The sequence below is a fragment of the Balaenoptera musculus genome, chromosome 2 (genome assembly GCF_009873245.2).
Source record: "Balaenoptera musculus isolate JJ_BM4_2016_0621 chromosome 2, mBalMus1.pri.v3, whole genome shotgun sequence".
Classification (NCBI taxonomy): domain Eukaryota; kingdom Metazoa; phylum Chordata; class Mammalia; order Artiodactyla; family Balaenopteridae; genus Balaenoptera; species Balaenoptera musculus.
In genome coordinates, this window is record NC_045786.1 from 99061041 (window position 1) to 99349398 (window position 288358).

Here is a 288358-nt window from a genome sequence, read left to right on the forward strand (position 1 = left end):
CAATGGACTAACATTCAGGTAGTATGAAGGATGAGATAGTTAGCTCCATGTGTGACTTAATCACATACTCTTATTCTATTTGAATTTTAAACATAAGTACTTATCTAATTTCTGCTGCACATTTCAATGTCAAATCTACTGTGCCATTCTCACTACTATCTTTTTCATTATGTATTCCCAAAGCTACTATTTTCATGAAATTCATGAACTGTTCACAGTAATCCTTTCATCCAACAATCTGACTCTAGCTTTCCTTTCACAGGGGTTAGAATTTTTCAACTGCCTGGAAGCAAATTACAGATTAGTAAAGATACTTTATTGTAGCCTGATACATACCATTGGGTTCATCAGAAAGTCTGTCCAGCCCCAAGATTCCCTTTTAATAAAGTAAGAAGGTGGGCCTGAAGATTTCATTTGGAGAGGGTAGGGCAGTCTGACCACTTCTGATGTTTTGATGTAATTCACATATCTCGCTCTGATAAAGCAACATGAAAAAAGCATCAGTAATCCTATTAAAAGCATTACTAGTTAAAAGAAATGTTTATAATATATTAGCAATGCCTTATAATTACCTTTAGCTTTTTCCAAAATGCTTTGACATCTAAACTTTTGATCTTGAAAATCTGATCAAAGTAGCTTTATCTGTATGTCTAAAATACTTAGCAAAATGTAGAGGGAGAACACTAGATTTGGAATCAAGAGACCTAGTTTCTAGCTATAGCTCTGCTATTACCTAGGCCTGTGGTCTTAAGCTCTTAACTTTTCTGGTTATATCAGAAGTTCTCCTGGAATTCTTCTAGCTCTAAAGCTCTTTGATTCTATTTAATAATAAATTTATTTTGTTATAAATATACAAAAATGCTGGAATTTTTTTGACTGTCTGAAACATGCATTGCTGAGTACACCTAATTTTAAAGGGCATTTTGCAAGAAAAACTTAATGATTTAAGAAAGTCCTGCAACAGTGCCATAGGTAACATTACATTTTTACCAGACATGCCAGTAATTTTAATCACCCATGTTCAGACATATTCCAGTTTACTTTTTGAAAATTGCCTCCCCTATTTTTTCTATCATTTCCTTCTGGAACTTCTATTAGACACGTGTTAGACCTTTTCATTCTTTACTCCACATCTTGTTAAATTCTCACTTTCACAGTGTCCTTTCCTTTATCTGTATTGCTTTCTGGGTAATTTTTCTGATCTGTCTTCCAGCTCATCAAACCTCTGTTCAGTTGCTTAGCACATCCACTGAGTTTTGTATCCCAAAGCATATACAGATTGTAAAAGTTCAATTTTATTCTTTTTCAAATATCTATGGTTTATTTGGTATTATGGTAAAAGCATTTCTTTTATTTGTTTAAAGCATTTTAAATATACTTTAAACAATTTTACAGTCTATATCCAATAAGCCTGCTATCTAGAGTTCTCAGAGGTCTGATTCACCTGCTGACTCCATGTACATTGTTTTCTTGGGTATTTTATAAGTTAAGTAGACTTTATTTATGCATGTGCCTGGACAGAGAGTTATGCATTTGTCTCTGCCAGGAGCCCGGGATTATGACCAGGGACCATCTTATTAACTGTTCAGATTGGCAGTTTCTGGATCATGCAAGAAGTAATATTTTATAAGTATTACTTGGGTATTTTATAAGTTAAGTATTTTATAAGTTAAGTAGACTTTATTTATGCATGGGCCTGGTCAGAGAGTTATGCATTTGTCTCTGCCAGGAGTGGGGGATTATGACCAGGGACCATCTTATTAATTGTTCAGATTGGAAGTTTCTGGATCATGCAAGAAGTAATAAATTCACACCCAAATTTCAATGAGGGTGTGACTATCAATTTTCAGGATAGATTTTTCCCTCCAAAAGCCAGGGCCAGGTTGGGAATCTGATCTTTTGGATTTCAGGCCAAGGGTCAAAGGGGGAACCAAGTCTTAGACCTAATTCTGACTCCAAGCATGCCCAAGGCTTGCCTCCCACCTACACGCTGCTAATAAAATCTAAGGCTTTTGGTGAGAGAATAACAAAACCCCCAGGTAGGAAAGTAGTTTACAGTTTATCCTCTGAGGATTTCCCTTACTTTTTTTGGGAGCTATACATTTAAAAGGAAATGTTTATCATGCTTTACCCAGCATTTCTAAAATTTTTCATTCTGACAGAATGTCAGAAATTTAAGTCTCACATATATTTGAAACTAACTTATGCATGCTTATAAAATATTGGTCAAGAATATTAGTATCTTATATGGATCCCTCTTTGTTCTCTACTCTGTCCTCCCCAATTATTAAAATGGTAAGGGCCTTGTTTTTTTACCTATGCTTCAGGCATGCAATCATCAGGAATGGATCTGAGAATATGAATCCAACTGCTGCAACCAGTCCTTAAATACTAAAGCAGGAAGTACTCTTTACCCAAAGTGAAAAAGCAAATAAAACTTTATATTTAGAAAAATATTTCTAATTGCTTAGACTACTTTATTCAAAATTCAAAGTATAAAGAATAAATAAAAATAAATTATAGTTTTTAATCGACAAGTATCCCCCTTTAACAACTTTCATTCCCTCCAGTATTCAGTTTTGGGTTTTTTTTGGGCCGGGCCACACGGCTTGTGGGATCTTAGTTCCCCAACCAGGGATTGAAGCCGGGCCCACAGCAATGAAAGTGCAGAGTCCTAACCACTGTACCCCAGAGAACTCCCAGTATTTTCAGTATTTTTAAAAAACGTTTAAACCTATATAAAGTTCGTATGGTAAATCTACAAACCACCCCCATCTCCAAGCTTGCAATTCTAAAATACATAAAAAGTCATAAGTCCTTTACCGTTTAGATTTTAACATACTAGAGTTTTATACATATATTTTAAAAAACTTTTATGCCTCTAAAAAGACATGAGAAAGTCAATAGCTAATGTGGTTCAGTTACTTTGAAACAATCCATTTATTACATCAAAAATATCTATAAACATATTTGCAAGGTATTACCTTTAATTCATGCTCCACCTTGCTCTCAATAGCCAATAGCAAGAAATATTAGCATTTGGACAAAGTAGAATATTCTAAGACAATTTAATTTCCAAAATAGAGGGGAAAGTAGTTTGTTTCTAAAGAACGTGTTTTTAGTAGCATCACAGTATTGGTTTCGTAATAATACCAAGAATTTAAATTACCACAGAATAACCATCTCTGTTCACTACACATCCTAAAAGAGGAAAAAGAAAACTCTATCAACAGGAGCTGACTTCACTGGACTAATATGCAGCTGATATTAAAGGATGACGCAGCTCAATATATGACTCACTATTTTAATTATAGCATATTTACACATTACACTTTAAAAACTTTCAATGACCAAAAAAAAAAACAAAGGAAGAGGGAAAGCATTTTAGGAGTAAAAACTAACTCAAATATAAATATTACAGTACTAACCGAACATCTCTCTTATGTCAGCTCAATTTGGGGTATCTACAAATCAACCTAAATATGCTAGGCACATAACGAAAAGGTCAGTAGTGAAATACAGCTCCTCTAACCCCCAAATTATTTTTGCCTTTGCATAACCTCTTCTTTATTACTGCAACACGAAGTAATTCTGTGATCGCTCAAACAAAGAAGAGACATTACCATTTAAAATTGTTTGGTATTTGTCAATTATACCTCAATAAAGCAAGCAAGCAAGCAAGAAAACTGCTTCCTATCCTGGTCAGATTAGACTAAAGAGAGCACTGTTGGCATGAGACTAATAACAAATAAATAAATTGGGGTTATAAGAGCGTAAGGCTGAATCTGAACACTGTGGACATCTACACAACTGATTCTAACCTCAAATGGGTTTGTGGTATTCCAGGATCAGAGCCTGAATTAGTCCAAAATTCTTTTCATCTCGACTTCAAAGCATGTGTTCATCTACTTAGAACTTCTGAAACTTTTTCCTAGTCTTCCAGCCTCTAATACTGTACTTTTCTTTTTTTTGATTATGATCCTCACTTTGAAGTAAACTCCATGATGTAATTTACTGTCTTCCAAAGAAATACTAAATTTCCATTGCACACTAAATGTTCCAGACAGGAAGAACGATAGAAATTTCTAGATCAACATACTATCAAACAGATACTAAGAGGTATCATCAAAATATCCCAATGACGAGTATCTTCAACTTAGAAAAGTTAAATTATTTCCAACTTTAATAATCACATTTCAATTAAAACTTTCACAGTGCTTTTGCTCCTACAGTAAGTAACCTTACCTCTTCTCTATATAACCATATTAGGAGCTTTAAAATAAATATTAAGCCAGAGCAGGAGAAAGTTCAACTGTACAATATTATCAATGCTCAGATCAGAACAATATAAGGATGTTTTAATACTTGTAGTTTAAATAGGAAACTTTCCAACCTTAACTATAAATTCTAAAAGGAATATATATAATGAGGTATTCAGTAGCCTAGCCTTTGGTAAAAATTAAATCAGTTGTCCTCACCTCATTTTGCCTTTTGAAGTGATATCTACTCGGACAGGATCAAACCTGTAAGCTGGAGAAATAACTTCCACTACATAAGATCCAGAAGGTATATCATGAACCACAAAACTCCCATCTGTCCTGGAACAATGAAATTATCATATTTAGTCACTTCTGATCAATAGCTTATTCTTTTCTTATGTTTTAAACCATCTGTTAACTCCCAAACCAACACCTCCCAAAATGACAGTCAGAGTAACAAAAAAAAAAACCCCAAACTGGCAAGAGTTGTCCCACATTTCAGCTTCCATAATTAACACTGCATGAGTTCTGAAAACGCCCCAGACCATTCCACAGAGACATAGAAAGTACTTCTATTCCTTCTGTGGAATAGAGATAACAGGTGACAGAAGCACAGGTCCAATTCTAAAGCCATGTCTTCATTCAAGGGAATGAATAATATATGTCATTCCTACAAGATTAGGGGTCCAATTTTGCAGATCCCCTCCAACAATTTCTTAATTAAAAATGGCCTTTTTTCCTAGTTTTAATTTGCATTTTGTTTTCTTTCCTTTTTTTCTTTTTTACAGAAAAGGTAATTAAGTACTGTTTGTTCCACTTGTTACAAATAGTTCCCATCTACCTTGGTTACTTCTTTTTGGGTATGTAGAAGTTTAAAATGTTTATGTAGTTAAAACCATCCACCTTTTCCTTACTGCTTTCTTCTAAACTTCTAGACTTAGAAAACCATCCCATCAAGAACTGATAATTTCATGTTCACAGACCAAAATTAATTTGTTTTGCTAATGAGAAACTGCCATTCTGAGGAAAGAGAAGTTTCTTTCAGGAGAACAAATGGTTCTAAAGGGATTGACTTTATCAGAGAATTGCCAGTCTCACGATAATTTTAAAATAATGCTCCTTAAATCATTAGGCTCTTTCACAGTTAAAGGAATAGTTGATTCTGTCACATCCACAATGTTTACTAAAAAGTAAGAGGAAAAAGTTCCTTACTACTTCAAAGTACACACTAAACTGAAACAGAATCGAAGTGCAAACATCAAGTTAACTTATTCCTGAGCTGGATGTCTTCTATTTGTCCTTCAGATCATTCTCCACCCTTCTCTCCCCACAGCAGGAAGGGAAGAAAATGAGCTTAGTATACTTTTCCCCCAGCTCTCTCCGTGAGAGGCCCCTAACTGGCTTTGTCAAGGGACACAGCTCCTTTCAAGGCAGTTCCTTCCTCTTTTCTAGGTTCCAGTAACCTTTACTTCCCCTCCTCCCTTCACGCTTAGAGGTGACAATAGCCTTGAGGTTGTAAACTCTGGAATACTGCATAATCTGGTTGTTTCCCTACACCATGACTACCCTGGTTAATCCTTTCATTAAACTTGCCTTGAATTATTCTAATTATTCAGTTTCTTGATGGGACCCTAACTTAATGAATTTCAAAACATTTTCCTAGGTCCAGAAAAAAGAGAATTAAGTTAATTCCGGCACAACACAAATAATAGCAGAACTAATGGCGCAAAGAAAAGCAAACATATTTTTCCTCCTAAGGTAAATATTTTGCTTTAAAAGATAACATAGACATTGTATAACAAAATTTTAAAACTTGGCTTTTAAAATGTACTCTACAATACAATGACCTTGTTGGACTCTGATTTGAAAGAACAATCACATAAAACTATTTCTGAGATAAGTGGGAAAACATAAAAATGGACTGGGTATTGGATGATATTATGGAATTATCATTTATTTTGTCAAATCGATAATGGCACTGTGGGGTTTTTTTTTTTAAGTCCTTATCTTTCAGAGATACATAGTAGTGTTTTTACAAGTGAAATTATATTATGTTTAAGATCATCATATTTAAATATTCCAGAAAAAAATTAATGAGGTGCAGAGGAGATATAAAATCAAACAGTAAATTGTGATGGCTTCCTAAGCTGTTCTGTTTATTTTAGTGTATGTCTGTAATTTTCCATAAGGAAAAGTTCCAAAAATTACAGTACCTAATCTTACGTAGAGTAGTACATAATGCATAGCACATAATTTAAAAAAAAACTGAAAACTACCTAAATGCCCCCAAAGAGAGGACTAGATAAATAAATTATGGTTTACATACACAGTGATGAGAGCAAGAAGTGGCATGGGAGTCCTCAGTTGAAACTCCCCTGATCTCCATTTAGCCAAGTCCCAAGCCACCTCCAATAAGCATAAACATAGTCAAATTGCATGTTATTTATGCATAACAGGTACAAGACAAATTACCTATCCCTCTTACAAAAAGGTTGCCACCATAAGCTCTTCATATTAATTCTCAATTAACCTTTCTACATACAAATGAAAGAACATGAAATGGTATCAGAAGCTGCTCACAAAATATTAAATGAAAAAAAGCAGGTTACAAAGCACTGTATATTGTATATTACTATTAAAAACATAGGTCATATGATTCCAAAGAGATACAATAAAATGTTAAGGCTTGCTATCTCCACTTTGTTTATATTTTCTTCAATAAACATATCACATATATATTATTTTCAAATAAAAATAATAAATGTTTATTTTAAAAAACTGTATACTGCAGGAAAAAAAAGAGAGGTCAAATGGTTAATTATGGCTAATTTTCTAAAGCTTAATGAGAGTTTTATTATTAAAAGTTCATTTATCAGGGTAAAACTTAAAGAATGCCCTAATGTCAGATTTGTAATAATACACAGCACTTTAAAAATGATTGTAAGCTTGTCACTATTTATTAATCTGAGGTTGAAATTCTCATTCAAAGGCACCTGGATACTCTGAATATTTGCAAAACAGACTTAGAATTAAATGTCCACACTTAAATTGTCTGGTTTTCAGATACCACTTGCTGGTATACAAACCTACCAGAGAAACGCTTCCTTTACCAAATGAATTTTCAGTTCAAAGTTTCACTTTCCAAGCAGCAACTGAAAGACTTAAAACATTATACTTGTGCCTAGACATCTGAAAAGCAGCCTGCTGCAGAACTAGAGTGCTAATAAATCTACCACGTCTTTTAATATAGGCTCAAATCCTATTTCTACTCACAGCTAGAAAGGACAGAAGGGAGTAAGCAAGCACTGTAGAGTCTCACATAAATGACAATAGTGATGTCGCAAATCCCTCGATGAATTCAAGTGTAAAAAAGAACAACAATCCCACCTCCAGGCAAAAAAGGTGCTTCGATTAGGGACTTCAGGGCCCATTAATTTTAGAAGCAGCAACATTAGCCTCCCAGTCTGTGTCATCACTACAAGCCCTGTGGGCTTTGAGAATTCCCACCTGCTTAGCATCTTTCTACACAACATGAAGCCACCAAAAGACTGAAATGAATGCAAAAAGGGGCCAGATTCCAGGGAAACCAGATGAGATGCAACGGAAAGAATTCAGCAAAAGACAAATAAGGAGTCCATCTGTGCCCAGGGCCCAGGAGTGGTCGTCCCCATCCAGGGCCAAAATGGAGTTGAAGATAACCGACTCCACTGCTCCAGCCCTGGGACAAGCGCCAGCCATCCTCATTTCTGAGGTTCGGGACCGGGAAGGGGAAAGCGTCGACTGCTTCTCAAGGTTCACCCTCGGACAGCGACGTCGTCAGGTCTTGACACTCAGCTCCCCTATGGGGAACTCCCTTCCGGCTACCAACCCAACCGCTTTCGCGCTGCCCTCAGGATGCTCACTTGAGAAAGCCGACGTGCTCTTCTCCGTCTACCAGCACTCGGGCCGCCGAGATCCAGTCCTGGGGCTTCACACCAGGAACAACCGCACGCCCCTCAATCTTGAAGCGATCTCCGATACTGACCCCACTCCCTCCTGAGCCCTCGGAGGTAGCCCCAGACACCTCCGAGCTCTGGGCATCCCTTGAGAGCATCAGCAGAAGGAAGGAAACGAACCCCCACACAGCGGCCGCCATGACTGCAGGTCTCGGCGGTTAGGCCGGGAGCCCCGGAAGCCCTCCCCATCTCTCACCGTCGTCGCCTCCGCAGGCTGATGTCGTCATCCCTGCGCGCCGGGTTCGGGCGGCAGCTGTGGGCTCAAACCCGAGCGCAGGAGTCTTAGCTAATCCACTTGCGAGGCGGAAGTGTTGCGGCGACCTCCGCGCGCTGCGGGTTGGAGTGCGGTGTGAAGAGCGCCTCTTAAGGGGGCCGCCCACGAAGTGAAAGTGAGGTGTGTGTTGCTGTGGCCGCCGGGGGGGCTGAGGACCTCACGCGAGTGAAAGATGATTAAAACCGAGAGGAACGAGGATCTTAAGTAGCGTTTGCAAATGAGGCTCCGACTTAAGTAGAAACAAGTCTAGAAGAGAGCGTTTAAAAAGCTTCTAGATTCCCCAAGACGTGTAAGATGAAAAGGCTCCCAATTTGTGTTTGAAGGAGATACCATCTCTGCATAGAAAAATAGCTGGAAAAATACGTAAACTGTTTACTAAGGGTTGCGGCTGGTGAAAAGGGAAAGAGTTGGAGGACATTTATCTGCATTTATTTATCTATAATCCACCGTTCGTCCAGTTTTGAATGCTTTACCGTGATAACAGATGAGTGGGGGGAACCTGCCAATGTTGATCATGAGGGCTAAGCCAAGATTTCAGAGATCATCTGCTCCAATCCTTTCATTTCTTGATGATAGAAAGGAAAGTGGCTTGCCCAGGATTTCTGTTGGCCTTAGACATTGCCACTCCTAGAGTTAGCCTCCCAGAGAGGAGTAACAAAAAATTGGAAAAAGATACAAGAGCCGAGGACTCTGAACCCCTGGCGTGGGGTAGTGACGCAGCCCTCGGGGACCACCCCATACTCTCTTCTGAGTGTCGCTTAGGGGTACTTTACCCGAGTCTTCTGAAGATGGCTATTTATTCACATTTAATCTTTGGAAGGAGCAGGGATGCTCTAAAAAGATCATGTGCTACAACCCTCCCCATCAACACCAACCGTCAAAACTATGCTAAATTATAAAGTTAAATTTCACTTTTCTAAAATGATACAAATATACAGATATAGAAATAGCTTCATCCCAAATTTTTCTCATTTTCTTTCACATATTTTTGGTGGCACTGCTTTGCTGGTGTCTAAGGCACATGTTCAGTTTGACTAACAGGTCATCAGTGTTGGTCTTAATACTCCAGGTAGAAGCTGGGAAGTTTACTTTTTCTGTGGGGCAAATGGTGGGAGAGGACCATCAGCACACAGCCACTGAACCCTCTGTATCCCCATTTCTGCCTTTCTCTTTCTGCCCCTACCTTATAGTCATTCTAATACAAAAATATCCAATGATTTGACCCCTCAATTGCCAGGCTTATACCTCCCCAGAGGCATTAGATGGAGGAGAGAAACCTAAGTAATGTTTTCAGGTGGTGTGAAATTCTGTTCTCTCTCGTGTTTTCCAGGTAGACCACAGGAATTGCATAGATATTCAACTCCAAATTATACAAGAGTTATTCCATAAAGTAGCCCTTGGACTCGTGCCTTATGAAAGAAACTATAATTATAATGAAATATTTTAGAAAGATTTTGTACTGGACTTGCTCTGTTTGCTCAGTCAAATCCACTTTCTACCCTTCAGTCTGCTTTGTGCCCTGGAAGGCTGGACCTTGAAGGATTGCAAAAGCTTGGTTCCTTTGCCCTCTGAGTGCTTCCAGTTGGGTTCAGCCAATAGGAAGTATGAGTAGGACATCCCTTTTAGTTTCCCTTACCAATGCCAATACTTCCAAGAAAGTTTAATGAAGGGATAATTTACAATCACCATTTAAGTCTTCCATCTATTTCCTCAAAGGTCCTGACCCATGTGGATTTCAGGCAAACCTAGTTATCTTAACTATGGAGAATATTGTTAAAGTGAGAGGTGATCAGTTTATCATTCAGGATTTTTGCTTTCTCTCTCTTCCTTTTTTGCTGCCTGGTTCTTGGCTTCTTCATATCATGGCCACAAGGGGGTGAGCAAGGATAGGGACAGAGACAACACTCAAAAAACCACACAAGGAATTTTTATAAATGTTGGATTATACCAACAGAGGTTGACTCTGGGTTTTACAGGTAATCTTTCTTTTCTTTTTCAAAGAGTTATGTGTCTGGTTTTTTGAAATATTTTTATAATTATAAATATGTTATAAATATATAAATTATTAAAATATAAAGCTATTTTTAAAAATAAAAGAAGCTAAAATTGCTAAATGTATATATATATAATAGAATTTACTTTGAACTCTTAAAATTTGAATCAGCCAAAAAACAGTTGCCATTCTTATCTAGAGTTCTGAGGATCACTTAAAGTGGCATCTTTGGTGATGATTTTGATCTTTTTTCCCCATCTCAGTATTCTGCTTGTCAGCATCTCTCAGTGTCACGGTGCTTTTCAAACTATTCTTCACACTTTGGCTGTCATAGTAGGTTATAAGGTGTGACTACAAAGTAATGAGGATCATACCCTTAGCTGCTTTGCTTATATTTAAGTCAGTGGGTTTATTTTTTAAAATAGAGTAATACTACCTGAATGCTTGGGAAACTTTAGCTATGCTAATCCCCAAATACCCTGCTACTTACTTTAAGTGATTTTTGCCCTTTGAGTTTTCAAACCTCATTTACTTCAAGTAGATTAGCTAATCTTTTTCACTCAAGTAAACTGGAGCCAATTCTCTTGATATTTAAAAATGCCTATCATCCACTAGGACCCGAGGTTTGGCTTTCTCAAGTTCCCTATGTAAGCCTTCTGAAATGGACTTAGATGGAGTTCAAGAGGCATCTAACTTGCCTTAATGTCCTACAAAAATAAATTACAACGGAAAGATTTCACTTTTCTTGTTTTACCCTAAATTCTCATCCCTTCCACCAAATTCTGTGAAAAAATAAGTAAAATAAAGTAGGGAAGTGTGAAGATATGCTAAACAACGTATAAACATGAGGAGAAAACAATCATCTTTGATATTAAGCAAAGAGGCAAAAATTTAAACATCCCGTGATGTTCTAGCAAAAGTGTTTTGTCAATGCTAAAATATACATACTGCTAGTTAGTGTATTTGAACAATAGTGAAAAAGAAGCCAAAGTGTTAGAATAAAGGTGTTATGTAACACTCACTGCCCTCTGTGCTTTTGGGTTCTTCAGGCCTGGTAGACCCACTTCCCACTGGCTTGTGGCTGCAGTGTAGGAATGTTCAATGCACCACAGGAACTGAGGCTAAGGAATTGGCTCCAAGACCAGTCACAGTACCTGAGAAGTAACGGTAGTTGAACTCTAGGGTCAAACAAGTCATCCCAAAGTCCTCCTTGTGCCTTCTCTGTGTTGTCTGCCTCACATGCCAGCCCTTACAAAGCAGTAGCCCTCTATTTACATCTGTGCATAATAAGCCTGAAAGTTGGATAGTCTTCATGCCTTGATTTGAGTCTAATTGCCTTTTTAAAAAATAATTGTGGTAAAATACAAATAATATAAAAGTTACCATCTTAACCATTTTTTAAAAATAAATTTATTTATTTATTTATTTTTGGCTGCGTTGGGTCTTCGTTGCGCTGCGCAGGCTTCTCATTGCAGTGGCTTCTTTTGCTGCGGAGCACAGGCTCTAGGCGCGCGGGCTTCAGTAGTTGTGGCACGTGGGCTCAGTAGTTGTGGTTCGCGGGCTCTAAAGCACAGGCTCAGTACTTGTGGTGCACGGACTTAGTTGCTCCGCGGCATGTGGGATCTTCCTGGACCAGGATCAAACCCATGTCCCCTGCATTGGCAGGCAGATTCTTAACCACTGCACCACCGGGGAAGTCCATCTTAACCATTTTTAAGTGTACAGTTCAGTAGTGTTAAGTGTATTATTTACATTGTTGTGCAACCAATCTCCAGAAGTTTTTGAACATGCAAAACTGAAACTCTATACCCATCAAATAATTCCCCATTTCCTCCAGGCCCAAGCCTCTGGGAACCACCATTCTACCTTCAGTTTCTATGAATTTGACTACTCTAGATAGCTCACGTAAGTGACATCATTCAGTATGTGTCTTTTGTGACTGGCTTATTTTACGTAGTATAATGTCCTCAAGGTTCATCCTTATTGTAGTATGTCATAATTTTCTTCCTTTTTAAGACTGAATAATATTCCATTGTATTTATATACTACATTTCTTTTTAATCCAACTGTTGATGGACTTTGGATTGCTTCCACCTTTTGGCTATTGTGAATAGTGGTGCCATGAACATGGGTGTACAAATATGTATTCAAGTCCCTGCTTTCACTTCTTCTGAGTACATACCCAGAAGTAGGATTGCTGGATTATATGGTAATTATACGTTTAATTTTTTGAATAAGCACAATACTGTTTTCCCTAGCAGCTGCATCATTTTACATTCCCATCAACAATGCACAAAAGTTCCAGTTTCTCTGCATCCTCCACAACACTTATTTTCTGTTTTGTTGTTGTTGTTTTAAATAGCCATCCTAGTGGATGAAAAGCAGTATATCTCACCGTGGTTTTGATTTGACGAGTGCTATGGTCTGAATGTTAATGTCACCTCAAAATTCATATGTTGAAATCCTAACTCCCAAAGGTGATGGTATTAGGAGGTGGGGCCTTTGGGAGGTGATTTGGCCATGAAGATAGAGCCATCATGAATGGGATTAGTGTACTTATAACAGACACCCCACAGAGATCTCTAACCCTCCCCCCCATGTGAAGACTCAGTGAGAAGATGGCCAATCTATGAACCAGGAAGCAGGACTGCCTCAGAGCAAGACCATGCTGTTGCCTTGATCTTGGACTAACCAGTCTCCAGAACTGTGAGAAATAAATTTCTGTTGTTTATAAGCTACCCAGTCTGTACAACTTTGTTATAGTGGGACTAAGTCAAGTAGTGATGTTGAGTATCTTTTCAAGTGCTTATTAGCCATCTGCATATCTTCTTTGGAGAAAAGTTTTTTCAAATCCCTGGCCCATTTTTCAAGAGACTTGTTCTTTTGTTGTTGAGTTGTAGGAGTTCTTCATATAACTGGATGTTAACTCCTTATCAGATATATGATTTACAAATATTTTCTCCCATTCCATGAGTTGCCTTTTCATTCTGTTGATAGTGTCCTTTGATGTATTACAAAAGATTTTAATTTAGATGTGGTCCAATTTGTTTATTTTTACTTTCGTTTGGTGTTATCTCTAAGAAACTGTTGCCTAATCCAATGTCATGAAGCTTCTCCCTTGTGTTTTCTTCTAAGAGTTGTATAGTTTTATTACTGTCTTTTTTGACCATCTTCCACATTCTTTGGACGATTTCTCTGCTTCTTGTAAAATCTAAACTACTCATTTTTGATGGGTAGAGCTGTTGATTAAGGATTTTTTTTTTTTAAACTCAATTGTATTACTTTTGGAGAAGTCCTCCCTATTAGAACGCAGAATATTTCCTAGGTACAGTCTTCTAAAACTGACAGTGCTTCTCAATTTTCCCATGCATACATATCACCTGAGGATTTGTAAAATGCACATTCTGATTAGCAAGTCCTGGGTAGGGCCTAAGTTGCTGTCCTATGGACTACACTTTGAGTAGGAAGGTGTGGGGGAGAGCTGTGATCATCAAGTATGGCCCTCTGTTCATGGGTTGTCTATGACAATCTTCCAATTCAGATGCTGAAGTACAAGTTCTTTCTTTAATTCTTATCATGTGACAAGCAGTTCCGTAGAATTTCATATAGCATTAATTGCTATATTTTGTGAGTTATTAAGAGCCATTAAAATGTGGATCCGTGAGCAACATTAGCAGAGTATTAGACTTTACAACAGAACCTTTCATGATTTTAGGGGACCCTAGGCACTCTTGCCTTTGTAGACCCCTTCCTCCATAAAAAAATTTTAAATTCTATTTTATGACTGCATTGGTGTAAAGACAGATATAATCCAGGAAGATTCATTATTGTGGATTCATTATTGTTTTATTTATTTTCTTCTATTTTAAAAGATATTAAGACCTTTGTGGGCTCTTAAGAGTATCCTGGGCCCTAGGCACTGTGTCTACTGTGTCTAATACATGAGTTGGCCTTGGTTTACCATAGATTCTAAATGAGAATTCCATGAGGAAGACTGGCAGCCATACAATACTTGGCAGATTGTTGAGCTCCCACAATTAATGAGCAGAGGCAGATAGTTGGAATTCCTACAATTTTCAGACGGGATGCTGTCTGAAACACATTAGCAGTGCTGTGTGTTCGGCATAATTTTCAATTGTTGCTCATCCTACTTTTGCTTATAATAAATTACTGTTAGTATACCTTATCTGTTAGTTTGTGTGGGAATTAACCCTAGAAATTTTAATGATACAAATCGATATACTTTTGCCTATAATTTTCCAAAAATCAGACTTTAAGATAAGATACATGTTATTATAGTTCAAATGTCATTCAGTCCCTTTTTGCTAAACAGGTGTATAGTTTCCCATGGTATAATTTTCGGTTGTCAGAGCTTGTCCAAAAGTTCATATTCTTCTCTTATAAAATAAATACAAGTGACAAAATGGTTTTTCTTGTACTTTGTTCTACATCTGAAGAATCAACTTGAATGTTGAAAATGTCATCAATGATGGTAGGAGTCTAGAGAGAACCAGATGCTAAAAAGGTGGTGGCAAAATATCTTCAATAGGTTGGTTAAAAGTGACAAAAAGAGATCACAATAATTTCAGGAAAGAAGATCCATGATAGAAGGACAAAAGTCTGGACGCATCAGGGGAGATAGAGGAGAATGCTGGCCTCTCACTCTGGCCCCAGGAAAAGGATATTGGAGAAGGGACTGTCTCTTGGACACAGCTAACCTTTACCATAAATTGTAATTGAACTGCAGATTTTCTATGCTAGTATATGCTAATATAGAGTGTTGTTTCCATCTGTGATTAGTGTATTAAAGTTTCTTTCACCCTGGCCAGCCCATCTGAATGGTCATATTAGTAACTAACATTTGTCTTGCTTATCTCCTAAAATTTGGACCTTATATCCAAGAGTACCTACAGCAAGGAAGTCCTAGGAAAATGTCTCTTCCCAACACTGACCTAACTTACTATCTTAGCTTCTACCTGTATTTGACTTTCATTGAATCCAGACCATTAAAAGTTAACATTGGTGGCAACTGTACCACTGGTTAGTGACGCATTCGCTGTTTTTCTCTTGGGCTCCAGATCAAGTTCTGGTCTGTGGGAAAGGATGGTGAAAAGGAAAGGTATATCTCAAAGAAGGAATGTTAGAACCAGAGTTCTTGGGCAGTGAGGACACAAATGTTCTTTTTCTTTTGAGCTTCAAAGGAACAAATGAATCATAGGAACTTGATGTACAGTATATTTCTCATTTAGAAGAGACGTATTAACAACTACCAGGTTTTTAGAAGGTTCTGAACAACTCACAGAGAAAGTAAACAACATGTTAAACTTTAAATCTGGCTACTACATCTAATATATCATGCTAATGACATTAACATAAAATGGAGCACTTAGAATGCTTTAACAAATGTAAGATCACATTCCTTTTCCTGTCATATGGGCCTCTATATTTAAATACCCCCAATACAAACTACTATATATAAAATAGATAACCAACAAGGACCTACTGTATAGCACAGGTAACTATACTCATTATTTTGTAATAACCTATATGGGAAAAGAATCTGAAAAATTATATGTATATATATGTGTGTATATATATGTATATGTATATATTTAACTGAATCACTTTGCTGTACACCTAAAACTAACACAACATTGTAAATCAACTATACTTCAATAAATAAATACCCATATATAGAATTACTAAAGTTTATTTTTTAAAAAACCAATATGAATCAATGAATGTAATGAGTCCTATAATTCTAAGTGCAACGCTATAGAAAATAGTCTGACAGATGATGACCTGACCATGGAACAAACACAGTCTCAGAGAGGCATCCTGTGAACTTTCAGAAAATAGCAATCAGGGAGTGACTTTCTTGACCAAAGGTTTTGTTTTGGCTGATTTGATTTGACTAAGAAGTTCTGATAAGGGGGTCAGAACTAGGACCAATGTAGGAAGCTCTAGAGAAATCGATTTCACTTCATTATAGGGAAAAATTTTCTAAGTCAGACAGAACAGGCTGTTCCCAGGAAGAACCAGCTATCTAGCAGAAATAAGCCACTTAGCCACTTGGTGGAGATGCCGTAAAGGAGAATTCAAGTAACATGGCTGTACACGATGGCTTTAATCTTGGGATTTTGTGATTCTTTATTTGGAGTCTGAACAGTTGTTGTTTTAAACTGCTTGAGATTTTATTAATAGTGGTTACAGGAAATATCTTTCACATACCAAGTGAAAAAGACTCAACACATACAAAACAGAGTGCTAGTTATTATCACTAATAAACAATCAGGAAAAAAGAAAACAGGAAAAAAGAAGAATGAGATGACAATCAGTTCCATTATGATATGTCATAACATAGACATTGCCAATTAACAATTATTATCTGAATTTAGACAGGATGATGGTTTGGAATTCATGAGTTTAGCCATTCCCAAGCTACTGTGAGGCGCATTTAGCCATTCCCAAACTACTGTGAGGCCCTAAGTAAATTTACAAACTTGAGAATTATCATTCCTAAAAAAATCTTCCCACTGTTTACAGACATCAGTGATTTTCAAACTTCTATGTGTGTCAGAATCACTTGGGAAGCTTATTAAACAACAGATGCCTAGTCCCTACCCACGGAGATTCTGACTCAGTGGGTCTGGGATGGGACCCTGGGTATTTTCATGTTTACAATCTCCCCAGGTGATTCTGATGCACCTCAAGTTTGAGAGCTGCTGACCTATCTCAGGAGAACGCATTTGCGTTAAATAAGTAGTCTAGTACAGCTCTTAGACAACAAAGTATAATATAAATGCTGAGCTTTATTCTTTTAAGCAGAATACTTCCTATGCAGCTATTAATTATTAGCAAATTTCCAGAAGCAGAAATTATTATGTCCATATATCAGGATACTAATTTCTCTCCAGCTCCAACTCAACACTTACAACACCATAGAGGTGCCTCCCTGGTGGCGCAGTGGTTAAGAATCCGCCTGCCAATGTAGGGGACATGGGTTCGAGCCCTAGTCCGGGAAGATCCCACATGCCGTGGAGCAACTAAGCCCATGCACCACAACTACTGTGCCTGTGCTCTAGAGCCCGTGAACCACAACTACTGAGCCCATGCGCCACAACTACTGAAGCCCACGTGCCTAGAGCCCGTGCTCTGCAACAAGAGAAGCCAACGCAATGAGGAGCCCGCGCACCACAACGAAGAGTAGCCCCCACTCGCCACAACTAGAGAAAGCCTGCACGCAGCAAAGAAGACCCAATGCAGCCAAAAATAAAAATAAGTTAAAAACAAACAAAAAAACACTGTAGGGGTTAAAAATGCACACACAGGCTTTAGAGTCAAAGTAGGGATTGAGTATTGGCTGTCAATTATGAACAGTGAGACCTTGGTAGAGTGGCTTCACTTTGCTGAGTCTCAATTTCTTCATGTGGAAAAAACAGGGATTAGACTACTTGTCTCACAGGGTTGTTACGAGGATTAAATGAGATAATGGAAGTGAGATGTTTATCACAGCTACTCAATAAATGGAAGTACTGTTATTATTATGGTGACTAATCCTAGATGATTTCAGTGTGACCTTGCTGTGATTAATGCAGGATAAGAAATAGAATCAATTTAATGAGCTTTCTGTGACCATATATTTGTTCCAGGGAAGGGTGAAACATACATGTGTTTCCATTATACACAGTACAATCAAATGTTTTATCTATATTAAAGTAATTTTATCAGATCCCTTCCGTTCTTCATTTGTTTATATCACTTAGAAATAAACTCCCCTATAGTCACATAAGGAGATCATTTTACAGAAAGAAATTAATATCCTAAAATGGCCACCTGTGTGATATTGTAGGCCACACAGCAGACACAAGCTATGGAAATCCAAGATTTGGAAGACTAATTTTATATCCCAGACCAAAGTTCTCCCTCAAAACCAGAATGTTTTTTTTTTTAATTAAGCATTTAATTTCTTTTTTAAATTGAAGTATAGTTGACTTACAATATTATATTAGTTTCAAGTGTACAACATAGTGATTCAATATTTTTATAGATTCAGAATGCTTTTCTAAAACAAAAAATAAATGAATCTTACAGTGGTGAGAGGCTTATGCCCTAATTCTAGACAGAAAACTGATAACAGTGATCAGCAAACAGCATTACTCATTGTTCTTTCAGCTGGAGTATTCTGACCCATTACATTAAAATGAATATGAACAATTTTCAGACAAACAGTCTTCAGCAACTAGATTTCCAATAGAGCAGTTCAATTCCCCTATCCCAGACTTAACCAACCCTGGTTCTCAAGGGTCCCCAATCTTTTTCTAAAAGAACACCTTTTCATTTCCAGACACTATGATTTTGCATGGGTAGGAGTGGGCATGAGGTGAGGCCAGAAAAGGCCCAGGAGCTAACAGTGAAGTCCCTGAACATAGGTAGATAGTGCTGACAATAGAATTACTGAGCTCCCTGCTCCCATCCCTGTGTGGGAACTGGTCAGAGGAGAAACAGATAGGGTGTGACCAACAACATTTGTGCCTGATCTACTAGTAGAAATACAGATGAGCTGCTGGAGGTCCCCTGGGTTTTATCGTAATTATCAGCACACATCTATCAAACAATGAAACTGTAAAGGGTACTGTGCTGGGTACCTTATTGAGCAAGCACTTTACATTAATTCTGCAACAAAATATACAGTCTTACAATTAATGATCCATGTGTTAGGCAGCAAATCCCAATGGCAGTAACAGAGGAGGGTTTGCAGATGTGTTCATGACAACATGGCAGGGTCCTGTTACAGGAATTCTATTACTGAATGAATTGTCCCCGATAGAAAAACAGGTGCGAGTTGGCGGCTACAGCCAAGAAGAATGGATGACTGATAAGTACAGACACCTGGATCTTATCTGAATATTCTGGTTCAGTAAAAACACCCAGTAGCCCTTTGTTCCGTTGTTTACTCATTTAGTCAACAGATTTGTATTGAACACTTCTTATTTAGGATGCATGGAGCTGGTTGCTGAGGATGCAATGGTGAGTTAAACAGACTGATACTACCTAAGAGCTACTGACAAGAAAATAAATAAAATGCAGTATTGCCAATCATATCAATATTTATGTACCATGGTAGGAGCAGTGCAGAATACCCTCAGAGCAGACAGAGGATCACCTGACATAAACAAAAACTGAGGGAATTCCCTAGTGGTCCAGTGGTTAGGGCTCCATGCTTTCACTGCTGAGGGCCTGGGTTCAATCCCTGGTCGGGGAACTAAGATCCCCCAAGTCACAAAGCGCAGCCAAAAAAAAAAAAAAAAAAATGGGAAGAGGAAGCTAAGAAGCAAAGATTCAAGGAAGGGTTATTTTCAGAGGAGGTGGAGAGGGTGGTTGGAGGGAAAAAACAGAGGGGGAGGGAGGAGTGTTCTTGGCTGAAGGAACAGCGAGTTTGAAAGCTTGGAATTGAAATTGCAGGGTGTGTCAGATGAACTAGCTGAAGAAAACCCTGGCCCCCAGTGGGGGTATGATGTCAAGATGAGATGAGGCTGGAGATGAAAGCAAAGCCAAGAACATGAGGGACCTAGTAAGCCAAAGTATTTTATCCTGAGGCAATGGACAACTATGAAGTATTTCAAATCTTGATCTTCTTGCATGTTAGAAAGATCCCTCTAGCTATTTGCTACAAAAGATAAGGGAGAAGATTTAGTAATTTCCTTCATCTCCTCCCTCAAAGACAACCTGCCAAATCGGTTCATAGAGTTTTACCTTAGTATTTTCAAATCTACTAAAACCATGTGAAGGTGCCAGGAAGGTCCAGTGAGGTCAGTTGCAGCATTGAGTTGAAGTGATTAAATCTGAGCAGATTCTGAGCCAGACTGAAGGGGGTTAGGCATTTTTGTTTCCACTGTAGCTGTTGATGCTTTCACCCCTTACCTTTCTCAAGCCGATCTATCCCAATCAACTGTAAAATATGAAGAACACAGAAGTTTGGTTGACATCACTAATAAAACTATTCCAATTAGGACATAAAGAATATTTATCCACAGTAAGTTGATAAAGGTTTCATCTGAACAAATTTGGTATTTGATATGTACTGCTTGAAATTGCCAATTTGAGTACAGAGACCATGTTTCCCAGATTCCCTCAAACTAAAGTAATCAGACCCTATGGGGCCTTCCTGGGAAAGATGCTTACATGTCCTCTGCCTGCCTCTTGTTAGTAGAAAAACTTTAGCCTCCTAGGTCTTCCCTGAGTTCCAAAGAGCAAATTTAATCAGAGAAGTGAGAAAATGCAGAAACAAAGGAAAACAGTCAAATAAGGCAAAATAATATTTAAGCCATTAAACAAAGTCAAGGACCTTTAGTTCCTCCTCAAGGGCTATGGATAATATCCTGAGCATATCCTTAAGCTAATAGTTTGCGAATACTGAAACCCCCACGAGGTGGAAAAAGTTAACTGCATGCTGACCACAAGCACGTAGACCCCAGACCGGTTGGAACTAGAAGGTTGATAATGTTGACTCCCGTCTACCTCACCACCAACCAATCAGAAGAATGTCCACAAGCTGGTCGCACATCCTGCAACCCTCTCCCTCACCCTGTCTCTAAAAATCTTTCCCTGAAAGCCATCAGGGAGTTCGGGCCTTTTGAGCACAAGCTGCCAGTACTCCTTGCTTGGCCTCGTGATAAAATGCTGCACTTTCCTTCACCATGATCTGGTGTCAGTAAATTGGCTGTACTGCACATGGGTGAGCAGACCCAAGTTTGACTCGATAACAAAATGATAATTGCTGTCCTTGAAGAGTAAATGATAGATTCCTGGGCTTTTCATGGTGCTCTGTGGTACTCCCGACTTAGGCTACTATCCTTTACTTTTCTGAAAGAGCAGGTCACATGGAAAACCTAAGACAGAGGTTGGCAGAAGGTTGCCTACTGCAACATGAGAGTGATCTAGGCTTAATTTTCATTCTGCCATCTTAAGGATAGATACACATTAACAACTCATTTCTTATGTTAAAATCTTAGGTAGAAACAAACAAACAAAAACAACAAAGCACAAAATGATTGCAAGCTTCTTTTAAAGAGGCTTCTGATATCATTCCATTTCATTTTTTCTTTGTACTTAGCTCTAATACTCAAATTAAGAAATCCTAATTTGTAGTATTTTCTAATTTTTGTGGTATAAATACTCTCACCATGACCAATGACAATTATTATGTCATGCCACTGAAGGGAAGGTGGAGTTGGGATGTGCACAACTGGCTATTCCAGAAGTGGGTGCAAGCTGGTTGCAGCATACCATTGCATGTGATCACAGTTGAGCCATACCAACCAACTCAAGACAGTCGATTCACCCCCACTTACGATCCAGTCATGGTTAGAGTAGATATGATCTGTTCCTGCTGTGCCCTGCCCAGATTCCTGACTCCCGAAATTGTGAGCGTAATAAAATAGTTTTGTTTTAAGCCACTAAGTGTTTTTTTTTTAACAGCTTTATTTGAGATCTAATTCACATACCATATAAATTCACCCATTTAAAGTGTACAATTCAGTGGCTTTTAGCATATTCATAGAGTTGTGTGTCCATCAGCATAATCAATTTTAGAACATTTTCATTACCACTCCCCCCAATCCTTCCCCAAACCCCTTCCCTAGGCAACCAATAATCTACTTTCTGTCTCTATTGATTTGCCTGTTCTGGACATTTCATACAAATGGGATCATACAATGTGGCCTTTCGTGACTGGCTTAATTTACTTAGCATAATATTTTCAAGGTTCATCGATGTTGTAGCAAATATCAGTGTGTCATTTCTTTTTTATTATCAAATAATATTCCATTGTATGGATATACCACATTTTATTTATTCATTTATTAGTTGATGAGCATTTGGATTGTTTACACTTTATCTTAGTCCATCCAGGCTGTTATAACTCGTAAATTAGGAGACTTATTTTCGTTTTGTGACCCTTACTATACAGTGTCCTAGTTAGAAACAGAATGAATGATAAAAGGACTTTCCATATTACTCTTTACAGATTTTCTGCTTTATGGCTATATTTGAATAATGAATATGTTTCACATACACAAGGAATGTACAATGAGACAAATTATCTAAATTAAACTGTGGTAAAAACAAAGTACTTTAGATATAATAGCAACATAATTGTTCCTTTTCTCTGCCTTAACTTAAGGCAACAGGCTTATTAGAGTTATTTTAGCATCAATTTTCTTAAATAGTTTTGCTTATATTTATTAGGGTATTGGTAGATTATAATTTAGCCACAGATTAGACCTGATCTTGCCAATTTTGATGCAAAGGAGGTTTTGATATCTACTACAACCTCCATAGTTAAGGAAAAATATAAGCAGGAACACCTTTGATTTCTTGCTATATTTAGCACAATAAATTTTAAATGGAAATTTTCTTGCTCCACCTATAACTGAAAAGGCATAGCACCATGGGAATGATGTTGTGTAGTGCTGCAGTAGCAGAGAGACATGGTTAAAAGTATACATAACTGGTATGAACACACAGATATATTTTAGATCTTATAGAGAAATGACTGCTATTAAGAACAACTGAAACAGCAGAAACTGATCAAAACATCTGTAATTAATATGTATCATAAAAATATTAGACACATATTTTGGGAGAATAAACCATTCTTTGAAGAATCACAAAATTCACATATGTCAGGGATGATAGTAATACCTAATTAAATGCCATATTCAAATGTCAAATTTTGCTTAGACTGCCCCACCTCCACCCCTTTTCCCCACCTCTTTTCTCTTACTATTTTAGGAGAGGAAAATAGCTCTATGGTTAAGAGCACAGACTCTAGAGTCTAGTTGCCTGCTTTGCTACTTATGAGCTGCGTAGTCTTGGGCAAGTCAGTTAAATTCTCTGTACCTCCATTTCCTGATAAGGACAATTATAGAACCTACCATATGGTGGCTGTGAGGACAAAATGAGTTAATATCAATACATGTAAAGTGCTCAGATCACTGCTTGGCACACAGTTAGTATTCAGTAAGCGTTAGATATCATCAGCTCCAGAAACTTTTTCTGCTGAGGGCCTTCAATTAAAACAAGGGCTTCTAAAAAGGGTGAAATATTTGTGTTCTTAGAATTATCACTTCTGATCTTCAATAAGATATACATATGCACAATTCAACAAGAAGTCAAATGATTAGAAAAATGTTTATTAAGGTGAAGCTGCAAGGGACTTCCCTAGTGGCACAGTGGTTAAGAATCTACCTGCTAACGCAGGGCACACAGGTTTGAGCCCTGGTCCGGGAAGATCCCACATGCCGTGGAGCAACTAAGCACGTGCACCACAACTACTGAGGCTGCGCTCTAGAGCCCATGAACCACAACTACTGAGCCCTTGTGCCACAACTACTGAAGCCCGTGCACCTAGAGCCTGTGCTCTGCAACAAGAGAAGCCACCGCAGTGAGAAGCCCACGCACCTAGAGCCTGTGCTCTGCAACAAGAGAAGCCACCGCAGTGAGAAGCCCGCGCACCACAACAAAGAGTAGCCCCCACTCACCGCAACTAGAGAAAGCCCACGCACAGCAACGGAGACCAAATGCAGTCCGTAAAAGGGCTGAAGGGATCACAAACCGAATCAAGTGACTCAGCAAATCCTGTTAGAAGGCAATGCATTTATTGAGTACTCTTCCAAATAAAGTGTTGTAATATTTCTATAAATACAGAAACTTAAAACTTAAAACTAATCAACTATCTGTTGTGTATTTATTGAGATCTTTAATATCTTAATATACAAAAAATGGGAAGATCAGGCTACAGTGAAGGAGCTAAGCTTATTAAGGATTAAGGATTTAGCTCATTTTCTGACACAGCATTCAGAAATATTAAAAAAAAAAAGTCTCAGTTGATATAAAAGTGTTTAAATCTGCCTTTCCAAACCAAATTTGACATAGCTTTATCAAGATACTCTTTCTCTGTGGAGCCAAAGCAGAAGTTGTATAGCATGCTGAGGACTAATTGTCATGGACCAGAGTTAATTATTATTTTGGGTATTGAGCTAAAGTCAGACCCATTTCTCCTAATCCACATAAATGAAAACTACTTCACCTGATAATCTCTCTGAGCCTGTTTTTAAGTGTTTAAAACTCAGGGTCCCCTGATCCTAATCCAGTACTCTTTCCCCTCTGTCACACTACTTGTGACTCTGCATGTGCTAAGGAACAGCTTCCTTCTGAATCCTTAAAAGGAAAAACTCAAATTCCCCAGAACATAAGCAACTTTGGAATGAAAAGTTCAGCAATTTCATTTGAGACAGTTCAGGGAATGTATTTATTTCAGGCTAACCACACCCCTACAGAGGGAGTGCTTTTGGCATATGGCTTCATCTTGTGCATTAGGAATGCAATCTGCAGTCATTGCATAACCACTGTACAATGCCAGTTTCACGAGGCAATGGTATTTTAGCTAAAATAGTTATCTCAGGGAGGAGGTGAGTTGTTGATGTACTTAAAGGCTATGATTTTTACCTAACTTATACATAATTTTCTATAAAAGATAATGGCATGACAAACCCAAAGGAGAGCTACAGTTTTGCTCTTACAAACCATTTATAATTAAAATGGGACTATTCTCTGAAGAGCCAAAAGTAGCCATTTAGAAAGAATGTTCATACAACAATTCAGGAAAGAAAAAGTGAAAAACAGATACTTAGAATTTACCAAGCAGCCATTTACTCAGATGATAAAGGACACAAGGACTGAGGGCACGTGGAGCCTAGCAGATTTACAATCTAAATGAATATGAACAAGGATGTTCATGACATGTGGGGAAAAAAAAATTAAAAAGTAAAATATCAAAAAGGAAGGTGAAAAGAATCTTTATTTTTAGCAAAAATTTGAATTATATTAGTTTCTTTAAGGGCGCATTCTCCTCAGCTTCCAAAGGTATTAATGGTTAAATGAGACAATTATTGTTAACTATAGGCACTATGTTGTACAGCAGACCTCTAGAACTTATTAATCTTGAATAACTGTAACTTTACACTCATTGAACAACTATTCTCCATTTCCCCCCTCCCCCCATCCCCTGGTAACCATCATTATTTTCTTCTTAAGTTTGGTTAAATACCTCATAGAAGTGGCATCATGTAGTATTTGTCTTTCTGAGAATGAGTTATTTCACCTAGCATGTCTTCAGGTCCAACGATGTTGTTGCAAATGGTAGGATTTTCTTCTTTTTTAAGGCTGAGTAATATTCCATTGTATGTATACAGCAAATTCATTTGTCTGTCAGTGCACATTTGGGTTGTTTCCTTATCTTGGCTATTGTGAATAATGCTGTACTGTGCACTTCAAATTTTTTAAAATTAATTATTTATTTTTGGTTGTGTTGGGTCTTCGTTGCTGCACACAGGCTTTCTCTAGTTGTGGCGAGCGGGGGCTACACTTTGTTGCGGTGCGCTGGCTTCTCATTGTGGTGGCTTCTCTGGTTGCAGAGCACAGGCTCTAGGCACGCGGACTTCAGTAGTTGCGGCTCGTGGGCTCTAGAGCTCAGGTTCAGCAGTTGTGGCACACGGGCTTAGTTGCTCTGCAGCATGTGGGATCTTCCCAGACCAGGGCTCGAACCTGTGTCCCCTGTATTAGCAGGCAGATTCTTAACCACTGCGCCACCAGGGAAGCCCCGTGCACTTAAAATTTTGATAAAAGGATAGTCCTCATGGTAAGTTTTCTTGCCACACACACACACACACACACGAAGGACACAAGGAAATTTTTGGAGGCGATGGATGCTTTTTTTTTAAGATTTTTTTTTTGATGTGGATGATTTTTAAAGTCTTTATTGAGTTTGTTACAGTATTGCTTCTGTTTTATGTTTTTTGGTTTTTTGGCCCCGAGGCATGTGGGATCTTAGCTCCCTGACCAGTGATCAAACCTGCATCCCCTGCATTGGAAGGTGAAGTCTTAACCACTGGACTGCCAGGGAAATCCCATGGATGCTTATTTTTTGATTGTGGTATGATAAACATCAAATTGCATGCATTAAATATGCGCAGTTTTGGTATATCAATTATACCTCAATAAAGATGTAAAAAATTAAAATAAGTTTAAAAATGATCTGGAAATGTAATCAAGAGTTCTTCTGGGTCAAATTCTTATAAGGAAAACTTCCCAGCATCTACTCATTAAACAAGTCATAATATGCAGGGAAGGGTGGAAAGAACCCAAGACAAAATGTCCTTTAAAGTTGTACCTTAGTCCACTGGATGCCAGTACTTCACCTGTACTCAAAGCCAGTACTCAAAGACACCAATATGGACAATGAACTAATACATAAGCATATTTTATTTTAATTGAAGTATACTTGCTGAATAATATTGTATGTCACAGATGTACAATACAGCAATTCACAATTTTTAAAGGTTATACTCCTTTAGTTATTATAAAATATTAGCTATATTCTCCATGTTATACAATATATGCTTGTAGCTAATTTATTTTATGCACAATAGTTTGTACCTCTTACTCCCCTACTCCTACATTACCCTTCCCTCCTTCCCTCTACCCACTGGTAATGAATAATTTGTTCTCTATATCTGAGTCTGCTTCTTTTTTGTTATATTCATTAGTTGGTTTTATTTTTTAGATTCCACATAAGTGATATCATACAGTATTTGTCTTTCTCTGTATGACTTATGTCACTTAGCATAATACCCTGCAAGTTCATCCATGTTGCTGCAAATGGCAAAATTTAGTTCTTTTTTGTAGCTGAGTAGTATTCTATTGTGTGTGTATGTATGTGTGTATATATATATGCCACATCTTCTTTATCCTTTTATCTGTTGCTAGACACTTAGGTTACTTCCATATCTTGGCAATTGTAAATAATGCTGCTAGAAACACTGGGTTGCATGAATTGTTTCAAATTAGTGTTTTTGTTTTTTTCAGATATACAATATATCCAGGAGTGGAAGTGCTGGGTCATATGGTAGTTCCATTTTTAGTGTTTTGAGAAACCTCCATAGTTTTCCACAGTGGCTGCACTAATTTACATTCCCACCAGAAGTGTGTGAGGGTTTCCTTTTCTCACATCCTCTCCAACATTTGTCATTTGTGTTCTTTTTGATGACAGCCATTCTAACAGGTGTGCGGTGATATCTAATTATGGTTTTGATTTGCATTTCTGTGATGATTAGCAATGTTGAGCATTGTTTCATGTGCCTGTTGGCCATCTGCATTTCCTCTTTGGAAAGATGTCCATTCAGTTCTTCTGATCATTTTTTAATTGGGTTTTTTTTTTATGTTAAGTTGTATGAGTTGCTTATATATGTTGGATATTAATCCCTTTATAGGTCACGTTATTTGCAAATATTTTCTCCCATTCAGTAGACTATCTTTTCATTTTGTCGATGGTTTCCTTTGCTGTGCAAAAGATTTTAAGTTTAATTAGGTCCGTTTGTTTATTTTGCTTTTATTTTCTTTGCTTTAGGAGATGGATCCAAAAAGATATCACTGTGATTTATGTCAAAGAGTGATCTACCCATGCTTTCCTATAGGAATTTTATACTATCTGGTTTTACATTGCTGTGATTTATGTGAGATTGTTCTGCCTATGTTTTCTCAAGTTTTATAGTATCCATTTTGACTTTATTTTTGTATATGGTGTTAGAGAATGTTTTAATTTCATTCTTTTACATGTAGCTATCCAGTTTTCCCAGCACTTATTGAAGAGACTGTCTTTTCTCCATTGTATGTTCTTGCTTCCTTTGCTGTAGATTAATTGACCATATAAGGGTGGGTTCATCTCTGGACTCTCTATTCTGTTCCATTGATCTATGTGTCTGCTTCTGTGCCAATACCATACTGTTTTGATTACTGTAGCTTTGTAGGATAGTCTAAAGTCAAGGAGTGTGATTCCTCCAGCTCTATTCTTCGTTGTCAAGATTGTTTTGGCTGTTTGGGGTCTTTTGTGTTTCCATACACATCTTTAAATTATTTGTTCTAGTTCTATAAAAAAATGCCATTGGTATTATGATAGGGATTACATTGAATCTGTAGGTTGTCTTGAGTAGTATGGTCATTTTTTTTAATATATAAATTTATTTTATTTATTTATTTATGGCTGCGTTGGGTCTTCGTTGCTGCACACGGGCTTTCTCTAGTTGCAGTGAGTGGGGACAACTCTTCATTGTGGTGTGTGGGCTTCTCATTGCAGTGGCTTCTCTTGTTGCAGAGCACGGGCTCTAGGCACACGGGCTTCAGTAGTTGTGGCACACAGGCTTAGTTGCTCTGCGGCATGTGAGATCTTCCCGGACCAGGGCTTGAACCCGTGTGCCCTGCACTGGCAGGCAGATTCCTAACTGCTTGTGTCACCAGGGAAGTCCCAGTACGGTCATTTTAACAATTCAAGAACATGTTACATCTTTCCATTTGTTTGTGTTGCCCTCAGTTTCTTTCATCAGTGTCTGACAGTTTTCTGAGTGCAGGTTTTTTCCTCCTTAGGTAGATTTGTTCCTAGGTATTTTATCCTTTTTGATGTGATGGTAAATAGGATTATTTCCTTAATTTCTCTTTCTGATATCTCATGGTTAGTATATAGAAATGCAACAGATTTCTCTATATTATTTTTGTACCCTGTAACTTTACTGAATTCATTGATGAGATCTAGTGGTTTTCTGGGTGGTGTCTTTAGGATTTTCTATGTATGGTATTGTGTCATCTGCAAACAGTGACAGTTTTACTTCTTCCCTTCCAATTTGGATTCTTTTTATATCTTTTTCTTCTCTGATTGCTGTGGCTAGGACTTCCAAAACTATGTTGAATAAAAGTGAGAGTGGGCATCCTTCTCTTGTTCCTATCTTAAAGAAAATGTTTTCAGTTTTTCATCGAGTATGATGTTAGCTGTGGGTTTGTCATATATGGCCTTTATTAAGTTGACTGTATGCCTACTTTCTGAAGAGATTTTTTAATCAAAAACGGATGTTGGGGTTTCCCTGGTGGCGCAGTGGTTGAGAATCTGCCTGCCAACGCAGGGGACACGGATTCGAGCCCTGGTCTGGGAAGATCCCACATGCCGCGGAGCAACTGGGCCCGTAAGCCACAACTACTGACCCTGCGTGTCTGGAGCTTGTGCTCTGCAACACGAGAAGGCCGCGACAGTGAGAGGCCCATGCACTGTGATGAAGAGTAGCCCCCACTCGCCGCAACTAGAGAAAGCCCTCGCACAGAAACAAAGACCCAACACAGCCAAAAATAAAAAAATAAAGACTATTAAAAAACAAAATGGATGTTGAATTTTAGCAAAAGCTTTTTCTGCATCTGTTGAGATGATCATATGGTTTTTATTCTTTTTGTTAATGTGGTGTATCACACTGGTTAATTTGCGGATATTGAAAAATCCTTGCATCTCTGGAATAAATCCCACTCGATCATGGTGTATGATCCTTTTAATATACTGTTGGTGTCAGTTTGCTAGTATTTTGTTGAGGATTTTTGCTTCTATGTTCATCAGTGACATTGGCCTGTAATTTTCTTTTCTGTGATATCTTTGTCAGGTTTTGGTATCAGGGTGATGCTCATAGAATGAGTTCAGAAGTGTTCCTTCCTCTGCAACTTTTTGGGATAGTTTCAAAAGGATAGGTGTTAACTCTTCTCTAAATGTTTGGTAGAATTCACCTGTGAAGCCATCTGATCCTGGACTTTTGTTTGATGGAAGTTTTAAAATTACTGATTCAATTTCAGTACTTGTGATTGGTCTGTTCATATTTTCTATTTCTTCTTGGTTCAGTATTAGGAGATTGTGCCTTTCTAAGAATTTGTCCATTTCGTCTAGGTTGCCCATTTTATTGGCATATGGTTGCTCATAGTAGTCTCTTATGATACTTTGTATTTCTGTTGTGTCAGTTGTAACTTCTTTTTCATTTCCGATTTTATTCATTTGGGCCCTCTCCCTTTTTTTCTTGATGAATCTGGCTAAAGGTTTATCAATTTTGTTTATCTTTTCAAAGAACCAGGTTTTAGTTTCATTGATCTTTTCTATTGTTTAGTCCCTTTCATTTATTTATGATTTTTATGATTTCTTTCCTTCTACTAACTTTGGGTTTTGTTTGTTCTTCTTTCTCTAGATGCTTTAGGTGTAAGGTTAGGTGGTTTGAAATTTTTGTTTCCTGAGGTAAGCTTGTACTGCTATAAAATTCCCTCTTAGAACTGTTTCTGCTGCATCCCATAGGTTTTGGATTGTTGTGTTTTCATTTTCATTTGTCTCTAGGTTTTTTGATATCCTCTTTGATTTCTTCAGTGATCCACTGGTTTTTTAGTAGCATATTGTTTAACCAACACATATTTGGTTTTTTTTTTGTTTTTTTGTTTTTTGCAGTTTTTCCCTGTAGCTGATTTCTAGTTTCACATCACTGTGGTCAGAAAAGATGCTTGATATGATTTCATTTTCTTAAACTTACTGAGGCTTGTTTTGTGGCCTACCATGTGATCTATCCTGGGGGACGTTCCATGTATATTCTGCTGCTTTTGGATAGGATGCTCTCTATATATCAATTATAACACTAAACATAGTCATCAAATCACAAAAGAAGAAAAAAGAAGGGGGAAAAAAAGACCTACAAAAACAAATCCAAAAGAATTAACGAACGGCGATAAGAACATACATACTGATAATTGCCTTAAATGTAAATGGACTAAATGCTCCAGCTAAAAGATATAGAGTGGCTGAATGAATACAAAAACAAGACCCATATATATGCTGCCTACAAGAGACTCACCTCAAATCAAAAGAAACACACAGACTGAAAGTAAGGGGATGGAAAAAGGTATTCCATGCAAATGGAAATTAAAAGAAAGCCAGAGTAGCAATACTTGTATCAGACAAAATTGGCTTTAGAATAAAGATTGTTACAAGAGACAAAGAAGGACACTACACAATGAGCAAGGGATCAATCCAAGAAGATATAACAATTGTAAATATATAGCACCCAACATAGAAACACTTAAATATATAAGGCAAATATTAACTGACATAAAAGGAGAAATCAATAGTAACACAATAACAGTAGAGGACTTTAACACCACACTTACATCAATGGACAGATCATCCAGACAGAAAATCAATAAGGAAACACTGGCCTTAAATTATACATTAGACCAAATGGATTTAATTGATATATACAGAGCATTCATCTCAAAGCAGCAGAATAATACGTAAGTATAAATATCATACATCTAACTTAGAAATAAACAGGAATGGCCATGGTATACAAAACTCTCTTTTAAACTTAATCATTACTTGAGTTTTGATGATAAAGGTCTGAGTCATCTATTGACACCAGGACAAATAGCTTCCCTCTTCTGCAGCTAGTCATCTAGTAAAAAGTAACATGCACTACATAAAGAAAAAAACATTAAAATGTTCAATATACTACCTTATGCATTTGAGTATGAAATTGCTTACATGTTGGTCACCCTAAAACGTATAGGTAAGAACTAAATCTTTCAAAGTCTTTCCCAATAGTATGGTTTTAAAATCATGGTACATTTATATAGTATTTTAAAACAACTCTTTGAGGACAGGGACTGTACCTAACGTTTCTGCTTAACATCAACAAGCATATAGCAAGTAACCTGTTGATTATGGATGGCCTCACTACCTCAATCAGCTGACATCTTATTACCCACTGGGTATCTGACAGCTTAAAGCCTCTGTTTAGCATCTGGAAACAATGACATATAGTAAACAGAGAACTTTAGACATAGCCTCAATCATACCTGTTAGCATCCATTGGGACATAAAACCAACTTTTTAATTTTCCAATAAAAGTTTTAGGAAACTTGCTTGAAATATGACTTTTAGGGAGCTGTATAATCAGAATGAATAACAGGAGAAAAAAATTTTCTATTAGTCTTTCTTGAGAACAAAAATATTCCCTAGATTCTACTTTATAAAAATTTAAACACTTGTTAACAACTTAATTGTTGAATGTTGAACCAAATGTTTCTTTGGTATTTATAAACATTTTGTTTATAGTAGTTGTATACTATATTTCTAAACTATCAGTGTTACAATTTACTTAGATCACTACTAATAAATATTACTAGTATGTATTTGAGGAAGCTATTCCTTCCATACAGTCAGCTGTTGCTTTTTACTTAAAAGAAGAGGTGGAAAAGAATGATCAAGAGGTAAAAGTAGCAGACATGAAACTCACACATGTGATTTGACAAATGGGGGTGGGCCAGCTGCTACATGCAGCTCATGGAAGCTGTGTATATTTTATAAATATCTTTTAATTAAAGTATTTGATTTCAAAGATATAATGCAGTTCCTCAAATATACTAGTCAACAGCTGAATTAACATTTTAAAAAAAAGCACTAAGCTGTGTCATTTAAACACAAATCTTATAAATGAGTCCTCCCATATCAACTTATATTTGCAAGGAATTAATAGGTCCTACTATCTCATAAAAGCAGAAAAAGAAAGTCATTATTTTCATTTAGTTCATATTACAAAAGTGTATCATTTGTCCAAGAAAATCTTAAGAAGATATATGGTTTCATACTTTTCTAAAACATTAGCTACTCTCTTGAAGACTACACAAACACATGTTGATCATTATAACTGTAGTTTTCCCTATTTAAATCCAAACTTATGTCAATATTTAAGTAATAAAATTTACAGAAAATTACTTTAAATAATTTGACCAATCTATAATTTCTAGTTATCATGAGAAACTTTTAAAGCAAACTTTTGCTATCTCATATTTTGAAGATTTGTAGAATGAAGTCATTATACACATTAATCTAACTACCTTCTGACTAAGCAGAAATTACTGATTAAATTATTAGACTAAGGCAACAATAACATGGCCCTGAATCAATATCATTAGACATTCTTGAAAGCCTAACATGTTAGGTTTGTTTCAATTGCTATCCAGTCACCTTTAAAAATTGTCTTTATTTTAAAAAGCTCATAAATGACAAAATAAAAGTTATATTCAAATGTTTAAAAATTATTAATTAGGGGCTTCCCTGGTGGCGCAGTGGTTGAGAGTCTGCCTGCCAGTGCAGGGGACACGGGTTCGAGCCCTGGTCTGGGAGGATCCCACATGCCGCGGAGCGACTGGGCCCGTGAGCCACAATTGCTGAGCCTGCGCGTCTGGAGCCTGTGCTCCGCAACGGGAGAGGCCGCGATGGTGGGAGGCCCGCGCACCGCGATGAGGAGTGGTCCCCACTTGCCGCAACTGGGGAAGGCCCTCACACAGAAACGAAGACTCAACACAGTTATAAATAAATAAAAATAAAAGAACGTGAATTTCTAAAAAAAAAAAAAAATTATTAATTAGAAGGGTACTAAATAATTTTCTATTGATGTTTTGCTGTTAATTGGCTTTAAAAGTGCCAAGTCAAAGAAAACAAAACTATACTAGGTTAAATCACCAGTAACTTTTCAAATAATGTGGAGAATAAAATTTTATTGCTGTTCCTTAAGACAAACATTTAAATGGCTCTTTGTGAAAGCAAGCCAATATAAAGTGTGATCTTAGAGTTGATGAAGACTAAGGAATTTCACCTAGTTAGCAGTGTAAACACACTAAACCATTACAGGAGAATGTTCATTCAATAAAAGTCATTTACGTGTCCATCTGTAAGAAAACCCCCCTCCCTTTACTCTGCATAAAGATATAATAATCTTTATGGTTGATCACAGCATAGGATAATAGGTTGATCCTAGGCATAGGATAATATTCACATTATATATATGAGTATGTGTGTATGTGTATGTATAATTAACTAGCTTTACCTACCTCTGTTCCTATTCACCATTAACTAATTTTTTCTCCATTTCCAGCATTAAGTGATTTTCTTCCTGGACAGAATGCAATGATTACTTTTTATTTAAGAATACAGAATCTAACAAACAATTATTTAGGCAGAAGAGAAAATTATTCACTTAGAAGCACCTCATTAGATGGACTCTTTGTCGAAAATGTTTTAAGAGTCAGGTTATTTGGAATTGATTTATTTGGATAGGGCTGAATCTTAAAAATCAAATCTTAGTTCTATACTGACTCAACATTTATAGTACTGCTTAATGTTATGTCAGTTTCATAAATAAGGACTGAACTACTATTTATTCAGAAAATTAAGTTTGATGGCTAGGAGAAATACACTACAGTAGAAGTTGAAATTTTGAAATTTTGTTCCAAAATACTTAGAATCATTTAAACAAACCTATGTTTCTTTTCAAAATACAGAAAATTATATTTTTTCCTTATAAGCTCTCTTCCTAAAATAAAATTTTTTAAAAAGTACATAATGATTAGCAATGGTAAAACAAAACAGAATCCTATACTAAAAATTCTTCAAAAGTAATTCTCAAGTATTTTTTCACCTCTTCCAATTTCCCCAAAGAAATTAATAGCTTTTAACGCATAGCTTTAATAGGCAAAAAAGTTTTTCAGTTACCTTCAAGCTTTTCCAGGATATGTAAAGTAGGAAACAATATACCAAACATCAGTATGTAGAGTATGACTCCATTTGCATTAAAAGTATGCATACATATGGAATAAAATCTGGAAGGATAGACACAGTGGTTCCTCTCTAGGTGGATTAGATTATGGGTATTTAATTTTCTTCTTTTTCTTATTCTATTTTCAAAAATAAGTATGAACTACTACTGTAATTTTAAAAAGGAACTAATAGAAAAAAAAACCTCACAATTCTCAGTTGTTTTAAGATAAAAGCAGAAGAGAAACATAAAACATCAATTCCAAGAAAATTTATGTATTTTACACATTACATGAAAATACCTTAATTTTGAACTTTATAGATGGTCCTTACTTGCATGGGTCTTGTGTGGAGTGTAAAACCATACCATAGAGAAATAAATGTAACATCTTTTAAGAATCAAACACATTTTAGCTAAGGCTGTATTTTGTTGCAGCATGAACATTTATAAACCAATTTCATAAAACAAAAAAGCGAGAGAAGAAAATTGGATATTTTGATTCTATAACTACTCATTTTTAGCTGCTATGCTACCACACAATAGCTTTGGACTACTAAATTACTTCCTCACACAGTGTATGCCCAAAGATGCCACACCCTTGCATTTTTATTCCTAAGAATTAAATGCCTACTACTGGTAGGCTAGGTAAATGCTAGGTACTGGGGATGTGACAGAGAACACAGACCCTGGCCTCATAAAGCTATCAGTCTACCTGGGAAGACAGATAAACAATTACAATACACTACACAGAGTTAAAAACAGGGTTGAGGTGAAAGACTTGTGGCAGAGACCTCTAGTAGCTGAAGAGGCTTCAGAGAAGTCTCTGAGAAATACTGTGTTTAAGCTGAGACCTGAAGGCCAAGAACATGATAAATGGGTGAAGTTTGGGAGAAGAGTGTTCAGGCAAACAACCCTTGCAGAGGAAGTGTAATGTTTTTCAGAAACTGAAACAAGTTCATTCTAGCTGGAGCATTGGGAAGAGAAGGGAGAAAGGTGGCACTGTCGAGATTGTAAACCATACTGTTTAGACTCTCTCCTAAGTGGCCTTAAGGAGTGACACGGTAAAATTTGTGCTCTATATAGACTATTCTGGGGGAGCATGTGTGGAGAATAGGTTGTAGGGATGCAGGACGAATGCCAGAGAGGGCAGTCCCGAGGCTGCTGGAATAATGTAGACTAAGTAATGGCAGAAGTGGAGGGATGCGGCAAGATGAGAGAAATTTAGGGGGTTGTACCAACAGGATGTGATGAGCGATTTGGAGATGATTCAAAGATGACTCATGGGGTTGTGGCTTGATAATTGTTGATATTACGAATACTCAATGAGAATGGAAATCCAAGACCCAGACACAACACTTTTATCCCCCTGGGTGGTGGTAGGAGAGGGGGTTGGGGGGCAGGTTCGGGGCAAGGGAGTGGAGGTGGAGAATGAGGTCAATTCTGGGTACACTTTATTTAGGATGTCTACAAGATAATCCCAGTGGATGCTTCCAGTAGGCAACTGGATATATAGTGTATGCGCTAAGTTGGGTTTAGAGCAAGATATACATTTGAGAATGATAAAACATACAATTCAGTGTTTTCTCAACCTTAAAAAAAAAAAAAAAGATCCATGCCTATTTGATCAGTCAAAAAATGACTTCCCTTCTGTCCCCCAAATGAGAACAATTAATGTGGATGATAAAGGATGCCATGGGAATAAACAATGTTTTTTTCAGGGAAATGGTAGAGGGAGAAGAGAAAAGAACCTAAGACAGAACCTTGAAGAATACCTATGTCTAAGGGAGAGGCAGGGGGGGCCTTCAAGAGATTGAAAAGTGAACTGGTTTCTCTGCTTCACTGATTTCTTGTCATCTATATTCTAAGTAAGGGGAAAGGAATCTGGATGGCAAAGGAGGGGAAGATAAGCATCTTCTAAACCTTTTGTAAGCTTTGGAACCTACCTAAAAGGAAGGTGTTAACTTGCATTTCTTTTGCTGTCGTTGGGCCTAAGCTACAGGTGTACACAGAGGAACCAGCGGGTTACTGCAGGGCAAATGAGAGGTGACGCAGGTCCTCATTCACCCGTTCAACTAATTCATGCAGAGGTCTACTGAAGTTTTTACATTTCTCTCTCTCTCTCTTTCTCCTCCTCCCCCTCACTTTCTTTTTCAAATGAAAGTAGAGAAGTAAATGGATGCAAATTCTGCTCCTGACTTCTGGAAAGTGAAGTCCAATTCCAATCCAGGCCCCCATGTTGCAAGTTTGGTTAATAAATGCAATACGGTAATTCTAGAAGCTAGTAATTGTAGCAATTCAGCGTATCCCAGGACTCTCACTCTAGTTGGATCAACTCTTCTGAGCTTTTGTATAAATCCATAGTGTCACAACAGTCTTGGCCAGGTCCGGGACCTTTAAAAAAAAAAAATCCTGGTTTAAATCTGAATGAAAATACAGAATACTGTAAAGCATAGAACTTGAACACAAAGTACATTTGGGGGCTGACTCCTTATCTAGACTCATGGCATCTACCAACAGAAAACTTCTTCGTAGTTCAGAGAATAGTAATTCTGTATATCAAAGAATATATAATAAGCATTGCTATAAAAAATACTGGCAGCTGTGGGGCTGCCCTTTCATAGAACTACTGGTACAGTAACTATGTCTTTTCATGTTTTATGATTAATTATAGTCTATAAGAGAAAATACTGTGGTATATATTTGTATTTGTACTTAAGTTTTACTGAAGTTTGATTTTAGCATTTACTGTTAAGTCAATGATCTGACCCAGAGAAAATTATGATGACTACAATATTCTATATATTAAGTACAGCACTGGAAAATGTACTCAGTATACTGGGTTTGCGATATGCAGTATTTATTTTTATTGTTATACTTGGTGCTGTTACTGAATCAATCAAGCTATATTACAAATTAGAACCATACAGTGTTTAAGGATGAACTTTTTATTCTATGTGCCTGTTACAGAATGAAAAAGGAGGGGGGAATAGTGTGTCACAAAGTTCTATGACAATTTCCATAGCTAGAAGAATTAAAAATTAAGGGAGAAAGAATAACATAGGAGTAAATACCTACCAACAAATGTCCAGCAATACTATTTTCATCTGAAAATAATCTAGAAAATAAAAGTCTGTGTTGAAAGATAAGTAGTGCATCCAAATAGATCACTCCAGTTGAGTCAGCTGCTTGTGATTCTATTTTTTTTTTCTTTAAATCAACAAAGGCAACTGACATTACCATTTTGTTCTTAAATAGGAAGAAAAATAACTGGGAATGACCTACCAAAATATTAATTTAAATTTTGTTTTTTCAAGCTCCTTGACTAACTTAAGTAACTAAATAAACATTTAGATATAATTTCTATTATCAGCATTTAATAGCTAATAATCATTACTCAAATTAGTTTTCCATTGATAGTAATTATATCAACAACTTGCCAAATATAGAAATGTTCTAAGTTTGAGAAAACTATTTCAAAGTCCAGATATATAGCTTTGAACCCACACAAGCATTTTTAAGGTTAGGACATGACATGTACCAAGTATGTTTAGGGGCATTAGGATTTACTTCCTCAGTAGCCCTTAGAGTTCAGTGCTGATATTAATGATCCCTCAAAGTAGATATAGATATTTATATCCAAATTCTCACAGCTCAGGATTCATGTAAATAATGTATGTCAATTACTTTTGAAATTACTGCCAAAAGATTAGTTTTAAAAACCATCTGATAAGGCTTGCCTCCTAACTTTTAACTTTTATTCTGAACACTCATTATAAAACCATTTACTTTATCCCTAGAAGAAGCAAATTACTTGATTATAACCCTCTACCATCTCAAAAAACTACCTGTCCCTGGACTTGCAAAGTTAGAAAGTCACGAACAGAAAACTGAAGAAGGTAGAAGAGGTAGAAAGGCATAGAGACCTTGGGTAGTCCTTCAGTTATACTGCTTAGCAACACAGCAACAAAAGAGCGATGACAGACAGCAATTTGTCCTAATCTAGGTCAATACAACAGCCAAAATACTTTGTAAACACTTTCTTTGGCTCTTTCTGGAGATCAACACTGTTCTAATTAAACAGCATGAGAAGGGCTTGGTAACAACATAAGAGTTCAACAATATTTACTTATCCAACATCTTTTATCCAAGAATCTTAAAATCACCTAATACTAATCATAACTCAGTAACTGAGAGAGGTAGGTACTAAGGTAAACTGCAAAGGCCAAGAACAGAAATTGGGAGTGTGTGCCACTGAATAATATTTGTGAGCTAAAGACTGCTGCCTTATATGGCTCTGAGTATGTAAAAATGAAGTATTATCTACTCTTCTTTAACAAACCCAAACTCAGCATTAACAGGATAATACCTTTTTTTTTTTTAATACATTTCATTTGTATTTGTACCTAATTTTTACTGAAGTTTGATTAAGTTTGATTTTCAGAGGACAATGTTTAGTCATTGATCTTACCCAGAGAAAACTATATTGACACAGAATTTTAGATATTACATTATTTTTAATATTATTTTAAATATTAAAGTCTATAGTATCCCATGTGCCAATTATTTGAGTTATCTTTCCATTTGAGGTGAAGGGTTTGTGTTATGCTATACACACCATCTTCCTTGTGACCAAGAGTGAATCTGTGAGATGGACACCTAAGAGAAGGTGCAATCTGTAGCCATGAATAGTTCTGTGTATGTGTGTACAGTTAACAAACACCTAAAAGGATTGAACTCTTGTCCTTAACCTCATTAGCACCATGCACCAACTGCGTTGACTGGTTGAAACTGTTAGATAAGAGAGTGCAAACTAAAAGGAATAGGAACAAAGAAGGGTTGTATTTCACGATCTTAAGGTTTCACAGAGATGACGCAGGTTTACAATTCAAATTCCCATCTCCTGAAAAATGACTTCTTAAATAACTCAACTCTCAAAACTCAGAAGTGCAGTAATCTGAAATTATTCTAATCTAAAAACTTTAGAGAATAACCAGTTACTACAATTGATGTTCACTGTAAGGAATAAATAGCTATATAAAATATAGCTACACAAAAATAGAACTCAGTGAAAAAATAACATTTTTTAAAGCAAGAAAGATGCTTGTTTTGGATTCATATCAGTAGTGGCTAATTGGATAAATGCTAAAGATTTACATTCAAGTGCTTGAAGGATTACTGCACAGAAATTCAATTACTCAAAATTTTTGCTCAGACGCCTCTCAGGCTTATTAAAGATGAGATGATGTATGAACCACCAAGAGTGGCATTTAACCCCAGCCACTTTCAAGATAATGCATACAGCTGTTAAGACATTCCAGAATGTTAAGACATTCACTGATACTAAGAATGGTATTAAAAAAAAAAAGACCTCATACAGTCTGCTGGCATTTCATACCAACCTTTGGAGGAGGTAGTAAAGTGTTGGAATTTAAAATACAACGTCAGCACTAAGTGTAAACAATTCTAAAGCATTGTATGCAATTCTTTAAACATATGTAGTGAAAAAAATCAGAATTCATATAAAATCAGAATTTAAAAAAGCAAAAAATAGAAATATTTAGTGAATTTACTCAGATGAAGAAAACTTAAATGATACAGAACTGAAAATATTAGAAATCTATATACAATAAAAAGTGAATATAAATTAGCCAACTCCATGGACATTTCCAGTTAAGCATTCATACAAATACATATTCACCTTTTTCTTATGTATGGGAATAACACGTACACACATGACATGATTCTGGCAAAAAAAAAAAATCAGAGATACTAAAAATATTCTCAAGTTTTAAGAATGGTGTGGAATAAGTTTTAACAACAACATTCTACATGAATGGAAACCCCTGATTTAATTCCATGATTTTATCATGCCAGAAGCATGGTTGGTTTTAATTTTCTTAAACAGATATTGGTATCATACACATTGGCTTATTAATAATTAAGGCATTCTGCATACACAGTATCTCAGTGTGAACAAAAAACTTTTAGTATTGATTATTTGCTATGATGGTTTAAACTTTCAAAGTCTTTCCAACATAAGAAAATAGTAGCTGCACACATTTAAGTGTTTTCTTATAAAACACAATCTTAAAAAAAGTAATGATGATTGGTCTTTATAGTTCCTAGTAATAAGTCCTGTCTTATTTTTCACATAGTATAAATTATATTCTTATGCAGGATTACATTAAGACCCAGTAGTTCTTAAACAATGTTACCAAATAACCATATAAATCCCAAACTGCAGCAAAGGTGAACAATCTTCATAGTGCACTTTCACCTCATTGAAGTTGAAGCTGCTCCTTTTGGATATTTTTCCACTTCAATGTGAAGTAGATCCTTAGCGTTTCATTAGTGGTTTCATTATGTGGCTTTTTAAAGGAAAAAATGGTTTTGATTTCTTCCACAGTTCACAGTTCTCAGTTGAGACATTTTTTTGGGAAATCATATAGTCCAGGGATGTTTTGAATAACCAAATGCTATTTAGTAGATGAAGTCTCTCAATGCAACTGTAATAAATAAGCATCTACATCCTTAGAGAATAAAACAAAAACATTTCATTAGCCAGCACTGTAAATACAACACATACACACACCCCATTTTCTTCTCCCTTTTGGTCACTAGCTTTGCCTGTTTCCCTTTGTGACCTTTTGAGGGCAAAAGATTTGTCTTACTCACCATTTTATCTGCACTTTTGTAGCACACAGCATGTGCTCAATAAGTGTTTGCAAAGTGCTTAGTGAATGTTTTAGTCTCTGTGATCAAACAACTCTGCTTTTATAGCTAAGCAAGATCATTACATCATTCACAGCAACTCCTTCAGTGCTATATAAACTCTAGACCAGCTTGAGGATAGCCGTTCTGATTTCTACCCTCAAAAAATTGCATTGAGGGTTTAATATTGTAAAAGAGGTTTTATCATAGGTTAAGGAACTTCATAGATCTTTTAATCACTCAATATTGTTTGTAATAATAAATACAGTATCTTAAGGTTATGTTCACAATAAAGCTTCTCCCTTTATAAAAAATTACAATTGAAAGCAAATTTCTAAGGAAACAATTTTTCAGTTCTACTACTAAGAAGACAAGGCACTTCCAGAACAAGGTGATGTATCACGTATTCTATTTTCTATCAACTTTTACTTCATTTTCCCTATTATCAAAAGAACAACAATTAAAATTACAACAATAAAAAAACTTCAGGAAATTGATTTCTGTTCATAACATTTTCATCATTAAGAATTCTACACAGTAAAATTATACACAGTGGTAACACACTTGCTTGATACATCATTATGCTTCCTCTCATGAAGGTATTTCAAGAAGAATTTTGTAAGTCCAAGACATAAATCCTCTTATTGACATCATTATGCTTCCTTTCATGAAGGTATTCCAAGAAGAATTTTATAAGTAAGTCCAAGACATAAATATAAATATTGTATTTTTTTAAACCAAAGAAAGTTTTTATATTTCTGGCTAATACCCATTTATATGATAGCAGTATGCCCAATACAAGGGTGGAAATATTTCTTAACAGTGATTTTTTTCCTGCAGTTATATTTTAACTAACAAAACTATTTCGGAGTTTAAATATTAAAATCCAAAATAACAATGTACCTTTTCCTTTGGGACAAGCAAATCAATAAAGAACGATGTCAAATTCATACTGTGATTTGAGCAATTTAACTTTCCCAAAAAAGCATGACATTAGCAAAAGCCAAGTAAAAATACCCCCAAACTGATTATGTTCCTCACCCCTTGCTTCCTGAGTAGCACTGTCTTTTCAGTTGCCTTCTTAACCTTTTTTCAAATATTTTTCTCTAATTGGAGCTAGGTCATTAAATACCTACTACCACATTATTTCTGTGGCTGTATATGAAACACATTCAATGACTAATTCCTGTATTCCTTGCCAAAGTCATATTCATATCCAGAGGACCTTAAGTGTTTATAAATATGAAATTGACTTTAGACGTTGTTAGAGTAGTACTGAATTGGACATTTGAAAGAGTTCGTTTATGACTGTATAATACTATTACATTATGTCTAATTTTTAATTAAGCTTAAATATAGATTACCTTGGCTATATTACCAGTATATCCTGGAACCAAAGTAAGATGGTTTTCCTGTTCCCACAATCCACTTAATTGTTGTTTTAAAATCTGAATATTTCTAGGAGAAAAAAAGAAGAAAAAATGCAAATATAGTAAGATATGGACTTTGGTAGTAAATACACTTCATGAAAACAGCTTTAAAATTTTCAAGTATTTTTCAGGATACAATTATACCATTTGAAGTCAAGCAACTCTTTAAACTAGTACATGTCAATCATGGAGATTAAAGGTTACTTAGTTGTTAAAGAAAGTAAGAAAACAACAGGCATTTGGAACATTCAGACAATCGAGTATGAAGTGGGAAAGTGGGAAAATTCTGAGAGGCTAGAAAGCAAATTATGGATTTAAAGGAAACTGTTGGGAGATTTTTTTTTTGGAGCTTCATGATAATCTGGCTCATTTGGTAGAATACCCACATATTTTCACATCAAGGCAATACTCAAATTATGATTATAATACAGTTTTTAGAAGTGTAATCATCCACACTGGATTCTCATGTTAATGTCTGGGAGCCAAAGGACCCCGCAGGATGACTCCATTCCTGTGCCTCAATCTTATTCCACTAAAAGCCATCTCTTTTTCTCTCTTTCACTCCTTTCTAATGGATATAAGGGTTAAACCACTGCTGTGCTTTTGCCTCCCAAAATGAAGGGTAGGATTCTGCCAGAACAATATATCCAGGGGGTTACTGGGCTCTGGAATTCAACTTTTCACATATGAACAGTATCCCAATTTAATATTTCTCTGAAAATGAAGAGAATAAGTATTATATACTGATAATCATGAAATAAAATTCTCACCTAGCTTAATCAAGCTGCTTTTCCTGAAAAAAAACTTTATTAGTATGAGTTTAAAGGTATACTCACCCATCATTTATAATTTCTGTTTTGGATGATAGTTCTGACCACCACCTTTTTATGACTGCTTGAAGCCAGTTTAAACCAACTATTATATATCTGAAATGACATTTCGTTACAAAATTCAAGTGTTTTCATCCAAGAAGCCTTTAGAAAAGATGACACTCTACCCCCCTCAAAAAACACAAACACACTTATCTTTCCCTTTTAAAAAATTTATTTCACTACTTTCACAAAACTATACTTTCTGTAACATGTTTATAGACAGTTTTATAATTGTTCTCTAGTCATTCCATATTCTTTTCCTAATTGGACTATAAGCTCCTGGAAAACAGAAACCATGTATGTCTCATGGAGCTCAGTCTACCACTATGCACTTATAAGGCACACAAGCAAGGATGCTGAAAGAGAAAAATGAATTGAGATTCAGATTAGCACTTACTCTTCAAATTTGCTTTTAAGTAGTGACTTTACTAGAGGCAACAAGTCTACACAGCAGCCAAGTGAGATGTATTGTTTTTCCTCCTGTAAACTAAATAAATACTAAGTTATAAAATTATGAACAGGTCATAATTTGTCCTTCTTTAAATGTACTTTTTTCTGAAAAATATTCTTTATACCTATTGGTGAGCACAGGAAGGCAATCCACCACAACTCCAAGGTCTTCTATCCTGTGGGAACAAAATTGCTTAGATAGCTGATTTCCTTATTTATTTTCATATTATAACCTTCACACTGCTTTTGAGAAATTTACTCATTCAACAAATGATCTGAGTGTCTATGATGAGTCAGGTGTTAGGGATACAGCAGTGAACAAAGAAATAGGACTTGTATTTCAATATGTGTGTGAGTGTGGGAGGAGGTGGAGAGGGCAGGGACAGACAATAAACAAGTGAAATATATAAAGCATGTTGATGGTGGTAAGGGCTATGGAGAAAAATAAAATGGGAAAGAAGGATAGGGAATGAAGAAATACGTATTTTTAAATAAGGTAGTCAAGGAAGGCCTCACCAAGGTAACGTGAGGAGACTTAAATACAGTGAGGAAGGTAATAGTTAAAATTTTCACTCAAAGGGGATTTTTAAAAGGTTGGTTTTCCCATAATGGTATCTCTTAGTTTTATAGATAAGAATCTTAATCAGAGAAGGTAACAGCTTTGTTCAATCTGATAAAACAGATGGTTTTCTGTATTTTGGACTCTTAGACTGAAGATAAATATAATTTAAACCATACTGCTACTATTGAGGCTAAACATAGGAAGTTCAAAATTTTAGCCAGTATAACATAAAAAAGAAGGGGCACTTCTAGATAATACATTGGAAATTACTTTTACTGAACAAAACCATAAAGAGTCACACTTACCTCACCAAATAAGCTACAAGTTCACTTATACTTCTCTTTCTCCAGAAAGTTAAAGCTACATTCAATCTCAAATTCCTGCTGAACAAAACCTGTGTCATTGTTTCATGGTCCTGAGAAACCTGAAAGGCAGGAATCTAATTTGTTAAAAAGCACATTGAGATATGACGTGAAACCATTTTTTTCAATTAAATTATTCTGGTAGACATATTTTAAATTAGACAAAGATGACTCCTTTTACTGGCCCACAAAAAGGAATATTGCAGTGAACACAGTAAACAAATGATTTGAATAAATTTAGGACCTGTTTATTTTTTATCAATACTTTTTCTTATTTGCTACCATTTTCCTTTTAAATCTCAATAGTTTATAGAATAAATTATTTTTACTCACCTACAAACCTAGGATTTAATTTATAATGTGTATTAAATAAAAAGGTAAAACATATAGGCTAGTCATTACCAACTGAATACCATGAGTAGGGAACCACAGAAATTGAGTTTTGTGACAAGTATTTAAATTCATTCATTCATTTTTTTCTGTATAATTAAGGTAATATATTCCTGTTGTAAAAAGTTCAAGTAGCACAAAACTTTATAAAATAGAAAGTGAATATTCTCTACTTGCCCACAAAAACAACTAACATTCCTCAGGAGTAACCACAGTTAACAGACTGGTAAGTATCTTTCAAGCCACTTTCTAGACAGAGACAAATTAGGTAGACATAAAATTAAAATATTGTAATATCTGTATTTTTGAAAACCTTGTTTTTTCACACACATTATGAAGATTTTTCAATGTCAAAACATAGATCAGTCTCATTTTTAAAAAACAATTACATATTCTCCAGTCTTTATGTACCATAATTTTAGATTGATTCTGGTTTTTCCCTATTAAAACTGTGCATCAATGAACATCCTTATGTATATAAACATGTGCACTTGTACAAAACCTTCTGTAGGATTAATTTTAGAACTGGAACAGCTAGATCCAATTTTTTTCAATAACAGATTGATATAATTCACATATCCATTTTGAATGTACAATTCAGTAATTTTTAGTATATACATTCACAGAGTTGTGCGAGCACCACCATAATGAATTTTACAACCTTTTCGTCACTCCCAAAAGAAACCCTGGACTCCATTCTCCCCTCTCTCCAGCTCCTCACAACCATTAATCTACTTTCTGTCCCTGTGACTTTACCTAATTTGGACGGTTCACATAAATTGAATCATAAAATATGTGGCCTTTTTCTGTGTGTGGCTTCTTTCACATAGCATGATGTGTGAAAGATCAAGATTTATATACCGTGTAGCATATATTGGTGTTTTACTCCTTTTTAATGATCAAATAATATTCTATTGTATGGAATATGACACTTTATTTACCCATAGTCCGTTGATGGACATTTGGATTGTTTCCACTTTTGGCTATTATAAAATGTTATAAGCATCTGTTCATAAATATCTGTGTGGACTTATGTTTTCAATTCTCTGGGTATATACCTAGGAGTGCAACTGTCGGGTGAAAAGGTTATGTACATTTGAACTTTGACAGAATAATATAGCATCACTTTTAAATTTAGGTTTTTAGAGCAGGCACTAGTCAATCAGGAAAAAACATCTGAAACAACAAAAGAACAATCAATAAACCCATTAGTTAAGTGTGAGGTTAATGTAGGTTTGTGAAAAGTAGTGAAGTGGGAGCAAGGTTAAAGGAAGCCCTGGAAAAAAATGCCACACTGCGGCACTAATACAAATGTGAAACTGCAGCTTTAAGGCATTTTCACTGAGCATGTTTATTCCCTCAGTTCAACAGAAGAACCAACCTAGGTCCCAATCTAGGTCAGATTTCTAGACTATATAGTCACATGTTCTTTTCCTTCAGGGTATGTAGTTTCTTTGATTTTCTGATCTGTGTCAGCCTCATCACTTCCATAACTACATGAAAGTAGGGGTAGTGTCTGTTTTTCACCCACCAATCCATTTCTCAGAGCCTGCAGAATGCACGGCACAGCAAGGAGCCATCAATAAATATTTGTGAATGACTTAGTATGATAGTGATCCTCTGTAACACTAAGGTTTAGGTACCTGTAGGTATCCTATTCTCCAGGGCTCATAAAATTCACTATTAAATTCTCCTTGCTCCCTCTTTTCTCATAGATACCATACACACTTCCTTCACCTCTCCTAGCATTACTAACTTTCTATTACTCCAGGGTATTTTCTTTTGGCCTCTCTGAGCAGCTTTCGGGATCTTAGCTCCCTGACCAGGGATCGAACCTAGTCCCACGGCAGTGAAAGCGCCAAGTCCTAACCACTGGACCACCAGGGAACTCCCCCAGGATCTTATTTACACAGGAACACTTCCACTGGCAAATGGAATCTTTGCATCATTTCATTATGGTTTTAGTTAATAACACTTTGTTTTCTACCTTTCTTTTGTATTATTTACTTGTAATTATTATCCTGCATATGATGCTCATTTTCATTCATCTACATACTTATGACCATTTTAATATAAAAAGATTTTTTTTTTGCTTGTATGCCACAGAAAATGCTTTTCAAACTGTCATGCCAGATAGAAACAATACTAAGTTTACCAAGTCATAGTTAAAGAAATTAAGGTAAATTTAAGCAATGTAATGTTATGTATCCATTAATTATATAATATCTTTGTATGGTGACAGATGGTAACTAGACTTATCGTGGTGCTCATTTTGAAATGTACAGAAATATCAAATCACTACACTGTGCACCAGGAACTAACATAGTGTTGTAGGTCTATTATACATCAAAACAAACAAATAAACAAACTCACAAAAAAAGAGATCAGATTTGTGGTTACCAGAGGTGGGGCGTGGCTGAGGGGAAATTGGAGGAAGACAGTCAAAAGGTACAAACTTCTAGCTATAAGATAAATAAGCACTAGGGATGTAATGTACAACTTGGTAAATACAATTAACACTGCTGTATTTCATATATAAAAGCTGTTAAGAGAGTAAATCCTAAGAGGTCTCATCACAAGGAAAAAAATTTTTTTCCATTTTTAAAATTTCGTATGTATAGATGATGCTCACTAAACATAATGTGGTAATCATTTCATGATGTAGTTAAGTCAAATCATTATGTGTATACTTTAAACTTTTAAAATGCTGTATGTCAATTATATCTCAATAAAACTGGAAGGAAAAAAATTGTAGAAGTGTTATTTAATTACATGGAAAAATATTCAAATTTATTAAACACAAAAATCAAATTATCAAACAATATAATATGAAGAAAAAAAGACACAACAAAAATTTAATACTGTTATTTACAAATGTTGAAATTATGGATAATTTTTTCCTTTGGATTTATTTTCTATAACATATACAATAAACATGTAATAATTATTATTGTAAACTCGTCGTGTTTATAAATTTTAACAAACCATTCTTTCAAATAACCATTAAAAAAAATGGTTTTCCTGAGGTATAATTTACATACCATAAAACTCACACACATTTAAAGTATGTAATTCAATGATTTTTAATAAATTTATGAAGTTGTGCAACCATCATCACAGTCCAGTTTTAGAACATTTCTATCACCCAAAACAATTCCCGTGAACCTGTTCAAACAACTAACTTTGCCTGAGCCAGAAGAACAGCAAAACTAAGCAGGTTTGCCTTAAAAAACTTTCCAATGGCAATTTTGAGAGCCCAGCAAAATGTGCCTGGATAACTGGCTTTTGTGGTCCACTTGTTAGGCAAGATTTCTTCTTTTCCCTTTCTTTAAGTCTCTACTGGCCAACTTTCCATTCTGGATATTTACAGCAGCTTGTTAATCATTTCATTACATCTCAGATATCACTAACTTGGAAAAGGAATAAACAACTGATCCAAATTTAGTTAATCTAGAAAATTGTCTCAGGGAGCTACAGTCTCTCAAATAGTCTGAATTCAATCAGCAGTGAACTGTTTTGCTAGTAGACTATGGCAAAGGAAAAAGCCAGTATTAAAACAGGAATAAAGTTAAGCTTATGTAAATGACTTACCTCAGAAAAAAACCCACTATATTTTGAGGATGGGCTTTCTGTCTGTGAAGAACCAGAATCACTGGGGCTAACCAGATACGGTCGACTACCCTGCCGCACTTGCTCAGGGAGGCGGCCTGCACAAGCCAGCTCGTTCTCTTTATTTGCCATGTCACAGCCCCCGCTGCTGGGGGACTGCTTTTTTCTGTGGCAAGGATTTTGAAAAGGATGATGAACTTTCTTTCTGTGATAGATCACCTTACGTAGTTTATCTGGGCTTTTCACAGCTTGTCCAACTGTTCTGTAAAAAGAATTGATTTTCTTAAATGAAAAAGAACCATATGAAAACCTTTAAAAGTTTTTAAAGAGAAAGATTTAGTAGGCCACATTTTGTGATCACAATCCACTAAAATTAGAAGCAGAATAATTTTTTTAAATCTTAACTCTTAGATTGAAGAGTAAAATAAAAGGGAAATTACAAACCATCTGGAAAACAATGAAAAGGATGGTACTTTATACCAAAAGGAAAAAAAAAAAAAATGAAGAAGCATAATAACTAGATACTTTTAAAATGAAATGTTACAGGGCATTCAGGGAGTATGAAAATTTTAACAATTTCTAGTCACCTAAACTTTTTCTAACAAAGTGACACAATAAGTGAGCAAGTTTGAATATTTTAATTTGAATCAGGCAAGTCTGAATATATATTTTAATATAAAATAAAAGAGAACACTTATTTCAATTAAGCTGAAGTACATTTAATTTGTTTGAATAAGATAAAATACTATTGAGCACATCTCATGGTTTAGTATAGTGGTTCTCAAATGTTTTGACCTCAGGACGCTTTGTACTCTTAAAAATTATTGAGGTCTCAAAAGAATTTTTTTTATGTGGGCAATATCTACTGATGTTTGATGAATCAGAAACTAAAACAGAAAATTTGTTAATTCATTTTAAAGATGATAAACTCGGGGGAATTCCCTGGCGGTCCAGTGGTTAGGACTCCACACTGCCACTGCTGAGGGCGTGGGTTCAATCCCTAGTCGGGGAGCTAAGATCCACATGCCTCGCAGCACAGCCAAAAAAAAAAAAAAAAAAGAAAAAAGAAAAAGAAAAAGATAAACTCATTACATACTACATAGAATATTTTTTTAAAGATCCTTTATTTTCCAAAACAAATGAACAAAAAATATAGTGAGAAGAATGGCACTGTTTTGCATTTGTGCAAAATCTCTAATATCTGGTTTAACAGAAGACAGCTGGATCCTCATATCTGCTTCTGCATTCCATATATTGTGATATCAAATATCATGTAGCCGCTGGAAAACTCTACTGTACATTTGTAAGAGAGTGGAAATGAAGAAGGTAAATAATGTCTTAGTATTGTTATGAAGATAGTTTTGACCTCACAAACTCCTTGAAAGGCCTTTGGGACCTCCAGGGTCCATAGATCACACACTTTGAGAACCAGTGGTTTAGTAGAAAGCGCCTTTGGAGTTCGGCAGATCTGAGAGTAAATGCCGTTTTTACCACCTTCTGGATGTACAATCCTAAAGAAATCACAAATCTTTAGTTTTACTCATCAACTGTTTGGGGTAATGATACCTATCTAATATTGATATGCTTAGCACAGTGCCTGGCCCAAAGGAGTTGTTCGACAATAAATTAATATTATTATACTCAAAGACAATACTTTTTTCCCCCACTATTTTCACTCTTACCCAGCTTTCAATATTTGCTGTTTCCCACAAACTTTAAAGAAGCTCTTACCTAGTTATGTAAGCAGCCAACTGTTTTGGAGATTTCTTAACCTGAAAAATTAAAGTAGATAGTTGCAGCATATTTAAGTTCCTTAACAAAGCTATGTAAACTTTGTGATTAATGTCAACAAGTCTGAAATTGAACTATTAAATTTTTCAGATTAAAGCTTTTACTGTACTGATGCTGTACTCTCAATCATTAGTTACAACAACATTGTATGTAGGTATTTTTAACAACGCAACATACCCATCTGCCTAGTTTCCACGCTACTAGTCACATATTATATATACAGAGTGCTAAATAAATGAGTTGAATTTTAACATGCTTTTAAGAAATTATATCAGTGCTAATGAGCCTTGCAATGGTGAACAAAAAGCATCTCTGTGATTCCTCTAAAATTAAACTAAAATATTCAAATTATACCGTATCAAAACAATATACTGCCAAAAAGTTTTCAGAGCTTTTGGAATACAAACAGATTTCAATTATTTTATTAATTCTACTTAATTTTGGCAGATTGAGCAGAACTGTCACCCTCCCATTGTTTAAACACTTTAACCAGAAGTATCCATAGACTTAGCAGTTTAAATTGTGTCAAACTGAATGACTGTGTCTCCCCAAAATTCCTCTGTTGAAATCCTAACCCCCAGAGTGATGGTATTAGGAAGTAAGGCTTTCAGGAGGTGATTAGGTCATAAAAGTAAAACCCCATGAATAAGATTAGTGTCCTTATAACAGAGAGCCCAGAGAATTCTCTCTCTCCCCTTCTATCATATGAGGAAGTAGAGAAAAGCTATCTATAAACCAGGAAGTGGGCCCTCACTGGATACCAACTCTGCTAGGGCCTTGATCTTGGACTTCTCAGCCTCCAAAACTGTGAGAAATAAATTTCTGTTGTTTATGAGCCACCCAGTCTATGGTATTCTGTTTGGGTAGCAGCCCAAACAGACTGAGATACTGTCTTACCCATTCCTAGAAACCATGGACTTACTTACCTCCTTCATGTTCTTATTAGTGAAATTAGAGATCCTTTTTCTAGGAACATCAATGAAATGATCTTCAATATTATTACAAAAGCTGCGTTTTTTAACATTGTGGGTTTCAGATGCCATAATCTCTTAAATACCTAGACAAAAAATAAAAATAATAAATGGAAAATACAAAAAGCAAAAGAGCCTGATCCTTTCCTTAACACACATAAAAATACAACAGCTCTACGCTATGTAAAAGAGGCTTACAAGTAAAGCAAAGGACATGTGGGCATACCTCATTTCATTGCACTTCACAGATATTGTGTTTTTTTGGTTTTTTTTTTTTTAACAAATTGAAAGTCTGTGGCAACTCTGCATCAAGCAAGTCTATTGGCACCATTTTTCCAACAGTATTTGTTCACTTCATGTCTGTGTCACATTTTGGTAATTCTCACAATATTTCAAACTTCTCCATTATTATATTTGTTATAACGATTTGTGATCAGGGATCTTCGATGTTACTACTGTAGTTGTTTTTGAGCCTTGTCCACATAAGATGGTGAACTTAATTGATAAATGTATGTGTTCTGACTGCTCCACTGACTGGCTATTCCCCGCGCTCTCCCTCTCCTCGGATCTCCCCATTCCCTAAGACACAACAATATTGAAATTAGGTCAATGAATAACCCTACCATGGCCTCTAAGTGTTCAAGTGAAAGGAACAGTGGCAAGTCTCTCCTTTTAAGTCAAAAGCTAGAAATGATTAAGCGTAGTGAGGAAGGCATGCCAAAAGCAAGAAGGCTGAAAGCTAGGCCTCTTGCACCAGTTAGGCAAGTTGTGAATGCAAAGGAAAAGTTCTTGAAGGAAATTAAAAGTGCCATTCCAGTGAACACACGAATGGTAAAGCGAAAAAGCCTCATTGCCGACATGGTGAAAAGTTTTAGTGATCTGGATAGAAGATCAAACTAGCCACAACATTCCCTTAAGCCAAAACCTATTCCAGAGCAAGGCCCTAACTCTCTTTAATAAAGGTTGAGAGAGGTAAGGAAGCTGCAGAAGAAAAGTTTGAAGCTAACAGAGGCTAACTCATGAGGTTTAAGGAAAGAAACCATCTGTATAACATAAAAGTACAAAGTGAAGCAGCGAGTGCTGATGTAGAAGCTGTAGCAAGTTATCCAGAATATCTAGCTAAGATAATTAATGAAGGTGGCTACACTGAACAACAGATTTTCAATGGAGATGAAACGGCCTTCTGTTGGAAGAAGATGCCTTCTGGGACTTTCATAGCTAAGAGAGAAGTCAAAGCTTGGCTTCAAAGCTTCAAAGGACAGTTTGACTCTCTTCTTAGGGGCTAATGTGGCTGATGACTTTAAGTTGAAGCCAGTGATCACTTACCATTCCCCAAATCCTAGGGCCCTTAAGAACTATGCTAAATCAACTCTACTTGAACTCTATAAATGAAACAACAAAGCCTGGATGAAAGCATATGTGTTTACAATATGGTTTACTGAAGATTTTAAGCCCACTGTTGAGACCTACTGCTCAGAAAAAAACATTCCTTGCAAAATATTACTGCTCATTCACAATGCACCTGCTCACCCAAGAGCTCTGATGAAGATGTACAATGAGATTCATGTTGTTTTTATGCCTGCTAACAGAGCATCCATTCTTCAGCCCATGGATCAAGGAGTAATTTTGACTTTCAAGTCTTATTACTTACGAAATATATTTTGTAAGGCTATAGCAGAGTAAACTGAAAAACTTCTGGAACAGATTCAACATTCTAGATGTCATTACAAACATTTGTGACTCATGGGAAAAGGTCAAAATATCAACATTAACAGGATTTTGGAAGAGTTGATTCCAACCCTAATGGATGACTTTGAGGAGTTCAAGACTTCAGTGGAGGAAGTAACTGCAGATGTGGTAGAAATAGCAAGAGGACTGGAATTAGAAGTGGAGCTGGAAGATGTGACTGAATTGCTGCAATTTCATGATGAAACTTTAACAGATGAGGAGCTGCTTTTTCTGGATGAGCAAAGAAGATGCGTTCTTGAGATGGAATCTACTCCTGGTGAAGATGCTGTGCAAACTGTTGAAATGACGGGAAAGAATTTATATAGAATATTGCCAAACTCAGTTGATAAAGCAGCGGCAGGGTTTGAGAGGATTGACTCCAATTTTGAAAGAAGTTCTGCAGTGGGTAAAGTGGTATCAAACAGCACTGCAGGCTACAGAGAAATCATCTGTGAAAGGAAGAGTCAATTGATGCAGCAAACTTCACTGCTTATTTTAAGAAACTGCCATAGCCACCCCAACTTCAGCAACCACCACCCTGATCAGTCAGCAGCCGTCGACACTGAGGCAAGAACTTCCACCAGCAAAAAGATTACGACTTGTTGAAGGCTCAGATGATGGCTAGCAATTTTTAGCAATAAAGTATTTTTAAATTAAGGTATGTACATTTTTTAAACATAATGCTACTGCACACCTAATAAACTACATATAGTATAGTGTAAACATAACTTTTATATGCAATGGGAAACCAAAAAATTTGTGTGACTTGCTTTATTACGGTGGTCTGAAACCAAACCTCCAATATCTCTGAGGTATGGATGTAGTTCTAAGTTATACATTTTTTAAAAGCCTTAAACATAGAGGAAGCAGAAGGCAGGGGATTCCAGTAAAGTTCTTTCTGTTCTCATTCTTAAGTTGCAACCAGTTACAATAATATGGCATGTACTTTTTGCCAACACAACATGTCAATCTCCCCATTTTCCATACCACTAGCCATATATTATTAAAGTTTATGAAATCAGATCTAATAGTAGTGGTATCTTGAGATTTGAATGCACGGAAGCCTAAAGTTTTGGAATCAAATCACTGGGTCATATACAACCATAAGCAGCCAGGGGAACCAAAATCAGACTATATATATCTGACTTGTTTGATGCCCAACCTTTAAATTTTTCTTTCATTCGTGCAGCTAGCTCTCCAAAACTTTCTTCCATCTTTGAAAAATATAACCCACATTCTTTTGTTCCTCCAATTATATCCAAAGGGCAGAAAATAGATGCTGTGACTTCATTAATGTAACAGAGGATATCAGTGACTTTCCCACTTGCACTCAGGTTTCACATAGCAAATTTATTTCAGGTCATGCCCTGAAACCCAAGTTTCTCCCTCATTCTTGTTTTAAACATTTATTGAGCATTCTTTATATGCCAGGCCCTGGAGTTAATGTAGATGGCGGACAGAGATCCTGTTCTAAAGAATCATTTAGGAAGCTTTTTGAAAATACATCTTTCTGGGCCCTAATTTCAGACTATAACTCAGCAGGTATCAGGAAAAAAGCCCAAATCAATTATATTTTTAGAAAGCCCCACAGGTATTTCTATCATTTAAAAAAATTTTTTATTGAAGTACAGTTGATTTACCATGTTGTGGCAATCTCTGCTGTGCAGCAAACTGACTCAGTTACACACATAGAGACATTCTTTTTTAATATTCTTTTCCATTATGGTTTATCATAGGATATTGAGTATAGTTCCCTGTGCTACACATTAGGACCTTGTGGTTTATCCATTCTAAATGTAATAGTTTGTATCTACCAACCCCAAACTCCCAGTCCATCCCTCTCCCTCCCTGCCCCTCCCCACAGGTTTTTCTGATACACATTCTTAGTAAAAAAAAAAAAAAAAAATCTGTCTTAGAGAATTTTCCAAAAATATACACAAACACAGGAAATTCTGCAATCAATTTCAGGGTATTTTACGATTTCTTGCGGCTAATTCACGGACAGCCCATCCACTTGTGCCCCCAGGTTACGAAACCTCTAGGATGAGACTTTTAAAAAAGTAAATAAATAATTGCAGTAATACAATAAGCACTCTGACAGAGGGGCACCCATGCAAGTCAGCAAATCTCCACTGAGGAAAGTCTTCTAGGGCAAATAGCACACTGAGAAAATAGCATGTGTAGAACTGAAAGGCATGAAGCAACATGATTTGTTTGGCAATCTGTTAAGTAGATGCATGTGACTAGAGCTTAGGCTGGGGGTGTGCGGCAGCAGAGTGAGAAATGAGGCTGGAGAGATAGGCAGAAGCTAGATCATAAAGGGTCTTGTCCACAAGGTAAGCTTTTTTTTTTTTTTTTTTTTAAGGTAAGCTTTTTTGTTTGTTTGTTTTGTTTTTGAAAGAAAGGGGGACTTTTAGTTAAAGATAATGGACTAAACACATGCAATTATTTTTACTTTTCCCTGAAACCCTATTACAATGACAGTAAAGAAGATTTTAAAGGCATAAACCCCATAAGGGCAAAGAATAGAAGATGAGGCAATGGCAACAACATTTTGGAAACTGCAAAGCATAAGTGATAAATGACTTAGCAGATCTGAGAAAGCGAAATCCAAAAGCATCAGTGAGGAAAGGTGAAAAGCAGAATCCCCCAAAGGTTCAGAAATTGGCAATACTGAGGACCTCAAAAAGTGGGATAAAGGTGGGCTTAAGAACAAGTACAATGAATGAATATCCATTTAAGACACAGTTAAGAGTCCTAGATCCCCTTCCCCATTTCAGTAAAAAACTGGAGTTTTATTGTATGGAAAATCTAAAACAGAGTCCTTGGGATGGGAAACACCAGGCACAAATGAGGGTGAGAGGAACATATTCTAAACAGGGCGATCAAGTGAAAGTTTACATACTAAATGTTAAGACCTCTAACCTTCTTTCTAACACATGCCTCACAGAGGCTTGCAGCCAGGCTTAAATACTCCAGGGGAAGAGTACAGAAGATGCTTCTTTGGGAACTCTGATCAGTCCCAGAGGAAAAACACACACACACACACACACACACACACACACACACACACACACAAACACACACACACAAACACACTCCTAAAAATACTGATATCAGTGATGGTCAAAGTCCCCAAAGAACTTTTTATATCTTGATTATGGTAGTAGTTACCTGTCAAAACTCTAATAGTATGAATTTTTATTTTTTTTGCATGTAAACATCTCAATAAACCCAACTTTCAAAAAATCCTCAAGAGATAAGAACAAATTGCATCCACGAAACACAAATGAGAAAAAACAAACTGACAAAGACTCTTGGAAATTAAAAATAGGACGTAATAAGATAGCAGAAAAACTCAATAGAAGTTGGAAAAGAAAGTTGAGGGTATCTCCTAGAATGTAGGGTAAAAAGATTTTTTAAAAGAACCTGGATTGGTTTACAGAGACCAACATTCAAATAAACAGAATTTCAGAAAGAGTACAGAAAAAAGCAAAGAGGAAATCAAAGAAATAATTGAAAACTGTTCACGGTTGAAGGACATGAATTCCCAAGTTGAAAGGGCACATTGAGGGTCAGCATTGCAGATGAGAATAGACCGACTAGGCACATCGTCACATTTCAGAGCACCAGAGAAACCAGAGAAGGTGAAAACACACAATAAACAAATAAACAAACCCCCCCTAAAATCCAAACCAAGTCACATACAAATGATAAAGGCACAGAACAATGCCTTCAAAATTCTTAGGAAACCTGAAATTTTATATCCAGACTACTCACCACCTGAGTGCAAGTGTAGGAAAAAAATCTTTAGAAATTCAAAATTCCAAAAAAAATTCTTCCTGCAGCAATCTGAGAAATAATAAAAATGAGAAATACAAGAAATGGAGAGCCAACAGGAGAAATGAGAAGGGAATTCTCATGATGGTTATGAACAAAGATCCCAGGATAAAGGCTGTGCACCAGGAGTACACGACAACAATTGGAGCGGGTTAACAGACTGAAGGGAGAAGTCGTTACATAAATGAAATTGATTTATAATACCTGGGGCTCATTAGAGAGGAGATGGAGAGAACTGAGGGAGAGTCACAAGGCAGTGGCACATGTTTCAAGTGGCAAAAGAAAAGAATTGTCAGCCCAGAATCTCCTATGTGGAGGAAATATCCTTCAGAATGAAGGAGAAACCAAGACATTCTCAAATAAAAGGAAATTAAAGAAGGAATCTTAGAACATCAAGGAGACAAAAAGAAAACTATAAGGTAAATTATGTTTGATGTTTGAAGCAAAAATTATAACACTATCTGATGTGGTTCAAAATATATGTAGAAGAATGTTAAAGACAACTATGTTGTAAGTGGGGAAGGGCAAAGGGACATAAAGGGAGGTAAAGTTTCCACACTTTACTCAAACTTGTAAAATGATGCCATCAGTAGACTGTGATAAATTATAGATGTGTAACATAATACCTAGAACCATTGCTAGAAGCTACTGCTACTGTTTTATTAAGAAACATACTAAAAACTTACTATAGATAAATTGAGATGTAATGTTTAAAATGTGTTCAAATAACTCATAGGAAGGCAAGAAAAAAGAAAACAGAGAAACAAAAAAATGGAGAGAACAGAAACAAAAAATAAAATGGCAGAAACATATCAATAATTCCATTATATATGAACAGTCTAAACATATCAGTTAAAAACCAGAGATTGGGGCTTCCCTGGTGGTGCAGTGGTTCAGAGTCTGCCTGCCGGTGCAGGGGACACGGGTTCGAGTCCTGGTCTGGGAGGATCCCACATGCCGCGGAGCGGCTAGGCCCGTGAGCCACAGCTACTGAGCCTGCGCGTCTGGAGCCTGTGCTCCGCAACCAGAGAGGCCGCGATGGTGAGAGGCCCGCGCACCGCGATGAAGAGTGGCCCCCGCTTGCCACAACTGGAGAGAGCCCTGGCACAGAAACGAAGACTCAACATAGCAATCAATCAATCAATCAATAAATCTTAAAAAAAAAAAAAGAAATGTCTGAGGTCTTTAAAAAAAAAACAAAAACAACCAGAGATTAGCAGAGTAGATTAAGAAACATGACCTAACAATATGCTGTCTATAAGAAATTCATTTCAAATATAATGATAAAGGAAAGTAGAACACAGAAGAAAGATCTTAATAGATCTTTAAAAGTTCTCATCACAGGGGAAAAGAGAAAGTAGTAAAAGGAAGAAAAAGATGTATCATGCAAATATTAATTTAAAAGAGCCAGGACTTCCCTGGTGGCGCAGTGGTTAAGAATCCGCCTGCCAATGCAGGGGACACGGGTTTGAGCCCTGGTCTGGGAAGATCCCACATGCCACGGAGCAACTAAGCCCCTGCACCACAACTACTGAGCCTGCACTCTAGAGCCCACGAGCCACAACTACTAAGACCTTGTGCCACAACTACTGAAGCCTGCACACCTACAGCCCGTGCTCCACAACGAGAAGCTACTGCAATGAGAAGCCTGCGTGCCGCAACAAAGAGTAGCCCCCGCTCACTGCAACTAGAGAAAGCCCACGTGCAGTGACGAAGACCCAACGCAGCCAAAAATAAATAAATAAAATAAATTTATAAAAAAATAAAAAATAAAAATAAAAGGGCCAAACCATCAAGAAAACATAGCAATCTTAAATATGTACACACCAAACAACACAGGTGAAAAAATACATGAAGCAAAAACTGACAAGGCTGGAAGTTATAATTTGAAATTGGCAAGAAATAGCAAAATTCCTCTGTTAAAATGTACTATGCTTGCAAGTTTATAAGTTTGAAAAATAAAGAAAAAAGAAGAAAAGTAAATGAAAACACCAAGAATAATTAATTTTATGATTTCATATCAAAAGGCACATAGTTGTAATTTGTTATTAAATTAGCATAACTAATTTTTTTATTGTCACTTTGTTTTGCTACTATGTAAATTAATCAGCTGACATAATCATAGAATCAGAGATATTTGAAATGGAAAACATAATTAGTAAAATAATTCATTAGTACCTTACATTCCAAGATCTCAAAACTGTTTACCAGTCCTCCTTAACCAGTGTAGAATATTCTGGTCACCAACACAGGGGCTCCTAAAGTTAGGCAAATCTGCCTTCCTTTTGGACTCTGAAATAAGTTTATTTTGGCTAAATTACAGGTAAAAACATGGAGCCAGAGGATGGGATCAGCTTTAAAGTCAGCCTAGAAACATAGAAGTCATAAGCTGGAGCAGCAGTTCTCAAACTTTAGCATCGGAATCATTTGTGGAGCTTCTTATGATGCAGATTGTTGGGCCCCATCCCCTGAAAGACTGAAGTGGGGCCTGAGATTCTGCATTTCTAACAGGCTCTTGGGTGATGCTCATACTGCTGGTTTGAAGACCTCACCTGGGAACTACTGAATTAGAGTTCTCTCTGAAAGCTTCTCATTAAATACTGTAGTGCTCATTGTTTTAAAGTTGTCCAGATTTCCATTCATTAAAGCCAGTTCCATCCACCGTATTCTTTTGTTTATTTTACAGATATAACGTATTTACAAAGAAAGGACAGGACCTGACCTACAGTCAACTCTCAACTGTGTGTAGTTGATCAGTCTTACAGATCTTCTGGGGTAAAAATTTCATTGAGATCTAATTTTATTTCTCCCTCACCTTTCTCCTAGCCTTATTCCTAGACTAGAATGTAAATTAATTTTGTTTCAGGATAAAATCAACAAAGTTGGTCAGATAATCTGTTTGAAGGAATACATATGAACGAAATACTGTTTTGGTTCATCTGTAATGTTGCTTCTTTCCCTTGGTGATCCAGTGGGGAACGTTCTTAATCAGTTCTGTCTTTGGGTCCACTATTACTTCTCTGGAGTGGCACCCTCTTTAAATTCCCCTTTTGAAAATAAAGACATTTGGTACATGGAACTAAAGTCTATACATATGGCTGAAGAGTATTGTAAATCCAAATTCATACAATTTCATCATAACTTCTAAAATAATGGGGTAAAAATTATTGTAATGTAGCACTATGGTAGTAACTTAGAGTGGTTCCAAAGATAAGAAAAGCTTCCAAATTCTTCTAAGAAGCCAGTATACCAGTGTTATTAAAATGTAATAAAGATTGCACAATAAAACTGTGGACCAATTTTACTGATGAATATCAATGCAAAAGCCCAGATAACATCATACTGTTGGTGAGAATGTGAAAGGATCCAGTCACCTTGGAAAACAGTTTGGCAGTTCCTCAAAAGTTTAAAAATAGAGTTACCATATGACCATATACATCCAAAAGAAATAAAACTTGTCAAAAAACTTGTACACAAATGTTCATAGCAGCATTATTCATAAGAGCTAAAAAATGGAAACTATCCAAACATCCATCAACTGATGAATGGATAAATAAAATGTGGTAAATAAATAAAATCCATACAATGGAATATCATCCAGCCATAAAAATGAATTTTTGTCCTGATATATGCTCAATCATAGATGAACCTCAAAACACTATGTTAAGTGAAAGAAAAGAAGCCAGAAATGAAAGATCACATACTGTATGATTCCATTTATATGAAGTGTTCAGAATAAGCAAATCCTTAGAGACAGAAAGTAGATTAGTGGTTGTCCAGCACTGCTATAATGGGTATGGGGTTTCTTTTGGGAGGTGATGAAAATGCTCTAAAATTGATTATGATGGCTGCACAACTCTGTGAATATACTAAAGGTCATTGAATTATATACTTTAAGTGGGTGAATTGTATGGTATGTGAATTAGAGCTCAATAAAGTTTAATTATTAAAAAAAAAACCTGACATGGCTGAAAGGAGAATTAGACAAATCCACAGTAATCTTGGAGAATTCAATATCCCCTCTCAACAACTGACAGAACAAATAGAGAGAAATTTAGCAAAGTTATAACACCATCAACCAATAGGATCAAATCAATATTTATAGAATGCTCCACCAACAACAGCAGAATAATTATTTTCAAATGCCACAGAACATATACCAAGATAGGCTATATATCTTAGACTATAAAACAAGCCACAACAATTTGAGATAATTGAAATGATGCTCAGTATTGGTAATTATTAGAGAAATGCAAATCAAAACTACAATAAGGTATCACCTCACACCAGTCAGAATGGCCATCATCAAAAAGTCTACAAATAATAAATGCTGGAGAGGGTGTGGAGAAAAGGGAACCCTCTGATACTGTTGGTGGGGATGTAAATTGGTGCAGACACTATCTAGAACAGTATGGAGGTTCCTTAAAACACTAAAAATAGAGTTATCATATGATCCTGCAATCCCACTCCTGGGCATATATCTAGAGAAAACAATAATTTGAAAAGGTACATGCAGCCCAATGTTCATTACAGCACTATTTACAATAGCCAAGACATGGAAGCAACCTAAATGTTCATCGAGAGAGGAATGGATAAAGAAGATGTGGGATATTTATTCAATGGAATATTACTCAGCCATAAAAAAGAATGAAACAATGCCATTTGCAGCAACATAGATGGACCTAGAGATTATCATACTAAGTGAAGTAAGCCAGACAAAGACAAATATCATGATATCGCTTGTAAGTGGAATCTAAAAAAAAAAAAGATACAAATGAACTTATATACAAAACAGAAATAGACCCATAGAAATAAAAGACTTATGTTACCAAAGGGGGAAGTGGGGCGAGGGATAAATTAGGAGTTTGAGATTAATATATACACATTACTATATATAAAATAGATAACCAACAAGGACCTACTGTATAGCACAGGGAACTATACTCAATATTTTGTAATAACCTATAAGTGAAAACAATCTGAAAAAAAAAGATATGTATGTATAATGGAAACACTTTGCTGTACACCTGAAACTAACACAATATTGTAAATCAACTATACTTCAATAAAAAATATATATAAACACATCAAACTCCAGGATGCCAAAAAAATTAAAATAAAATAAAAAAATAATCAAAATCATATAGAGCATGTTCTCCAACTACAATGAAATGAAACTAAAAATCAATAAAAGAAAAATAACAGGAAAATCTCCAAACGCCTAGAAACCAAACAGTGCACTTCTAAAAAGTTCATGGGTTAAAGAGGAAGTCTTAAGGGAAATCAATAAAATACACTGTGCAAAATGAAAATGGAAATTTAACATATTAAAATTTGTGGGACACAGCTAAAACAGTGCTGAGGGAAATTTTTAGCACTAAAATGCATAAAGAGGAAAAGTCTCAAATCAATAACCTAAGCTTCCACCTCAAGAACCTAGAAAAAGAAGAGCAAAATAAACCTAAAGCAAGAGGAGGAAGGAAATAATAAATAATAGAAATCAACAAAACCGAAAACAGAAAGACAACAGAAAAAATTAACAAGGCAAAGAATTAGTTCATTGAAAGGTCAAACAAATTTTCAAACCTCCAGGGAAACTGACAAAGAAAAAAGAGAAAACACAAATTACCAATATTAGGAATGAAAAGGAGGTATCACTATAGATGCTACAGACATTGAAAGGATAAGAAAATACCACAACCAACTCTACAAACATAAATTTGACAAGTTAAAAGAAGTGGGCCAATTCCTCAAGAAACACCACAACTCACTCAATATGAAATAAGCAACTTGAATAGCCCTGTAATTATTAAGGAAACAATTCATAATTTTAAAACTCCCCAACTAGAAATCTCCAAGCCTGGATGATTTTAATGGAAAATTCAACCAAATGTTTAAGACTGAACACCAATTCTACACAACCTTTTCAAGAAAACAGAAGAGCAAGGAAGACTTCCCGATTCATTTTATGAAGCTAATATATATTATCCTGATGCAAAAATATGACAAAAAAGCACAAAAAAGGGAAAACTACAAACCAATATCTCTCAAGGCTATAAATAAAAACTCTTAACAAAATATCAGCAAATGGAGTTCACAATACAAAAAAGAATTATACACCACCATCAAGTGGCATCTGTCCCAGGGACACGCTTGTTCGATATTTGAAAATCCATGTAACCCATGATATTAACAAGCTAAAGAAGAAAAGTCATATGATCATATCAATTGACGCCATAAAAGTATATGACAAAACTCAACACCCATTCATGATAAATACTCTCATTAAAATAAGAATAGAGGGAAACTTCCTCAACTTGATAAACAGCATCTACAAAAAACCTACAGCTAACATCACCCTTAATGGTGAGAAACTCAAAGCTTTCCTGCTAAGATTAGGCACAAGGCAAGTGTGTCCCCTCTCATCACTGCTTTTCAACATCATATTGGAAGTTCTAGCTAATGCAATAAGAAAAGGAAATAAAAGATATATAGATTGGAAAGGGGGAAAAAAAACTTTGTTCACAGATGCTATGATCATCTATGTAGAAACTCTGAAAGAACAGACCAAAACAAACAAACAAAAAACGCCCAAACCTTTTGGAACTAGTAAGTGATCACACCAAGGATGCAGAATACAAGGTTAAAATACAAGTCAATCACATTCCTATATATCATTGATGAGCAAGTGCAATTTGAAATTAAAAATACATTACCATTTACTTTAGCACTCCCTCCCCCACCAAAAAGTTCTGAATTCAAACTAGGTATCTAGGGAAATTGCAATGGTAGTCAAAACTTTTCCCTCTCAACAGAGTAAAAATGAGCAAGATACACAGTCAAAAAGATGAAGATAAATGTCGAACTGTTTTAAGTCTCTATGAAACTAGAGAGACTAGAAGAAAATACATGAGACGAACTAGCTAATTCATTTTCTCTATTCTAAGAGATATGAATTAGGCATACATTTAAAAAAATACAGTGGGCAAAGAACTGAGCACTGCTTTGAAGGGATTTCTAAAACCCACTTACTAAAAAAGAATTAATTTGTAATCTGATACAAATATATTAAGAAAGGTGTCTGGATTTATGGGAAATAAAGTTCTTCTTACAAGTTTCGAACAGTCAATACAGTATTTAAAACAAATAATTGAGTCAATGAAGCAAAATGATGAAAGGAAAACAAAGATGATGCTCTTGCGCTTAAGAAACTTACTCTATTAGAGACACATGACATAATCACATGACAGTTATCTAATTCTACCAGGCTGTATACCTCACATAATATACAGACTAAACTTATAGAACATTAAGTTCTATATGAGTTCAAAGAGGGATTTAGCGTATTTCTGAAAACCACCATGATTAGGAAAGGCTTGGGAACAAGCAAGGCTTAAATTGGACTTTTGATAACAGATTGGATTCAGGTAGGAGGAACTGAGAGCTTAAGGAAAAATACCAAATATCTCAATATTGTACAAGATTACAAGGTGGGAATAACTTGGTTATTTACCAGTATAGGCATCCAAAGAATAAATTTAAATCCACTATATATAACAGGCATTTACTACAAGGTGCCTCCCTCCATCTTTTTCTTATACGAAGATGCTAAATTAAAGAAAGTATTTTTAGCATCCTGAGTTGGATTCAAGTTACATTTTCCCATAGAAATCCAATTAATAGTACTACTGGATCAGCTCTAAACAGGCTATTAAGACCTAAGCTTGGAAACTAATCACCTATTAGAGTAGGCCTTTGTTTCTGTCAAAGATGTAATCTGATTACTAAACAACCAATAAAAAGTCAACTTTTTGGAATCCAACTATCAATAAACCTGGAGTTGTCTCTATCACAAACAAACCTTAAGAAATAAAAGTAATTGGAGGAGAGAGGTCTCAATGTCATTCATATTTTTAAAATAAATAAATACAGTAGAATGATAATTGAAAGCGTAATAGTTGTAAGCTGGAAGTAACGGTCCTGTTCCATTAAGACTATGACATTTCTAAAACAGTAGTATCTGGTTTAAGATCCTAAAAATTTTTAAACAAAAAAATGTACTACAGAATAGTAGTTGGAAAACTAATTTTGAAAGCTTAAAATGGGTAGTGTGACAATAACAACAATTTCCAAGAAAATAACAGTTACCATCATTTTATCATAGAACTACGGCTGCTTTATATTGAGTTACCTCATTTAATCATCAGCACAATATCTGATGCAGAAATTACAATCCTCATTTTATTTAAACAAAATAAAGCTTTGGGAAGGTAAGTAACTTGGTCTAATGTACCAAAGCTGTTTTATGTTTACTGAGGCCTAAATTTGCCTGATCAGCGGATGAAGGATTACAAAATTTCTCATCTCAAGGAAGGCTCTGTGTGTTTGCTGTACTCTGTATCTGAGGAATGCTTTCCCCTCATATATTCTTATGGCTTTCTTCCTTACAACATTTTTAGGTTCTTGCTCCAATATGCCCTCCTCAGAGTGCTTTCTCTGACCTCTCCTCTCAAATAGCACCTACTTTCACTTCTATCTTCTCACCCTATCCTATTTTTCTTCATAATATTTACACTACTAGACATATATTATTTGTCTGTTTATCATATGTCTTCTCCACTAAAATGTAAGCTCCATGAGGAGTGGGATCTTGTCTGCTGGTTCACTGCTATATTCCCTGGGCCTAAAACACTGCCTGACACATAGAAAGTGCTCTATGTGTATATATTGAATGAATTAGTAAAATTTCCATTCTATACTATGTAAAAATGATAATTAATCGAAACAACTTTCACCTTTAGTCTTTAGCCTAACTTTTTCATAGCAGACTACCAGAATCTTTTATCCACAGATTTAACCCTGTTTATTACACACAAACGTGTGTGTATGTATATATGTATTAAGTCTGCAGATTTGAATATTTTTTCCTCTAGAAGATAGCATTTATTTATTGATAGTCTATCCCCTTTCATATGGGAAAAATATTCATCTCTTCATAGGCTAAAACAGTTTTTTTTTTTTTTGGTTGTGCCACACAGCTTGTGGGATCTCACCTTCCCCAACCAGGGACTGAACCTGGACCATGGCAGTGAAAGCCTAGAATCCTAACCACTAGACCACCAGAGAACTCCCTAAAACAGTTTTTTAAAGAACAAGGTTGCATTTTTTTAAGAGTGAAGGATTTAACATCATTAGAAAGATGCCAAGTCAAAACGACAATGAGATATTACTTCACAACCACCAGTATGGCTACAACAGAAATGACAGACAGTGACAAGTGTGGAGAAGGATGTGGAGAAACTGGCACCCCCACATGTTACCGTGGGGATGTAAAACGGTACAGCTGGGCAGTTTCTTAAAATGTTAAATATAGACTTACCATATGACCCGGCAATTCCACTCCTACATATTCACTCATGAGAAATGACAGTTTACGTCTACACAAAGACGTGTATGCAAATGTTCATGACAACATTATTCAGAATAGCCAAAAAGCGGAAAGGACTCAAATGTTTATCAACTGGTGGATGAATAAACAAAATGTAGTATATCTGTCTGGAACATTGCTCAGTAACAAAAAGGTATGAAGTACTAATACATGTTACAATATGCATGAACATTGGGCTAAGTGAAAGAAGCCAAATACAAAAGACCGCATATTGTGTGATTCCATTTATATGAAATGTCCATAAAAGTAAAATCTATAGAGACAGAAAGTACATTAGTGGTTGCCTAGGGCTGGGTTGGGAGTGGGAATAACTACAAATGGGCACAAGGCTCTATGGTGGGCGATGGAGGTGTTCTAAAATTAGATTTCAGTTGATAACGGCACAATTCTGTATATACTTATAAACAGTGAATTGTACATTTAAAAAAGGTGAATTTTATGGTATGTAAATTATACTTGAGTAAAGCCTTAAAAAAGGGAAGGAAATTATCACAGTTCTAATAGTTAAAGTCTCATTACAAAGGAATTTTTTACACTACAAATTCCATTTTGCTTTATGTCTTATGCATTTGGTAGTACCTTTCTTGGGCAATAACACAGGATTATCCTTTTCCCCAAGATCATAAGATAGTGCTATTCAAATAGTTTAAAGCAATTATTGAGGTTTCTAGGTGTTTTCTAAGTGCCATTTGATAATACACACAAAGAGAATAATCTGCAGTGGGATTAAGAGTGGTTGAGGCAGTGATTACAGAAACTGGAAAGGACAAATCTTTTAATGAAAACAGAATAAAAGAAAACAAGGCCTTAAGAGAATAAAAGCAAGGGCTAGGAGATAATTGAGAAGAGAAAAAAGTACTAACTGATAACTATTCTGAATTTGGATATAGTGCATATTTTCTTAAATCAAGACATTAAAGTGATTGCTTATGGGTATTTTCTTGAGAAGGTAGAATAGTGGCATGTAGAAGGAGTTGGAGGGATGAATTCCCTTTATATAATACTTATCTCCTACTAGAAAGATGAAAAGGGATCTATTCACATAATCTATTACAATGGCTACCAAATCAAAAGATTAAATAGTTCTAAGTGTTACTTAGATAGATACTCACTATCTACTCATGACAATGAGAAAAGCTCATCATACAGAAATGAAACATGTCTGGACTTTTGTCTCTAATAAGTTACAGCTCAAGATCAAATTAACTTAAGCTTTTTTTTTACATCAATATACTACAGTACATCAATTATTTGCACTGTATTTAACTCTGCAGTTTCACTAGGCAATTTCATTCCTTGCCTTGGAAAGCAAAGCATGGTATACAAAGAATTATAATATTGAATAATTAGTATTCCTGGTATCAGTGATTCTCTTCCAATCACCACCATAGAGTCAATCCTCACTATCACAAAGGGCGTGAACTGTATTCCCTAAGAGTCTTGAGGCTGAAAACTGACCACTATTGCATAGTAATAAAATATATAAGTAAAAAAAGAGGTTTTAGAATTTAAAGCTTCAGCCTAATTTTTTGAGAGATCAAGTAACTTGCCCAAAGACTCTAACTAGGTTAGTGACAGAGTGTAGGGCACAGAATCTATGCCATTCTACCACATCTCTGTTTTCATTAATTGAATCCAATTCATTCCCAACTACAATAAAGTGAACATTTTCAATCCTGAATAGCCAAAAAAGCCAAATAAGATGAGAGTGCTAACTTTTCTGAGGAGATGACAAGAGAGGGACAAATGAACGTAAACTATAAGGGAGCCCTACTTTCCATCCTTCCCTTGTCCTATAAGGGTAACTTTTTCTTTTCTAGCGCCCATCAGGGAATTTATAGGGCTTAAGGACAAATCATTAGTTTCCCCATGACACAGCTGCCCCACAAAAAATGAAAGGGAAGGATGAACGTGGACTTTTTCTCTCAAGAATTTCAGTGTAGGGGAGAAAAATAGAAGGTAAAGATGAGATTTTCTGGGGCAATCTTTAGGGCCTGGGGATACTGATTCTTTCCTCCAAAATTCAGCTACCAGCCCTCAATAAATGCTTTGCTATCTGTAGCACTTAACATGAATAATGGAATTTGGATCAAGTTAAAAAACAGGGTGATAAAAAAAGGAATTGAGAATGCCAAAGCTGACTCAAATGGGATCAGTGCTTACAATGGAATATTAAAAACACTATTTTCAAAGAATGTCTTGTGAAGTAGAAGAAAGTTCAAAAAATAACACTATTATAAAAAGCAGGATAGAAAATTGAATGTACAGTATAATTCTGGTGTTTCAAAAGCTGTATGTATATATATAATCAATCCATTCAAAAAAGTGCTATCAAAACATTAACAGAAGTTATTTATTGCTGGTGGAATTATAGGTAGGTTTTTTCCTTCATTTACACATTTCTCTATTTTCTACAATGAACATGAACTATTTTCATAATCTGAATACTATTCTAACTTAATGAAGTCACCATCTTACAAAAAGCAGCTAAATTATATAACTACCTTATAGTAAAAAAGTGAGAAAGGTGTAAATGCCAACACATAGAGGTAACATTTCTAGGGAAGAATTTATTTTAACTTTTCCAAAATTAGGGCAACTCCATCTAACTTTCTCAATTCTCGCCTTCTCACCTCACTTGGGACTTAGCTCCCACACACACTTTTATATCTTCAATGTCTCCCTTTGAACTGATTCCTCTCCTGCTTTCAAACTTGCTCAGGTTTCCCCTCTCAACTCCTATACTCTTTCTCTACTTCTCTTTCCTGCCAAATTTCTACAATGAGTGCTTTTTAGTTTCCATTTTCTCTTTAACCCTTTATAACCTTGTTTTTACTCTGCCCTCTCATCTGAAAAAATTGCATCTTCAAGGTTACTTGAAGCTATAAGGGAGCCTTTTGGAGCATTGATGATGCCCACTTAGGTCAGCCAAGATAACTACAGACTTTGCTCATTCCTCATCACCATTTAGCTTTTTCATCCCTTCATCTTTCCCACCCTCAATCTTTCTGATCACAGGACACAGCACTATCTTGACTCTCCTTGTTCCCTTTCTCCTTTTTGGTTCCTTTTCCTTCAACAACTCTCTTCTCTCTACACTAAAATTGGAAAAATATGCTTTCATAGCTTCAGTTATTTCCGTAGACCCAGACTCTCCTCTAACTTCTATGCATCTGACTTCCTGATCTGCCACTGCTAGGTCCAAGTCAACACATCTAGAACAAACCCCTTCAATCTCTTCCAACATCAGGACAACTAGCTGCTCCTCCTAGCTACCAAATTTTAAATTACTGGCATCAAATTTCTCTCAGACTAGAAACCTAGGAGTTATTTTGACTCTCCTCTCCTTCCTTCCAATCAATCACTAAGTCTTCTTGAATCTTTCTTCAAAATATTTCACGGATCCATTTGGATCTTTCCTTTCCCAGTGTCAAAATGCTAGCCCTATCACTTCAAGCCTAATTACTATATGAATTATTTGATTTTCCTGCCTCCAGTCTCTTCCTGGTTCCTATAAATCAACCTTTGCAAGCTATGGTATTGATGGCAAAATCCCCAAATCTCTAAAAGGTCCCTCCTGTTTACTACAGAATTTCCTAAATTATGTTTAGAGTATCCACATAGATTTTAATTGATGTTTTACTCTGTTCACATAAGTTTAGATATACTAGATGTTAAACTGCTTCTTGGAAATTAAATACATTAAAAAGGCTCTGAGGAGCCTGCATAAGTTCATTTAACTCTGATTGCCAAACTTAGCCATCATCCTACTTTAAAAAATTTTTTAAAATTTTGACCAATACATATAAAATTTGAAAGACGCAGAGGTACCAAGGAACAGTTTGTGGAATTGATTTACTACATCAAGACTAAACTATCAATAGTTATCTAAATATCGAAGACCTCCATAATCAGGTACCATGCTATCAGAGATTAATAATTTTTTTTAATTATGAAGGAAGTTGAGCAAAACATTCCGTATTATTTTTTTATATGGGGGAAAGGGAGGTTTTTTGTTGAGGGAGGGAGGTTCTATTGCAATGGTGTTAATGAAAGAATGGTAATATCATTAAAAATAATAGCAGCCTTTATCAAAAGCTTACCACATGCTAGCCATAGGCATTGTAGTTATATCATATTATGCCCTTTCTATAGACGAAGAAACTAAGGCACAGAAGGATTACATAATTTGCCTAAGGTCAAACAGCAAAAAAGCGGTAAGAGTCAGGACTGGAACCCAGGCACTCTGTCACCATTGCCTCCACTCTTAACCAATACACTATACTGTCTCTCAAGTAATATGAGATATTAAGGGTAAATGTGTAGATAGACAATGCAGGTTTTATCACTTTTAATCTCATGATTTTTGGCAAATCATTTATTCTATTCTGAATCAGTTTTCTCAAATGCAAAATGAGACTGTTGTGAAGATCAAAATAAGACTACCTGCAAGTTATTACTGCTGTTATCATTCAAAATATTTATATAAAATATAAATATATACAACTCTGGTATTCTGAAAGGCAAAATTGACAACACTACAGAGCAATGAACTATGACCATATCTTGTCACTCAGTTTACAACAGCCATATAATTTATCATCCAAACTAGGACATATTTGAGAGTAAAAGGAAATACTATTAAAAATTACTCTGGGTCAATAGACATAAACCAGGTTTATCCCAAGCAAATTGGGATGCACTGTCACCCCCAACCTGTCCCAGTTAAAATGTTTACTTTCCTAGACTGATTTTCTGTATCAACTACTCAGCAATAAAAAGGAACAAATTATTGAAAAACATGACAACACGAATAAGTTTCAAACACATTATGCTAAATGAGAGAAGACAGATTCAAAAGGTTACATACTATACCTCATTTTTATGACATTCTAGAAAAGGCAAAATTATAGGGAAACAAAAATATCAATTTCTTGCCAGAGTCTGGGAGAAGGAGATGTTGACTCTAAAGGAAAAAGAGGGTACTTTTTGTGATGAAGCACATGTTCTATATCCTGTGGTAGTTATATACAACTGTGCATATGTCGAAGCCCACGTAAATAATACCTCAGTAACCTGACTTTAAAAAACTGGAATGCAGAGCACATGTCATTAATAGCTTTTCACTAGGCTCCTTGGACACTCAGAACTCACTTGATGGAACTGAGAAATATGGCTTGGGGCCCACATCCATTCTTTTTTCTCCAAGAAATTGAGGTCCACACTTCAGGCCTAGAGGTTCCAGAAACCTTCCTCAAAGCATTTGGAATATATATCTGTTTTGACAGATGATTACTAAAGCCTCCCCTTCTGGCTTTCTCTTTATTCTACTAATCCATGTGGGCTGTGTCCGGCCCTGAGGACACAAGATGCCCTCGGTGCCCTCCCTGAGTGATGATGTGAGGTGAGTACTCTCACTTGGAGGCTAGTGGGAGTTAAAAGTTTACTCTGCAAAGGCCTCAAGGCTCCTCCTGTCTCACTCAGCTCTCTAGAAAACTTTCTGCTCACTATGCATTAGGAATCACAACTCATTATTTGGGTGAAAAATTAGAGACTCATCAATCTTTTTTTTTTTTTTTTTTTTTTTATTTTTACAAGACATAAATAGACTGACACCAAGCATTGTACATGGATGACCACAACAAAAGCAACAATGATTGCAATTACCAAACATGAAACACACTCATACTATGTCATAACATTGACATTCAGTCCAGTAATCCTCCACTGTAACAGCTCCTTTACTTTGCAGTGAAAATTGATTTGTATATTCTTTGCCTCTGGAGACTCATCAATCTTAAAAGGCTAGTGTAGCTAAAAGGTTAAGTCAAACAGACCCATGTTCAAATTCTCAGCTTTCTCACTTAACCAACTACATGAACATCAGAGCCTCATTTTACTGATCTGTAAAAGTGAAGATGTTTTACTCCTGCTTTACTCCAAAAGAATAAGAAAACTTGCAGACACAGGAGCATGTAAATATATAAAGCAAGTATTAATAGACATAAAGGGAGAAATTGACAATAATATAATAATAGTAGGGGACTTTAACACCCTACTTACATCAATGGACAAATCATCCAGACAAAATCAATAAGGCAACAGTGAGCATATGAATATAATCACAATCAAAGTATACTAGTATTTTAAGGTTCATTTTTTTAGATGATTAAAGGAAAGAAAGCATATGTATTTAATTCAGAATGCATTTACTGAGCACCTACTAAGTGTCAAGAGATTAATAACTGTATGCCTTATTTCTCAAGAAGCTCATAGCCTGGTGGGAAAGAAAGCCAATAAATATAAAACAATAAGTGCTATACAAGAGAAACAGTACAGGTTGCTAAAAAAGCATTAGCAGTACATCTAATTTGAGGGGTAGTGAAATACCCAGAAATGTATCTCAGGTTACACTAGATTTGAGTCCTGAAGATAAACAGGAAATTGTGAAAATGAAATGAAGGAAAGCTCCTATTAAGCAACCATAGTAAAAAAATAAAAACTCTTATGTACTCAAAAATCAGAATCTAAAGCTTTCCTTGCTTCCATATTTTCAGTTCTTCTCCAGAAATGGTTGTTCAATTTGAGCATGAATAGAAAGCAAAAAAAGATACAGAAGCTGATGGGGAACTTTATAATGGATAGATCAGGTTGACAACATCCAAATCACTAACCAACTTTAACATTACAAAAAAGGAGACAACCAGACATTATATGCCTCGTGATGATGTGATACATACAAGAGGAAATACTATACAACACTACTATTAAGTATGCTTGTCAAAAAATCTAACCTGAACATAATCAAGCCTCAACTACCTGTTACCAACTACCAGTTTAAAGCAAATACACTAGACAGAGAGGAGCCTGCTAAGCACTACCATGAGGATGTAATTATAAAAAATCCAGAATACAGAAATTCTTTGGGACACAAAACTCAGTTTCCTCAACAAATACTTTGCAAGGAAAAAAAAAAGGAAGAGGAGGAACCTACATATCAAAAAAGACTGTATCAACTGAATATAGTATGTGTCCTAGTGAAAAAAAAAACCTGTTAAGATGTGTTAGAATCAGGGAAATTTGAATACCAACTGGATATGTGATATTAAGGATAATTATTTGTTTATAACTCTAAAGTATAACTAACATATAATAAACTGCACACATTTAAAGTGTATGTATACACATACACCCATTAAACCATTAACACAATCAATAGTGACCCTACCCATCATCAAAAATTTCCTGTGCCCATTTTTAATTTCTCCTCAACCACTTGATCTGCTTTCTGTCACTATAGACTACTTTGCATTTTCTAGAATTTATATAAATGGAATCATACATTATATACTCTCTTTTTTGGAGGGAGATGGTTTCTTTCACTCAACATAATTATTTTGAGAATCATCCACGCTGTTACATGTATCAATAGTCCATGCCTTTTTATTGCAGAGCAGTACAGTATTCTATCGTATGGATGTACCACAATTTGTTTATCTATTCACCTGCTGATGGATCCTTGGGTTGTTTCCAGTTTTGGTTATTACTAATAAAACTGCTATGAATAGTCATGTACAAGTTTTAGTATGAACAGATACTTTCATTTGTCTTGGGTAAATACCTAAAGAACGGAATGGCTAGGTCATAGGGAAGGTGTTATGTTTAACTTAAGAAAATTGTCAATCTTTTAAAAGTTGTACCATTTTACATTGCCAACAGCAGTGTATGAGAGTAAGAAATTATTATTAATTATTTCTAGTTGAATGGTATTGTGGTTATGTCTTTTTTTTTAAGAGAGTCTTTCAGAGATACATACATCATACAGATGATGTACAAGAGATGATGTACAAGATTTGCACAGATAAAGGGAAAATCAATAAAACAAGAAATGCTGGTAACTGTTGAAGCTGGGTAATTGGGATGTTCATGATACCATCCTCTCTATTTTTCTATATGATTAAAATTTTACATGTTATAAGAACTAGATAAGAGGAACTTCCCTGGTGGTCCAGTGGTTAAGACCCCGTGCTTCCACTGCAGGGAGTGTAAGTACGATCCCTGGCCGGGGAATTAAAGATTCCACATGCCGCGAGGCATGGCCAAAATATAATTTTAAAAAAATAAGAAGAAAAAAAAGAACTAGATAAGATACTAGACTACTTCAATGAGCAAAGCTTATATGTGGGCTATATGTATATGCAATGTTATCAAAGATATAGTTAAAATGCCATGTCCTTGCTCTTTGGGCTAGAGGTGGTATTCCCTCTAATGACTGTAGATGCAGTCAGCTTTGTCTCAACAACAGTACTGTGAAAGAGGCAGGGGAGGGGGAAAGGGATAGAAACAACAACTGTGCACAGGAAGACTATGTCTTGTCCCTCCCTCCCTCACTCCACATCCTTGGATTTGGGAGTAGAAGGAAGTGTGTTGCATAGAAGAAAAAAAATCAGAAATAAACATTGACAAAAATTATCTCTCTCACTTTAGAATATTCCAGCAAACACTGAATGTCTCCACAGAGGTGAACTGCAAAGCTGGGGACCAGCTGAGAAACTTTTTACTTTAAACCCCCTTTATACCAAATTTTGCATTTCATTACAAATGTTACTTAGTTTAAAATAAATTAAAATAAAAAATCACCAGTAATTCAACCACCAATAATATCCTGGTGCTTCTCCTCTCATGCTGTTAGTTTTATACGTTGCATTTTGTCATTAACATATACTTTCCTACATATGAAAAAGTTTTTTGGAAAATGATTTAAATTAATATATAAATATTTTATCACATGGATGCTGTTTGTTTTTATTTCTATTACAGAAAATACTTGATGAATATCTGTATACACAAATATTTGTACCCATTTGATTATTTCCTTTGGATAAGCATATTACTGGGTTGAAAAATATGGTTTTAGAGCTCTTAAAATATATAGTAAGAGCCCTTTCATATAATGTGACTGGGAGTGGTGGTTGGTCATTCAAAATGATTAAAAAGGGACTTGCCTGGTGGTGCAGTGGTTAGGAATCCGCCTGCCAAGGGGGATCGACACGGGTTCGAGCCCTGGTCCAGGAAGATCCCACATGCCGCGGAGCAACTAAGCCCGTGAGCCACAACTACTGAGCCTGTGCTCTAGAGCCCGCGAGCCACGACTACTGAGCCCACGTGCCACAACTACTGAAGCCCGCACACCTAGAGCCCCTGCTCCATGACAAGAGAAGGCACAGCAATGAGAAGTCCGCGCACCACAGCGAACAATAGCCCCCACTCACCGCAACTAGAGAAAGCCTGCGTGCAGCAGCAAAGACCCAACGCAGCCAAAAATAAATAAATTTATTTAAAAAATGATTTAAAAAATCACTTCAAATGAGGGTTCATGAAAAAAAGTGACAGATGTACACATACACCTTAAACATTTTAATTTAAAATCTAAAAATAATGCATAAGCATCATCTATGATTTCTACTTTGGATTTCTTTAAAGTGGCTCAAGAACTTAATGATACAAAGCATTATCAGTGCAAAATCCTAAACTGTTCGTTTTTCTTCACTTACCTTTAGCTTTCTAACCTACACTGCATTTGATAGGAAGTTTTTGAGTCACCTGCCTTCATCCAGTCTATCCAAAGTATTCCAATTAGTTTTCATAGAAGCAATGTTTTTAAACTCCTATTTTAAATTTTTATATTTTCTACACTGGGTAACTACGTAAGCTTGGCAAATATGGCAGAAATGGACAGCTACCCTCTAGATCCTCTAGATCCAGACTCCTGCCAACAGGTGTAGAGAATGAACACTATTAGCACTCCTGATAACAGAAGATTCTGTATTATCAATTTTTCCCTTTGAAAATTTGACAGACAATAAACAATATCATGTTTTAGTTTGCTTTTTTTTAAACAGCAACATTTAATTATAAAGATGATGTATCACATTTTTACATGTATTTAAGAGTATCACATTGTATGTTCATAGGACTTTACAATTTACAGTATTTTGACATTTCCTTCTGCTTATTGGGGAGTTAGAGCAGACAAGTGCTATTTACATATCCCTGGGCAGCATGACACCTGCCCTCTTCCTTGTTCTCAGTAAGACTGAGGTTGAATTCCCTACTCTGTCACCATCTAGCTATGGGATCTTAGGTAATAATAATGGCTAACATTTCTTGAGTGTTTAATAAATGTCTGGAACTCTTAAGCCCTTCACACGCGTTTACTCATTTAATTCCAAATCAGTGAAGTAGGTATTATTATTTCATACCACTTTATCACTTTACCACAGAGAGATTGTAAACTTTTCCAAATGCACTTGGTCTTTATTTGCTGAGCTGATTTTGAATTTTGGCATTTTGGTTGTAAAACTGCCAATCATGAATTCTGTACTCTGCTTACCTTCCTTGTAAGTCACTACCTTTCTTTTTTTTTTTAATGGCTCTGTCAGATTTTTGGCATTACTTTCTGCTGATTTTATAAAATTAATTGGGAAGTGTTAACCTCTTTCTCTTTTTTTTGAATTTTATTTTATTTATTTTTTTATACAGCAGGTTCTTATTAGTCATCAATTTTATACATATCAGTGTATACATGTCAATCCCAATCGCCCAATTCATGACACCACCCCCCCCAACCCCCTGCCGCTTTCCTCCCTTGGTGTCCATCGTTTGTTCTCTACATCTGTGTCTCAGTTTCTGCCCTGCAAACCAGTTCATCTGTACCATTTTTCTAGGTTCCACAAACATGCGTTAATATACGACATTTGTTTTTCTCTTTCTGACTTACTGCACTCTGTATGACAGTCTCTAGATCCATCCACGTCTCAACAAATGACCCAATTTCGTTCCTTTTTATGGCTGAGTAATACTCCATCATATATATGTACCACATCTTCTTTATCCATTCATCTGTCATTGGGCATTTAGGTTGCTTCCACGACCTGGCTATTGTAAATAGTGCTGCAATGAACATTGGGGTGCATGTGTCTTTTTGAATTATGGTTTTCTCTGGGTATATGCCCAGTAGTGGGATTGCTGGGTCATATGGTAATTCTATTTTTAGTTTTTTAAGGAACCTCCATACTGTTCTCCATAGTGGCTGTATCAATTTACATTCCCACCAACAGTGCAAGAGGGTTCCCTTTTCTCCACACCCTCTCCAGCATTTGTTGTTTGTAGATTTTCTGATGATGCCCATTGTAACTGGTGTGAGGTGGTACCTCACTGTACTTTTGATTTGCATTTCTCTAATAATTAGTGTTGGTGAGCAGCTTTTCATGTGCTTCTTGGCCATCTGTATGTCTTCTTTGGAGAAATGTCTATTTAGGTCTTCTGCCAATTTTTGGATTGGGTTGTTTGTTTTTTTAATATTGAGCTGCATGAGCTGTTTATATATTTTGGAGATTAATCCTTTGTCCATTGATTTGTTTGCAAATATTTCCTCCCATTCTGAGGGTTGTCTTTTCGTCTTGTTTATGGTTTCCTTTGCTGTGCTAAAGCTTTGAAGTTTCATTAGGTCCCATTTGTTTATTTTTGTTTTTATTTCCATTACTCTAGGAGGTGGATCAAAAAAGATCCTGCTGTGATTTATGTCAAAGAGTGTTCTTCCTATGTTTTCCTCTAAGAGTTTTATACTGTCTGGTTTTACATTTAAGTCTCTAATCCATCTTGAGTTTATTTTTGTGTATGGTGTTAGGGAGTGTTCTAATTTCATTCTTTTACATGTAGCTGTCCAGTTTTCCCAGCACCACTTATTGAAGAGACTGTCTTTTCTCCATTGTATATCCTTGCCTCCTTTGTCATAGATTAGTTGACCATAGGTGCGTGGGTTTATCTTGGGCTTTCTATCTTGTTCCATTGATCGATGTTTCTGTTTTTGTGCCAGTACCATATTGTCTTGATTACTGTAGCTTTGTAGTATAGTCTGAAGTCAGGGAGCCTGAATCCTCCAGCTCCGTTTTTTTCCCCTCAAGACTGCTTTGGCTATTTGGGGTCTTTTGTGTCTCCATGTAAATTTTAAGATTTTTTGCTCTAGTTTTGTAAAAAATGCCATTGGTAATTTGATAGGGATTGCACTGAATCTGTAGATTGCTTTGGGTAGTATAGTCATTTTCACAATATTGATTCTTCCAATCCAAGAACATGGTATATCTCTCCATCTGTTGGTATCATCTTTAATTTCTTTCATCAGTGTCTTACAGTTTTCTGCATACAGGTCTTTTGTCTCCCTAGGAAGGTTTATTCCTAGGTATTTTATTCTTTTTGTTGCAGTGGTAAATGGGAGCGTTTCCTTAATTTCTCTTTCAGATTTTTCATCATTAGTGTAGAGGAATGCAAGAGATTTCTGTGCATTAATTTTGTATCCTGCAACTTTACCAAATTCATTGATTAGCTCTAGTAGTTTTCTGATGGCATCTTTAGGATTGTGTATGTATTTTTAGTTTGCTTTTGAAATATTTAATATAAGTTGTATTTTTCTTCTGTGATTAAACTGAAAGGACTAGGCAGTATGTGGTAAGGGGCAAACAAGTCTTGGAGTCAGACTTCCTGGGTTTCAGTCCTGCTTTAACCATTTACTAGTTATGTGATATTAGGCAAGTTACTTAACCTCCTATTTTCAGAGTAGAGTTGTGAGGATTAAATAAAATAATCCACTTACCACAATGTCTAGCACATGGTTAATCACTGTAAATGTTAACTCTTATTAAGTTACACACAAACATCACTAGTGAAGAAAATTGCCTTTGGTGTGAGAAACATGTTTCGTGGTGTCAGCAAATTTTTTTTTTTTTTTTTTTAAAGAAATTCACGTTCTTTTATTTATTTATTTATTTATTTATGACTGTGTTGGGTCTTCGTTTCTCTGCGAGGGCTTTCTCTAATTGTGGCAAGTGGGGACCACTCTTCATCGCGGTGCGCGGGCCTCTCATTATCGCGGCCTCTCTTGTTGCGGAGCACAGGCTCCAGACGCGCAGGCTCAGTAGTTGTGGCTCACGGGCCTAGTTGCTCCGCGGCATGTGGGATCTTCCCAGACCAGGGCTCGAACCCGTGTCCCCTGCATTGGCAGGCAGATTCTCAACCACTGCGCCACCAGGGAAGCCCGTGTCAGCAAATTTTAATACCCGTTCCTAAATTTGTTATATGTTTCTGTATATGTGCACACATAGCACAGGAAAACAAAAAAGACTGAAAGGATAAAAGTTCTTTCTAAAGAGTGCTATTGTAGTTGAATCCTTTTTTTTTCCTATTTATTTTTCTACAGTATTAAGGTTGAACCATTTTCTTTGGCTTATTTTTCTGTATCAATTTTGTACAGTAAAAAAATTCACATTTTAAATAAAAGAATTAAGTTTCTTTTTTAAACATAAGAGGACAATATAGTAATAGGAAATAAAGTTTCTTAAGCCTTGAAACACATAAATTCCTAAGTTATATAAAGCAACACAAAATTGTAAAATTCATGACTTGAATCACTTTAGGTAGAAGAATTCTTGGTATTACATACAGCTACATCATAGTAACTAGGAGTTTTCTGCTTCATTCCTGCTTATAACCTCAAACTTACCAAACTTTCCTATTGTAAAATTCTCACCATCACCACAAGATTTACAGTGGGAGAAACACAAACAATTATAATACATTATGTTAAGCATAGTGATATGATTTATCTAAGAGCTTACGGGGAAAAATTGCTCTGAGTTAAAATACGAAATAGAATGGTTTTAAGCAAAGCTATTTAGAGAGTCATTTTACAGAGTAACAATAGCTTTGGGGCCAGTAGGACTCACCCAGTGACTCTCAATGAGTGTTTAACTAAATTTTAATCAACATGTAAAATGTATTCCCCTAACTATTCCAACAAGGGTGTTCAACACAAATGGTGCACTGAACAGACTATGTGACCCAGTGTAGAGCAGATACAACTTATCATATGTAAGAACTAAAAAAAATACTTTAATGTTAAGCCAGTTTCAAAAAAAGATTACATGATTCCCTAACTGTGACATTGATTTATCTAGCATATTTGGGCAGATGGGTGGGGTGGTGGTTTACAAAGGCAGCAGACACTTGTACTACTCAAAGTGACAAAGTGAATGGCATGTTAACTGTGCTTTTCATAAACTGTATGAGAAACTATTACACTGGCAGAGTAATGATACATTGTGTTGACTTGTTTCATTTTGTTTGGAGCCTTTTAATCCCTTCTAGATTCTAATCTGATTAAAGGTTAACATTTTGAAATAATGTTGTCAATTAGATGAGGTATGGATTGGGGGCAGGGGGAGAGGAGGTGAACAATTATGGAGAAGAAAAAGAGAAGCACAGAAACAAATACAGCCGGTGCTTATTCGTGCACTGTCCAGGGAAAGAGTGCCCCATCAAGTTACCCAGATTTTCTAGTACATTTCTAGGTTTATTCCTATTGAGGAAATCAATTTACCAAGTTATCAGAGCCCGATATCATTAAACAGTCAAATCATAAAACTTAAGTACCATCATTCTGATTCCATGTTCTTAACAACTCAAAACCCCTAGTACCTGGAGTAAACTCCAAGGGCTTTTTTATTTGCTGAAAGATTCAACACACCACCTTCTCTTAATTCAGTTTCCCATGGAAGGCTGGTTTGAGAGATAATGTCAAATTCAGGAAGGTGGGTCAAGCGTGAAAATACAGATTTCTGGCAATTCAGTGGGTACAACATGATGATACATCATTTCAATCAATTAGAGCAAACTGAATTCCAACTCTCTTATGACTAAGTCACCCTGAAATAAAAATTACAAAATTGATACTAAGTGGGAATTACCATTCCCACCACCTACTCCTCAGTTTGTTTTTTTAAAATAAATTTATTTATTTATATTTATTTTTGGCTGCATTGGGTCTTCGCTGCTGTGCACAGGCTATCTCTAGTTGCGGCGAGTGAGGGCTACTGTTCGTTGTGCACGGGCTTCTCATTGTGGTGGCTTCTCTTGTTGCAGACCACGGGCTCTAGGAGCGCAGGCTTCAGTAGTTGTGGCTCGTGGGCTCTAGAGCACAGGCTCAGTAGTTGTGGCGCACGGGCTTAGTTGCTCTGCGGCATGTGAGATCTTCCTGGACCGGGGCTTGAACCCGTGTCTCCTGCACTGGCAGGCGGATTCTTAACCACGGAACCACCAGGCAAGTCCCTACTCCTCAGATGTAATAATTAAGTCCACTGAGTATTCTACATTAAGGAACTGAGATTAATAATGGGAAAACAAAGTAAGCTAAATTCTGATAACTAGGTGTTTGTTTATCATCACCCTTTATCAATAGTTTTGGACATACAGACTTAATTTTTTCAGTGACTTTATGCCTTTTACTGGAAAGTTGGCGGGCGGGGGGGAGATAAGGTACAGAACAGTATGCTATTACTTAAGTGAAAAATAAAGTGTACGTGAGTGATTACTTATATATTCACTGAGTATCTTTGGAAGGATACACAAGAAACTGGGGAGAAAAGTCATTTCTAGAGAGAGGATATGTGTGGGTGGGGGATGGGGTGAAAGGGAGACTTCCCTTTGAATTTGTATCAAATTTGAATTTTGTATCAAATGCATATATTGTTTCATTTTTAACCATTTTTTAAAAATTGAAGTATAGTCATTTTACAATGTTGTGTTAGTTTCAGGTGTACAGCAAAGTGATTCAGTTATATTATATATATATTCTTTTTCAGATTCTCTTCCATTATAGGTCACTACAAGATATTGAATATAGTTCCCTGTGCTATACAGTAGGTCCTTGCTGTTTATCTATTTTATACATAGTACTGTGTATATATATTAGAAGTTAATCCCAAACTCCTAATTATGTTTTAACTAAATTAAAATGTATTATATATTTCTTTTCTTATGGCTATATAAACACCCAAATCTTTGGGAAGACTTAGGGTTTCTTAAGCCACGTAGATAATTATCTTAGCATGTTCTGATGAATATCCCTTACTCTCACTGTTACAACATTCCATTATTTTTCTGGAAATATTCACAGGGAGGAAAATCCACTCTAATCCTTTCCAATTGTCTTCCTAAACTCAGAAATGTAAATATATATACATATATATAAAACAACATCACCTTAAGGATCCTTTTTGACCCCTTGTTTAGCTACTAAAGGTATTCCTGATGCTTTCAAGACAGACAGACTCTATATATGTGAAAGGATATGCCAATATAGATACATAACACTCAAAAAAGACACGCTGATGTAAACTAATTTTAACAACCTGTCTTCATGATTTGGACTTGGATTATCAGTCTGTTGTAATACATGTTCCTAATTTTGAAATCAGTAGAGTGAAGTATACCCTGAAGACCCTAAATATTAGGGTAGATTTTCCTTTGAGAATCAAATGAAGAAATCAACAGATGATGATGCTAGCATCCTTTTATAGCAATGGTTCTTAATGCTTCTTACACTAGAATGCTTGTGAGGATTATCGCACATCCCATCAGTTACAAGGTTTGTTACCACCATTATCCTGGGCTGAAATCAGAGCATACTGAAGTTTGAAAACGCCCCCTTCTCTTAGGGAACACTCCCTTCTCCAGAGGAATTGTACACTGCTTTAAGGAGATATAATGACTTCCAGGTCTAAGACTTAACTGTAACCAAATTTAACATATTAGCCTCATTAAAAAAAAAAGTCAGGGCTTCCCTGGTGGCTTAGTGGTTGAGAATCTGCCTGCCAATGCAGGGGACACAGGTTCGAGCCCTGGTCTGGGAAGATCCCACATGCCGCGGAGCAACTAAGCCCGTGAGCCACAACTACTGAGCCTGCGCGTCTGGAGCCTGTGTTCCGCAACGGGAGAGGCCACGACAGTGAGAGGCCCGCGCACCGCGATGAAGAGTGGCCCCCGCTCGCCGCAACTGGAGAAAGCCCTCGCACAGAAACGAAGACCCAACACAGCCAAAAATAAATAAATAAATTTATTAAAAAAAAATCATTTGTCTCAATGTTTCCTCTAAACTCTGGAGTTGTATCTCCAACTATCCTACAAGTCAGTTCCACTCGGATGTCTAAGAGTCATCATTCTTGAACTTAATATATTGAAAATAGAACCCTTAATATCCACCCTCTTAAATCTGCTCCTCCTAACTGTTCCTAACTCAGTAAATGGAACCATCATCTTCCCAGTTGCTCAAGTCCAAAACAGAGGATTCATCCTTGATTTCTCTTTTCTTAAACTCCCTATATCCAATACATTGATTATGCCTTTATAATATATTCCCAAACTAGAATATAGTTTGGGAATATATTATCACCATCCTAGAGCAAACTACCATCATCTCTCCCTTGCACTATAGTATCAGTTTCTCCTAAATGCTCCAGCCATACTGGTCTCCTGTCTTTAAACATGTTGAGCTCATTTCCATTTTGTGGCATTCCTTCTGCTTAAGATATTTCTCCCACATACCCTCAGGGCTGCTGCTTCCCAGCTCAAATGTCACCCACCCCAGAAGATTTCCCTGGCCACCCAATCAAGGATAACCCTACCCTCACCACCAACCATTCTCTACAGCAGTACCTTATTTCTCCCCTCCATAGCACTTATCACTATCTGAAATTAACTTGCTTATTTGCTTTTTGTCCATGTCCTCCCACTAGACTGTGAACTCCATGAGACCAGGAACCACATTCATTGTATCTAGGATAGTACCTGACATATAGTGGGTACTTAATGAATAGCTGATAAATGAAGGAACATATCTAAAGAAAGATTATGTCAACCATGAAAGATTAACGGTCAGCCAGGAGAGAAGAGTAACAATATATTAAAAAATGTCAAAGGGGGAGTTGGTTTTTGGACATGAGTCCACCTTCTCTCCAGGCTGCCGGTCTCCTGAATAAAGCAACATTTCCTCTCTAACTTAAAAAAAAAAAAAAAAGTCAATGGTTGCCCCAACTGTGGTAAACATTAAAACTGTGCCATGATATTCCAGTTCTCCTTTCAGATACATGATAGGTTTATACTTGCTCATCATCTTGAAGTTAGGCATGGTCATATGACTTGCTCAGTATTCCTGAGCAAGGACAACACACAGTACAGCCCCCAGACAACTCACATGTAATATGAATTGAGAAGAAATAATCCTTTGTTATATTAAGCCACTGAGATATGGTGGTTATTTGTTACTGCAAAATAACCGAGCCCATCCAGACTGATAAACCATCCAAACAATGCTGTGGGCACAGAATTATATAGTCAGTCTCACTAAGTAGTCAACTAATACCACTAAATATATATACTATACATATACTTAATTTCCAGATACGTCTGCCAACAAGGAGAGAAAAAATTGTTTATGTAGAGTTTTAAGGATTCTTGTTCCTTGATGTTATTTTTCAGTAAATTAATAATTTAGTCAAATAATCAATGCCACCCAATACAAGGCTTCTTGAGAAATAGTCTGTCAGCCTCTCCTTATCTGAAAACATATCTTCTAGGTAAGAATAACTGTGTTTGTTTCATTATTATCTACAAATAGTTAGAGTCCAGGGAATTCCCTGGTGGTCCAGTGGTTAGGACTCTGGGCTTTCACTGCCAAGGGCCCAGATTCCATCCCTGAGGAACTAAGATCCTGCAAGCCGCGTGGCACGGCAAAAAAAAAAAAAAGTTACAGTCCAGGTCACTGCAGGGGAAAGACTAGGATAGACTAAAAAGGTAGACTGGATAAAATGCAGAATCACTGAATGCTGGGTCCGGAATCTTGGACTTTAGTTTGTAGACAAAACAGGCTTACTTAGAAGCTTTGTATATCATATGATTAAAAATATTCCTGAAGATTATTTTATATGGCAGTTGTAGAATTAGGATGACTGGAATAGGAAGGCTAAGAGTACTAGTTTCTAACTGCTGTGCCATGAATCCTCCATAGATGAAAGACCAAATTTTAATCGATATATATGATTTATTTTTGCGATAACACTAAACATACTGTTAATGATAATATTAAGTGGTATAGGGAATAGGCAGAGCATAGATTTTTGCAAATAAGAGTAAAAGGCACATTGAAAAATCAGGCTGGCACTAAAGTAAGATCTGGTGATGGACAAAACTGCACTTTGTGAGCATGAAGGGCAGTCAGGGCAGTCATGACTTAATAGTTCTGAAAGGCAGCCAAGTGAACAATGGATGCTTTACAACAACTAGGAGGTATTTTTATATTGTAGAAATGATTGGGTTGTAATCAGGTTGATTTGTATTCTGAGTTCTTTCAAGGTACTCAGAGGATCTGTACAGTACTCCAACAAGCTTGTCTTTCCTCAAAAACAACCCATTCCTTCACTCATTCAACAAATATTAACACATGTTATATACTAATTACCACTCTAGGCACTGGGAAAACAGAAGTGAACAAAACAAAGTTCCCTGCCTTCCTGGAGCTTGTATTCTAGTGCCATTTAAATTCCATTCTAAAATTCCTCCCCCAGTCTTATGATATGGGAGTAGCTTTTACAAATGCCTTTGGAAGAAATCATTTATGATCTATGATTAATTCACGCTGAAATGTAAAAGACTAATAGTCTCCCCATGGTAATTACAAAAGCAAATACATCACAGATTCACAGACTCTTAAGATTTGGAAAGGACCTTGGAGATAATTTCAATTTACAGATAAGATTAAGGGATTTGCCCAAGAACACTCAGCCACTAATAGGAGAACCAGGCTTAGAACTGTAACTTCCAGTGTTACAGCCTTTCCCATATAACCAGGCTGCCTGTTTTAAGATTACACTAGTTAGAAGAGATGCTAGAATGGGTATTCATGATTCATACATAGGTGGTAGGTTCCTGAATGACTTGTTCAGGAATTTTAGGCAGTGTGTAAAACTGAAGGAGAGACAGGTGGTTATAGGGGAGGCAAACTGGGGGGAGCTTTCAGAAGACCTTTTCCTCCCATCTCTACCCTCATCATGTCCCAAGAACAAAGAAATTACAAAACTTCTCCAAAGTTAATGGATATTAGCTATTAGTGAGAAGATACCGGGGGTGGGGGATGAACATGAAGTACTAAAACAGTCAGTAGTAAAAAAAAAGTCAAATTACATCCTATCCAATTTGAAAAGCATATAGTCCCAGTAAAAGTACCATTTGTAATAGCTTTAAGGTTTTTTTTAAATTTACTTTCCTAAATACATTTTCCACAAAGCACCAAATTAACTGATAGAGATCAACAAGTATAATGATTGATAAAATAGCAATGTAATATAGACTGATGTGATGTAATGACGCATCCCAGTGGGCAAGCATTTTTAAAGATAATTTCTCCTCCTCTGGAAGAGTTATACTCACCTCCTGCTTATAAACTTTAGCAATCCATATATTTTAAAAACTCAAACTAGTCATTTAATCTTTCAAGGTAAAGATTCATGACCAACAAACTTGAGCCGTACTTAGTATTCTAATAGAAAACATATTTCAAAAAACCTTTCCAAGAAGGGGAAGACTTGCAAAGAAAGAACTGAAAAATAAGCTTAGTACAAAAAACAAAAAATTTTAAAAAAAAAGAAAGAAAAGAAAAGGAAGATTATTAATTATAGGAGTTTTAGGAAAAATGTAAACTGATAGGCATCAAGGATCCTCATTAAAATCTCATTAAGTGTCTCTGTAAACGGCAGTTTCCATACCTAAGATGAGAAGTATTATGAGAATCCCAATTTATTTCAATAGCTGCACCATTATTTTAGCTTCCTAGATTTAAAACCTTGGACATACCATACACTTTTACCCTTATTGTTTCCTATAGTTAATCAGTCATCATGTTCTAATATTTCTTCTTTCAAAATGTCTCTTTTGAATACAAAGCAAAATTCCCAACTTGAAAAGAACACACACACAAAAAAAGAAGACCGACTGAAGAACATTTTTCAAAGAATGGGAAATACTCATGATATGCTAAGTCAAAATAACAAAAACAAAAACAAAAAACAAACCCACAAGGAGAAAAATGTATAATCCTAGTTTTATGAAGGAAAATAGCTATCAGCATAAAAAAAGATTTGAAAGGAAACATCACATGAAAATGTTAACAGTTGTTCTTTCTGCTTGGGGGATTTTATAAGCGGTTTTTGCTCTTTTTACACTTTCTCTACATTTCCTAAATTTCCTACAATGAAGATGCATTATTTTCAAACTTGGAAAAAATATTATTTAAATAGTTGTCTCATTTTTACCACTACTTGTTCACTCTCAGTGCTCCTATCCTAACTCCTTATAGCTTCTTTCCCCCAGGACTCCAACAATAGCTGCTTTCTTGAGGTCTCTGAGGCAGCTTCTCCCTAACTTTAATATTGCTTGTACTCATGGTCTGAAAATTCATCATTCATATTTATCTATAGCACATGGAAACAGAGGCTGGCCATATAAGCAAACAACTTAAAAGAGGATTTCTCAACCTCATCACCACTGACATTTGGGGTAATTATTTCTCATGGAGGGGCTGACCCATTTCAGGATGTTTAGCAGCATTCCTGGCCTCTATCCACTAGATGCCAATAGCACCCCACCCCCCAAGGCGTGACACTGCCAAATGTCCCCTGAGGGGCAAAACTGCCAGCAGCTGAGAATAACCGATTTAAAAGTTTTTAAACTTCTAAAATCATATCTCTTTTTATATATATGTCAAACCTAAACTTTGACATATGTCTTATATAACATTCCTCACAGTCTGCCATAATCTTATTTTTCTCAATAGGAACTTTCCAAATAGACCAGACTTACTGTTCCCTAGAAAAATCATTTTCATTCCCAATTTCAAGTCTTTGAACACACTGTTTCCTCACTAAAATTCCCCATTCACACTTCTATTCAATGCCCTACATCCATGCTTCAGTTTGGGTTCTTTTCAGAAGTATTACTGATCTACTCAGTTCAGTTCATCATACACCCACTGCACTAATAAAGAATATCTCATATATCTTTCTTCTTTTTTTTTTTGGTGGTGGTGGTGGTGATTGTTGATCCCAAACTAGACTAACTTCCCTCAGGTTTGTTGCCCTGGCACATTTCTTTTGTATAACCAATTGGGCCTAACATTGCTTGATAACTGATGAATGAAATTAATTTAAATGCTTGGCTGTAAATAAGTGTAAACTGATTTCTTAATTGTTTTTGAATCCTATTTCTTGTCATGGAGTTATTAGTTAAGTTAATCATTCCAAGTACAGAGTAACCACTCAGTAAGTTTTCAGAAAGAATCATTAATATATAATGGTATATTTTAAGGAATTACATAGGTTTCAAACTGTTCTCTACACTTTTAGGGAATGACACAAAGGAATTAAAACTATAACCTACAATACAAACATGAACTTTATAAATTCTATTTATCTTAAAATAGCCAATGGATTTTGCTGCTTGATGCACAAAAGTTACGTCCACAAGAGCAGAGAACTCGATTTAGTACTGTGTGCATGCACACGAACGCACCTCACACGTATATTATCTCCCCAGTTGAGAGAAGTAAATAAAATGAAACTGCTTTGTAAACTAAAAAGAGCCACATATAAAGGAGGCAGTAGAGCAGCATAGCTAAAAGCATGGAGCCAGCCTGCTTGGGTCCCAATTATATTAGCTGTGTAACCTTGTACAAGTTACTTAACGTCTCTGTGCCTCAGTTTCCTCTTTGTCAAAATGGGGATAATAATAATATCTGTCTCAAAGCAAAGCTCTCAAAACAGTGCTTGGCATATAGAAAGCACAAAATAAATATTAACCAATGTTATGATTACCACGCTAGTTATTAGCCAAGTAAAAGCCTCAACGTATAAAATTCTGATTCAAGCCTGAAGCTGGTTTAAAAAACAACACAACAGGGCAAACTACACAAATTTAAGCTATTAGGTGGACTAGTTTCTCATAATCTTTGCCAGTGCTAAACTGGTGATTATTACAGACCTAATTTCTGTTAGTCTTTTTTTTTTTTTTTAATCTCAAAGAAACCGACACAGACACCTCTGTTTTCAAGGAATTTTACAAGCCACAAGAAAACAAATCAACTCTTTGTTTTCTCCATATTTAAGCCAATTTAAGACCTTCGTAAAAGCCTAGGTACTGTTACAGAACAACTTTTCAGAGAATACAATGAGGTTTTTAAAGTTGCAATCAGCAATTCTTATGCAGTTATGTCAAGTTTTTGTCCTGCTGAACAAAAGGTTATGTGTCAGGGAAGCAAGGACCCGACAGAAAATAAGGAAATACCACGGCCAGGCCTAGGCGGCTCTCGGAAAAACCTGTCCTCAAACAGAGCGCCTCAGACGCCGGCGTCCTTCCCCCCTCCCTGGGATGCACAAGTCGGCTCCACCCGCAGATAAATAAGTGACAGCAGGTTCCGTCCCCGTCTCTCCCGGCCCGGACCCCTCGCGCCCACCCGGGCGGGCTCCTGCGCCCGCCGCCCCGACCCTCCTCGCCGCGGCCGGGTAGGGGGCTCCACGGGAGACCGCGGCCTCGCCGCCCCGACCCCCGACCCCTGCAGCCCCGCGCGGGCCGGGCCGGGCCGAGCAGAGGCCGCCGCGGGGCCTGCAGGTGGGCCCAGGGCGCGGTCAGGCCCGAGGAGAAGCCTGGCCCCTGCAGGGCAACCGCCGGCGCGGGGATGGCGCAGGCTCGGTCGTCACTTACCGGCGCCTCATGGTACCGCGGCGCCTCCGCCTAGCCCAGGCGCTGACCGACTGCGCCCCGGCCGCCCAGACTATCCCTTGGATCCCCTGCCGAGCCCACTCAGGGCCATTCAAACGCGGCCGCACGCGCGGCCCGCCGGGATACCTCCCTCTAGGGCGTCTCGGAGGCTCCGCCCAACGCTGGCTCCGCCCCTCTCAGGTTGCGCAGGGGTGCAGGGAGCGGGAGGAGGAGGTGCGGCCACAGTGCCCCCTGGCGGACACAGGTACGTATGGTAGTCCTGCTACGATGGGGCAAGTAATACTGCTCGGGGAACTGAGGGTGCTAACAGTCAAAGAATGACCCTGCGCTAGTCACAGTCTAGTGGGTGAAACCGTGCTTTAAGTGTTGCACCAGGAGGTGCAAGCAATCTGCTATAAAAATATGGTGCAGGGATGGGACTTCCCTGGTGGCACAGTGGTTAGGAATCCGCCTGCCAAGGCAGGGGACACAGGTTTGACCCCTGGTCTGGGAAGATCGCACATGCCGCGGAGCAACTAAGCCCATTCACCATAACTACTGAGCCTGCGCTTTAGAGCCCGCGAGCCACAACTACTGAAGCTCACTCGCCTAGAGCCCATGCTCCGCAACAAGAGAAGCCACTGCAATGAGAAGCCCGGGCACTGCACCTAGAGAGAGCCCGTGCGCAGCAACGAAGAGCCAACGCAGCCAAATAAATAAATAAATTTATTTTAAAAAAATATGGTGCAGGGAGAGACTTATTCATTCACTCCTATTTAAGTGCACTAAGGCAAAATATTTAAAAGGGTAGACTGGAGCTCTGCGACCTCGGGGAAGTCATATAAACTCCCGTGAGCTTTGGTTTCCCCATGTGTAAAATGGGGATGTTAATGGTATCTGCCTCACCATTATGAGGATTACATGAGTTAACACATATAAAATTCTTAGAGGAATGTATCTGGCACATGGTAAGCACTATATAATTGTTAGCTCTTATTTGTTAGTTCCTGATATTTGCCAGACTCTGTTCTGGACTCTTAAGAACACAAGAAATATGCATGATGTGGACCCTGTCCCCAGGAAGCAGGCTCAGTTTCTTTGGGATGGCGAACACTAGAGGATGAGGTTAGGGTTGGATCTGTCCCTGACGTGATTTTAATTACTGAGGGTAATTCTCTTCCTCTTAGTGGAGACAGAGTCCACCCATCTTCACAGGTAAGCTACTGGTCAACATTAACCAAATTGTGACAGGAGCAAGTTCGTCTCTGGTGGGCCTCTCATCCCTTGCAGAAGCCTATCAAGTAGTGCATTTGGTGTACCAGTTGCTCACTGCAAGACTCCATATCCCTGGACTCACTGCTTTAGGCACTCTCTTCAGAACTCCCCAGGGCTACCTAAGTTGGGTTTAACGATATTTTTGCGGGCCCATCATGTGCCAGGCTGACATTGTACCAGGAGATAGCGTGGGGAAGCTCACAGTGGCTTGGACAAACAGGGAAAGAGATCATTCCAATACATTGTGGTGAATGCAATGATAAAAGGTATATCCTAGAGGCTGTGGGAGTTCAGAGCAATACGAGGCCTGGCAGATAAACTAATCAGAGCTAAAATATCATTAGGTGATAATAACAATGTATTTTTCCCCTCTAGTAACAAGGTCCTTACTTACTTAATACAAAAAAATTAAGTAATGGTGAAAATTTCAGGCACTACTTTAGGTTGATGGGAGAAATATTTTTAGGATATGTCTTGCATAAGCAATGCCTTTGCGAGCTTCTCAGATTGTACCAAGCACAAGCAGGCACATGCCGCTGTGCGGGGCCATACCTGTCAACAGAGGGGACTTTTGAGAGGGTCCAGCAGGGTGAGTGAGTGAAGGGAGCAGAAGCCCTGGGTTCTAGTGGTGTGCAGCGTAGAACATTCCTGGAGTATGACTTCCACTAAGTGGGTGTGCTTTTTTTTGTTTGTTTTTTGTTTTTTAGCAAGACTATTCCTAAGTCAAATTAAGTTAGCAGCTTACTCTTTTTTTTTAAATAAATTTATTTATTTATTTATTTTTGGCTGTGTTGGGTCTTCGTTTCTGTGCGAGGGCCCTCTCCAGTTGCGGCAAGCGGGGGCCACTCTCCATCGCGGCGCGCGGGCCTCTCACTATCGTGGCCTCTCTTGTTGCGGAGCACAAGCTCCAGACGCGCAGGCTTAGTAATTGTGGCTCACGGGCCCAGCCGCTCCGCGGCATGTGGGATCCTCCCAGACCAGGGCTCGAACCCGTGTCCCCTGCATTAGCAGGCAGACTCTCAACCACTGCGCCACCAGGGAAGCCCGGGTGTGCTGTTTTAAAGAAAATAAAATTCAACACGCATGGGTGAAGTCACTTTCTCTCCAACTATTTCTTCATCACCATTGTCACAAACAGGAATTTCTCGATGATCCACTACGCAAAAGGCACTGTGCTGGGCCCTCACCAGAAGAGGGTGAAGAGTGTAAGGCACAGTTCTTACCCCCAAGGAAGGCTGGGTGATGAGGTAAGACAAGTAACAGAGTCCTAGGACTCAGGGAATCTGCTGTGTGAACATAGAAGGATCTCAGCTCCAACAAGGTCCCAGGTTGTCTGCAGGCCAGAGGAGAGCCTTGATGTTCTCATTTCTAGAGCTTCTTAGGGCAAGAGTCTCAGGCAGGTTCATCTTCAGACTCTAGTTCTGGGGTTTACAGATCTCTGGCCCATCGTTCTCATGAGGCTGCCAAATGTCAACGTAACTTAAGGTGAAAATACAGAAATTTGCCTTCATCTTGCTATTTTTGAAATATATACCATTTTAGTGATGAAATGCAGGTCAGTTTTCTTCATTGATATTTTTCAGTCAATAAAGTTGACTTTTTTTTCCCCTTGGAGCGCAATCAAGTTTTTTTTGTTGTTGTTAAGGGATTAAAAAAGAGTGGACAGTCTCCAAGGGAGTGCACCTCTCTAGCCATTCCCTCAGTGCTTCCTTCTGACTGCCTTAAATATTCCTTCCATCTGAGTGAACAGGCAGCTGAATTAGCCTTTCTGCCCTACATTCCCCCTCTCACAGGGGTATGGACATCATTCAGGGACGGTGTGTAGAATAACCCTGACTATAAACACCCATGTGAGAAAAGAACTCTCATGCAAAGTTGTATGTACGCTTCTGAGTGGAGAGTCAGGGAAGGGATCATGCAGGAAGGCTGCAGTCGGGCCTGACAAGCTGGACAGGATTTTGACAGGCAGGGTGTTCCAGACAGACAGGGGAAGTACAAAATAAATTCCAGGACCGCCGTCTATCCCGATTTGAGTGGGGTGGAGAGAGCTCTGGAGAGTAGCAGGAGCAAAGACTGTCATCTGACAGGTTGTGAAGATCTGGAATAATCAAGCAAAGGTGTTTGGGAAGGAAAAAACTATTAGAAACCATCTATTACTCACGGACAAGCACTGTTTCCATTTGAACAGAACAAAAAACATATGTTTTTTTTCAGATATTTTACTACGCAAATGTAACTACATTTAAGAAGTGAGATCATATCCTTACAACTTTGTAAACTGCCTTTTTAAGATAAATATCATATTACATAGATCAATCCATATAATATTAATTGAAATGCCAATCACTATAAATGCACATAATAATAAAAATGGCAGCTGAAACTTTAAAAAACAAAACAACAAGGCATAGGCATTGAGCAGGGAAATGACAGAGTTAAATCAGTACTTTAGGAGGACTAATCTATCACCAGGTTGCAAGATGACTAGTGGGAGGGAGGGAGGATTGAGCCTTAGGTATGAAAATGTTGTCCTTCAGGCCGGAGGTTCAGGGAGCCAGAGCATCTACTGTGGTGATGCCATTCTCATCCCCTCAGACTGATGCCAGGCCTGATAGAGGACCAAGCGTGAAGAGACGTAAAGTACAATAGCTCATCCATTCCATAGCTAACTACATCCACTGCTCAGCCTCAGAGCCCTTGGAAAATTCCAGCTGACTTTGGCAGTCAAAGTGAGAAGTCAAGCCCTTTTATTCTGCTCCTCCCTTCCCCACCTTCCTGTGCAGACTGTGGAAGGAAAGAATGGCAGTAGGGAAAGTTTCAGATAAGGCAGTAGCAGTGGAAAGGAGCAAAGCTCACTCCCCGTTTGCAAGATCCACGGTCGTTTCAAATACCACCACGGTACAGATGCCTTGGTGGCAGAAGCAGCAGCTTCCTGGATTTTGTTTGGCAGGTGGAGGGTGGGGGGCTGTTGAATGGTAGGGGATCCTCCTGTTAAAAACAGTTTGTTTTGGATGCAGCTCTGTTGCACTTCGACAGCTGGAAAGCGGGTGATGGTATTTGTTCTAGATTTTCAAATCTGAAGCCAAAGAGACCGTTTCCCTCCTTCCCCAAGTAGATTTCCTGCAATTACATATACTGTCACCTGGAAGAATGGTAGGGGGCAGCATGTTAGAGTGGAAAGAACACTAGCTTTGGAGCAAGGCTCGTCTCTATCAGAAGCCTAGATCACTGCCTTTGGGCCCTTCTACACCATCTTTACCTTAACTGCAGAGCGAGGATAACTCTTCTCTCAGGGGATGTCAGGAAACAGGGTAACCTACGTAAAACACTCTAATAGTATATAGCACACTGATTGTGGCTCTCTCTCTGCAAAATATTTCCCACCCCCAACTTTACCTGTCCAGTGATTTTTCTAAGATTGAGAAGAACACAATTTGGTTGACTGCTGCCTTGGAAAAGCAGTCTTGGAACTAGACCAGTTCCAGGAGAGGGGCCAGTGCTGGGGAGACAGACTCGCTGTGGTGCCGACAGCCTGGTAATCAGTACAGGGTATCTGAAAGTTATGACCTTTCACAAAACAAGTCCAGTCATGCAGTTGCTTGGGGGTTTGATACTCCAGGGCCCTCATAACAAACAGGCATAGCGGAGAGGAATTCAAGGGCAGGGTGCAGGCAGGAAGGAAATGAAATGGGCAGGACAACAAGCATGAGAAGCAGGATAATGTCCTTGGGGAGGGGGCTTGAAAGAGCAACGGAGGTCTACAGCCTCAAGAGACTGGAGCTGCAGGAAGATCACTAAGACTGAAGTCCATTTCTTGGAGCTGGACACATGGTCAAACCACTCTGGCAGTAACAAAATTGAGTCTGAACCTAAACTGGCTATCCAAAATTAGCTGTGTTCTTCAGAACACCCGTTCTGCAAGATGTTGATAGATTGAAAAGAGAGGGGAAAAGGAAGAAGAAAAAAAGGCTTCCTTGGCCAAAGAAGTTCGGTAACTGATGGATAAAACAAGTATTTCTTTACTGTAGCATTTCTCAGTCTTTAAAATACTAACATTAGTTGTGAATCTCTAAAAGAAAGGGAATTCCCTGGCGGTCCAGTGGTTAGGACTCCACGCTTTCACTGCCGAGGGCCCGGGTTCAATCCCTGATGGGGGGAACTAAGATCCCGCAAGCTGCGTGGCGAGGTAGGTAGGTAGGTAGGTAAGTAAATAAATAAATTAAAAAAAAATAGAAAGATAGAGGCAGTGCAACCCAAACTTACCTAAACTCTGAATCCTTTAAAGGCGAGAGCACAAATATTCTACAGAAATCATCTGATCTACAAAGGGTAGCAGGACTAGCTCCAGTACTGGGAAATGGGGTGTGGCTCCAGTTGTAGGCTGGGTGGGGAGGACTGTGGAAATTGGTGAGGGGCAACATGGTGGTGCCTCATGATTGTGGCCAGGGCTGGATGAAAGCAACAGAAACTGAACATCTGGCAGAGGTATCAGAGTTATTTTAAAAACTGAAAGATTTAGCCGGACTTTTTCTTTGCCTTTTACAAAAATAAAAACATGGCCCTTCATGGAAGAGCGTATTATAAAACATATGTTAAATAAGTCAAAATATAAATCAAAAAATCTGGGAGAGTCTAAATCAAAATGCCATGAAAATTATTATTATTATCACTTTTTTGCATGGTAGGATGTTAATTATCTTTTTTACTTATTTGTATTTTCCATTTTATCTAATAAATGTCTTTCTTTTTAAATTAAAATAATTTTTAAAAATCACTTTACTGGGCTTCCCTGGTGGCGCAGTGGTTAAGAATCCACCTGCCAATGCAGGGGACACGGGTTCCAGCCCTGGTCTGGGAAGATCCCACATGCCACAGAGCAACTAAGCCCGTGCGCCACAACTACTAAGCCTGTGCTCTAGAGCCCTTGAGCCACAACTACTGAGCCCATGTGCCACAACTACCAAAGCCCGTGCACCTAAAGCCCATGCTCTGCAACAAGAGAAGCCACAGCAATAAGCCCGTGCACCACAAGGAAGAGTAGCCACTGCTAGCTGCATCTAGAGAAAAGCCCGCATGCAGCAACGAAGACCCAATGCAGCCAAAAATAAATAAAATAAATAAATAAATTTTAAAAATCACTTTACTAATTTACAGCAATTAGGAAATTAAAATTGTGCAAATGTTTTAAAGTTTAGGATTTGATTTGGCAGCTTTGGCAATATTATTTTAGTATTTGTTATTATTTCCCACTTAAGCTAACCCTGGTTAGCCTAATTCATTTGAATGGATTTTCTCTTTCAGAAGGACACTTGTATTAGTTTCCTAGGACCATAGTAACAAAGTACCAGAAACTGGGTGGCTTAAAACAACAGAAATACAATCTCTCACAGTTCTAGAGGCTGGAAAACCAAAACCAAGGTGTTGACAGGGCCATGATCTTTCTGCAGGCTCTAGGCAAGAATCTTTCTTTCCTTGCCTCTTCCTAGCTTCTGGTGGCTCTGGCAATCCTCGTCTTGTAGCTGCAGTACTCCAATCTGCCTCCATTGTCACATGGACTTCTACCCCATATATCTATCTGTGTGCCCTCCCCTCTGATAAGGTATCAGTTATTGGATTTAGAACCCACCCTAATCCAATATGACCTCATCTAAACTAATTACATCTGCAAAGTTCCTATTTCCAATTAAGGTCACATCCTGAGGTTCCAGGTGGATGTGAATTTCAGGGGGACACTATATAACTCACTATAAGACTAAAAATAATTTAGTCCACAAACTCTTGAAAAGTGTAAATTAGCACATTTTGGAGGGCCTATTTGAATTTATTAATATTGTAACTGTATAACCTCTGTGGTAAGCGACCTTAATTGTATGACTCTCCTACAGAACTGTGCTTACAAACTACCCAGGGATGTTCACAGTAACATTTTTTTGTAACAGTGACAAATGGGAACAACCTAAATGCCCATCAGTTAGGGACTGGTTAACTAAATTATCCTACATCCATGCCATGTATACTCTGTAGCCTTTAAAAAGAATGAGGTAGATCTGAGTGACAGACATGGAAGACATCCAAGATGGATTAAGTGAAAATACAAGTCAGTGCAGTATTTAATATGTTTCCATTTATGTAATAAACTTCTACAAATTAAACAATCCTACATTTATTTTATGTTTTAACGGATGACTATCTTTCAAAAGCACTTCAATAAACACAAAAGGTACTTATCATTCTCCTTCAATTCTCCTGAATTCCACTTCATCCTTTCATTAGTCTGCTTGGGCTACCATAACAAAATACCAGAGACCGGGTGGCTTTAACAACAGAAATTTATTTTCTCACAGTTCTGGAGACTGGGAGGTCCAAGATCAAGGTGCTGATTCAGCTCCTGGCGAGAGCTCTCTTTCTGGCTGTAGACAGCCACCTTCTCATTGTGTCCTCACATGGCAGAGTGACACAGCAAGTTCTCTTGTGTCTCTTCTTATAAGGACACTAATCCCAGTATGAGAGCCCTACCTTCATGGCCTCATCTAACCCTAATTACCCCCCAGAGGCCCCATCTCCAAATACATTGGGGGTTAGGGCTTCAACATATGAATTTTGGGAGGACAATCCTCCTTACAAAAAACTCAGGCTATAAAACAATGCTTTATAACAGAACCAATCGAGGCTTTTTAAAATTAGCACATAAGAAGAAATGCCACAAAGGACCTGGATTAGTCATTCAGATCCTTGGTGTAGAGACAGTTTAGCCCACCTCCAAGATAGCTGAAATTAATCACCAGCATGAATCCAGAGTAACCAAGCTTTAAGAAACATGTTAGGCTATCAGTGATATATCATTATGACTCATGCTATGGTTGTCATTCTTAGCTTTTAATGGGATCTGTGGGAATGGCAATCCTCCCAGCTTCCTAAGCAAGTGCTGGAGGTAAGTGCTATAATGGGAACCTGTGAATTGCCGGTAAAATGTGAATTGCACAACAGTCTTCCTGAAATTAAAAAAAGGTAATTGCTAATGAAGAATGGTATTACTAACCAACATCTTTTCCCAGAACCATATTAGTTCATGTCACTGCTGACAGGAGCATTTCATGACACTGCAGAGCCATGAACTAGAAATTGAAAAATTTGTAATCTGCATAGAAATGATGCAGAAACCCAACAAGAACTAGCAAGGTAGGATCTTACTAAAAAAAAAAAAAAATTTTTTTGTTTTTTTCACTAAAGAGGTTTGAAAATGCAAACAGACAAAACAGAGGAAAAAGTTTCCTCTTGTTAAAACCCCATTACTGACACGGAATAAACTGCACCATGAATGGTGCAATAGTAAGGTGTTCCTTTTCAGAAGGCAATAATGATAGTAGAGTTAAATAACACAAATAAATGGAGATTGCAATAGAAGTCCATTTTATTTAAGCTGCCAAAAGGATTAGGAGCTTTTAGAGCACACTGGGGGAACTGGTTGGACCACTGAGGATAGCCGAATAGATTTATATTAGGGACACTGTAAAACGGCAGAAACCAAAAACTTAAGACATAGCTGTAAAGCTTTTTTTCCTTTAAAGGGATCCATTCTCGCAAATCTGGCTACTTGAATAGAAATTTCTTTGTTCAAGTTTCAATCCAAATGCAACTGCTCTGAAGAGAATGGCATGAAGTATTAGAAATAGTCAGCTTCTCAGACTCCTAAAGAGGTTGGTGGGTGGGGTGGCAGGGGCGGGGAAGATATTTACAAAAACAAATACCAAAACTGCGTAGGTGGCACAGATTGTAAAAGTCAAACAAGGCAACTCATATGACCTGTGGAATCATGGTTTGCCTTCTCACAGTTTCTTTAATTAAAATCATATTTGCTCAAAGCCACAGAGTAAAGGAAGTTTAACATTTATTTTTACAATTTCAGTATTTCTATTATTTTCTAATTCAAGTTTATCCCAGTGGGAGGCATAAAAGGAGGCTCTCAAAAACTAATGATTGCTTAAATTACTTTGTGTAAATTCAAACCTTGTCATTTTAGAGCAACAAAACACTCTAGGTCAGTGGTTCTCAGTCCTTGCTGCAAAGGAGAATCACCTGGAGAGCCATACAGAAATACTGATGACCTTGCTCCACCCTAAGCAAATGAATTAGAATCTCTGCGGGTGTGGCCAAGGCATCAGTATTTTTTAAGGGCTCCCAAGATGAGTCTCCTTTGAATCTAGGACAGAACCATTCCACTTCTAGGTGTAGAATCATGTCATATTATAATTAATAACATTTATATTTCTCTAAATCCAAAAGCGGTACCCGCATAATGCAGAGAATTACTAAAAGTATGGGAAAGCACAATTTTTAAAAATGATATGAAACCCCATTATTCCTTTATGTGTTTATGATTTGTCTTCTTTCTATGAATATACCATATATGAAAGAATAATATGCAAAATATGTATTCCAAAAAAATACATTTTAGAACTAGAAGGTACCCTTAGAAGTTATCTGGTACCAGTCCCTTATTTTATAGATGAAGAAATGTAGGCCAAGAGAGTTCCTACCTCTCTTAGGAGTTCATCTGGAGTCAGGATTAAAATATATGTTTCCCTTAACTTTTCTTACAAAACACATTTTTGTGCAAAAACTTGGATCCTCAAAAGTTTAATTCCAATCTGAAACTCCATTTCCATAAAGGATCTATTATTTCTAATGATATTCTAACAATCTTTAAAAAATATCAGTCAGATTTTTAAAGACTGCCTTCTTCTTTCTCTTTAATTCTAGCACGTATATAGCAAGTTGCCCTCTGTGTTCTATGGAACATTGATTGCACTGGACATTAACAGATGTGATAGGAAAAAAAAAAAAAAAAGAGGCTTGTTATTCAGGCAGATTGGGAAACAAAATGAAAGGAGATTATTTACTGAATCATTTCTTGTGGTTTTAATGTTATACTAGTAGCACCGAGAATCTCTGGGCTGTATGTGCAGAATACAGTATCTCGAACTTATCTGACCTTGGAACCTTTCCTCAGTTCAGTCTCAACATCTTCACGTTCTCTGGAACACGTTTTTAGCAAATAACACTATGAGGATTCCTAGAACAAATGAATAAAAGACCTGGAGTACCCTTGAGACCAAAGAAACTTTGTTATAGCTTAAAATTTTTTAAAGCAAGTAGGAGAGTACTTTAAAAGGGAAGGAATATATGATTTGAATGACAGTGACAGCAACATTGGTTATAAAAGGGAAAAAAACAGTAAACAACGTAAAAACCCAATAATAAATTTAATTATGATATAGGTATACAGTTGAATACAAAACCCAATCACTACGAATAATGTTGGAGATTAATGACATTAAAAAACACGTCATGCACTTGTGGCGAGCACTCCATTTAACCTCAGAACAAGCCTCGAAAGCAGGTACATATGGAAAGGCTTCAAACACAAAGAATCTAACTTGCCCAAAGTCACGCAATTAAGTAACGGAGCCAGAATTCAAACGGAGACCGTCTGAATCTTGAGCCCAAGAGCCTTAACCCGCCCACACTGCCTCCTAGGTTTGCTGCGGAGCAGGGACAGATCTACGTCGCAGGGTTACTGTGAGAATTAAATGAAATAATAGACACAAAGTTCCTGGAACACGGTGGACACTCAACACCCAGAAGCTACTAAGTAACTCGCTCAAGGTCACACAATCCGTGGTGAAGCCAGGATTTAAATAGAGATTTGAATCTTGTGTTCCCGGGAACTGGTAAGAGCTCCAGACGCTTTTCAGGGCTTCAACCCCTAATGGAGAGTCAGTATGGACTTCCCTCTGTCCCATAAAACGCACCTCAGAGGTGAGGGAACACCCAGCAGGTCTTCTTCAGAAGGGAGGGAAGGCGAGGGAGACGCTTTAGGCAGCTTTACATTCTGCCTCCCGTTTTTCCCTCCCACCTTATGTAGTTCCGACCACACCCTTCGGTCAGCCGCCTGACAATTTCCGGAACGGAAGTGACGTCTACATTTACGCGCCGGATGTGGACTTGCAGAGTGAGCCCCAGAAGTCGTGGACGCCGTTGGGCTTGAGGCCCGACTGCACTTTGGTCGGGAGCTCTGCAGCTTTGGGAGGCGGCCGTTGCCATGACGGCCCAGGGGAGCCTGGTGGCCAACCGAGGCCGGCGCTTCAAGTGGGCGATTGAGCTGAGCGGACCTGGAGGAGGCAGCAGGTGAGGTGCATGGGCAAAGTTAGACATCAGAGAGAGCTCCCACCCCAGCACTACCCCAGAGGAATAGGACCTGAACCCTCAGGCCCAACTCCCTGAAAAGGATAGGTGGCCCAGAAACGACTCCTGGGGAGCTAGAGGCTTCTCTGCCATAGAGGTTTCTATGACCAAAGGATGCTTATTTCATTCCTCCCTACAGGCAAGGGTCTGACGAACCCACGAGAGGGCTTGGTCTAATCTGGGTAGATGCATCTGAGGATCTTTATTCCTGTGATTCGAACGGGAAATGTGGAATATGAAGTGTGGAAGGCTGCAACCTTAGTTTCTTGGTTTTGGTCTCTAGGAGCCGAAGTGACCGGGGCGGTGGACAGGGAGACTCGCTGTACCCAGTTGGTTACTTGGACAAGCAAGTGCCTGATACCAGCGTGCAAGAGACAGACCGGATCCTAGTGGAGAAGGTACAGAGGTATAGATGTCACTATAGTCCTTGGGCCAGTCCTGACCTACACACCCACCCTCTTCTCCCACGCAGCATATGAATGTCTTACTGTAGATGGCCCTTATCCTGAATATTTGGTAGCTAAACTGCTTGAGATTAGTGTTACATTAGTTGACATATCGGAGCCAAAAGTGCTCAATAATTGGAAAAATAAAAGACGTTTGAACATAAGATATAAGGAAGTAGGTTGAAAATTAGCTAGTGGTAGCAATGCGTTCCAGTTCAAGTCATCTTTTTCTACTGGAGTTCCCTTATACCACACAACCAACCTGTCAGAACAGTCCGTTGGTTTTACCTTCAAAATAGATTCAAAATCTTAATTCTTATTGCTGTAATCTATCATCCTGGTCTAAGCCACTTCATCTCCTACCACTTTCCCCTTTGTTCACTCCTATAGTCAGAACGGCCTCCTTGCTGCTCCTTAAATATGCCAGGGAAGCTTCTATTTCAGGCTTTTTGTACTTGTTCTTTCCTTTTCCCCCATATACCTTTATGATTTGCTGTCTCATCTCCTTTCAGTCTCTCAAATGTTACCTTCTTAGTGAAGTCTACTCTCATGGCACTCCCTATCTTTTCTTACTTTATATTTCTCCATATCATTCATATATATTTCTCCATGTCATTCATATATAGTTTACTTATTTTATTATCTCTCTTTTCACTCTTTTAAGCTCCATGAGAGCAAGATTTTGTCTCCCAAGTCCCTCGAACAGTGCCTGGCACTTTCCTCTCAGTCTTAATATTGTTCAATATTAAATGAACTTTGATTCATGAAATGCAGTGATTTTCACAACATGAAAATGACAGAGCTGTTGTCAGTGATTTTCCTGATAAGTGTCCTGTCATTTTTCATCTTGGTACATCAAAGCATAATATGAATAATACATGATAGGTATTACTAAAATGGCGTGATTTTAAAGGCAGATTATTATAAAATACGTATTTTAGAACAATTCTGTTGTATGGATGATTTGATATTTAAACTCTCAGATAGGGACTTCCCTTGGTGGTCCAGTGGTTAAGACTCCATGCTTCCAACGCAGGGGGCACAGGTTTGATCCCTGGTCAGGGAACTAAGATCCCACATGCTGCTCGGCAGGGCCAAAAAATTAAAAAAAAACAAGAATTCTATAAATAAACTCTCATATAAGTGATCTGTGTAAATGACAGATAAGGGAACTGTTTACACATATGGCCATTTATTCTTTTATGGGAATAAACCCAAATGGACAGGGGTATATTATTCTGTTTATATAGATAGATTTACTTTAAATATTTTGTTTAGGATTTTTGTATTTAGGTTCATGAGTGATACTGGTCTGTAAAATTTTCTCATAATGTCATTGGCAGGTTTTGGTATTTATGAGGCCCCATATTACAGTAATGAGTTCATTTTTTCTTCTCTGAGTTTGTATAAGATTGGCTTTATTTTTTCCTTAAATGTTTAGAATTTGCCAAGGGATACCATTTGGGCTTAATTACAGAGTTTCTTAAAGTTATAAGACTATTTAAATTTCCAACTTCTTATGCCATTTAGGTAAGTTGTTATTTTTTCTAGGAATTTAGCCATTTCCCCAAAATTCATAATATTGATCACTTTAATATATGGAAGACCTATAGAGATGTCTCTATTTTCATTCTTGCTGTTGAATATTTTGCTTTTTATTCATCAGGCTCACCAGTATTTTCCTAATCTTTTCGAAAAACCTTTGGCTTTGTTGATTTTAAGAAAATTTCATTAATTTCTGCTCATTTTGATTTCCTTCCTTTCCATTTCCTTGGGTTTAATTTATTCTTTTTCTTACCTCTTGAAATAGATGCTTAGATACTTTTATTTAGTCTTCTAATATGTATTTAAGGGTGTAAATTTCTCAAAGCTCTGTGTCCCACAGTTTTAATATATGGTATTTGTTATCAGTTAACAATATTTCTGTTTTCCACTGAAATTTCTTCCTTGATTAGTAGATCATTTAGAGCACATTTTTCCACTCTAACACATAGGGGATTTTCTAGTTATCTTTTTGTTATTGATTCCTAGCTTAATTGCATTATAATCAAAGAATATGCTTTGTATGATTTGAGTTCTTTGAGAGTTATTGACACTTTCTCCACGGCTCAGTAAGTTGTCAGTTTTTGTAAATGTCCCATGTGTGTTTGAAAAGAATGTGATTTCTGCAGCTGTTGGGTGCAGTGTTCTATATGTCAATTGGGTTAATAATATCATTCAGATCTTCTATATCTGGATTTGTCTGTTTGTTCTATTAGTTATTGAGGTATGCTAATCTACCACTATGTGGATTTATCTAGTTCTTCAGTTGTAGATGGGCCAGTGATAGATGCAGAAGGATAAGAACAAAAGTAGGGAAGTCTTTTCTTTACCGCAAGTCATGGGGGAAAAATGGTTTTGGGAAACCCATGGGGAAACACAGAAATGGTGAAGATGCCTTATCTTTAGGAGAAGAGCAAGCTTCCTGTGGCAAAGTGGGAGAAGGGCAGAGGTGGTGGAATTGAGGAGTCAGCTCACTCAGAAGCACAGAGTCGGGAAATGTGTTCATTTGACTTTAACACCAGTGATATAACGTAGGACTGAGGATAGTGATCAGAGGTTAAAACTGTGTTTGTTTTAGCGCTGCTGGGACATTGCCTTGGGTCCCCTGAAACAGATTCCCATGAACCTCTTCATCATGTACATGGCAGGCAATACTATCTCCATCTTCCCTACTATGATGGTGTGTATGATGGCTTGGCGACCCATTCAGGCACTTATGGCCATTTCAGCCAGTAAGTATTCTTGAAATAATAATCCTCCCTAAGCTTTAAGAATCAAAGGCAAATTCTTCGGCAGAACCCATTACGGGAAGTCTTTGGCACAGCTAGCTCTTGGCTAGTTGCAGTAGGAGTATGTGTAGGGTGGTGATGGCAGTGGTGGTGGCATGGAGGAGGAAATGGTGCTTGTGGGCTTTTGTTCACCTTTAATGGTTCTATTTGTACTCTTACTATGGGACTGGACTGTCTGTTTTATATATATTAATATATGGCCTGATTCGTATTGAAAAAAAAAGTTGTTTTGGTTTTTGACACTTTCTGTTACCCCAACAGCTTTCAAGATGCTAGAAAGTTCAAGCCAGAAGTTTCTTCAGGGTTTGGTGTATCTCATTGGGAACCTTATGGGTTTGGCATTGGCTGTTTATAAGTGCCAGTCAATGGGACTCTTGCCTACACATGCATCAGATTGGTTAGCCTTCATTGAGCCCCCTGAGGTAAGGCAAAAGGAAAGTTAAATTTGGGGCAGATGTGATGTACAGTAAATAGTTGATCCATTTGATGGTGGGGGATCACAGTTGCTATTAGAGCTCATTTCTTAAGAAATAAGATCCATTAGGAGTTTGGAAGTTGTTATATTTTAAAGATAAAGCAAAATAGAGCTTATGATTAAAGTATTAAGTACTTGATTCAGGAAGTTATTTCAGTACTCATTCACCATTAACCTATTCATTTTTTCTTTTTTTCAGAGGATGGAGTTCAGTGGAGGAGGACTGCTTTTGTGAACCTGAGAAAGAAGCACGTGGTGCCTATGTATTTGGATCTCATTTACAGCCGCCTTCATGCCCAGTGGCTCCTCCTCAGCATACTAACCCTTAACATTATCACTCACTGGAAAGGACCAAAAGGTCTCTTTTCTCCATGGTGAAGAGACAAATCCTAGAAAGACAATGTACATATCACTACAAACACAAACTACCACAACTCTTGACTGAAAATAAGGTAGAAAACTTTATTTATGTTTCCAGTAGAGAGCAAAACAACAAATAAAACCATAACTCTGTAAACAAAAGAGTGGTTGCTGATAAATCAAGAGCTACAGCAGCATCTCCTTTTAATAAATTAAATGGTTGAGAACAGTGCTTTAAAAAAAAGTTGCACAAGTTTCCCTTAAATCTATCCTCCTTAATATTTCACTTCTATTTAACACAAGCTGGGACATAAAAATTCTGTTGGAGATACTAGAGAAATGTGAGAAAATAATGCTGAATTCAGATTATACATGATGAAAAGAAAAATAAACCAGACAAAAAAAAGCACATAAAATGCTTACAGTGTAATTGCTACTTTAATATCCACAAAAATGGATTTTTAACATGTTTAGGGAGAAAGAGGATTGGTGGGATCTCTGGGGACACAGGAATCTGAGGCAACGGAAGATACAAAGTAGTGATCTTTCCCCTGCCAAAAGGAACTTGGCACCTGTCAGACAGATGCTGCAATTCAAACTTAAGCTTTTAAGATAGCTATAAAAGGCAGAGGGCCAGCAGTTGGAAAATGAATATTGTCATAACCTGCCCTGGTAAAGTCATAGCTAAGACTTAAAAGCTGGATCTCTTCAAAAGGCAGGAGGAGGTCTTTCCTTTCTCTTCCTGCTTGAAACACAAAGCCCCTTCCTCTAAGGTGCATTTTCTCATCAAGTTTTCGGTATTGCTTTATTTGCAGTGATTAAAAGAGACAAGACACCTTGCAGACAACATAAGCAACACATAGACATGAAATGCTCTAGACAGAGATGAGTTTAAATCTGGCCTAATAACCACTTCCCCATGTAACAGTGATTGTGTTTTAGGGCCTAAAGTAGGGGCTGTATTAGCAGCCACTAATTCCATTATCCCTTTAAAGGATTCTTACAGAGCTCCAGCCACAAAAAGCTCTTGTAAAACTAACCTTATTTTCTGCCCGTATTTTTTCTATATGGGAAAAAATATTTATCACTTTGGCCAGAGGTTTTGTGTAAATGTAAAGGAATTCCTGGGTAAGCTGACCTTTAGAGCATGGATCTTTACTAGCTTGGGTCCTAGGGGACCTGTTCCACTACTGCTGGACTCAACTTAGCAATGGAGTGTTGCAATGAAAGTTGTAAACAATGCTTCTACCCTCTGCAGAAAGCAGCAGAAAAAAGACTTAAAAGATCTTGTCTGCTTTGCTACCTGAGTGGGCTGGGACACTGAAACAAGAGCAAAGGGAATAAACCAAAATGACTCAGTTTCTTAAGCCATATTGAAGGGTTTTTCTCCTCTGTCCATAAGGGTCAGATGAATAGTCTGCGGACTACGGAGCAAGTCAGCTTGCTCCATATCCTACTGGTAATGAAACAGTGGTACTATTTATCATTAATAAAATGAAATTCAAAAGCAGACATGAATACAGGCAAGATAGTTTCTTGGAATACCCTATCTATCCTGTACGATAAATGAAGATTTCACATATATGAAATTACCACTCAGTCACACAGGGCACTTTCCCTATGCTCGAAAGGCAGGTGTTTTGTGATCATTAAGTTAGCAAATAAAAAGCTAAGCTTGCAGAAGCATTTCCTTGACACATTTAGAGCTTTCTGAAAACAAAACTGAAATAGAAGACTGTTACAAGTCTTCACTATGGCTGGCTTTGGGAATGAGTCCACAGGTTTCCTAATGAAAGAAGTTTCTGGAAACAGGCCAATGCCAATTGCATGCCACTTCAGGGAAGTAGGTAAGAAGAGTAGCAGCAGCTCAGTAACTTCGGCACTATGGAAGGAGTATGGCTATAAACTTCGAATTCCACTGCTGGATTCTTCCTTTGAAGGATAATCCAAAGGTTTTAGGAAAGGATTTTAGCCAGTCTTCCTAGTGTGTGTGTTCCTATGATTTTTGATCTGTGCCTATAACCCAGAGGGCATAAAAGGGAGAAGGAAAGGAGAATCTCTTGGTCAATATGCATCATCATCTGCATTTCTTAGATAACAGCTTATATATTTTGCCCATGTCTCATAGGTAACCACAGACTGCATTTATGTCAATCTTGATAGCTACATTTTGGAGTTCGCTTAGTTTGTCCATTTGCAAAGAACCTGAAAGAAAGAATTTTTACTCAACCTTTTAAAAAACAATTTCCATGGTAACAGTGCCTGTATTACAATCCTAACCACAGGATGGGTTTGAGAAACAGCTGAAATATACAACACAGTATGTGTACTTAAACATATTTTGGGGGAATCTTATTTTGGAGGAAGTAGGGGCTGCAGTTTCATGTTTCAGTTTTTATATATTAGTACCCTAATGTAAAATTAGAGTCCTGGAGAGCAGTGGATACACTGACGAAAATTTTCATCTTGGCTTGCCACGGATGTCTCCACAAAGATGTTAGCTCCCCGTGTACTTGGCCATGAATTCTTTAGTATGATGAGGCTGTGTCTCTCTGGCTGTTACCCGCATGGTGTCATCATTGAATCATGACTTCTGAGACTCATCTTTAATGTTAGATGTGTACTTGTCTTTTGTCTTCAGTTGAATTTCTAGCATCCCTTTTGCCAATTCATTTTATTGGTTTAGCTTGTTAATTCTAACTTGCCTTTATCTGGTACAGGCATGGCTTGTAGGACTTGAGCATTGTTCTGAGGTTGAGGGAATATCTGCTTCTTCTTTAAGGACAGCAGGTCATATGGTAGCAAAGAGCAGATCTGTTTGTACTTTTCTGCACAAGTACTTGAGGCTCAGCTCGTTAAGAGTTCAGCGTGATGTACACAGAACACAGGTCCCTAGTTGATGGGAGTGGTAGTAAAGAGCTGGCACTTCCATGGAGGATGGAAGCCTTTTTGGAAAGGTGAGGCCCAGCAGAGTCATTCAGGGGTAGATTATGAATAAATGGTGATCACTTCACTGCCACCACCTCGGACAAGAAGGACTCGCTCTAGTCCTTCGGTGAGCACTTCTAGGAACTCCATGTCTTCAGAATTTGTCAAGGAGACAAATAGGCAGGAGAAGAGCACAATTTAAAACCTGGCATCATGATAATCTGAGTTTATCTGACTACAAAGCTGCAAAATCAACATGCTTGTTTTAATTATTATATATTCAGAACTGGAGAAGTCTGAACTCTGGATTCAATCTAACTCTGAAGTAATCTGGGGATCTAGCCTCTTTGCATAAATAATACAAGACTCTCTCCCATTTGTTAGATTTTTTTTTTCTAAATGTTATTTTAAAATGGGGGAAACCCAGAAGTAATGTGTTACTACTACATAGCAAATAAGGCAGAAGGAAGAAAAAGCCACAACAGGGCAGCTTGTAAGATTCCAGGAGAGAATCCCAGTAATTTCCAAGTGAACCTGCTCAAGTTAGATTTTTTCTGCCAGTTCTTTTTTCTTTTTCTTTTTTTCTTCAAATATAGTTGATTTACTCTTTGTTTTCTTTTAACCTCTTTTCCTTAATGGTACTGGTGGGAATGGACCAGTCTGTGCCATTGCAGTGCTGAAGGGGTCCCATAAAAACAATCCTGGAATTAGGGTATGAAGAAGAACCTTATCTTTCCCCCTCAGAGGAGATTACACTTCAACTGCCTCTCCCCTGACTCCATCCAAAAGAGAGAGGCTTTGCGAACTGGGCAGAGCCTGGAAAGGAGAAGGGCTGTGGGTGTTCCATCTCTAGGACTGGCAGAAAGGGTTCTATACACTGAATGTTAAAAGTCATGTTGCAAATATGCCACCTAAGAAGTCTCTTTAGGGTTCAGAGAGAACATGTTATACCCAACTCCCCTGAAGTAGAGTGGTATCACTAAGTAAGGATCCTTGCCTGAGACTTTTAACAGTCTTCCCTCCTCAAGAGAGGAAGTCATAGACAATGACTTTTACAGTTACTTAGTGTCCCATCTAAAACACATGCTAAGATTTTCCCTACTGGAAGTTTTGCTCTCGGAAAGGATACAGTTTTCATCACCCTCAGGGTTTCGGGGTGGCCCTGGCATATTCAACAAAACCAGCTTTGCTTCATGGGACTTGTTAACTATAACCTCATTGAGCTTCACTGCTGTATGCATCCGCCTCACATTGGACTGGTCCCTGGAAGGGGAGCGTGGTGGGGAAGAAACAGGTGGGTTAAGGCAAAGAGAAAACTAGGCATATCGTCAACTTTAAAAAACTTGAGATTTTAGAGATTTTTTGCTTTAACTATGATTGATGTAATGAACAAATGATTGATTGCCTTATAATATTGATATCATGGTTTTCTCATTCTACATTTGCTTGTTTTATACCAGGAACACAGTATGGACAGGAAGAAAGATGGTTAGCTTGTGTACAGTGTTAATTGGTAGCTGATATGCATAGGCAAACAACAGAAAGATGGCTGGATTTGGGGTGAAAAGAGGACTAGATTCTGTCCTGTGTATTCAGGCAGTGCCACATCTGTGGCACTAACTAGGATACTATATTAAGTGATAAGCTTGTGAGTAGGAAAACTTACGGACGCATGTTAAGTAGGTCCTGGAATCCTTCCATTGACTTGGCCTTTTGCCCCCGGGATGCCATGTACTTGTCTTTCGTCCAGGTCATGTGCACCTTCTCCTGATAGGTCTCTGTCTCTTCATCCTCATCAGAGCCAATGCTGGTCAATCGTAGCATTGAATTCCGATCTTTCACCAGCTGTGCCTGAGGAAGGCCCAACATAGCTATGACTCTATACCCAATTTTCTCTCATGCTTCATCTTTAATTATTTTGAAATGTGGTTATAGTGGAATAACCAATAAAGCAATCAGGAAAGAATCTGTCATGCTGAGAACAATACTATCATCCCTTTCAGTGATAGACTTCACAGGGCCAGGATTAGGTCAGTGCAGCAAAATCTCACCTCTCTGTCCCGCTCTGTTTTGGATAGTCGCATGTGCCGGAGCATCTGGGACCTTTGCTCCATCATCAGGGTGCGCTCGTAAGTATAAGCTGATATGTCACTGTCATGCTGCCGTAGATATCACACAGAGTAGGCAAGAAGCACAAAAGAGAAAGAACCATATATTTTCATTTCCACTCACTAAATTAAACCAGAGAAAGTATCACAATATCCACCTAGGTTTTAGTTTTTGCTCAGTCATTGAGCTACATAAATATAATAATATTGTGGATTGTAGATCAAATCCAGAGCCCTGAGTCTTTTCCACAATCTAACCATGACATATGTGTTTCCTTGAAACACAAAACGAAAACCCCAGTCTTCTTATTTTTTTTTAATACTTACAAGTTATTTTTTAAAAAAGCTATGTGTGATTTTAACATGAATATATGAACTGAAACCTAATAAAACTATATTAAGCAGATAAGAATCTGGCAGAAATAGAAGGGCTATGGAACAAACAAACAGGAAAGCAAAAATTAAAAACTACCACTAAATACACATCACATATGCATTGTACTTATCTAGATCAACATATGAGAGTTTTGCTGGAACTAAGGAATTAATCCACATTTGCAGCTGAAGAAATTCCCAAACCAGAAGAGGTTCTAGAATGACAGGGTAGTCTCTCTGATCTCAAACTCAGCTTTCTCACCATCTCCACAACTTCCACCTCTGCCTCAATGCGAAGGTGATACAGGAAGGTGGCCAGGTCCTTCTTCATCTGAATACTGTTGTCTTCTAGTTGGGCTACTGTGAAGATCCGTATGCTGCATTTTCGCCACACCTGAGAAAGTACCACATATACTTGGAAAATTAAATGCAAGAAGGCAAAAAAGAGTTATTTCTTAAAACAAATGGCACTTTTGCCTAGAACATTCTTGTACAGTTTCAGGGTATATGTTCCTAGATTCTTACTTGCCATATTATTATTTATTTATTTATTTATTTTACTTACTTGCTATATTATTGTTAGGGCAAAAGCTTGACAAAGGAACACATAAAATATAGTTTAAAGGAGTTCTTATTTCATAACAAGAAAAAAACTGGCAAAACAGAAAAGATGGCACGTGATACATTTAAGAGGGTGCTTTACTCAGATAGCATACTGGTGACACTGTGCAGACTATAATATTTACTATTTTAAATTTCAGTCTTACCAAAGGATGAGCATATATATGTATAAGATACACACACACTCTCTTAGGTTTCCAGTATTTTGGTCTTTGTCTTTTTTGTAATTCACTTATTAATGTTTTTTTCCAAGGGCTCATATGGAGCTCTATTAATTTGCTGAATTTCCCTTGGAGATAGTTAGGTATCAACTACAAAGAAAACTATTTCTTATAAGGTTGAATCTGGAATCATGGAAAGCCAAGAATAATCCCCAAGTCTTCTAAGCCCCAACACTATAGAATGAAAGGAAGACTCTCTGTCTAGTGAACGAGGACAGAAGTTAAGGGAGAAAGACTTTTTTTAAAAGGTGTGAAAATACCTTGTGCTGTTTCAGGAGGAACGGTAAGAGCATGAGCATCCCCCCATCATGCACAATCCACCACACATCAATGTTGCCCTCAGAAAACTGCTCCACATTGCTGGGAAAGAAGGAGATGTTTTTAGCCACCAGAAGGGCCAGATGGGCAGCAGTCGTCACTCGAACTGTGCCTAGGGAGAAAACAGAGAGAATCAGGATAAGCAGAGATGAATCCTTAGGCTTACCTTGCTTCCTACCATGTCAGCAAAGAAAGGATAATGCCCGTTGACAGTTCTTGGAGCAAGGTGTCCTATTTACACAGTAGGCTATACCAAATCAAGTAACGAAAATCATTAAGAAAAATTTGAATAGCTAACAGAATTACACCGAGAACTATGATTTACATTACTAGGTGTATTCTGATTACTACATTTCTAAGTGGGGGATACGTGAATTGGGGAGATTTTGATGCTGAAGAACAATTCTTCCAATTCCTGTGAGAATGTCAATGTGGGAGATCACACATGGAAATATGGCAATTTCAGAGATAATTCCTAACGTAAGACTTGTCAAGATAAACAACTGATGAACATTATGTAAGGCTGGAGGGGGTGAATAGAATCAGGTTATTACTACTAGTAGTTATTTAGGTGCCCTTATGAGACTATGCTTCAGCAAGGACATCGTCTCTACTTTAGGAGGCTGGGGGGTGGGGTTAGGGTATATCCTCTATTTGAGCCCTCAGGATAGTATGAGAAATGTTTTGTACCAATAAAAGTCTTCCAAGCTCGAGCATCTTCACTCTGGCGCCAGCCATTTGGCCACCCCATCACCACTGTGTTGTGCTTCATGCCCCCAAGCCCACATGACTGGATGAGGTGGGAAATGCCCTCTCTCAGCTTGGCGGCCACCACCAGCTGGGAGAATCCTTTCACCTTTTCTGCCTCCATTAGATGCTTTATGGTCTGAAAGAGAGACAGAATGTCAACACTGAATTACTTCATCCTGGGTCTTTTAACTTCTTACTCCTTCTCCGTATTATATTCCCCTTCCCCTTCCAAACTCTGCATAAGATCGTTATCTTCTACAGAACAATTCAAAAAGTTTAATTTATCCCAATGAAATTTTATTATCCTTTGCCTTTTTCACTTGCTAACTGCTTACTACGTATGTAGGTAGTTGTCTACATGTACTGATAGTTCCTCTACCTTTTCCTCTCTTCTGCTTTTCTTTCTAACATACCAAACAAATTGATAATAGGGACTGTCACAAAGTGAATATTCAATATTCCTTCCTAATTGCCCAGGGTGAGTGTGAACATAATCTCCTTCCTTCCTTAGTCCCAGTCTTGCCCTGACTCATATTACTAGAAATTCAATATGACGATTCAGTTTCAGTTTAGAATTATCTCAGGTATGTTTTCTTTTTTGTTTTTGCTACTTCCACATCCCTTTTGATATTTTAATGGTGATTACTTGCGACACTTGTATTTGTTTTACTATTATTTATTCAAGCCAGTTTGGAGATAATATTTCATTTAGTCTTACTTCACTCTCTTGGTGGAAAGGTAGAGGGAATAATGGTGTGGAAAATGGATATGATTTTCCCAAAGGCACAGATTAAGTCAGCGGTGTAGCTAGGATAATCGGGGTCTCTTGATTTCCAATATTGTGCTTTTTATTTATTTTTATGATCATTCTGGACTAATGTTTCTTCAGCATTTCTAGTTCTAGGGTTTCAAAGCATGCCAAAATGAAATCCAGTAAAATTTTTGAAATGTAACTGAAATTTCTCTGGGGTGAGTTCTATCATTTATAATAAATATTAGAGTGAAATCTACTTTCTTCTTCAGGAAGAACTTTAATATCCCATAAGCTAATCAGAAGTAGCAAAGGAATCTTGGTCATGGTACCATGTAGATTAGTAAAGAGGAAGAAAATGTGCTCATCGCTCCTTGTTGTCACAAGATTGAGAGGAACCATCACCATAGTTCAAGGGATGATTTATTTACATGACTTCTCTCAGGGCTGAGTCAATGTCTGGAGTCTATTTGGAAATAGTGCTTAGCCTTGATAATCTTATAGTTTAGAAATGCTTTTTAAATGGGAAGAATAAATTATTATCTTCTGGTTCATCTTAATATTTGGGAGAATATGACCATTCAAGTCAGCACTATGAAGCACACCTCCTAGATCACTCAGGAAAGGGATTAATTTAGAAATCCGAGGTCTTATGACTCAACAGCACAAAACCATAAGCTAAATTCCCCTAGGTCAATAAGCCTTGACTCTTACCTGCTCAGCAGCTAAAGCTTCACCATAGTTCTCCAGGAAGTTCCCCACGATGACAGAGCCCACAATGGTGAGACCCTTTCCTGCCTTAAGCTGTGAAGCAAAGGTGAGGAGGCGAGGATGCTTGACATGTAGGTCTTCATCTAGTTTCAGCAATACAAGCAACTGAGGCCTGTAAAGAGGTTGGCGGGGAAGGGGGTGGGATAAGAAAACACTCTGGGTCTGGGGACAGAATGAGAAGTCTACCCTTTAATTCAGGAGATCTGTATAAAACACATACTTTGACAGAAGGAAGAGATTAGAGAAAATGATAAGGTGCGGCTGCACAGTTATTCTGAATTTTCCCAGTATTACCTCAAATTGATCAGTCTTGAAGGAAGAATGAAAATGGTAGAAGTCTAGATCGTATAGCACATGTATAAAAGGGAATAGAGGATCAAGAATTTAGAATCAGTCAAAGCATGTCCATTTCATGAATTCCTTGAGCCACATGATTTCCTCATCCTGTAATCAGTGAAGCACACCTTTCTGTGTGGTAACTCTGCCAAACACCACTAAGCTCTGTTGTTTTTTTTACCTCCAGTTTTTAGTGTGTGGAGGTCCTTCTTCCAGCCGAAGCAAAGCAAATCGGGCTGCACTGAGGGACAGCCCGCGGATACCATCACCCCATTCTTTCTCAGCTCTGGGAGAAAGAGGAGAAAAGAGCAGAGACAGATTTAAACCATAACAAGTACAATCTCAAAAAACAGTTTACTTTTTCTTTATCTAAAAGTAACATACACACAGGGTAGAATATTAAAGCTCATATTAATTATTTATATGATGCTCTCTATTAACATAATGAACCCACAGTAAGCAGATCAACACTACCCTTCATCAACACACTGCACTACACAACAGTTCAGAATAAAGGCTGCTGGAAGGGTCACTTAACTTGTCCTGCAATGTAACTATTCAAAAGCAATAATGTAAAATAGCAATTTGGATTAGGAAATTACTACAGATCCAAAGTTTAAATTATTTCAAAAATAATTGCAGAGAAAGCAAAACTCAATGTAATCTTCTAAATCAGAGTGTTATTTATTCCTAATTTTGGGACATTGTTAGTGAAGTCTTAGTTGTTACAAAGTTATTCAGGACTAATTTATTTTCCATTTCAGACACAATTCCTTGCCTGAAGAGATAAGCAAGAATATTTATATTTGTGTTATACTTTGTTTTTTTTTTTAATTTTTATTTTGTACTGGAGTATAGTTGATAACAATGTTGGGTTAGTTTCAGGTGTACAGCAAAGTGATTCAGTTATACAAATATGAGTATTGAGCAGAGTTCCCTGTGCTATACAGTAGGTCCTTGTTGGTTATTTTATTTTATTTTTTTTGATTTCTACTGGAGTATAGTTGATTTACAATGTTGTGTTAGTTTCTGCTGTACGGCAAAGTATACTTTAATACTATCATTACTATTTCAGTACATCCTTTTAGTTATCTTTTCACTGATCCATTCATACTTTCTCAACAGGTCCCCTTTATGATCAATGGCTTATGTCTATAAGGTGACTAAGAGAATTCGGGGTACAAAATTTAGGTACAGATGAATGAAGTTTTCTGGATCCCTAATGCAATTTTCACCAGGCTGGCTCTAACCAAAGTAGCCAGTTTTGATAGTTTTAGCAGCGATCAAGGTTGTATCCAGACTTACCCTTGGTACTCGATGTACTTGTAGATCATACCAGCTATTACCATAGCTACGATGGCATAATACCAGGAAGAAATAAACATCAGAGCCAGACAGATACTCATTCCCATGAAAGAGAGGGCCCTAGAAAATTAAAAACAACAAAAAAATTTTTTTAATGTTTTTCTAAGCAGCTGAAAAAGAAGCCTGTGCCAAAGGTGCTTCTTAACCTGGTGAGAAATTATTATTTTTTAAAATTCCAATATATTGCAGATAGAACTTCCGTAAAATGCAATAAAAAATGAATTACTAGAAAAACTGTTATATGCTTGGATGCTGTGACAATGTCAAATTGCTATAAAGTTTCTAAATGCTTTTTCTCAGTTTTTATAGTTGTCTTATCATGGACTGGCAACAATCAATAGATCTGCACTGAGCCCTGAACCACCCTTAGTGCTGATGTTTCCCATTGCTGGAAAAACATATAAATGAATAGGGATGCTATGAAAGTCATCTGTAGTTAGTTATGGGGACAATTAATGCCTACATGTCAAAGCAGAGATGGGACATGTAGTCAAAATTATTAACAACTCTTTGATCTTTTTAAAAAAAGTATTTCATGTGAATATGGCTAAAAAGTTTATGAACATTTATTAACACAACTGCAGAACTGACTGGAAAAAATCTCCCATTAGTTTCTTTACTTTACATAAGGAACTTGGAAGAAAATAATGAAATTCTTGTTTTGATCAAATAGGTAGACAACTGTGCTTACTGAAGTTGTTTTCTGTACAGAATGAACTTAATTGTATGACAAATTTCAAAGAACAAATAGAACAGTTGTTAATCTGGAGAAGATTAGGATCTAATGAATGAAAATATAGAGTGTAAAGAGAAAGAGAAAAAATAACAAATGCAAAATTGTAACACAAAAAAAGTTCATAATGAACTTTTAACTAAAGTTAAAGCCAGAAAGAGGATTAGAGGTGTTAAGATCAGTTGCAGATCAAAATTTGTGCCAGATAAAGGTTACATCACTACCCACCACTGGTAAGTGAAACTAGAAAGGGATCAAGGAAGAAGTCAGCAAAGAGGAATGTAGCAACAGGTACATACAGGGCATATTAAAGAAATTCTAGCTGTGACAGAAAAGAAATGGAAAGAAATGGGATGGTAGCTAAAAATGTGGTGGCTCCTTTAGGACTGAGGAGACGTGAACACAACAGCAGCAGCTGTAGCAACATTTCATTGAGAGCTTTACTATGTACCAGGCACTGTGCTAAGCACTTTACATTATATCAAAACAACCCTATGAGATAGATAATACTATTAGTCCCATTTTACAAATGGATAAAATGAAATTTTATGTGGTTAAGTGCTTTGTTGAAAGTTACAAACTAGGAAATAGTAGAGCTGACACTTGAACTCAGGTCATCTGACTCCATAGCTCATACTCTTTTTTTCTTTAATTTTTTTAAAAAAATTAATCAATTAATTAATTTTGGCTGGGCTGGGTCTTCATTGCGGCGCGCAGGCTTCTGAAGTTGCGGCACGTGGGCTCTAGAGCACGCGGGCTCAATAGTTGACGCGTGTGGGATCGATCTTAGTTCCCCGACCAGGGATCGAACCCGGGCCCCCTGCATTGGGAGAGCGGAGTCTTAACCACTGGACCACCAGGGAAGTCCCCTCATGCTCTTAACTACTAAATGAAATCACATTAAGGAAGGGAGTCTGAGAATCAAAACTGATGAAAACTGATGCAAATACGAGGACAAATGGAAAGAAATGAAGCCCAGTGCTTATCTAAGAGGGAAACAGGCAATCAGATATGCAAAGGGTAGGTTGTTTTAACCTGAAGAACACAGCAGCCTGGAAGTATTTATTTCACAGTTTTGATCTTTATTCTCAAGTGGGTATTATAAGTTATTATAAAACCATATATAATAAAAAAACCACAGTAGGATGGTGGAAGTTCATGTGAGCACTGGAAGTTGAAACAGACAGTAGGAAATGGGTGACCAAGAAAGAACTGTATCGAGAACTCAGAATCTCCTAGTTTTCTAGTTCAATGAGAGGTTCTCTCCAAATGTGGGGAAGAAGAAGAAAACAAAGCTGACTCACCAGTGGTAGTAGCGGAACCGGGGTCTCCAATTGGGTGTTCGAAGTAATGTTTGCAAGGCACATGCCAAGTTCACGAAGAGGTAACACATGAGAAAAAACCTGGCAGAATAAAAAAAGTAAGTGGAATGATTATTACTGTAAAATAATTCTTCAAAGGTTACTTTAGATAACTAGAGAGATTTGCTGTATTTAAGCCTTTGTTCTAGGCCACTAGCCTTTAATTAAGACTAGGGTGTGGAGGAACTTAACCTCCCCACAAACCTGCTCAACCTCCTAAGTTCTCTCTCAGTGAAAGACACAACCACTCTTTACCCAGTTTATCTTGGGACAATCCCGGTTTCCTCTTCACTACTCAACCTTGTTCCAAGTTCACTTATCAAGTCCTACGGATTCTACCTATTTACAAATCTCTAAACTTCTCCCCCCTCCTTTCCACCTCTACTTCTATGAGCATAGTTGAGGCTCTCATTTCTTCTTTGTTGGATTAGTGAAATAAGCTTCCAACTGGCATTCCCAGCTCAATTTTGGCCTCCTTCTAACCTCTCTTTTATACTGAATTGATCATTATGAAACAGAAACATGATAATTTTGTTCTCAAAGGATTACCCACTACTTTCAGGTAGAAGTTCCTGGTCCTTTGTGATCTGGCTCTACCTACTTCCCCGCTCTGCACCTCTCCAACCCGCAACCTCCCACTCTATCAAAGCCAAACTTTCACTTCTCCAGACGTGCTGCACTCTTTCATCTCTTGGTTCCTTCACACACATTCCCTGCCTGGGATCTCTTTCACCCCTTCACTGCTTAGCAAATAACCAGCCCTCCTTCAAGATACAAGTGTCACTTCTTCCAGAAAACCTTTCCTGAGTCTCAGTCCAGTTAGAGGCCTTACTTTGGAGCTCATATAGTGCTCAGTGTTCAACTTGACCACAGTACTCATCACACTAGACAGGGATCACTGGTTTCTTTATCTATCTACCATCAGTTCTCTGAGGTTGCGTCTCAGCCATCGTATGCTTATTCTCAGCATACTGCCCAGTGCCAGGTAGGTAGTAATAAGTCATCAATAAGTCAATAAGTTGAATGACTAGTAGTAAAAGCTACAATCAGTTGATAATGAATCAGAAATGAAGGCAAAGAACTTTTGAAGTTATACAGGTAGAAAGAAACCATGACAACTTATGAAGTTAGCCTTACGTGAAAATTCTCAGGAATATTTATTTAGGTGAAGTTACACCTATACTTGGTTCTCTCTGTTATCACTACTGTTACATGCCTGATGGAAATCAACATGTATTATACATCACATAAGCAAGAGTAAGTGAAGAGAATAACTGGCTCTTACATGGAAAGAATTGGGGCCACAAGATCCAGGGAGGCAATAAGGATTCCCAGCTCTGCAATGACAGCAGTTAGAAGTAAAGCCCAGGTAGGTTCCCCATTGGCTTTGCTGTGACCAAACACCTGTACATAGAAGGGAAATATCAGACACAGGAGTGTGGGGAGGGTTTGAGTCAATGCTCCCTGATTCCTCTATGCTATGGTTTCATAGCTCTGAAAAATAATAGTATTACAACTGTGGTAGCTTTTAATTGCCTTTACCCCACTCACATATAAACTCATACTAGAGATTTAGAGGGTCTTGTGCTAAAAACCCACGTCTTCATATTATATGATCCAGTAATTCCTAAGCCTATGAAGATCACACTGTTTCTTGTAAAACCTGAGAAGACAGGAAGAGGGCATAGGACAGGGTCACTCACCCTCAGAAAGGGTATGATGTTATCCTTGGCTATAGCCTGTAGCAGCCTCGGTGCACCTGTGAGACTCTGAAGTCCAGCCCCACACGTGGAGAAGAAGGAGCCAATAACAATCACCCACGGGGACGGCCAAGATAAGGTACCCACCACGAGATTACCTTTCACAGCATCCCCAAACCTGGGAGAGAAATCAGAGTGAGGAAATTTGACCTGGAAATAACTTTAGACGAAAAAACTAGACTGACATTCCCCCAATTTTTTCTATTTATAATTTTTAGGGAATCAAAATTGAGCTAGACATGAATAATAATAAATGTAAAGGTAGGTAGATCTGATCAAAAGGCACTAGTAGCCTATATTAAGAAAAAAATAACCTGCAGGGCCAGAAAATAAGCTAAGCTTTAATTAAAGCTTTCCCCCTCAAATTATCAAAATATCTACTCTGCAGAAAAACTGTAAAAGTATAGAAAAATACAAAAAAATCAGGGAGGAAATCCATAATCATAACATAACCACTAACATTTAGCATACCTTGCATATTTTAGTGTTTACTATGTTTTTAAAAACATAGATGAGACCACACTGCACCTATACTTCTGTATTCTTTTTAAACTTATAAGCAATTTCCTATGTCATGAAAAACTCATGAATAAACATTTTTACACGTTTCTTTACATTATCATAATTTACATTATCCATTCCTCTAGTGTTGATTTTCTACTATAGAAAATACTGTGATTGACATCGTTATGCACATATCCACATTCACATTTCAAATTTTTTTCCTTATGGTAGACTCCTAAGAGGGAATAACTGCAACAAAAGGGATCAACATCGTTAAATATTTCAAAGCACTACCAAAGTGCTTTCCAGAAAGGGTATACTGGATTTATTCCCACTGGAAGCAGATGAAGGTTCATGTCTTATGGCACATACCTATTTCACACCAGCTCTGAGTATTAAAATTTTAAGTCACTGCTAACTTGATGGGTAAAACATGGCATCTCATTGTTTAATTATTTACAGTTTTAATGATTTTTTACAACGTATCACACACACAAAAGAAATGTGCAAAAACTAAATGCATATTTCAATAAATTTTCACAAAGCAAACATCCACGTAAACATCCAGTCAAGAAACAGAACACACTGCCAGCACCCAAAATCCTCTCTTATGCCCACTCACCAGCTCTTTCTCCCTCCCCACTCTCCTAATTTTTAAGGCTATATAGTTTTACCTGTTTTTAAACTTTAAATAAATGAAAAAAAAAAAAAAGAAACAGTATATATGTTTTGTGTTTGGTTTCTTTGATTCAACAGTGTGAAATTTTTCCTTTTTTTTCTTTTGGTACATAGCTGTGGTTCATTAATTTTCGCTGCTGTATAGTTTTCTATCACATGAATACATAATTTATTCATTCTACTGCTGATGGACATTTGGACTATTTCCAGATTTTGCCTCTTAAGAACAATTCCACTGAAAGAATCCTTGTGCACACTTCTTAATGCACACATGTACGCATTTGTCTTGGATATACCTAGCAGTGGAATTGCTGGTTCATCAGGTATGCATATGTTCAACTTTAGGAGATAATGTCCAACAGTTTTCTGAAGTGGTATTCTAATTTACACTTTCTATAATTTTTATATTATAATTTACCAAAGCTCTATAAACCCATTTTCAATCACAATCATATAGAAATAATAAACTGTGTTACTTATTTATTTTTGTTAACAATATTTATACAGCATCTATTAGAGTTCTTATCCTCAAAGAATTCAATCTAGTATAGGGGACAGAAATATGAAATCAAGTAGCTGCAATACCGTATTTTAAGTGCAATAATACAATATGTTCAGTAGAGTGGCTGAACAAAGGGAGGAGCAGTTATCTGTTGCGTGAGTCTGGGAAAGCTTCACAGGATAAAGGACACTTAGTCTAGTCTTAGAGGATGAATATAAGTCTGCCAGGTGGGAGTAACCCATTCTAAGCAAATAACATTGCACCCACAAATATGTGGCTGGATGGAGAGTTGAAACAACAATATTTAACTCTGTGTTATGGCTGGAGCTTAGGCAGTTTTTGAGGGAATGCTGGGAGACGAGATCAGAAAGAGGTAGAGAGGGCAAGACCAAAGTAATGGGCTTTAAGGGGCTTTGGCAGGCTCTGAGCAGGAAGGTTCTATGATCAAATTTTGTGTTTTAGAAAAATCATTCTGGTGACAGTGTAGAAGAAAGATTAGAAGGTAGTAAAACTGAAAGGGAGAGTATTAACAATAATCTAGGCAAAAGATCCTGAAGGCCTGTACAGAGTGATGGGGATAAAAATAGTGGAAAGAATGAGATCTATTAAGATGAAGGATGAAATTTATAGGGCTTAGAAACCAACTGGATGAGGGAATTGATGGAAGAAGTCTAGGATGATACCTAGGTTTCTGTTTTGAGAAAGGGATGAATGGTAAGGTTATTAACTCCTCAAGATGGGGAAAAAGGGAAGAGATATAGCAGGTTTTGGAGGAAGAGTTTTCTAGAAATCTCTTGCAAAACATTTTTTTTTTTTTGTATTCACAGATGAAAGGAAAAACACTCAGCAGCCTTCATGAAGGAAATGAAGAAAGTAAGTTTCAAGATTTTATTTAGAATGCCAATCAGACACACTTACGTCTCATAGAGGAGATGCTAGAAACAATTGAGTTTTAAATTTTTAAATTTTTATTTTTTATTATTTGTCCTCCTTTACTGTTTTCCAACAGCTCTCTTTACTGTACAGAAAAGTCCTCATTATTCAGACAAATTCACTGCTTTATGAAGTCCTATATCCACTGCATCTTATACAACAACATACTGGCCCTTATTATACAGCTCCCTTTTGGGGACCTATATACATGTATTTTCTAATTGTTAGTTGTGATATATATCTCAGGTGGGTTTTGAGTTTATAACTGTCTCGGGGCTGTATGGGATGATCAGACATAATGGAAGATAGACACACGATTGTTACAAAGAAATCAACTACTCACTTGTCTCTGAGAACAACGCCTTCAATACATGCACCAAAAAGGACAACATTGCTTAAATCTATGATATTGAGAGTCAAGGAAACTGACGTTCACCGTCTAAGATGAACATAAACACTCAGGAAACTTCTTCTATCAGTAAAATGAGTGGCTAAATTCACTTATCAATTATTTCTTGAGTTTTAGAGATGAGGTGGGTAGATTATCTGATGTGAAGTGAGGTGGTAAAAAGCAGATATCTTTATTACCAGGATAGAAATACTGATCACCCTTGTTCTATGGCTGTTCCTATGACTAAGACTCAGACTGGATCCATCAAAAGGATACAGACAAAGGAGGTAGTCAGGATGGCGAGGATAGTGCCAATGGGAATAGACTTTTGAGCATCTTTCAGATCTCCAGATCTGTTTGATCCAGCCATGATACCTTTAGAAAAGGAAAAAAGAACAAGTTAACTTCTTCAGTTCCTGGACACTTTTGATATTCACATTGCTATCAAAGACTACAGGCAAATCTGGGAATACTGAGAATATAGTTTTGTCTAAGAAAAATCAGTCCCTGGGTCTGATTGTTTGTAAAATAGGCAACAGCCCATCTGCTTACCTGTGACAGAGGGAAAGAAGATCCCCACCAGAAGAGTGAAAGAGGTGGTAATGTCAACAAGGACATACTCATGGTTTAAGCTGCCTAAGACATCAGAAGATTTGGCTGAGGGCTTTTCAATAATCTCTCCCTTTGGTATATAATTACTCCAAAGATTCTCTGCAGTGGGAAAAAAGGGTATATAAGCAGCAGCACTATGGAAAGGACATAATTAGATAATGTTCTAGCCAACAACATTCAAAGTCAGATTCATCATTTATATAGCTTTTAAGGGTATGTTTGCTTCTACATGAGCACAGATATATGCACATACATATCATATAACAAAGCACACATAAATAAAAACCTAATGCCTTTTCTCATCTGGTTCAAATGTAATTTGACAAAATACTTTGGTACATACAAATGCAGTTAAGTTTACCAATGCAAATTAGTAAAAGTTAAGCGAACTAAAGCTGAATGCCTTACAAAACCTATTTTTTTAAAAAAAATTAGGCATCAATGCTATTTTGAACACCTTAGTGTAAACTTGCTTACATGCAAAGAAATTTGTGGACCAAACAGTTAAAATAGAAGTCACTTACGGAGAATTTCAAAAATTTAGATGAGTTAGGAAAACACACATGTGGATGTGATGACATTAAAATAATTCTAGCTGCCACTGTGGGAAAAACATTGGCAATTTTATAATAACACAGAGAATACTTTATTATCTTAAGTTAAAAAGTCATTTGCTCAGCTCTGCATTCAAGAGCAGTAACTTTTAGCAGACAACACTGCAAGGGAGTCGTGAAAAAGGATAAAATCACTAACAGAAAAGCAGAAAGATGTTGAATTAAGAGCTTGTGCTGAACTTAAGAAGGGAAGTGGCACTGTGGCAGTATTGATGGACAATAGAAGAGTCTAAGATGGCAAAGTCTGGGGGCTTCCCTGGAGGTCCAGTGGTTAAGACTCTGCGCTTCCAACGCAGGGGGTGTGGGTTCGACGCCCAAGATCCCACAAGCCGCGTGGCATGACCAAAAAATAAAAATAAAGGCTCAACAAGATGGCAAAGCCCTCCTCAGAGAAAAATTTTAAAAATGTGTCCCCAAACCTCCCAACTCACCTGTAATGACACCGCTAGCCAATCCAGGGATGCCCTGGATTGAAGTGACATTATTGTGAACAAAGTATTCGTCACAGGTGGCATTGAAAAACTGACTTGAATTACAGAAGAAGCCCCATAACTTTGACGGTACTGTCATGTTGTTAATTTCCTTGGTCTTCGAGCAAATATCAATGTGTCTTGATGAAAGGGTGCGGTTGCCCAGCATGCAGACCCTAAATGAAAACAAACAGGGAGAAAGATGAAGCAAGGGGAAAAAAATATTTTAAAAGAGAAAATAGGTTAGAAACAGGTTAGTATATAGGTTTGCTCAGGAAAAAAAAAAAAATCTCATCTCTAAGAGTTTTTACTGTCATAGATGGTTAAAGAACTAATATTGACTAGCTCTGTGAATGGTGTCTTACATTTTCTGCCAGTGTAATCCTTACAGCGATCTCACAAAATATGCACTAGTATTTCTACATTGTTTAGGGACTGAAGTTTAGGGAGAAAAAGGAGTCTGCCCGAGGTCATACAGGTGGTAGGTAGTAGTGATAGAATTCAAATAGAACTGTCTGAAGACGCTGTGCTGAGTCATCTTCCAGAATTTTTAGGTTATTAACCAATTGTTAGGTCTTAAAAGAATCTTAGAGTCCATTTGTTCCTCTTCCATACACACACACACACACAAAAATCCACCCCTTTCTTTCTGGCCTAAGAAAAAGCCTTATGTTCATAACAACTCCCTTGAAAATGTTATGCTAAAGGTCAGAGCTTCTGGCTACTGTTTCAAGGGAGACAGCTTGGCTAGAATTAGGCCATCCCTCTATGGCCTAATAAAAAACTGTTTTTGAACTTAAGCCTAGACCCAGTAGGGGTGAGGGTAGTTAAGGATAATACAAATACAAACTGCTGATTTTATTTTTTTTCATTAACCCAGAGATATAAATATGAATAAAGGAATAATACACCCACAGTTAAAATACCTCTCAGGAGGAAAAAAGCAACTTTTCAAATCTGCAAAATGATAGCATACATATGCAATAAGCCATGTACCCACTACTCAGCTTCAACAACTCTCAACATTTCCCAGTACTGTTTCATGCATTCCTCTAGGTTTTTTGGCTTGTTCTGCTGAAATATTTTAACGAAACTACCACACATCATGAACTCTCACCCACCAAAAAAGAGAAAAAGCATCAAAGGAGAACTTGAGGCAAAATGGAATTTCCCAAGTTAAGATATAGGCAGAATGTAGCCTTCAGTACTTTTATGACTCAAGTGGGTCTTCAGTTGCCTGGCAGCCCCTAGACAAGCAGACTGAAAATTTATGATGGAATCTATTACTGACGTCATTTAGCATAGCAGAAGAAACACTGAACTGGGAATCAGGAAATCACAGGGTCCATTTTCTTGCTCTGCCAATTATTAACTTTGGGGCAGGTCATTTAACCTCTATGGACCTGTTTTTTCATCTTGAAAAATCTATTTTTCTGTAATCAGGTTAAATCAACATAAGACTGATGAGTTTGATCCCTGAGTGATCAGGATGACTCTTCAAAGACAGTCACTGTAATAAGGTGACAAACAACACTCAGGGCCGTCTAGTCCCTATGCCACTCATCAAATGGAAAACAGGTGAGCCTGTGAGTCACGTATCTGTACAAATCCATTTCTACTTCAAAAAATATACCTTAAGATACCTGTACTACTTACGGTATGTAATATAATATATATATAGAAAGATATATATGCAAAAGATATGACATTTATTTCCCTTTATTTTATGACTAGAAAGTCCATTACTGTACTAACAGCAGCACAAAAAATTTAATTATAAATATTTAGGTAGGAATCTAGGTTTCCTTGATCTCTTGATTCTTCATCAATAAAAGGAATCTAAACTTTAAATACTTTATAAAGGTTGCTGGCAAAACTATGCTGTTTGAAAAGGCCTTCATGAATAGTTCAAATATGCATAATCATTATCAGGAGGTTTTGAAAAACCCACTATCTATATCCAAATGACGGCCACGGCTGCCAGCTGTATACTTGGGACACAAGGAGGAGGATCAACACAACACAATTTGCTGGCAGGCTTCCCGCACAGATGCTCACTGGGCTTATCCAAGAGGGAAATCTCAGAGAAACTGTGAAATTCTTACTTGAAATGATCACGTCACCAGATACTGTTAATGACTACCAAATAATGATGGCTAGTCAGAGAGACACGTACGGGAAGTGTGGAGGGGCAAAAGAAGACTTGATGGCTCCAGCATAGATGGCCAAGATGGACACAGTGACACAGGCCAGAAAGAGTGAGGCAAACTTGTTCACATAGCGTACACCGATGAATACCACCAATACCATGAGGACCAAGAAGGCTGTGCCATAGACACGCATGTTATTTAGCATGGCTGCTGACTCCTTGAGTGCATCGTCACTATGAAAGATGGCAGCTCGGGGGACAATATATACCTGTTAGGCAAAAGAAGTAGAAAATAAGGTCATTTCAAAATAATCAAATAAAAGGGCTGTTGTAGTTTGCATTTGCTTTCACGAAGGAAAGCAAAACTGAGACAGAAAATGACTGGAGACATAGCCTAATTCCTATTTCGCTCTAAAATGTCTACAGAAATGGGACATCATGGATTTTTTTTTAAAGTCTACATGCCAGGGCTTCCCTGGTGGTGCAGTGGTTAAGAATCTGCCTGCTAACGCAGGGGACATGAGTTCAAGCCCTGGTCCGGGAAGATCCCAAACGCCGCAGAGCAACTAAGCCTGTGCGCCACAACTACTGAGCATGCGCTCTACAGCCCACGAGCCACAACTACTGAGTTGACGTGCCTCAACTACTGAAGCCCGCGTGCCTAGAGCCCGTGCTCCGCAACAAGAGAAGCCACCACAATGAGAAGCCCGCACACTGCAACAAAGACCCAACGCAGCCAAAAATTTTAAAATAAATAAAATAAAGTCTATGTGCCATTCTGAATACTTACACTCCCAAATGGAAAAACAAGAAATGTGTTAATAATTTATTTAAAGTGTTATACAAAATAATTGTAATGATTATCTTGAGTCCTACTTCTGCTATCATTACTTTAAATAGCAGGAAATATATCCTAGTGAATAAATAAATGAAAAACATTTTGTTTCATTGGGATAAAGACATCAAAAGAGATAAACTTTCTTCTATTTTTCGCCCACTAGCCCAAGTCTTGCCTCTGAGACTTTAACTTTTTGGTTGAGGTGGCAGGGTGCTGGTGATTGGGTGGAGGGCAAGGAGTAGGCAGGCAAAAGATACCCTCAACCTTTCTGACTCACATTCACAGTAGGAGGTCAATAACAGGTTAGCAGTCAATCACTTGATCGATTCCGATAGCTGATTTCTCAGAAGCTTTGATATCCAACGGCAAAATAAATCCAAATCTATATCTTTTCTATACTTTAGACCACAATTAAGTCATTACTCACCAGAAAAATTTCAATGGCACCAAGGATATACATGGCTGCTGCAAATGTGGTACCAAGATAAAAGCAGAGGCCAACAGCCCCACCAAACTCTGGGCCCAGTGCTCGGGAAATCATAAAGTATGAGCCCCCAGCTAAAAGGCAAAACAGAAGGTGAACAGGATAAAAGAAGTATGTAAGTAACAGGAATGTAAACAAGTCGTAACAAAGGATAAATGTTTCAGGGTTTTTGAAAACCCTGAATATGATAAAAAGTAGATTTCCTGGTAGGGAGTAAAAGATGAAACCTACATACTGCACATCTAATATTCCACATAAATCAGCACAATTTGTCAGTATTACTTAGAAAAATATCAGAGGATATTTACTACAGGCATGAGATAGCTGAATAAAATATATATTCTAACTAAAAGAAGCTAAGAATGCAGTAGAAATTACGGATTCCAGCTTAAAACATACAGAGATTTTTAAAAGAAGGTATTCTGAAGTCAAATAGTGTTAGTGCCTGTGGCCACTAACTAAATAGTATTCTGTTCCTTGGAAGTTTGCACCTCTGGCTTTATAGCAGAAACATGCAGTAATCAATGACAATCTCTGAAATCCAGCTTTAGCTACTGACCTGGCACCACTCCATTAGTGGCAATGGCACTCATGGAGATAGCAGTCAACATTGTCTGTAAAGAAAGAAAAAGAAGAAGACTGTTACTGTATAAAGATGACATTTCTGTCCGACTTTCCCATCTGTGGACCTCAGAGCACTTATCCAATATTTAATTCTACCTACTTTTATGGAGGGAGTTGCCTGTCATACCAAATGGTATGCAAATGAGATGTGCTTCAACACGCTACACTAGTCACACTACTGGTATCTTTAGTACTCTGTTAAAACGCTCCTACATCGTAATCAGTAGGTTAGGTGCTATTAAGAACCACTGATCTCACCCTGGTCTCCTAGTTAAAAACTTGGTAAACAGATTGGAAACTGACTAAAGACTGGCTAAAATAACAAGAATAATATTCAGTAAGAAGAGGAACCACTGAAGACTTCTGAGCTCACGAGAACTGTATTTTAAAAACATTACCTGATAGCAGCAGAGTACAGAATGGACTGAAGATAGGAAGTAGATGGAGGCAGAGTGACTTGTTAGTAGGCTATTGTGGTAGTTCAGTGAGAGGTAAGGACTGCAGTGGTAGAAGTGGGAATATAAAGACAGGGTTGAACAAAAGAGATTTCAGAGGGAGACCTGACTGGCCTTGATAGCTGATGAGATATGAGAGGCAATCAAGGAGCCAAATACGGCCCTGAAGTTTCAAGACTAAGAAACGGGAAAATAAAAATGGTGGTACCATTAAGTTATTAATGATATAGACTATGTCTGCTTACCCTGCTTTACATGGCACTCAGCTGAGCACAGGGAGTGTATAATGGTGATAGTAATAAAAGAGGTCTGTAGACAGCTTAATAATAAAATAAAAATTTTTATAATTATCTATCAACTTACAATAAAATTGAGAGATGTGGCTGGGATACACAGAGAAGAGGAGTTTAAATTAAAGGAAGATCAGAACGTTCTCAGTATAACGGAGAGAAGAACTGGAAAGAACACCCCAATTTCTGGGGAAGGGATAACGGATGAGACTGCAAAACAAAATGAATACCTCTTACCCCCAAACAACAACCAGCTTTGTTTATTGGTACCACACTGGAGTAGCACATCACATTTTCTAACATATTTTCTGTCACAACACTAGTGTTATCGAGTTCAAATGGTTTGTATGCTGAATTTTTTGAAGTCAGGGACTGTATCTTCTACTTCCTACAGAAGTCTTTCCTTGTAATTTTGAGTACATCATATTACAGATATAAGCAGTGAATAACTGACACTAAATAACTGAAAATCCTTTAGACTTTAGTATCAAAATAATCTCCCTTGTTGAGATCATGAGTCTTTCCCCAGTACATATTCTTTCTTTTATGCCCAAATAGGTTAAGCATGATACTGTTGAGCTCTTGCAATGTTCCAGGTGATCTTCAGGGGCCACCTCAGGACTTACACAGCAGCAGCAGATAAGGACAATTGCAAAGGCCTGCAGAACTCCAGCTGTGCCCACCACCCATGTAAGGCGTAGAAACAGGATCACTCCAAAAATATTTTGTAGACATGGGAGGTAAACACCCATGAAAGTACCCATTTGGGGGGTCTGGAAAGAAAGATGTTGACAAAAGAAAAAAATCATGTAGTCATCTAGAAAAGATGATTCATCCCTTTACTTTTATATAAAAACTTGTACCCTATCATTTTAATTGCAAAGCAGAGATGATATGTTTAAGCAGTATCTTTAAATAGGCACAGATAAAATCTCCATCTTAACAAATGTCCATCACCATACTTTTTATTATTCCTAGAGATATACATTTTAACTTTACATAGCTCTCCACATATTTTTACATAAGCATCTGACCACAAATAAACTTTTAAGTGCATCCCCAACAATTTAAAATTTTCTGTTCTTCAAGGCCAATAGCTTTTTCTTTAAAAAAAAAAAAAAAAAGGATAATGATTTGATGGAATTCCTTCAGAATTTGGCATAAATCTTTCATAGAGTTGGTAAACGTAGTTGATAAAAACATCTGCGGGTTGTTTTACTCCTGAACAACCAGAAAGCTTACTTGTAATATTCTTCCATATTTTCATGTTGAGAAAAACTGATATTTGGTCTTTGAAAAACCCAACAGCTTCACAACAGAAAGATGGCATCAGTAGATGGGTGTGGACACTTTTCTTTTGAAGTGCTCTTCCCTCTCCCCGGAATGCCTGTCTCCCAGCTACTAATTACACAGCTCACTCCCTCACGTGCCTGGCATATACCAAGCGTTCAATAGTTCTTGAGCACGGAGTGATGCCCTGGACATTTCCTCCTTTCTTGTAAACGGGGCTCTTTTTATTTGTCCTTGTTATTCCAAGGCCTCACCTTGGTGGGCTTCTTTTTCCCTTCAGTGATGTTCTCTGCCTCTTCATGTTCCTTTGCTCCTTGCGTCAGGTTAGTGTAATTGGCCAAGCGGCTGAGGAGAGAAGACACCTTTGGTCTGGTGTCCATTTCTTCCTATAGAGCCAGAAATAAGAAAGAAAGAAATAGTGAAGAACACTGGGAATAAGCATCAAAGTGATCCCTCTACCAGAAAACTGCAAAGTAAATAAGAAAAAATTTCACAGGTAAACATTTTAAGAAAATTTATCAATGAGATTTATTCTCCCCCCATATTATAATATGTAATCAGGGCTACACACATTCTTATAAAATTCTTAAATGAAAAGCTTTATGATTCTTTCTAATAGCTTAACTTTACAGAAAACACAAAACCACACTGGCCCCTACAGACAGCTGTAACCTCATAAAGAACACTGACAACATAATCTTTAACTACAGTACTACTAACAGTCTACTAACATTTATAGCTATTACTTATAGCACCAAGCACGGACAGGTCAAGGAAAAACTTTTGTGACTGAACCAAATATTCACCTCAGACCTTTTCTTGAAGGCAGTTAAGAGAAAATATCATTTAAAAAATAGGAACACTGAGGAAAGTGGCACTTGAATCACTGTCCAAAGTAAGACAATGCAGTGCTGGACTAAACCGGGCTCCTTTCAACAGCCAGGACACAGATCCCATCAGAGTCCATGCTACCTTAGTCGGATGAGACATTCAGGTCCTCTTAATCCAGCAGCCTGCTTCCTACCCCGATTTTTGGTTAGCAGTTCTAAGGTAAACGACATTCATCCCAAACACAGAGTTGAAAAATTTTGTACTTAGTAGATTGTTACAACACAGAGATTTAAATCCTAGTTAAATTAGACAGCAAGGTTCTCCACATGCCTGTGATGTCAACATTCCTCTTTATTTCATAGAAATTTGACTCAACGGCTATTCATTAATTAGCAATAATTAGATTACATAGATTAAATCAACTACAATGACAAGCTATAGTAAGTATTGTATTTTAACAGTTAGTTATTAAATTATCCAACCTGTACTGTTTTAAAACTAAATGGGGTGGAAAACAGCGATCTTGAAATTTCTGTTCTTGAAATCTCTGCCCTAGTTTTCTCCCAAATATTACCTCAAAGAGTGCCAAATTTTTATCAAAATATTCATCTCCTTCTTCATAATTGGAATTGTTAAGATAAGCATTTCGAGCTTTCTTATGTCCATCATCTGGAAAAAAAAGTAAACCAAGTTAGTTTCTCATTGGTACTGAAGAAGCATCAGCACCAAATAACTGCATGTTCCCCCTGTAATAACAGAACCCATTTTCAGATTCAGATTTTCATCTGAGAGTGGCAGAACTCAATCAGCATTGCTTGGAGAATGTGACTCCCTCTTGAACAGGAGCAAAAGCAAATTTCTAAGAAGTAAACGTGGGTCATTCCTTTTCTTAACAATATGAAGACCTCTGGAAACACTATTCGTTTAAGATCCTAGCCTATAGAGACCCGACTCTTCATGTCACCCAAATCTAGGAAGAAAAAAAAATAGTCACTGAGTACTTGCTCAGTGTGCAACACTGTGCTAGACAAGGGCTACTTTCCACACTGTTGCTGTGGATAATGGCAATAAAAGCCCTCTGCGTTCAGGGCTATCTGACCTTTTATAAATGACATTTTTGTACAAACATTTGCCACCTATCTTTTTATGTTAAAAGAGGCACCTCACAAGAATTTGGTGAACCCGCTATGAGGAAAAAAAAAAAAAGAGAGCGAGACTGGGTTCCCTAAAACAGTAGAGTTTCTGTTGTTTGAATGCTTTCTTAACTTTGGTTCTTTATTGTATAAAAGTTACATAGTCCTAATTGTCTGGCAGGAGAGAAAGAGAGAAAATTTTAAAAACTGTGTAAATGTCATTAAAAACTAAGATTTTAGAGACCTCCCTGGTGGTACACTGGTTAAGATTCCACGCTTCCACTGTACGGGGCACGGGCTTGATTCCTGGTCAGGGAACTAAAATCTCGAATGCCGCACAGCGCGGTCCAAAAAAAAAAACCCCCCAAAACCCTAAGATTTTAAATATTGAAGAAACAGAGGTCAACACAAAAATTAAAGAAATTAATTTACAGTCCTATAACCTTAAATACGTAAGATGAGCTTGGGAAATAGCCAACAAGCTATCAAAATAACTGAGTCATGTCAAAGGACAGAAGAGCCAATCTGAAGGGGTTCCCACTGGCTAAAAATGGGATAATGTGAATATTAAAAATATATAATGCAATGAATTGAAATGCAAGTACTTGAAATATCCAAAATGGTATGTAAAAAACTAGTCCCCTTCGCAGAGTTGCTATGGAAACAACATCGAAGTCTGAAAAATAATAAATGTAAAGAATTAAGCAATTATCCTGTCTTTCCTGAACCAACTGTATTTCACGGTAACCAGTTAAAGAAATTTTCTTCATTATAGAAACATTCTGGCGAATAAATGCAGATGGAATGATATATTCAGAAAAAAATCACCAATTTTCAACCCCTAATAAAATAATGGTTATGAGCAGTGATCATCAATGGTTGCTAAAACCATTAGGTGAAAAGCTGAGGCATAACCCACTAATCAATCTGGAACCCACTGATCAACCTGGAACTCACTGATCAATCTTAACATCACTAAAAGTGGGACAACACGATCTTCTAATGTAATACAATGAAAAATACACTGTGCAACTTATGATGTACTCTTACCCAAAGAATGGAAGCTGAATCTAACCAAGCCTCTAAATGTAACTACCAGTTCACAGAAAAAAAAGGAGGAACATATTAAACATCACCACAAAGATGCAGTCATTAAATTCAGAATGTGGAAGATTCCACATGACAAATAATCTGATCTTGTCAACAAATAAATGGCATGAACTAAAACAGGCGAACTCATAAATTAAGAGACTTAAGATGACATACCAAATCAATTGCAAGGTGTGAAACTTGTTAGAATCCTGACTCAAACCAAACGTCAGGAAACAGAGGAGTATGAATATGGACTGGTTATTTTTTTTAAAATGGGTAAGTAAAATCATATGATGTCTGGAATTTTCTTTAAAATATTCTGGGAAAAAATTTGGTGGGGGCTTGAAAACAGATCTGCAACATTGCTGAAGCTGGGTGGTGGGTTCACGGAGGTTTATGCTAGTCTATTTACTTTTCTATACCTCTGGAAATTCCCATAATAAAAAGTCATAAAAAGAAATGTAATTATTTTCCTCTCTAATGCTTTCAGAAAATTCTAAAGAGAATGACACAGCTAAAAATTATCACCATTTTTGAGTAATTCATTTATTCAATTAATTTGATAAGTATTAAGTTCTCATATGTTGGGCACCACAACAGTAGACAAGGTAGTTAAAGACTGTACTTTCATAAAGACTGTACTGAAGTCACAGAAGACAGAAAATAACTTTAAAAAAAGTGATAAGTTCCATGAAGAAAATGAAACATGTACTGGGACAGATTATGACTGGGGATGGGAAGGACAGACAACTTTTGGTAAGATCTTTAGGGTGCTGGTAAGCAGGCTCTCCAGAATTAAAAAACATATATACTGATTTATAGTATTTGCCAATTTCTGTGGTGCAAATACTCACACATGCTAATTTCAAACTACTAATGTGAAGTCACTGAACGTGGTTTTGGGAAGAGATGCACGTAATTGGCTCTCATGAGCTGGTACGAGCTGGCGGGCTGTAGCATACCCTTGGCACAGGATGGTCAGGAAAAACCTGCCTTTCAGGCAGAGGGACAGCAATTTTAAAAGATCCTAAAGCAGAAACAATCTTAATGGATTCATAAAACAGAATAGATAACATGGCTGAAACAGAGCTAGGAAAGGACAGAGTGGTTGGAGAGATAGGAAGAAGTCAGATCATGTAGTTAGCAAATGGATGGCTCTTCCGAATCCATTTATTGAGTAGTCCCTCCTTTTGCCACCGACCTATTCTAGATAACAACACCATCATGGGGGCTGGGGCCGGGGAGAGAGTGATGTGAGAGTGTGTTAATGTCATTTCCTTTATTGGGGGGGGACAGGGGTATAGACATCATTTTTTCTTAAGTAAGGGATTAAAAAAGAAACAAAAAGTGGAAAAAACTGCAAACAACTTAGGGTGACAGAATAGTTCAAATATATCAATAATACTAATAATTGTAATAAGGCAAACAGACAAGACTTACAAGTTAAAACATGAAGATTGACACACTGGATTAAACAACAAAATCCAGGCATATAGTGTTTACAAGAAACATAATATGCACACACAAAGGCTGAAAGTAAAGGAAAGAGATATAGCAGGCAAATACTAACCAAAATAAAGCTGACACAGTTTTATTATTAGCAGATAAATTTTTCTTTGAGAAAAACTTTACTAGGGATGAGAGGGTAACCATATTCACAGAAGACTTAATTCACCAAGTATATAAATTTTAAACATACATCTATTGTTTATAGTTATCTCTTTCTGTGTAACAAATTACTCTTAAATTTAGTGGCTTAAACAGCACAAACTTATCATCTCAGTTAGTGGGAGCTAGGAATATGCGCATGGCTTAGCTGGGCCCTCTGCTTCAGTCTCCTGTCACGGCTGTGGTCTCATTGGAAGGCCTGGGGAAGATCCTCGTCCAACCTTACTTACATAGTTGGCAGGAATCAGTTTTTTCAGGCTGTTGGTCAAGGGCCTTTCTCAGTTCCTTGCCACATGGGACTTTCCATAGGGCAGCTTATAGCATGGCAGCTGGATTCCCTCAAAGCAAGCCATCAAAGAGCCAGAGAGGGAGTACAAGACAGATGTCACAGTCTTTTTGTAATCTCATTTTGAAAGTGACATCACTTTTGCCATATTCTAATAATTAGAAGGAGTCATAAAGTCCAGCCCTCACTCAAAGGAGAGAGGATTACACAGGGCATGAATACCAGGAAGAAAGGATCAACAGAGTCAGTCTAAAAGGCTGCCTAGGGAGTTCCCTGGCAGTCTAGTGGTTAGGATTTGGCGCTTTCACTGGTGTGGCCTTATGAGTTCGCCTGTTTTAGTTCATGCCATTTATTTGTTGACAAGATCAGATTATTGGGGAACTGAGATCCTGCAAGCTGAGGTGCAGCCAAAAAAAAAAAGGCTGTCTACCATATCCACCCATCCATCCGTTCATCCACCCACCAATCCATCCATGCCTCAAAATATTTGAGGCAAAAGGGACAGAATTATGCCAAGAAATTAATAAATCTACCATCACACAGGGAGATTTTTAGCATACTTTTCTCAATAATTGATAGATGAAGCAGACAAAATAGCAAAGGTAAAGAAATCTGAATAACACAGTGAATAACCTTGGCCTTAATGGAGATAGCATTCTGCATGCAAAATTAGAGACTATACATTTTAATCAAACATACATGGAAAATTTGCATATGGAAAGTTATCATGTACTAGATCTTAAAGACTGAACAAATTTCAAACAGGTATAATATAAGCCATGATGTTGGTGTATAACAACGAGTTGGAATTTAATTATAAAAAGATAAATTTAAAAACGTTGTGAATTTAGAAATTTAAAAAAACCCCACACACTGCTTAACAATTCAAGGATCAAAGATTAAAATACTTAAAAATTGAATAACAATGAAAACACTACCTATTGAAACTTGTATGATGCAACAAAAGTAGCACTTCAAAGGAAAGTCATTGCTTTAAAATTTTACATTAGCAAAGTAAAAAGAATAAAAATTTTATGAGCTATGTACCTATTTTAAGAGGCTAGAAAGGAGAATAAATCCTAAGACAATAGAAGGAAAAAGATAATGATAACTATACCAGCTGTCTTTTGGTTAAATGTCCTTTTCTGTCTCTCAACTTTCCATTTTTCCTGGGTCCTTATGATTTAGGTGGATCTCTTGTAAACAGCAAGTAGCTGTGTTTTTAAAAATCTGACAATCTGTCTTTTTAATAGTCAAGTCTATCAACCTTAGCAGTTGATATATTCAGACTGAACTCTACCATCTTTTTATTTCTCTTCGGTTTTCTTTCTCTATGATTCATTCTCATTTTTTCTCTGGATTTTTTGGTTTGTTCTCCGTTATTCCATTTCTTGTCTCTCCTCTCTTGGAGGTTCCACACTCTATTTCTATTCTTTTAGTCAGTTCCAACTCTCTCCTCCTGACTTACATAATATTACTATCTGGCATTTCCAGGAGTCTTTTTTTTTTTTTCTTAACTACACAAATAAGACACTGAAATTATTTCATACTGACAACACTGACTTGGGTCAAGGTCCACATTTACCATTTCATTTGTTCAATATTCTCTGTTACATTTCAGAATACTAGTCTTCTGGGATCATTTTCCTTTTACTTGAGGTACATTCTTTAGAATTCCTTTAGAGGAGGGTTTCTCAAACTCAGTGCTGTGAAATTTCAGATAATATAATTATTTGTTGTGGGGGATTGTCCAGTGCATTTTAGGATGTTTAAGGGCATCCTTGGCTTCTAGTCACTAGATGCCAGTAGCATCTCCAACAGTGACAATCAAATATGTCTCCAAACAATTCCAAACATCCCTTGGGGGACAAAATTGTCCCTAGTTGAAAACCAAGAGCTTAGAGCAAGTCTCGCGGTAAAAAGCGTTGTTGGTTTTTACTTATCTACGATTGTCTGTATTTTCCCCTTAATTCCAAGTGTCTTGCTAAACACAATTCTAGGATAATAAAATTTTTGCAAATACTTTAAGACATTATTTGTTTTGTTATCTGTTTGTTGAGAATTCTATCATTCTGTTGTTCCTTTGATGATCTGTTTTCTGTCTCTGCTGCTTTCAAGATCTTTTCTTAGGTGTCCTGCAGCTTCATTAAGATACGTCTAGGTGTAGTATTTTTTTGTTCACAAACACCCTTCACCTGTTTCTAATCTACTGTTTAACTCCTTCTTATTTATTTATTTATTTATTTATTTATGGCTGCATTGGGTCTTCACTGCTGCGCGAAGGCTCTTCTCTAGTTGCGGCGAGCGGGGGCTACTCTTCGTTACGGTGCACGGGCTTCTCATTGCGGTGGCTTCTCTTGTTGTGGAGCACGGGCTCTAGGAGTGTGGGCTTCAGTACTTGTGGCACATGGGCTCAGTAGTTGTGGTTCACGGGCTCTAGAGCACAGGCTCAGTAGTTGTGGCACATGGGCTTAGTTGCTCCACGGCATGTGGGATCTTCCCGGACCAGGGCTCGAACCCGTGTCCCCTGAATTGGCAGACGGATTCTTAACCACTGCACCACCAGGGAAGCCCCTTTTTTTTTTTTTTTAAATGTAACCATACTTTTAATAAAACCCCACTGAACACCACCATGCATGACGCATTGTGCTAGAAGGTGAGACTACAACATGAAACAAGATGGTCTCTGCCCTCAAGAATCTTCCAGATGTGGGCAGGGACTAATTACCACAAATGTAGTGGCTTAAAGCGATATCCATCAACTTCCAGTCTCTGGTCTGGCATGTAAAGAGATTAGAAGTCTTCACTCTGTCCTAACCAGTAAAAAGCTGAACAAACTAATCATCAAATCTTCTTAAATCTATCAGAGAATTGAGGTCACAGGGCAAACTGCTGACCCCAAAATTAGAGAGATGGGCAGATACAGAGTCAAAACTTACTGGAGCAGAAACTTCTGTGAGAACCAATGCCAGGGTAGGATACTTTGCTGCCTGCCAGAAAAAAAACTCTGGTTTTAAAATTCTCATGTGAGGGCCTCCCTGGTGGCGCAGTGGTTAAGAATCCGCCTGCCAATGCAGGGGACACTGGTTCGAGCCCTGGTCGGGGAAGATCCCACATGCCGCAGAGCAACTAAGCCCGTGCACCACAACTACTGAGCCTGTGCTCTAGAGCCCGCGAGCCACAACTACTGACGCCCGAGCGCCTAGACCCTGTGCTCCGCAACAAGAGAAGCCACAGCAATGAGAAGCCCGCGCGCTGCAACAAAGAGTAGCCCCCGCTCGCCGCAATTAGAGAAAGCCCTCGCACAGCAACAAAGACCCAACGCAGCCAAAAAGAAATAAAAATAAAACAAATTTATAAAAAAAAAAAATCTCATGTGATTTGGTTCAGATAACCCAAATAGTCACCCTTAAAAGGCCAAACTATCTTTTAACATAATCTAATCATGGGAGTAAAATCCCTTAAAGTAACAGTTCTACAGGTTTGGTAGGAAACCTTGGGGCTGTTTTGTAATTTCGCCTACCACAACTATGATGGCAGGCTGATAAGATACCTTGGTAAAGGGAGGTCTGGTGGCTTTCTTTGACTTCCTTAATAGTAGAGAGTACTGAGTTTGAGGAAAGAGGTTTTAGGATGAAGGAATTTGATTGACAGCGTTATGGGCTCAGCAGTCTGGGAATTAGAGCAGAGGAGGAGGAGTTTGGTTTGAGGTTCTTTTGGGTAAGCTGGGCAAAAAAACCACAGGTCAAGGGAGATAACAGGCTTAACTGATGGACCACAGACTGTAGGCCAGAAATAGAAGACAGAGAAACCTGGAGTGAGGGAGAAGGGACAGGAGTTAACTTGCAGGGGCTACAGTGGATGGAGAGATTCCCGTTAAAGCAGAAAGTGGAGAAAGGCTTTAGTAAGAGGTTAAACATTTAGATCAGTGGTTCTTCAAATCTGGTCCCCAAACTGACAGCATCAGCATCATTTGGGAACTTGTTAGAAATGCAAATTCCACAGTCCGTTCCAGAATTGGTACAATAAATCAGAAATTCTGAAACTAGGAGTACGGCACGGGAATCTGTTTTAAAAAGCACTCCAGGTCATTTTAATGCACCATAAGCTCAAGAATCATTGATATTATTCTTCCATATTGTAATAGAATATGTTTATCATGAATGGGACTCCAGCAGGAGGAGGAAAATTCCTGGAAGGAGAATTTTCTGCTGCATGCTGAGCTAGAAATGCCAAGGATAAGTGTAAGGCATTGCTTGAATTAAATGGACTTAGGGTTTTCAGGAAGAACAAGTCCTCGGCCATTCCAGCCAATTGTGTTATTGAGATAAACTTTCCAAGGGCAAGACTAGGAGCTGTTACTGAGGAGAACTGGGAAGGAGTCAGCCTGGCCCGCATTGGTTATTCTTTAAAGAGGGGGGAATCCAACCCCTAGGAAAAAAGGCAGGAAGTGGGGACAGTGAGTTCCTGGGACCCTGAGTGATGAAAACAGCAAGAGACCCTGGTGGTGAGGGAAGACACTTGCTCATGAGCAAAATCTGGCTCCACTTTGGCTCAGCAAGAACAGATGCCCTCTCCTAGCTGCAGGCACCATCCCAACCTGCTGAGCTGCCTCAGCTGCAGCAGTCAAAGCCAGGAGTTCTCGTGTAGGCTGTGCTTAGCCAACAGGATGAGGATATATTTGGGGATGTGGGTAGCTGACCCAGTACAGTAACTCCTATATCCTTATAAGTTTTCTGAATCAATTATTCTGGGGATAATAATAATCATGGGACAATGGCAATAAGCGCTAAGGAAGTTAAAGACGTGATTGTTCATTGTTATTATAGGGTAGCCCTTCCCCCTAAAAAACTCAACCAAACATGACAGGGATTTATGAACTCAAGACTTCTGTGGGCAGCAAAGACCAACATGCTTTACACTGCTGATTTAAAAAATGAAAAAAACAATGCAGATAAATGTGTATGGTATGCTAGTATTTGTGTTAAAAAAGAGAAAAAACATTTGCTTGTGATACACAAAACATTTCTGTATGACTTCACAAGAAACTGGTAAAATGGGTAGCCATTGGGAAGGGAACTCAGTAGCTGGGGAAGAGAAGAGGAAAGTTTTTCATGATTAAACCTTATATACCTTTTATAATTTTTTTTTTTTGACCGCACCTCGTGGCTTGTAGGATCTCAGTTCCCTGACCAGGGATTGAACCTGGGCCACGGCGGTGAAAGCGTTGAGTCCTAATCACTGGACAGCCAAGGAATTCCCCTTATATACCTTTTAAATTTGGACCATGTAAGTATATTATTATGATTCAAAAATAAATGAGTATTTTTTAAATAAATAAAATAATGAGCTTTTATCCTCAGCAACAGAGGAAAGTCAAGCCTGAAATCTAAGGGCATTAAGTAGCCCCACCACGGAGGGTGGAAGCTGTGGCAGCACCTGGAGGAGCTTCCTCAGAGATTCCCTTAGTCTGGCCACCCTGCCAGAGGCATTTCTAAGGAATCAGGACCCACAGTGATCTGCAGGGAGGAGAACAATGAGAAAAGCTTTCCAGCCTGAAATCAGCTGCTGTCCAGAGCTAGCACCTGGCAAGACACAACTCACTCTCCTGTGGCGGTCACATCTTTACTGGAAGGTAGGTGAGAATTCACACCTGTGACACCAAATCTCCTCTCTCGGTGTTTCTCTCTCCTATTCCTGTTTCCACATTCCTCTGATCTTTGGCCACAGTGTTTGATTTTTGAGAAGAGAATGTTGAACAGGTCAAGCTCTTGTCATTCTGAGTCTGAACTCTCATTTGACTTAGAAGACTTATGCTTTCGTTTTTTCTTCTTTTTCTTATGCTTTCCTTTCTTCTTTTTCTTGTTTCTCTTTACATTCTGAGGAACTGGAGCTGCTCCCATCTTCATCTGATGTTGAATCCTCCAGTAACTGTTTTAACTGTTGTATCCTTACATCCTTTTCATGTCTTTTATTCTCTTGTATGATGTCATACATGGGATCTTCATGCGCTACTCTGAACTGTTCTAACTTTCGGTTGCCTTTGATAAAAAAAAGGCATTCTTTGTCGCCTGTTTGGTGACCATATCGTTTACAGCACCAACCCTGCAGGACTTTGACTTCTTTCCCCAGTGGCATCCAAAGTCCTTTGGTTGGTGCGTGGGCCAGAAATTCCCTGGCATGTTCATTGCCTGGGACATCTGGTATACAGTCTTCTGGCTTAGTCTCATCTTCCTTGATAAGCCCAGGAGGAGGTTTTTCATAAAAGGACTCCAGGTGCTTGAGCTGCTGCAGCTGCTGTGCGTCGTGCCGCCGCCGCTTCAGCTCCTGCTCCGGAGGCCCCCGCGGCCACCGTGCGCCCCTGGCACCCGAGTCGTCGCACCCAGGCTGGGACGACACTGCAGCCCCACGCGGGGCTGCGAAGCCTTCATTTAAAAAATATCAGCAACTATTTGTTTTCCTTCGCTTTAAACAGTCTTTCCTTCCTGAGTACCACGCTCATCTTCCTGCATCCTCCATTGATTTAGACATTTAATAGTGTTATATCCCAGACTCAAGAGCACTTCATCCCTCTTGAGGGTTACAGGAGGAAAGGAGGCCCAGCTTCAGCATACTACTTCCCTGCTGTTCAGTAGCACTGTAATATTGTTGCTATAAAAATCTGACTTTATAACTATCCTGCCCCATCCCACTGCCCGCTGGTCTAAGCCACCTCCTCACAGCTCTGGCTTCCCTTGCTGCAGCCCTGGAACCTCTATGTTTGGGGCTTCTCTAGTCTCAAGTTTCAGGTGCAACTACCCTAACTTTCAGACACTTTCGTTCTGGAGGCTTCTGGCCCAACTTCCACTTGCTTGCTTGCTTAATTTTGGGGGGTGTGGGGGGTGGAAGAATGTCCCTGGAGACTTTGCCTGCATTTATGAAACCAATGATGACCTCCAGATTGTCTTACCCAGGGTCTACTTGTGGTGGTGTTTTGGAATGGGAGGGTCCAATAGAGCTCCTGGTCAATTAGGAAAGGTCAGGGTTTTCTAGGCAAGGAGCAAAGCTCTCATCAGAAAGGCATGGATCAACCAGGTATGAAATCAGGAGTGGTCATACTGAAGGGCATGGATCAATTCTTGGTCTGAATATCTTGGAAATCATGCTGCTTCAGATGTACAGCCTTCAGAAGTCTGGGTCACTACTATGACCCCAGGAAATCCCAAGTGGAATGGAAATTCTGGTTTCTGAATAGCAAATAACCTTTACTCTGCAAGAACTAAAAACCAAACCCATATCCTAGGGCTGTTTTAGAATTATCCAGAATCCTAAGATTCCTTTGGAGGATACCTACTGAGACTGGCCTCAGTAATGCTTTGAATTAAACAGCCCACCAGATCACTATTGTGCTTCTTTTCTCTCATTTTACCAACCATATAATGCTGATATTATTGGGAAACTTACTGGTGTTTCATTGTACAATTCAAATGAAAACTGACAGGAGTGCCATTGGCTCTACTGAAAATTTCAGATTTCCATTTGTTATGGCATACTTTTTTTGCAAGCCAAAAAAGGGTATACCAAATGCTCTTTATAAGCATTTTATTGTTGTGGTGCTATTATTTCTATAATGTTGCTTTTTCTCAATTACCACTTACGCTACAACTTGGGCTTAGCTAAGATAAACCTCAGATTCCTCCCTGAGACTCCTGAGCTTGTCTAATGGCCTTTGTTGGTCTGAGATAGGCAGAACAAGAGCAGTAAGTGTACTTAATCTCCCTTGGCGCAGGTTTGGGTCTGAACTATGTGACTAAGTGAACATGAAAGGTTGTCTCAAATGTTATAAATTATGTTTTTGATTTTTAGTTTGAATCAAAAGTCAAATAAGAGGGCTACCCTGGTGGCACAGTGGTTAAGAATCTGCCTGCCAATGCAGGGGACACGGGTTCGAGCCCTGGTCCGGGAAGATCCCACATGCCGCGGAGCAACTAAGCCCGTGCGCCACAACTACTCAGCCTGCGCTCTAGAGCCCGCGAGCCACAGCTACTGAAACCCGCGTGCCTAGAGCCTGTGCTCTGCAACAAGAGAAGCCACCGCAATGAGAAGCCCGCGCACCGCAACAAAGAGTAGCCCCCGCTCGCCACAACTAGAGAAAGCCCGCGTGCAGCAACGAAGACCCAATGCAGCCAAAAATAAATAAATAAATAAATAAATATATTTTTAAAAAAAAAGCCAAATAAGAGGCACATGTTACAACTGGTTGCTGTATCTCTCAATTAAGTCTACTGCTTTCTCTTTTTCTTTGCAATTTATTTGTTGAAGAACCTATGTCATGTGTTCAGTAAAGTTTCTGATGGTCTCCATTTTGATGAGCATGCATGTGATGTTGTTTAACATGTGGCTCTGTTTTCTTCTATTTCCTATAAAATGGTAATTGGGTCTAGAGGCTTAACCACATTCAGTATTTTTATGGGGGAGGGAGGAAAACACCTTCAAAGTGGTATTTTGATCTTCCATCAGGAGGTACATGTCATCTGGTTGTCTTTCTTTTTGAGATACTAGCAACTGTTGATGATTAATGCTTAGATTCATTAATTTATGAGGGCTTACAAAATGGTGATATTCTGTTATTCTTCCTTAATTTATTAGCTGAAATATTTTTATAAAGAGACATTCCCTCTAATTTACTATTTGGTTACCCATTGGTATAGTTAAAAACAAGATAAATACTTCATTCTTTCCTTTTAGACCAATTCTCAGAATAATAAATTGGTTCACTAGAATACTCCAATGGTGACCAGTTTTTTATGAACTCATGAATTTAAATACTGGATATGTTTCAAATCAAATTCTTTTTCTGCATCTATTAAGATAATTATATGATGTTTTTCCTTCAATATGTTAATATACTAAATTATATAAATTGATTTTTAATGATAAACCAACCATGTATTTTTAGCAGAAACCCAACTGGTCACAGGAGTAATTTTTAAAAATACAGTTGACCCCTGAATAATGCTGGGGGTTAATCGAAGTATAACTTATAGTTGACCCTCCGTATCTGAGGTTCCTCCTCTACATCCGCAGGTTCAACCAACCAGGGATTGTGTATTACTGTAGGATTTACTATTGAAAAAAATACAAGTATAAGAGGACCAGTGAAGTTCAAACCCACATTGTAAGGGTCAACTGTATATTGCTTGATTCAAATTGCAAATATTTCATTTAGGATATTTGTATCTGTGTTCATAAGTAAAATTTGCCTATACTGTTCTCATACTGTCATTGTTAAGTTTTGGTATCAAGGTTATGCAAGTCTCAAACTGAGCTGGGGAGTGTTTACTTGTTTTTCTGTTCCTTGAGAGAAACTGTATAAGAGTGAGATGATTTTTCCTTGAATGTTTGGTAAAAATTGTAAAAATGCCAGTGCCCACTGTTCATTTGCTTGCTTGCTTTCTAAAATGTTTTAAATTGAAAATTATACACACATACACACATAAAAGTTCATAAATCATAAGCCTACAGCTTAATTCTTCATCATGACTGAGTTTCACCCTTCTATACATCTCCTCAGCCTGACCCTGAGTTTTGCAAGAGATCTGATGAGTCAGTGGGAACAGTAGATACAATAAAATAACTTCACTCTGCTGACAGGAAAAGAAAAGCATTTAGAAGGTTTAAAAGATCCTATTATAAACTCCCTTTAGCAGGCAAGGCAACTGAAGCAGTTTTTCAACTACTGGGCCAAATTATCCTAAATGAGGTTTTTACAGAATCTGGCAAGATTTTAATTCAAGCTACCAAAGTTTTTTCTGAGGAACTATAAGGTGATTAGAAAATATAACAAAAATTATCTTTCACTCTTTTGCAAACTCCATATTTTTAAAAATAAACCAGTAAGGGGAATTCCCCGGAGGTCCAGTGGTTAGGACGCCTCACGTTCATTGCCGAGGGCACGGGTTCAACCCCTGGTGGGGGAACTAAGATCCCACAAGCAGCGTGGCGTGGCCAGAAATAAATAAATTGATTAAAAAGTAAAAAATAAACCAGTAAGGATTCTGAGGCTGTAGTTAAATGTACTTAGGATGGGAGACAGAGGATGACAGTTATTAACAGCATGAGAAAAAAGGAGAATATAATTTGACTTAATGAACCTAGGAGACAGACAGGGTAGCAGGATGAACTTACCTAAACTGGATATATCCCCAGGTTTATTTAAAAGTGAATGCAATTGTAGGTTGCCAAATGAGATTAATGTCTGGAGTAGTCTCTTTGTAAATACTAGGGTTTTTAGCTAATACTGACTGAGAGAATTCTTCAAGATCACATACTATTTTTTTTTGCCTACAATTAGTTAATCTACTATCTTTTACTACAAGTGCTTAATTGGAAACAAAACCCAGCTTAGTAACACTGGAACAGTACCAACTCCTCTGACTGTCCATTTCATTAACTAAGTCCTTCCCTCCCTCCATTACACACGTGTTCCTGCTCAGACGATGAACCACTCTCCAAACATCTCTACCTATCAGGCATGTATCAGAGACAGAAGCAATTTAACAGTGTAGGGGGAAATCTACCAAAATCTTTCGATGAAATCTTAACCATTCCTGGTCCAAATATGAAATTTTTATACAGAGAAGACGAATTCTGAACAGTTTAAATAAACTATCCAATATAAAAATATAAAAAAGACAGGGGCTTCCCTGGTGGCACAGTGGTTAAGAATCTGCCTGCCAATGCAGGGGACATGGGTTCGAGCCCTGGTCTGGGAAGTTCCCACATGCCACAGAACAATGAAGCCTGCGAGCCACAACTACTGAAGCCCGCGTGCCTAGAGCCCGTGCTCCGCAACAAGAGAAGCCACCACAATGAGAAGCCCGCGCACTGCAATGAAGAGTAGCCCCCGCTCACCACAACTAGAGAAAGCCCGCGCGCAGCAACGAAGACCCAACGCAGCCAAAAATAAATAAATAATATAAATAAATAAATTAAAAAAATATATATATATATAAAAGAGAATAGTGACAGCCTCAATACCACAAAGTTAAGACCCTGGTGATCACAATTCTAGCTACGTGTTCATGTCAAACCATTTACTTAACAAATATTTATTGAGTGCCTAAGGTGTCAGTGTTCCAGCACATAAACTCACTCAAAGGAATGAGAATTAAGACCAGAAACTTAAGTCCTTAACATAGAAAGAACAAAAAAGGAGTATCCCAGTTTCAACTAATACTCTGAACCTATAATAAGCAAACAAGTCAAGTACTTTCTCTATTTTGGACTTTTTGATAGCTTATATTTCCCACAGCTGCTCTGCATATATTCTAACCATCAAAAGTTCAACAATGCATAAATCAAAGTAAACATCAAATCAAAAGACACATGAAATAGCTGTTAATATATTTAAAAGTACTTAACTCACTCATAATTAAAGAGGTACAAATAAGAACTAGAGATGCCATTTTCACCTACTAGTTAAAGAAAAAATTTTAAGATTGATAATATCTACTTTTGATGATAGGGAGCTGCGTATGCTTCCACATTCTTCATTGGTGGGTATAAGTTGATATATCTTCTTGAAAATATATGTACCTTTTGACCGGGGAATCCCACTGTTAGGAATTTATCCTAAAAATATACTGGCAATGAGAATGCAAGGATATATGCACAAGATGTTCATTGCAACATAATTTGTAACAGTAAAACACCTTGAAATAACTTAAATGCTCATGAATAAAATTACAGTGTAGGAATAAATGAAATTCTATTCTACTACAAACAAAGACATGAGGCAAATCTTTATGTCCTGATATGGGATGTCCAAGATAAAATATTAAGTGAAAAAAAGGAAATCACAGAACAGTCTGTATAGTATAACTCCACTGATAGAAAAAGGAAGAAAGATAGTCATAGTATATAATATAAAAATGTGTAATAAAAAATTTCTATAAGAATTCACAAGAAAGTGTCAATAGCAAGTACCTTGGGGGAGTAGAAGTGAGGCTGTGGGGAGAAGACATACTTTAGAAGACCTTTCCTTTTTTTTATATGTACTTTTTGTATTGTCTGAATTCCTCACCAGAGTATGTTTTATTTTTATATTTAAAAAACTCATCAGTTCTGAGATGTGGAATTCTTGTCAAATTACAAGCTTAGTGCAATTTAAATAAGTGATACCTAGAAGAAATCAATTCATTTCCATAATTTATTTCACAGATAAGGACTGGAACATCAATTTCTTTGGCTCGCTGAATGTCGTGCTTTCAGGAATGAAAATGAAGGTGATCACAAGATATTATAGAATATTATATCTTCTTTTCAAAATTATCTTGGAAAAAAGAAGCTCTAACTCTTACAGACCTTTTTTTAAACCACAGACCATGTAAAATTACTTTTTAATGTAACTAAATTGAGTCTTCACAATCAACTGCAGAAGTAGATTCCTAAAACTTACCAAGTTGGGAATAGAAACAGCAAGAAAAAAAGCTGAGGAGTGAAAAGTAGAAAATGGGTACAGAAAATAGAATTAGAGAAGGGAGTAATGTCTCTTAGTATAAGCAGGAAAAGGGTAACTTTAGAGAAAGTCAGTTCCCACAGGAATACTATACCTAACAGCTGGCTGTGCTCCCCTGTGATGGAGTTCTGACTCGGGTCTGAAAAACAAACAATTGAAAAGAAAAGAAAAATGAATGACCAAAACAAATAATTTCTTAAAAATCAGCAACAAAAGTCAACCAAGGAAATAAGCAAAAAAAAAGAAAAATTTATGATGCTCAAGAAACATTAAAATAAGGATATTAAAAATAGAACTATTATAAAAAAATAATCCCACAGCTTCCTCAAAAAATAAAACAACAGAATTACAATGTGACCCATGGTATACACCCAAAAAAATTGCTAACAGGGACTCAGATACTTGTACAACAATGTTTACAGCAGCATTATTCACAACAGTCAAAAGGTGGAAATAATCCAAGTGTCCTCCAAAGATGAATGGATAAACAAAATGTGGTACAGATGGTCCCTGATAAGATGGTTTGACTTAAGATTTTTCGGTTTTATGATGGTGCAAAAGCAATATGCATTCAGTTGAAACCATACTTTGGATTGTGAATATATACACACATATATGTATACATATATACACATATGTATACACATATATACTTTTTTTTTTTTTTGGCTGCGCCGCACAGCATGCGGTATGTCATTTCTCCAACCAGGGATCGAACCCTTGCACCCCGCAGTGGAAGCGCAGTCTTTTTTTTTTTTTTTTTTTTTAACATCTTTATTGGAGTATAATTGCTTTACAATGGTGTGTTAGTTTCTGCTTTATAACAAAGTGAATCAGTTACATATGTTCCCATATCTCTTCCCTCTTGCATCTCCCTCCCTCCCACCCTCCCTATCCCACCCCTCTAGGTGGTCACAGAGCACAGAGCTGATCTCCCTGTGCTATGCGGTTGCTTCCCACTAGCTATCTATTTTACGTTTGGTAGTGTATATGTGTCCACGCCACTCTCTCACTTTGGAAGCGCAGTCTTAATCACTGGACCGCCAGGGAAGTCCCTGGATTTTGAATTTTGATCTTTTCCTAGGTTAGTGGTTTGCAGTACAATACTCTCTTGTGATGCTGGGCAGCGCAGCGAGCCGCAGCTCCCAGTGAGCCACGCAATCAGGAGGATAAACAGCCATTACAACCGTTCTGTTCTCTGCTTCCAGTATTCAATAAATTACATGAGATATTCAACACTTTGTTATAAAATAGTCTTTGTGATAGATGATTTTGCCCAACTGTAGGCTAATATAAGTGTTCTGAGCATGTTTAAGGTAGGCTAGACTAAGCTATGACGTTCAGTAGGTTACGTGTAGTAAATGCACTTCGACTTAATATTTTCAATTTAGGAAGGGTTTATCAGGACGTAACCCTACTGTAAGTCGAAGAAGATCTATATATATATACAATGGGATATTATTCAGCCATAAAAAGGAATCAAGTTCGGATACATGCTACAACATGCATAAACCTTGAAAATATCACACTATGGGAAATAAGCCAGAAGCAGAACAAATACTGTATGATTCCATTTATATGAAATATCTAGAAAAGGTAAATCGGCAAACTTATAGAGACAGAAAGTAGGTTAGAGGTTACCAGGGGCTGGGGGGTGCGGGGGGGAAATGGGGAGTGGGATGTTATTGCTTAATAAGTTGTAAAAAATTTTCTAAAATAGAACTGGAGGATATAAAATGGCGAGTCTCATCCATGTGCCCTCAGGAAGACAAAACTGAACTAAGAGGCTGATTTCCCATAAATGCCTGATTTATAGAAACAAAATTTTCTCAGATGATGGGGGGGTTGATCAGAGGTTGTCTCATATCAAACTTGGTAAGTTTTGCCAGAAGCATGAATAAGAGATGGCCCAGGTTGGGTTAGTCTCACAAAGTGGGCTGAACTGAGCTTTGTTTGTGTGACTAGACTGATTCTGTCTGCTCAGGAAGTTTTCAAGGTTGGTCTCTGTTTGTTTTTGATTTTAACTGACTCAAACTGAACTCTCCCCTCTTTACATTCCCTGACCATAAATACAACCTACCCCAAACTTTCACCAGACTCACCTGTAGCTTGCTACAGTTTGCTTGCCCCAAATTGCAATTCCTCTGCTATTCCTGAATAAATTCATCTTTTCCAGCTTGCCTCAAGTTTACCTCTTTATTTAGGTCAACAGAGAACAGAGTTTCTGTTTGGGGTGATGAGAAATTTCGGAAATAGTGGTCATGGTTGTACAACATTGTGAATATAATTACTGTCACTGAATTGTGCACTAAAAAATGGTTAAAATGGCAAATTTTGTGTTATATATATTTTATTACAATAAAAAGTTAAACAAATAATCACATAAATTTGGCCAAGCAATATTAGTTCCATAAAGTAGAAGGATGATTCAGGGCCTATGACATGAATTACATTTTCTTTTTAATGACAAAGGAACATGTGGCCATAGCAGTGGCAAGTCAAGACATAGTAAAGCACTCATTACTACTAGCAGATATGTTCTGATTTGAGTTTAAGATAAAATGACTAAACTGGCTTTTATAAATATCTCTTTCTTCAGTAATCTATAATAAAATTAGTGACAATAAACCAAGTTCCTAATCCAAGAGATACTGACAGTCGCCATTTAACGACCAACCACTTGCTTATTTTAAAGGCTTGGAAAGCATTAAGGGCTAAATATGGAAAAGACTCTGAGCTGCACTTTCCTCAGAGAGTAAATCTTGGGCTTCCCTGGTGGCGCAGTGGTTAAGAATCTGCCTGCCAATGCAGGGGACACGGGTTCAAGCCCTGGTCTGGGAAGATCCCACATGCCACGGAGCAGCTAAGTCCGTGCGCCACAACTACTGAGCCTGTGCTCTAGAGCCCGTGAACCACAACTACTGAGCCCACGTGCCACAACTACTGAAACCCGCACGCCTAGAGCCCATGCTCCTCAACAAGAGAAACCACCGTAATGAGAAGCCCACACACTGCAACGAAGAGTAGCCCCCACTCGCCGCAACTAGAGAAAGCCCACACGCAGCAACAAAGACCCAATGCTGCCAAAAATAAATGAATAAATAAATAAATTTTTTAAAAAAAGAGTAAATCTCTTGAGATACTGAGGATTACATCTGGATTCCTTGAATGTGTTTAAGGAATAAAAATAATTTTAGACTGGGGGTCTATGAACAATGGGAAAAAAATTACATCCTCATTTTCACTAACCTCTAATTGAAGTTTAGTATTTTCTCCAAATATGATGTAGGCAACAAATTACATAAAAGTACCAGTGATTTTGTCAACAACAAATATCTGATATTTTCCTATCACATTATAGTTGTTGCATATATCTCATAATATCTTTTAGGTTCCACACTACTTTGCAATTATGGTAGTTATTAGAGGGGCTGCTAGCTTTAAGCAGGTTTAAAGACTGCCAAAGAGGTCCAAGATATAAAAAAGATAAAAAATTACTATTTGAAACAAAATTCAAATAACATTTTCCATGGTGTTTCTAAATATAAAATATATAAATATATATAATTAAATTAAACACTTTAAGCATCCCAGACAGAAAGAACCAATCAGAATACTAAACAAATTCTGATTTCTGATGTATATAGTCTATATTATAGTGGAAGAAATAAGGTAAAAACCTGATTCCTACAACTAAAGTTTTAAATGCTATGTGAGCATTTAATGATATATTTTTAGAAGATTTTCTTCATCTTAATTTGGTTTTAAAAAAGAGAAATTCCAAATTTTTAAAAGATATTTTCCCCAACATACTAGGAAAGTGAATTCCCAGTTTTTAATTTAAACTAGTTTTATTTCCTATCTAAATAAAGAATATGGGTTGTTCTTGAACATAAGACAAAAGTAGGACTAACAGTTCTATAGCATGTTAATGTATTAGATCGCTCTCTCTCTCCGCCCCCTCCTGTAGGGGGAAAATTGGGCCCTATCATTATAGAGAAACAGGTACATAATAACATGAAAGGAAGAGTACAGAAAGAATCATATAATTTCAGAACCAGAAGAAACTTGGTCATCATCTAGATCTACTCTAGTGATTCCAAAGGCAAAGTTGCAGGAGAGTTATCAGCATCATCTATTCTTCTCCCTAAAACTATATCCTTCTCAAGATTCTGATTCCCAGATACTGTCACTAATGGGAACGCCTTTATCTCTCAGGTGTGCTTTCAGAACAAAGTTGAGAACCTTGGATTTTAACATCTAAAGTTGAGAAGAATGCTTGGGTTAATGAGTGACCAAAGACATATCACACTACTGACAAAAGAGAAAGGTTGGAGATACAGTCTTTATGTTTGAGAACCTATGTTCGTGTTTCTCAATACTCTGTAATTCTAATTTTTCTTGCTCTAAAATAAAGTACAATAGCCTAAAACAAGTTATCTGGAATTGCCAGGGAATGTATCTATGAAAAAAAACAGAAAAACATCTCAGATAGACAGAATAGGTATGATTTTAGAGGGGGGTATATAAATGACTTTTTTTCTTAAAAAGAATTACCATCTTCTTCTTTTTTTTTTCTTTTATTAACTTTTTCAGGGCTACTATCTTTAAAAAATTTTATTTATTTATTTATTTATTTTTGGCTGCATTGGGTCTTCATCACTGCGTGAGGGCTTTTCTCCAGTTGCGGCGCGCGGGCTTCTCATTGCGGTGGCTTCTCTTGTTGAGGAGCACAGGCTCTAGGAGCGTGGGCTTCAGTAGTTGTGGCACACGGGCTCAGTAGTTGTGGCTCACGGGTTCTAGAGCGCAGGCTCAGTAGTTGTGGCGCATGGGCTTAGTTACTCTGCGGCATGTGGGATCTTCCCGGACCAGGGCTCGAACCCATGTCCCCCTGCATTGGCAGGCAGATTCTTAACCACTGCGCCACCAGGGAAGACCAGAATTACCACCTTCTTTACTATATATTTCCTTGCCTTCTGAGCTGTGCATACATGATGTATGTGCATTTTCTAGTCAAGCCAGGACTCTTCCTTGAACACCCTCCTATACAGTCAGTCCTCTGTTTCCGGGGGTGTGGAACCCATGGATTTGGAGGGCCTACCGTACTACGCCATTTTATATAAGGGATTTGAGCATCTGCAGATTTTGGTATTCAAGGGTGCGGGGGGACGTCCTGGAACCAAACCCACCTGGATTCCGAGGGGCGAATGTATTTGAGATGAGTAGAAATAAGTCTACTGTATAGTTCCTCACAAGTTTTTTCATTTATTAATAATTAAAGGAACGCAGGGCAATCTTTACCTGATACTTATTTGGTTATATGAAGACTAACCTCAAGGACCTGCAAATAAATGCTTCATTAATACATGTAAAAGCTGAAACAAGGGCAAATTTAAGGTCATGAACCCACCAGGATGAAACTAGCCATGCCTATAAAAAATCACAATTGGTAAATGGCTTTAAGTTGAAGGGCGTTTCTGGGCTGCAATCCAAATTGTGTATTCAACATGATAACAGTGCTCTGAGATGTGTCTGGGCACCTTTCTGTTGTCCTATGTCTGAACTCTCCCACTTAACATTTTTCCTGCCTGTGTCACTAATGAGGGCACACCCAAGTTTGCCTAATACTGGGAGTTGTCCTAAATATTACTCAAAAGGATACCTGTTTTAACCAAATTACTTCCTGTAATGGGAACAATGTGCCAATAATGTGACTATTTTAACCCTTTGATGGCCTTCCTAAATTAAGCCACTCCTAGGTCATAATACAACCAGATTATATACAAAAGCCTGTGATACTCTACAGGCAAAATGGTAGTTCAAATTAAAAACAGAAACATAACACCTTTTCACAACAGGTAAATGCCATCGGAAAAATGAACTGAAACTATTTCCTTGTAACAGTAATGATATGGTAGTTTTACAAAATGGGCACTTGCTCAATATATTTAGTTTATCCTGGGCAAACGGTAAAGAACAGAAATTTTATTTAATTTCTTGCCATGTGCCTTGGAGCACAGAGAGAAAAAAATGATTGTGGGTGGTATTCACTTGCAAAACTGCCTCTATAAAAAGTTTTTCTGAAAAAAAAAAAAAAGTTTTTCTGAAGAGCCTTATTATCTTCCTTAGTTTCCCCATAGCAATAGTCTTTTTCTGAATTTCCTTTGATAATCGCTTCATCTACTATTCTTGGCAGAGAATTTGAAGCAAATAAAGCTAGCCTATATCTTGCATCTAAAACTCAGTGTAAAAGGTTTAAGTCTTCATTAAAGATAGATCAGTAATTTCATTAAAATAATGCAATCAATAGTGGAAACAGTTGCCTAAACATTTAGAAAAAGAAGTAGGCATGACCAAGGGCATATACATCAGGACAATTAGCTTATTATGCTACTGTCTATATTATCTAGACATACTACAAAAACTATTTAAAGATACCAGGACTTCCCTGGTGGTGCGGTGGTTAAGAATCCGCCTGCCAATGCAGGGGACACGGGTTTGAGCCCTGGTCCGGAAAGATCCCACATGCTGTGGAGCAACTAAGCCGGTGCACCACAACTACTAAGCCTGCGCTCTAGAGCCTGCAAGCCACAACTAGAGAAAGCCCGCGTGCAGCAACGAAGAACCAATGCAACCAATAAATAAATAAATAAATAAATAAATAAAATTTAAAAACAAAGAAAGATACCAAATACCTGAAATCACCAGTCTTAACACATTTCTAATTTTCTGGACTCCAACTTTAAAAAAACCAAAGCAGCATCTTAAGAAGCCATTGTGACTCGGAATTAGGCAAAGATGATTAAAGATGGAACCAAAGACAATTACTCTAACATTCACATTTATTAGATTCTGCCTCTCTATTATGAGTAGGTTCTAATTTTGGTGGGAAACTTAAGAGGGAAAACAAGTTGAAATAAGGTAAAATCGGAAAAGCTTATCCTCCTTACATAGATTTTGAACTGACTGCAATGAAACTAGACAGACCTAAGAAAATTCACATGTGAGTAACTGGGTTTAAGTAAATAGATGGGTGAAGAAAATCAGGCAATTTTAGGCAAAGTAATTAAGCAATAAGATGGAAATGTAAAGCACTGCATACAAAAAGTTATTAAATCATTAGTTATTTATGCTTCAAGCCTACCCCATAAAGGGAAGTCAAAAGATCCTTATTTGAACTTTTAATATAATAGGAATATAATTTTTAAAAGGTATTTAGACGTATCTGTCAAAAAAAGATAGTTTCTGGGTTTCCCTGGTGGCGCAGTGGTTGAGAATCTGCCTGCCAATGCAGGGGACACGGGTTCGAGCCCTGGTCTGGGAAGATCCCACATGCTGCGGAGAGACTAGGCCCGTGAGCCACAGTTGCTGAGCCTGCGCGTCTGGAGCCTGTGCTCCGCAACAAGAGAGGCCGCGATAATGAGAGGCTCGCGCACCGCGATGAAGAGTGGCCCCCACTTGCCGCAACTAGAGGAAGCCCTCGCACAGAAACGAAGACCCAACACAGCCATAAATAAATAAATAAATAAAATTTTAAAAATAAATAAATAAATAAAATTAAAAAAAAAAAAAAAAGATAGTTTCTGCTGGGATTTATAGTTTAGTCCAAACTATCTGCCATGTAAATGATTTGCGTAGACAGCTACCCAAGGAGAGAATAAGCAGGGGTAGCAGCACTGAACCATGGACTGTACTTCATGTATGGTGCATATTCCTTATTATTAATAGGGGTTTGGGAAGAAAATGATTTGGAGCAGGAATGTTAAGTAAATTTGGCAAATCTATTTAATAGTCAAGTAGATTTTTATAATGTTTAATTTCTCAGACCCTCCAATATGCTAATGGCTACCTAACTAATCTCCAAAGAAGAATATAATATTCAGCATTCCTAAATATATCAGAAGAGATACCTTGCTTTTCACCAAACATCTTGTGTAATTAGTGTTCTATGGTATATACTTTGGGAAATGTTCAACTAATTCATATCAATATACTAAGGTTAAAAGAGAACTCCCTGAACCATCACTCCCATTTACTCATTCATTCACTCTGTAATACTCCCATTAAATCAGTATTTTCCAGATTTGCCTAGTCAAAAGAATCATCTAGAATATTTGTTAAACTACAAATCCCTGGGTCACATAACTAACCCTAACGACTTGATCTCATGGGAGGAGGCTGAGATTCTGCAGATTTATGAAGGGCCCCAGATGACTATTATAAAGTTTCATTCAACCATCCATCAGTTCAAATATTTGAGTGATTAATAAGTCCCAGGCATTGTTCTATGTGCTAGGGATAGAGCAGTAAGTAAAAAAAGACAAATGTCCTATTCTCACGCAGATATGGGAAGATAAAGTATAAAAGAAAATTAAAATGAACTTCTTTACAAAACAGAAATAGAGTCACAGATGTAGAAAACAAACTTACGGTTACCAAGGGGGAAAGCGGGGGAGGGATAAATTGGGGGCTTGGGATTGACATATACACACTACTATATATAAAATAAATAACTAATAAGAACCTACTGTATAGCACAGGTAACTCTACTCAATACTCTGCAATGACCTATATGGGAAAAAAATCCAAAAAAGAGTGGGTATATGTATATGTATAACTGATTCAATTTGCTGTACACCTGCAACTAACAACATTTCAATCAACTATACTCCAATAAAAATTAATTTTAAAAAAAGAATAAAAGAAAATTAATAATCAAGATTCTTTTCTTTATAACACTAATCCAAAATTAAGGAGAGTGAATGGAGAGGCTATTTTGTTTATTTATTTTTTTCTTTTTGGAGAGGCTATTTTGGATTGGGTACACAGGGAACATCTTTCTGAGGAGGTAACCTTTAAGATGAGACTTGTATGTAAAGGAGACAAACATGTGAGGATCTGGACAAAGACTGATCAGGGCATAAGAGTAGCTACACAAAGGCCCTAGAATGGGAATAAGCTTGGCGTGTTTGGGAAACATTAACGTGGCTAAAACACAGTGAGTAGGAAAGCGGTTTTAAAAAAAAGAAAGAAAGAAAGGTTAGCAAATTAGGTAGCAGATACATCTTACACTATTGCAGACCATGGTAAAGAGTGTGAAGTTTATCCTAAAAATGATATGAAATAGTTGGAAGGTTTTCAATAGCAGCATGATAGGTCTGATTAACCTTTTAGAAGATGGAGACTGTTGGCTGAAGAGTGGATTGTGGAGGGAGCAAGAGCAGACATGGGGGAAACAAACAGCAGTCTACTGCAGAAATCTTAGAAAGATATGATCATGACTGTAGTGAAGGTGGTGAAAGCTGAGAGGTTGATGATATCTTCTGGAACGAGAGCTCATGAGTTAGTTTTCGAAGCTAATGTCCATTTTACTTTAAAATTTGTAGTTCTTTTCATATTTTTACTCAGTAAATATTTTTTGAGCAACTTCTACGTGTGAAACACTGTTCTAATTACTAGAAATGCAGTAACAATATCCCTGCCATCAAAGAGCTTACATGTTAGTGGGGAAGAGACAAACAATAAACAAACAACATACGTGTTAAGAGTAATAAGAGTTATAAAACAAAAAAGAAAAGCAGAGTAAGAAGACAGAGGATTAGTGGGGGCATGGTTTGTGTGCCTATTTATAGTTTAGACACTGAATCTAAAAAAGGTCTCTCAGCTAATGTGATAATTTGACCAGAAACTTGAAGTGAGGCCTCTAGCCATACAAATACCTGTAGGAAGAACATTGCGGGCAGAGGGAACAGTTAGTGCAAAGACCCTGAAGCAGGTACATGTTGGCCTGTTCAATAAACAGCACGGAAGCGAAGTTACCAAACAGACGAGCAAGGTAAAAGTGAGAAGATGTGGGATAAGACATGAATGTGTGTGTTGGCGGAGGGGCACAGATCATATGGGGCCTTGTAGGACATAGTAGGGACTTACCATTTTCCTTTGAGTGAGCTAAAAAGCCACTGGAAGGTTTTGATTTATGTTTTAACGTGACCACTCTAGCTGCTGTCTGGAGAATAGATTGCAGGAGGCAAGTGAGGAGGTAGAAAATAGTCAGAAGGCTTTCACAATGGTCCCAGAAAAGATAATGGTAGTGTGGATCAGCTCGGTGGTAGTGGAGGTGCTGAGAAGTGATTAGATGCTGGGTATGTTTCAATGGAAGGATTCACAAGATTAGTAGGCTGATGGACTGGATATGGGGTAGAGGAGAAAGATAGGAGTCAAAGTTTTTTCCAAAGCAATTAGATGAACAGAGATGCCATTTTCTGAGCTGTGGAAGACTGGGAGAAGAGCAGTGCTGGTGATGAGTAATGCAGGTGGTGAAAGGAGGCCCTCTGTGATAGCTGTGCAGCTGTCCCGGAGAAAACACGAGGTATAAAGAAAAGACAACACAGGATTTGGAAGCAGATAAAGCTCAGGTGAGATCCCAGCTCTACCACATGTTATTCACGTAACTCTGGGAAAATGATATAATTTCTTAGCCTTAATTTACTATCTATGCAACAGGAATAAAACTACACCACAGAAAATTACTGTGAGGATTAGAGACGGTAGATACGCATTAAATTTTAATTATAAAGATAACTGAGCTGAGCCATGGAATGATCCTCAAGAGAAATAATAAAAATTGCAGTGCTGCAAATAATCACGGTAAAAATTAGAATTTAGGTAGCTGGAGATATTTCCTGGAACTTTAAACATTTTGCAATTGTACAATAGTACTGAGGAAAATATAGAAGTAATGTGGGTGAACCCTTGGGTTCACTGGCTTAAAATTGTATGGGCACATGGTATTAATAGTTTGATTCACCCAACTTATTTCAAAATTTGATACATTTATAGTTTGGACTAAATATGCATTAACACATGATTTGAGATTTTTAGATAAGATAATTACAATAGTAATTACCCAAGAGTGCCTGTACTACATTCCCCATTCAAGTTTATTAATGACTTCAACTCAAACAAACAATAATAATTTAATTCAGTAAGTTTTAAAGACACCTAAAACTGTTAGATACTGTGAGGAATAAAAGAATGAGTATATTTCCTGACATTAAGACGCTCCTAATCTGGTGGAAGAGTCAAATTCAACATAAAAAACTATGAAAGAGGGACTTCCCTGGTGGCGCAGTAGTTAAGAATCCGCCTGCCAATGCAGGGTACACAGGTTCGATCCCTGGTCCGAGAAGATCCCACATACTGCATAGCAACTAAGCCTGTGCACCACAACTACTGAGCCTGCACTCAAGAGCCTCTGAGCCACAACTACTGAGCCCTCATGCCATAACTACTGAAGCCTGCACACCTAGAGTCTGCGTTCCGTAACAAGAGAAGCCACTGCAATGAGAAGCCTGAGCACCGCAACGAAGAGTAGCCCCCACTCGTCGCAACTAGAGAAGTTGCTGTGCGCAGCAACAAAGACCCAACGCAGCCAAAAATAAATAAATAAACAAATTAAATTTAAAAACTATAAAAGAACCCCTCCCCCACTCTGGGCATGAGAAAGTAAAGCAAAGCCCATGCAGTTATGGACAGAGTCAGGGCTGAAAGGGTAGAGATATTAGGAAGAGATAAAGATCACCTACCTAGGATGGTAAATATGGTTCCATTTTTACTATTTGAAAAAGTTTAGTAACCACACTATTTCACTTTTGTTATTTTTATATTTTGATTACTTCTGTAAGAATACAAGCATTCATAAATATTTATCATAATTTTACACTAAAAGTTTATTAAAATCATTTGTTCTAAACATCTTGGTAGGTTTTTATAACTGTGATTTTAGATTATCAGGATGTGATTCCACCTTCTCCCTACACCCCTACCATTAACCCTGTTACCTGGGAGTTGAAGCAGTTTATCAAATAGAATTTTCTTATGTCTGTTCTAGAATATCTGTAACATCTCTTCAAAACTCAATGATCTCTTTTTTAACAGGCTCAGAGCCTCTGCTTGGCAACAGTATCTAGCAAGATTAAAATCATTTATATTACATCTATTTTTAGTTTGTATTTTATTTATAGAGTGGCAAGCACTGCTGGTATTTCATTTGGTGATGAAGTTTCTTATATAAAGGAAAACAGAAAAGCACTGACAGTGTAGGAAAAAAAAGAATGCAAAAATGATACATAAAAATGGAAAGATTATAAAGATAGTCTCTAAGTGACTCAATTTAGGGAAATTTTCCTACTATCATCATACCAAACCTGCACAGCAACCCTGTGAGGAAGAATTATTCCCATGTTCCAGAAGAAACTAGCTCAGAAAACAGACATGATTTGCCCAATGTGGTAGAGCTGATAACCTGTGGTATTGCCTTTAGTGCTGCAAGGGTCCAAAGGAGAAGAGCAACATGGATTGAGGCAGTAGGAGCTTTAAGTAAAACTTTTAAATACCTTAAAAATCATGGAGAACTCAAAATCATAGGAGAGGAATAAACACGGCACATGTCTGGGATCGTCTTGGAAGGGTTGGGTCCTATCAGGAAAAGTTTTGACATCTAAGGGAGATGAAAAACAACTAAAATTCTCTGTGTGGAAGTCTAAAAATAAAAGTGGTATTTTAGGTAAGAAAATAAGAATGCAATATGCAAATGAAATGAATGCCAGATTTATCAGAGATCAGCAGGCATGATCATTACTAGGCCACTGTAGTTTATCCATGTGCTAACACGCACCTCTAGCATGGTCTGTCTCTAGGTGGTTGTTATTACTAGTATTAGTTCAACCAATACTCTGAATGCTTACTCTATGTCAGGTGCTGTGCTAGGCACTACAGATACCAAAAGAGTAACCCTTTGTTCTCAAGATTTGAGAGGAAATATGTAAATAATTATGAAAATAAAAATAATTGTTATAGTATAGGTACAAATACTGTGGGAATCAAAAAGGAAGGAAAACAAAATAAAGTGGTGATCAGGGATGGTGTCAAGGGGATAACTGAGCTAAATCTTGAAGGATGGGTAGTTTATCAAAAAGCAGAATGGGTGAGAGAAAATGGACAAGGGGAGACATTCTAGTCAGAGGGATTGACAATGAGGACATAGCTAATTGAGAAGTTCTGGAGATAACATAGGAAATATACACCTAATAATATACCTGTATACAATATTAGGTATATATTATACCTAATACATAATGGTATATAATATTAGTCTATAATACCATACATATAAATAAATGTATTGTACCTAACATATAATATATACCTAATTGATAGGAGATTTTAAAAATTGATTTAAAAAGTGGGTAAGATAAGACGCAGAACCAGTCAGCATATATGTTTCCAACTTTTGATTCTTCCCCTTTCTCATTCATCAAATCCAGTCAATTGTGGCTTCCACACCAATCTCTTCTTTCCATTGCCCCGCCACCATTTAGAGTCTCATTCTTCACAGCCTGGACCATTAAATTAGTCAATTATTCTCCCTGCCACCGATTCTCCTAACGTCAAACAATCCTGCATTTTCCTCCTTATTAATTCTGCCTTTATCAGGTTGCTTTATTGTTTAAAATATAAACACTTTCAAAGATCTCCAAGTTAAAGTGCCAGGAGTGCCGAACCATTTTGTGAAGAGACGATCATTCTCACTTCTTGTTTATATATATCCTGACATCATGTGTGGGGTACTGATTCAAGTCCCTCCACGGAAAGGAAAGTGTTGCCTTTGCAGGCTCTGTCTCCCGCTCCTACTGTCAATTTTCAGGCTGGGAGTAGTAGTGGTAACGGTGGTGGCAGCAGAGGCTAATGGCTTAAACAGCCATAAATAGATCCCGGTTTACTTGTCTGAATCCCTTGGCTTATAGGATGAACTCCAAAAAACCTAATCCTGGCTTTCGAGTCCCTTTATAATCTAGCACTAGTTTACTCCTCTCTAACCTTATCATTTGCTGTTTCTAGTCATGAACTCCCTGCTCCACAGTCTCTGGAATGCTTTGAGCCTTGATTCTAGATGCATGCATCTTTGTTTGTATCACTTTTTCATTGAAAATTTCCCTCTCTTTTGTCTCCACTTACCTGACTGCTTTATCTTTCAAAGGCCCAATTCAAATGCTTCTTCTTCCTTAGCCCCACCCTGAGGTTTAATCTTCTAAAAGGTTTAATCTTCCTCTGAACTGTTGGGTATATACTGCCTTGTATTGTCTTTTAATTAACCAACCTATTAATTCAACAAATAAGTTTTGTTAAAACTCTTCTAAAATATATGGGAGTAAATCCACTGGAAGTTGAAGAGCTCATCTGAGATGAACATGATTGTGATTTTAATGCAGTCTATAACACTTGGAAGATAGCAAAAATAGTAGCAAAAAGCAGATTTAATGAAGCTCACAGTATAAAGATAAAGACAGTTTCTTAGACCAAATCCACAAACTGATTAGCCAAGAAAAGTATAAATGACAGAAGAGGGCAGTACTCACACAGTTAAAAATCACAGAAAAATCTCACCAAGAAGTGACAAAGAGGAAAAGATTGTTTGGGGATTGTTGCAAACATTCAAGAGAACGTTGATACCTTACGTCCTTCTTTGGCTTTATGGATGATCCAAATTATTTTTCATGCACTGTAGACAAACATATTTCATGTTTTCTTCATTTTACAATAAAAGATGGTTTTGGAAGAATAAGGCCTGACCACATAGACTACCTCCTTAACAAAAAGGGAAGGGAATTGACCCAAACATTCAAATTCTAAGGAGCTACGGAGCTAAGGAACTAAGGAGCTGAAGCTTTGCATTATGGGGACTAAGAGGATATGGTAAACATTTCTGATATTTTAAGAGTCTTTATTGATTTTACGTCATTGGTAAAAGGACAACTGCTTAATGCAAGCTGAATTTAACATTTTCTAGATTTTCAAACATACAGAGAAATTAAAATAGAAACTACTGTACATGCTGCAATTTAAAAAGTCTGTTTCTAGTGTGTATGTATGTGAATATACACATGAACACATACATATATATGTTTTGATTATTAGTAAATGTGTAATGATCTTCTATAATTTAAAAAAATATATAAATATGGAATCTTACAGTATGTAATCTTTTATTTTGAGACTGGCTTCTTTCATTCAGCATAAAAGGCCTTGGAGATTCATGCAAGTTGTTTCATGTATCAGTACTTAGTCCCTTTATTTAAAAACATTTTATTGAGATACACTTTACATACCATGTAATTCACCCACTTAGTATTCAATTCAATGTTTCTTAATATATTCGCATTGTTGTGCAACTATCACCACAATCTAATTTTACATTTTGGTTCCCCTGTCCCCTTCCAAGAATCCCTGTACCCATTAGCAGTCAATCTCCATTTCACTCCCACCTTGCCCAGTCCACAGCAACCACGAATCTACTTTTTTTGTCTCCATAAATTTGCCTATTCTGGGCATTTCATATAAATGAAATCATATGTGGTCTTTTGTGACTGGCTTCTTTCATTTTGCATAACGTTCTCAAGGTTCTTCTGTATAGTAGCAACGCATCTGTACTTCATTTGTTTTTACTGCCAGATAATACCCCATTATATGGATATACCACATTTTATTTATCTATTTATCACTTAGTGGACATTTGGGTTGTTTCTATCATTGGGGCTATCATGGATAATGCTGCAATGAACATTCCTGTACTATTTCTTGTGTGGACATATATTCTCATTTTGAGTATATACCTAGAAGTGGAAATGCAAAATCATATGGTAACTCTATATTTAACTTCTTGAAGGACTGCCAAACTGTTTTCCAAAGTGGTTGCACCATTTTATGTTCCCACCGTAAGTATATAAGGGTTTCAATTTTTCCACATCCTTGTCAACACTTTTTATTGTCCATCTTTTTTATCAGAACCATCCTAGTGGATGTGAAGTGGCACCTCATTGTGGTTTTGATGTGCATTTCCCTGATGACTAATGTGCTTAAATGTGCTCACTGGCACTTTTTCCTCTCCTCATCTCCATTTGGAAAGCTCTTACCTCTTTTTCCTCCCACAATTTTGAGGTTTTGCTTTGACTTATTTAGTACTTTTACATTATAAATATTATTGAATTGTTCCCTGAAGTATGTCCCTTTTGATTAGAGTCCTTACTTAGCATTTATATAACATTCCCAAAGAGTCTGTCATTTTCCACTTTTTCTATCCCTTTCATTTTTATTTGGTTAAAAACCTTTCTTAAATATTCTCAGAGAGGTTAAGCGGGTAATACACTCTCTAAAGTTACATTTATGACATAGTTCCCCCTTGTAGAGGGGATGATATCTTCACTGGAAATACGATTTCTGATTATAGCCTTTTTCTCTTGGTAATCTGTGGATACTCTTCCACTGCCTCCTAATTCCCAGTGTTGTGGATTAGAATTCTGATGTGAACCTTATACTTTATAGGTATATAAATGTTCTGTCTGGAAGCCTCCAAAATGAATCCCTGGAGTTCAAAAACTTTACCAGGATAAGCCTAGGTGTGTTTTTTTCAACACTGATCTTTCCTGGAACATCAATCTGCATAATGAACTCTTTCTTTATCTCAGGAAAAATTTTTTTATTTATTTCATTACTGCTTCTCTTCCATTTGTTCCTTTTTCTGTAAATTATATTAGCCACATTAGGTGTCCTGAATCTATTCTCCAAGTCTCTTACTTTTTTTCAATCTATTTGTATTTTTGGCTCTGGGCTTTGACTCTTCCAGGCCATTAAATGATCATATTCATTCCTTTATTCGATAATTATGTACTGGGTGCTTACCATGTGAAAGACTGTGTTCTAGACATTGGGCATTGACAAAAGATCAGCAGGTATACAAGAGAAAATATTCCTGCTCTTATTGTGCTTACATTTTAGTGGAGATTTTTTTTTAAAGTGTATGTGCATGGATTGAAAGTCAGGTGGTAATAAGTATTTAGATGGGAAATCATATTTTTGCTCCATAATTTTTTTTTTGTACTTCACTTGAACCTCCTTAAGTGCTCCTATTGTTTATTATTTTCATATTCAAGTTACTGTCTCCTCTGGCATTTCTATTTAGTTGGTCTACTGCATTGTTTAAGTGCTTTTTCTCTTTCTGGTTGCCTGGCTTCCCCAGATGAGTACTTTTTCTTTGTTACTTCAGAGGGGCTTAGGTTTCATTGTTGGAGGACCACAGGTAGGAGCAGTCTCAAGAGAACAGAAAGACAAAGCAGCCTCTACGCCTGTAGATGGGCAGGGCAGCAGGCCAGCTGCCAGCTCTGTGGAGGCCCAGGAGGAAGGCTCCCGGCTCTCAGGTCTCCTTACATCTCCCATCCTCAGGGATAGGGAGATAGCAGTCCCTGCCTCTTTCCCTTTCTCCCCACTAGGGGAGTCCATGGATCTCTACCAAGCCAAGCTCTTTTCTGGATCTGCCATTCTTATCCTCACCCTGAGGATCTTCCAGCCCTGAGGAACAAGTCCTGGGTCAGCTCTCCCTGATAGAGCTCCCACAGAGCTCAGGCCTCACTTGCATCTAACTGTTCATCAGGTCCAGGGGTCATCTGGCTCAAGAGTGGCAGATACAGGCTGGAATTAGTAACAGAAGGATAGGGAGATTTCACCTTCCCAGAACCCTTTCTGAAAAGTAAGTCCTGGTTACAGACTAATCCTAAAAACATTCAAATCTTGGCAAAGAAGTCAACACTTTAAAAAGCCTCTGTGAGGTCCAGAGGGTTGTATCATGTTCAGCTACTGCCCTAAATGTTAAACTCTGAGAAATAAGGAAGACCTTAATGTTAGTTGGATTTAAAGGATATTGACTAGATGGATGAATCTCAGTTATGTTTTATAAAAGCAGTCAGACAAAAGAAAGTACATACTGTATGATTCCATTCACATAAAATTATGGAAAATGAAAACTAATGTACTATAGTGACAGAAAGCAGATCAGTGGTTGCCTGGGGGCCAGGGAATTAGGTGAGTGGGTTATAAAAGGGTAAGAAGAAACTTTTGCAGGTGATGAAAATGTTATCTTGACTATAATTGTTACAGGAGTGTTATGTTAAAACTCATCAAACTGTACACTTTAAATATGTGCAGTTTATTTTATGTCAATTATACCTCAATAAAACTTTAAAAGAAGTGTTTTGTTTGTTTTTTGGGTTTTTTTTGGCCGCGCCCTGTGGTTTGCAGAATCTTAGTTCCCCAACCAGGGATCGAACCCGTGTTCCCTGTGGTGGAAGTGCAGAGTCCTAACCACTGGACCACTAGGGAATTCCCAAAAGAAGTACTGACTGGGAAAAACATTTGTAATTTATATCACTAAGGGTTGATATCCCTAAATATAAAGAAAATCTAAAAATAAGGAGAAACACTAACAGGTAAGAGAAATGAACAGAAAGTTACTGAGCTTTTGAGAGTTTGAAATTTTCCATAATAAAAAATACATATAATTTTCAAAAAAATATTAAAACACTGTCCCTCACCCTCGTACAATACACAATACAACTGAAGAGATACAAATATACTTACAAAGCTATCGCATGTTTGGAGCACAATGCAACATATATTTGAGTGGTGATGAATACTGAATGATGAAATGATCAAAGCTGGGGTAGAGGATCAGGCAAGTCATCCTGGAGGAAATGAGTATGAGCCTAGTCTTGAGGTAATGTGGGTTTGTGTAATTTTTTAATGGCAGACAGGGAGTAGAAAGCAGAAGAGAGTTCATATGAAGAAAAATATATGGACAAAGGCAATGTGGTGGTGGAAAGATAAAGATAGCTTCTGAAAAGGACTCGGTTCACCATTTCTCATACAACCATGGAAATCTCTTGTCACAAAAAGGTTGTATGATGCAGTGTAAAGAACACACAGGAAAGGAAATGAGATCCAGTTCAGTGTATGAGGGTTTGGAATGGATCAAAATCATTTATGTTATTTATGTACCACATTCAATCTTTGCCATGTCTATGCTCTACCTATATTAGTATTTTTCTTTAAACAGACTTATGTTTTTACCTAGATTCATTCTAAGTAATAAGATCCATGAAATGAAATATTACAATTTTTTCTAATATACTAAAATAAACACATCTTTCATGCCTTTAGCAGTATATTTATTCTTAAAGTTATATTAAAATTTAATTCTTTCACTTACTCCATATACTCATTTTTCTCCCTGCCAATAACCCTTAGTTTTTAAGGTTCCTATTCCCCTCTCACTGATAAGGTGCATCTCCCTTGAAAGTGGAGGAGTGGAGGGCTACTAAAAGACTGTCAGATTGAGCCAGGTTCCTTACCTGTTCATATCTCTCAATTTTTAGCATCGTTTGAAAGCATATCCTACATTTGGAAATATTCTGCACCAAATAAAAAAGCAATCCAACACATGAAACTTAGAAGCAACAAGTAACTTTCAATTAATTTTGAAAAATCCACGAAGACAAAAGAAATAGAACCTAAGAAGCATTAGTAACTATTGAGAAAATAGAGCAGCCTACTTCAGAAAACATAACATGTTTAAATGTGTGTTGGAAGTAGAGAGACAGTGTGGTGTGATGAAAAGAAAAACGGTTTTAAGGTCACAGAGACCTTACTTTGAATTCCACATTTACCACTTAAATAAACTACTTAAATTTCTTGGCACTTCACTTTCCTCATCTCTAAAATGGTGATAATGGTTACTTGTCCTGGTTGTTGTGAGGATTAAATAAGCCAATATTTGTAAAGCATCTGGCATACAGTAGGTGTTCAACAATTATTACTATAGTACTGATGACATTTTTAATGTAAAATTGTTTCCTCTTTCAACCTGGCAAAATCAAGAGATCCTACAGTCTTTAAACTTACCAGCTTATAATCAATTTTGTAACCTATGCTGTATGTCCAAATTCAGTTGGAAATTTGAAAACCTTTTGAATATTTTACAATATGCTAAAATTATACTCAGTAAGTTTTTATAATCCTAAACTACATGTTGCTTTGAGTATAGAATATAAAAATATTAAGCAATATGTATATATATATATTTTGGAGAAATTTTATCTTTATCAATTTAAACCAATTCTACTCTGGTATATCTTTTTTTTTTTTGCCACACCACCCTGCATGTGGGATCTTAGTTCCCTGACCAGGGATGGAAACCACGCCCCTTGCATTGGAAGTGTGAAGTCTTAACCAGTGGACTGCCAGGGAAGTCCCTGGTATATTTCCTGTGGGGCAAAGCATGGAGTCTTTTTTTTTTTTTAAATAAATAAAATAAATAAATTTATTTTAAAAAAAAGAATATAAACATAATTTTATTTTCTCCCATTCTTTAAAAAAACAAAACAAAAACCTCTTGTCTTCCACTGGACAAATTGGGAACAATCTGAACATTGAAAATAATCATTATCCTAACTAGTTGTAATACAAAACATAAATAAAAACCTTAAGCCCATAATGATACTCAAAAACAAGGAAGAATTAAAACAAAACAAAAAACCTCCTTGGTCACTACTGTGGCACCTACTCCATAACTTTTTACTCTGAAAATACAGGAAAATAATTAAGGTTTATCCAGCCTGATTAAGATGAACTTCAGCTCAAAAGCATGGAGTGTTAATCACTGGGCCGCCAGGGAAATCCCTGGTATATATTCTATGCGGCAAAAGTAGCTGAGTACACAGAGGGTCAGTATGTTAAGCAAGAAAAATCTGGGGAGCGAGAGATTCTAAAAAAATCGGTGATAAATTGTGAACCACTATATTGTACACCTGTAACTTATGTAATATTGTACATCAACTATACTTCAACCGAAACACTCTAAATAAACAAAAAATTGGTGACAACAGTATTGAAATGGGGAACGAAAGTGTTGTCACTTTCATTGTCTGTGCATAACATGAATATGACAAAGAAGGGTTAATGATCTAAACAAAGTTTTACGATGTACAGAACTGAAGGCAATCAGTCTCAAATTTGTATTGTATTAAGGTCTTAGAGTTAAAAAAAAAAGATGGTGAAAAGAATTGGGAAGATATTTCGGGAGGTGTTAGTCTTTCTGACAATGATGGAATATTGGGGGGCGGGGCGAGAGGCAGAAAAACATGCCTCATGAAGCCGAGTTTAAGGATAAACTTTTGACCCTGAGATTTCAAAACATGCAGATCTGAATTTCTGTTAGTTGTGTTGGTAAAAAAAAAAACAAAAACAAAAACAAAACCCATGTGAATAGTTAAAAAGCTTTTAAATCTTTACTATAGAAAAGATTTTTGTACCAATACAAAGAAGCTCTTCAGTTGTCTATTTCAACTTATTTTAATATTAGTAAATAAAAAGGTAGCCATATCACCTTCCTTAGGACATAAGCTTTCACGGGTAACAAGCAGAACTAATGTTTAGGTAACAGTTTAACATCTTGAGGGTTCTTAATAAAATTTAAACTCCATTTAACATGAAATCTCTCTCCATAGTATGCACTCATGCCATTTGGATTACTAAGAGTTAATGTTTGGAGATGCTGTTCAATACCAATATAAAGTTCCCTTCTTTTCTGTTATAGGTTCGTCTCTGAAAATTTCCTTATAAATCTTTCAATCTGCTATCTGTATCACGTGAAGGCAAGTCCAGCAGTTAAAATCTGCCCAATCCATAGACACTATAAGATCTGATGAGGGAATTCCCTGGTGGTCTAGTGGTTAGGACTCGGCGCTTTCACTGCGGAGGCCCAGGTTCAACCCCTGGTTGGGGGACTAAAATCCCACAAGCCGCACAGTGTGGTCAAAAAAAAAAAAAAAAAAAAAAAAAAAAAAAAATCTGATGAGTGAGGGAGAAGATCTGGAACAATTATTATACAGAAATATTTAAGCTCAATAAATATTTAAATAAATGAATGAATTTAACATTTATACCTGATTAAGTAAACGCAATAAACAGTAAAACTCTTGCATTATTCCTGTAAAAAAAAATCACAGAGTTCATAATGTTTACATCAAACCCTATAACCCATGCCCATTAAGAGATAAAGCAACTTTCTCTTATTTTCCAAAAGCCAGGACTTGGCATCATGGTGAGATGGGAAGCACATAAAATTTAGTAATTTTGAACACAGGCTCTGCTACTACTCACCATGTAGCTTTAGGCAAGTTGCTGTCAACAGCCTCAGTTCGTTATCTCTAAAAAGGTAATAACAGGGACTTCCCTGGTGGCGCAGTGGTTAAGACTCCCCAGCTCCCAATGCAGAGGGCCTGGGCTCGATCCCTGGTCAGGGAACTAGATTCCACATGCATGCTGCAACTAAGAGCCAGCGAGCCACAACTAAGGAGCCCTCATGCCGCCACTTAGACCCGGCACAACCAAATAAATAAAATAAATATTAAAAAAAAAAAAACCACCATAACAGGGATTAAAAAAAAAAAGGCAATAACACCCACTATCCCACAGAGTGGGGAGAGGATAAAATTGATTAACACTTCACTAAGCAGCCTCAGCCCTTAGCTCTCTTTACCACATGACCAATGTGCTAACTACTTTAAACTTCTGTCTCCCACATGCTCTCCACCTTCCTCTTATTCCGTCTAATTGTTCCTACTGCTTGCAATCTCCTTGTCTAGACCTCCCTTCAAGAATCAGTTGTGTCCTGTCCTCTGAGATACCAGTCCAGGGTCCCCTCTGGGCAATTTTATAATCCTCTCCAGAATTTGTTATCCAAAGCGGTTTCTTTTTGTTCTTATTAAACCATTAATCACAATATAATAAGTAAATGGTAGCTCTTATTTTTGAGTGTTGTGTCACACACGTGTTAAGTGCTTTATGTTCATTTTCCCATTAATTCACAACCACCCTGTGAAGTAAGTAGTACTGTTATTCCCTTTATCAATGAGTAAAGTAAGGCTTAGAAAAGTTAAATAACTTGCCCAAAGTCACTCAAGTAATAATTAATACAAATTATCACTGCTCCTAATTAGTAATAATTAGTAGGACTGGGATTCAAAGCCAGGTGCATGGCTCCAAAGCCATTCTGCTGCCTGTGGTGGGGAACTTATACTTCCTTTGCCTTTGTAGCCTTAGGAAAAAAGTACACCTGGCATGAACATGTGTTTAGTGAATAAAAAAAGGAAAAGAACAAGTCTGTACACTGAATTGCCTATTATGTGTAATTCACCTGGACGTGGAGGTACAAAATTATCCAACGAGATCTACACCCTCAAGGAGCCTATCTGGGAGAGAGACTAGTGAACAGGTGATTGCAATACAGTGTGGTACATGCTATTTCTATGGACAGGCTTCAGAGAAAACATAGGAGAGGGCACCTAAACTGGACGGGGAGGAGGAATATAGTCAAGAAAGATGTTAGGTTAAGTCTGAGTTTCTGCTTTTCCCTTCAAAACCAAAATTAAGTAGGATTTTACTAGACTCACATTCTAGTAGCTGGCATGGCAGGGATGAATGTACTTTTTTTAAAAACTGTAGTTGAATTACAATATTATATTAGTTTCAGGTGTACAACATAGTGATTTGATATTTTTATACATTACAAAAGTTTCACCACAACGTACATCTTTTTAAAATTAGTTTAGATTATGTCTACATTTATATTTCTATTTTATCTCAAATTACCTGTCTAGTTCAAATAAATCTCATCTTCTAAAAAACACATTTTAAAGGATGATGTGCTTTCTAACTATGTTCAATTTATATGATAGTACATCATATTTTTCTCTCCTCACAAAGAAGGAGAAACAATAAAAAAAGTGACTGGTTCCGTAACTGGCTAGTATGAGAAGTGCTTGCAACAAAACCACGATCCATTTAGGACTTTAACTCAGAAGAAGAAGCGGCTACAACTTATCACATCTCAAGCAACTGCTCCAAAACCACTATCTATCCTCAAGAACATTTTACTCCTAAGCAAAAACCAAAACAAAAAAACACAAACAAACAAAAAAAACTTTGAGGTTTTCCCCATATACGTTTCCTTCCTTTTTCCCCCGTCTAATTTAACCCTACAATAAAGATATACAATTTAGATAATGTATTCCCATTAGTTGTTCACTTACCAAACAATAGTTCATTCAAGTGGATACTTTCTGGGCTGTCATGGAAAATGCCAAAATAAAAAGCCTTATTAAATTCGAGTTAGATTATATCTGTCACTTCTTCCTTGTCCAAAACAATTACTATGGAAGAGAATATATTAAGCCTAGCACTGTCACTTATTACAATGTCGGCTGCAATAAAAACTTTTTTACCAGTTTTCTAGGTGGTTACTAATAGATTAAATGATTTCAACACTGTTCTAATCTGAATAAAGCAGATTTCCCCAAACATTATGGGACCAGTAAGGATGAAATAATAAAATAATAAAGTAGAGGTGATAAGGAATGCACTTGTTTGCGTTTTGTGGGATTAATGAGACAACAGCAAAAACAAAAGCTTAATGGGATTAAAATCTAAGGGCAGCAAACACAATCAAGAAAGTGCAGCTTGGAACACACAATCACAAAAGAGAACCTAACTTCTTTAACCTAGAGTTTGCAGAGAATCGGGTTCAAGTACAAAGTAGGTTAACCTTTTCTTTTTTTTAATTGAAGTATAGTTGATTTACAATGTGTTAATTTCATCTGTACAGCACGATTCAGTTTATATATATATATACATACACACACACACACACACACACACACACACTTTTATATGTATTCTTTTTCAGATTCTTTTCCCTTACAGGTTATTACAAAATATTGAGTATAATTCTCTGTGCTACACCGTAGGTCCTTGTTGAGGTTAACCTTACTTTCAACTTATCACCCTAATTATTTAGCAAAATGAAAAATAACCTAGTGGAAAAAAAAAAATAACCTGGTGGACAAAGAGTTTCCATAAAACCTTTCTTATCTTCCCCTAGTAAATTCTCTCACTAAAAGGAAAAGATAAACAAATGGAACTTTTCTTGATAAGCCTTATCTTTAAGTTAGAGATTTTTTAAAATTCATGAATGCTTGCTAGGACAAGAGGGGGTCAACAGCAGTTTACAGCAAAGAACTGTGATGTGTTATTTGCTATAGGGGACAGTTAGAATCATGGAATCCAAAGGAATTGTAAGAGATTTTTATTCCCTTAACCTTTATTCACACACTAGAAGAGTTTTTGACAATTTATGAAAGTTACAGACTTAAACTATAAAGGGCTTCAAACTATGGCTGTATTTAATACCATAATATTAACTCTGATTTCAATGGCATGTTAAAAATTCAAAACCACAATTCCCCCCCAGTAAATGTAACTATTACCATTTAGAGAAAATAATAGGGATAATCACATTCATCAAATTTATTAAACCTGAAGCTATGCTAGTCACCATAACGGCCTGCTGTACTTTTCTTCTTTCATTAAATAATTCTCAGACCATTCACTATTGAATTACTGTTTAACTGGTAAACTGAGGCAAAATACTGAATAACTTGCGAAGTCACAAGTGCAAAGTCCACTGTACAAAACTACTGAACCAGGCTCCCTGTTTATGTACTCTTCCAGATATAATTTAAACTGTCTGAGCAAAAGATGAATTCTAAATTCCGCATAAATTGCCTCTAACTGTGCCTTTCTTTTTGCTTGAAAACGCTTTTCATACATTGCCACCGATTCAGTTTCACCTGTAGGTAATGAACACAGAACTCATTGTGGGGAAAAACAAACCAGAATGTGAAAAAAGTAAGATAAGTTATCAGATATACAAGGGAGTGAAACAGTTGATTGAGAAGTACTTTAACCACAATACCTTTTCTCCATTCTTAAAAGAGGCATTTTGAATATTTTAGTTACTATTTCTTTCACGAAAACCCCCAGTTTCCCAATGCGCCCACATTGAGTACTCACCTGATTCATGTGAATGCTGAATCCGGGCTTTTATTTCTGCTAAGCTGGGCGCCCCCTCTTGGGAGACCGATGCTGCTGCCCCCTCCTCTGTATCCTCTACCTTAGTCACGGTGAAGTGTGGCATTGCTGTAGTTAGGAACCTGTGTTCTCCCTGTATTTAAGCTTCCTTCCAGTCTACCTTCCCTGCCTACCTCTTCCTTGCGGTGCCCTTTCCGACTCTGATCACTGCCCACAGGAGACCTAGTCTGGGAATCGGGAAGTACTTTCAGCTCACGTGACCTACAGCCCCAAGGGAGTGGAACCTAGAAGACACGCCTTCCACAGTGTTTACCATTCACTTAAAAGGATTAAGCACTCCACCTCTTGCATATTGTTATTAAACTCTAAGAATCCCAAGAACTGTTTAGGCTGCTTTCCCAGAGCTGCCAATGGCTGGAGAGTGGGCAGAATGCATGGAACTCCGCCCACGGTGTGCTCACCCTCTTGTTTCCTTAAGTTATTTGCACGCCAGGATCTCAACCTCTGCTCTCATATCTCACAGGAGAAAGAAGATTAGGGAACAGTTCATTTTGTAAACTTTTCTTTTTAAAGAAAGACTTGCACTTACATCAATTTAGAAAATCAAACTATTTGTAAGCTTCTCTTGTTGCTTTATTTCAAAGCATACTGAAACTACTCATACAAATCAATAAAAGTTTTTTCTTATCTTTCAGATAAGAACATTCACTTGGCAAGTATTTAATGAATATCTATATATTTTATACAAGATATAATTCTAGATGCTATAGTGTATACAAGGACATCCAAGAAGAGACATTAACTTTCCCGAAAGTCCAAGTTGTTTAAAAGAGCAAAATATTTTTAAAGGGAAGAGTTCAGAAATTTTTGTATTGTACAGAGTTTAAGCATTGTGTTTTAAAGAAAAAAAAAAAACCCATGAAAATCCCTGATTGAGAGGTGTACAGTTCCTTCAGCACACACTTAAAATAACATACTTAACTTTATCAGATAACTGTGTTCTCAGTTGATGACTTTTAACTACAGAGTATGAGGCCCTATCTCTGAGCTTAGACAAGGGAGTTCAGTAACTTGAGCTCTGTGCTATTTTCCATGTTAATGATGTAATATGAGGGCTTTGTTGTTAGTAACACCTGACAAACAAGACTGCACTAAATTTAAAGAAGAATGATGGTTTATAATCCTCATTTATTCCAATATATACCACTTCTAAAAGAGAATGAAGCCAATAGTTGTTAAAGACCTACTCTGTGCTCTGCATTGCACTAGAAACTTTCTGTTATGATCTCATTTAATCATCACAGAAACAGAAACATTAGGTTAGAAACTTGCCCAAAGTCACAGAGCTTGTAAATGGTGAAGCCCCACTTAAAAACCTCTAATACTCTTGTTGGTAGGCAGCATAGAAATTTCATAGAAAGAAAACTCATATACACTTACCTAATTTTATTTCATGGGCTCCTGTGTAACACTGGTTTGTGATCTTGGCTGCACCACTGGTATCACCTGGGGAGATTTTAGAACAACTAATGCCTGGGTCCCATCCCAGCTATTCTGATATAATTCCTCTGGAGTAGAATCTGGGCAATAGGACTTTTAAAAGTTCCCCCAGGTGGTTCTAACAGGCAGCCAAGGTTGAGAACTATCGATACTACAAGAGAAAGAGAAACGTTTGTCACTTGAGAAGCCTTTAAAACTGCTTTTTATCTCGGATAGAAACTAAGTCAGGTGTGGTAGTGCCCTTGGTGATTTTTCCTATTTATAACTCAGGGAGCTACCCTGCTGATTTACTCAAAGGAACTACCAAATTGTCAGAGTTCAACATTATATTCTAGGTTCCAAATTTATTAATACTATAGTGCCATTGGATATTTCCAATGGGATCTTACTTTTCATATTTAATTTATTAAGAGAGTTGAACTGTGGCTAATCTTTTATAGTCAGTGGACAGAAACAATGACTTGTGTTTATAAATCTATGTACAGCTTGTACACATAAGCCTATGTACAAATGTTATCCTGTCACCTCTCCCCTCTACAAAAAACCCCCAAACTAAACAAGTAGGAATGTAACAAGTTCCTGTTAAAACGATGAGTAATTTATTTACCAACTTGAGAGAGAACTAACTTACCAATAGTTCTCTCCTAGACTGGGCTGTAGATAACAGTGCAGGGGCATAAAAAATTCAAGGCAAGGTTAAAGTAGCATAGAAAACGTTGAGGGGGAAGTGGCAAAGAAGAGATGTGTAAGTGCTATATAGGAACAGAGGTTAGACAGAGAAGGTGGGATGTAAGAAACAGCTATTTAAAGTACAACAAACTACCACAATGAGGTATACCATTCCACAGCCACCATGATGGCTAAAACTGGTAAGACTGACAATTTTGGTGAGAATGTGGAATGAAAGGAACTTTCATACATTGTTACTGGAGTGTAAATTGGTTCACCCACTTTGGAAAGGGGTCTGGTACTTTCCCCTATAATCCAACAATTGCACTCCTCGGTATTTACCCCCCTGAATGAAAATAGTATAAGAATGTTCATAGCAGTTTATTAACAATAGGCCAAAACTGGAAACCCAGGTGTATATCCACAGGAGAATGGATAAATAAACTCTGATATATTCATACAAAGGATTACTATTCAGCTATAAAAAGGAATGAACCAGTGTGATACCTACAACAAAATAGGTGAATCTCAGAAACATTATGCTAGGTGAAAGAAGCCTTAAACAAAAGAGTACATAATATATGGAGCCACTAATAGGAGGTTTTAGAGCTGGCAAAAGTAATGTGGTGCAAAAAAAAAACAGGACAATGATTGCCTCTGGGGAATGGAAGTGGAGATGGGGCATGAGAGAACTTCGCAGAGTGATGGTAATATTCCACATCTTGATAGAGTTTAAAGTCCCACAGGTATATGCATTTGTCAAAATTCAGTCTATCTTCACTTAAAATTTGTGTATTTCATGGTATGAAAAGTTTAAATCAAAAGAAAAAAGCTGCAAACAGATACTGAATTCTAACTAACAATATGATTTTGAAGTATTTGGGAAAAATGAACTGATATCTGCAATTTGAACCTTGAAACCCTGAAATGCATATACTAAGATAAATGGATAGACATATGACAGGAAAAGTATAATAAAATACTAATGATAGATTCTGGGTGGTGAGTACACAAGTGTTCACTCTAAGTCTTTCAATCTTCTGTATTTTTGAAATTTTTCATAATAAAATGTTGAAAAAATACAATAAACTGACACCATTATGAAAATGAATAGGCAAGTCAAAGACTGGGAGAAAATAGTCATAAAACATATGCTTGACAAAGGACTTGTATTTTGAGTATATAAAAATCCCCTACAACTTAATAATAAAAAGACAACTCAACAGAAAATGAGCAAGGGCTTCCCTGGTGGCACAGAGGTTAAGAATCTGCCTGCCAATGCAGGGGACACAGGTCCGAGCCCTGGTCCAGGAAGATCCCACATGCCGTGGAGCAACTAAGCCCATGCACCACAACTACTGAGCCTGCGATCTAGAGCCCGTGGGCCACAACTACTGAGCCCACGTGCCACAACTACTGAAGCCCGTGTGCCTAGAGCCCGTGCTCCACAACAAGAGAAGCCACCACAATAAGAAGCCTGCACACCGCAACGAGGAGTAGCCCCCGTTCGCCACAACTACAGAAAGCCTGTGCGCAGCAACAAAGACCCAACGCAGCCAAAAATAAATAAATTAAATAAATAAAAAAAAAAAGAAATTGAGCAAAAGATTCAAACAGACAATTCACAAAGGAAGCTATATACATGGCTAATAGCATTTGAAAAACTGCTCAGTGGCCATAAAGGAAATGCAAATTAAAATCACAATTAAAACTGTTGGCAAGGGGCTTCCCTGGTGGTGCAGCGGTTAAGAATCTGCCTGCCAATGCAGGGGACATGGGTTCGAGCTCTGGTCCGGGAAGATCCCACATGCCATGGAGCAACTAAGTCCATACACCATAACTACTGAGCCTGCGCTCTAGAGCCGGCGAGCCACAGCTACTGAGCCCACGTGCTACAACTACGGATAGAGCCCGTGCTCCGCAACAAGAGAAGCCACTGCAATGAGAAGCCCGGGCACCGCAACAAAGAGTAGCCCTCACTCACCGCAATTAGAGAAAAGCCCGGGCACAGCAACAAAGACCCAACGCAGCCAAAAATAAATAAATAAAATAAATAAATCTATAAAAAAAAAAACTGTTGGCAAGGACGTAGAGCAAATGTTGATGGGAATGTTGGTGTGATGACTTTGGAAGAATGTCTGGCAGTTTTTTAATAAGTTTAAACATATACCTACCCTATGACCCAGCAATTCCTTTTCTAGGTATTTACCCAAGAGAAATAAAAGCTAAGTCCACAAAAAAACTTTTGAACATGTATGTTTTTAGCAGCTTTATTCATAACAGCCCAAACAGGAAAGAGCCTAGGTATCCATCACAAGATAAACAACCTATAGTATATTCATACAATAGACTATTACCCAACAATAACCAGGAATGAACTACTGATACATTCAACAACATGGATGAATCTCAAAAACATTAGAAATTATACATCACACATTAATGATACGCATACTAAAGTGTTTAGGTGTGAAGCACATTGATGTCTGCAACTTACTTTGAAATGCTTCAAAAATGGATGCATAAATGGAAGGGATGAATATGTGATAAAACAAATATAGCATGGATTTCCCTGGTGGCGCAGTGGTTAAGACTTGGTGCTCCCAATGCAGGGGGCCTGGGTTTGATGATCCCTGGTCAGGGAACTAGATCCCACATGCACGCCTCAACTAAGGAGCCCGCCGGCTGCAACTAAACTAAGACCCGGTGCAACCAAATAAATAAAATACATAAATTTTTTAAAATGTGTTTTTTTTTAAAAAAAAAAAACAAATATAGCAAAATGTTAATTGTAGCATCTGGAGGATATGGATATGGGTGTTCATCATACAATCTTTCAACTTCTGTATATGTTTGAAATTTTTCATAAAAAAAAGTCAGAAAAAAATACAATGAACTGAATGAAGTTTACTGAAATCTAAAAAACTTTGGATCTGAGTATAAAACAAATCACTTATGGGTCAAATTTCATTTCACATAGAATTCAGGCAGCTGCATAAATGCTTTTCCTGATTCTAGAGTGTTGAATATTGTTTGAAATGAGAGTCATCATACAGGCTTGAAATATTTACACTTTCACATTAAAAAAAAAAAAAAAAAACCCAAGGAATTCCCTGGCAGTCCAGCGGTTGGGACGCTACGCTTCCACTGCCAGGGGCCCAGGTTCCTGGGCTCCATCCCTGGTCCGGGAACTGAGATCCTGCACGGCATATGGCCAAAGAAACAAAAACAAAAACAAAAACAAAAACAAAAAACCCCACCACCACAACAGCAATATCCATGGGAGAACAGACTTGTGCTTGCCAGTGGGGAGAGAGGGTGAGGGAGGGGTGGATTGGGAGTTTGGGATTAGCAGATGCAAACTACTATATACAGAATGGATAAACAAGGTCCTACTGTGTAGCACAGGGAACTATTAATATATTCAATATCCTGTCATAAACCATAATGGAAAAGAATATGAAAAAGAATATATATAACTGAATCACTTTGCTGTCCAGCAGAAATTAACACGACATTGTAAATCAGCTATACTTAAATAAAATAAATTTAAAAAAAAATCTATGGTATTTTAAGCAGTAAGATATAAGGCCAGGCTAGGGCAGAAAGGACATTTCTTATGGTATTACTTCCACAGTGCTTTATACATTAGGCTAAATATTATACATATTATATTTATTTTATTAGTTTCAGTAAAACAATTGTGACTATATTATGTCTGTATTTTAAAAAAAGCATGTCCATTCTTTAAAAGAATGTGTCTACTTTGGGTAATATTTTGAAAGTACAATTTACCATTCTACACTATTCTGTTATTAATTTTTAATCATGGCTAACAATTCAATTTTTCATCATGGCTAACAATTCATGATAACCAGCATTTTATTTTATTCAACCCATTTATTAAAAAAATGGGGCTTCCCTGGTGGCGCAGTGGTTGCGAATCCGCCTGCCAATGCAGGGCACACGGGTTCAAGCCCTGGTCCGGGAAGATCCCACATGCCGCGGAGCAACTAAGCCCGTGCGCCACAACTACTGAGCCTGCGCTCTAGAGCCCGCGAGCCACAGCTGCTGAGTCCGTGTGCCACAACTACTGAAGCCCACGCGCCTAGAGCCCGTGCTCCGCAACAAAGAGAAGCCACCGCAGTGAGAAGCCCGTGCACCGCAACGAAGAGTAGACCCCGGTCACTGCAACCAGAGAAAAGCCCGCGCACAGCAGCGAAGACCCAACACAGCCAAAAAAAAATAAAAAAAAAAAAAAAAAAAGAAGACAAATTAGGTTCAGTGAAAAGACTGAAATAAGGGAAAGTCAGTGGGAAATTATTTTCGACATAAGGATTCTCTAACAGTTTTTAATATTTTGTTATATCCCATCACTAAAAACCATTCAATTTTAGAGCAAATCATATATGTATTTCCTCTTGCTTTGCAGAAACTGAGAACTGTATTGTACAAAAGCTATGCAAATTATCTAGAACCACACAATCTCATTGCAAATTATCTCTGGTAAAGGACTATTTTTCTCTAAATTTCCATTTCATTGCGGGCTAAAAATTTTGAAAAAAACCCCAATAATAATAATAAAAATTACTAGAAAATGAAAAATATACAAAACACAAATTCCAATTTTTATTATTAGATTCAATAGACATAAACTTGCTTTAACAAACTGCTATGCAAGTTTCTAAAAACTCTGAATTTCTGAACTCATCTCCTCACAGACATAATAAATAGTTCATGGTCCAGCACCGTCTGCATACAACACTCTGAATGGCTCTATTAGAGAATGATCTAAACATTCTGCTAGAAGAGAATGAGTAGTTCACTACCTAAATTTAGAGATATAGTTGGAGCCTGAAAAGTATACAGATTCTCATTATGTATATACAAATTTCCTATTTACCATACTCAGCAAAACCGTTTTCTCCTTCAGATACTGGGACAGTAAATACTAATTTAAAATATAAAATGATCACAAACTAAATTTTGCCTTACTATGTAGATAATTATAAAAAGAATTAAATGAATCAATTACTTTGATGAGGACCAACTATCATGGATAGTAAGGACTTAAAACTTCTAAATCTCAAAATTACATAAAATTGTCTACGAATAGATTTTTATAAAATGGCATGAATGATGAATAATGTATTTTGGGACTAACGACTGAAAGATAGTAAATACATAAAAGACATTATTTTCTGATGGATTCATAATATTGTAGGGTAAGGATGACAAAGAGTTCTCCAAATCAAAACATCAGAAAAATCTATGCTTTACTGAGGCTGAAGGAATCATGCATTTATTCAGTATATATTTGAGTGTTCACTATGTGCCAGGAAACAGGAATGCAATGGAGAACAAGACACTGCTCCTGCCCTCAAGGAGTTCGCAGTCTTGTTATCCAATTAACTACATAATAAAAGGCAATATAAAACAATATACTGTAATACAGTATAAGCATAGAAAGAATCTTGAGAGCACACAGCACTACCTTGCCCAGTTACTTCTGCAGGGACCTAAAGTTGTGAGTCTTCACTAGAGGAAAGAATGTAGTAGGATAGTTGATGGCTAGCTAATTTGCTAGCTACGCCTTCCATTTTGGCTACTGATCCAAATACTAAAGAAGGCATTATCAAAAGCCCCTGAGTACTTAGAGCCCTCAGCTTCTACTGTTATCTTTTTCACAATATTTCAATTCCCTATATAAGACTGCTCATCTCAATGTCATTATACCCTAGGTATGATAGGACCCAAGAATCACCAACCAGAGGTAGCACTGGCAGCTACTAACACAGACTACTCAGTAACTCAGAATCGCATTTCTGATGTATGACATTTCATTCTTTTATTATGAAATACGCTATATGGGCTTCTAGTCAAGGCTACCAATAGTGTATAGAAAATAAAACTGATGTTAAGCACCATACTGTCAAAACTTAGGACATATTTCTAAAAATGTAAAGAAAGGAAAATGAAAACATAATTTGAAACAAAATTTCCTTGTTAATTTTCACCTCAGAGAACTTATAAGTTATTGCTTCCTTCCTCCCCTGAAACAAAACTCCATTTTAAAATAGATCTACTGAGACATGGGTCAAAATATGAATATTCATTAACTTTAGATGGACTAATGTAACTAAATCAGTAACTGTTCATGTAATTCAGCACTATTATACTGTCCTAGTTATCTGAGATCATTTGTGTAAAAGACAGTAAAATACACATTTTTAGGCCAGATTTCTTGCTAGGAACACAGAACCTTAAGTTATTCTGGAAACATGTCATTTTACTACTTTTTAAAAAAAAACATTTCCTTTCATGCTCCCAATCCCAGGCAAAATAATTGCAAAAATGTACCCAGAACATAAAGACTGCATTTCCTTATGCTTGCTCTATTATACATTTGCAGCTGAATAAATGTTTCAACAGAGCCAACCACCATTAGCAGAGAAAGTGTAATGACAATAATACTGGTGTTAGAATCACAAACACTGGGTTGAAATCACTACTCTTCAATTTATTACTTGTATGACCCTGGGCAGGTTACTTAACCTTATCAGCTTCAGCTTTTTCCTGGAGAAGAAATCCACCTTAGCTCAGAAGAAAATGACTTTTTTTTTTAAATGAAAAAGTATCAGAACTGATGATTTTTCAGCAAAGGAAAGAATTAACCTCATCTAATAGGAAAGCCTGTTTTCTATTTCCTATTAATTCCTAAAATTTTATTTGGAAATTAGAACACTGCTGAATTAGAAAAAAATAAATCAAAAGCAGAATTTTTTACATGCACCTTGGGATGTAAATTAACTGTTGTGAAAATAAGTATTTCTGGATATAAAAAAACGAGCTTAAATAGTAAAAGCAAATGCTCTCAAAATAAAGATAAATTTCAGCTGGATTCAATTATCATAGCTCCTCGAAGTGAAAATGTAAATGTGTATACAAGAGTTTTAAACTTATTAGTGTTTTTCTTTTTTAAAATTAGCAGTATGAAAAATGAATACCCTTACCCCAAAAGGAAAAACAGCCTTGTCTGGTAAAATGGAAGAAATTTAGGTGCCACTTTGCCAAAAATTAAAGCTATCTACCAAATGGTTCCAACTGTAAACAGATGAATGCTATCAACTGAATATCTTGCATGGATTTCTCAAGGCCATATGACATGTAATAAGGCTTAGCAATGGAGTAAGCAGAAATACAAAGCAGAAGACTGAAACCCAGCTCTCAGTTAAAATAATAGGAAATTTTAAAAAGAAAAAAACAAAAAACAAAACCTAAAGTTAGGATTAAGACCTAAGTATACCTGCCATTTCCTAACAACTTAATACAGCTTTTGTTTTCTATTTCTGTCCTTTCCAAGTACAAAAACTTAAATTTTCAGGGGGAAAAAGAAAAAGCTTTAGCCCTTACATTTTTTCAGTTAAAACATCCAGCGGTAATTCCAAATTTTCAAGTTTTGCATAGCCTCTCAGATTGACTTATTAATTGTACAATATTGGTTTGATTCTGAAATCTTGTTAACTGTGAATTCCACCCGTGATTTAACAGTAGCTTAAAATTCTTCAAAAGTAAAATGCACTTGAATATCAGAAATGTTAAAAATATGACAAATGTACACCTTAGAACTGAGCAAATATGGTAATAATATTTCTTGTTAATCAACTATTAAACTTCTGCAGTTAAAGCAAGGTGCTGTGTGTGTGTGTGGTATTGTATGTTCTGCAGTCTTGTGCTCATATCTTTATACATAATTGCAGGGATTCTACAAAGTACAACAAAGCATTAATAACAGGGTTTTAATGGGGAATATCTTCTTGGTTTTCCATTTACTTATAAAATTTCATTAAAATAATACATTGTTTTACACAATCACAAAATAAAATACTTTCATAATTCCTACAATACAGCTCTCCAAATTTTCATACCTACTGCTAAGAAACACATCCCCAAGAACTTAAACACATAAAATCTGCACTATTGAGTCAACAAGCCCACGAGGTGCAGCTGTGCAGATTACATCAGGCCAAAAGGGCAAGGGGGTTGGGGGGACTGAAATCCAGTTTGCCCTTCTCCAGTGAAGCTTGCAAGGGGTGCCAGTTTAGGTCTGGCTAGTCCAGAAGTATTTATTACACAGAGGAGGCAAAAAGAGCACCACGATTCAAAAGTTTACACCAAAATATCGTCCTTCTAGGTCAGTACAAATTGCCTTAAACGTCAGCATTAGAAACATTCCCCTTATTCTAAGAGCCTTAACATTAGAAAAGCATGACTTTTATAAGATTCTTAGGTACCCAGGAGTGTCCTCTTCCTTCTTTTCCATTCCAGTACAGGTAATATCAAAGCAAAGTTTATGAGAATCTGGAATCAAGAAACATGCCTCTGACAGGAAAAGAATGAGGCCTCTCATGGAAAGAATTAGTGAGGATATAGAAGAGACCACCCAAGATAAAAGACAAGAAGTTGAAGCAATCACTCTTCCAATCACTAATATTTAATCAAATATCTAGAGTATTCTAGAACAGACTCTATAAAAGAAAGTCCTTTCTATTAAAGTAGCTTTCTGGGGCTTCCCTGGTGGCACAGTGGTTAAGCATCTGCCTGCCAATGCAGGGAACACAGGTTCGAGCCCCGGTCCGGGAAGATCCCACATGCTGCAGAGCAGCTAAGCCTGTGCGCCACAACTACTGAGCGTGCGATCTAGAGCCCGCGAGCCACAACTACTGAGCCCACATGCCACAACTACTGAAGCCCACGCGCCTAGAGCCTGTGCTCTGCAACAAGAGAAGCCACCTCAATGAGAAGCCTGCAACGAAGAGTAGCCCCTGCTCGCCGCAACTAGTGAAAGCCAGCGTGCAGCAACAAAGACCCAATGCAGCCAAAAATAAATAAATAAATAAAGTAGCTTTCTGGATTGCAGTCCAACCTTTCAAAAGCTTGTATTACAGGTATTTTCAAATATACACAAAATCAGAGAAAACACTAAAATGAATCCTCATTAATCCAATTCAACAAATTATAAATGTTTGCCAATCTTATCTCTCTCTCCTCAACTGTTTTGTGGTGTTGGGGGAGGGAGGGTGGAGTACACTTTGTTTCACCTGCAAATATGTCAATATGTATCTCTACAGATAAGGGCTTTATATTACCACAATGTCATAAATATACCTAAGAAAATTCACAATAATTCCTTAATATTTTTTAACACCAAGTACGTGGTCAAATTTCCCTGATTTTCTCAGAAGTGGCTTTTTACAGTTGTTTTGTTCACATCTGGATCCAAAGAAAGTCCACACATTGCATTTGGTTGACAGCTTTTTATCTGTAACAGCTCCCCCCCAACCCCTTTGCTCTCTCCTCCTCCACTCCATGCCATTTATTTGTTGAAAATTCTAGTTATTCAATAAAATTTCCCCCATTCTGGATTTAGCTGATTGCTACTTGTGGTGTAAAGTAGTATATTGTAAAGTTTAATCATTGGCTTTGCAGTATGGAGGAGAGGGGGAAAAACAGATGTGGTCTGTAACCAAAACGTTTCACACAAGTGCTACTTGTCTTTAAAAAAAAGTGGGCGATCTGCCTGCCAATGCAGGGGACACGGGTTCGAGCCCTGGTCTGGGAAGATCCCACATGCCGCGGAGCAACTGGGCCCGTGAGCCACAACTACTGAGCCTGCGCGTCTGGAGCCTGTGCTCCACAACAAGAGAGGCCGCGATAGTGAGAGGCCCGCGCACCGCGATGAAGAGTGGCCCCCGCTTGCCGCAACTAGAGAAAGCCCTCGCATAGAAACGAAGACCCAACACAGCCAAAAATAAAAATATAAATAAATAAATTAATTAATTAATTTTAAAAAAAAGTGGGGGAAGGAATCAAGCTTGAAAAAAAAAAATCTATCAGAGGATGCTATCAGGAAAGCTAAGAAGGTGCCAAATCCATGTGTTTTTACAAAACTATCCATTTTACTATGTTACACAATGTTAGTTACAGCTCTCTGTTAGTGTGTCAAAGTGAAATGGTAGTATTCAATAACCATATAATATGAAAGGTATATTTAAAAGAAAGGTAATAGTCACCTGCAATTGGCAATACAAGGTAATTCACTTATTTTTGTTTGGGGCAAAAAACTAGAATTTTTTTCCAAAAGTATAAAAAGATTGCTTGGTACTTTGAAACACGCTTTTATGAAAAATAAAAAGATAGCTTTGCAACATTATTCTGATTCTTAGTCAAACGTTATTTAACCCTAGCATGAGAGATTGATGTGACCTACGAATAACACACAGAATTGGTAGACCAGCAGAGTGGGCTAAACGTCCATGTGTAATATAATGGCACCAAGTGCAGATAAATACTCTGTAAGACCTACTGGCATTTAAGGAAAAGCCTGCCGGGCCTTGTCCACTTGGTGAACGTCTGCTTACCCTTCGAAGCCCACCTCAGGTAGGAAAGTTCTTCCCATGCATGTAAGATTAATCCCTCTTCCCTTCTGAGCTATGGTCTCCAACTCTGGCTGAAGAGCTTTTAAATACTGTGGACAAAGAATGTTGCCTGCCATATCAGTGAACAAAGGATGTTGAGGCCGTCAAGCCATCAGCCACTGCAGCCACCCCCAATGGTGCACCCTGAGGGGATTCAGGATGGAGAAAAACAGGATACTGGCCCTAGATAGCTAAGGCGCATCTCAAAGGAATAACTTCAATAAGCCCAGAGTCTTGCATCTTCTCATACACAGAACAGCGCTAAATTCAATAACTTGAGATGTCTGGTTTTCTTTAATTAGCAGTAATCTTTTGATGTTTCGACTACTTGGTTTTTTTGCAAAAACTCCTATATATTCTGGCTCCTCCCTTACATCTTCACAACAGTCCCTCAGAGCTGTATGAGAGGTTGTCTTACTGAGGGTTTAAGTCCTCAGTAAGTCTGTCAAGTAAAACATAATTCTCAACTTTTAGGTTGTGCATTTTTTTCAGTCGACAGCATTATGCCCTTAAGGTCCCTGTCCTCAAGAACCTACAGCCTAACCGAGAAAGATAATATGTAAACAAACAAATAAAAAAACAAAATTAAGTGAAATAGGTGCTCTAGTAGTAGTCTGTATAAGAGATATAGGGACTTAAAGAACTGATCTATTCTATCTGGGTGTCGGGTTGAATGAGAAAAGGTTTCAGAGGTGGCTCCATGAAAGAGGGGCTTATTTAAATTATTTTTGCATCTCTACCAGCTAACATCCCTCAATAAAAACCTGGTGACAGCCAGCCTCAAAGTTGGTACACTTAGAGGTCCTGACTCAACTGGCTTTTATTTTTACTCCACTTCAGAAACCCACTCCCAAGGCTGCACACTTGATCATGTTAACACTGGAACTGCCCCACCTCTGAATCCATTAACCCCAACATTCGTCTGTCTGATCACAGTCTTCAATCTCTCTACATCATTCACTATCACTTTTACCTCGTCAAGTCCTCCAGTCTCTTGGTGTCTCCATTTTACCTCAGTTCATCATTTTCCTTAACTATATTTTTCTACTGTATTATTCTAAAATTTGCTGTATTTTTCTTTTTTTTTGTATTTTGATGTATACTTCTATTCCTGCATTTATCATACAGCATTATAATTTACATGAAAATTTGTTTGCTTTCTCTATTAGATCATAACTTTCCTTAGAACAGTAACTGGATTCTTTTTCTCAGTCCTGCATCCTTAGCACCCAGAACAGAGCCTGGCCCATAATAATTGCTCAGTAAATGTTGGTGCAAGTGTTCTTGTCATTTTCACCACTATTTCCATGAGCTCTCCAAAGGCAGAACCTATATTTTACCTGAGCATTTCCCATAATTCCTACTGGAGTGCCTCACACATATCAGGGCCTCAGGGAGCATTTGTTGAATTGTAAAAGGTTGAAATGTTATTAGAAAATGTGTAAGACATATAAAAATATGTTCTCTTCTCTATTTTGGTATTATTATTTTAACAATCATTTAAGTTAACCAAATGGTTATGAGGCAAATGTAAACAATGTTCATCATGGCAGAGGCAAAGTGATGTAATGGAAAGTCCTGGACAGAAGTCAGGAGGCCTGCATTTCAGTCTTGGCTCTGCCACTCATGATCTACAAATAACTATCTCTGTAAGCCTTAGTTTTCTCATTTATTAAAATAGGTTTTGACCAGAATTTGATTCTTGATCATCTGAGGTTCCCTAACTAACATGCTATGGCTCTTAAAATTTTTTTTAATTACAAAAGTGATACACTCTCAATATAAAAAATTGTACATGCCCTACTGAATTGTTTAAAGGAAAATTCCCACTCTCCACCCTATTTTCATAACTGTCCAGAGGTATCCTCTCTCAGCAGTTCCTTCTGTACCTTTAAGGCATTCTTCATGCATAAGCAAGTACAGTGTTAAGATTGCTGATTTTATTTACCAACTTGACAGTCCCATAAGTTCTAATGGAACCTTGACAAAATGAAAGAGAACGATAAACACTTTGATAGCAGAAAGATAACTACTACTCAAAAGGCCAACAGTAGAAAAAAATTAAAACACAGATAGAAATAAATATTTAAAATTTGGTGTGTCACCCCACCTTGGTTGTGCAATGTAATGTGAATAAAAGGTATATGACACGATAAGAAACTTAAGGTGGGAAGAAATGTGGGAGGCATGGGAATTGTGGGGAAAGGAGAGAGAATGATACCAATGTCGCAACCACTGAAGGATGTAAAAAGGGTCCCCCCACCAAAAAAAAAAAAAATCATAAAATTCTAAATGGTAAAATAGCAAACACAATTCTGAAATACATTATGAACTTAAGGATAGAGTCCACTGTAGAAGAGGAAGTAGTTGTTTTCCTATACTAAATCCAACCCAGAGACAAATGTAGATTAACACATGTCCTTGATTTTCTTGACAACAGCATCCTTTGAAGATCGACATCTAAGTCCAATAAGGGTATCTGCATATTACAAGGCCAAAGGTGAAATAATTACATTTCTAACCAGTTCCCTCTGATGGTGTGGAAAATATATCACAGGATGATCATCATAAGAATTTTTTTAAAAGACAGTAAGAGAAAAATAGGTCATTGGGAAAGTAGGAAACTCGATTCCCAAGAATACTCTTGGGAAAAGTGCGATCTAATGGCTGGACTGTTAATTGCCCTTTCATCTAGTACCAGAGACTATTTAAACATTAAGGAAGATGTTAGGTAGAGAACCAAGCTTTAACTTCTGTAACCAGCTAAACGATATAGATTTTACCTAGACACATCTGCAGTTTTACCTTATGGTGTAAAGCAATACCACTCTAGACCTTAAAGAATGCTTATAGATAAGGACAGAAGCCTGGACAAGGATCCCTTCTCTGCAAGGCTAACTAACACATTACTGAAATAAGTCCACTTTTAAAAACAGAATAAAAATACAATTCCATGATATATGTCACAAACCCAACAACATTTAACTATAAATTACCTAATGACAATTACAACATTAAAAAAATTAACACTTACAGCCTTATCTGGTATTTTTACAACCTAAATACAGTATGATGGGTAAAAACTAAAACTACAATTTAGAATTAATTTGTAAGAAGAGAAAATGATGAATTATTTTTTATTCCATAATGTAATTTTAACACCATGGTACACAGTGTAAAGTCTGTCAAGAAGTTGAAAATTGTTAAAAGTCCAGGAATCGACCTGTAATGTCTTCATAAAAAAAAAAAAAAAAGATTAGTCAAGGATAAGTGAATTCTAGGACTATGAACTTTACCAAACCTACCTTGTCTCCAGACATTAAAAAACACAAACAGAAATAAGGAACTAAAATCATTCTGGTTTCCCGCACCCTTTAGGTTAGGAGGAACAATATTTCCTGACACCAGAAAATGGCAATTCAGTGGCTGAAGCTACGGTTTTCAAATGTGGGTAGAATATCATTGTAAGAACCTTGAAGATTCTTAAGAGAAGTTTTCATTACCTGACAGATCTACGTTAGTTAGAACATAGCATAAAACTAAATATATAAAGCAGTACGGCACTTCTCAAACTTTTCAACTTCAGAGTCCAAAAAATGTTATGACCTCTCTGTTTTATCTCATCACCTCTTTCTCGCTAAACCCAATGAAAACCTCCAAGCCTACTGACACAGATTGGTTTAGGAAGCTGAACATCTGCAGTGGTCAATATAAGTCAAAGTGGCTTGTGTGCTACTTCCTGACTACAAAGTCTCAGCACTCAGTACATTCCATCTAAACTTCAAAGTGAAGAAATTATGTGGGAATCAGAAATCTCCATTCGACAGGATAGCCCCCTCAGATCTACCCAGCCTCACCCTGAGTGAGCTGAGCTACTCGAACCACTGTCTCTGTAAAATATAATTTTTTTAAAAGAATTTTGTGATACAGTATCTGAAGTCTTTGCAGGAAAGCCAGTAACTAAGATATAATCAATAACTACTCCTCATAACTGGCCTTAAAAGCAAACTGTAATAGTTGGAGCCCCAAAGCCAACTCTCCACTAAATTTTACAATTTAGGATTCTCCATGCTGGAAAATTGTTAAATTCTTTGATATTCATCCTTAACCAAAATACCCATTTCAATTCTAAGAAGACAAAAATGAGGAAGTCAAAACATACATCTACTTTCCTTCTTGCCATATACCTTCGCACACGCCAAATTACTATTGCAGAGATCCACTATGCTAACCATTATTCCAAAGGGTTCCTAAGCATCTCAAAAAGAGGTACCTTGGTTCCTGATGATTCTTCTATAATGGAAAAATGATCTCTCAGTATATTGTCATCCTGGACATATAAGCCAGTAATGGAAATATTTCGTTGTCTGTGTTTCTACTTACCCTCAGTAACATCCTGGGGGTTAGAAGTCCGGTCACTAGCTGGATCCAGTGCAACAGTCGCCAGTGAACTGGTGGCTCCAGACATCTCACTTATAGGCTCACTACGGCTTGTTTCAGGTACACTTTCCCGGGAGCTAAATCTTACCCGGGAACTGGATCGAGAACTGAGGTCCGGGCTGGTGTCTGACAAACCTGGAATGTCATCGATCTTTGTTGGTGTCACCATGAACCGAACTGAAGCCATCTTGGTGGTGTTTTCTGAAGGATGCATTTTTTTTTTCTTTTCCTTTATAAGGACAAAGAAAAAAGGAAAAACCCTGCAAAACCCTTCTTCCTACGCTAGCAATTTTGGTTGCAAAAATAGAAAAGATAACTTAAAAAAAATCTCTCAATTACCTTGATTTACACCACACAAAAAGCCACTATATATAAGTATCCTTCTACTCAGAATTCAAGCCGCCTGTCCTAAAAAGTGCATTACCAGCAGCTGGAAAATATTTAAGAAAAAAAAAAAAAAGACAAACGATGCCAATCTCGTGTAACTTCGTTCCTTCAGAATGAAGAGCTATCTAGTTATCTCCCCTGGTCCAGGGATGCGGGCAGCCAGCCATGGTCTCAGAGAAGCAGGTGACGAAGCCTTTCTCTCCTCGACCTTAAGGTTTCTGCCGAGGTAGTTAGTCCCTTATCTGTAAATGTCCCACGGCTAGATGAGCAAAGTGCGCAGAGGCCCACCCTTATCAGGCGAATATAAACAGTATAGATCAGATTGCGAAACGGTGTACACCCGACCACCTGTTGTGTATCAGGTGAATACCCCACAGGTCTGGCTGGGAGGAGATGTGTGTAGAGCCACCCGATGTTTTTGAGGCCGATAATCCACTTGGGTCTGGTGGGAGAGGTGAGCATGCATAACGGGAAAAATATCGCACACTATGGATGGAGGAGAATGAGGAGACAAGGGTGAGGAGAGGAGGCTGCAGGGGCAAAGCGGATTCCTGCCTCCGAGAGGTCTGCGAGGGTGGCCCTCCCGCTCTTCTGGCAGAAAGGTCCCTGGGATCTGGGAGGCGCCGGCTAGCGGATCGAGACTCCGCGGACTGCAGTTCAGGGTCGTGGCAGGTAGCTGCTAGTCCATCGAGCCCCCGATCGGTTTGCTGGGTTTCTCCTGCGTGTGACAGGACGAGCCACCCCTTTGCCGGAGATGCTTTCCTCCCCTACCAGGGCCCCGGCGCAAGGTAGCCCCTCGCTGTTCTTCCTTCGGGTCCTAACAGAAGAGGAGACGGCCTCGCAGGCTGGCCCTGGCTGAGCAGGAGGGAGCGGCGAGGATGAGGGTAGGAGGAGGTCGCAGGTGCGGGATCCCGGCGCCAGCTGATGCGGATGCGCGCGCAGCTGTTGTTTACCAGCGGGTAACTGTTTCCGAGCCGCGGCGGGCGCAGGGGGGGCTCGGGCTGCCGGGGAGGGAGCCTCCTCCCCGGTCAGATGCCAGAGCAGCAGTTACGTGACCTCGCCGCCCCCGGCCCCGGGCCCGGCGGGCTGTGCCGGCGCCGCCGCAGCCCCTCCCTTTCCTCCCCGCTCGTTCCTCATTCGAGGTTAACGGTCCGAAGAGAAGCCCGGGGGAGCGGTCGGAGGGCGGCACAGTCCCACGAGCGCCCGAAAGCCCCGCCCAGTCTCTGCAGCCCGTGAGGTGGCGGAGAGGGCTCCGCGCATGCGCTCGCCCGGCTCGCAGCGGCTGGTGGTCAAGGGGCGGGGCCGAGCGTGGGAGGCCCGGAGCACGACGGGAATTGTAGTTGGGGGTGGGGTCCTGAGCTGCCTGCATCCGAGAAAACAAACGCTTTTCGCTCTTGGTCCTGCTGTGTTGTGGTCCTGCTGTGTTGCACAAACTCATTCTGGAGATGAAGGTATTTCAGGGAGCAGGCGATGCCCCTCAGACCCTCAAAAACCATCTCTCTTTACTAAGAGTGTCCCTGAAAATACCACTCATAATTTCTTTAAAAATTACAAACCTCTCAATACCATATATCTACAATATACGGTATGTATTAGGTATGACCCTCATTGGAGTTTTTACGTAGTGGTCTATTATAAAGCACTGTATGCTCAAATTTATACATAGTTTGGGCTACTTTTTTTTTCTTGTCCTTTAAAAAAGTGCTGTTTTTTTTTACAATGTATACATCTATCAAATCATCACAGTTGTACACCTTAAATATATACAATTTTGTAAATTTTACCTCAGTAAAACTGGAAAAAAAATGCTGTGTTCATTTTCTAGTCAGACTGAAAGCTCATTAAAGAAAGCGTCTTTAATTTTAGACCTGGAGAAGTCATTGAGATACTTTCTCTTGACTCCATTCAGTGTTTTCCCTACTACTGCCACCAGAATATTTTTCTTAGAATGTTTATTTAATGCATGAATAGAGGTGTTCAATAAATTTGACTCATCAATGTTTTGTTTGAAAATTATTTCCTAAAGCTTTGATCAAGACATTAATTTTATTTTTTCATTGAAGTACAGTTGATTTACAATGCTGTACCAATCTCTGCTGTACAGCAAAGTGACTCAGTTATACACATAGAGACATTCTTTTTTTTATATTCTTTTCCATTATGGTTTATCACAGGATATTGAATATAGTTCCCTGTGCTATACCACAGAACCTTGTTATTTACCCAGACATTTAAATTCAACAATCTGGGCCCTGGATTTGCCTGGGTCCTTGCTCGGCACAAGTGGAAATGTTTAAGATCATCCCTAGTAATAGATCACAACTGTATTTAAGACGTGAGCCAGGAAATTCCATTTTATCAAATGACACACAAAGTCCAATGTCCGGTTTAAAAGATCCAGGTAACAGAATGGAGACTAAATTCCTATTTAAAATGTAAATCTCCTCAAAGCTTGATTCTTTATAAAGCCTGTGATTATTCATTCAGGCTTAACAGCTTTCTTACTTGAGGAAGGAAGAAATTTACCTCCCTGAGGGATCAGTTTTCTCCTCAGGCATGCCTGCTGTTCATTCAAATCTTACAGACTTTCCCTTCATTAAAAAAAAAATCCTGGATTTCTACAACATCGAATTTTGTTTCATACCACAGTGTATTTTCATTCACTTTATACTATACTTCTTAAAACTCTTCTCCCATTTCTGAGCATGTCTCACAATGTGCTCAGACCTAGGAGATCTCTTAAGGAAAAAAATCTTCGGTATATTCACACCAATTTGCCTTTCCATTACAGTCTACACAGTAAGTAGCACGGAAAATGCTAATCCTTTTTTGGTGGGGGGGGTAACTTATAAAGACAGAATCCCAGTCAACATTTTAAAAAAATGATAGTATTTGTTTACTGACTTTGGTTCTTTTCTTTTTTGTTGGCCATGCCAGATCTTAGCTCTCCAACCAGGGATCGAACCTGAGCCCCCCAACAGTGGAAGCTCAGAGTCCTAACCACTGGACCGCCAGGGAACTCCCCTGACTTTAGTTCTTAAAAAAACTTCCATAGCAGATACTTTTCCTAGTCATTTGCAGAATTTCTAACATTTCTTCGATCATTAACCCCTAATAGGATAGGACGACTCTTTAAAATCCCTCAGATTCTATGCTAAGAACCTTGTTCAGTGAACAGGCTAAGAAATAAAAAATTGCTTGACAGGAAATAATTATCTCATTTCACCATTCTCATAAATTTAAGTAACTGATTGAAAATCATGTCTTCTATTAACTATGACCCAAGTCTAGAGATTTTTTTTTCTCAGCAGTCAAGAGCTATCCTGAACTTTTCTGCTGGGACAGTCAGACATCAGAGTCCATGAGAAACATATTTACTCCTTTCCAGGGCCAGTCTTGATAAATCAAATTTGTGCTGATTTAAGTTACATCTGCTTCTGGAGTCTAGAATCTTTGATATTGTAGAAAAAGAAGATTGTATCATTGGAATGCAAACTTCACAAAGCAATTTTAAAATCAGTGGCACTAAGCAAACATTCAAATTCAATGTCAAAGGCCATGAATGAGAAGATTGGGAAATACTGAGTTGATTAACTTGATAAGGAAAGGAAGAAGCTAGCATTTCTTGAATGCCTGTATACGATATTTTGCATCATCCCTCTAATATGAAGTAATTGGATTAAAAATTTATGGTTTCCCCGTGATAGAAGCTCAAGTCCTAAGAAATCTTCCAGGATTAAAAAAAAAAAAAAAAAAATTAACCCCCAAGAGTAGCTTGAAAAACAACAAAAATCCCTGCTTGAATCTCTCATACCTCATCTTCTAAATTAAAATCCATGTAGAGTTCCACATACCAGCTAGCTACCAGAAAGAATATAAAGTTAGGTGTATGTAAGAAGAGAGAACTAAAAGCCTGGGAATATTTCCAGAGGGGCGGTAAATATGCATAAAGGCATTCCTATTCACAATGGTTGGACAAACACTGTAGGTACATTAAGATCCACCACTGAACCCTATCAATTTTAGAGTTAGAAGAGAAATTAGAAATGATGAGAAGAATGGAACTAAACAGGTTGACTTTCTCAAAGGTATACAGAGAGGCGAGAATCCTGGTCTCCTGGCTTCCAATTCAATGCCTTTTCTCTACAATATAGCTGCTGTTATTTTTCAAGCAACTCTTCCATTTTCAGTCAAATGTCATTTCAAGGGACAAAAAAATTACTTAAGTGACCACACGGGTATTTTTCAGTGGATGCTGACAGCTGCACAGGAGTCTTTCTCAAGCTCTCTTCCCCATCCCCAGCACGCTTCTAAGACTCTAAGCACAGCACTGCTCCTGCTACAGAAGCCACCGAAGTTTCTCTTCCAAGTGGTCTTTTGTACCCCTGGGGCACTCTTTCCACTCATCTCCCTCGTTTTCGTTTTTAAACCACTCCTTTCTTCCCACAACATACAAAATAAGAGGTCTTTCAAATCATTTTAATAACCTGGCAGTGATTCAGAGTATGAAAAGAAGATTCAAACATCTTCCCTTTAAAGGGGATGCTACCATGATGGCCTCACCACAAGCATGATCAAAGGCAAGGATGAGACCGGATGCAAGGATCAAGGGTCGTAGCAAGACTTCAAGGCTCACAGATGGAAGAGCCTGATTTCAGAAAGTCTCTTGAGGGCTAGCAGGCGGCAGAAGAGACGTGAAATTTCAAGAGATCCTCAGAGGACGGGGCGCGGTTGCTGGGTCATGAGCACCTTGAAGCGTTTCTTGATGGTGACTCGGTGTCGAGAGTATTTGTCGTCTGGGGAGAACCGAGCAGGGTGGGCCGAGCAGGTCTGCTGTCCCATAGGGTCAAGCTTCTGCTCGAGAAGGAAAGAGAGAACATAATCTCAGTACTGGAGTCGTGGGAAAACCCAATCACTGGCGTCGTGAGGGAAATGGAGGCTGGGATGGGGAGGAGGCCGCGCGAAGAGGGTAAACATGAAGACAGGAGACGCGACTGCTCAGATCAAGAAGCCACACACTCCTGCTTTTACCACGCCTGGCTTCTGGACTGGCTCGTCTCGACCGTTCCTCCCAACGACATTTCTCCCCATGCCCATATACAACCTGTTTCCTCCTCTCACCTTCAGCGTGTAGACCCGGTATCCCTGCTCGTTGAGGTAATACTGGAGAAACATGACCACACGTGAGCGTGAACAGAAGCGTGAGCTTCCCATTCAGTCTGCAGCGCCTCTTAACTGAAGGCCTCACGTGTCAATTTCCTTCCTGTATAGCCGGGAAGTCTCGCTCTCAAAGCACGCCGGGAAATGTAGTCCAGTTTATACCTTTCTCCAGCTGGCCAGAAGGGGAGCGCACTAGCGCAGGACTTGGCCAGTTGCAACCCAGTCGCAACCTTGCGGGCGTTCTAAGACACGTGGAGTGTGCCCACTGTGTGCCAGGCACTTCTAAGCATTGGAGGGGGGTAGGGATGGATACAGATTGAACATTAATGAATAGAATCCTGTCTTTATCTCAAAATTCACACCCATTTCAGAGGCAATGGGTTTCTAGCACCTGGAGAAACCGAGGCTGCAGGATCCAGAGCCCCTTTTACCTCAGGGAAGAAAGAAGGCTTTCTTCCCTCCCCGATTTTACATCCGGTTCCCTCGCCCTATTTCAAAGTATTGGCGGTAAAGAGTGCATGATGGGTATTCAATATTCTGTACAGCGAAGAAAGCGTGAAGTTATTTTATGAAACTCCTCAAGTATGTTTTAGCGGTCGACCTGAGATTCAAACTCAGGTCTCTACCACAAATTCAACGCTCTTTCTTAATAGTGGTGAGTAGCTAATAATAGCATAATAAGATGCACCTCCTAGAGGTATTGCGAATTTTTAAAAGAACGTACAATTTCTCCTTATAGGACTCTAGTTTAAAGAAATGAAAATTGGAACCCAGATATCATTAGAAAGGTGATCGTTACCGTATTATTTAGAACGGCAAAAACATTGTAACATATATTAATTTTATTAACAGAAAAACCTGAAAGCTTTTTTTTTTTTTTAAGAGTATAGTTTCTGTTTACTTGTAGTTGCATAAAATACCTCTGCAAGGATTCAGAAAAAATCTGGTTTCCTCTGGGATAAAGAACTCGGTTCCAGAGGTAAGGAGTGGAGGGAGACTTGCTGTGTATGCCATTTTGCATAGTTTGACTTTTGAACCGTGCTGATGTATTATTACCCGTTTAAAAAATTAAAATTATTTAACAAAAATTTAAAACAACAAAAATAATTTAACAGACGAAAAGAAGGACATTTTGGTCTTGAAATTTTAGGCTGAATGGCAGTTTTTGATAGAGTGGGAGGCTTTACAGCCAAGGGTAAGGCTAAGCCTTCTGTGGACTGCAGAGCTGATGGTAGTGGTTTATTTGGAAACTGCAGGACAGCTTTCCAAGGAAATGATATGCATACAGTAATTCAACACCCTTGATCTTCTGAGACAACCCTAATTTCAAGCATTCTGTTCCCTTGATCCTTAAATATACAGGCTAGGTACTCTCAATTTGGTTTAGAAAATACAGCCAACATTGAATTGTCAAGAGTTCGCTACAACCTGCTATTAATAGGAATTCAGGTACCAGAACTGGGTGTAATTGAAAGGCACAAAACTAGATATATTGGTAAAGAATTGTATAGGGAACAGGGATGTAAAACTATGCAGTTGGGAATCTGAGAAAGAATTTGCAAGTTGTCCTGAAGAGATACACAACAATCGGGTTGCCATACTCTGGTTTGGAGGGAATTCCTGGTTACTGCCTACATACCGGAGCCCTTCATGGAATATCTCCCTAACCTCACCCTATATTCCCCCTCCCCTCCCCCACTGCAGAATGCCTTGAGTCCTAGATTCTAGTTCTGTTTTGATCTGATCTTTACCCTCCCTTCCTTGGATCCTGTGTATCTACCGGAGCCAGGTTACTCTCTGGGTCCTGGACCTGACTGTCTCATTCTGGAGGCTTCCAGACAGCCACGGTTAGTGCCCAAACCTGAGAGGATGTCTTCAGATGGAGGTGAGTCTGCAGGTGGGGGGAAGGTCCCTGCTACCTGCTTCCTCCTTGGAGATTCAAAACTTGACATTTTACGTGGGGACCAGCTCTCTGGGCTGACCTAGAGGGATGTGAGAACACTAGACCCCATCAAAGGCATCACACTTGGGGAGGCTGGGGAAGGAGATTGTGCCATTAAGACTGTGGGTTGGGGAAGGAAGAGGGCCTCCTGGGTGGCAGATCAAAGTGTCTCAGAGGAAAGTGCTGAGTAGAGAGAAGGGATGGTAGTTAGCAACTTGCTTCTCTGGAAGAGGGATTCCTTCAACATGTGTTTGTGTGGCACGGGCAGGGGTGTGTGGTACGAGGGACACGGGGTTTGAAAGGGAAGACCCAAGTTCTGGTGTCTTCTTTAGGCAATTGGAGGCTGCTCTAGAATTTTGCCCTGAGAACTGAGCTGGGGCTGCTCTCGCTCTTATTGGGTGGGGGGGAGTGGAAGCATTGGCTAGAAAACTGTTCAGTGGGGTCATCTGTTGCCAAGTCTGTAGAGAAATGTCCTCTCGGAAACTAGACCAGAAGGTGCTGTAAGTGCCTCTGCTTAGAGCCTCTTGGCTCCTTCCAGCCCCAGCGAGGCTAGTTCTAGTTCAGGGAGCAGTTTTCCTTGCTTTCCCAGGGCCAGGGAAAGTGGGTCACTCCAGCAGGGATGAGAACTGGGGCTTCCCTGAGATGCTGTGTCTTTCTACCTTTTGTGGAACTCAGGCCTTCAGACCCATTTCACTGTGTTCCATACTTCGGGGAGTATTCCTGGCCCTCTGCTCTGTGGTTGAGGTGAAGAGTTCGCTCGTGTTCCATGTCTCCTTCATGATCAGGAAGCAGCGGAAGCTGAATGTTGTTAGTTTGCCAGTGGAATATTCTTTATAAGAGGGGGAGGAGAGTAGCATGAAATTAGGCAGATGATCTTCTATTACTATTATTAAAAGTCCTAGGAGACACACGTCCTAATTAATTAAGTACACGTTTTATGTATTTATCCCTGGTCTCTTTGACTAGAGTCCACATAGCCCCTGAACTGTGTTTCAGACTTCATTGTCAGTGCCTTGTTCAAAAGTGAACCCTAAATTTCTTTTTTTTTTTAATTAATTAATTAATTTATTTATTTATTTATGGCTGTGTTGGGTCTTCGTTTCTGTGCGAGGGCTTTCTCTAGTTGCGGCAAGTGGGGGCCACTCTTCATCGTGATGCGCAGGCCTCTCACTATCGCAGCCTCTCTTGTCGCGGAGCACAGGCTCCAGACGCGCAGGCTCAGTAATTGTGGCTCACGGGCCTAGTTGCCATTGGCAGGCAGATTCTCAACCACTGTGCCACCAGGGAAGCCCTAAATTTCTGATATTAGGAGTTCCAAGCAGAAGGATCACAGATAACGTTTTAATAGGTCCCGCATCTCCTTAAAGCTCTGGAAACCTCCCTCCCCATACCGCCTTCCCCTTACCCATTTCCTGGCTCTTATCTCTAGTCATTCCTGGCTGTTATGTAACAAAATTTCTGGGAGCAAAACATCTAATCCACACACACCCCCCTCCTGGGAACAGTGCTTCTGCGCCTGGTGGCAGGGACCACAGAGCAGCTGGGAGCAGGATCCAGGTGGTGTGAGGGTGTTTGGAATGTACCCGTATGCTGGGTGGCATGTGTTATGGGGTATGAACTCGTGGGCCCAAGGGTCCTTGCAGCTTGCTTCCCTAGCGCACTAATTCTCAGCAGGGAGTAAGGGACATCAGAAACACTTGGGGGACATTCGCAAACTATACATGTTCCCCCTCCCTCACCTGTTGAGAATCAGTGCTCTGATTCTTCAGGGACTAGAGTGGAACTCAGATGACCTAGCTTCTGGTCTCCTCTTCTCCTACTCCAGCCCCTCTTTTTCTTTATCTCTGCAGCATCTCCATTGCCAGGACCGGACATGACCATGAAACCTGGCGCTGCCCTGTCTCCTTTCACTGCACTTCCCTTCCCCCAGCCTGCTCCTGGCTCACCAGACCAACTACCCTGGGAGCCGCCCTCGCAGCCCCCTGTGCCTTCAGCACTCTCTCCAGGCAACCCTCTGGTGCTCTCTGCTTTCCCCAGCCCGTTGTTGGTGACAGGGGACGCGGGCCCTGGCCCCAGTGAAGCTGGAGCTGGCAAGGTCATTGTCAAAGTCAAGACAGAAGGAGGGCCAGCTGAGCCCTCCCAAACTCAGAACTTTATCCTTACTCAGTCCGCCCTCAATTGGACTGCCTCAGGCTCTCCCTGCGGGGACCCTGAGAGTCCTGCCCCCGGATTCCTGACAGCCTCTAATGTGAAGACCCTTCTGCCCACGAAGGCAGTTGGGGTGAGCCAGGAGGGCCTCCCAGGCCTTCCTACTCAGGCTCCACTACCAGCTGCCCAACTGGCCCCCATCATGCCCCCGGAAAAGGCTTCGCCAGGGCCGCATGGGGCAACTGGGGAAGGAGGTCCTGCGGCTGCCCTATCCAAGCCCTCACTGGATGACCTCTCTTATACCTCCAAGGGTGTTTATGAGAATTTCCGATGCTGGCAGCGCTACAAAGCCTTGGCAAGGAGGCACTTATCCCAAAGTCCTGATGCAGAGGCCCTTTCCTGCTTTCTTATGTAAGTGGAGAGACCTGAGATTCATTATTCTAGGGGCTTTTAAATAAGGAGGATTTGGGGATGGACAAAAGAGGTTAGGCTACTTAGGAATACTTGAGGGCAGGTGATGAGGGTGCTGGAGATGCTATGATAATGAAAATAATAACGACGACGACGACAACAATGACAACAAGCCTCTTTACCCACGTGCCAGATGATAACAAGCTTTCAGGTGTCTTCTCTCAAGTGATCTTCACAACCCTGTGAGTTCAGGCAGGCATTTTTATGGTCATCCTCATTTATGGATGAGAAGACTGGAGCTCAGAGCAGTGATTGGAACTTGGGTCTCTGATACCGAGTGCCAGGGCCCTCCCATTCTATTTTACTACCTTTTGACATGGAGTTGAGCTGTCCAAACCGGCCAGGATGAGGAGCGCTGGGAGGGGGGGATGGTGTGCGGCTGGGCTGAGGAGCTTGTGTGCCACCCTGTCTACTGCCCCATGTTTTTTTGGTTTTGCTTTTTTGGCCACGCTTCGCGGCTTGCGGGATCTTATTTTCTCAATCAGGGATCGAACCCGGGCCCTCGGCAGTGAAAGCTCCAAGTCCTAACCACTGGACTGCCAGAGAATTCCCCACACTGCCCCCTGTTTTATTCAGGAGAATTCAAGTTGAAATAGGGAGGTGGTAGAACTTGCTTAGTGGTCAAGGACCAAGGCCCCACCACTCACTAGACTTGTCATCCTGGGCCCTGGCATTTACTATCTTTGCCCTCAGTTTTCTCATCTAGAAAGGGGATGATTATCCCTACCTCAGAGGGTTGCTGAAAAGATGAAATGAGTTAATGTATGTGAAGTGCTCAGCAGAGTGCCTGGCACAGAGAATGCTTCATTAAATGGCAGCTATTGTTGTTGTTATTGTTATTATTATAAAAAGGCAATCTAGAAGAGGAGAAGAACTCACAAAAGGCCAAAATGTCTGTGTGAGCGGATGCTTGACCTGGGAGCCCAGGGTCATGGGCTGTTATGTTTATAAAGCAAAGTCATTGACCATCTGGGGAATTTTCTTCCCACCAAGACCCGCTGTCTCTCTCAACTGCACTGTACTCTCAGCATTTTGTGTAAACCACCATATAACGCATGCCACATCTTACTGGACTTAAAAAAAAACCTGTACATGTTGTTCCTCCAGTGGCTGAACCCCTAAAGGAATCCCCCTTTCCGTCCTGACTCTGGAGTGAATAAATCAAAAGGCTCCCCCACAGTCCTTGGTGTAGATCACTGTACTGACTTCCCGCTTTCTGCAGACAGCTCTGGGTTCTCTCTTGGAGGCTGGCAGGCTGAATTTCTAACTCCTGGCCTATTTCTGCTCCCCACGTTCAGGGGCTCTGGGCAGGGTCTCCCCCAAAGTGCAGTCCAGACCCTCTGCCACAGTCACCCGGGAGGCTGGTGAGATGCTCAGAACTGGGATTCCGGGGCGCTGGAATCCATGGTTATAACAAGCTTCCCCAGGTGATTCTAGGCACAATAATGATTGAGGACTCATGGGAAGTCAGAAAGGCAAAATGCATCACAAAGAGCTCAAAGAGTATTGATATTTGACTGTGACGGGTATCCCAGAGGCAAAAAAACACTTAAAAACCAACAAATAAAAACACCACACAGCCTTTAATTAGATTCATTTGGGTTAGGGAGTGCCTTTTTAAAAATGTAAGAGCCATTGGGCAGGGTTCAGCCTACTTTACAATGAATCCCATTAATTGAATAACATGAGCGCTTTCCTCCTTGTGTTTTGTTGAGGACAGCACTGTGAGAATTCAAGGTAGTTGATTCTAATGGGTGGGGAGACGAACCCTCTGATTTTGTGCGAGGTTTGTAAATTTCAGTGGGAAGAAAGGCCAGTGTGGTGAATGGATGGATGTGAGATTGGGGGTCTGGGATCTAATCAGCAGTGGGATGTGACAGGGACTGTGGGGCATGTTTGATCTGATGAGGGGCTGGGGGTGTGCACTGAGGTGGGTGTCAGGGCAGGTGGGAGAGGGGGTACACTTGTAGACTGTGACTGACCCAATGGGGGTTTTAGCCCAGTGCTTCGTTCCCTGGCCCGGCGGAAGCCCACTATGACCGTGGAGGAGGGACTGCCAAGGGCTGTGCAGGAGTGGGAGCGTACCAGCAACTTTGACCGGATGATCTTTTATGAGATGGCAGAAAAGTGAGTCCCACCAACCCTCATCCTCCCGAGGGGGGCTGCGGGGCTGAGGGGTGGGAGCAGGTAAGAGAGGCTTGGGTCTGGGCTGTGGGTGGTTACTATAAGGGATGCTGGAGGAGAGGTGTAGACTAGCATAGGGTCTCCTGGATCCTCGCTGCTTCTTCCACCATCTTGACTCTTGGGCTTTTCTATCCTATCTCCTCTTGGAAGCTCTCCCTTCTCCAGATCTTGAGTTGTATAGGGGCCTTGATATTGAAGCTCTTAGGATGGGATTGGAGCCCGGTTGTTGTAAAAAGTCCATGCTGAAGGGAACCTAGCAATGAGGAGGTAAGCCCTACTAGGCAGGTTCTTTCCTGTCTCGCTGACCGGGTGGCAAGTGACTACTGATGCAGACCTTGGGGCCACCACTCCTCTGGAAATAGTTTAGCCTGTCATCTTAGGGAGGGGCTGGTTCTTGAAGAGGTTTGTCAGGGCAATCCTAGATGCCCAGAGTGGTCTTCTGGCTCATATCCCCCATTTCTCCATGATAATCTCCTCAGTTAAAAAAGTAACTCAGGAAAATGAACCCTTTCCTCCAAGCTTAACTATAACTTTCTCCCCCAAATCTTCTGGACCCATACCTCCTAGATTTACCCTTCCAGGACCCCAGTCCCAGCATCAGGACTCCTGGCTCTCAGCGCTGCTTCCTGGTGGGAACTGCCTTAAATTGCAACCCAGGCCCTGCTTTGGGATTTCAGGCATTCTTTACGGTTGTAGGCAGGGGCAGAGGAGGCCTTGAGGAGTGGCCCACGTGTGGGATTTGCCAGGTTGTGGCATAGGCCTGACTGAATTCAACAAACCTGTATTAATCGCTGCTGTATACCCTCACCGATGCTGGGTGAGATAGCATATGAAAAAGCCATGGCTCTGTCCTGTGAAGCTTACAAGCTCTAGGTTGTTTTCTTAATAAGCTTCCTAAGTGACGACTGCAGGTAGGGGGGCTATGTGGAGACCTTGTGAGGTTTCCCCAGAACTGTTATTCGGCCTTCTGTGAGCAGATACCCTGGGGTCTTGTGTCTGGGTTTCGAATGGATCTTGGTCTTCTCAGCACTGCCTGGGTCTTCTGCACCCTCTGCAGGTTCATGGAGTTTGAGGCCGCGGAGGAGATGCAGGTTCAGAACACACAGCTGATGAATGGGTCCCAGGGCGTGCCTCCTGCAGCCCCTCTGAAGCTTGATCCTCCAGGGCCCCCAGCCCCCGAGGTTTGCCAGCAGGCAGGTAAGGCCGCCCAATTCCAACAGGAGCCGTGGGCCAGGAGCTCCAAGGGAGGTGTGCAGAAACCAGTCACGAATCAGGGGAGGCATTGCCTGTGCTTCTACCAGTTTCCCTCCAGGCAGGGGCATTTGATGTTCCAAACAGGACATACATAGGAGGCTGAGTTCTCAGGTTCCCTTTGTCCCAAACTAGGTATTGATCTTGGCTAAGTAAACCAACTACTCTCTCTCAGAGACTGTAATTGAGGCACATGATACCTCATCTGCCTGAGAAATGGGGGCTGGATCAGGGGGCTCTTTGGAGTTTCAGGGGTTCTGAGATTCCTCATCCAGATTCTCTCTCAGTCCCTCCAGCTCCTAAATATCCTCCCCTGGCTGGTACTGTGTCAGGTCGGCCTGCTCCAGTCTGGAACCGTCTCCACGTGCCCAGGTTGCCGTTACAAATGGGGGCGAGAGGCAGAAGCCGAGGCCTTGGTGCCGCTTCCCATTTCTCCTTTCTGCTTCACCCCTCAGTGTACATTCCCAAGAAGGCAGCCTCCAAGGCACGGGTGCCCCGCCGGCGGCAGCACAAGACCCGGAGGCCTCCGGTTCCTGAGGCCCCCGAGGAGATCCCACCGGAGGCGGTGAAGGAGTACACCGACATCATGGAAGGGCTGGTGGCGAGCCACTTGGCCACTGAGGACTCGGATGGGAAACAGGAAGAGGAAGAGCAGCAGAGGCAGGAGGAAGGGATGTATCCAGATGTGGGTCTCCTGAGTTACATCAATGAGCTGTGTTCTCAGGAGGCCTTTGTCTCCAAGGTGGGCTGGCCCTGGGTGTCTGGTTTCTAGCAGATCCTGGGGTGGGAACTCCAGGGAATCAAAAGATCTAGGGTTCTGCCCGAGGCAGTGGGTGACTCGACTGTCTTCCATGCTGAGGAATATGTGTGCATGGGCGCACACACGTGGATGTGTGTAGCTGGTGTTTTCTAAAAGCCCAGGGAGAGGGTGGTGAGTAGGGGGGGTGCATAGCTGCTTCTCTAGAGCCTCTTGGTTCCCGTTATCTCCTGTCAAGAACTCCCATCACTTTTCCTTCCATTTCCCCAGGTGGAGGCCGTCATTCACCCTCAATTTTTGGCAGATCTGCTGTCCCCAGAACAACAGAGGGATCCCTTGGCCTTAACTGAGGAGCTGGAACAAGAAGAAGGCCTCGGTCTTGTCCAGGTAAACCTGGGAGGTAGAGAATATCAGAATGAGAGGCTCCCATGGCTTTACCTAACCCTACACTGTCTTGGATGGTATGGCACCTAGAGACAAACAGCTTCAGCAGTCAGCTTTGGGTGCAGAACAAGTAGGCAAGGGACCGTGGAAACGGGAAGTGTAAGGGCTCAAAGCGTGGGAATAAGACCCAAGAAGGTGGAAAAAAAGAGCTGTGGTTATCTGGCTTTGATGCCGTTACTTAAGCCACTTGCTTGCGTTCCCTGCCCTGCCCAAGTACCATCTCCTCAACACCCAGCCCGCCACCCCTTCTCACAACCACATATAGAACAATATTTGTCCATTCTCCTTCTAGCTGGTCCAGAAGCGACTCCTGGCCTTGGAAGAGGAGGAGGACGCAGAGCTACCTCCAAGTTGCAGTGGAGCTCTATTGGACTCAAGTCCTTCTGTTTCTGATGAGGATGAAGATGGGGGTGGGCGGCTTCAGCCCTCACCTGGGCTTTGGGTGGCTGGGGGCACTGTCCGCCTTGGAAAGTCTGCTTCTCCGGGCAAGTGGGCAAGAGAAGTGCCTGGTGGGCAGGAGCAGGACTTAGATGGCCTGAGGGGGATGTGCAGGGATGGGGACACTCTGCCATCCCCCAGTGGCTGGGACCTGCAGCTAGAACTTGCAGCTCCACAGGGAACTCAAGGGCCCTTGGGTATAGAGAGAAGAGGGTCTGGGAAGGTTACAAACCAGATAGCCCCACTTCAGGATGACCACCTGGGAGGCGCTGAGTCCCCTGGGTGCTCCCTGGTGGGTGATAGGACCTCCGAGGCTCTGCCCCTTTGCTGGCAGGAAGGCCCCCACCTCGAGATAGTTCCCAGTTTGGATGCTGGACTTGCAGAGCTGGCCCCTCTGCAAGGACAGGGGTCAGAAAAGCAGGCCCTGGGGGTGCAGACTGAACAACAGATGGGGGGTCTTGGAGTGGCTCCTCAGGAGACGGAGCCATTAGCAGTGCCCCAGGAAGGCTCTTCAGGGGCCATGTGGGGAGATGACAGAGGTCCTCCCACGGTTCAGAGTTACGACCAGAACCCTTCCCCTAGAGCAGCTGGGGATAGGGACGGGGACGGGGCCTCCCTCAGTCCGGGAGTTTGGCTCAGCATTGAGGTGGATGCCTTTGGCTTGGAGTTGCCCTTACAGATCGAGGAGGTCATAGAGAACTTCCATGATTGGGAATGTGTAACTGAGCACCAGCAGGGCGGCCAGGCATTGGGCTCCAGAAGCAACATTTCTCTGGGTCCCGGAGAAAGCACAGCACTTGGGGATGTGGGAAGCAGCATAGTTAGCTGTGGAGGCACAGATGCCACAGCGGCCCTAGAAAAGAGAAACTACTGCAGCTTGTCAGGACCTCTGAGGGCCAACAGTCCGGCCTCAAGCCTTAAAGAAAATAGAGAGCAGAGCCCTGAGGCTCTACGGGATCCCAAGCATCTGTGGGTTGAAGGTTGCCCCCCGTTGCTAGAAAGCAGAATTGGTGCCTCTGCACTGGGGGCTTCTGAAGAAACCCTCCTGCCTGCAAGTCAAGGCAACATCCTTATCCTGGGGACCCAGGATACCTCCTCCTTCCCTGAGGCCAGCCCAGAGGCAGGGAGTGGAGGCAATTCCATTTCTCCCCTGGTGGAAGCCACAGAACAGGTCAACATACTAGATGTTAGGGATGCCGGTGGCCTCCAGCTAGGGGTCAGTAAGGATACCTGCCCACTAAGTTTTAATTCTTATGACCCCCAAGGAGAAGGCAGGGAGGATACTGATTTCTCTGCGCCTAAAGACCTTGCTCCCTTACCAGGGGACCCAGAGTCTTATGCACACGGGACACCCAAATCAGCAGCTCCTCTCCAGGGCCTTAGAAGCACTTCCCCTAGATTAGTTCTGAGAGAAGCCTCTCCTGTCAAAGAAACATGCAGCTCAGCAGATGGGGCCAAAGGCAAGGAGGAGGAGGAGGAGGAGGAGGAGGAGGAGGAGGAGGAACTCTCCAACTTGGCCCACCTCTTGGCCTCTAAACTTAGCCTCTCACCAAGGGGGCCTCCCCTCAGTTTTCGCCCTGCCTCAGGCCTATTCTCCTCAGGGGGTCAGGGGACCCAGAGAGCACCCCACTCCCTCGTTCCTGAGGCAAGAGGCCTCAGCCAGCCTCCGTATCCTGTTGCCAAGTCTGGGAAGCCAGCTCTAGTTGGAGGCCCAGCCCCTGCTGAAAAGAGGCCCTTCCAGGGAGCTGAACTTGGGGCACCTGGGAAGAAACCCCTGCCTCTGGGAGCGGTTCGGGCCTCAAAGCCTCGTAAAAGAAGGCGTGATAGTTTCCTCACAGGCAGGAGGAAGAAACGACGTCGTACCCAGTAGGGGGCAGTGGGACCATCCTGTCCCACCTGCCAATCCCTGCAGGTGGGGGGCCCAGAGTAGATCTCACCCTGGCGGCACACCAACAGTTCGTTCTCAGCCCTAAGTTGTTTTGTTGTTCTGCAAAAGTGGCAAGCGTGGGAAAGGGGGTCACACTAGCTAGGCTAGAGGGGGTCCCCTTGGTGAGAGGTTGAGGGAAGTACCTTTGGAAGTTGTATGGGAAAAAAATAAAATAAAGATTTTGTTGTTGGAAAATGCTTTTCAGTGTGCCCCTTTGTATCACGTCTTTGATCTAGATCGGGTAAGATGCTGAAAAGAAAAAAGGTGAGGGCGGCCTCGGATTTGACGGACCCAGGTGACTTTCCAGCCTCATCTAGGCCCCCTGATAAGCCCTGGCGCTGAGGGTCCCCCGTGATTACTTTATTCCTCCCTCATCAGAAGCCTGGATGTGGTGTTGGGAGAGCTTCTTTGGATATCCTACCAGTATCTGTTTCTCTTTAAAAGTCCATGGATGGAAAAGCACTTCTTTTTAATCCGTCAGATTTCTGGGATAGATATCTATTTTCTAAATCTAACTAATTTCCATAATTGTGCCTAGACACAGCACCTTCTTTAGGGGGGCCTTTTCTTCTTCCTTGAAAAGCAGCTGGACAGAAGGGACTTATATGTCCCCAATTCATCCTGTGGCAGAAACCCCCTGGGCTGCAGGCAGGACGGTTAGTTCCTAACACAGGCCTCTGTCCCTACTATGGCGGGTGGAAACCAATCTCAGTAGGATTATTAAATATGGAATGGTAATCAGCTATTTTTTAACCTCTAATGAGGACAGAACAAGAGGGAATAAGCTGAAAAGAGGTTCGCGAGGAGGCCTGTTAGAGGGTATGACAACAGGAGGGAGGATACGAGACTTGCATGCTCCATCCGTCTGGAAGAGACGAGGACTCATCCGGCTGTGGCCAAGCGGACTGACCTTGAGAACCTTCACAATCTTCCCGTGGGCGGCCTGCAACCATTAGTCCCTTTCCTTCCCAGTTAGTGATACCGCCAATGTGACTGAGCTTCGTTTTTTTTAAATAGATATAGATATATATTTATATATAAAATAGTTTCTTACAAAATAAGACCAAACGAACAAAAAATGAAAACCAACTTAAAAAAACCAACAACGATAACCAAAAGTCAAGCAGGACAGAGACGCGCTTGAGGCCCAGGGGTGGCCTCTGGCGCTGCTCTGAGTCTGGGGGCGGGTGCGAGCCGGAGAGGTCGAGGTGCTCAGTCGCCCTTCTGCTTGGGGGCCTGCGCGGCCCCGTTGGCCAGAGCAGGGGCGCTGGCTGGGGAGGAGGCGTTTGGTGCCTGGGAGGGGCGCAGGTAGGTGCCGAAGAGCTTCCCGTGGAGCGGGTGGTGAACGGAGAAGTCCTGGAACTCACCTGCACGGCAAGAGCGAGACGGGAAAGTAAAGACCTGAGGAGGAGAGGAAGAGGTCCCCAACTCTCTTCTCAGAACTGGTACGTCCTGTTCCCTCTCATCTCAGCCTCACCGTCTCAAATCCGAGTTGACATCCTCTGCCTCCCCGGCTGGTTCCTCCCAGCCTTGCCCCTCGGATGTCCTGTTCCCCCAGGCTGGCTGCCGGTCCTGTTCCCTCCCAGCCCAGCGCCCGCACGGGGCCTGGGAGGCCATGACTCACAGAGGGAGAGGCCCTGGCGGGCTCCTGCCTGGCACAGCTCGGCATGCAAAGTCCTGGCGGCAGGGTGGGGCGAGCCCAGCAGCAGGTGCAGGATGGTGCTGAAGCCGTCTTTGTACAGGAGGCGGCCGGGCCCCTCGGCTTGCTCCTCTTTCTCCTCGGCAAAGAGCTGGGAGGAAAAGGGACGCGAGTCAAGCTCTCTCCTCGTGCCGTCGCCCCGCACGTCCGTCTGACAGGCTTCTCCTCTTCCAAGAGTGTGGAGCCCAGGCCTCCTGCCCCCCTGGGCCCTTCCTGAATATAATCGTCACGGCTGCTGCCTTCTTCCCGTTGCCAGCGAGGCCTCGGCAGAGACGCTGGGGCTCTGCGGTTCAGACAGTGTGGCCCTGGGACGCCGAGCGCCTACCATCCGGAGGCACCTGGAGACAGCGCACCACACAGGCCTCCGGGCGGGGGAAGCACAGCCTCCACGTGCCTCCCACCCCAACGTCCTGATACCTCAAAGGCCAGGCGAGTCAGCTCCTCCAGGCTCCTGCCCCCATCCAGAGCTGCCAACGCAAGGGCCACGTCTCGGAAGTCCACCAAACCCCTGGCATCCTGGAGGGTGGAAGAGAAACCAGGGCGATGCAGGGACCAACCCCATGTCCTCCTTTCTGCTCTCGATCTTGGCTCCTCCCTCTTCTCGTCAGGCCTGGGGGTGACCCCTGTGTCCACTTCCCTCAGACCCGTGAGCCCTGAACTCTCCGGGATCTCGGACAGTTCTCTCGGGGCATGGGTTTGCCTGGTGACAAAGCTCTCCTATAAAGGGATCTCCTAGGAACGATGGAATCCCTTAGGTATGCTGAAGTTACCATCAAGTTTCTGATATACTATCAGGGCATTCTGGACCCCAAGCTGGAAAAACTGGTTCTCTTTTGACTTGGCCTATGTGGGAGAACGGGTCCAACAAACTAAAAGGGGGCCACTGGCATAATTTCTTACCAAAAAACTCCCTGAGGATACCTGCTGTGTCAGATCTATGTGGGACTGGGGCACCTGGGTTTTGGTTCTGTTCTGCTACAGGCTATGATGGGAAGCTCCTTTCAGGGACTGTCTGCCCCAGTCCAAGGAATCAGCACACCTGGATCACTCCCTGTTCCCTGAGAGGATGTTGAGAACCATGGTCTGCATCTTAGGTCAAAAAGAACTCCTTGGGACCACTGGGAGTTGTTCATAAACATTATGAACCTTCTGGGGTTATTATAATTCGACAAGACAACCTGGTTAAATCCCAGGAAATATACAGCTCACCAAGATTCTTGAGAAAGTTCAGGAATCCCCCAGAGAAGCTCTGGGATATTTTTTAAAAATCTGCCCAAGTATTACAGATACTTCTGGGTCTCAAACCCTTAACTGTCTAACCTGTCCAATGTTGTCTCCTCTGTATGTCACCTTCCCACCTAACCCTCCCCCCAGTGCCCCACAAGGTCATATGATCCCCATCTCTGCCGATCTCTAAAATGCCTCAGAAATTTATGGACCTCATTGACCATCATTTCTCCATTGTTCTTCCCTGCAATGAGTAAAACATTGCTGTTCAATGCACTGGACACTCTCTATATAAAAAATGAATCTCCCAGCAGACCTCAGAAGATGTCCATCTAACAATAGCTGCTAGAGCATCCAGCCCAGACTCCAAATGGGCCATCCACACGGCCCCTCGGACAGTGTTCTTAAATCTTGAGCATCCCAGCCCCTTTACCTGCTGGAAGTAGCTAAAGGCACCAGCCACCGTCTGGGGGTCAGAGAGCTGTAGCTGCCTGGCAAACTCTTCCTGGCTGATCATTCGACTCCGGCCTGGCTCTGCCTCAGTGTCCACACAGCCAGGGGACAGCCTACAAGGGAATTGTTGAAGGTGCAGAGCTGACTCAGTTTCCTTCTGGACACATCACCCAGCAGGACCCTGGCCTCAGCACGGGTATATGTGGTGTTTTTCTAAGATGTACTCTGACTCAGTCCCTGGAGAGCCATTCCTACTTTTGTCACTGGGGTTATTACGTATCTTTCTTTTTTCCTCCTTCCTTTTACCCCATTATCTTTTAAAAAATTCCTCTGTCTTCCCACTTTTTTTTTTTTTTCTTTTTAAAGACTCTTTTCTTCCTCCTACCCATTCTCCTTTTTCTCCTTTTTTTCTCTTGCCCATACCCTCATCTTCAAGGTCACTTACCCAGCCTTCCGAAGCACCCTTCCCAGTTCCCAGAGCTGCGGCTCCAATGCCACCTTCAGCCGGCCCACCACAATCACCGGCAAGCTCCCTACAAACTCACACTCGGTGGCTGGAATGCCCAGGGCCCTACAGGATGAAGAGGGATGGAAAGCAGGGGAAATGAGGCAGAATGCTCATCTGAGGGTTCATTAGTGATTCTGGCCTGCCGACTATGGAGAGATCAGGCCCCTTTCACTCTCCCCTCCCCCACCTCAGCTGTCCAATAGCCCTTCCCCCTGCCCTAGCCGTTCCCCTCCCCCCATGTGTGCCTCAAAACCCCAGCCCTCCTCCCCATCCTGTGGTTCCTCTGCCCTGTATATCTGTTCTAGGAAATACCCTGTGGGATACTTACTGTGCCATAACCCTCTGGACGTTGTTGGCATAGAGGGTGGGGTCCCGGCTCTCCTCCGGGCTGGGGCGGTACACAGGGAGGAACTGAAACACACACACAGAGACCTCTCACCAGGACCTCAAAGCTAGGGGTGACCACTTCTACCCTCTTCCCCCAAAGCTTCCGGGGTCAGTAGATGCCCACTCTCCCACCCAGCCCACGGGGGTCATACCTCCACATCCACGATGCTGCAGGGCTGAGAGGCTGTGAGCCAGAGGACTTTGAGTCTATGAAAAAAGAGACCCCAGAGGCTCAGCAATCTCTAACTATGGGCTCCCCGCACCCCAAGGATGGGAGTGGCAAAGTACTGTCCACCGATACAAAAATAAACTATTAGCCATACGGTCAGCTGGACGAGTATACAGCCGGGAGGCAGAGGGGCCAAAAAGGTGGCAGGATAAGAGAGAGAACACTGCAGGTCTAGGCCAGGGGAAGAAGTGCAGGCGAGGGGGTCTGAGTAACTGGCAGAGGAAAAGAGGCAAGCCGGGTGGTGTGGACCACCGAGCGAGAAAAGCTAGGAAAGTAAATCAAAAGTCACTATGATTACAGCAGGAATGATTAGGTGGGACAGCTTAAAGGCACTTCCAGATTATAGCAGGAGATCGGAACAAAACAGAGGGACAGGGGCATCCCCTTTTTGAGAGTTCTCTCAGTCCCAGGACGAAGAAGGGCTATTCACCTTGTCTGGAAGGTGGAAGATGCACCAGGAATTCTGTGGGACCCCACTTCCCACCCTCATCCCAGGAACACCACTACTCACACTCCAGGGCCCCTCCATGCCCAGCTGGTGGTATCCTATGTGGGAAGCAGAGGGGAGGGGAGAAAGGCATGACTTTTCTTCCCCGGAACTGGCCAATCCTTTTGGAGCAGAGGCCCTGACCCTGACCCTGACCCTGACCCACCCCACATGCACATCCCGTGGTGGCACAAGCGGTTTTCACTGATTCCCATCCCGGGTGGACTTGTGCTCCCCCTCCCCACTCTCGAACTAAGACTCACCAGACTGTTGGGGTAGCGGATGAGGACAGGCTGCACAGGCACCCCTGCGATGAAGGCTCCTAAATCCCGTTTCCACCCCCACCCCCCAGGCAGAGGTTAGAGACTGGAGGTAGCTAGAGGGCATGAAGTATAGGCATCTGGCTCAGCTCTACAATGAGATCTGGCCTTGCTCCATTTCATTTATAATTTTCTCTGACTCGTGGAGACTCTTCAGTGTCAGCTAGGAGGCTCCCTGTCTTCCTCCCTCCCCCACCCCTCCACTTCTTGGGTTATTCCAGAGTCCCTCTCCAAATCCTGGGCTCCTTTGTCAGTCCTACAGCCCTACCATCCACTGCTGTTTTATTCACCTGGTTTGAATTTAAGCAAAGCCTTCTTGTTGGAACAGGTGCCCTCAGGAAAGAATAGTACCTGGGTAAAAAAAAAAAAAACAATCAAGAGACCAGAATGAGGTGGGTGGAAGGGGATGAGAGGAAAAAGAAGCCTCTTCAGGAGCACATAAAAGGCGAGGAGGTCTGAAGACCCTTTTACCCACCTGGGGCCACTTGCCTCCTGAGGTAGCCCGCCTTCGGACCTCCTCCACCACCCTGCGCCGAGAAGCCGGGTCATGCCTGGATACTAGGATGGCTTGGTTGAAGCGAAGAAGGGCTGGGGTCCAGAGAGGATACAAGGAGTCACTTGGTTCTTCCCCAGGGGTAGTAACACCTGCAACCTCCCCTTCCTCAACAGTCGAGATGCTTCCCGGTTATCTCTTTGCCCTGGGGACCCTCCTTTCATGGTGTGTTATCCCTTTTAGGGAACTGAGCAGAGCTCCCTGCTCTCTTCTAAGCACAGAGCTCAAAGTCTAGGAGGTTGCTTTCACAAATGGTGTTAATTTGCATTTCATTTGCCAGCATCAGGCAATATCCCTTCTAACTTCTCCCTCCCCCCTTGGGGCCAGTTCTCTCCAGAGTCTCTGATTCCTGTCTTTTTCGCCCAGAGTGGTCATCTCTCCTCTTCACCCCTCTTAATCTCTCACCTCCAATGACAGGAACAGAAAGGTTCTCAGCTCGAGACACAACCTTGGGCAGGTCACAGGGCAGCAGAACAATGGGGTCAAAGAAAGTAGAGTGAGGGGCAGCAACCAGGACGGGAGCTTGAAGGCGAGAGGCCCGCTGGCCCCGAACTCGAATCCGGAGGAAACCGAGCAGGAAAAAGAGCAGGCGGCTGAGGCCCAGCACCCCGCTGTGGCACACAGTCCTGCAAGGCAAGGCTGGGCATCAGCGGCGACAGCGATCCTGACCTTCACTCACCCCCCAGGCTCAGACACCCAGGAAAGCAGGTGTCCTTCTTTTGCCCTCTATTACCTGGCAAAGGGGCTAAAGTCTCTGGTTACTTTGGGACATATCAAGGTGCAAAATTTAGAGTTGAGGTCCTGGGTACCAGGGACTGAGCTTGGCTGACTCATCTCACCTACCCAGCCTGGGTGGGAGAGCTTCGGAACCCTCCCTCCTCCTCTTCTTAAGAAGGGAGCAGAATGGATAGCAGGGAAGAGAAATGAGAAGCTGGGTCTCTGGGGGCTGGTTCCTCACTTACTTTCTCCATCCTGTAATCGGCTCCTGAAGCTGCTCCTCAGTAAGACCAGCTACTTGCAGCCAGGCAAAGGGCCAGAGGAGAAAGAGGACGATAAAGGCCAGAAGCACTCGGATGGGGGCCAGCAGTGCCCCCAGGAGGCAGAACTGCAGAGGGTGGGAGAGGAGGCCACTTCAGGGCTGAGATGCTCCCTCCAGGCTTCCCCTCTCCCACAAGGATGGACCCAGGAGCAGAGGGCCATCACCCCTGTATATCAGGAGACACGTAGTGTGGGACCAGGATATGGGACTGGAACCCAAGGTGGGATGAAGACACCAATGAGGGAAAGAGGATAAGAGATTCATGGGATCAGGGGCCTCACTTTCCTGTCTTTCAGCTGGTCCCCATCACACCAACAAAATTGAAAGACTGTTAAGAGGATTCAGGGATAACTAGTGTGAAAGCGCCCAGCACTGTGCCTGATGTAGAGTAGGCTAGAGATAGTTCCTCCTCCCCCAACCCCCTTCCATAAATAGCTCCTACGTCTAACAGAAACCAGGTGCATAGTTCTTTCCACTTCGGGTCTGGGAGGCAGAGGGTTGGAAAACACAGAGAGGTCTACTTTTCAGACCCAGGCCAGTCTCTAGTTCTGCCCAGCAGCACTTCCCCAGTACTGGGGGAAAGGCGAGAAAAGATCTCGGCCCTACTCCACAGGGTAGGGGTTGCCAGGAGCCAGGGTGACTCCATGGGCTGCCCTGGGGAGACTGAAGGTAAACAAACCAAGCCCCAGGAGCCGGCCTCAGGGGAGGTGAAGGCAACAGAAACCTTGGATGCTCCCTTCTCATACCACTCCCCAGCCTCCCCAGGCCGGTGCGGCCCTCCACTTCCTGTAGCCAACCCCCTTCTCCACCTCCCTCCCCCCACCCTAGCGGGAGGTGCTGCAGTGCGTGGGGGTGTGGGTGGGTAGTGGAAAGGAGGGGTCGTTGGAAGAGCACGGGGTTTCAGGCTCCGGGCCCAGAAACCTCTTCCAAGTCAGAGCCTCCTAGAAGCGCTCAGCACGCCCCTGCACCCCCCCCCCACCACCCCCGCTATCTGTGGCCTCCACCTCCATCCTAGCCCATCGGCCTCCGCAGGATGTAATCCGCAGTCTCCAGCGTCCTCCACCTCCCCTACCCCTGGGTCCCCTGCAATCCTCCATCCTCACCTAGTCAGTTCTCACACACCTTCAGCTTGTCTATCGCCCAAGCCCGCGTCCTCTCCAGGACTCCTCGACCACCCCCCGCCGCCCCCACGTGCGCACCCCCTGACTCCCGCCCCGTAGCCTCTCACCCACCCCCTTTCCGGATCCCCATCCCCATCTGTATCAAGGCTCCAAAAGGCCTCCTTTTTCTATCCCCGCGAATCCTCCCGACGCCCCCCGCCCATACCTTACCTTAACCCTCTGGAGGCGGGAGAGGTGTAACTCATGCACGAAGGGGTTGGGGGGCGCCGGGGGTCCGGGGGTGGGATAGAGGGGGGCCCAGTCCCCCGGACTTCCCTGGCTCATAGCGGCGGGAGAACGTGGGAGGGAGGGCACCCCAGCCCGGCCCCGGGCCCCTCTTTGCAGAGCAGCAGCTGCAGCTGCAGCAGCAGCGGCGGCGGCGGCGATCTAGCCCCGGCCCCGCCTGGTGCGGGGCGCCGAGGGGCGGGGAGCAGGCTGCGCGGTCGGGCCCGCGTTGTCAGGGAGCCGGCCGAGGGGCGGGGCTTCCAGCGCCCCGGCGCCCCTGCTCCTCCGCGCCCGCCACAGCGTCCGCAGCCCCTCGGGCCATTGTTACGAGGCGGCCGGATGCAGGAGCGCGGCGCCTGCCTGCGGGCTGACCCCGGGCCTGGCCCTCTGGGCGTCCCCCTCGGAAAACCCGGCCGGCGCCTCCCCACAGGCCTCCGGCTCGGAGCGAGTTTGGGGCGGCGAGGAGCGAGCGGAGCTGAGAACGCCCTCGGACTCCGCCCGGGCGTCGAGGTCACCCTGCAAGCACAGATCGGGGTGGGGCCCTCTGCGGATGAGAATGGAAGGGCGGGCGCGCAGTGCGCGGAGGCCGGCAGCTCGCGGCCGAGGCGGGGCCCACCACCTCTCGGAGGCCGACCACCTTTCCTTCCTGGTTGGGTCGACGCCATCGCGCGTGGACTTGAGGCGCTCACGCCCTCTGGCGGCCGTATTGTGCCTAACAGCTCTCGGCATCTGCGTCCTGCCTGAGCTAGGCAGGGCTGCCTGTTTTGGTGTGAGGACTCCGCGAGGTGCCGGCAACCATCAAGACGCTAGTCATACATTTACCAGGGCTCAACCAGGCCTGGACGGGCAGTGCGAACCTGAAAAGCTGGGATGACCCCGGACGCAGCCCTCTTTTTCCTCCTAGTCTCTTTTTTCTCTCTTTCTGTTTCTTTCTCTCCCTCGCTCCAGTGTGTAAGAGGACAGACAAAGTAATACCCCTCATCCCCAAACTCCAAACTGTCCTAGAAAGCACATAAACTGGTTAGACCCTGGTCGTCAGGCTATGGTGAGATCAGGGAATTGGCTAGACTTTGAGATCCACAGCCAGTAGCACAATCAGAAATAGTGACAAAAAGGAGATAAGAGCCTCGTTGCTTGTGGAAAGAAGCTGCCTTCAGTTCAACTTGTTTTACTTCTCTCTTCTGCATCCCTGTCAGTCACCATTTCCTGAGGGTAATGGGAACAATGGCAGATCAATGGACTATTGGGTCATTGGGTACCATTAATCTTTTATTGGAAGGGGGACCAGGCAAAAGTCAGAAGTCACTTTACTTCTATCTAGACCCCCTTCCTTCCTTCCTTGCCCCATAATTTACCCACTTATATTCCTGCCTATATCCCTAAGAGAGCAGCCAGCATTCTCAGAGAAATAAAAGTATATCCTAGTCAGATTTATTTCTTAAAGATTTTTAGAGAAGATTCCATGGCTCTTTAATTTTAAAATTTATTTTTCCAGCTTTTTTGAGATATTATTGACATATATGTAGATTTAAGGTGTACGATGTGATTATTAGATACATTTATGTCTTTTACCTACTATTTAAAGGAGGGCACGTTCTGTATGTCTTGGGTTTTGCAGGGTAGTTTCAATATTTTTATAATTTCGTTTTGTTTTGATTAAGGTAATTCATTAAAAGCATAATTACACATAATTTCCTTTTTATGCCTCTAATATTTTAACATAAATTATCTATAACCATACCATGAGGAGTTATTAAACTTAAGACTCAAGCCCATAGACTAATGATAATTATATGCAAATTACTATTACACATAACCACATACTATGCGGAGAAAGTTTTGGTACTAATTTCCAATTCTCTCTATGGAACAGATGAAAACCCTCAGGCAGTGTGTCTGGTTGGATTTCTGTTCTTCTGGCATTTGTTTTGTCATCTTTTATGTCTCTTGGAATGTTCTTGCTCCTTGCCAGGTTCTTACTTCATTGTCTCGATTTCTTATCACTGATTACAGAGCAATCTCAGTCTTTGTGCCAATTCTTAATATTTTAAATGTCTTCATTAACTTCTGTTAAAATGTTCCACAAACGCGCTTGCTATTAGCAATAGTTTCTTTGTTTTTGCCAGTCTCCTCTCTGCCTCCATTTTTTTTTTTTTAATAGATCTTTATTGGAGTATAATTGCTTCACAATACTGTGTTAGTTTCTGTTGCACAACAAAGCGAATCAGCCGTATGCATACACACGTTCCCATATCCCCTCCCTCTTGAGCCTCCCTCATCCTCCCTATCCTACCCCTTAGGTCATCGCAAAGCACCTAGCCGATCTCCCTGTGCTATGCAGCTGCCAACTATTTTACATTCACTAGTGTATATATGTCGATGCTACTCTCACTTCGCCCCAGCTTCGCCCTCCCACCCCGTGTCCTAGAATCCATTCTCTCTGTCTACCTCTTTATTCCTGCCCTGCAACTAGGTTCATCAGTACATTTATTTTTTTTAGATTCCATATATATGCCTTAGCATGCGGTATTTGTTTTTCTCTTTCTGACTTACTTCACTCTGTATGACAGTCTCTAGGTCCATCCGCCTCACTACAAATAACTCAATTTCGTTTCTTTTTATGGCTGAGTAATATTCCATTGTATATATGTGCCACATCTTCTTTATCCATTCATCTGTCGATGGACACTTTGGTTGCTTCCATCTCCTGGCTATTGTAAATAGTCCTGCAATGAACATTGTGGTACATGAGTCTTTTTGAATTATGGTTTTCTCAGGGTATATGCCTAGTAGTGGGATTGCTGGGTCGTATGGTAGTTCTATTTTTAGTTTTTTAAGGAAACTCCATACTGTTCTCCATAGTGGCTGTATCAATTTACATTCTCACCGACAGTTCTGCCTCCATCTTTTAGCTGCTCTGGTATAATTCATTCTGCCAGTGCTGGACTGCTGGGTGGGAGGTTTTATACATGTTGTCTTTTTTGTAGAGTAACTCTTTGGCTGGGACTTGCAGTAGGCATGCTGATCCTTTCTCCCCTTTCCTCCTTAACAGAACTCCGATTTAGTTCAAGTATCTAGCTGCCCCACACACGCATTTGTCCCAGGGGCAGCCAGGTTGGATGGAACCCATCTGAGGTGATCCTTTTCTCCTGGTCAGGGGATGATTTGGAATGGATGAGTGATCGTGGACAATGAGACCTGAAGGAAAGTCTGCTGAGGTGCTTCTGGGAATTTTCCTCACTCTTCATGAGAATGCGTATGAATTAACACTTTATTTTTATCCTCCGAAGGTTTCTGAGTGTGACTCCTGTGACTGCTGACGCCACCTTGCAACCCTGAGGACCAACTATGACTTAGGATAGCGCAGTGGTGAGAGGCAAAGAATCTGGATCTTTGATGACAGAACTGAGCCTCTGAACAAACCAAATTGAAGTCTGAAGTACTTCTGGACTTCCTGCTACATGAGAAAATAAATTTCTGTGCCCTTTAAGCCAGTTTGAGTCAGAGATTTTGTTATGTGCAAAACCCCACTGTATTCATTTGCCATTGCTGTATAACAAATTGCTATAAAATTAGCAGCTTAAAACAGCCTCTATTTATTATCACAGTTACTTCAGGTCAGAAGTCCAGACACAGCTTTGCTAGGTTCTCTGCCTGGGGACTCACAAAGCTGAAATCAAGGTATTGGCAGGGTCATGTTCTCTTCTGGTGGCTTTACTGGGGAAGGACCTGCTTCCAAGCCTTCTCAGTTGTTGGCAGAACTCATTTCCTTGAGGCTGTAGAATTCATGGCAGCTTGATTCTTACAGCCAGTGCCAGAGAGAGTCTCTGACCTCCAGGCCCTCTTTCAGGTCAGCCCACCCAGGACAATACTGCTTTTGATTAACTCAGTCAACTAATTAGGGACCAGGGTCCTTAACTACATCTGCAAAATCCATTCACTTTTGTGATATAATGTAACATAATCATGTGAGTAGTAGCCCATCACCTTTGCCATATTCTGCTGTTAGAAGCAAGTCACAGTTTGGCCTGAACTCAAGGGGAGGGAATTATACAAGGACATGAACAGTAAGGAGGAAGGAATCATAAGGCCACCCTAGAGTGTGTTTACTATAGACACTACGGAATTCAGGGACCAGGATGAAGATTGTTTCCCCATTGTGGAGAAATACACTTATTTTTCCTGTAAAAGTAAAAATTTTCAGAGTTTATTGTTTAACTGTCTCATGCTCACAATTAATGAGCAGTACTGAAATGCAGATTTAAACAAAAGCTCTTAGAGCATAACAGAGGGAACAACTAAGTAGAGCATGATATCTCAAGAGCAAGTTCCCTAAAGAGGGTCATTTGAATTAGATCTTGATGAATAAGTAGTAGTTTGTAAAGAGGTTGGGAAAGAACAAATCAGACAGAAAAGGAGCACTTACTCATGGACAGGAGAAAGTTAATGAGGGTTTGAACACACCCATGTGGTCAGATTGCTGGGTGATTGGGGGTGGGGATGGAGACTGAAAGATATTGTGCAAAGCCTTTAAAACATTCTAAATAATTTGTGCTTATTCCTACCTCTAGTAGAGAGTAAGCTGAGGTCAAATAGGACACAGCAGTGTTCAGTGAAAGTTCTGTAGACATCTATATAGTAATATGTATAATCACACATATTGTGTGGTTACATATACAATGTGAGTTCTATTTATTCAGCTTGCAGATAATATTTGTTTTTTTTATACAGATTTCTAGACTCCTTGAAATTACTCCATGCAGTGGTATACCTAGCATATTTGAAACCTGGATGGGGCCTTCATGATGGGATTAGCACCCTTTAAGAAGAGGGGCCAAGCAGCTTGTAGTGTCTCTCTGACCTGTGAAGACACACTGAGAAGGCTGATGTCTGTAAGCCAGGTAGAGAGCACTGTAACCTCACTGTAAATGGACCATGATCTCAGACTTCCAACCTTCAGAACTGTGAGAACATTTCTGTTTCTTAAGCCACCCTTGGCATTTTGTTATGGCAGCTGAGCTGACTGAGACACTGTTATCGGGACTTCCCTGGTGGTGCAATGGGTAAGACTCGCGCTCCCAATGCGGGGGGCCTGGGTTCAATCCCTGGTCAGGGAGGTAGATCCCGCATGCATGCTGCAACTAAGAGTTCACGTGCCACAACTAAGAAGTCCGCATGCCGCAACAAAGATCCCGCATGCCGCGACTATCCTGGCGCAGCCAAAATAAATAAATAAATAATTTTAAAAAGACACTATTACCACATTATCTCAAATCTACTATTTAAACATGAGAATATGTACTACCACAGGGGCTGGAGACATGAAGGGTGCTTGAAGTAATCTGGAACGATTCTGGACCTTTGCAACTTACTCTCTAAATGAATGAGAATTGCTACCGAGTCCACTTGTGTCTGGGGGCAATTGTATAACTGGGAGTTTTTTGAGTTAAATTCTGTGTAGAATATGATGTTCACTGAAGGATAAGTAGTAAAAATATTCAACTTGAAGCTTAAATAAATATTATTAAAACTCAAAAGTAACCATGGCAATGTTTAAAATTTGGACCCATAGGATATTTTTTTGGAGGGATAATTTATCCCTGACATTGTTCAGAATTGCTGGTGCATAGTGATAATAAATTGCTGACTGATTTTTGGCCAGTTTTATTATTCTTTTTAAATTCTCTACAGACAATGCATACTCTTGTTGCCTGCACCTGGGGCTGACTCCGTCCATCAGCTTGCTCTTGGTACTCTACTGACGCCATGATGTTGTAGGTGCTTATTTCACAGGTTAAGAACCACTGGTCTAGCTTGGGAGACTAGGAAGATTTAGGGTTGATATGGTTTAAACATATTCATTGGGAGGCACCAGCCAGATCCAGGTGGCACTGTCTAGTAGGCTTTAAAAATGTGGATCTGGGGCTCAGGGATGGAGATAAAGATTTTGGAGAAGCCTATGCATCTGGTAGAGAAATTGAAATCAGGAGTGTGGGATCAGATATATTTCTATTTGTTTCCAATTTGCCTTAAATCAACAGGGAATTCTTCTGACAACCATCTTGCCTGTTTTCATTCTAATAAGAGAAATATTTATTAACCTATTGAACCATTTTATGAAATCTCAGTAAGCAAGAAGTTCATTTAATACCAAGCCAGATTCTTTTTTTAGGGAGCTAACAGGCTGGACTTTTCCTTGGTAGGGATAGCACAGTTTTTATGTCTTCATTCTAGGTTCACAAAGAGTGTCCTTGGAGGGATTGGAGATTGGGAAAAAAATCACAGTTAAACTTCAAAATATTCAAAAATATTCAAGATAGGCTTGAGATGAGAAAAATAGTTTCAAAAAGGGAGCTTACTGAATAAGGGCACATGTGAGCAAGGGAAGAGGGGTGATTCCATCTCTGTGATCCTGAGTGTAGCACAGTGCTGAGTGTACCTATGTTTAATAAATGTTTTCTGATGTTTGAGAGTCTCAGATATTTTGTTTGTTTGTTTGTTTGTTTGGCTGCGTCAGGTCTTAGATGCAGCGTGTGGGATCTTTTGTTGCAGTGTGCAGTCTCTTCGTTGTGGCGCACAGGCTTCTCTCTAGTTGTGGCGTGTGGGTTTTCTCTCTCTAGGTGTGGCGCACAGGCTCCAGAGCGCGTGGGCTCTGCAGTTTGTGGCACACAGGCTCTCCCGTTGAGGCATGTGAGCTCAGTAGTTGTGGCACGTGGGGTTAGTTGCCCCGTGGCATCTGGGATCTTAGTTCCCCAACCAGGGATCAAACCCACATCCCCTGTGTTGGAAGGCGGATTCTTTACCTCTGGACCACCAGGGAAGTCCCGAGCCTCAGATTTTTAAAAAGGCAATAGATGATGTAGATCTCAGACATCCCCTGTTCCTCCATGAGTCGCTCAAATTCAGGGACCTGGAATAATGGCCACTGATCACTGTATCTGAGTGACTACTTTGAGATCTGCATTCACAGTGAACTTTATAGAATGCTAGGCCACTACATAAAAGAATATCTTTTACATTTATGCGGATACATTGCTGTCTGAGCAATTTTTTTCCAGCCTTGGTTTATATTTGCACAAAATCCTTCCTGGAGATAATGGTATGAATTGGAGTTGCCAGAGTGAGATTGGTTCAGAATAGAAGTAAACAGTCTGAATTTGGCACCACAAATAATTCATGGGACTGTTGTCCAGTAACTCCTTTGCTTGGGGCATATACCCACCCACTCTTTCCCACGTCCCCTTGTCCTAATGTTAGCTGCCCCTGCAGCCACTCCCTTCTACCACTTCTTCATCCTGAGCTTTCCAGTTTTCTGGTGACAACGAAAAAGTTCTGTTTCCTGCCCTCTGCTTTTTCACTAAGAAATACCATTTAAATTTTGATGAAATATCTAAGAACTAGCAATGATTTATGGGAGAGAACTAGGTTAGGGACTGTGTGAGGTGGTGGTGGAATGTGTAAAGAGGCAAAGCAAAGCATGTATTCAAGTATTATCATCTCCATTAGGCCTAGCACAGTGTCTGGCAGAAAGTAAGTGCTTCATAATTATTATTGTTGGCTAAATGCATAGTAATATTTATTGCTTTTTTATGCCAGAGTTCACAAAATTCTCTTGTTGGCTCACAATCAGAAGACATAAAATAGAATATAAACAGGATCAAAGAATTAGCGGAGTAGGAATGGAGATGGCAGAGTAGGAGGACACGGAACTCACCTCCCCCCACAAACACATAAAAAATCCATCTGTATGTGGAACAGTTCTTACTGAAAACTAACTGGGGACTAGCAGAAAGCTTGCTTGCTTCTAAAGCAGGGTGGGGGAATTCCCTGGTGGCCCAGTGGTTAAGACTCCTTGCTTTCACTGCTGAGGGTCCGGGTTCAATCACTGGTTGGGGAACTAAGATCCCACAAGCCATGCAGTGTGGCAAATAAATAAATAAATAAAATAAAGCAGGTGGAAAGGACAGATTGAGACCATGTGGCTGGCTGACTGGTTTCCTGGCGACTGCCCTGGCATGTACCCCAGCCTGAGCCAACTAAACACTCCAGCATCATTTGCCTTGCATTGCAGCTCCACACTGGAGTGAGGGCTTCCATAACCAAGGAAAAATCTTGGCCGTGAGATGCTGTGGTGGCTCAAACCCTAAGCAGAGTCTGAACAAGGAGGGGTCAACAATTGCTGGTGATCACAGGCAGCACATCAGAGGCAGACCACATCTCTGATGGTGGCTAGACCGCCATACCCCATGCCCCACTCTTGCCAAATACCCACACTGGCCCCTCTTGCTCTAACACTGCTCCTCCCTGAGGCTGAGGGTGCTGGTGTTGGGAGGGGAAAGAGCATACACTTAAAGAGAACAGAGCCAGCTAGGACCAGACCCTCAGGGTTTCAAATCCAGAAACTTGGGACCCGACTCCACCCCTAATAGGGCAGTGACAGCCACAAAGCAGAGGGGAAGAACCACGTCACACCTGGCTCAGGCCCTAGCCCTCCCATGTCCAGCCCCACCTCCTACCAGGTGAGAGCTGCCAGCACACCCTGATGAACGATGTGACCATCAAATCCAGCTCTCCCACCCAAAGCCACTGGGCAAAACAGACTGTATAGTGTTGCTCCTATATAAGGACCCACTTCAAGGCTAACATAGTTAACTGTTTCATCTAATTTCATAGAGTCAGAGAAAGATAAGCAAAATGAGAAGACAGAGGAATTTGTCTCAACTGAAAGAGCAAGAGAAACCCCTGAAAAAAACAACTAATGAAACAAGTAAATAATTTGCTAAATAAAGAACTCAAAGCATTAGTAATAAGAATGCTAACTGAATTAGGGAAAAGAATAGATACACACAGTAAGAATTTTAACAAGGATCTAGAAAATATAAAAAGGAACAAGTGAGAGCTGAAGGATACAATAACTGAAATGAAAAACACACTAGAAGGAATAAACAGTAGACTAGGTGATACAGAAGAATGTATAAGTGATTTGGAAGATAGAATAATGGAAACCACCCAATCAGAACAGCAAAAAGAAAAACAAATTAAAAAAAAGAAAACAGTTTAAGGGTTCCTTGGGATAATATCAAGCATACCAACATTTGCATTATAGGGGTCCCAGAAGCAGAAAAGAGAGAGAATGGGGTCAAAAATGTATTTAATGAAATTACGGCTGAACACTTCCCAAGCCTAAGGAAGAAATAGGAAGATATCCAGGTATAGGAAGCACAGAGGGTCCCAAACAAGATGAACACAAACAGACCCATACAAAGACATATCATATTTAAAATGGTAAAAGTTAAAGAGAGAGAATTCTAAAGGCAGCAAGGGAAAAATAAAGAGTGATATACAAGGGAACCCCCATAAAGCTAAGTTGATTTATCTGCAGAAACTTTGCAGACCAGAAGGGAGTGGCATGATATATTTAAAGTGCTGAAAGGGAAAAACCTGCAACCTAGGATACTCTACCCAGTAAGATTATTATTTAGAATTGAAGGAGAGATAAAGAACTTTTCAGACAAGCCAAAACTGAAAGAGTTCATCAATACTAAACTGACTCTAAAAGAAATGTTAAAATCCTTCTCTAAGTGGAAAAGGCTGTAACAAGAAGTATCTATAGGAAAGGAAAAATACCACTAGTAAAGGCAAATATATAGTAAAAGCTGATATCAACTACTTTAATAAGCTAGTACAAAGATTAAAAGACAAAAAAAGTAAAATCTAGTATAACTACTGTAATCAGAAAAGAGATAAACATGAAGTTGTAAAATATGACATCAAAACCAAAAAGTATGGGGAAGAGAGTAAAAAGCGTATATCTTTTAGAATGTGTTTGCAACATATAGATACAATTATAGGTCAACATACATGAACTCCATGGTAATCACAAATCGAAACCCTACAACAGATACACAAAAATAAGAGAGAAAGAAACACAAACATACCATTAAAGAAAATCATCAGGGAATTCCCTGGTGGTCCAGTGGTTAAGACTCCATGCTTTCATTGCCGGGGGTGTGGGTTTGATCCCTGGTTGGGGAACTAAGATCCCACAAGCCATGCGGTGCAGCAAAAGAAAAAAAAAAAAAAAAAAAAAAAAAAAATCATCAAACTACAAGGGAAGAAACTAAAAGAAGAAGAAAAGAACAGGGAAGAATTATGAAAACAATCCAAAAAAGGTATTAAATGGCAGTAAGTACATACCTATCAATAATTACTTTAAATGTCACTGGACTAAATGCTCCAATTAAAAGATATAGGGTAGCTGATAGGATAAAAAAAACAAGACTCATCCAAATGCTGCTTATCAGAGACTCACTTCAGAGCTAAAGACACATATAGACTGGAAGTGAGGGGATGAAAAAAGATATTTCACACAAATGCAAAGGACATGAAAGCGGGGGTAACAATATTCATAGCAATCAAAGCAGTCTCTAAAACAAAGTCTATAACAAAGACAAAGAAGGGCATTATGTAGTGACAAAGGAATCAATACAAGAAGAGGATACTATGCTTGTTAACATGCATGTACCCAATACAGGAGCACCTAAACATATAAAGCAAATATTAATGACATAAAGGGAGAAATTGACAACCATACCATAATATTAGGAGACTTTAATACTCCACTGGCATTAATGGACAGATCACCCAGACAGAAACAAGTAGGTGAACAGTGGTCTTAAGTGACACACTAGACCAGTTGGACTTAATAGATATTTATAGGATATTCCATCCAAAAACAACAGAATATACATTCTGTTCAAGTTCACATGGAACGTTCTCTAGGATAGATCACATGCTTGGCCACAAAACAAGTCTCAACGAATTTAAGAACATAGAAACTACATGAAGCATTTTTTCCAACCACAGTGGTATGAAAATGGAACTAGAAATCAATTACAGGAAGAAAAATGGGAAAAGCACAAACCTGTGGATTCTAAACAACATGCTACTAAAAAACCAGTGGGTCAATGAAGAAATCAAAGAGGAAATCAGAAAATACCTTGAGACAAATGAAAATGGAAACACAACCCTTCAAAATCTATGGCATGCAGAAAAAGCAGTTCTAATAGCAACATTTATAGCAATACAGGCCTACCTCAAGAAACAAGAAAAATCTGAAATAGACAACCTAACCTTCCATCTAAAGGAATTAGAAAAGAAAAACAAACAAAGCCCAAAGTTAGCAGAAGGAAGGAAATCATAAAGATCAGAGAGGAAATAAATAAAAGAGACCCCAAAAAACAACAGAAAAGAACAATGAAAGCAAGACCTGTTATTTAAAAAAGATAAACAAAACTGATAAACCTTTAGCCAGGCTCATCAAGAAGAAAAGAAGGAAGACCCAAATAAACAAAATAAGAAATGCAAGAGAAGAACTTAAACCTGATATTACAGAGACACAAAAAAATCATAAGAGAATACTACAAATCGTTATATGTCAACAAATTGGAGAACCTAGAAGAAATGGATAAATTTCTAGAAACAAACAACTTGCCAAGACTGAATCTGGAAGAAACAGACAATCTGCACAGACCAATCACTTGTAGTGATATTGAATTTGTAATAAAAATATCTCTCAGCAAACAAGAGTCCAGAACCAGACGTTATACTACAAAGCTACTGTAATCAAAACAGCACAGTACTGGCACAAAAACAGACACATAGATCAATGGAACAGAATAGAGAGCCAAGAAATAAACCCACTTATGGTCAATTAAACACTTATGGTCAATTAATCTCCAGCAAAGGAGACAAGAATATACAATGGGGAAAAGACAGTCTCTTCACTAAGTGGAACTGGGAAAACTGGACAGCTACATGTAAAAGAATGCAATTAGAACATTTCCTCACACCATGTACAAAAATAAAGTCAAAATGGATTAAAGACTTAAATGTAAGACATGAAACTATAATACTCCTAGAGGAAAACTCTTTGACTTAAATTGTAGCAATATTTTTTTTGGATCTGTCTACTAAGGCAAAAGAAATAAAAGAAAAAATAAACAAATGGGACCTAATTAAACTCAAAAGCTTTTGCACAGCAAAGGAAATCATTGACAGAATAAAAAGACAACCTACTGAATGGGAGAAAATATTTGCAAATGATATGAGTGATAAGGGGTTAATATCCAAAGTTTATAAATAGCTCATACAAGTCAATATAAAAAAAAGAACCCAAATAAAAAAGTGGACAGAAGACTTGAATAGACATTTTTCTAAAGAAAATATACAGATGGCCAATAGGCACATGAAAAAATGCTCAACATTGCTAATCAACAGAGAAATGCAAATCAAAACCACAATTAGATATCACCTAACACCTATCAAAATGGCTATCATTAGAAAACCCTAAAGACTCTACACAAAAACTATTAGAACTGATAAATGAATTCAGTAAGGTAGCAGGATACAAGATTAATATACAGAAATCTGTTGCATTTCTTTACACTAACATTGAGATAACAGAAAGAGAAAGTAAAAAAAATCCTGTTTAAAATCACATAAAAAAAAAATACCTAGGGACTTCCCTGGTGGTCCAGTGACTAAGAATCTGTGCTTCCAATGCAGGGGGCACAGGTTTGAGCCCTGGTCAGGGAACTAAGATCTCACATGCCACGCGGTGCAGATAAAAAAAAAAAGAAAAAAAAAAGGCAAATACAATACAATACAATACAATAAAATACCTAGGAATAAACCTAACCAAGGAGGTGAAAGACATATATACCCCAAACTATAAAACACTGATAAAAAAAATCGAAGATGATTCAAGGAAATGAAAAGATATCCCATGATCTTTGACTGGAAGATTTAATATATTCAAAAAGGCCATATTACCCAAAGCAATCTACAGATTTAAGTTATCCCTATCAAATTACCCATGACATTTTTCACAGAACTAGAACAAATAATCCTAAAATCCATATGGAACCACAAAAGACCCAGAATTGCCAAAGAAATCCCAAGGAAAAAAAAGAAAGCTGGAGGCATAACCCTTACAGACTTCAGACAATACTACAAAGCTACAGTAATCAAAGTAGCATAGTACTGGCACAAAAACAGACATATGGATCAATGGAACAGAACAGAGAGCCCAGAAATAAACCCACACACCTATGGTCAATTAATCTTCGACAAAGGAGGCAAGAATATACAATGGAGAAAAGACAGTCTTTTCAGCAAATAGTGTTGGGAAACTTGGACAGCCGCATGTAAATCAATGAAGTTAGAACACTCCCTCGTACCATACATAAAAATAAACTCAAAATGGCTTAAAGACTTAAATATAGGACAGGGCACTGTAAAACTCCTAGAAGAGAACATAGGCAAAACATTCTCTGACATAAATCGTAGAAGTGTTTTCTTAGGTCAGTCTCCCAAGGCAAGAGAAATAAAAGCAAAAATAAACAGATGGGACCTAATCAAACTTATAAGCTTTTGCACAGCAAAGGAAACTACAAACAAAATGAAAAGACAACCTATGTTTGGGAGAAAATATTTGCAAACAATGTGACTGACAAGGGCTTAATTTTCAGAATATACAAATAGCTCATACAACTCAATAACAAATAAACAAATAACCCAATCAAAAAATGGGCAGAACACTTAAATAGACATTTCTCCAAAGAAGACATACAGATGGCCAACAGGCCCATGAAAAGATGCTCAACATTGCTAATTATTAGAGAAATGCAAATCAAAAGTACAATGAGATATCACCTCACACTGGTCAGAATGGTTGTCATCAAAATGTCTGCAAATAACAAAAATTGGAAATGGTGTGGAGAAAAGGGAACCCTTGTACACTGTTGGTGGGAATGTAAATTGTGCAGCCATTATGGAGAACAGTATGGAGGTTCCTTAAAAAGCCAAAAATAGAGTTACCATATGATCTAGCAATCCCATTTTGGGGTATATATCCGGAAAAGATGAAAATGCAAATTGAAAAAGATGAAAGCTCTATTTCGAAAATATGCACCCCAGTGTTCACAGAGGCACTATTTACAATAGTGAAGACACAGAAGCAACCTAAATGTCCATTGTCAGATGAATAGATAAAGAAGATGTGGTACATATATACAACGGAATACTACTCAGCCATAAAAAAGAATGAAATAATGGCATTTGCAGCAACATGGATGGACCTAGACGTTATCATACTAAGTGAAGTAAGACAGAGAAAGACAAATATCATCTGATATCACTTATATGTGGAATCTAAAGTATGATGCAAATGAACTTGTTTACAAAACAGAAACACAGACATAGAAAGCAAACTTATTGTTACCAAAGGGGATGGGGGTGGGAGGGAGATAAATTGGGAGTTTGGGATTAACAGAGGCACAGTACCATATGTAAAATAGATAGACAACAAGGATTTACTGTATAGCACAGTGAACTATATTCAATATCTTGTAATAAACTATAATGGAAAAGAATTGAAGAAAAAGAATATAGATATATACATACATATAATTGTATAAGCGAATCACTTTGCTTTACACCTGAAACTAATACAATATTGTAGATCAACTATCTTCAGTTACAAAAAATAGCTATCATCAAAAAGTCTACAAATAACAAATTTGGTGAGAATGTGGAGAAAAGGGCACCCTAGTACACTGCTGGTGGGAATGTAAAATGGTGCAGCCAGCATGGAGAACAGTATGGAGGGTCCTCCATAAACTAAAAATAGAGCTACCACATGTTCGAGCAATTCTACTGCTGGGTATATAGCCAAAGAAAATGAAAACCCAAATCTTTTTGCTTTCATTTTTATAAGTAATTTATTTTTCATTGAAGTATAGTTGATTTACAGTGTTGTGTTAGTTTCTGGTGTACAGCAAAGTGATTCAGTTATATATATTCTTTTTCATATTCTTTTCCATTATGGTTTTTTACAGGATATTGAATATAGTTCCCTGTGCTACACAGTAGGACCTTGTTGTTTATCTATTTTATTTATAGTAGTTTGTACCTGCTATTTCCAGACTCCTTATTTATCCCTCCCCCACCCTCTTTTCCCCTTTGGTAACCATAGGTTTGTTTTCTATGTCTGTGCGTCTGTTTCTGTAAATAAGTTCATTCTTATCATATTTTAGATTCCACATTTAAGTGATATCATATAATATTTGTCTTTGTCTGACTTATTTCACTTAGGATGGTAACATCTAGGTCCATCCATGTTGCTGCAAATGGCATTCTTTCTTTCTTTTTTATGGCTGAGTATTATTCTATATATATACTCAGCCATATATATATATATATATATATATACACCACATCTTTTTTATCTATTCATCTGTCAATGGACATTTTGTTTACTTCCATGTCTTGGCTGTTGTAAATAGTGCTGCAATGAACACTGGGATGCATGTATCTTTTCAAATTAGAGTTTTCTCCAGATATATGCCCAGGAGTGGGATTGCTGGATCATATGGTGACTCTATTTTTAGTTTATTAAGGAACCTCCAGACTGTGAAAACACCAGTTCTAAAAAATACACGCACCCCAGTGTTCATAGCAGCATTATTTACAACAGCCAAGATATGGAAGCAACATGTGTTCATAAAAAGATGAGTGGCTAGAGATGTGAGATCTATATCTATATCTGTATCTATATCTATATACACACACAAACATATATATATATATATATATATATAAAATGGAATATTACTCAGCTATAAAAAGAATCAAATTCTGCCTTTTGCATTAATGTGCATGTACCTAGAAGATATTATGCTTAGTGAAATAAGTCAGACAGAGAAAGACAAATACTCTGTTATCACTTATATGTGGAATCTAAAAAAAAGAACAAAAACAAATGTATATAATAAAACAGAAAAAGACATAGATATAGAGAACAAACTAGTGATTACCAGTGAGGAGAAAAAAGTGGGGAGGGGCAAGAGAGCAGCATAGCATTAAGAGACAAATTACTATGCATAAAATAAATAAGAAAAAAGGATATATTGTACAGCACAGGGAAATATAGCCATTATTTTGAATAATTTTAAGTGGAGTATAATCTATAAAAATCAAAACACTGTGTTGTACACCTGAAAATAATAGGTGTTAGTTTCCATATCACCCAGACTTCAATTAAAAGAAAAAGATCAAAGAATCAGAACCAGGGAAAATATAAGTAAGAATAAACAGAATACTATATTCAGTAAGAGTAACTTATTTTATTTCCTCTCATTAGTTTTATTATTTATTTTTATATGTAATTTTAGCTTTATTTATTTATTTATTTATGGCTGCATTGGGTCTTTGTTGCTGAGAGTGGGCTTTCTCTAGTTGTGGTGAGCAGGGGCTACTCTTCACTGCATTGTGAGGGCTTCTCATTGTGGTGGGTCTCTCATTGTGGAGCACAGGCTCTAGGCACGTGGGTTTCAGTAGTTGTGGCATGTGGGCTCAGTAGTTGTGGCTCGTGGGCTCTAGAGCACAGGCTCAGTAGTTGTGGCACACGGGCTTAGTTGCTCCACGGCATGTGGGATCTTCCCGGACCAGGGATCGAACCCATGTCCCCTGCATTGGCAGGCGGATTCTTAACCACTGCGCCACCAGGGAAGTCCCTCTCATTAGTTTTAAAATCGACTTTAATGAGATATATTTTATACCATATTTTTTTAGACCTTTTTATTTTGGAACAAATATATATTTACAGGAAGTTTCCAAAATAGTACAGAGAGGTCCATGTACTCTTCTCCCAGTTTCCCTCAGTGGTCACACCTTATATAACTATAGTACAATATCAAAACTAGGAAACTGGCATTGATAGAACGTGTGTATTTAGTTTTATGCCATTCTATCTCATGTGTATATTCAGGTAACTATCATCACAATCTAGATGCAGAACTATTCTGTCATCACAAAGATCACCCTTGTATAAAGGGATAAACCTCCAAAATTTACAGAGCCCATGCAGCTCAATATCAAAAAAACAAACATTGCAATCAAAAAATGGTCAGAAGACCTAAATAGACGTTTCTCCAAAGAAGACATACAGAAGGCCAAGAGGCACATGAAAAGATGCTCAACATTGCTAATTATTAGAGAAATGCAAATCAAAACTCCAATGAGATATCACCTCACACCAGTTAGAATGGCCATCATAAAAAAGTCTACAAATCACAAATGCTGGAGAGGGTGTGGAGAAAGGAAACCCTCCTACACTGTTGGTGGGAATGTAAATTGGTGCAGCCACTATGGAGAACAGTATGGAGATTCCTTAAGAAACTAAAAATAGAGCTAACGTATGATCCAGAAATCCCACTCTTGGGTATGTATCTGGAGAAAAACATGGTTTGAAAGGATACATGCACCCCATTGTTCATGTCAGAGCTGTTTGCAATAGCCAGGACATGGAAGCAACCTAAATGTCCATTGACAGAGGAATGGATAAAGAAGATGTATACATATATATATATATATATATATATATATACAATGGAATATTACCCAGCCACTAAAAAGAATGAAATAATGCTATTTGCAGCAACATGGATGGACCTGGAGATTATCATACTAAGTGAAGTGAGACAGAGAAAGACAAATATCATTTGATATCACATATGTGGAATCTTAAAAAAAAATGATACAAATGAACTTATTTACAAAACAGAAAAAGACTCATAGATTTAGAGAACGAACTTATGGTTACCAGGGGGGAAGGGTGGGGTGGAGGGATAGATTGGGAGTTTGGGTTTGTCATGTACACACTGCTGGCGAATCATGGCACCAAAAAAAGAATAATAATAAATAAATAAAATAGATAAACAACAAGGACCTGTATAGCTCAGGGAACTCAGCTCAATACTCTGTAATAACCTAAATGGGAAAATAATTTGAAAAAGAATAGAAAAAAAAAATGCTATTAAAACAATTTGTGAAAAGAGTGAAAAAAAAAAAAAGATTACCCTGTATTATCTCTTTACAGTCACTCATTCCCCTCCCCTCCCCACCATCCCTCATCGCTGGCAGCCACTACCTAATCTGTTTTCCATCACTGCAATTTTGTCACATCCAGAATATTATATAAGTGGAATCAAACAGCATGTGACTTTTTTTTATTGAATGAAAGATTTTAAAAATTCTATAGTGCTTTACAATTTTCAAAAGTTTCACACACATGACTTCATATAATCCCATAATAACCCTTTTTCCCCTCCTACTCCTGTCTTGCCCCTCCCCACTTCATATGAGGGATGTGACTTTTATAAAAACCTTTTTGGATTGGCATTTTTTACTTAGCATAATGTGCTTGAGATCCATCCCAGTTGTGTGTTTCAATATTTCATTCCTATTTATTGCTAATTAGTATTCCATGCAATGGGTGTACTACAGTTTATTGAACCATTCACCTATTGAGGGACATTTTCGTTGTTTCCAGGTTTTGGTTATTACAAATAAAGTTGCTATGAGCATTCACATACGTGTTTTTGTGTAGACATAAATTTTCACTTCTCTGGGATAGACAAATGCCTAGGAGTGTGATTCCTGGTGGGGTTGTATGTTTAGCTTTATAAGAAACTGCCTAATTGTGGCTGTTCATTTTATGTTTGCACAAGCAATATGCAAGAGATCCAGTTGTTCCACATCCTCACTAACATTTGGTCTTGTCACTGTATTTTATTTCTGGTGTTCTAGTAGGTGTGTGGTTATATCTCATTTTGGTCTTAATTTGCATTTCTGTAATGGCTAGTGATGTTGAACATCTTTTCTGTCATTAGTTTTTAATATTTCTTCAGAGACCTCTTCCTGCTGAGCCACAATAACTGACTGAGATGACATGTTCATGTTCAAGCTTGGTCCTAATGAATATCCCTCCTCCCTTTACTCTCCATGGGAGGGTGATCATTTTTTGTAAAAGTCTTTGTGTCCCCTTGTGCTCTAGCACTGCCTGGGGTGAACTCTAATAAGGCCGTTTATGATAAATTATTTTCCGAATAGAAGTCCTGTGCTTGGAGACATTGCCGCCAGGTGACACACTGTTATAGTGAAGGCATTTGTTAGTACCTGTTCTGAATACCTTATCTCTAGATCTTTTTGACTCTGTAACTGGATTGCATAGTTTATTTATATCCTAGGGCACAGATTGGCCTCAGTCATAAGCTGTAATGTAATACTTAGGAGTTAGTCTAGAATCAGACCAGTATAGATTTAATTTCTGGTTTTGCCACTTCTGAACTTTGTGACCTTGGGAAAGTTATTTGAACTCTATGAACATTAGTGTTCTCATATAGAAGATGAGGATAATAATGGCAATTACCTCATAGGATTTTTGTGAAAATTATCTGTGTTTCAGTTATCTATGGTTGCGTTACATGTCATCCCAAAGCTTAGTGGCTTCCAACAAGAATTATTTATTATTTCTCATAATTCTGTGTGTTGACTGGTGCTATAGACTGAATGTTTGTGTTCTTTCAAAAATTCATATTTTGCAGCCCTAACCTTCAATGTGCTGGTATTAGGAGGTGGGGACTTTGGGAGGTGAGTAGGTTATGAGTGTGGAGCTTTCATGAATGGGATTAGTGGCCTTTTAAAAGAGACCCTGGAGAGCTTCTTTGCCCCTTCCACCATGTGAGGACACAACGAGAAGAAGGCTGTCTATGATCCAGGAAGCAGGCTCTTACCAGACCCCAAATCTGCCAGTGACTTGATCTTGGACTTTCCAGTCCCCAGAACAGTTGTGTCTCTTTAGCTATTATTTTATGACACATTTTTCTTTTTTAAAAGGTCCAGGGGCTTCTCTGGTGGCCCAGTGGTTGAGGATCCGCCTGCCAATGCAGGGGACACAGGTTCGATCCTTGGTCCAGGAAGATCCCACATGCCGTGGAGCAACTAAGCCCATGCGCCACAACTACTGAGCCTGCAGTCTAGAGCCTGTGAGCCACAACTACTGAGCCTGCATGCCGCAACTACTGAAGCCCACGTGCCTAGAGCCCGTGCTCTCCAACAAGAGAAGCCACCGCAATGAGAAGCCCGTGCACCACAACAAAGAGTAGCTCCTGCTCACCGCAACTAGAGAAAGCCCACACACAGCAATGAAGACCCAACTAAGCCAAAAATAAATAAATAAAATAAATAAATAAATAAAAGGTCCAGGCCAAGTATCTTGTAAAATTCTCAGGTCCTTGATTTGTTTATTTCTTCATACTGCCATATCATTTGTTTTCCTCTCCCCTGTATTTCCTGTATACATGATTGGGAGGTTTAGAGGCTTAATTATATTCAATTTAAACAGTTGTGGAAAGAATATATCATAGTTAATGCTGTGTATCTGATATTGTATCAGCTAAGGGAGCAATAATGTCAGGCCGTTCCACTGTGAGTGAGGGTTAAGGTGGTGAATACCAGATCACATCATTGAATGCACCTATTTTCATCTTTGTAATCAGTAACTAATCTGTGGTTTTAGATCAGTCAGCTATTGCTGCATAACAAACAATATCAAAATTGAGTGGCTTAAAACAGTGATTTATTTGGCTCATGATTCTGGGGGTTTGAAATTTGAGTTCAGAGGGCAGTTCTCCTGGTTTCAGTTGGACTTCTTCATATACCTGTGGTCAGCTGTGCATTGGCTAGCTGGCTCTGCTCATGGGTGTGGATGCAGTGTTGCTGATGGCACCTTGAATCTCTCAGCAGGCTAGCCTGAGTTATTCTCATGACAATGGTAGGGTTCCAAGAGAGCAAGTGGAAGTGTGTGAGGGCTAGGCTAGGAACTGACATACTGTCGCTTCTTCCACATTCCATAGGTCAAAACAAATCACAAGGCCAGTTGAGACGCATGGGGTAGGGAAAATAGATTCCATCTCTTTATGCGGGAGCATCAAAATCACACTGCAAGAGGCATGGCTACAGGAGAAGAAGAGCTGGGACAATTCTGGTTTTTTTTTTTTTTTCACAATTTGATAATAAAAGGCTTTAATTGTAATGTCATTGGCACCTGCCATTTTACAGTTTCATAACTTAAGTTTAACTAAATAGTAAGAAATACTTGGACATTTTAAAACAAAATAAGAAACATTTAAAATACCATGGTCTTCAGCTAATGTGAATATTTAAACATATGACGGGAGAATTGTAAACACAATCAAAAAGGTGTTTTAAACATAGGGTCTGGAAACGGACCCTATGTTTTACGTTTATGGCAGCATCGTATGGTATTTTTTTTTAACATCTTTATTGGAGTATAATTGCTTTACAATGGTGTGTTAGTTTCTGCTGTATAACAAAGTGAATCAGCTATACATATACATATATCCCCATATCGCCTCCCTCTTTCATCTCCCTCTCACCCTCCCTATCCCAGCCCTCTAGGTGGTCACAAAGCACCGAGCTGATCTCCCTGTGCTATGCGGCTGCTTCCCACTAACTGTCTATTTCATATTTGGTAGTGTATATATGTCCATGCCACTCTCTCACTTTGTCCCAGATTACCCTTCCCCCTCCCTGTGTCCTCAAGTCCATTCTCTATGTCTGTGTCTTTACTCCTGTCCTGCTCCTAGGTTCTTCAGAACGTTTTTTTTTTTCTTTTTTTTAGATTCCATATATATGTGTTAGCATGTGGTATTTGTTTTTCTCTTTCTGACTTACTTCACTCTGTATGACAGTCTCTAGGTCCATCCACCTCACCACAAATAACTCAGTTTCATTTCTTTTTATGGCTGAGTAATATTCCATTGTATATATGTGCCACATCTTCTTTAACCATTCACTTAATTCATGGACATTTAGGTTGCTTCCATGTCCTGGCTATTGTAAATAATGCTGCAATGAACATTGTGGTACATTACTCTTTCTGAATTATGGTTTTCTCAAGGTATGTGCCCAGTAGTGGGATTGCTGGGTCATATGGCAGTTCTATTTTTACTTTTTTAAGGACCCTCCATACTGTTCTCCATAGTGGCTGTATCAATTTACATTCCCACCAAGAGTGCAAGAGGGTTCTCTTTTCTCCACACCCTCTCCAGCATTTATTGTTTGTAGATTTTTTGATGGTGGCCATTCTGACCGCTGTGAGGTGATACCTCATTATAGTTTTGACTTGCATTTCTCTAATGATTAGTGATGTTGAGCATCCTTTCATGTGTTTGTTGACAATCTGTATATCTTCTTTGGAGAAATGTCTATTTAGGCCTTCTGCCCATTTTTGGATTGGGTTGTTTGTTTTTTTGATATTGAGCTGCACGAGTTGCTTGTATATTTTGGAGATTAATCCTTTGTCAGTTGCTTTGTTTGCAAATATTTTCTCCCATTCTGAGGGTTGTCTTTTCATCTTGTTTATGGTTTCCTTTGCTGTGCAAAAGCTTTTAAGTTTCATTAGGTCCCATTTGTTTATTTTTGTTTTTATTTCCATTTCTCTAGGAGGTGGGTCAAAAAGGATCTTGCTGTGATTTATGTCATGGAGTGTTCTACCTATGTTTCCTCTAAGAGTTTTACAGTGTCTGGCCTTACATTTAGGACTTTAATCCATTTTGAGTTTATTTTTGTGTATGGTGTTAGGGAGTGTTCTAATTTCATTCTTTTACATGTAGCTGTCCAATTTTCCCAGCACCACTTATTGAGAGGCTGTCTTTTCTCCATTGTATATTCTTGCCTCCTTTATCAAAGATAAGGTGACCATATGTGCGTGGGTTTATCTCTCGGCTTTCTATCCTGTTCCATTGATCTATAATTCTGTTTTTGTGCCAGTACCATACTGTCTTGATTACTGTAGCTTTATAGTATAGTCTGAAGTCAGGGAACCTGATTCCTCCAACTCCGTTTTTCTTTCTCAAGATTGCTTTGGCTTTTTGGGGTCTTTTGAGTTCCCATACAATTTTAAGATTTTTTGTTCCAGTTCTTTGCAAAATGCCAGTGGTAGTTTGATAGGGATTGCATTGAATCTGTAGATTGCTTTGGGTAGTATAGTCATTTTCACAATGTTGATTTTTCCAATCCAAGAACATGGTATATCTCTCCATCTGTCTGTATCATCTTTAATTTCTTTCATCAGTGTCTTATAGTTTTCTGCATACAGGTCTTTTGTCTCCTTAGGTAGGTTTATCCCTAGGCATTTTATTCTTTTGGTTGCAATGGTAAATGGGAGTGTTTCCATAATTTCTCTTTCAGATTTTTCATCATTAGTGTATAGGAATGTAAGAGATTTCTGTGCATTAACTTTGTATCCTGCTACTTTAACAAATTCATTGATTAACTTCAGTAGTTTTCTAGTAGCATCTTTAGGATTCTCTACATAGGGAATCATGTCATCTGCAAACAGTGACAGTTTATTTCTTCTTTTCCAATTTGGATTCCTTTTATTTCTTTTTGTTTTCTGATTGCTGTGGCTAAAACTTCCAAAACTATATTGAATAATAGTGGTGAGAGTGGGCAACCTTGTCTTGTTCCTGATCTTAGTGGAAATGGTTTCAGTTTTTCACCATTGAGAATGATGTTGGCTGTGGGTTTGTCATATAGGGCCTAAATTCCCTCTATGCCTACTTTCTGGAGGGTTTTTTCTTTTTTTATCATAAGTGGGTGTTGAATTTTGTCAAAAGCTTTTTCTGCATCTATTGACATGACATATGGTTTTTCTCCTTCAATTTGTTAATGTGGTGTATCACATTGATTGATTTGCATATATTGAAGAATCCTTGCATCCCTGGGATAAACCCCACTTGATCATGGTGTATGATCCTTTTAATGTGCTGTTGGCTTCTGTTTTCTAGTATTTTGTTGAATATTTTTGCATCTATGTTCATCAGTGATATTGGCCTGTAGTTTTCTTTTTTTGTGGCATCTTTGTCTGCTTTTGGTATCAGGGTGATGGTGGTCTCATAGAATGAGTTTGGGAGTGTTCCTCCCTCTGCTATATTTTGGAAGAGTTTGAGAAGGATAGGTGTTAGCTCTTCTCTAAATGTTTGATAGAATTCTCCTGTGAAGCCATCTGGTCCTGGGCTTTTGTTTGTTGGAAGATTTTTTTAAAAAATTAATTAATTAATTAATTAATTTTTGGCTGTGTTGGGTCTTCGTTTCTGTGCGAGGGCTTTCTTTAGTTGTGGCAAGCGGGGGCCACTCTTCATCGCGGTGCGCGGGCCTCTCCTACCGCGGCCTCTCTTGTTGCGGAGCACAGGCTCCAGACGCACAGGCTCAGTAATTGTGGCTCATGGGCCCAGCTGCTCTGTGGCATGTGGGATCCTCCCAGACCAGGGCTCGAACCCGTGTCCCCTGCATTGGCAGGCAGATTCTCAACCACTGTGCCACCAGGGAAGCCCAAAAGGGTGATTTCTTAATTCAGTAATTTCTTCTATATTTTCTTCCTTTTTTTTTTTTTGGCCACACCACATGGCATGTGGGATCTTCCCCAACCAGGGATTGAAACTGTGCTCCCTGCAGTGGAAGCGCAGAGTGTTAACCATATATTTTCTATCTAGTGAAGTCCCATATATTTTCTATCTAGCATTCATCTGTAAAACGAGCCCTCCTTTATTTTCCTTTTCTCTCATCTTTGCACGTTATTATAGGCAACATTTTAATCATTATTTTAAAAACGTATGCTCATAAAAATTCAAGCAATACAGAAATACGCAAAGTAGGGAGTGAAAACCTTCTGTAATCCTACTTTCTAGAGGAACAAGTTACAATTTTGTACACATTCTTTTATATATATATATGTATATATATATATATATACATATATATGAGAAACAAAAATGGGATCTCACTTTACATAACACTCAGATTTCAGATGTTTTTGAAATAGCAAAATAAGCATCTTAAATATTTTAAAACAGAGCAAAGTGGCAAAACACTTTCCCCAAAACTTGTTTTCCCTCCTACATTCTTAGTTTTTCTTAGAAATGTGTATTGTAAATCCAGCATCGCCAATCACCACTTCCACATCCAATTAACCACCAAGTCCTATTTAAATCCCGTCATTGTCCTTGGATTGCAGTATATCATCTTCAACTTGGCCCACTAGCTACTCCTCAATCTGATCACTCCTGTCATCCCCATCTTCACCTGCTGCCGTCACTCTTTCTGCCCCAGTCATGCCAGATTTCTTTCAGTTCCTTGACCTCACCACACTCTTCGCGCCTCCTGGCCTTTGAACATGTGGTTCCACCTCCTGAAACACCCCCTCCTTACCTTCCCCCTAGCCCAGCCATGCCTGACTACATCTTATTCACTTTCAGTTTAGATACTACTTCCTCAGGGAGGCCTTCTCTGACTCCCAAATTGGTTTATGTTCTCCTGTTTTGTATCCTGTAGTACTTGGAATTAATGTTTCTATTCATGGTCAGATTATAAGTGCCAAAGGACACAGTAACTGTGTCTCCATTGTCCACCACTGTATCCTCAGGGCTGGCATAGCATTTGGCACATCATAGGTACTCAATACATGTTTATTTAACGAAAAAAATAGAATGGTGTTCTGAAATACTGGGAACTAATACTGGCAGGGCCCTATGGGGCTCCTGGGCACAAAAGCCTTTTTTCTGTGTCCCCCATTTCTTTGATTACAGGAAATAGGCTTCATTCAGCCACCATGACCTTCCCTGAGTTCCAATGGGCAGATTCAAGCAGTTGTTAATTAGAGAAGGGAGGGGATGTGAGACAAGGGAGAAACAAACAGTCAAGAGAAACAATAGTGCAGCCTTGGGGCAAGGTCCTGGTTAACGATTAACGATGGTATGCTGCCCACCAGCATGTAGACCCCAGACCAGTTGGAACCAGAAGGTTTATGATGCTGACTCCCACTTACCTCACCATCAACAAATCAGAAGAATGTCCACAAACTGATCACGCCCTCTTTGAACCATGACTATAAATCTTCTCACTACCCTCTCCAAGTGGGGACACACAGTTTTGAGGGCATTAGCCCGCTGTGGCCCCCTCGCCTGGAAAAGCAATAAAGCTATTCTTTTCTACTTCCCCCGAAACTCTGTCTCCAAGATTTAATTTGGTGTAGGGGTACAGAGGCTGGATTTGGCTTCAAAACCAGTATCACAATCCTATTTCCAACCATTTCCCCCCTCCCTAGCCTTTCAGTTCCTGAACACGCTGTATTGGACCCTGTCGGTGCTCTGCCTAGATCCTCTGGGACCCTTTGGTAAACGATTTCTGCCTGCTTTTTAATGGCCAACACCTACAACTCTCTTAGGAGGACTATCCTTGGGTGATTAGAATTGCTTTTTTTGAGGTATAACTGACTAATAAAAATCCTATATATTTAGGATATACAACATGATGATTTTTAAAAATTATTATTTATTTATTTATTTATTTATATTATTTATTTTATTTATTTATTTTTGGCTGTGTTAGGTCTTCGTTGCTGTGTGTGGGCTTTCTCTAGTTGCGGCGAGCAGAGGCTACTCTTCGTTGTGATGTGCGGGCTTCTCATTGCCGTGGCTTCTCTTATTGAGGAACACGGGCTCTAGGTGCACGGGCTTCAGTAGTTGTGGCATGTGGGCTCAGTAGTTGTGGCTTGCGGGCTCCAGAGTGCAGGCTCAGTAGCTGTGGTGCATGGGCTTAGTTGCTCCACAGCATGTGGGATCTTCCCAGACCAGGGCTCGAACCTACGTCCCCTGCATTGGCAGGTGGATTCTTAACCACTGCGCCACCAGGGAAGTCCCATGATGATTTTAAAAATCTTTTAATTTTAATTTAAACAATTCAGAAATGCACAAAAATATATTCTTTTTGTTGTTCACAATTAAACAACATGATGATTTGATATATATATATATATATATATATATATATATATATATATATATATATATATATATTGTGAAATGATTACCACAATCAAGTTAATTAACACATCCATCACCTCACAAAGTTAGCTCTGTTTTTGGTGGTGAGAACACTTAAGATCTACTTTCTCAGAAAATGTCAAGCACACGATACAGTGTTATTAACTACATTCACCATGCTGTATGTTATATCCCCAGAACTTAATCATTTTATAAGTGAAAATTTGTACCCTTTGACCAGCATCTCTCCGTCTCCCTCAGCTCCCGGTCTCTGGCAACCACTCTTCTATTTTCTGATTATTCGGTGAGTTCAATTTTTTAGATTCCGCATGTAAGTGAGATCATCCAGTATTTGCCTTTCTGTGTCTGGCTTATTTCACTTAGTGTAACTTCTGGGTATATAGCCTAAGGAAATGAAATCAGTATTAGAGCTGCTTTGCTTAGGCAAAGGCAAAAGGAATTGACAGGGAGTTTACATTCCTCCTGCACCAACCTGCCCAGTCCTCAACTGCTGCTGAAGTATGAAAACCCAGCTCCTTTGACTCCAGTTGGGATAAACTCTAAACTCTGAGCAATAATCTACATTCCAGAGGTCCCCTGAAGGATCTGGCTGAGGCCCATGAGATCGCACCCTTTCCTGTCTTTCTTCCCTCCCTATCCTGCTTCCCCAACTCCCTTACTAGTTTCTCTTGGGATCATTTTCTTTCTTTTTTTCTTTTTTCTTCTCCTTCTTGTTTTTTTGTTTTTTGTTTTTTTTTGCAAGAACTCAGGAAATATTGTTCCCATGAGCCATTTTAAAATTTAATTTTTAATAAAGATTTAATTGACATATAACATTGTATTAGTTTTAGATGTACATAATGATTTTTAAATTGAGGTATAATTGACATACATTGCATTAGTTCAGGAGTGCAACATAATAATTTGATGTTTGCATATGGTGTGAAATTATCACCACAATAAGTCTAGTTAACATTCTTCACCTCACATAGTTACAATTTTGTGTGTGTATGTGATGAGAACTTTTAAGATCTACTCTCAGCAACTTTCAAATATTAAAGGCAGCATTATTAACTATAGTCACCATGTTGTACTTCACATTCCCAGCACCTATTTATCTTATAACTGGAAGTTTGTACCTTTTGACCACCTTCATCCATTTTCCAACCCTCCCACGCCCTGCCTCTGGAAACCACCGATCTGTTCTCTGTATCTATGAGTTTGGTTTTTTTTTTTTTTGATTCCACATACAAGTGAAATCCTACAGTACTTGTCTTTCTCAGTCTGACTTATTTCACTTAGCATAATGCCCTCTGGGTCTATCCATGTTGCTGCAAATGGCAAGATTTTCTTCTCTTTAATGGCTTCACTTTATTCCACTGTATACATACATACCTCATTTTCTTTATCCATTCATCTCTTGATGAACACTTAGGTTGTTTCTATGTCTTGGATATTGTAAATAATGTTGCAATGAACGTGGGGTGCAGATGTCTTTTCAAGATAAGTGATTTCATTTCCTTCAGATAAATACTCAGAAGTGGAATCCTGGATCATATGACAGTTCTACTTTAAAATTTTTGAGGAACCTCCATAATGTTTTTTTATAGTTGTTGCACCAATTTACATTCCCATCAACAGTGCACAAGGGTTCTCTTTTCTCCGTACAAACACTTGGGGAACATTTTTTTAATAAATCACCTGAATATAAATCTTCTGACTCAGGGCACTTGACCTTGCTTTGACTTCTTTCCTTCCTTCATTCAGGTCTCTGTTCACATGCGATCCCCTCTGAGAGGCCTTCCTGAACCCCTGATATAAAAAATAGCACCCCTTCTCCCTTCCCATCCTGCTCCTGTTGCCTTCCATCTCAGTAACTTGCTTCATTTTTCTTTCATAGCACTAATGACTCTCTGAATTATATACTTATCTTTGTGTTTATTGACTGTTTCCCCAACTGTTTCCCCAGTGGCTGTTCCATGACGGCAGGGACTTTGTCTTTTTGTTATTGCTGCTCTAGAACAGAGCAGGGGTGCTCAGTAAAAATCACTTAAATGAATTATTACTCTTTAGTACAGCAGGGAAATGTAGTGGTGAAAATTTGGGGTCAAAAGAATAAGATAAAATTCTACTGTTAAAATTTATATTTTCCTGAAAATTGTATATAATCTTTACAATTTTGCATGTTTTTTGGTTACTGTTTTCATTTTGCAACAATTTGTCAGAATAAATATTTTAATTAGTGTTGTATGGTCTCCTTGTAGGAACCCCAAAGACTAGTGTCATTTTCCAACTGAACACGATTTTGGAGAACTTAACACCATTTTGGATGCTACGAATGAAAATAATTTGCAATGGAAAGAGCATGAAATGGTAGTTGTAGTCCTTGTTTTCTACAAACTAGCTCTGTAGTCTTGGCCATCATACCCTTCCTGTGAAATGACTGGGTTAGGCTTGGATTAATTGTTCTCAAACTTTTGTGTGCCAGGCAGATGAAAATTTCCTGACCCAACCTGAGAGATTTTAATTCAGGAGGTCTGGAGTGGGTCTCAGCATTTTTCCATAAGCATACTGAGAAATGGAATATTGCCTGCCATATCAGTAAAAAAAGGATGTCACAATCATCAGAGATTGCAGCCACCAGCCAAGGTGAGTTTGTGAGCCCTGAGGGAACTTGGGAAGGAAACAAAGAATACCTGCCATCTCGTAGCCATCAGACTGCAGCCACTCCCCACGGTGAGCCCTGAGAAAACACAGGATACTGGCCCCAGTTAGCTGAGGTGCATATCAAAGGAATGATTTCAGTGAGCCCAGACTCTTGCCTCTTCCCATACATAGAAAAGCGCTAAATTCCTTAACATGACATATCTGGTCTTCTTTAATTAACAATAATCTTTTGATGTTCAGACTACCTGCCCTTTGTTGCAAAACTCCTATATATTCTGGCTCCCGCACTTGCCTCCTTCAGCAGTTCTCTCAGGGTTACTTGAGATGCTGCCTCCTGAGCTTGAAGTCCTAAAAATCCTGCTGAATAAAACATAACTCTCAACTTTCAGGTTGTGCATAATTTTTTAGTCGACAATACTATAACCAGGTGACTTAGAAAGAGTCCGTAAACCACACTTTTAGAAAACTGGGCAAGATGTTCATTTATTATGTCCATCATTCCACAAACATTTATTGAGCATCTACTATGTGCTCTGCTATGTGTTCTAGAGCCTGGTGATAACAGCCATGAACAAAATAAACCCATCTCTGGTCTCCTGGAGCTTCATTCAAAAGTGTGTGTGTGTGTGTGTGCATGTATGTGTGTAGACCCTAACTTTGCTCACTCCCTCCTTGGTCCCTGCTCCCAGTATCCCTGAGGGATTGCTGGGTGGGGGCAGCCCCAAAGAGTAGGAGTCTGAGGGGGAGAAGGTCTGCAGATCTAAATGTCCCAGACCCACCCGAATCGAAAATCGGGAGGAGGAGGAGACAGCAGAATAGGTCCAGGAGCAATGGTGTCCAAAGAAGAACAAGCAGTAAAAAAACTCAACATGGAAAATGCCCAGCAGGAGAACGAAGGAGGGAACTGGGGCCCTGTGCAGAGTGGAGAGGAATCACGTCATTTGGGAGGGGGCTTAGGCCAGAAGCCTGGAGGAAATGTAAGGCTGGGGCGGGGCTAGGCGACTTGTCCCTAATTTTCTATGGGCCATGCCTGACAGGCACATTGATCACAATGAAGTGGGAGAGGATGTAGACAAGTACGTAGGGCAGATGATGGAAATCAGGAGAAAGACTAGGGAGCAGCAAATGTGCGCTTCCAAACTGCTGAGCCCGACAGTCATTATGTATGACTTCTGCCTTAAACCTTGAATCCTAAATTTTCCCCTGAGGTTAACAATGTGGCCTCTGCTCTATAAGTTTGTAATTTTGTGATTACTTTTTCTGTAAATCTTTTGGTGTTTCTACTTACCAGTTTCTAATTGAATATTGTTTTGTCTCAGTGTAAAAGTTTCTGTCCAGCAGGGCAATTTCACCCAGTTATAGGAAAAAAATATTCTTCTCATAATATGAAATTGATGAAGCAGTTTAAAAAGCAAAAAAAAGTGTGTGTGTGTGTGTGTGTGTGCCCGCGTATGTGCCTGACAAGAGACACAAACAACAAAACCCATAAAAAAAAATCTATAGTGTCAGGTGACGCTAAGTGCGAAAGAGAAAACTGAAGAAAGGATGGGGCATAGAGGGCTGAGCAGGTGGGGTGGTGGTGATTGGGGTTGTAACCATGGAGACCCACTGAGATGGTGGATGTATGAGGAGAGAGGGAGTGAGAGATGAAACTGCCTGGGAGAAGAGCATTCCAAACAGAGGGAAAAGGCTCTGAGGAGGGGCCTGCCTGGCATGCTGGAGGAAGGGCGAGGAGTGTAGTGACAGGAGATGTGGTGGGAGCTCCTGAGAGGCCAGATCACACGGTGCTTGGTAGGTCATCTTAGAGTCTTAGGTTTTACTCTGAGCAGAATCAGAGGCCAACGGAGGGAGAAGAGACATGGTTTATTCTACTCTTCGGAAGATTCACTCCCTAAGGGAGGAAATAGGCATGTGCTAAGTGCTTGATGTGTGTAAAGCTGATTTACTTCTAGCAACAAAGAGCTTTAACATTCTATTCCCTATTGGCTGTCTGAGTTGGTGAAAAATGTTTTAAAAATTGATCTTGTTCTGTTCTTTGTCTTTCCTGCTTTTACTGTTTACGTGACTTACTTGTTCTCAACAATTTACAATTTCCTGACCTTTTTTCAGCAGGGGTGTGGTAGGATGGGAGGGACGAAGGCCAGTCTTTCTTGCTTCCTGACATTTCCTTCCTTGTGGATGGACATATGTTCAGCCAGCACGGTGGGGCTGGGGATGTTTTACCGTGTAGGATGAGGGTGTGGAGGGAGGAGGTGGGCATTTCTCTCTCTGCTTCCTGCCCTCAGGCAGTGTTCATTCTTCTCTGTTCCTCCAGGCACTAAAGTTTTAGGGGCAGGCTTCTACCTGGGAAGGTCTGTGGTGGTTTAGCACTGTTTGAACCCTTAGCAGTGGGTCTAATTTGGGGATGAGCCTTCAGAGCATGTAGCTCTCATACCTCTGTACATATAACAAGGGCCAACATCAGCTTATCCATAACAAAAGTGAGGTTTGGCTTCCAACCACCTTATTTATTGTCTCTATCCTTTTTGATCATAAGGTAGAAAAGAGCTGTAATACTTGGGTCATCTCAAGGCCTAGAGGTACTCTTTGCAGCACTTCTCTCAGTTCTTAGAACAGTGTTAATGAGGTTTTATTCCAAGTTTTTGTTTTTGTTTTTGTTTTAGATAAAAGAAGCTTGCTGGCTGGTCATTCACAAAAATTACAGTAGGTGGCAGACACATTCTATCAAAATCAACTTTCACAGCAGTTCTATTAAGGAACTAGTCAATTTTTTGCAATGGCCCATTAGAAACCAGATTGTCTTCGCTCAGGCTGTTAGAACAAAACCATAGATTGGGCGGCTTTTTTTTTTTAATTAAAGTTATATGTTTAATTTAATCCTTATTTAAATCCAGACTTTGAGGCAAAATTTAATCATTACCTATTCTCCCCACGACAAGGCAGCTCTAGCTACTGGGAACATTCAAACTCCCTTTAAATAAAATGTTTATTTTCATCTCATTATAAAAGCATAATAATTTTTTAAAAATTTTAATTTTTTAGGGAGAGAACAATCACCTATATTCCCACCAATCATCACTGTTAACATTTTGATAAGTACATATCCAATGTTTTTGCTATTCACATCAGTCTTTTATATGGTTACATGGTTAATTACCATGCTTACTTTTGTTTTTAAATTAGTATTTAATAAGCTTTATAGAGTCCGTTATATAGTGAAACTGAATCAAACTAAATAGTTCTCCCAGTTGAAGGATTCAAGGCTGAGTTCTGCTTTGCTCGTTAAAAGTAAATTATAAGACCTGACAGTGACATCTTACTGCAGAAGAAAGATGTCAAATCAAAGGAACAAACATTGCAAAATAAAAATTTAATAAAATGAATCTGGGGGGATATTTTTCTATATTGAATTTAAAATAGTTTGACTGGGTGGCTTTTAAACAACAGAAATTTATTTCTCACAGTTCTGGGGGCTGGAAGTCAAAGATCAGGGTGCCAGCACAGTTAAGTTCGGGTGAGGATGCTCTTCTGGGTTGCAGATGCCTGGCTTCTCATTGTACCCTCATATGGTGGAAAGACAGTGAGAAAGCTCTCTGGCCTCTTTTTATAAGGGCACTAGTCTCATTTATGAGGGCTCCACCATCATGACCTAATCGCCCCCAAAGGCTTCATATCCAAATACCATCACATAGAAATTTCAACACATGAATTTTTCAACATATGAAATCTGCATTTAAGGTTTAAGGGGTTGTCGTGTAAGAGCAGACTTACTCTGTGCAGCTTCAGAGAGCAGACTCTAAGCCAGTGGGCAGGTAATTACACCTCATCACAGGGAAGAATTCTCTAACATTTTGAGCAAACATGGAATGGAGCAGTTGGTGAAATAGTGAGCACCTGTGCCTGGAGAAAGAGTCTATCTCTTTTGATTGCTTTGTTAAATAACAACAACAACAATATCTTGCTGACTGCCTGGTGCTGATGTTCACTATGGGTTTACATCCCGGCTCTCTACTTGGAGCAGCACCACTAGGTAGGGTTGGTGGACAGACTTGGCACCCAGGCTTTCACCAGATATGTGACATTGCCCAACTGCATAACTTCTTTGTGACTCAGGTTCCTCATATATAAATGAAGATAGTTATGGGATTTATCTCATGAATTGTTGTGAGGATTTCATAAGTTGATCTAAGTGGACTCTAGTAAGTATTTGGAAAGCATGAGCTATTATTTCTTGATTTGTGATGGTCACTGTTATGGACTGCATGTTTATATCCCCCCTCCTCCCAATTCATCGGTTGAAACCCTAACCCCTAATGTGCTGGTATTAGGAGGTGGGACGTTTAGGAGGTGGTTAGGTCGTGAAGGTGGAACCCTCATGAATGGGAGTGGTGACCTTAAAAGAGACCCCAGAGAGCTCTCCTGTTCTTCCACCATGTGAGGACACAGCAAGAAGATGGACATCTATGAACCAGGAAGTAGGCCCTCACCAGACACTGAATCTGCTGCTATCTTGACATTGGAATTCTAGCCTCCAGAACTGTGAGAAATAAAAGTTTGTTGTTTAAGCCACCCAGTATATGGTAATTTGTTATAGTAGTCTGAACTAAGACAGTCACTATATCACTTGTAAAATAAAAAGCGTGTTTTCATATTTCCAAGTCAACATTATTTTTTTGTGATTTAAGAATGAATCCTGCCAGTTCTATCTCAGGGTCACAGAGCCTTTTGAATGTCTATACAAGATGGAATTGACTGAGAGTAAATTTTATTTTTTGAAGTAGTCAAAAGTTATTCAGAGCCAAGTCCTTCAAATAAGAAAAGCCATTAAATTGGGTTTTTGATGTGTGGCAGGATAATTTTTGAAAGTAATAATTTGTATTTTGCCATGTACTTATTTCTGCTTCTCCAACCCAAATGCATGGCCAGGCCTTTTTAGAAATTCCTTGCTTCAGATGTTTATTGTAGGCTATAAATACAAATTTTGATGTCAATAAATCTTTTTTTGATTTTGATAGTATATGACCTCCACCGAGTTTAATTTATGTCCTGGAGGGGTAAGAAAGAGAAGAATAGACAAACAGAGAGAGATAAGGAAAAGATACCAGAGACTGGGTTGGGGATAAAAGTCACTGGGACTTGTGCTTATCAGAAACCTGGGTCCCAGGCACAGGGACTCTTAGCCTTGCCTCTGACTCCAGTGCTCCAAGTGTGCATAGAAGAAGCGAGATGCTAAACCAGAAGGGACCACGATCTATTGGGACAATGGGCTTCTTAAGCAGTTTGGGTAGATGACTGAGAAACTCTCTCATGCTTCAGCACTGAAAGATCACAGGATCCTGACACAACTTGGGAATCGGGAACCCAAATAGTGGATGGAATGGCATTTCTCCAGCAGCCTGGCAGAATGGGGCTCAAAGTCAGATTTCAGACGATTAGAAGAAAATAAGACAACAAACTATTTTCTGTATCCCTGAAATCATCAGATTTCAGATGAGTAAAAGAAAATAAAGAAACACTATTTCTTGTATCCCTAAATTTGTGGACCTGGAGTCATACCTGCTAAAAATATTTTTTGCTAAATACAAATGTATGTCTCTAAAATAAACATATTTACTTTTCCAGCTCCAGTGTTTTATAGATGTGAGTGCCCCACATTTTCTGCACAACAGCATCATTGGAATAAGTATAGAATTTTCTAGCTGGTTATTTGAAGGTCAGTGCTCTTTTGCCTGTATAGATTATTTTAAAAAATTGAGATATAATCGACATAATGCCTATATGAATTATGAGTAGATAAAACTGTTTCATTACTTTGAATTACTTTGTTTCATTACTTTGACTTCCTTTGTCTGTTATGAGGGGTTCTTGGGAAAAGCCTGAAATTAGGCTTGAGATCCTATAGTATCTACATGTAATGATATATTTTAATTTAAGTTAATTTAATTTTTAAAATCCATGTAATGATATTTACTTCTCACATTTATAGATTAGACTAATAGATTTTGAGACAATTAGCTTGTCAAGATTATTTTGGGATAATAATAATAATAGTGTTAATGATTATTATGATGATAAACTAATTGAAATGATAGAAACAAATAAGAAGGCTACATAGTAAAGTCAAAGAAACAGTATTTTTGGATTTATTATTGTCATTTAACTATTCAGTGAATATTTTTATAGAAGTTACTGTATGTGTTGTATACTTTTCTAAGGACTTTACTAATATTAACTCGTTTAAGACTCATAACAATTTTATTAGGTAAACACTAGTATCATTTCTACTTTAAAGATGACAAAATTGAGACTTAGAGAGTTTAAGTAACTTGTTTAGGTTATGCAACTAGTGTGGAATCAGGGCTTAAACCCAGGCAGGCTACCTCTAGAGCCTATGTTCTTAACCACTATGCTACACTGCCTCTCTCTAACAGGGTCTAATGAGCAGCTGAGATCCTCTTTTTTAGGAGGAAAATGAGAAGGCATGGGTGATCTGTGACAATAGGAAGAAACAGCTCATTAATTCATTTGTTTATTCTTTTGTTTCCTACGCTCCATTTGTTTAGTTCTCAGCCTCAATTGCTATTCCAGAAAGTTTATGAAATCTACTCAACTCTGTTACTAACTGTTCCAATGTAGTGCTTAGGTGGTGAATATGTCCATCAACTCTGCAGCCAATTCATGGCTTCACTTGTATTATTGAATGATTTTCCTACATCACATAAAGAACAACAGCCATATTTTTGTCTATGGATTTACCATGCAATGAACAAGATAAAGAGACTATCTTTATACCTGTCCTCATCTTTACTCACCAGAGAATCTCCTGAAAGATTACATACTAAATATCTCAATTGTTCTGTTACCTCATCAAGGCTAGGACAATCACACCAACCATATGCTATTGTAATGTCTTAATAGTGTATCATTTTTGAGAACCAGGGGGAAATCATTTTTTATTCAGCTCTAGTTTTTGCTTTAATAGACTGATGCATTGTATTTTTTAAAAAGTGGTTTAGAAATGATATAGAGAGTAAGTAGAGAAGAGCTATGCAATAATATAAGAGATTAAAACAGGTTAAAAATGTTTTGATTACTCAGCTGGAAGAATTAAAGGCTGAAGAGTGAATCAAGAAACATTTAAACAGAACTCTGATCAGTTGTAGTCTTTATACATATAACACAAACTAGATAATAAGTGTATTATGTAAGTGGAGCACTAATTATATGGTATATAAATATATTTTCTTGATATGGTCTTAAAAACACTGTGAATAGGTACTTGAGTTAAATGCTTTGGGGACTGAATTCTGGAAGGGAAAAGCTGGTTATATGACCAACAGGTAATCCTTGAAGCTTAAGGGATTTTTATCTCTTGCTTTGTTAGTAACCATGGCTGAAATACATTTTGAGGGGGCTCTGTAGGACACAATTCTAAAACAAGAAAAAAGACCTGCTTATTATTTTAGCTTATACAGAGCTCATGAGTGGAAATAAAATAAACCATTTATTTAAAGAAAATAGTGAACTTAAAAGAAGCTCTCCTACTCCAAGTAAACTAAGAAACCCCCAAAGTCATTTCAGTTTTCTACATTTCTTGCAAAATAAGAGTACTAGATTAGATTGAATCAGCCAAGGAAGGTTTTTGTTTGTTTGTTTGTTTTCACTATACAAAATTCAATGTCTCTCATCTGTTGGTATCATCTTTAATTTCTTTCATCAGTGTCTTATAGTTTTCTGCATACAGGTCTTTTGTCTCCCTAGGTAGGTTTATTCCTAGGTATTTTATTCTTTTTGTTGCAATGGTAAATGGGAGTGTTTCCTTAATTTCTCTTTCAGATTTTTCATCATTAGTGTATAGGAATGCAAGAGACTTCTGTGCATTAATTTTGTATCCTGCAACTTTACCAAATTCATTGATTAGCTCTAGTAGTTTTCTGGTGGCATTTTTAGGATTCTCTATGTATAGTATCATGTCATCTGCAAACAGTGACAGTTTTACTTCTTCTTTTCCAATTTGGATTCCTTTTATTTCTTTTTCTTCTCTGAATGCCATGGCTACGACTTCCAAAACTATATTGAATAATAGTGGTGAGAGTGGACATCCTTGTCTCGTTCCTGATCTTAGAGGAAATGCTTTCAGTTTTTCACCATTGAGAATGATGTTTGCTGTGGGTTTGTTGTATATGGCCTTTATTATGTTGAGGTAGGTTCCCTCTATGCCCCCTTTCTGGAGAGTCTTTATCATAAACGGGTGTTGAATTTTGTCAAAAGCTTTTTCTGCATCTATTGAGATGATTATATGGTTTTTCTTCTTCAGTTTGTTAATATGGTGTATCACATCGATTGATTTGCGTATATTGAAGAATCCTTGCATCCCTGGGATAAATCTCACTTGATCGTGGTATATGATCCTTTTAATGTGTTGTTGGATTCTGTTTGCTAGTATTTTGTTGAGGATTTTTGCATCTATATTCATCAGTGATATTGGTCTGTAATTTTCTTTTTTTGTAGTATCTTTGTCTGGTTTTGGTATCAGGGTGATGGTGGCCTCATAGAATGAGTTTGGGAGTGTTCCTTCCTCTGCAATTTTTTGGAAGCGTTTGAGAAAGATGGGTGTTAGCTCTTCTCTAAATGTTTGATAGAATTCACCTGTGAAGCCATCTGGTCCTGGACTTTTGTTTGTTGGAAGACTTTTAATCACAGTTTCAATTTCATTACTTGTGATTGGTCTGTTCATATTTTTTGTTTCTTCCTGGTTCAGTCTTGGAAGGTTATACCTTTCTAAGAATTTGCCCATTTCTTCCAGGTTGTCCATTTTATTGGCATAGAGTTGCTTGTAGTAGTCTCTTAGGATGCTTTGTATTTCTTCAGTGTCTGTTGTAACTTCTCCTTTTTCATTTCTGATTTTATTGATTTGAGTCCTCTCCCTCTTTTTCTTGATGAGTCTGGCTAATGGCTTATCAATTTTGTTTATCTTCTCAAAGAACCAGCTTTTAGTTTTATTGATCTTTGCTATTGTTTTCTTTGTTTCTATTTCATTTATTTCTGCTCTGATCTTTATGATTTCTTTCCTTCTGCTAACTTTGGGTTTTGTTTGTTCTTCTTTCTCTAGTTTCTTTAAGTGTAAGGTTAGATTGTTTACTTGAGATTTTTCTTGTTTCTTTAGGTAGGCTTGTATAGCTATAAACTTCCCTCTTAGAATTGCTTTTGCTGCATCCCATAGGTTTTGGATCGTCGTGTTTTCATTGTCATTTGTCTCTAGGTATTTTTTGATTTCCTCTTTGATTTCTTCAGTGATCTCTTGGTTATTTAGTAACGTATTGTTTAGCCTCCATGTGTTTGTGTTTTTTACGTTTTTTTCCCTGTAATTCATCTCTAATCTCACAGTGTTGTGGTCAGAAAAGATGCTTGATATGATTTCAATTTTCTTAAATTTACTGAGGCTTGATTTGTGACCCAAGATGTGATCTATCCTGGAGAATGTTCCGTGCGCACTTGAGAAGAACGTGTAATCTGCTGTTTTTGGATGGAATGTCCTATAAATATCAATAAAATCTATCTGGTCTATTGCGTCATTTAAAGCTTCTGTTTCCTTATTAATTTTCTGTCTGGATGATCTGTCCATTGGTGTAAGTGAGGTGTTAAAGTCCCCCACTATTATTGTGTTACTGTCAATTTCCTCTTTTATAGCTGTTAGCAGTTACCTTATGTATTGAGGTGCTCCTATGTTGGGTGCATATATATTTATAATTGCTATATCTTCTTTTTGGATTGATCCCTTGATCATTATGTAGTGTCCTTCCTTGTCTCTTGTAAGATTCTTTACTTTAAAGTCTGTTTTATCTGATATGAGTATAGCTACTCCAGCTTTCTTTTGACTTCCATTTGCATGGAATATCTTTTTCCATCCCCTCACTTTCAGCCTGTATGTGTCCCTAGGTCTGAAGTGGGTCTCTTGTAGACAGCATATATATGGGTCTTGTTTTTGTATCCATTCAGCAAGCCTGTGTCTTTTGGTTGGAGCATTTAATCCATTCACGTTTAAGGTAATTATCGATATGTATGTTCCTATGACCATTTTCTTAATTGTTTTGGGTGTGTTTTTGTAGGTCCTTTTCTTCTCTTGTGTTTCCCACTTAGAGAATTTCCTTTAGCATTTGTTGTAGAGCTGGTTTGGTGGTGCTGAATTCTCTTAGCTCCTGCTTGTCTGTAAAGCTTTTGATTTCTCCATCGAATCTGAATGAGGTCCTTGCCGGGTAGAGTAATCTTGGTTGTAGGTTCTTCACTTTCATCACTTTAAGTATATCATGCCCCTCCCTTCTGGCTTGTAGAGTTTGTGCTGAGAAATCAGCTGTTAACCTTATGGGAGTTCCCTTGTATGTTATTTGTCATTTTTCCCTTGCTGCTTTCAATAATTTTTCTTTGTCTTTAATTTTTGCCAATTTGATTACTATGTGTCTCGGCGTGTTTCTCCTTGGGTTTATCCTGTATGGGACTCGCTGCGCTTCCTGGACTTGGGTGGCTATTTCCTTCTCCATGCTAGGGAAGTTTTCGACTATAATCTCTTCAAATATTTTCTCTGGTCCTTTCTCTCTCTCTTCTCCTTCTGGGACCCCTATAATGTGAATGTTGTTGCATTTAATGTTGTCCCAGAGGTCTCTTAGGCTGTCTTCATTTCTTTTCATTCTTTTTTCTTTAGTCTGTTCACAACAGTGAATTCCAGCATTCTGTCTTCCAGGTCACTTATCCGTTCTTCTGCCTCAGTTATTCTGCTATTGATTTCTTCTAGTGTAGTTTTCATTTCAATTATTGTATTGGTCATCTCTCTTTGTTTGTTCTTTAATTCTTCTAGGTCTTTGTTCAACATTTCTTGCATCTTCTCGATCTTTGCCTCCATTGTTTTTCCAAGGTCCTGGATCATCTTCACTATCATTATTCTGAATGCTTTTTCTGGGAGGTTGCCTATCTCCACTTCATTTAGTTGTTTTTCTGGGGTTTTATCTTGTTCCTTCATCTGGTATGTAGCCCTCTGCCTTTTCATCTTGTCTATCTTTCTGTGAATGTGGTTTTTGTTCTACAGGCTTCAGGACTGTAGTTCTTCTTACTTCTGCTGTCTGCCCTCTGGTGGTTGAGGCTATCCAAAATCTGCTATTTTTCTACATCAGTAATGACCTACTAAAATATAGAGCAAAAGCGATTCCTCTGTAATAGCAAGAAAATACGATGCCTGATAACAAATCAAAACATCACTAAATATTAGAAAATAAAATGTAACTAAGTAAAAGGATATACTAGGTTTGTGGATTAAAATATTCAAAATCATAAAGTTATCTATTCTTTCCAAATTAATCTGTAAATTGTATCCAATTTCAATTGATGTCCTAAAATTGTTTTTGTGGAATTTGACAGCTTATCCTAAAATCATCTGGCAGAGTTCAATGACAAGAAGAACTTAGATATACTTAAATTAGAGTATTTGGAGAGTGTAGATTCACTGTGCTACATACCAACCATATTTAAGATTTTGCAGTGTTGTATCTAAGAGACAAAATGACCAATGGACAGGATGATAGAGTCCAGGAAGAGACTCAAGCATACATGGATGTTTGATGTATAGCAAAGGTGAAACAAGTAGGGAAAAGCTATTCAATAAACAATATTTAGATGATAGTTTGTATCTATATAAAATAAATTAGATTCCTTTAAGGTACCAATACAAAATTTAATTTCTAGCTGGATTAAATAACTGTGAAAAATATATGTTAAAATTATAAAAAAGGTAAAGACAATAAAATGTTTGGGGCTATCAATTACAAAAGATGTACTGCATAGGAGAAAAAAATTACAAATCTAAAAGAAAAAATGATAAAGGTAACAATTAAATTTTGTGTATGTATAAACATCACAAACTTTTCATATAATCTACAGGAATGAAGGCATTTTGAGTTTATATATTTTTTTGTGTGTAAAAAAGATAACATCCCCAAAGAGAAATCAACAGAAGTATGAACTGGAAAGATGAAAGAGAATGTCCAATATGTATTTGAATTAATGCACAAATTCACTATTAATCAAGGAAATGCAATAAATGTTTTAAATTAATATTTAATATTTTTATTTAAAAATATTTGATATCCATCTAAATGAAAAAAAACACAACAATTTACAAAACCCTATACTGATAAGTCATGGAGAAATTTGGACCCTTCATAGAGTAAAAACATCTACAACTTTGGAAGAAATTTTGTAATTTCTAGTAAAGTTAGAATGTTTACACTTTATAACTCAGCACTTCCAGTTCTAGGTAAATATCCTAGAAAAATTATCACATGTGCACAACGAAGTATATATATATATATAATATTCATGAGGCATTATTTATAACAGTAAATAATTGGATAATTCTAAGTTTTTCCCAAGAAGAGAGGTAAATAAATTTTAGAATATCCATAAAATAGAAGGCTCTGTAGCCATTAAAATGAATAAGCTAAATTCAACAAGTGGTGTGAGAAAGCTAGATATCCACAAGAGATGATGTTGGCATTTTACCTTTCACCATATACAAAAATTAAATCAAAATGAGTTAAATACCTAAATGTAAGACCTGACACAACAAAACTTGAAGACGAAAACATATGGGAAAATTTTCAAGATGTTGAATTTGGCAATTATTTGTTGGGTATGACACCAAAAGCACAGGCAGCAAAAGCAAACATCAGACAAAGGTGGTTATATCAAAGTTAAAAACTTCTGTGTAGGGGCTTCCCTGGTGGCGCAGTGGTTGAGAATCTGCCTGCCAATGCAGGGGACACAGGTTCAAGCCCTAGTCTGGGAAGATCCCACATGCCGCGGAGCAACTGGGCCCGTGAGCCACAATTACTGAGCCTGCGTGTCTGGAGCCTGTGCTCTGCAACAAGAGAGAGGCCACGACAGTGAGAGGCCCGCGCACCACGATGAAGAGTGGCCCCTGCTCGCTGCAACTAGAGAAAGCCTCGCACAGAAACGAAGACCCAACACAGCCAAAAATAAAAAAACAAAACAAAACAAAACAAAAAAACCCTTCTGTGTAGCAAAGGAAACAATCAACAGAGTGAAAAGGCAAACTACAGAATGGAAGAAAATATTTGCAAATCATATATCTGATAAGGAGTTAATATATAGAATATATAAAGAACTCCTACAACTTAACAATACAAAACCAAATAACCCAATGAAAAATGGGCAAAGAGCTTCAATAGATTTTTATTCAAAGAAAATATACAACAGTCAGCAAGTATGTGGAAAAAAAATATTCAACATCACTAATCATCAGGAAAATGCAAATCAAAACCCAGTAAGATATTACCTCACACCTGTTAGGATGGGCTCTATCAAAACAAAAACAAAAACCAATAGATAACAGGTGCTGGTGAAGATGTAGAGATGCAGAGAAATGGGAAGTCTTTGCATTGTTAGTGGGAATATTAAATGTTGCAACCATTCTGGAAAACAGTATGAAGTTTCCTCAAAAATTAAAAATAGAATTATATGATACAACAATTTGACTTCTGGGTATATATACAAAAGAATTGAAAGCAGGATATTGAAGAGATATTTGCACACCCTTGTTCATTGCAGCAGTATTCACAATAGCCAAGGGATAGGAGCAACCTAAACATCCACTGGTGAATGACTGGATAAAGAAAATGCGGCATATACATCAATGGAATGGTATTCAGCATTAAAAAAGAAGGAAATCCTATCATATGCTACAACATCGTTGAACTTTGAGGACAGTATACTAAGTGAAATAAGCCAGTCTGCAAAAGACAAATACTGCATGATTCACTTACATGTGGTGTCTGAAGTACTCAAACCCTTAGAAACAGAAAGGAGACTGGTGGTTGCCAGGGACTAGGGGGAAGTGAAAAGGGCCCTTGTACAATGAGTATAGAGTTTCAATTTTGCGAGATGAAAAAGTTCTAGAGATCTCTTTCACAAGGTGAATATATTTAACATTATTGTACACTTAAAAATTATTAAGATGTTGTATATTTTAACCACATTAAGAAAAGGATGAAGCAGGGCAGCATATATTTAAAGACGAATCTTTAAAACATTAAATTGATTGAAAAAATAAATTTTAGAATAATGGCATTTATAGAGATACCATTTATATCAAGTAAAAACTGTGCAAAATGTATTTTGCACAATGTATGAAAAATGAGAAAAAATTTTAAAAATACAAAGGAATGATACTTATGGAGTTAATGATAGTTATTACCTTTGCTATGATAAAATAATTGGATGTGGAGGGTTACTTAGGCGTCTTTATTATTTCTAATAATCCACTTTTGTAGTAAAGGAGAATCTGAAATAAATGAGGCAAAATGTTAAAAATTTGACAAAACCACATGTTATATCAGTGTTTATACTAAAGTCTATGATTGAAATAGTTCATAAGAAAGATACAAATACGTCCAGTGATCCCCAGGGACCCAGTTCCTACCCTCCTCAAAGCATTTTTTAAAATAAAAATTTAGTCTAAAATATATCATGCACATATGGCTAGAGATACATTTTTAAAGCACGCTTTCGCCTATCATTAGTATATTACACATATTGTTTAGAGGCAATGAAGAAAAAGTAGTGGATAGAAGCCTATAAAAGGATCACCGAATGTTTGGGGAAAAGCAGAGCATTTGAATTTGATACCAAAGAGGTCATAGAATGTCTTTTTATTTTAATGCCCATGAGCCATATATCAAACTTTGTAATTTAGCACATTTTGTGCAATATAAGTAGCTTGAATACTTTCTGTTTTGTTGTGAAGTGAATAATTGAATGTAGAGAGGCTTCTTTATTTATTCCTTGTCTATGTGGATTGACAATAGTAATGCTCTTAATTGTTTCTTGATAGATATATGAGAACAACTGTGAATACAAACATGAATGATGGAATAAGGTAAAATGAACTGTATGTAACTTATATGTCAGGTGGAATTTCTATTTTCTTAAGAAATGAATATGTGCTTCTTGCCAGCAGATGACAGTTATTATTTGGATCTATCTACTTACAGAAACTAGCCTGTTTGCCTTGTTAAAAAAGTAATAATGCTTACACATATTAGGATCCACAAAAATGTAAGTTTATGTGTGTGTGTCCTTGTGAGTTTAATACTTTTTTATGCACATTTAGTCAACTGGAGAATTTAGCTGAAAGATCTCTAATTCTGAATTTTTAAAATAGACAAATTTGTACTTGATTTCTCTTTATTTAATGAAGTTTAGTCTTGGACATTTCTGGGTTTCCAACTATAGTTAGTCAGCCAGTTTTTTCTATTTAATTCTTTATTATATTTAAAAAATTAACCCCAACTGAATTGAATTTCAATTAAAAATTATTCTTTCAATAAAACCAAATATGTCATAGAGATGTAATGATGGAGCATTTGGTAGTTTTAATGTACATAATGTACGTTATGAATATTTTTAAAAATTTACAAACAAAACAAATTAATACAAACTTATTCTGAGATGTACTATATATGGGTTTTGCTCTAAAAACCTTCGTCATCATGGATGTTGCCTGGAAGGTCTGTCTGGAGCTCACGTGTTGGGTCCTCAGTCTACTCCTGGCTGCTTTCATCTCCTGATTCCTCAGAGTGTAAATAATGGGTTCAGCAAGGGTGTGATAACTGAATAAAACACAGAAAAAATTTTACCCACTGAAAAGCTACTAAATGGCCAAGAATAAATGAAGATACATGGCCCAAAGAACAGAGTGACCACAGTAATATGAGCAGACAGTGTGGACAGAGCCTTGGAGAGACCACCAGAGGCCCAATGTCAGACAGTTACCAGAATGACAGTGTAGGAAATGAGCAAGAGTATGAAGCAGATGAAAGACAACAGTCCACTGTCAGCAATTACTAGCAACTCCAGAACATAGGTCTCAGTGCAGGCAAGCTTTAGAACTAGAGGAGGGTCACAGAAAATATTGTCTACTACATTGGGGCCACAAAAGGGCAAGGTGATGGTAAAAACCATCTGGCTCATTGTATGCACAAAAAAAACAGCCCATGACAGCAGCACAGAGCCTATGAGTACCCGGTGGTTCATGATGGCTGTGTAGTGAAGAGGTTTGCATATTGCAGTGTACCAATCAATAGCCATAACTATGAGAAGAGTCATCTCACTACCCCCTAAAAAGTGAAGGAAGAACATCTGAGCCATACAGCCCCACCGAGAAATAGTTTTATTCTCCCTGAGAAAATCTGCAACCATCTTAGGGGTTGTGATTGTAGAAATAGACATATCAAGAAAGGAGAGATTTCCAAGGAGGAAGTACATTGGTGTGGAGTGCAGATGAGAGTCAAAGGTTACAGTGACCACAATGAGAAGGTTTCCTGCCATAATCGCTGCATAGGTCAACAAAAATATGAAAAAAAGGGAAAATTTCAAGTTCCCAAGTGTTGGTGAGTCCTAACAAAACAAACTCTGATATCATTGAGCTATTCATCATTTTCATCTAGTCTATGTAGGAGTTTTCAGAAAGCCTTTAAAATGAAGATAATCTGGAAAAAGTGATAATTTAATCTGCAATAGTTTTGAAGGTATGGACATAGAGAGAGCAGTATTTGATTCCTATAGAAAAAGAGAAGATGGACATTTCTGAAAAATACATTTTAATTGATCAATGCAAGTACATTACTTGTATACACATTCACATTACTGCATTTATTTTCAGACAGAAAGGCACAAAACATGGGAAATTTTTTGTAAAATTTTGTAAATAGAGTTTGCAGGCATAGATTTTATCTCCACATTCATTTGTTGTTTCTGAGTTCATGAATTCATGAACCATGAGTTCAATGGGTCAACGAGTAAAAGAGCCAAGTGGTTTTTGGTCATAAGTTAGTTCAAGTGGATTGGAATATAGTCGTGTAACTTTCTGGCACCTAGTATTCAATCTTTTCCACCTCCCTAATTTGAAATATTCAGATATGTTCATATGAGTTGAATTATATACACACTCAGCAAATTACGGTACTTTCTTCAATCAGCTATACTATATTCTCACCCTTCCCTTTTATCCCAAAGAGATATACCAGTGATTTCACTTATTCCTGAAGCTTTAAACTGGCTACAGTCTGTCATACGTTCTTACCTCTCCCAAATTATAATAAGCTTTCTAAGCTTCCTAGGAAGTTTCTGCACAAGAACGTAAATACTTCTCAGTGTCCAGGTTTCTTTCTTCCTTCCTCCTTTTCTTCTCTCTTCCTCCCTTCCTCTTTCTCTCCCTTCCTCTCTTTTCTTTCTTTCTTCCTTTCTTTCTATTTTTTTCAATAGTTTTCTGTATCTCATACTTTGGTTCCTGAATAAAACTCTTAGTCTCTACTTTTTGCCTATTTCCCTGAATCTATTGTTGCTGGGTTCCTGGCTGGAGTTTTCTTTCTTGTCCCTTTGCATTCTGTGTGTAGATGATCTCTAAACAACCACCAAATCTTTTACAAGTAGTATTTGTGTTTCCTTGGCTCCTAAATGCTTACCCTTTTGTAACTATTGCTTTCCTCTGATTTTTCACACTTGTGTCCAGACTGACCCTTGATAATTCCTGGCTCATATGTCTTCGATACTTCTACTCCATTTGGTTTCCCACAATGAGCTGACACTGTTGGCTCACTTTTGTCTACTTTTTCACTTTGATTTAGATCTTTTGGTCCCAGCTTTCTTTGTTGTTTTTTCTTTTCTTCTTTTAAAAAACTATTAATGGTACATTCCAACCACACAGACACAGATACAGAATCACACATATACACACAAACACTTATACCAAGTTCTAGTTCTGGAGTACCAGGACTGAATGTGGAGAATCTACTCAGAATTTCCTTTTTTTTTTTCTTTATAGTTCATGAAATATTCAGAAGTTATTGTTTAGGCCAACTATCAGAATTAAAACAAAACAAAACAAAAACAAAAACTGAACCAAGAATCAAATTCTAGTCCTCGCCTCAACATTTACTAAGGAAATATACACTTAACTCTTTTGAACATTGATTTATTTTTCTATAAAAATAAAACAATACCTACTCTTCAACCTCCCAAATTGTTATGACTCTAAAGGGTAACATATATGGAATATATTTGTATATTTTATTGTATACATGGGTGCTATGTATGTATGTGCATTCACAAAATTTTATCTTTAGCATTATCTCATTTTCTGGTGATTGTTAAGATACTCAAACCAATAAGGACCACAGGAAAATTTTTACTATGGAAGACCTGGTAAAGAAAACTTAGTGTTAATGAAAATATTTTTCTTTATTAAATATAAATGATAAAATTATCTAGTTGTCTTCTTTATAAATAATTGTTGTCATCATCATTGGTATTATATTTCAAACAGTAACTGAGTCTACATACTAGTTATGAAATTATTGTCAGTATTATGCAGTCCTCAATCTCAAAATACTAACAGAAGAAAATCCTGAGGAGAATCAAAAAAGTAATTTTTATAGTTTAATATGTAAAATTGGAAAATTAAAAGCAAAAATAATATTTATTGATTTAGGCTTTTTTGAAAATTTACAAGCATATTTCTAAAATATATCCAGCTAAATGTACATAAACATGGACTCAGATCTGTTATAATAGATGAAACATTCATTATGACAATTTGTACATATGATCAAGTATGAAATATCTTTAAAATACCTACTTTTCTACTCAGACACAGGTAAAAATAAGTTGGAGTCAGAAAAAGGAAACAGTTCTTCCTAACTTAAGGCACAGTTAAAACTCACGTGAAAAATTCAAATTTTGAGTGGTATATATATATTATACAAATAATATTGAACTGAAAAGGAATGAAAAATAATTGAATAAAACTGAATGAGGCAAGGTTTGGTTTCTCTCTCGCAGGAACTTCTGAGAATGGGATGGGTTCCCGTGATTGGGGAGCCTCGCTCTTTCTGTGCCATTCACTTGACTAAATGAAGAAAAATCACTCCATTCTTTTCAACTGTGGTGCTTGCTTGAAGAAAGAAAGCTATAAGATGTTTAATACTGTGTGTCTATATTCAGTAATAAAGTCTTTTCTATACATTTGCACAAAAGCACTTAACTAGTGTATGTGGAAATATGTAACTGGCAGTTCTTTTGATAATAAAAAAGGCTGTGAAGTTTCTACTGATCTTGAGGGTTTTTTTAAAATGATTCTTTGGCACCAGAGTGTTAAGCCATGTATGGATTAGATAACCCAGGGGTAATATTCACTTATCATAAAAAATGTTTGTCATATGAAAAATCAGATTTGCTGCCAAAATAACCATTATAAATATTTTCCTAATTAAAAAAAAATACTTGTACATTTGATAGAAAAATCTCCAACATTATAAGTGCCCAAAGGACTTTGTTCTCATATATTATCAAGTTTAAAATATTAAAGTATTTGTTATAAATGTAGGTAGAAAAGGGTGGTGGCTTTAGAAAAACAGGAAATAGTCCTTGGGTTACAAAATCACCAAAAGCATTTTCAGAACTCTAATGGAAAATGGATGAATTCATAAAAGTGCTAACAAAAGATCAAGATGAAAAAAAAAATTAATTACATGGGACTGAGTGAACTGATGAGGATGATTATAATTTTTGTGACTTTCTGTTTGAATAAAAAAATAAAATCCAACAAGGACTCAGAGGCAAAAAATATACAAATCAATTTTCACTGCAAAGTAAAGGAGCTGTTACAGTGGAGGATTACTGGACTGAATGGCAATATTATGACATAGTATGAGTGTGTTTCGTGTTTGGTAATTGCAATCATTGTTGCTTTTGTTGTGGTCATCCATTTACAATGCTTGGTGTCAGTTTATTTATCTATTGTAAAAATAAAATACAGTGTGTGTGTGTGAAAAAAAAAGAAATATATTAGCAGTATAATTAGACAACTGTATTGAATAAAAGGTTATATAACTTCAATCAAGAAAATAAATGTGGACTTGAGGGGAAAATTTTTTTCTAAATATTGATTTAAATTAATCACTTATCTCACTTAGCATTCCATAAGTGTTTTCTAAGTTGAAATAAACATTCATTGTAGGAAAGTAAAAACATAAATAAGTAAATTAACATAAAATAAGTCAATGTTTTCCATTTTCTTTATATGAGATTTTCATTAGATTACATTTTATTAGATTATATTACATTACATTTATTAGACTTGTCACAGATGTTAAATGTAGCCAAGGATGAAACTAATTTTCCATTATTTTACATATTGTAAATTATTTGATCTTTTTATCCTATAGGGAATAAACAAACTCAAGTTTATATTCCAAAAACACAAACTCAAACTATAAAACTGACCCCTCAGATCAGGAATGTCAGTGGTATTTATTTATCAGTCACAGACTGATTGATGCTGCTTCTTACTAAAACTAGATACATTTGTCCAGATGCTATCTGACCCAAATTGTCTTTCACTGTTGCCCTCATGATCAGAATAATATGGTTTTCATTCATTCCTAAGTTTCTTGTACAAAGTCTCCTCCTTTATTAATGTATACAACTTCTATATGTTATTAGCTCTGCTATTTAAACCTACCAGTTCTAGCTGAGGAGTGGCCTCTTCAAAGATATGTAGAAACAGTGAGATTCTTTTTTATCTCCGTGAATATACATGACAATCATTTGCAGGTCAGAAAAAAAAAAAGAAGGGCAAGAAACATACATAAGATACAGACTGGCGATTAACCCCCAGAGGGAATTATTAGAATAAACATTCCAGGTACTTGTCCCTAGAGTTCAGAGCAAAAACTTACTCTCTCATTATTTAAATAGATTGTGAATTCACCAAGTGTATCGATAGCCATGTGGATTTTCTCTAATAAGTGCTTTCCAGAAAAAGCAGTAACTCAAGTGTTTTGGTTGGTAGGGTGAGCAAATTTATAGAAAATGGATCTATCATATTTATGGACATGAGAAAACTATAATTCTATTAATTTGACTTTATCAATTTGAACATTTATAATCTGATAATTGAATTCATTTATTCAATTAAAATTAAAATAAACAGTATCCACACATTGCAAGGCATATAAGGAAATTCATAGACTATAGACCAGTTCTTCACATAGAGAAAAATTTCCTTTTACCACATAAGGGAAGAAGAGAGAGAGAGAGGGTGAGAAAGCACACACACTCATGAGCTAGAACAAGCAGAGGAGGCTTTCACCAGGGTAATCAATAAATGATTAATGGTAATCAACAAATGATTAGTTAGTGGAGTTTAGCAGATTTAGAATTTCATGTAGTCCTTAATGAGAGGTTAAGTTTCATTTAACCTTTAACTTTGTCAAGGATGGACAGAAGTCATAGATATTGTGTTACTGACTGAGGTGAACTTAGCTAAGCTAAATGAAAATTTTAAAAGTACACTTACACATAAGGGGAATAGGTCAGTGCTCAATCTACATAAATCCACTTATTTCAGTACCTCCCCTGTTTATCTGACTTTAGGTCTATTATTCAAGTCTTATTCCAGGCTAGATGATCATCTCCAGTGCTTTTCTTGCCTCCTTCAGAGCCTAGAGCCAGACCTAATGCTGAAATGAGAGCACAAAATAGGATATATTTGATTATTCATGTACTTTTAACCTTTTAATCATGCAGTATAAATTTTAGAGATACAGTATATCCAGTTAACCATAATGGATATTTAATTATATGCACTTAGATATGTCAGGTTACTATCAGTAAGACACACATTTTATCATAAGTGGCCCATACTCTAACCATTATGTTTGACACCATCACTCAGAGTAGCATAAAAACTTCTTTCTTTCACATGGTAGTGGAATAGAAAATGGAAATCTTTGATAGCAATTCATGCATGTGAATCTTTATTCCTTCTTTGTGCTGTGTAATCTTAATGCAAGACAATGATTTTATCTAAGCTACAGCCCCTGGACCTTCTGTGTTTTTCTGAAGTATGCACATAAGTAGATTTGAAGGTGCTCATGGACTTGGCAAAGATAGGGTCCTAGACAGTGTGATTGCTCTCATTTTTTTTTTTTACAAACTAATATTTGTTTATAAATATATGGCCATTTTCAGACTGTTGTCATAGGATAGTTCGTCATATGTTCCTCTCTATAATTCCTAACAAGTGTAGTGATAGCATCAATATTTTGGAAGTGGTGACATTCTGTGATTCTCCAAGCCATGAATCAGGCATTTTATTCTTGCAGTTTTCTTGTCTATCTCTCTTTAAAAATAATTGCGTCCCTTGAAACAAATATGCAATTTTCTCTGCATTATGCAATAATTCAAAGAAAAAGTCATCCAATCTGATCAGTGTAACCAACAATTTAAGCTTGCCTAGATCCTTTTTCTCTAAGAATAATTTATTTGTTCTGGATTGATGTATTATTTTCTTAATTCCCAGTAAACATCATTACAGTGATTTTTGTTATCTTTTTTCCATTTGTACAAAAATCAAAATTTTTTCCAGTTTAACATCCCCTTTCCAGCCCTTTCTTCAGTTATTATTTTGGCATTTGAACTTTATCAGTATGGACACACATATTGTAAATGAAACATGTGATAGATGTGGTATGTAGGTAGGGTAATATGTCAGGATTATGTAACCTAACAGTTGCACTTGGACTTCAGAAGTAACATCAATATGAAATCCTGAATGCCTAATCTTCATCATTCAGTGATTTATTTTCCACTCTGAACTTCAAAAGACAGCAGTAGATAAAAGTATCCCTTAATAGGAGGCATAAAGGAGAAACCTCATTTGATTGTTTTAGAGTCCTCAGAGACTGGCAGTAAAAAGCAATTGGGATTGTTAAAAGAGTCTTTTGCCATTACAGAAAATGTGTCACCCCATTTTTCACCTCTCAATTGACAATATTTTAAAGGCATCAATCAGTAACCAAGAGGGTGTTGAAAGATGTCACTAGCTGTGAATTCTGAAGTTTTTGTATGATGTTTTGTCTTTTGTTGTAGTTTCTTTACTACAACAAGCATTGATGATTGTTCTATTCAGGCAAAATATATTCATTCCAGATAATTTTAATTCTAAATCTTATTAAAGGTGAATTTTTTCCATATTTTAACTTTAATCTGTTGGAATTTATTGATAAATGATGTGAGATAATTATTTACATCATCGTAATCAAAAATTAATTCCACTAAAATTTATAATATTTCCTTTATCATTTAAAGATATAGATAGACTAGTATCTGCTTCAGGTTTATCTATTTTTCTCCTTTTTTAAAAATAGCTTTTATTTTTTAGAGCAAGTTTAGGTTCACAGCGATATTGAGCAGATGGTATTTTCCATATACCCTTGCCTTCACACATGCATAGCCTCCCCTATTATCAACATCTCACACTAGAGTGGTACATTTGTTACAAATGATGAACCTACACTGATGCATAATTGTCCCTCAAAGTTCATAGTTTACACTATAGTTCACTCTTGGTGTTGTACGTTTGGATGGAATTGGAAAAATCTACAATGATATATATCCATCATTATAGTATCATACAGAGTACTGTAATTTCATTGCCCTAAAACTCTCTTTGCTATTCATCCCTTTTTCCCCCAACCACTGGCAACTATACGACCTTTTTCCTGTCTCCATAGTTTTTCCTTTTCTAGAATGTCATATGGTTGGTATAAAACAGTATGTAGACTTTTCAGATTGGCTTATTTCATTTAGTAATATGCATTTAGGTTTTCTCCATGCTTTTTGATGGCTTGATAGCTCATTTCTGTTTAGCACTGACTAAAATTCCATTGTCTGGATGTATCATAGTTTATTTAACCATAAACCTACTGAATGAACATCTTGGTTGCTTTCAAGTTTGGGCAATTATAAATAAAGCTGCTCTGAACATCTGTGTGCATTTTTTTCTGGACATAGTTTTCAATGCATCTGGGTAAATACAAAGGAGCACAACTGCTAAAACATATGGTAAGTGTATGCTTAGTTTTGTAAGAAACCACCAGTTGTCTTCTGAAGCGACTATATCATTTTGCATTCCCACCAGCAATGAAGGAGAGTTCTTGTTGCTCAACATCCTTGCCAGCATTTGATGTTGTCAGTGTTCTGGATTTTGGCCATTCTAATAGCTGTGTTGTGGTATCTTATTAGTGTTTAATTTGCATGATCCTGGTGATACATGATGTATAACTTCTTTGGTGAGGTGTCTATTAACGTCTTTGCCCGTTTTTTAAAATAGGGCTGTTTGTTTTCTTATTGTTGAGTTTTAAGTGTTCTTTTCATACTTTGGATAGCAGCCTTTTTCAGATATGTATTTCACAAATTTGTTCTTCCTCTGTGGCTAGTCTTTTCATTCTCTTGACATGGTCATTTAGAGAGTGGAATTTTTTATTTTAATGAATCCAGCTTATCAATGCTTTCAGTCATAGATTGTGCCTTTAGTGGTATATCTGAAAAGTCATTGCCTAACTCGAGGTCATCTAGATTTTCTCCTGTGTTATCTTCTAGGAGTTTTATAATTTTACATTTTATGTTTAATTCTGTGATCTATTTTGAGTTAATTTTTGTGAAAAGTGTAAGATTTATGTCTAGATTTTTTTTTTGCATGTGACTGTCCATTTGTTGAAAGTCTATATTTCTCCATTGTATTACATCTGCTCCCTTGTAAAAGATCAGTTGACTATATTTATGCAGGTCTATTCTGTTCCACTGATTTATTTGTCTATTCTCTCTTATACTGTCTGTTAATTTTTGAGACTGTACCACATATTTTAATTTTACTTGTATTTTACAGAACATTTTAATTTCAGGAAAGACACATCGCTGCTTTAATCATTCAAAATTTTCTTAGCTATTTCTGTATTTTTTCAATGAAATAGAATTATTTTCTGAAGTTAAAACAAGTCCCACTGGGATCAGTCAATACAGTATTAAACTTATAACAAATGTAGGAGAAATGAACAACTTTACAAAATTGAGCATTTTCATCCAGAAACACTTTATGTACCTTTAACTCTGTTTTCTTTTATGGCTCACAACAAAGTTGTATCATCTTCTTTAAATGAACAAGCAAAATTTTTGTTAAATGCAATGTTGCATATTTTGTAACTTTTGTTACTATAGTTAATGTGATCTTTTTCCTTAACAAAAATCATCTTAGTAATATAGGCATCTGAAAATGTTATTATATATATATATGGTAAATGTCAGCATTACTGAAATTTCATTTTTAAGTTTATTTTTATAAGGAAATTCATACCCCATAGAGCAGTTGTTATCATAGGGAAAAATCTTCTTTTACCATGTAAGGTGCTCTTTGAGAGAGGAAGAGGTGGGGGAGAGATGAGAGCGGTGCAGGGAAGAAGGTAGGGAGAGAGAGCGGGAAGTGGGAGAAGAGAGGAGACAGAAAGGAGAGAAGGGAGAAGGGTCTTTCACCATATTTAAAGCTCTTTATTGATTAATGGTAATCAATAAATGATTAATTAGTGGAGTTTAGCAGTCAACCACTCTGAAGATTCCAGATTTTGTTATGTCCTTTGTTAGGGTGTGTTATTTAGCAATATAAAAGGAAGTTCATGGATGCAATTCCTGTTAACTCTTATGGTAAAAAAATGTTATTGAGCAAGTAAATTGTGTTCATTCATATATGTAACTCATTCATGTTTCTCCAATAGTTGTAACTTTCTGAAAAAAATTAGATATAAGTGAGGGTAGTAATTATATAATATGGTGTCATATTCATGTCTAAGCCCATAGTACACATTGATAGTAGATTAATCACTCTTTACGACTAAGACTCAGATTTTTAAAAAATTTAGTACCCCATGCAGCCACTAGCAATCAATCAGAATTGCCATGAAAAATAAAAACTTAAAAAAAATCTCTGCTGAAATATATATGCCAGGTTTTAGTGTTGTAATACCGTCAGAGAAGGCTTTTGTAAGAAAAGAAATTGTTCTTAAATGCAGAATTTAGAAAGATAATATGTGGACAAAATTGGATGCCCAGAATGATTACCCAAGCTAGTTGGTAAGTTTGGAATATGAAGAATTTTCTAGAATAAAGCCAAAAGTTAAGGAGCAGATAATTCAAGGTCAAATTTCAGTAGAGCTAAACACATTCAAAAAGGGAAAAGAAGGGGATTAAGAGAGAAAATAATAAGTTTGATTTTTAAGTGTGGTTATTCTTTTAAATAATTTGAAGTTTTGTACTTGCCTTTGGGAGACCTCATTGTATAGTTTCAATAAATTACAATCAGTATTATTAGTTTCATTTAATCCACAGGCTGTGTAACCAGAACAACTTACTACTCCCTCTGCTTTCACTTTTGCTACATTATATTCTCCACTTAAGAGGGCAGAGGCGTATCAAACTTTAAATGTATACAACATCCCATCCCTTCCATTCTCAAAACATTTTAATGGCTTTATATGGCCAATAAAAAAGGAACCACAAAGGCTGAATACTCTGGTCACTTCCTTTTCATAAAACCTATGCGCATATTTTTCTTCCTTGTATTCATCAACCTCCTTCATAAAGGTCTGTCTTCAGTACCTACAAGCTTTCTCACATCACAACATCTATATACATTGGCCCTTCTGCCTGGAATGCTCTTTTCCCCACTCAAAGGTCTAATTCTTTAGCTTGTCTAATGTATTGGTGTAAACACCTCCTCCTTAAAGTGGTTTTCTGAGAACACCACACCTAACATAGATTCCACCTCCTTATTATTCTTTCTAGGAGAGGGACCAGGTCTGTATCATTAAGCACGTATCCGCATTGCTTTGTACAGTATTTGCTACCTAGAAAATCTTCTTTAAAAAGTTTAAAAGTTTTTAAATGTTTAAAAATATATTTTAAAATTCAGTCATAAATGTCTGAATTTAGTTAAAAGAACATTGAACATCCATGCTGCCTGGTATAGCAAGATACAATGAGCAGTTCATGATTTTAATCTTTACTTTTTCAGATGATGTTTTGCTGAGAAGATGAAAACAATTTTGGGTTGTCAAAGAAATGTCTGGAATGATTATTTCTAAGCACACAATATATTATACTAAGATGATTTAGCTCCTATTGAAGCTATACAGTGAAAAATTCTTCAATCCTCATTCAATCAGAACTTCTCTGTGAAATCTCTATATGGTTTGTCATATACTGGTAGATATTTTAACACCTATTAAGTTACTACATACGGCAATAGAAATTAAAATTAATACACTAAACACCATATAATGTGCTGTCTTGGTAAAATTTCCTATTTTAAAGATTGATTCACTGAAATATTATATTTTTAGAAGAATTTTTTTCTATGGATTTTAAAACCTCCATCACAGTTGTTGGCCAAATTATAAGAAAAGGAAGTACGCAATGAATGCACTCTTATTTATGTATTACAATCTGTTTCTAAAAACATTTTCAACTAGAATTTAAATAAAAAATATCTTAATAATTCCATGAATTTTTACAAAAGAAAATTCATATTATTTAACATTTTTATTTATAATATTTCTATGTATATTTAAGACTCAACATCCCCAAACAGCAGAGAACACGAAACAATCATTTGTTAGAGACAATGTTTAGTGGGTGAGCCAAGAACCAATATGCTGGCTGCTCAGTCTCTTAATGGCTGCCTTCATTTCCTGATTCCTCAGAGTATAAATAATTGGATTAAGAAGAGGGGTGATTATAGAGTAAAACACAGAAAGAAACTTATCTACAGAGTAACTATTAAATGGGAAAGCATAGATGGAGATAGCAGGACCAAAGAAGAGAGTGACCACAGTGATGTGAGCAGAGAGTGTGGACAGAGCCTTGGAGGATGCACTGTAGGAGTGATGCCAGATGGTGACCAGCATGACAGCATAGGATATGAGCAAGAGAATTAAGCAGACCAGGGACAGGAGCCCACTGTTCACAATCACCAGGAGCTCTAGGGTGTAGGTATCAGTGCAGGCAAGCTTGATGACCAGGGGGAGGTCACAGAAAAAGCTGTCCAAAACATTTGGACCACAGAAAGGTAAACCCACTGTGAAAATCATCTGGCTTGTGGTATGTGTGAGCCCAATCACCCACGAGAGCAGTAGAAACACAATGAGCACCTTGTGACTCATGATGGTCTTGTAGTGCAAGGGTTTGCATATGGCGACATACCTGTCGACGGCCATAGCTATCAGAAGAGACATCTCTCCACCTCCAAAGAAGTGCATGAAAAACATCTGGGTCATGCAGCCCCACCAAGAGATGGTCTTGCATTTTCTAAGGAAGTCTGATATCACTTTGGGAGTCACAGCAGAGGAAAGACATAAGTCAAAAAATGATAAATTTGCCAGAAAGAAATACATGGGGGAGTGAAGATGGTTATCAAATATCACAGAAATCACAATGAGGAGGTTTCCTACTATGATGGCTACATAGACAAGAAAGAAGATTGCAAAAAAGAATATTTGAGTTTCTTGAGAAGTAGAAAGTCCCAGCAAAATGAACTCAGAAACACCTGATCTGTTATTCAGGAGATCCATTCATCCTTCTGCAAGATTTTTTCAGAAGTTGTCTGAAAGGGGAAAACACACAAGACCTGATAGGGACTAATAGGTCAGGGAACCTAATATTTTCTTAAGCATCCTGTTTCTTATTAAGGGAAACAACACTTTTGATAATATGATTGCTTTGTAAGCATTTTGCAGTGGAAGATATTTCACAGGACCACAGACCATAAAAGTGTGGTGGTTATGAAGCCAACTAAATCAAATTTTCTCTTGGTTAGTACAAGGTAAGATCAGTTAGACATTGAGAAAACTTGACTCCCTTCATGTTCAGCTCCAGATCACACTGTGTATAAACACTTAGTTTATTAGAGTGACAGAGAAGAGTTTTCAAAAGCTTCCGGAGGTAGATTTCAGCCTTTTGTGGTTCTCAGGATGTACATCACTAATGTATTTTTGTGACATCCTCAGTATGCAGTAAAAAGTTTGCCGTATTAAAAAAAATTGCTGAAATCACATGATGTGCATTATGCTTCCTGAAACGAACTAATTAGAGACCCATATTGTTGCTAGAAAATTGAATGTTGAGACGGTTATATAGTTTACTGAGATCAAACCCAATTACTGAGGTTTTACACGTGAATGACCAGATTGACTCTCAAAATTACAGATGATCATCTCACATATTTGCCTAACTCTTCCTTTTATGTGGCTATAAAAATAAGTGTATCCCATCTGTGCACTCATATCCTACTGTTGGAAAATTGGATCAAATGACCATTTTTATCTGATATTTGATTTTAATTCACATGTTTTCATATATATAATGAGTGTGTAGAAATACCAAAAGCACTGTTATTAAGACTATGAACTAGTGATGTTTTCAAGGTAGTCTTGTTGAACTTTTCTCTCTTAAAGAGATGTAAGGAGTAAGTTGAATGAATCATTTACCATTGTGAAACCGAACAAACAAAAAGTATGACGTATTATTTGAGTGAAGTGACATCTTTGGATAGTTACTTATCCCCTTTGGACTTGTTTCCTCTCATTGTTTTTCCCTGAGGTTAATTTAACCTTTAACTTTGACGAGGATGGACAGAAGTCATGGATATTGTGGTACTGATTGAGGTGGACTCTGCTAAGCTAAATGAATTTTTAAAAATACTTACACATAAGGGGGATAGGTCAGTGCTTGATCTACATAAATCCACTTATTTCAGTGCCTCCCCTGTTTATCCGATTTTAGGTCTATTATTCAAGTCTTATTCCAGGCTAGATGATCATCTCCAGTGCTTTTCTTGCCTCCTTCAGAGCCTAGAGCCAGACCTAATGCCGAAATGAGAGCACAAAATAGGATATATTTGATTATTTGTGTACCTTTAACCTTTTAATCATGCAGTATAAATTTTAGAAATACAGTATATCCAGTTGACCATAATGAACATTTAATTAAATGCACTTAGCTATGTAAGGTTGCTATCAGTAAAATACATTTTTTCGTTAAATGGCCCATACTCTAACCATTGTTTGATACCATCACTCAGAGGAGCATAAAAACTTCTTTCACATGGTAGTGGAATAGAAAATGGAAATCTTTGAAAGTTATTCATGCATGTGAATCCTCATTTCTTCTGTTTGCTTTGTACTCTTAATATAAGACAATGATATTATCTAAGCTACAGCCCCTGGACCTTCTGTGATTTTCTGATGTATGCAAATATGTAGATTTGAAGGTGCTCATGGACTTAGCAAAGATAGGGTCCTAGACAGTGTGATTTCTCTCATTTTTTTTTTTTACAAACTAATATTTGTTTATAAATATATGGCCATTTTCAGACTATTGTCATAGGAGATTTCATCATATATTCCTAACAAGTGTAATGAAAGAATCAATATTTTGGAAGTGGTGACATTCTATGATTTTCCAAGCCATGAATCAGGCATTTTATCCTTGCAGTTCTATTATCTATCTACTTTTAAAAATAATTGCATCCCTAGAAACAAATATGCAACTTTCTCTATATTATAGAATAGTTCAAAGAATAAAGTCATTCAATCTGATCAGTATAGCCAAACAATTAAAACGTACCTTGAAAACATACCCTTGTCTCTAAGAATAATTTATTTGGCCTGGATTGATATATTATTTTCTTAATTCCTAGTAAACATGATTAGAGTGATTTTTGTATCTTTTTTCCATTGGTATAAAAATCAAGTTTTTTTCCAGTGCAATTTCCCCTTTCCAACCCTCACCTCAGTTATTTTTTTGGCATTTGAATTTTATCATTTTATCATTCATTTATACTGTAAATGAAACTAGTGTGATAGATGTGGTATATAGGTAGAGTAATATGTCAGGATTATGTAACCTACCAGTTGCACTTGGACTTCAGTAGTAACATCAATATGAAATCCTGAATGTGTAATCTTCATCATCCAGTGATTTTATTTTCCACTCTGAACTTCAAAAGACAACAGTATATACATGTATCCCTTAATAGGAGGCATAAAGGAGAAATCTCATTTGATTGTTTCAGAGTCCTCAGAGACTGACAGTAAAAAGTAATTGGGATTGTTAAAAGAGACTTTTGCCATTACAGAAAATGAGACACCATTTTTCACTTCTCAAATTGACAGTACTTTAAGGGAACAACAAATAATCAAGAGGGTATTGGAAGATGTCACTAGCTGTGAATTACGGGATTTTCATATAATTTTTTCTTTTGTTGTAGTTTAATTTCTAAAATAAGCACTGAGAAATGCTATATTTAGGCAAATATAAATATTCTAGATGACTTTATAAATTTTATTAGGTTGAAAATTTCATATTTAAACTGAAATCTGTTGGAATTTATTGAGAAATGATATGAGGAAATTTTTCATCATTCCAATGAAATAATTTATTCCACTAACAATTTGTTATTTTTTTATAACTTAGTAAATTTGTAGATAGATCAGGCTCTCCTTTAGGTCTGCCCATTTTCTTCCTTGTTTTGCCTGTTAACTTTTGAGGAGGTACTGCACACTATTTTTACTCATTTTGATGGTATATTTTAATGTTAGGAAGGGCATGTCCTTTCTCATTGTTTTATTCATTCAAAGTGTTTTTGTATATTTTCATTTTTTTTAAATTGACTTATTTTTGGCTGTGTTGTGTCTTCATTGCTGTGTGCAGGCTTTCTCTAGTTGCGGCGTGCGGGGGCTACTCGTTGTCGCGGTGCACGGGTTTCTCATTGCAGTGGCTTCTCTTTTTGAGGAGCACGGGCTCTAGGTGCACTGGCTTCAGTAGTTGTGGCTCGCGGGCTCTAGAGCACAGGCTCAGTAGTTGTGGCACACGGGCTTAGTTGCTCCGTGGCATGTGGGATCTTCCTGGACCAGGGCTCGAACGTGTGTCCACTGCATTGGCAGGCGGGTTCTTAACCACTGCGCCACCAGGGAAGCCCCTTTCATATCTTTTTATTCTAAATTAAATTGATTTCTTTTCTAAAATTGAAACAAGTTCCACTAGTTATTTTGATATCACAATATTAAACTTATAAAAATGTAGATAAAAATGAACAGAATTACAAAATTGAGTATTTGGGAAAGATTTTATGTCCTTTTAAACACTTGCCTACATTTATGACACAACAAAATGTTGTCATATTTGTTATTGCAACACATTTTTTGGTAACACATTTTTTGTTAAATGTAATTTTGCATATTTTGTACTTTGGTGCTATATTTAATATGAGCTTTTCCTTAACGTGATTGATCTTACTGCTATTGATTTCATTTTACCTATTTAGGTGGTAAATGGTATCATTGCTGAAATCTCGTTGCTAAAAGTTTTTCTATTACATTCTCTTCTGTGTCTTAGGTTACTGATAAAATGATCTCCAAACATTAATAATATATTTTTCTATTACTTTTTAGTGTGCTATTATGTTAAAATTTTCAAGCAATATTGAATAACAGTGATGATAACTGCAAAGGGCAAAACTTGTTAGCTTCCCAACCATGATTCTCTTCCTTCTTGATAATGAAACCTCATTTTCTTGGGATCAGTTGCCTATATGCTTCCATGGAGTCTTAAACCCTGTCCAAAAAGCTGCATCTCACTAGCCTGGGCCAATCCCAACTCCACTATTTTTCTCACCAGTGTCTAGTTTAGCCATGAGCATAGACCACGGAGCAGGGACTGCTATTGTCTGCTGTGCGGCCTTCTCCCATTCCTCAATTGTAACAGATACCTGAATTCATTTAGAGACATTGTACAACCGCCCTTGCAATTAGAGGTGGCAAATAACATGAAAGAAAACAATATCATCAGGTAGCAACATGGTAAAATTTCTCTATAGGGTCGGACTCATTGGCAAGTTATACTCTTTGCCTCTCCCTTGCCCCATATTGTCTCAGGTCTATTTTGGAAAAGTGTTTGCTTTTATGCTAACATTAAATACTGTAAATATTTAGTTATATACTGTTAGTTTAGTATTATAAGTTTTCTTTATATACAGCAGGTTCTTATTAGTCATCAATTTTATACACATCAGTGTATACATGTCAATCCCAATCGCCCAATTCATCACACCCCCCCACCCCCCACTGCTTTCCCCCCTTGGTGTCCATACATTTGTTCTCTACATCTGTGTCTCTATTTCTGCCCTGCAAACTGGTTGATCTGTACCATTTTTCTAGGTTCCACATATATGCGTTAATATATGATATTTGTTTTTCTCTTTCTGACTTACTTCACTCTGCATGACAGTCTCTAGATTCATCCACGTCTCTACAAATGACCCAATTTCGTTCCTTTTTATGGCTGAGTAATATTCCAGTGCATATATGTACCACACCTTCTTTATCCATTCGTCCGTCGATGGGCATTAAGGTTGCTTCCATGACCTGGCTATTGTAAATAGCGCAGCAATGAACACTGGGGTGCATGTGTCTTTTTGAATTACGGTTTTGTCTGGGTATATGCCCAGTAGTGGGATTGCTGGACCATATGGTAATTATATCTTTAGTTTTTTAAGGAACCTCCATACTGTTCTCCATAGTGGCTGTATCAATTTACATTCCCACCAACAGTGCAAGAGGGCTCCCTTTTCTCCACACCCTCTCCAGCATTTGTTGTTTGTAGATTTTCTGATGATGCCCATTCTAACTGGTGTGAGGTGATACCTCATTGTAGTTTTGATTTGCATTCCTCTAATAATTAGTGATGTTGAGCAGCTTTTCATGTGCTTCTCAGCCATCTGTATGTCCTCTTTAGAAAAATGTCTATTTAGGTCTTCTGCCCATTTTTTGATTGGGTTGTTTGTTTTTTAATATTAAGCTGCATGAGCTGTTTATGTATTTTGGAGATTAATCCTTTGTCCGTTGATTCATTTGCAAATATTTTCTCCCATTCTGAGGGTTGCCTTTTCATCTTGTTTGTAGTTTCCTTTGCTTTGCAAAAGCTTTTTTTTTTTTTAATTTTTAAATTAATTTATTTATTTTTGGCTGTGTTGGGTCTTCGTTTCTGTGCGAGGGCTTTCTCTAGTTGCAGCGAGTGGGGGCCACTCTTCATCGCGGTGCGTGGGCCTCTCACTATCGTGACCTCTCTTGTTGCGGAGCATGGGCTCCAGATGCACAGGCTCAGTAGTTGTGGCTCACGGGCTTTGTTGCTCCGTGGCATGTGGGATCTTCCCAGACCAGGGCTCGAACCCGTATCCCCTGCATTGGCAGGCAGATTCTTAACCACTGCGCCACCAGGGAAGCCCCCTGCAAAAGCTTTTAAGTTTCATTAGGTCCCATTTGTTTATTTTTGTTTTTATTTCCATTACTCTAGGAGGTGGATCAAAAAAGATCTTGCTGTGATTTATGTGAAAGAGTGTTCTTCCTATGTTTTCCTCTAAGAATTTTATAGTGTCCAATCTTACATTTAGTTCTCTAATCCATTTTGAGTTTATTTTTGTGTATGGTGTTAGGGAGTGTTCTAATTTCATTCTTTTACAGGTAGCTGTCCAGATTTCCCAGCATCACTTATTGAAGAGACTGTCTTTTCTCCATTGTATATCCTTGCCTCCTTTGTCATAGATTAGTTGACCATAGGTACATGGGTTTATCTCTGGGCATTCTATCCTATTCCATTGATCTATGTTTCTGTTTTTGTGCCAGTACCATATTGTCTTGATTACTGTAGCTTTGCAGTATAGTCTGATGTCAGGGAGTCTGATTCCTCCAGCTCAGATTTTTCCCCTCAAGACTGCTTTGGCTATTCAGGGTCTTTTTTGTCTCCATGCAAATTTTAAGTTTTTTTTTTTCTAGTTCTGTAAAAAATGCCATTGGTAATTTGATAGGGATTGCATTGAATTTGTAGATTGCTTTGGGTAGTATAGTCATTTCCACAATATTGATTCTTCCAGTGTAAGAACATGGAATATCTTTCCATCTGTTGGTATCATCTTTAATTTCTTTCTTCAGTGTCTTATAGTTTTCTGCATACAGGTATTTTGCCTCCCTAGGTAGGTTTATTCCCAGGTAGTTTATTCTTTTTGTTGCAATGGTAAATGGGAGTGTTTCCTTAATTTCTCTTTCATATTTTTCATCATTAGTGTATAGGAATGCAAGAGATATCTGGGCATTGATTTTGTATCCTGCAACTTTACCAAATTCATTGATAAGCTCTAGTACTTTTCTGCCGGCATCTTTAGGATTCTCTATGTATAATATCATGTCATCTGCAAACAGTGAACAGTTTTACTTCTTCTTTTCCAATTTGTATTACTTTTATTTCTTTTTCTCCTCTGCTGTGGCTAGGACTTCCAAAACTATGTTGAATAATAGTGGTGAGAGTGGACATCCTTGTCTTGTTCCTGATCTTAGAGGAAATGTTTTCAGTTTTTCACCATTGAGAATGATGTTTGCTGTGGGTTTGTCATATATGGCCTTTATTATGTTGAGGTAGGTTCCCTCTATGCCCACTTTCTGGAGAGTTTTTATCATAAACGGGTGTTGAATTTTGTCAAAAGTTTTTTCTGCAGCTACTGAGATGATCATATGGTTTTTCTTCTTCAATTTGTTAATGTGGTGTATCACATGGATTGATTTGCGTATATTGAAGAATCCTTGCATCCCTGGGATAAATCCCACATGGTTGTGGTGTATGATCCTTTTACTGTGTTGTTGGATTCTGTTTTCTAGAATTTTGTTGAGGATTTTTGCATCTATATTCATCAGTGATATTGGTCTGTAATTTTCTTTTTTTGTAGTATCTTTGTCTGGTTTTGGTATCAGGGTGATGGTGGCCTCATAGAATGAGTTTGGGAGTGTTCCTTTCTCTGCAATTTTTTGGAAGAGTTTGAGAAGGATGGGTGTTAGCTCGTCTCTAAATGTTTGATAGAGTTCACCTGTGAAGCCATCTGGTCCTGGAGTTTTGTTTGTTGGAAGATTTTTAATCACAGTTTCAATTTCATTACTTGTGATTGGTCTGTTCATATTTTCTATTTCTTCGTGGTTCAGTCTTGGAAGTATACCTTTCTAAGAATTGGTCCATTTCTTCCAGGTTGTCCATTTTATTGGCATATAATTGTTTGTAGTAATCTCTCATAATCCTTTGTATTTCTTCAGTGTCAGTTGTGATTTCTCCTTTTTCATTTCTAATTTTATTGATTTGTGTCCTCTCCCTCTTCTTCTTGAGGAGTCTGGCTAATGGTTTATCAATTTTGTTTATCTTCTCAAAGAACCAGCTTTTAGTTTTATTGATCTTTGCTATTGTTTTCTTTGTTTCTATTTCATTTATTTCTGCTCTGATCTTTATGATTTCTTTCCTTCTGCTAACTTTGGGTTTTGTTTGTTCTTCTTTCTCTAGTTCCTTTAGGTGTAACGTTAGATTGTTCATTTGAGACTTTTCTTGTTTCTTGAGGTAGGCTTGTATAGCTATAAACTTCCCTCTTAGAATTGCTTTTGCTGCATCCCATAGGTTTTGGATCATCGTGTTTTCATTGTCATTTTTTTCTAGGTACTTTTTGATTTCCTCTTTAATTTCTTCAGTGATCTCTTGTTTATTTAGTAACATATTGTTTAGCCTCCATGTGTTTGTGCTTTTTACGTTTTTTTCCCTGTAATTGATTTCTAATCTCATAGCATTGTGGTCAGAAAAGATGCTTGATATGATTTCAATTTTCTTAAATTTACTGAGGCTTGATTTGTGACCCAAGATATGATCTATCCTGGAGAATGTTCTGTGCGCATTTGAGGAGAAAGTGTAATCTGTGGTTTATGGATGGAATGTCCTATAAATATCAGTTAAATCTATCTGGTCTCTTGTGTTATTTAAAGTTTGTGTTTCCATATTAATTTTCTGTCCATTGGTGTAAGTGGGGTGTTAAAGTCCCCCACTATTATTGTGTTACTGTCAATTTCCTCTTTTATAGCTGTTAGTAGTTGCCTTATGTATTGAGGTGCTCCTATGTTGGGTGCATATATATTTATAATTGTTATATCTTCTTCTTGAATTGATCCCTTGATGATTATTTAGTGTCCTTCCTTGTCTCTTGTAACATTCTTTGTTTTAAAGTCTATTTTATCTGATATGAGTATTGCTACTCCAGCTTTCTTTTGATTTCCATTTGCATGGAATATCTTTTTCCATTCCCTCACTTTCAGTCTGTATGTGTCCCTAGGTCTGAAGTGGGTCTCTTGTAGACAGCATATATATGGGTCTTGTTTTTGTATCCATTCAGCAAGGCTGTGTCTTTTGGTTGGAGCATTTAATCCATTCATGTTTAAGGTAATTATTGATATGTATGTTCCGATTACCATTTTCTTAATTGTTTTGGGTGTGTTTTTGTAGGTCCTTTTCTTCCCTTGTGTTCCCCACTTAGAGAAGTTCCTTTAGCATTTGTTGTAGAGCTGGTTTGGTGGTGCTGAATTCCCTTAGCTTTTGCTTGTCTGTAAAGCTTTTGATTTCTCCATCGAATCTGAATGAGATCCTTGCTGGGTAGAATAATCTTGGTTGTAGGTTCTTCCCTTTTATCACTTTAAATTTGTCATGCCACTATGCCACTCCTTTCTGGCTTGCAGAGTTTCTGCTGAGAAATCAGCTGTTAACCTTATGGGAGTTCCCTTGTATGTTATTTGTCGTTTTTCCCTTGTTGCTTTCAATAATTTTTCTTAGTCTTTAATTTTTTCCAATCTGATTACTATGTGTCTCAGCGTGTTACTCCCTGGATTTCTCCTGTATGGGACTCTCTGCACTTCCTGGACTTGGGTGGCTATTTCCTTTCCCATGTTAGGGAAGTTTTTGACTATAATCTCTTCATAGATTTTTCTCGGGTCGTTTCTCTCTCTCTTCTCCTTCTGGGACCCCTATAATGCGAATGTTGTTGCATTTAATGTTTTCCCAGAGGTCTCTTAGACTGTCTTCATTTCTTTTCATTCTTTTTTCTTTATTCTGTTCTGCAGCAGTGAATTCCACCATTCTGTCTTCCAGGTCACTTATCCGTTCTTCTGCCTCAGTTATTCTGTTATTGATTCCTTCTAGTGTCGTTTTCATTTCAGTTATTGTATTGTTCATCTCTCTTTGTTTGTTCTTTAATTCTTCTAGGTCTTTGTTCAACATTTCTTGCATCTTCTCGATCTTTGCCTCCATTGTTTTTCCAAGGTCCTGGATCATCTTCACTATCATTATTCTGAATTCTTTCTGGAAGGTTGCCTATCTCCACTTCATTTAGTGTTTTTCTGGGGTTTTATCTTGTTCCTTCATCTGGTATATAGCCTTCTGCCTTTTCATCTTGTGTATCTTTCTGTGAATGTGGTTTTTGTTCCACAGGCTGCAGGATTGTAGTTCTTCTTGCTTTTGCTCTCTGCCCTCTGGTGGATGAGGTTCTCTAAGAGGCTTGTGCAAGTTTCCTGATGGGAGGGATTGGTGGTGGGTAGAGTTGGGTGTTTCTCTGGTGGGCAGAGCTCAGTAAAACTTTAATCTGCTTGTCTGCTGATGGGTGGGGCTGGGTTCCCTCCCTGTTTGTTGTTTGGCCTGAGGCAACCCAACCTTGGATCCTACCCGGGCTGGTGGGGCTAATGGTGGACTCTGGGAAGGCTCATGCCAAGGAGTACTTCCCAGAACTTCTGCTGCCAGTGTCCTTATCCTCACGGTGAGACACAGCTGCCCGCCGCCTCTGCAGGAGACACTCCAACACTAGCATGTAAGTCTGGTTCAGTCTCCTATGGGGTCACTGTTACTTCCCTTGGGTCCCGATGCACACAATACTTTGTGTATGCCCCCCAAGAGTGGAGTCTCTGGTTCCCCCAGTCCTGTCGAAGTCCTGCAATCAAATCCTGCTCACCTTCAAAGTCTGATTCTCTGGGAATTCCTCCTCCCATTGCCAGACCCCCAGCTTGGGAAGCCTGACGTGGGGCTCAGAACCTTCACTCCAGTCGGTGGACTTCTGTGGTATAAGTGTTCTCCAGTTTGTGAGTCACCTACCCAGGAGTTATGGGATTTGATTTTATTGTGATTGCGCCCATCCTACCGTCTCATTGTGGCTTCTCCTTTGTCTTTGGATGTGGGGTATCTTCTTTGGTGAGTTCCAGTGTCTTTCTGTTGATGATTGTTCAGCAGTTACTTGTGATTCTGGTGCTCTCGCAAGAGGGAATGAGAGCACGTGCTTCTAGTCCGCCATCTTGAACCAATCTAACTATAAATTAATGATGAGATAAAATAACAGTTAAGTATCCAAAAAAGGCAAAAAACACAAAATTGGAAAAAAAACAGATAAAACAAATATAAACAGAAAGTTTGTCAATTTTAACCAAACTGTATCTATAAGCATAATATATGTAAATGGCTTAATAGCCCAATTAAACACAGAGATTTTCACATTCGATAAAATGTATGTTTCAGACAAGAAGCCATCATTAAAAATAAAGATATGTAGATTAAAAGTAAAAGGACAGAAAAATAAAAAGTATGTTAATGTGTTATTGTTTAACTAAACTGTGGTTTATTAATTTACTACTGATGCTGTAACAAATTACCACAAGCTAGTGACTTAAAATAGCAAAAATATTATCTTACAATTTTTAGGTCAGAAGTCTGATGCAGTCTCACTGGGATAAACTCACAGTGTTGGCAGAGTTGCATTTCTTTCTGGTGGCCATAGGAAAGAATCCATTTCCTTGTCTTCTTCAGTTAAACCAAAAGAAAGCAGAAAAAGTAGAGTAATATAAAACATCTGGCAAGAAAGCAAATTTTAATCTAACCATATCAATAATAATCTCAGCGACTTCCCTGGTGGTGCAGTGGTTAAGAATCCACCTGCCAATGCAGGGGACATAGGTTTGAGCCCTGGTCCAGGAAGATCCCACATGCCGTGGAGCAACTGAGCCCATGCGCCACAACTACTGAGGCTGTGCTCTAGAGCCCGTGAACCACAACTACCGAGCCCACATGCCACAACTACTGAAGCCCGCACACCTAGAGCCCATGCTCTGCAACAAGAGAAGCCTCTGCAATGAGAAGCCCACGCACCGCAATGAAGAGTAGCCTCCACTCGCCACAACTGGAGAAAGCCCGCGTGCAGCAACGAAGACCCAATGCAGCCAAAACTAAATAAATAAATAAATAAATAAATAAATAAATAAATAAATAGTAATCTCATTAAATGTAAATGGTCTGTCATTTTTCACTATTGTCATGCATTTATATATGCATATATATGTATATACGTATGTCATATATACACATGACAAGTCCCATGAATTATCTACTATTTTTTTGTGTAGTCAATATTCAGTGTGTACTTATTTACATGTATCAACATAGTTGACGTCTACTTCTTTATTCCTTCCTTCACACTAGTATTCTCCTCCAGCATTATTTTCTTTTACCTGAAGAACTGTTATTAATATTTATTTAGTGCAAGTTTTTAAACAACAGATTTGCTCATTTTTTTTTGAAAATGTCTTTATTTCACCTTCACTTAAAGACTGTGTTTTAATCTCATCTAGACTTTTAGGTTGGTATTATTTTCTTTCAGCACATTAAAGACATCACTCCATTGTCCTCGGGATCCCATGTTTCTGTTATGGAGACAGCTGTCCATCTTACTGTTATTCCCTTCAAATCAACAAGTGTCTCCTCACCCCAGAGGCATCTAAGAGTCTTTCTTTAATTTTTATCTGTCTTATATTAATGTGTTTGGGTGTTTTATTGGTCATTCATAGAGTTTTTGTATACATGGGTTGATGTCTTTTATCAGTTTGTAAACAATCTTGGTTATCTCTTCAAATATTGCATTTCTCCCCTCTCCCTATCCTACTTGAACTTCAATTGCACATATGTAAGACTTTTTTATTGTATCTCACAAATCTCTAATGTCCTTTCCTTTATTTTTCATTCTTTTTCCTACTTACATTTCAATTTGAATATTTTCTGTTGACTTAACTTCCAGTTCACCTTTTTGTCTTCTTCTGTGTTTAATCTTATTTTAAACTTATCTAATATATTTTTTATTTCAGATTTTTTTCAGTTCTAGAATTTCCTTTTAATTCTTTTTATGGATTCCAATTCTCTGTTGAAGTTATCTCTTTTTTTAACCTATTTACTACACTTTTTCTTCTGTTATCTTGAACATACTAATAGCAAAAATTGTAATGTTATTTTATTCACTTTCATATTCTGCATAATCTCTGCTTCTATTTTAGTTATCTATATTTTTTATCTTATATTTTGATAATATATTTCTATCCTTTGGTATTTCTAGTGATTTTCTATTAAATTATGGATATTTTTTATTACAAATTGTAAGCTATACAGGCTCCAGATCATGTTACTTTCCCCAAAAGAAGGTTCATGCATCTCACTATTAGATCAATATAGTGGAGGTAAATTCCCTTAACCCATTGTTTCTCAAATGGGGGCAAATTTGCCCTCTAGAGGACATTAGGCAAAGCTAGAGATATTTTTGATTGTTACAACTGAGGAGATGCTACT

General features: G+C 38.5%; 10 protein-coding genes and 1 pseudogene across 17 annotated transcripts in view; 3 read left to right on the forward strand and 8 right to left on the reverse strand.

Moving 5' to 3' along the window:
• The window catches only part of LOC118890981 (ER membrane protein complex subunit 7), a 12176-nt gene extending 3701 nt beyond the window's left edge, over positions 1 to 8475 (reverse strand). Inside the window, exons 1-3 of one of the 2 annotated variants that reach the window (XM_036844482.1) lie at positions 8162 to 8475; positions 4479 to 4598; positions 337 to 475 (exon numbers count right to left, since the gene is read on the reverse strand). In XM_036844482.1, coding sequence (XP_036700377.1) covers positions 337 to 475; positions 4479 to 4598; positions 8162 to 8394 — 492 coding nt within the window. In that variant the 5' untranslated portion in view covers positions 8395 to 8475. The remainder of the gene's footprint in view (positions 1 to 336; positions 476 to 4478; positions 4599 to 8161) is intronic. The other variant, XM_036844483.1, reaches the window with a different exon arrangement.
• Positions 8476 to 34827: 26352 nt separating this feature from the next.
• Positions 34828 to 90997, reverse strand: KATNBL1 (katanin regulatory subunit B1 like 1). 3 transcript variants are annotated; one of them, XR_005018782.1, is made up of 12 exons: positions 90823 to 90980; positions 52122 to 52252; positions 51136 to 51176; positions 49387 to 49666; positions 45349 to 45467; positions 44607 to 44657; positions 44429 to 44518; positions 43996 to 44085; positions 43094 to 43187; positions 41296 to 41548; positions 38094 to 38133; positions 34828 to 37409 (listed from the first exon to the last, which is right to left on the reverse strand). XR_005018782.1 is itself a non-coding variant. In XM_036843757.1 (10 exons), the coding sequence occupies exons 2-10, from the start codon at positions 52236 to 52238 to the stop codon at positions 41516 to 41518; spliced, it is 915 nt and encodes a 304-aa protein (XP_036699652.1). In that variant the 5' UTR covers positions 52239 to 52252; positions 90823 to 90997; the 3' UTR covers positions 38216 to 41515. The 3 variants fall into 3 exon arrangements, 1 of the variants encoding a protein (XP_036699652.1); XR_005018783.1 differs by lacking the exon at positions 38094 to 38133; XM_036843757.1 differs by lacking the exons at positions 34828 to 37409; positions 38094 to 38133 and having other exon boundaries at positions 38216 to 41548; positions 90823 to 90997.
• A 6140-nt stretch (positions 90998 to 97137) lies between these two features.
• Positions 97138 to 193654, reverse strand: SLC12A6 (solute carrier family 12 member 6). 3 transcript variants are annotated; one of them, XR_005018642.1, is made up of 27 exons: positions 174990 to 175200; positions 149287 to 149331; positions 133089 to 133183; positions 131938 to 132069; positions 131020 to 131166; positions 129584 to 129638; positions 128968 to 129098; positions 127730 to 127971; positions 125515 to 125729; positions 124410 to 124568; positions 124134 to 124232; positions 123810 to 123867; positions 120793 to 120967; positions 120375 to 120493; positions 119033 to 119131; positions 116936 to 117055; positions 115812 to 115916; positions 115238 to 115406; positions 113713 to 113908; positions 112965 to 113134; positions 112125 to 112256; positions 111431 to 111538; positions 111046 to 111230; positions 110509 to 110642; positions 108194 to 109531; positions 103183 to 103188; positions 97138 to 97151 (listed from the first exon to the last, which is right to left on the reverse strand). XR_005018642.1 is itself a non-coding variant. In XM_036842126.1 (25 exons), the coding sequence occupies exons 1-25, from the start codon at positions 192306 to 192308 to the stop codon at positions 109440 to 109442; spliced, it is 3453 nt and encodes a 1150-aa protein (XP_036698021.1). In that variant the 5' UTR covers positions 192309 to 193654; the 3' UTR covers positions 106534 to 109439. The 3 variants fall into 3 exon arrangements, 1 of the variants encoding a protein (XP_036698021.1); XR_005018641.1 differs by lacking the exons at positions 149287 to 149331; positions 174990 to 175200 and adding an exon at positions 192038 to 193654; XM_036842126.1 differs by lacking the exons at positions 97138 to 97151; positions 103183 to 103188; positions 174990 to 175200 and adding an exon at positions 192038 to 193654 and having other exon boundaries at positions 106534 to 109531.
• On the forward strand, positions 102078 to 106862 carry EMC4 (ER membrane protein complex subunit 4). 3 transcript variants are annotated; one of them, XM_036842128.1, is made up of 5 exons: positions 102078 to 102282; positions 102623 to 102737; positions 105406 to 105559; positions 105878 to 106038; positions 106291 to 106862. In XM_036842128.1, the coding sequence occupies exons 1-5, from the start codon at positions 102197 to 102199 to the stop codon at positions 106324 to 106326; spliced, it is 552 nt and encodes a 183-aa protein (XP_036698023.1). In that variant the 5' UTR covers positions 102078 to 102196; the 3' UTR covers positions 106327 to 106862. The 3 variants fall into 3 exon arrangements, with proteins under 3 accessions (XP_036698023.1, XP_036698025.1, XP_036698024.1); XM_036842130.1 differs by lacking the exon at positions 105878 to 106038 and having other exon boundaries at positions 102091 to 102282; positions 106291 to 106516; XM_036842129.1 differs by lacking the exon at positions 102078 to 102282 and having other exon boundaries at positions 102629 to 102745; positions 106291 to 106473.
• Positions 141803 to 143131, reverse strand: LOC118889972 (retinitis pigmentosa 9 protein-like; the record flags this gene model as incomplete). The annotated part of the gene is given in 2 exon segments (XM_036842131.1): positions 141803 to 142558; positions 142560 to 143131. Coding segments are annotated over 2 exon segments (663 nt in total), but the record flags the coding sequence as incomplete, so codon positions are not given.
• Positions 193655 to 196946: 3292 nt separating the features above from the next.
• NOP10 (NOP10 ribonucleoprotein) lies at positions 196947 to 197740 on the reverse strand. Its single transcript, XM_036845065.1, has 2 exons — positions 197603 to 197740; positions 196947 to 197335 (listed from the first exon to the last, which is right to left on the reverse strand). Exons 1-2 carry the CDS (start codon positions 197693 to 197695, stop codon positions 197195 to 197197), a joined length of 234 nt encoding a protein of 77 aa, XP_036700960.1. The 5' UTR covers positions 197696 to 197740; the 3' UTR covers positions 196947 to 197194.
• A 1755-nt stretch (positions 197741 to 199495) lies between these two features.
• Positions 199496 to 209191, forward strand: NUTM1 (NUT midline carcinoma family member 1). The gene is made up of 7 exons (XM_036845063.1): positions 199496 to 199526; positions 201434 to 202142; positions 204201 to 204329; positions 205444 to 205583; positions 206093 to 206379; positions 206665 to 206781; positions 207131 to 209191. Exons 1-7 carry the CDS (start codon positions 199511 to 199513, stop codon positions 209144 to 209146), a joined length of 3414 nt encoding a protein of 1137 aa, XP_036700958.1. The 5' UTR covers positions 199496 to 199510; the 3' UTR covers positions 209147 to 209191.
• A 1015-nt stretch (positions 209192 to 210206) lies between these two features.
• On the reverse strand, positions 210207 to 218070 carry LPCAT4 (lysophosphatidylcholine acyltransferase 4). The gene is made up of 14 exons (XM_036844968.1): positions 217437 to 218070; positions 216029 to 216171; positions 215472 to 215692; positions 214989 to 215101; positions 214804 to 214864; positions 214457 to 214515; positions 214218 to 214252; positions 213630 to 213684; positions 213419 to 213501; positions 213028 to 213153; positions 212563 to 212695; positions 211320 to 211418; positions 210828 to 210993; positions 210207 to 210570 (listed from the first exon to the last, which is right to left on the reverse strand). Exons 1-14 carry the CDS (start codon positions 217548 to 217550, stop codon positions 210416 to 210418), a joined length of 1563 nt encoding a protein of 520 aa, XP_036700863.1. The 5' UTR covers positions 217551 to 218070; the 3' UTR covers positions 210207 to 210415.
• Positions 218071 to 247737: 29667 nt separating this feature from the next.
• LOC118889860 lies at positions 247738 to 248076 on the forward strand (annotated as a pseudogene).
• Positions 248077 to 261203: 13127 nt separating this feature from the next.
• LOC118889861 (olfactory receptor 4L1-like) lies at positions 261204 to 263417 on the reverse strand. The gene is given in 4 exon segments (XM_036842015.1): positions 261204 to 261257; positions 262455 to 262561; positions 262564 to 263338; positions 263340 to 263417. Coding segments are annotated over 4 exon segments (1014 nt in total).
• An 11074-nt stretch (positions 263418 to 274491) lies between these two features.
• Positions 274492 to 275139, reverse strand: LOC118889862 (olfactory receptor 4K13-like). Its single transcript, XM_036842016.1, has one exon. It carries the CDS (start codon positions 275137 to 275139, stop codon positions 274492 to 274494), a length of 648 nt encoding a protein of 215 aa, XP_036697911.1.
• Between the last annotated feature and the right edge of the window lie 13219 nt (positions 275140 to 288358).

Excerpts from the sequence above, each read along its gene's own strand:
- KATNBL1 (XM_036843757.1), bottom strand. The coding sequence starts at position 52,238 with ATGGCATCTGAAACCCACAATGTTAAAAAACGCAGCTTTTGTAATAAT. Across the intron at positions 45,468-49,386 it reads ATAGTGGGTTTTTTTCTGAG|GTTTCTCAGGACCATGAAAC; the intron begins GTAAGTCATTTA and ends CCTGCCTTTCAG. Across the intron at positions 44,519-44,606 it reads CTTCCTGTGCTCACCAATAG|TTTACAGGAGGAAAAACAAT; the intron begins GTATAAAGAATA and ends GTATTTATTTAG.
- EMC4 (XM_036842128.1), top strand. The coding sequence starts at position 102,197 with ATGACGGCCCAGGGGAGCCTGGTGGCCAACCGAGGCCGGCGCTTCAAG. Across the intron at positions 102,283-102,622 it reads GGACCTGGAGGAGGCAGCAG|GAGCCGAAGTGACCGGGGCG; the intron begins GTGAGGTGCATG and ends TTTGGTCTCTAG. Across the intron at positions 105,560-105,877 it reads ACTTATGGCCATTTCAGCCA|CTTTCAAGATGCTAGAAAGT; the intron begins GTAAGTATTCTT and ends TTACCCCAACAG.
- SLC12A6 (XM_036842126.1), bottom strand. The coding sequence starts at position 192,308 with ATGCATCCTTCAGAAAACACCACCAAGATGGCTTCAGTTCGGTTCATG. Across the intron at positions 129,639-131,019 it reads TCCTTATCTGCTGCTGCTGT|ACAATGTTGACTGCTATCTC; the intron begins GTAAGTCCTGAG and ends CTTTCTTTACAG. Across the intron at positions 113,909-115,237 it reads AAGCTTTAGCTGCTGAGCAG|ACCATAAAGCATCTAATGGA; the intron begins GTAAGAGTCAAG and ends TCTCTCTTTCAG.
- NOP10 (XM_036845065.1), bottom strand. The coding sequence starts at position 197,695 with ATGGGAAGCTCACGCTTCTGTTCACGCTCACGTGTGGTCATGTTTCTC. Across the intron at positions 197,336-197,602 it reads ACCGGGTCTACACGCTGAAG|AAGCTTGACCCTATGGGACA; the intron begins GTGAGAGGAGGA and ends CTTCTCGAGCAG.
- NUTM1 (XM_036845063.1), top strand. Across the intron at positions 205,584-206,092 it reads CGAGGTTTGCCAGCAGGCAG|TGTACATTCCCAAGAAGGCA; the intron begins GTAAGGCCGCCC and ends TTCACCCCTCAG. Across the intron at positions 206,380-206,664 it reads AGGAGGCCTTTGTCTCCAAG|GTGGAGGCCGTCATTCACCC; the intron begins GTGGGCTGGCCC and ends CCATTTCCCCAG.
- LPCAT4 (XM_036844968.1), bottom strand. The coding sequence starts at position 217,550 with ATGAGCCAGGGAAGTCCGGGGGACTGGGCCCCCCTCTATCCCACCCCC. Across the intron at positions 215,693-216,028 it reads CCGATTACAGGATGGAGAAA|GACTGTGTGCCACAGCGGGG; the intron begins GTAAGTGAGGAA and ends CTTGCCTTGCAG. Across the intron at positions 213,502-213,629 it reads GCAGCATCGTGGATGTGGAG|TTCCTCCCTGTGTACCGCCC; the intron begins GTATGACCCCCG and ends TGTGTGTTTCAG.
- LOC118889862 (XM_036842016.1), bottom strand. The coding sequence starts at position 275,139 with ATGACCCAGATGTTTTTCATGCACTTCTTTGGAGGTGGAGAGATGTCT.